Below are 214,711 nucleotides of genomic sequence, written 5' to 3' on the forward strand. Positions count from 1 at the left end.
AGACGATACACAACCTTATGTGTCTCTGTCACCAGATGACTGCAGCCCAGCAGACGTACTGTGTCAGTGTCTGGAGGAAATAAACTCCTGGATGAGAGAGAATTTTCTACAATTAAATTAAGACAAAACTGAGATCATTCTGTTTGGTAGCAAAGAGAAGAGGGTCAGCATTGGTAAATACCTTGAGACTTGGGCCCTTACAATCACTGACCAAGTTTGTAACCTTAGAGTGTTGATAGACTCAGACCTAACTTTCAGCAGCTACATCAAAGCTGTCACAAAGGCAGCTTTTTACCAACTCAGAAACATCAACAGAATTAAAGGTTTTCTCTCCCCAAAAAAAGACCAAGAGAAACTCATACATGCATTCATATCCAGTAGACTCGATTACTGTTATAGTCTTTTAACTGGACTTCCCAAAAAGAGCATTAAAAATCTGCAGCTCATCCAGAATGCTGCTGCTAGAGTTTTAACCAGGACTAAGCGATCTGAACACATCACACCAGTTCTAAAATCTTTACACTGGCTTCCAGTCAGTCACAGAATAGATTTTAAAAGCCTACTGATGGTTTACAAATCCCAGAACGGTTTAGGCCCAAAATACATCTGTGGTATGTTCAGAGAATATAAACTCAGCAGAGCTCTTCGATCCAAGGACTCAGGTCAGCTGGTCCAGTCAAGAGTCCAAACTAAACATGGAGAAGCTGCATTAGGCTATTATGCTGCAAACAAGTGGAACAAACTGCCAGTGGAGATTAAACTTTCACCAAATGTAGACATTTTTAAATCCAGGTTAAAAACATTTCTTTTCTCATGTGTCTATACATGAAATCTGCACAGTATCTTTTAACTTATCGAGACTGTTGCTTGTTTTTATTCATTTAAATTATTTTATTTCTTTCTCTTTATATTCTTTTACATAATTTTAATGCTTGTTCTGCTCCCTGTTGCAATGCTTTTATTTTATGTAAAGCACTTTGAATTGTTTTGTACATGAAATGTGCTATACAAATAAATTTGACTTTGACTTTGAAACTCGTAGGTGTGTGTCTTGCCTCAGGAAAAGCCAACATTGCAGAACACACTGTCGTTACTCAGTTTATACCACAAGACAAACTTTTTTGTGTGGAACCTCACACTGCTACTGTGCTAAGTTACATATATTTGGTATGTGTTAATTAAAGATGTTAATGAGAACACATTCTTTGCTTCAATAAGGTGCAACCATTGTGTGCAAAGGGCTTATGGGTTCATGCCATTGTAAAACAGCAAGAGCATCCCAGGACCTACCTTATGCCATGTTGCTTTTACTTGCAGCTGCAAATCGTGCTCTTCAAACCCAATTAGAATATTTGTCAAATCTGTTCAATGTCAAGTGTTCCACTCACTCTTACTAGGCGTCTAAGTATACCACCACCATGAGCACTGCATGCAGATACAAACCTCAAAATGTTTTCAAATTTTGTGATAAACCACTCACATCATGACTATGATTTTATTAAGACAAGCTGTCTCATTCAAGTGTTTTGGCCTGTTCTGGCACACAACCTGTAATAAACTGTGTTGAAAGGTAAAACAAAAACTATTCTTGATTCTTAGGCTCAGGCTTCTAGGAATGGCCCAGGGTGTTATTCTTATCATGGCAACATTAAAACAATTTTCTTGTTTGGCTAATCTGCAAGGTTTTATTATTGACAGTTTGGTATTGGCTGACCGTTACCATTGAGTTTCAAGGGAACTGTCTGGTGGGCACAGTGATGAAAAGTAATGACTAAGAATAATGCATGGATACTGCAAAACAGTTAACACCTGCATGACTCGACAAGCTGTAAGAAGAGATGGCTGACTGACGTAGCAGATTTAAATATTTATGACAGTTTACAGCTTCCTTTAACCTTTCCTTGGTTGGCAGATGGTCCCCAGCTTACACACTTTTCAGTTAGCCACAGAAAAAATAGATTCTTGTGCTGATGGCAGAACTTATATTTGCTGAAAGATAGCAGGAGAGAAAGGCTTCTCTCCAAGGCTCCCTTATATTAGACACTGGACTAATCAACAATGTACCAGTTTTAGGAATGCTATGAAAATAGTTAGCCTGAGCATATACTTCACATATCTGGGATGAAAAAATGGGAATTGTTGCCACATATATTCAAAATATGCCAGCTGTAATATTGGTTGAAATATTATTTCACCTCAGCTACCAATTGTTTTCCAATCCTTGAAGAAAAATGGCCTCTGTTTTCTTTGATTTATGATCCACTCAAAGTTAGTGTTGCATTGCATATTTACTGTCTCATAACAGCCAGAGTTATGCAAGACTGAAGTAATATTTGATGTGAATGAATCCTCGTAAGATTTGTGATGTTGAAAATAAATTTGGTATGACAATCCATTAGAATTTCATGGCAGCACACATGTATCTATCTGTGTTGCTTCCACCCAAAGCAGATGGACCTGCCTGTAGTTCTCCTTAAAGCTAAAAGCATGACAACCCCCAACAATGGCACTTAGTGTTAATTGAATGTTGACAAATTTCAAGAGTGAAAAAGACATTTGACAAACATAAAAAAAAAACACAGTTACTAGCTACACTTAGAGTCACTTGTCAACAAAGCAGGACTTTGCCCGCTATGACTTCTGTCTTTACCCCAAGTTGGGCAAAGATACAGGACCAACAACAGCACCAACACAAGTAACAGTCCCTTACATCTCAGATTGTTCCACACATTTTACCCCAAGATGTAGCAAATGTAGAACTATGTAGAGCCCTGAGAGCAATATACAGAAAAACCAACTAACCATACCAAAATTAGCTCCAATAGCAGCCATTGGATACAAAGGCTTGCTTAGAAGACAATACTTATACAGAGGTAAAATGCTTAATTAAGCGTTAAGCAAGCTGTTTAATTTATTCAATTCTTTCTCGGGAAAAGTGTCACAGTCTGTGTTTTATCTGTCACAGTTTATGTTTAATCATGTTTTCAGTTATGTTCTAGTCGTGTTTTTCCCCTGCCACCTCAGTTCACTCATGTCACCTGGCTCATTGTTCACAGCTGCACCTCATTCACTGATCACTCCCTCCACAGTATTTAGCTTCCTGGTTTCTGTTTAGTCACTGCCGAATCCTTACCTCACTTCATGCCTTGCCACACAGATAAGTCTCGTTTTGCCGATCTCAGTCTTGTTTTGTGTTCCTTTGCTTATTCATAGTCTCGTTTTGTTTCACAGTTAAGTATTTTTGATCCGGCTCTGCAGCGCTTTATGTTTTTTGGCCTGGTCTTGTTTTTGTTCTTGCTCTCTGTGTTTTGAAAATAAATCAAGTTTTTCTTCGAAGAACTGCATCTGGGTCCTACCTCTCCAACGAACTGTGACAGAAAAGGATGCAAATTGTCGTTATTGAATGGTAGCTCTCCCCCAACCTATAGCAGTATTCCTTGTATTTATGCATCATTCTGCTTAATAAAAATCGTGTTCCAAGATTCCTGATGGAATTTCAGCAACACATCAAGTTGTTCCAGGTTCTAATTAAAACTACAAATTTTGACAGTAGCCAAGACCATTGAAAAATCCTAGAAAAAGACAATCAGACAAATTTCCTCAAACTGATATGAAGTGAATAACCTAGGCTGCATAGTATCTCTAGAGGGATATATATATGTATACATATATTATATATATATATATATATATAAACTACGTTGCTACCCACCCATCAAAAATTAGTTGAAAAGCCGTCATGGTATGTGTCCAAACAACGTCTACAATTGGTTGAAAAGTGAAAGTTGAAAAGCCGTCATTTTCAGGTCGTTGAAAAGACTTCTTCAAACAACTATTTTTGGACTAAATTTGGACAAGATCGGACGGACCAAACACAGCCCAATTTTCAACGACTATTTCAAGACAATGATGGACCGACCATATTTAGCCCAAAAACCAACGTCCAAATGACGTTGTAATTCAGCAGAAGAAGCAGTTGTCTCAGAAACGAACCTCAAGGTGTGAAAAAAAAAAATAAAACTGCGGTTGACATCTGTGACGGAGTGACCCCGTCCCTTATTTTCCAGGACCTGATCTGTAGTCTGCAGGCTATTAGGGGTGCACACCTACTAGTCTGTCGGTTTGGGGTTGGAGACTGGGACATCACTGGCACTGATGGGTGCTAATCTAAAATCTGTTATGTTGGTGGTTGTGTATGAGTATTTTTGTGTATCGGGGGGAATCTATGTCGGCTGCAGGTGATAAGGAGCACCTGTTACCCGGAGGTTGATGATTATGGGGGAGGAGTTCAATTAAGAGAGGGAGCCCTTTAAATGGAGAAAGACGGGTGGAGAAAGGAGCGAAAAATGGCTGGGAATGATGTAAAAGCTGGAGCTGATGTGGGCTTGATTGGTAAAAAAGATATGTACAGACTGTAGTAATTTTTGGGACTGAACACACATGTGGGGAGAAAAGGGGGCACAATAAATAGCTCCAGCAAGAAACAGTCTGTGAGTTATTCCGGTGACGCTGAACCCGGTCACCGGGAGGTGGAGTGGCGGACAGCAAACACCTGGGCCCGTGATGAAGAGAGCGATCGCCATTCGCACCTCATAACATATGGTGTCAGGAGTGGGATTTATTGCTTCGCTGGAACTAAGAGAGACGATATACCAGAGATGGCTGGTCGGAAACAGAGGGTCCGTCATCCGGCAAGGACCGGACTACGATCCCAGGCGGGATATCCCCAGAGCCAGGCCGCAGAGCGGCCACAGCTGAGACAGACGTGGATTGGGAGACCGCGGTTCCGTCAGAGGAGGAAGAGGATGATGGCGAGAAGCCAGGCGTTTCTGGGTCGACCGGGGGGCCGATCGATCTGGGTAGTATGTTGCGGAACTTTCTGGAGGCCCAACAGAGAAGAGAGCAGAATCTCTTGAAGGAGCTCCGCAGGCTGAGAGGGTCGTTCCAAACGCAACCTCTTTCGCCGGCTATGCCGACCGTTCCGGTTAGCTCAACTCCAAGCACCGAAACAGACGGCTCGATGCTCGGACTGCCAACACCAGCCCCTCGAAGACAACAACCAGACGCAGTCAGCTTTCCAGCAGTAGCGGGAGCTGCCCAGGCATCTGCCCAGCCACAACCAGCTATGTACACCACTCAGCCAAAGATTCCAACCTACCAAGCCGGTGAGGACATTGAAAATTATCTGTTAAGGTTCGAGAGGATTGCTAGAACCTGGAAATGGCCCGAGACGGAGTGGGCGTGTCGGCTGGTGCCGCTTTTATCTGGGAAAGCTCTCGACGCGTATTCGACCATGGACGAGGACCGGGCACACTCATACCGAGACCTAAAAGCGGCGTTGTTGGCCAAGTTTGACATCTCACCTGAAACCTACCGGCAGAGGTTTCGCCAAACCATGTTGCCGCCGGGAGAAACGCCGACGGAAGCGTACCACCGGTTGAAAGGGCTCTACCGTCGCTGGATCCAGCCGGAACATCACACAAAGGAGCAGATCGGTGAGGCCGTCATCTTGGAGCAGCTGCTACGCGTTCTGCCGACCGACGTGAGGACGTGGGTGAAAGAGCACGATCCAGCCAACGGACTACAGGCGTCGACACTGGCTCTGCAGTACATCAATGCGCGGAGAGGGGGGAGTTATACGACGCCAACGAGATCCGCCAGGTTGGCGCATTGCACCCCAGATTTTTGGGACCCAGCTCAACAGTCTCCGCGGAGGTGGAATGAACGAGGAGCGACAGCAGGACAGCGCCCAGGTACCGCTAGCACCACCACTGAACCACGTGCTCCTGGTAAGACCATAATTTGTTATTATTGCCAGCAGTATGGCCATAAAGCTTCAGCGTGTCCCCTCAGAAAGACGAAAGTTGCAGGTGCATGTTATGTACCACGTAATGAGGTGGAACCTGCTGAAAATACAGAGAATAGCCGCAAAACGTATAAAACTGTGGTGGTAAAGGGACAAAAGGTGTTGGCCCTGATTGATAGCGGTAGCTTTATGTCGCTAATCAACCGGCGACTGGCTTCCATCAGCACATTGGATTATGGCAACACTACGGATATTGTATGTGTGCATGGAGATCGGCATGCGTATCCGCGAACTGAGATTACCGTGATAATTGAGGATCAGCCTTATCTATTGACTGTTGGTGTAGTAGAGAACTTACCTGTAGATCTTCTGCTGGGAAAGACTTACCTGTGTTGCTGCATCTGCTGCGGGACGTTGATGAGGTTGTACCTTGTAATACTATTAATGTTACTCCTGAGATTGCTAATGTTAGCCATGTTAAGACTGTGAGGATTCCGACTGAGGGGGAGGATAACGGTGTCAAGGTTAACTTGAACTTGATGACCCATAAGGCTAATGATGGTACCACTACTAAGGTTGACACTGGTAAAAATGACGGGGTTGTGTGTCCTGTGTTTACTCGAGCCCAGGCAAAAGCCGGTGTTCAACCTCTCACAGATTTGGATCATAGTCTGTGCGAAGGTGGCACTAAGGGGCCAAAAAAATCAAGACGCCAGCGTCGTTTTGAAAGACATCTAGGAATAACAGAAAAGAGCGTATCGGGTTTGACTACTCATAAAATGTGGACTGTGCCAGATAACATCACTGAGTTGCAGAGAAATGATGTTACATTGAAACCTTTGTGGGGAAAAAGTGAGGGATGTGGGGATGATTAGCCATGGTGGAAAAGATTGTTTTGTTGTGGATAAGGGTTTATTGTATATGCAAACTGACACACTTAATCGTTTGGTCATCCCGGTAGCCTGCAGACAGGTCGTGATGTACTTGGCACATACAGTCCCGTGGGCGGGACATTTGGGCCGTCATAAAACGTATATGCGTGTGAGTTCGCGTTTCTTTTGGCCGGGCATGTATACTGACATTCAGCAATATTGCATGACATGTCCTATCTGCCAAAAGACATGCATACCCCGCAGGTCAGAGCGGGCACGTCTACAGCCAATTCCCGTTATCTCAACACCATTCCGGAGAATCGCAATGGACATTGTTGGACCATTGGCAAAAAGTAGCCAAGGGCACCAGTACATCTTAGTGGTGTGTGACTATGCCACCCGTTACCCAGAAGCTTTCCCTCTACGCACCATCACAACTTCAGCGGTCGTTCACGCTCTGGTGGAATTGTTTTCCAGAGTAGGAATCCCTGATGAAATCCTCACCGATCAGGGCACCAACTTCACATCACGTCTCATGCAACAGTTTCACATACAACTGGGTATTATGGCACTAAAAACCACACCATACCACCCGCAGACCGATGGTTTAGTGGAGCGATTTAATCAAACGCTGAAGCGGATGCTACAAAAATTTGTTGCCGATACCGGTAAAGACTGGCACCGATGGTTACCTTTTCTACTGTTCACCTATAGGGAAGTACCGCAAGCCTCTACAGGATTTTCCCCTTTCGAGCTTCTGTATGGTTGGGACGTCCAAGGCCCATTGGATTTACTTCACAAAGGCTGGGAAGGACCACAGCGTCAGACTGAAGAGAAAGGAGTGGTCCAGTTCATCTTGGAAATGCGAGAGCGCCTAGCGGGGTATCAGGATGAGGCTGAAAGAAATATGCTGCATGCACAACAAAGCCAGAAGATCTGGTATGACCAGAAAGCCCGACACCGTGAGCTTCAACCAGGTCAGAAGGTATTATTGTTACTTCCATCTTCCACCAGCAAACCTTTGGCCAAATGGCAAGGGCCGTACGTCGTCACCCGGAAGATGGGCCCGGTCACGTATGAGGTCCATCATCCGGAGAAAAAAAAAGCAGAAGCAGACCTACCACGTCAATCTCCTAAAAGAATGGAAAGAGTCTTGGGGCCGGACAGCTACAGTGGGACTGGTGGTGCAGGAATCTGAAGTGGAGCAGGAAAATCCGGGTTGGGACATTGTGACCAAGTCAACCATGCCAGAGCTGGCTCATCTGCCTCCCAAGCAACTAGAACAAGTATGGCAGGTATTCCGGACCATGCCAAACCTGGTTGGAGCCAGACCGGGCAGAACCACTGTGACCCAGCACGTCATCAGGCTAAAGAAAGTTCAACCATTCCGGCAACGGCCATATCGGGTCCCACAACAGCTGGTGGGGAAACTGAGGAGTGAAATTACCACAATGTTGGAAATGGGAGTTATCGAGCCGCCTGACTCCGAATGGTGTAGCCCGCTGGTGTTACTAACGAAGAAAGATGGATCGTTATGACCCTGTATTGATTTCAGGAAGCTCAACGCCTTATCGGAGTTTGATGCCTATCCAATGCCTCGGATAGATGACCTACTCAAACGCATTGGATCGGCCCAGTACATTACCACCTTGGACCTATGTAAAGGGTACTGGCAGGTGCCATTGGATCTGTCCTGCCGGCCATACACTGCCTTTCGGACACCTACTGGACTTTACCAGTTCACGGTGATGCCCTTTGGACTCCATGGAGCCCCAGCCATGTTCCAAAGGCTCATGGACCGAGTGCTCCAAGGATGCGAGGACTGCAGCGCCGCCTATTTGGATGACGTTGTAATCTTCAGTCCATCTTGGACCGATCACCTGCACCATCTGAAGAGTCCTTGGAGCCATCCAACAGGCCGGCCTCACTTTGAACATTGCCAAATGTGAGTGGGCAAAACAGGAGGTAAAATATCTGGGCTATCGGTTGGGATGAGGGGAGGTCCGACCTCAGGTGGATAAGGTGGAGGCTATCCGTAACTGTCCACGCCCTCAGACGAAGAAAGAGGTTTGGTCGTTCTTGGGTCTGGCAGGATGGTGCCCCGCTTCGTGCCCCAGATTGCCACTATTGCCACACCACTAACTGCCCTCACCATGAAGGACAAAAGAAATCCTGTCCTCTGGAGTGCTGCATGCCAGCAAGCGTTTGACACTCTTAAGGATCACCTGTGCTCATCCCCGGTTTTGCGCAGCCCTGATTTTGACCACCGATTCTTGGTGCAGGTGGATGCATCAGCAGTGGGTATCGGAGCAGTATTAGCCCAAGGAGAGGAGGGCGCTGAACAACCGATCCTGTACCTGAGCTGAAAACTAGTGCCTCGAGAGACCAGGTACTCAACCATAGAGAAGGAAGGGTTGGCCATTAAATGGGCTTTGGAGAGTCTCCGCTACTATTTGTTGGGACGAGAGTTTGATCTGGAAACAGACCATCGAGCCCTGACCTGGATTAGTTCCATGAAAGACCATAACAGTCGCCTAACTCGGTGGTATCTTGCGTTACAACCGTTCCGGTTTGTCATTCGACATCGGGCAGGAAAGTTCAACGTGGTGGCTGACTATTTATCCAGATTTATCCAGGGGTGGATGGTGTGACGGAGTGACCCCGTCCCTTATTTTCTGCAGGCTATTAGGGGTGCACACCTACTAGTCTGTGGGTTTGGGGTTGGATCAGTATGGAGACTGGGACATCACTGGCACTGATGGGTGCTAATCTAAAATCTGTTATGTTAGTGGTTGTGTATGAGTATTTTTGTGTATCGGGGGGAATCTATGTCGGCTGCAGGTGATAAGGAGCACCTGTTACCCGGAGGTTGATGATTATGGGGGAGGAGTTCAATTAAGAGAGGGAGCCCTTTAAATGGAGAAAGACGGGTGGAGAAAGGAGCGAAAAATGGCTGGGAATGATGTAAAAGCTGGAGCTGATGTGGGCTTGATTGGTAAAAAAGATATGTACAGACTGTAGTAATTTTTGGGACTGAACACACATGTGGGGAGAAAAGGGGGCACAATAAATAGCTCCACCAAGAAACCAGCAAGAAACAGTCTGTGAGTTATTCCGGTGACGCTGAACCCGGTCACCGGGAGGTGGAGTGGCGGACAGCAAACACCTGGGCCCGTGATGAAGAGGGCGATCGCCATTCGCACCTCATAACAACATCCTTAAAAGGAAATGGAGAGACCTCATCTTCCGGACTTAAATCTCTGGGAATATCATAAACATCAAGTCAAATCTGGAAAGACATCTGTCATTTGCACATGTTTATGTCTTTGTCCATAATTCATGGTGACAGGGATCAACAGTCAACTGTAAATAACCACTGACTGGGGGACTTGTTATTGATTTCCAAAAATACTTAATTTGATCTGACATACTGCAGGTATAATTTTGTTATAACAGTACAGAGGCAATTAATGTCATATCCAGTTGAATCTGTGTTTTTTTTCCCAACGCTCTAGAGGAAAAAATTAGCTCTCTGCATGGAGGGAGTTTTTTGTGAGCAGAGCATTGCAATACATTAGATGACCTTACAAGCATTGTTCAGCTGATACAATTGCAACTGGAATGACAATAAAATGTCATCACAATCTCACAGGCAGCTTCAATATAAACCTTTTAAAGATTGTTTAACACCATTGTTTTTCTGCTTTATTGGACATGACTGGATCTTTCATCAGCCAGGATATATCAGGAAACAACACTGTAACCCACTTGTTTAGATTATATTAACATTTCCTGAAGAATTTGTCCTTGAAGACAACATTTCTCCTCTTGCAGCTTGACTCCGGCAACAAGACACAGAGGAGCCTAGGCGACAAGTTTTACCTTTTCACACACTGCCCTCTGGAAAGTGATTCTGCTGACAACACTGTGATGGGTGTAATCCACCCTTCTTCTAACAGACTGGATTCTGGCCCACTCTCTCCATCTACTACAACAGAGCACAATTGGAGTTTCAGTTTGATTTGCCTGATTGAAATTTTGGCCCAAACTTCCAGTGTAAAACTAGTGACAGTGACTTCTGGCAATGGAGTAGCTCAGTCGACTTACGTTTGATCGCCTGTCTTACCCTTTGCTTGCCTGTGGGGTGATGTACAGCTGAGTCTACGTTCACATTATTAGGAATGTGGCACAACCCTTAGAGGACAACAGGGGGTTATGTTACAATATTGCATCAGAATTGAGCATGGTCACAAAATATCACGTTCGATGCTTCACATGTGAGGCTGCACACATGGTGGTTGATTTAGAAGGACCGGTTGAGACATCTGGGTATCCTGTGAGCACACTCAATAAGTGGGAGGAAAAATAGATCAAGCTTGACAGGAGAAAAAAAGGAAGAGTGAGAGGCAACTGGCAGCCGCCTTGCCATCCCTAGCACACGTAAGAGGCTTGATAAATACTTAACTAGCATGGCATAAAATGGCATAAACCCCCGTTGTGTAACAAGCAGAGAAAAAGGAACTGAAGGCTGACAGCATGGAGCAGGTCATAGGGGAGGAGGGGCATTGGGGATTGGTATTGAGAGCTTACGTCTGGTGCATGATGGCACCACCCTCTCCTCCTTCTCCTCTCTCTGTTTCTGTGTGAAGCTTCCAGCTGTGATTTCCTGGATTTTATTATGATGTTGCGTCGCAGCCTCATGCCTGCTCCTGAATAATGTGGTACTAACATCCAGTTTTCTCCATCAGTAGACGACTCACACGTCCAAAAAATAAATGTGAAAAATTACATTTAATTGTTCAATGATCAAGCCATGAATTTAAATGTTTATTTCTCCTGCCCACAGTCACTGTGTTTTTTCTGTATTATCCACTAAGGACTACATACTACATAATAAAATTATTTTCAGAGAGTGAAGTGTGCATCAAATGGAAGAATATGGGAGCAAAATAAATCTAAAACCAGTTTACTCTTATCTACAGAATGCTAATGAAAGAGACTGACAGGTTAAACCCAGCAGAAAAATAGCCTTGCAGCTTCTCAAGTTAGATTTCAAGTATTATCCGATTCTAAGAAAAAAAAAAATAGATATAGGAGATACATACAGCGCACATATACACTCCTTGCCATCTTGTTTCATGCTCAAAACAACAGCTTCTTTTCTAAGTATATAGGTTCTCATTAATCCACAGCCCTTTATAAGCGGTCAAGGTAGAGTTTGCAGAGCTTGTGAACATAATTTTCATAATTGTCAGGGGTCAAAGGAGAGTAAAAAGGAACAATTCTGTGACTGAATGTTGAACTTATATTCTCGAGGTGGATAGAAACATGACTGCAAATAGATGCAGCATATGGATATGTTTCTATTAATGCTCAGTGTTTAAAGCAACGCAGTCAGATTTGTAAGGCGATAATGTAAGTTGAAATAAATATTATGACTGATTGTTCTGATGCAAAGTAGATGTTTTGTAAAATTCCACAACTTAGGGTTTGCTGAAACTGTAATAAAAATTTGAGGTACGACTTGTTTTAGATTTAGGGAACTAATTGCGCTCCAATCACTGTCTTCTTCAGGTAAGACATTGAATCCTCATAAAAACTTCACACAACCTCACTTAAAAAAAAAAGGATGATTTAAAGTATATCCTCTAACATGACTTCGTTCGAGCCAGTTATTCTTGTTATGACAATGAATTGATGACAGATGACAAATCACTGACACATAGTTGGGAAGAGAAATGCTGCAAGTGAAGTTCAGCCTCTGCACGTGGGGTGCAAGCTTAAGAGGGACCCAAACAAGTATTTGCACTGTAACAAGATTACAGAGACAAAATTTGTAAAACACTAAGTTGGTAAGTAGGAAAAACAGACGTTGGGAATCAACTGATCACTTTGTGAACACTGTGGCTGCTGCAAAAAATTGACCCTTCCATTAACATTAAATGACTAAGCTCTGTCTCTGATTATGTAGGCAGTGCTTAAAAATAGCCCTACATTGAAAAGAAAAGGCCTCTTTTTCAGAGCTCTGGTTATTCCATCTAGCTGCTCTGTAATCCTTGTCACCACTGTCACTTCGGCCCTTGATAGTTAGCATCACCCCGTAAGCTCAGCTCTGCTGACTTTTATCAGTGACGCTAGTTGACATGGGTGCCTCTGACGAAAATTAAAGTAATTATTTCGAATGTCAAGCAGGGATTGAACTCTGTGTCTGATAAGTTAAAACCATGCCGTTTAAAGCGATTCATACTGATTGCAGACCTCAGCTTGGAAATTTACATCTGCACTATGGATGCAGGCTAGAGAATAAATTGAACGGACCGTGACGGGCACAACTTCCAGTCCTTAAGGTTCCAATGCAAAATCATGGGTAGAAATGCTGTGAAGTCTGAGCTGAACAAAAAAAAAATTCAGCTGTTGCAAAAAGAAAAGCAAAGCCTTCTCGAAGCCGGAAGTCATTTTTTTATTTGCCTCAATGCATTATTCATAGCCTAGCTGCTGCCGTTGGCCTGCTCGTATGCCGTGGCCTATTTACAGAGCCACTCGTGAATCCATTAGCTGTGAACAGTGGAGTGCCAGGCCTCATCTGTAAGCAGCTTCACAAGCACATGAATCCATTCATAACGTCGTAGACAATAAGAAGAACAAAGAGCAGCTGGGCTTATTTTAACCTGGCTGTGGCTAATTCATGGATTATGTTGTCAATAAAAATATGGGGGGGAAAAAAGGACTGGAGAATGAATCCTTATCACTTTGATGATGCTCTGACTTTTCTAACACTTCGGTTTATCCCATCAGCCTCACCTATACTGTACAAAGTGAGAATGCTTAACCTGACACCTTCAAAACATCAGCAGCATTATACTATTTGACATGAGCACGTAAATGTGTGAGAATGGTAGAAAAACTTCAACTCTAAAGCTTTTCGAGTGTTCAACAAGAACGTAAAAGTACTATATGAATGCAGTCCATTTAGCTTTAATTGCAATTGTGCCAAATACTGCATTTATGCAGTCACACCAGAACAGAAACAACTTGAAAACGATTATTCATTATTCCAAGATGATAGTGCCCACAGCCAGCGATTTAGTCACGCAGTTCACCCAGTATGCATTAGTTTTCTTTTGTTTGTTTTTCAGTTGGCTGAGTTGATTCCTGGGGCCAGATGCGTAAATGATGTGTACACTAAAAAACGTTGGAGGCCTGTAAGTCATCCACACAAACTGTTTTTTATAAAGAAAGAACAAGCACTTTTCATGCATTTTTCAGATCACACCTACGCACATTTTTAGAGCAATGCAACTGAGGAGGTATAAGGAGGAAAAGGAATAAAAAGTGTTCGTAATTTATAATCTATGAATAATCTTTTTACCCCCCATAGGGTCATTTGCTCTAAACTCACAGAGCTGACTGCTATGTTACTTTTTTAAGTCATCAGCTTGAACTGATACCACCAAATAAACACTGTTCAATTATCAGTTTTATACCAATATTTGATAACTGCATTTCTTTTTTATGGCTGCATTTATTATTGTGCCTACCGTGTGCATTGATGTACCAACCATAACATCATGGATGCTTATTTTTTAACATTCCTCTTGATTCCTATGAAGCTGTATAGCCCCACTCCTCTTTTACTAAGTGGATTTGGATGCTTTCCAAAAAAGAATTTCACTATTTCCCAATACTTTTCCATATTACAGTAAGTAAGTAGTTTTTTTTCTATCTTTACACATAGTATGCTTTTTTTCGTGTTTGCATGGCACAGTTTTAATTTATGTGCAGCAACAAATTGTATTCCGTGACAATATTGTTTCGCAGGCACTACTGAACCTGAGCAGTGATGTCCACTTCACACCCAGTATGTGCTTTTAGCCTTGTCCCATGTGTATGCATCTATGATACATGACATTATGTACCCTGGATTATAAAATCTCTAAAGTCTTTGAAATATTTACTGTTGTTTCAAAAGAAAAGTCAATCGAAATTAAATTTCTTACTTTCAGCATTTAGAGGTCTGCATATAAATATAGACTTTGAATTATTGGTAGCCTGCAGCCATTTTGCTTGCAGTTTGTTCACCATTCTCATTAAATGCTCATTTGACTGTCTTGACCTATAATTGAGAAGAATTGAGGATGTAACATTGTACCCACATGGGACCTTTCCACTGACGTTGCATGAACATAGGTGAAGTATGTCATCAGTTGTCCATAGAAAGAGCCATTTGGGCCTCTGAGGAGGCAAGGGACAACTGGCCTCTAATCCTCGCGTTCAATGCAAAGCGCCACATCAGCTGGTTTGGACAGAGTGGGGTCATTGTAAGTGGCAGCTGGTTCTGCCCTTCAGATCAACCTAGAGCCGAGATGAACACTGAAAATCCACAGGCTCAAAAAAGGAATGAAAACTGAATATGTTGATTAATGAATAAACAGCAAGCTGTGATGCAAATTTCGGGCAAGTTTCAATGTTGGAAAAATGAGTCGCCCAAGCTTTTTTGTTATGTAAGACATCACTCTTTCTTTTCAGTAATGAAACATGAGCACATTGATCTTGTATAAGGTAATGATGTTCTTCAAGTTATGAAGAGAAGCTAGCAGTATGTTTCAGGGCACATGTTCCCTTCAGCTCTTAGTGCACATGGGAGCTCTAAAGTCTGGTTTTAAACCTTATCAGTCAGTTTTATGTATAAGGACATAAACGCATGACATATCACACTGTGCTATTATTTATTTAGTAAAAACTAAACCAAAATGCAGAGTGGGTGTGAAAAAGTAAGTGCACCCTCAGTGCTTTCATAGGAGTTAAGAGGGTATGTAGCAGCTACATGCTGCTAAACAAGCTAAACAGCAAGTGTGAGCGCCTTTTTAAAGCAGAAATGTTAGGCAGTTTGCTGGTCTGAGCAGTCAGAAAAAACCCTCAGCAATGATTTTAGAGAGGCAGTTGTTGCTTCTATGGTAAAAAGTTATCATTCTCAATTGTCCTACACATGCACATTGGTTGTATGTTTCAAAAATAGAGCTAAATTAAATCAATATAATAGCTGTTTCCAGGTTTATTTCTTGCTCTTTTTGGCTGAGTAACCACATGAGATACAACAAAAGGATTTGAATCTGTGCAAATGTCTCCCACTACCTTTAGAATAGTCCCTGCAATCCCAAAACAACATATCCATTCATTGTGGAGCTCCTGCTGCCCTTTTAGGTTAACAATGTACACTGCACCAAGCAATAATCAGTGCATACTGTGTCCAGAGCCAACCATCCAGTGGGGACATGTGGATGATTTTGTGTTCTATGTTTTTCACAGAGAAAGCTGACACTTTCTTTAATTAGTTTAGTTTAAAGGGTGCCAATTTCCTTTGTTCCAATGCAGCCCGGAACCTCTCACCTCTGTATGTTCTTATATATCCTGAACCACTTCACCATCCGCTACCTAAATGGCAAAATGTAATAAAAAAATTCATCCGTTTCTTTATTCCTCTCTTTGGTTCTGACACTATTGGTTCTTACTGCCATTCTCACCAGAGCCGCAGAAGCATCTGGCACCTCAGTAATAAAAAGCTGCCACAGTCCAAAAGCTCTCAGCAGTGTTCTCTCTTAACCTTTCCTCCCACACAGGCGTCTTCCTCTCTCACTGAGTCATCGTCCCATTGATTGTCAGCTTACAGTGTTCTACTGACAGGTACTAAATCTTACATCACATTTGTGCGTCAGTCAGTAACACAAAACACATTTCTGTCCTTGCTGAATATCCCTTTATCAAAGAGACACACCCTCTTTTCCAGTGTTTTTGCTGTTTTTGATAATTTTGACAAAGACACTTCAAAACTAAAACGACGCAACAACAACATGTTGCACACAGACCACACAAATGGTGAACAACTACATTGAGACTCTGCACAAACACAGTGACCACACACAAATATCAAACCACCACATCCCTACCACTGAGAGACACTTAACAAGCAAGGTTACAAGAACCACTCGGTTACGCTTGAGTGTTGAAAAATGATCCCAATAAAATGCTAAACGACCGAAAAAGTGATGCAGAATTTCCACGAAAACATACTGAAGGACCACAGTGTTGGAAGGAATAACCCCAGCTGTTTGGGGGCTTTTCTCCAGGACCACTGATCTGTTCATTTCTGCAGGCTAATTAGTTATTTAGCTATTACAGCAATTACTTACTTGTATAACAAATTAAGTGGATAAAAGCTTATGATTTGCGTGTCCCACTAAACAATGCAGCGGCTATCAATGTGCAGTTAATTATTGCAAAAAGAAATGAACCAGAAATGAAGAATGTACCATTGTTTCGTATAATTTCTTGGAGACTTTGCTGCATTTTGGTCCCAGTCATTAAAAAATAACACATCTCCAGAAGAAAATTACACAATTGTTGTCTACATTAATAAACAGACACACACCACTGCAAACAACTGACATAATTTTTCCTCAATTTTCTGCATGGACTGTCTTTAGAAACACTTTAATTCACCCCGGCACAGCCTTCGTGCTTTCTCTTCCCTCCGATATGTTTAGGGTTTTGGTGGTTAGTAAAGAACAAATTGGATTTTTTATCCAAACCACCTCTAAAAGTAATCGTGTTTTTCATCAAAGGAGGGTTTTCTGACAGTGGCTTGTTGCTACAGATGTACTGAACACCTGGGAACTGCGAGTATAATCCCTCACAAGCGGTCTGACTCTGAGCCGCCAATTACAGCCCCAAACCAAGGTCAAGATGGTCGAGTTTTGTCATGTGAGATTAAAGGGGTTTCTGTTGGATGTTTCAGTTGCTGCAGTTTTGATCTCAGCTGTATTTTACAGCATTCTTTTGGGAGAATAACTGCATTAAGTGTGAGTCTACTTTAAACTTTAAAGGTGCTATATGTGAGATAAGTGTGAAAAATGAACTAAAACTAAAAGCAGAAGGGGCAGCATATTATCAGGAGCTTGTGGTTTTGATGTCCACCAATTTTGTAATATGTTTGATGTCCACCAATTTTGTAATAACCAAAAAATTGCATCGGTCCCAGATTAGTGCATGAAAAGGCCTTACAACAACATAAAGGGATGGCATTACAGTATATCCTACAGGCTGTGTTGGGCAAAGTTTCTGATGAGCACAATTAGAGCGAACTGTTCTAGGAGCAGGTAAAACTTAATCAGTCTTCTCTTTTCTTGTCTGCAGGTTGTTGCTGTTAGTTTCAATGCCTCCAAAGAAGAAGAAGGAGTGAGCTGTGCTCACTCTTGCGGCCCTGTGTGCAGTCCTTCAATTGAAAATTAGTGTCTGCACAAGGATGTTGTACTGCTCTTTGCGGTTGAAGCTGATATAGATACCTGCAATTACTGCAGATAAAAACTTTCCCATTGCACTCCTGGGCCATGTCACAGTCTGTCATGTCATAGTTTATGTTAATCATGTTTTCAGGTTTTGTTCTAGTCATGTTTTTCCCCTGTCACGTTCAGTTCACTCTAGTCACCTGGTTAATTGTTCACAGCTGCACCTCATGTCACTGATCACTCCCCTCACAGTATTTAGCTTCCTGGTTTACTTTCATTCACTGCAGAATCCTCACTATCCCTCCATGCGTTGCACAGAGAAGTCTGGTTTTCCTGCCTCACAGCATTATTAAGATAATCATAGTCATAGTGTTTTTTCATGGACTTGTTTTGTCATAGCCTCATTTTGTTTGTGATAGTTCTTTTTTCATAGTCAAGTCATTTTGATGATCCGGCTTTGCCGCGCCCTTTATTCATGCTCCCTGTCTTGATTTTTGGAATAAACCTTCTTTTTTTTAACTAAAGAGAACTGCATCTGGGTCCTACCTTCCCACGATCCTGACAGGCCAGATGTTTTCCAGTTTCTTGACCAGTGGAGAAGGAGCTATTGTATGTCTCATCTCTTTTAGGAAATCAAGGTGTAATGGTCATTCAGCTCTGGCTAAATGGCTTTTTTCATGCTCTTGTTTGAAGGGCAAGATAAACATTACTCTTAATTTGGAATCAGGATTCATTTAGCATAAAGACTGTAAGGACTATAAATCAAGTTGCCTGTCTGTCCAACACATCTGCATAGCAACACATCTAAAGAGCCCTAAGGCCACGGTAGAGAAAAGAACCCCAGATTGGTGTCAAGATGTTCACATGATGTTACACAGCTCAATCTCAACGGAAAATGTGTAATGATTATTGTGTTCAAACAATAGTAGCATCATATGGTTAGAAATCATGATATAGCAACCATGAACTGTGTATGACAGCTGTGTAGTCATGTGACATGAATGGATCGATGACAAGTAAAACGCTTAACCCCAAAGGATGTGTTTTTTAATGTCCCAAACTACTCAAGACAGAGAGCAAAATAGAAAAGGCAAAGGCTTGTGGAAGGCTTGTGGATTTCGAACATCTCTGTCATAATGTTGCGAGACTTAAGCTGCGTCTCTGTATGTAGAAATGGAATGGAAGCAGAAAAAGTACAACTGTACAACTTTTGAGCCTTTGCTGAGATACTGCAACGTTTAGCTATGTGGACTAATGTAGCCATCATATGTTCTAGCGTGTGATTGTGTTGTGTTATAACAAGATAGTGTATGGGGTTTCTATTTAATTCAGGTTTATTGCTTTTATCTCTGATCTTTGGAGATGCAATTGGGTGTATATGCGAACTTTAAAGAAAACAAAACTAGCTCGGTATGTTTGCCTCCAGTTTTACTGCTAAAGCAAAGCTTAATGTCTCTATTGTACTGTTCTCTACTTTTTGCCCTGACACAAAAACAATTCAATTTCCATGCCTAACTGCTGGAAACTGAGAACAAAATGTCCCAAAATGCTCAATTATTTATTTGACAGTTGGTGTCAGAAATTCAAAGATTGTTGTCTGGAGTGTATTTGATGCCAAAGAAAAACCAACAGAGGCTGGTATGTCTCAGTAGAGACGAAACAGCAGAAATGACACAGTCTAGACATTTCTTTGTTAGAGGCCAGAATATACAGAGGATTTACAGTGTTTAAACATACACACAATAAAAACACACGCACAATAGCCATAGGTGCTAATCTTTGGGAGATAACTTTGCCTGAGTCAGGACGTGGCGGAACCAAACCAAGCAGAGACCAACAGAGGTGTTTGATAAGTCAGTGAGGAGTCAGCAGATTGTCGGCCACACAGACAGGCTGGCAATAAGAGAAGGCAGTGCTTCAAAATCTCTGAGTCATCGCCTGCCTTTCTTTGATTGCTGCACCCCCCCCTCCCAACCCTCCACCAGTACTACCAGCTCCACTTTTCCACCCTCCTCTGTTGTTTCAGCCATCAGTCTCAGTGACAGCACATGCAAATAGAGCTAGGAGTCAGGCAGCATCCACACAAAGCAGGCTGTCTGAGAAACCTCCAGCTGCAACGAGTACAAGAAGGGAACAGTGACAACTCAGACATGTCATGGAGTTTATCAGCGGTCAGAGAGTGGGTGGGAGCCGAGCGGTTTTAGAGAACATGATGGAGATTTAATGGGTGCAAATATGTAGTGACTTTTATATCTGGGGTCATATGACAGAACAGCTTTTAAGTCCAAAATGACTGAATCCTTGGAGTCGAGTGGGATGCAGAGCAGTGGTGAAAAAGAGCATGTTGACCTTTATGCTGTCAAACTATTGGAAATTTCAAACAAACAGATGGAGAAGCAAATTACGAACTGACTAAAATATGTCAGGAACTCAAACACAAAAGGATTCAGATTTCAGCAGCAGTGTTAAAGTGATTGGTCTATTTATAGCAGCATGCTCCACAAACGCAGCCAGTCGTGATCAGCCATAAGAAAGATTGGAGAGAGGGGAATAAAGTGAGGTTGTTTACTCACAAAAAAATCTCAAAAACCAGTATCTTGATTCACAATAGAAAATGGAAAACACATTGAATGCTGAAAGTGAGACCTTTTACTATTTCATGGAAAAGATTAGCTCCTCTTGAAGTTGAACAGTAACATGTCTCAAAAATGTTAGGACAGGGCCATGTCAACCATTGCAGTCTGTAAACATCTGGGACCTTAAGAGACCAGCTGCTTCGGCCTTTGGGAAAGGGATGCTGTCCCATTCTTGTCTCATGGAGGATTCTAGTTTCTTAACAGCAGCTAAGCCTTCCTTGCCATATTTTGCGTTCCATGATGCACCAAATGTTTTCAGTTGGTGAAAGGTCTGGAATGCAGGCGGACCACTTCAGCACCTCAACTCTTCAGCTGCGAAGCCCTGTTGTTGTGATAGATGCATGTGCCTTATCATTGTCTTGCTGAAATATGCAACACATTCCCAGATGTGTAACTTGCCAATTCCATAGACCTTAATGCACCCCATGGATGCATTCTTTTGACAATAAGTCAAATGCTCCCTCACGTCTTTAGTCTAGAGGACTAGATGATTATCTAAAAATTTTGAGTTTAGATTTCATGTGACCACAAAGCATTTTTTTCACACATTGTGTCAGTCACTTGCTGTGTCCCATGTGAACAGATATCTTCAGACTACAGGAATGTTTGTATGATATCATGTATTAAAGATGATTACATATTTAAAATGAAAAAACTTCAAGTAAAATTCTGAAACACACATTTTTGCAGCTAGTTAAAGCTTTGCCTATATTTACATCTGAAAGACTCTGCCTCTCCAGGGTGCTCTTTATGTATCCAGCCATATTACCGACCTGTTGCTACTTAACCAGTTAGTTGCAACACGTCCTTCCAGCTGTTTCTTTTTGGTGCCACTTTTCTTTCAAGCCTTTTTTTGTCCTTGTGCCAGCTTTTGATGTCAATGATGCCGATAGCTCCGTTTTCACCCATTCTCGTGAAACACATGGTGTGTCTTTACCTCTAAATGATCCTGGTACACTGAGTGGTTGCTCAACATGCAGACACTGCGGATCTAGGTGGAGAGGAACAGGGTGAGCCAAAAGTAAAACTGCTGGAAAACACAACACGAGGTACTCAAAGACGTTAAAAACGCTCCACGGAGCTGATAGGAAAAGAAAATTCTTGTTGTAGCTCCCACTGCGTTTGTCACCATGAGCCATTGCCACCATTGTCACTAATCATAAAAGAGTCAGCACAACCACAAAAATTTAAAAAATGAATTTAGATTTAAGGAGCTTTAATTGGGTAGTGGTCCAACTAGAGCTGCAAGAGCTTCTTTAACAAAAAAGCAGACATGTGATGCCCACACCAATCTGTTGATGATAAGTGTCTCAAGCTATCAAGGAAGATGACAGGGGACTGAAACGGAGAGGGACTCACTGAAAACTGATTTGGTTCCATCCGCTGGATGGGCAGTGACAGCATCATCTTTATCAGGGTCAGTGTCAGGTCAGAAATCACCAAACAAGGCAAGTAAGATCCCCGTTGTGAAAGTGCAGATCCTCAAAGCTCATCGTTGGCGGCCCCTGTGAAAAAGCTGCAGTGGGGAAATCTGAGCAGACCCTGCTGTGTAGCTCATCTCATTTGCTACGCCAACATTAGATCAGCTTTTGCTTTTATGGTGATGCGCAGCTAAATGAAGGAAACTTGAGACAGGACCCGTAGGAGTCTGTTAATGAAACAAAGACAAGTGATGTATGCAAAGAATTTGTCTTTGGAAGTGTTTCCTGATCAGGGTGAGAATGACAGATACAGTGAACACCCATTTGGTTTGAGTCTCATTTAGACTAAATTTATGTAAATGTAAAGTAGTCCAGTGAAAAAAGCATTTAATGACAACGTTATGACAACAGCAACACTTTCAGGGTTCGCATTGTTACCCATTTGTACAGACTTTTATTATCATTAGAGGATGATCCCCAGTCACTAAAGGATTACTTTTAATTAGCCCCAGTAGCGGGTCATTAAAAGAAAAACATGCCCTCATACCTTTCCTCTCACTTTGTTTTGAGCTAATCAGCTAACAAGCTGAAGTCAGATAATGAAAAGCTATCTGAACTACTGAGTTTTGAGAGCCTCAGATGAACAACAACACGTGACATATCACAGAATGTCATTACTTATTTAACAAAAGGAAGCCAAAATGCAGAAGCAAGGTAGGATTAGTTCACCCCATGATTCAGTCACTTATAAAACCATTTTTATCGGCAAAAGCTTGATGTAGCTATTTTCTGTGTGAGGTTATCAGTCTCTCACATCAGTATGGAGGAATTTTGGCACCCTCTGCTTCACAACATAGCTTCTTTTTACTGAGATTTCGAAGTATTTGTTTATTCACAGCTCTCAGGGTCCCACCATAGTATTTCAATCAGGTTGAGGCCTAGACTTTGACTGGGTCATTGCAACACCTTGATTGGCCATGATTTAACTGTCAGACAGCTACGCATTTGTCTTCACTTTTGTCTGTATACTTTGCTATACAGAGGAGTTCGTGGTCAACATAATGACTGCAAGATGTCCAAAACAAGCCCAAATCATCATCCCTCCACCACCTTGCTTGACAGTTAGAAGGAGGTGTTTGGTTTCCTCCAAACATGCTGCTGTGCATTATAACCAAACACCTCCACTTCCATCTCGTCTGTCCAAAGGACATTGTTCCAGAAATCTTGGGGTTTGTTCAAATGCAACTTTACAAACCTGAGCCACGCTGCCCTGTTCTTTTAGGAGAGAAGAGGTTTTCTCATGCAAAAACATGACTTCAGTGTTTTGTTCTAATTGTACTGTAGAGTCTGAGATGTAGCTTGTTTTTTTAGTTTTTTTCTGTTTCTCTGAGCATTGCACTGACCTTGGGGTGAACCTGCTTTCATTTCTATGAAAGCTGTAACTGTGGGCTTAGTCATCCACACACCGCTTCAGCATTTGGCTTGGTTTTTGTTAAATGAATAATGACACTGAGTGATACATCATGTGTTTTTGTTCATATGAGGTTGTATTTACCTCATTCTAAAACCAAGAACCAGGCTACTGTTTCTTACTATGTCCTGATATGTGAAACCTTATAATTAAAAAAGAGAACTTGTTTTCCTTCCCACATGTCTAATGATTGATTTGGATTAGTTTTTTCTATCTGCATTTATGAGCTAAAAACAGATATATCAATATTCTTTGGTTGGGTTTTACGCAGCATATTTGCCCGCAGGAAACACGACTATTTGAAAAAAAGAAATCCCCACGATTGGGATTGCCTTGCTAAGCGGCACGACTGCATATAAGGTTTGCATTACAGTATGCTTCATGTTGAGAAAGAGAGAGGAGGCATCTACACTTATAGGGGTTCCCCATTGCAATTCCTTTTTCTAAAAATAGCCACAGCTCTGCCAAACTGGACAGGAGTTGAACAAGTCATCATCCCAGGCGTGCATTCAAATGAAGGGAGAGAGCCAGAGGGAAAGAAGCAAGACCTCTCAGTTCCTGCACTGAGGTCTTAGCATGTGGGGACAGCCATCTAATTTAGCCATTGCTCACATATTATTTGGAAATTAAAACAAAAGTAATAATAACATATCAATGACCCAATAACTATCCAAATCTCGAAAACCACCATGTACAGGCTGTTTCCCAAGTAATGCACTTTGTTGCCATTACAGAGATTACATTGCCATTTTCTCATCTGCATCCCAGATTTTAGGAGGAAGGAAAGAGAGCGTAAAGCTGGTTACATGGCCAGCACTGCCCTTAGTCAGCCCCATAATATGTTAATGTCTGTGTTGTCATGGGGCAGGCGGGGTAAAGAGAAACAAAAAAAGAAAAGAAAAAAAATCATAATAAAAAGACAGACAGCTAATCGCTCCACTAATCCAGCAGTGAAAGGGAGTGGCTCGCTGCAGCAGTTCTTTTATGCTCTGCCGATTCCACAGGGGGATAAACACAACGCTGAGCCAGCACCCAGTGCAACCTCACCGGCCTCGCAGCACTGCAAACACTGCGGATTACCTCATTATATGTCTGTTAACCCATTTAAGCCTACCGACAAATACAGTCGCCAAGGTGGGCACAGTTCTTTTGGGTGACGTAACGCACCCTCCAGCGGTCCTCCCTGTTCACTCTCACCTGCAAGGGTTTGAGGGGAAAAAAAATCCAATATTCACTTTAGTGTTAACTGGACAGGAGCAAAGTGATGGCCAATTACTGTATAAGCTGAGATACACTGCATCACTGTAGTTCGTGATGTATTACTGGTCTGAGCTGTTGTCTGTCTTTTAAGATGATGAAATAAAGATTTAATAATGATGATAATACAAACTAACAATAACCTTTTTTTTTACTAACATATGTATACTCTGTACCAAAACTTAGGCTTTCAGAGCTACTGCTTTCATATGAATAAATGTGTTGGCTGAAATGTTTCCATCCCAGAGTTGTTTTGCTATGAAATTAAATCATTCCTGTAGTTTACACCAACTTCTTTCATAGTGCTTCAAAGTTAGCTAAATAGCAAGAGGTCTGGTAGCTAGCACTTTCTGCTTAATACATCTAGTTTGTACTAGACTGAGTTAGCCTATTAGCTAATAGCTTTCAAGTTAATTTAAAAATAACTTTAAATTACTGTACCACAATTTAGCATTTAACATTTAGCATTTAGCATCAGAAGAATTTTCTGTTCGTACACAACCAAGGTGTCTCCATGTTGCTAACTGGGTAGCCTATTCTCAGCACCCATCTGTAGCTGTTAGATGCTAGTTTTACTTTCAGGAAATAGGTACAAAAAAGATGAGTTAAGGGAAATTAATATTTCATCGTAATGCGACATTGAATAGACGACTTCAAGGAACCATTTGGACTTGGCTTCTAAAATGAATCAGTCACTGTAGACCCCTGTGTTGTAATGCATAACGGCATGACAGAAACAGAGAAGCTTAAAAAATGTACACTTTGCTGTTTATAGTTTTCAAGCTAAATAAAACTGTACCGGGGTATTTTTTTCTCCAGTAAAATTGTCCGCACAATTCAGTATTTAGAAATCTCTTCAATAAAATACCAGAATGTTCTTAAGCTTAAACAAAACTAAAGTTCTGTGTTGTTGGCCTAACCGTCCACCCCAAGCTCCTCCCTGTTGCTGACTTTGCGGCTCCATAAGGTCACCTGTTTTGTTCAGCACCACCCAAGATTAACTCAGGGGTCAGTAAAAGTTGTTGGCCCTTTTTTTTTGGGGGGGGGGGGGGGGGGGTATGATTTAATGACACATCATAAGTCACTACATCGATTCAAGCCCATACCTAACAAATTATTACATCAGCTCTGGTTAGTTGTTACTGAATTTTGTACGTTTTCACTTTATATCACTGAATTTAACAAGAATGAACATGCTTTCATGATGTAACTGTTGAATAACTAATAATTTAAGCATCTAAAAAAGTGACTTATGTGTTTGTGTGTGTGAGTTGAGTCAGTGTTTCCAATTCTAAATGTATCCTGCCATCATATCTAACTGACTTCTTATATTAGATCAATCACTGATGCACCACATTTGAGAGAACAGGAGTCACGGCAGCGACTTCAGGCTGACAGCTTGTTGCCTGGATGATGCCAAGGGGGCAGAGTTTGTGCACAGACCAGAGGATAAAAATGATGACAAACAGAAACTAAGGCAGATTACATGATAATCCAAACAAAAGGTGTTTCCTTTTCTTCCCAACAGCTGTCTTCCCCCCTCTCTACCCTTCTACTCTGGTGTCCTTTGTAACTCTGTTTACTCATTTTTTCTGTCCTCATGCTCTCTTTTTACTTCTATCACCTTCTTTTTCTTCCACCTTGCTTTTCATGATAATTCCCTCTCTTGTGCCCTTCTTCCTTCCCATTTACATCCTCCTTTTAGTCCTTTATATACTTCCTTTTACCAGTCCTTCCATATACTCTTCCTCATGCCCTCCTCCCTCATTCCTTTCTCGCCTTAGAGGAAAGAAAGCCAGTCGTCAGGCTGATGTTTCCTAGCAACAGTGACATCCTGGCCATTGAACATCAGGATCAACCAAATTTGATATTTGGTCGAAGAGGGGAGAGACTACGATTGGATGGATTGGAGGAGAGAGGAGGGGTTTAACAGGACACGCATCAGCAGATGGTTTTCTCATCTATTCTGTGATTTTTAAACTTGACTGTTAAGGAAAGAATAACATTCACTTGCTTTTCTCCCGGATCTCTTATGTCTGCCACCAGTCCTCTGGATCTGATGTGAATTCGATGTTTGGAGAGGAAAGCCCCCACTTCCAGTGTAATTCTTTGGGGAAATCGCTCCTTTAAATGATTTCTACCATCATTGTTTCATGATTTTTAGCTGGGAATTGCTAACATTTCGCTTTGAGTCTAATTTCTCTGTGAGCTTAACAGTATTTCCCATTCTGCATGTGGTTTCAATTAAACTGAGCTCTATGTTGTAACTTACGTGAGAAGACTTGTTCCTTAAGTACATCAATATGTCTCTGTAATAAAATCCAGACCACAGTGAGACCACAGAACACTACCAGGAGAACTTTAGTAAGAAGAAAAGAGGAGGAGGGTTGCAATTCATTTTAGAGAAATTTATTTCAGTTTGGTGACACTACGTTTGGTGCTTTTTATGTGTTCTCAATGCACCCATCTACCAGGATGGGTTCATACCATGCACAGTTACTGGCAATGGACATTTCTACTCCAGTGATCTGAGATGCACGGCGAAATCCAGATAGCTGCACGGCCGATCAGCTCAGGTAGACAGCTGTAAAGGAAATCACCATCTGCTTAGGCAAGCAGTTTTCTCTGACTTCTGCACAGACACCAAAGTGATGGCTTTTTTTTTATTATTGGCATTAGTGTGACAGAGGCACATATGAAGGAGAGGCCTGAGTGTGTTTTCCATAAATTAGCAATGCGACTGAGAACTGAGAGCAGAAGTTGGGCCTCTTGAGAATAAAACTGACAGGGCTTTGCAGGCAGAGTGACGCTGAGTCTTACTGAAGACAAGCGGGCCTTAAATAACAGCACAGAAGAAGATGAAGGAAGCTTTACTGTCAGTGAAGTACCATCCTAACTCAATCTGTAAGAGCATTTAATGGTAGATGTGACTATCCACGGAACAGTGCTCTATAATTACAGCATTGCCATGAGCTTTTTCCTGAGCAGGCCTGAATAAAACTGCTCACTTAGGATGGCCACTTATAATTTACTTGATGTGCAACATTTGCACATGAAAACATTGATTAGAGCATTTGCTGCAGCTGTTCTGAGGGTTTACTGTGCATGTATGTCGCAGCTCCTCAAACGTGTGATGCAGTCTGTTCAGAGAAGTCAGGCTCAGCTCACTAACATGATCGAAGAGAAGCAGAAAACAAACAGGAAATCTACAACAAACTTTTCCCATCCTTGAAAGGAAACACCAAGGACAGAACAAAGTGGAGTTCACTCATCCTGCAGCTCAGCTGGAGGACAGGCAGGTGTGGAAGCTGTTTGCTGATGCTGAACTAAAGAGAGTACAGCAGTGCGCAGTGACAGCAACTCTTCGTTGTGATCGTGTGAATCCTCGTCTCATCCCAAGTTGCGGTGATGTTGGAAGATTCTCCCAGACAAGACAGAGAGGTGGCCTCTTGTGCAGTCTTAAAAGAGTTGTTTTTTTTTTCTTCGGTTAGATTTCACTATGACGTTCAGGCTAAAGGAAAACTAAAAGGAGAATTCGGAGTGTTCAGAAAACGCATCAACAGAAAGAGTGACAGTAAATTTTTAATGTTGACTGGGCTGTACAGTAGAAAAAAAAATTAAACGGCTTCTTGGTCCTTCTCGTGTCTTTCCCTGAAGTCGAAAACCCCAGAAGTTAGGGAGCATTTGTGGGTCATGATGAGAGTCCGGGTCTCATTATTTTCAAAGTTAACGACTATGCCTTCTGAAACTGATTGTGTCTGCTCAATTGCACCATTAACTGCGATCTCCTGGAGGCAAGGCCACATGATCTGATGGAGGAAGACTGGGAATGTGTCTCTGCATGTTTCACTTTGAGTAAACCGAGCAAGAGTCCCTTTCTTCACCTGCAAGTCTTCCACACTTCCTCTCTTTACCTCCTTTCCTCTCCTAACACCTTGTCCTTAATCGAACCTTTAATTCCTACTTCCTAATCCTCTTTAGTCTTCACTTCGGTCCTTCGTTTCTTCTCTTTCCTTCGTGCAAGGGAGCGCTTGGATAAAAAAAACAATGCAGAGCAGGGACAGGGTAGGGGTTGATATCAAATGTTTTGTTGTTATATGAGACAGACAGGAAGGACAGTTCTGCTTCATCAACCTTTGTCAGTGTCCTTGGCCAAGGAACCGACAGCGGGGATAGCAGGCCTATGGAAACAAACTGTCAAGATAAACCAGGACGCTCAAGCTCACTCTCACTTCTCTACCATAGACCTCATATGAGTTGCTGGTGGTGTAACCCAAACATGTTTTTCACGTGTTATCTCTGTTTTTTGTTAAGTCTAAAGGAACTCTATTTACAGTTTGCTGTCAAATTCTCTTTTTTTCAGGTTTCGTGCGGAAACTTTCCATGCGGGGTGTACCCTTACAATGAAGTTTAATAACTTGGAGCCTGAAATACACAAATTATAACTTGCAGTGCCATTTTGTGTGCTGTATTGTGTTTCAGTGCTGTGATCTTATTAATCTACATTTACATCAAGCCTCCTCAAACCTCCAGATTACTTAGGACATGCGATGTTTTCGAATGTAGCATCGATGGTGGTTTTGTGTGAATCAAAACCAGTAACTTGCTTAAAAAGCTCAAACCAGCCCATTCACAGAAGGCAGTTCTCCACTGCCCTCTAGTGGCAGCTGAGTCACATTACACAAGCAGTAATAAATTGTCTTTTGTACAAAATTGCCTGACAAGATATCAAGCAATGGTTAAACGACAACTGTCTTCAGTTAAACAATGAGAAAAACTGAAACTTTTATAATAGTTCCAGACAAGGCGATCCTAGGCATCAGAAAACACGTCAGCTTTCTAGGCTCTTCTGATAAATTAAATGCTTGAAATTTGGGTGTCCTATTTGATAGTTCATCGCTTGAGCATCACTCCATTGACTCTTTTAAAAAGCAGCTGAAGGCATTTTTATACAGAAAAGCATTTTAATGAATTAAAATGGTGTTTCACAGTAAATTGAGTTTTATTCTATTTTTATTTTATTGTGTTTTATCTGTGAAAAGTGCTATATAAATAAAATGTACTTATGAACTTATTTGCTTTTGGTGTTTTTTATTTGAAATGCAAACTGTTGGATATGATACATTTTCATTTAAGAGACTAAAAATAAAAAAAACAAAGTTTACAGGGTCAGTATCACATTTTCATTTAACACAACTTCGTGCAATTCTTACTACTAATTGTTACGGTTTGTCTAATAATTATTCACCAGTTTTCACTAGAGTTATAGGAGTATTTCCTGTGGGGACCTGGTAGCTGTGATTTGCTGTGTGTGGGGGTTTGCTAGCATGGTTTGGGTCCATTTCTTCCCATTAAGGACAGAGTAATTGCAAATTAACGCAAAGCTGTTTAACCGAAACATTTCTCTGATGAGAGTGATTGTTTCTCATAAAGACAATGCTTCCAAACTCACTCCCTGTGGATGAGAGAGCTGTCATTGCTCCAAAAATGACTTTTAAATAAATATGATTTGATTGAATATTTTTGTTTTCATACTTTCATACAAACTGTAACATATCATCAGTAAATACAGAATGATCAACGCTACATATGGGTGCTCTGGGTGATGATGCGTCTTTATACAAAATGCAGACAGAGGACACCAGCATGTTATTTGTTTTTATTCTGTTACATGTGACCATAAACTTCCAGGAAGTTACAGTTGCCATGGAGATACAGTAAATATATTCAGGTATTTGAATAGGAAAAAGGGTTTGTTTGTGTGTGTGTGAGAGAGACAGTGTGCACCAGTTTATGACAGTTGTGTGTGTTTGATGTCAAGTAACAAGGAGTGGAATGAAAGAAAACAGGTCAGTTTTGAAAAAACCATCGAACGAGACGAGAGAACGGTGACCTAAAACCATGAGCTGGAAAAAAAACCAAAAAAAAAAACGAACATAAACCCACATACAAAAGAGGAATAAATAAAAGGTATTATTTCACAGACACGGCAACAACAGACGGCAGAGACGTTCATTTCCCTCAAAATTTGGTGTGTTAGACAGAGAGAGATAGAGAGAGAGAGAGAGACAAGGACAACAGTGGAGAGGAAAGGTCTCTCTCCCTTCCTCCTTTTCCTGTGGCAGGAATCAGCATCCAGGAACCAATGAGTGTGTTACTATGGCGACACTTCTGGAGGGGAGGCAGGAGCTGGGTGGAGTGGCGACCTGTGGAGTCGGACTCATTTCTAAGGCTTCATATGGCACGTCCACACTGAAACAGCTGGAGTCCCAGTCCAGGTTCAAACCCCACCCCCATCAGATCAGTCCCTGATGTTTGCTTCTCCTCAGGACTTGGACTCTGTGGCTTTGTCTGTCTGCTCCACATTCACACCTCCCCCCCATGTGACTCCCGACTCTTTTTCACCTCTGCTAAGCCCCTCATCTACTCTACCCCCGGTCTGACTCTAGAAGGCACTGGTATATTCTTATTTCCCCACATTCTAACATCTGGATTCTCCACTTTAAGATGAGCGATTGAGGCAATGATACACAGAAACACACGCACAGACGCACTCGGGCCAGCCGGGCAACTTCCAGGAGAACAGCTGGCTCCCACTGATGCTACGAGTCTTTCTTTAAACCTGTGTTGGTTTGACAGAGTTTTCATCGCTTAACAGTCTAATGATGGCAGAGGCAATCGGATATGTAAACGTCGACAAGGCTAACATCATGACAGGCGAAGAGAGATACAAAATCAATGTTCAAATACAGTTCTTGAAGTGGTTTGGATCATTTTATTGTTATTCTTTTTAAATAGCTGAATTAAATGTATATGAATTATCTGTTTAGTTGTGGCGGTCACGGTTAAAACTGGTTTTAATGCTGCGTGGGCGGCGCTCAGACAGGTCTAAGTTTATGGAAATACGCGTCTATGGACCAATCAGTTTGACTTATCGTGATTTTTCTTCTTCTTTTTTTTTTAAACGCTACTTCTGAGACTTGGGAAAACACATCTGCCAAAAGACAAAGGTAACAAACTGGAACTACAATGTACAGTATGCTGACGTTTCCAGAAGATACGACATTTGGATACATTTTTGGATGTAATCTGTTGGTTTTTTGTCCCCTTTGCCCGTGTCCATGTGCACGTACAGAGCAGTGGATGGAGAGACACCCAAGATCGAAGAGAGTGGTTTGTGCACACAGCGAGTGTCTGTACAGCGAACCTTGGTACTGAGATGGCGGTCGCAAAAAAAATAAATAAATCTAGATATTTACACAGTGAACGGGACTGACTTAGTCCACACGCTGAGTTTGGCTTGGTACTTGCGTACGTTTGGAATGGTTCAGTTGGTGACAGTTAGAAAAAAACTTGAGAAGTCTTAAGTCCGGATACTAAAGTGTCTATTCTAGTTTTCCTGGAGAAAATCCGAGGCTCAAATGCGCTGGAACAAAGGCGACCGATGCTCTGAATTCGACGGCAGTCAGGTGCCTGCCTCTACATTTGAAGACCAACCCCTGAAACCAGCTAATCTACACACTCGTTACATTTTCTACAAGTTAAATTTCAGGTCTAAGATGACAGCACTCTGGTTTTGTCCACTTTTCTCCCCCCTAAAAAAAAAAAAAAATCAACTATGCGCTGGACACAAATATCTCAGCTCATTTTTCTTGTTGACAAATAGGGCAGTGGTCACTGGAGATGAAAAAAAAGCTATAATAATGTCCAGAGGGCATTAACACAGAACACAAAAATCTGACGTTTCCAGTGCATTTGTGCCTTATAGAAAATACTGTACAACGGGCTAATGTGCTAACCACGATCTGGTTTGTACATGCTTCCTACGGAAAATACAACGTGTCAAACATCTGATTTTTTTTTCTTTTTTTAAAACGGTGACTTTGTATATGCAAAAGGTGGCGAACAGATTAAAACTTCTACTTCTTCTGTCACTTGTTTGTCCTTCTCCTCCGCCTCCACGCGACCAGAGAGGATCTGATAATACAAAAAAACCCATAAAAGCCACATAAGATCGGACCACTTTATCTTTTCTCTTCCATTGATCGTGTTTTTTCTTCTTTTTCTTTGTCTTTTTCCGAGCGGGCCTCTATTTGCAAAGGACGAACTAAGCAAAGGACAAACTTTTTTCTTTTTTTTTTTCTTAAAAAAAGGATTAAAATGAAAGGTATCTGAGTGTGTCTGTGTTACAATCTGAGCTGCGGTCCTTGTTCCCTGTCGTTTGAGGTGAAATGTGAGTCGGCGGAGCAGTGTCACTCCGACTGGAAAGCAAAAAACAAAAGCAAACAAACAGCTAAAGAAAGAAAAGAAAAAAAAATGGCTGAAATCTTTGCCTCCTACATCAAGGCAAATCAATAAGCTCCGGAGTGGCAGTCGAGACTTTCGGGTAAAAACCGTCGCTGCTCCTCTCCGTCTTGAAATCTGTGGATCTCTCTCAGAGATTTGGAATGGGCTGGTGACAAATAAATAAAAGTTTTTTTTTTCTTTTTAAAAAGTCTCTTTTCACGTGGAAGCTTCTGCCTTTCCTAGACACTAGTATTATGGGTTTATAAAGACAGAGAAGAAGACTGCCGGAGGACACGGCTTCAGTCACTTATTTGTGAGCCCTCGAGTCCAAGTGTCAAAGTCCTCCGCTGTGGTGCCTAAGTTTCAGAGTTTGTGTGTGAAGGGGATCCACCTCTCGGTGGGCTGCGGCAGCTACTTGAAGATGTAGTTGATCAGAACCTGGAGGACAATCAGGAAAACGATGATGACGTAGTCGCGTTGCTGGAGGAAGGAGCTGCTCTCCACCCGGGCCACGGCACGACTCCGCAGCACGGTGATGCTCCTGCAAACACACACACACACACAGCCCGTTATCGCTCAGAGCCCAAAGACGCAGCGTCACATCACACCGACGGCACAGACTGCCTTTCTCACCTGTTAATGTCCTCCTGCGTCTGCTTTATAGATTCAATGGCACTTTGAAGTTCACTGAGGTCTGCGCCTTTTTTCCTCAGCCGACTGTTGTGTTTGCTTTTGTGTCCTGCAGCAAAGTACATTCAAGACAGTTATAAGTACGAGTTCAAGATGACGTGATGAATTAAAACCATATAGCTAGTGTGTGGTAGAACTATATATATACATGTCAAAGAAGGTGCGTGCTTTCTTTTAAATGTTGGCAAATGTCCTATTTTGTTGCCTTATGAACAATTAGAACGGATTTTTGGTGCAAAAGATGCTAAGTAGTGCAAGTCCAGCTATCTGGGGGGTAAAAAATTTAATAGACGCATCAAGATGTTCGCTGTGCCACAGAATCTTGTGCAATCGGAACTTCACATTTAGTCTCTGATGATTGGCTGCTTTGGATGTTGATCAGAAGTCCATTACTATTGGCTAGTGAGCTGATTTATTACAAATACGCTGCTAATGGGCACACTTGTGTTCTCCTTTTGGTTCTTTTTTCAGTGGTGGGAATATATGAAAAATAGAAATATTGTTATATATAATAAAGATGCATCGGTAATAATTTCAAAACAGGGCACGCAGCTTTCCAAGTCATGATCAGATTGAGCTGTGAGGAGCCCGGAGTTTCCCACCTTGATGAACAGTCACTCGGACCTTTGCTGAGGAGCTCTGCAGCTCCTTCAGTGTTACCTTTGACCAGGGGTCGGCAACCTTTAACACTCAAAGAGCAATTTGGAACCGGTTTCCACGGAAAAGAAAACACTGGGAGCCGCAAATACTTGACATCTGAAATGAAGTTTTTTTTACCTTTACGCTTTGTATTAACAACTATAGTGTGTTTCTTACAAAATCCATGAAGTGCGACAGAGAAAATGAACACATTTTAAACTCTTAAAATAATAATAATAAAAAATAAACACGCCGAGTTGAAGGTCTCTTTCTCACCTATAGACATACTGATACGCCACTCTCGTCAGAGGTAAATGCAAATTAATCTGCCCAGGCATCATTAAATGTCCTATTTTCTTCAGATATTTTTATTTTCTTACATTTCTATATACCTGACCTACCTGGGGTTGAAAGTCTTAATAAATGCCTTTACGTGACCTCCCTGGGATCTTTAGAGTTGTTAATATATGGGTTATTTTAGGTCGCAATGCAGCAAAATAATTTTAAAAAATGCCAGGAGGTGATACAACAAGACAAAACAATAACGTGTCCATGATGTCCACGGCTAGGAAGTGCAGTTAAGCCTCCCCGCGAGCCTCAAACTGGGTTTTCTTGTGTTTTGTGTTACAGTAATTGCGTGTGACTCACGCTCGCTGCCAGACGAGTCTTGGTGATCAGGTTCGGGTGACGAGCAGCCGCTCTCCGGGCTCTTGGGCTTGTCGCTCTTGTGTTTCCTCTTTGGCACCGTTACCTATTCAAATATGCAGATTAATCCAAAAGCACACGCTGACAAAGAGAACCACATCTGATACGCCACCGACGGCCGCTTCAAGTTTCAACAAACATGACAGTAAGAGCGAGTAAACGACACAGCAAAAAAGGTATTATCAAACAAGAGCACGCGACATCCCACAACCCACCCCGGTTGTTGGCATTGGTGAAACACAGTTGCGTGAGGCATGCTGGTACATGCATTTACGCTCAATAATGACACACAATCAGCATCCAAAATGAACAAACCTGCCAAGAGCTGGCACATAAAATATAATAACTATGATCAAAGACATCAGGTTTTGACTTCTGTCCTCAAAGTAGACGGAAAAGGACCGCGTTCGTTTGCTTTTGGTCCATTAACTCTTGGTGAAAATGATCCAATGTTCCAAATCTGAAAGTAGGAATATGCAGGATTAGCAGTTAATGTGAAATTGAAATGAAAACTGTGTGCGTTCAGTCGGTGGTGAGACAACTGGCCGACAAATAATTAAAGAGCAAGGTCTACTTTGAGGATGTCTAAAACATCTAATGTTTTAGGACAATTTTGAATGGGCCACAGACTTTAGTTTAAAAGGACAGCTTTTTTGCTTCTTCTTCTTTCCGATTTAGATTTAGGTTCAGGTTTAGTATCACAAAGGCTGTTCAGAGTCTGCCTGATAAAAGTTCAGGAAGATCAAACTGTGTCAAAGGATTTTTGAAGCAATCAAGACAAGATTCATTCTATTAAGATGTCTCAACAGACTTTAGGTAGAGTGGAGAATTTTCAAAGAATTTTCTTCCTCTTGAATCTATCCTTTAAGTTAGGGCTGTATGCAGAGCAGCCAATCAGGAGTCCGGGATTACAGACTACACTCAGGGACTCTGGGTCTGCACTATACCTGGAACCATGTGCAGAGTAAGTCTGCAGACCAGTTAAATGTATGTACATGTACGTACATGACCACCTGTCATGTACGAACACAACAGGGTGGTAAGGTGACACCTTCTCCTGCCAGAAAACACTCTTCCCACCATGGAAGAGATGAATCTGGATGCAGGACCCAGTGTCTCTGATGGTGCACAAGGCAAAGCGAAACCAAAGCTTGAAAGAACTTAAGGTGCCAGCACTTTACTGGCTGCGGCTCTTGACACGTTGCTACTTTGAACAGTGCAAACATCGCAGTGACCGTCCCAAAGCAGGCTTTATTTGCTCAGCACAGCTGACAGCAGGTCAGTGAAAAAAACAAAAAAAAAAACAAAGTTAAAAGATCATTAGCCGACATAAAATAGAAACAAACAAAAAGGAGGTGAGAACGGCGGTTAAGGGGCGATGCGGCCTACGACTCTGAGGCAACTGGGGTGTTGACCGCAGTGGACAATCTGTTAATGTAGAGGCCTGCTGAACCAAAATAAGTGTGCTAAAATGCTACATACATTGATTAAATTAAGACGGCCATTTTGGATGAGTTGGCCTGTATGGCCTTGTTTTTCCTGGCATTTTTAGTGATTATATGACTGTTTAGGTGAGTTTGTCGGCTGAATCTACTTGTGTGTCTCGTCCTGCCTCCACCTCTGGCACCCCCTATACTTTCATTACCCCCTACCCGGACCAGGGTTTCCATCCCCACCCTGCTCTGACTGGTGTGCGGTTGGTGAGAGGCTGGGGTAGCTTGTGGTTGTGGAAGAAAGGTGGTTGTTGTGGTGTGAGGAGCAGTGATGGCTGGCATTAGGGGAGTGACTCTGGGACGCCAGTAATCACTGTCTAGCCTCCTGAAGGTGTTGTGGGTCCAGCTAGACCAAACACTGATGAAAGGAGGTTCCCACCTGATGACCCCAATGTTGGTCAGCACTGCTCACTGGTCTATATAGGGATTAAAAGGGAATTATTCACTGAGTCTGGTCCAGTTTCTTGTGTTTATTTTGAATAACTGTTTGGAGAACATCTCGTTATCCACTTTCTACAGCATGCAGCTCTACGTGGCCTTCCATCCCATATCAAGACAACAGTCGGTGACAGAGAACGAAGGAGGAGAGAAATGACACAAGAGGAGCGCAGGCAATGGCGGCGGCATCACAGTGATGAGGAACACAAAGAGCAGAAGCGACGATGGAGACGGTGCACCAGATGCAGTGTGGAAGATGGCTGAGGCGGCGAGGTGCTTTTTTTTGTTTGTTTTTTTTAAACAAAAGCACAGTTTTGATCGGGACAACCTACCTGGCACTTGCAATTGTCCCTCCGCGGCCCCTGGTTACTCAGACTAATAAGACTGCCAGAACGTACCATAGGGGTGCGGTGTCGGACCTTGGTCTGGATACAGCCGTCTTTCTCAAACTGGATCAGGTCGTTGAGTGGATCCCAAGGCCTTGTGCTGAGGAGGCAGAGAGAAAATTAGAGAATATGGATGAGGCGGGAATGTAGGGAAAGAGATGGAGATAAATTATTAGGTTGATTTCATTCAAATCAAAAAGGCAATACAACATTCAGACTCTGCCTCTTTGGGTGAATGTCTAATAAAACTTAGTGTAAAATCTATAAAGTGAGTTTAGAGAGAGCATCATCAGCCACAGTCACAAAAGTCATTTCAATCTGCACCTTCTCTGCCCGTCCTTTAACTCTCCACCAGTTTCATTCATCTCAGCGGCTTTGATCTTTTCCTGCTAAAAAACACCCAGCAGCCTTTACACCACCACTGCAGTTATAGGGAGCCACCACTAGATGGCAACCTGTGCACTCTAATCCCATTCTGTTTGCTGTAGGATGTACTTACTTTAAGTTTCTATATCATACAAAAAGAGAACGGGGTGCAGTCAGTTTGAGTTTCTACATTTTTCGGTGCACGTCTGCAGTCATTTGAAGCAACGTTAAGAGTAACGACAACATTGTTTTGTCTGCTTCAGCAGACATTCACCAAAAATGTTAATGGATCTGGTATATAGTGATAAAACTAAAGCAATTACAGGTCAGTATGCTGTAACAGACTGTGGTTTGCATACTCTCAGAGGTGTTGGATAAAAAAACTGACAAAAATGTGACAGTTTTCACATGCTTTTATCTGTCTAATGGAGGGGATGTCAAGTAGCACCCTTAGTTCAATGTACCCATCTGACCTCTAACTGCAACAGCTGACAAGCCACTCACTCAGCATATCTGTAATGCCACTCTCCAGTGACAGGGTCCTGCTCGAACAGGCAAGGGACCCACTCCTCGCATTTGGCTTTGCGCTCGCGGGCCGACTTCCTCTGAACTTCCTCCAGTATGAACTTCTCGTTGGTGGCCTCGGTCTGGTCCTTGCTGTTGATGGCCCGCGTCACGTGCTGCCACAGCCTGGTTCGAGTGGAACAAAGGGCATTTATATCCTCAACAGAGGGAGAGACGCTGTATGGGAGGAGTAGAAACTCCACATGCGGCTTGTAAAAGCGCACCTTTCTGACTCAAACTCCCCCTGCTCCTCTGGTGGGACAGTGTAGCGGGTCAGCCTGTTCTGTCTCAGGTCCGGCGTGGGGTTCCAGAAAGTGTCCACCATCCCAGTCTTCTTGTCGTTGATGAAAATCTCGCTGTCCTGTGAGGGAAGAAGCTCTCTTTACTATAAATTCTTGCAGTGACCACAACATTGCAAGGAGAACGTGTCTTACCCAGTGTCCCTCTAAGGTGGCTAACACCTCTTTTCCCAGCTTGATCTTTCCACAGACCTGATTGACACAGTCGCTGCTGCCCAGGAATGGCTGACGGAGAGATAGAGAGAGAGAGACGCAGGAAGACGGACACAAGCAAAAGGGAGAAGGAGGTGGGGAGATGGGGGACAGAGAAGGGGCAAGGAAGGGGAAGAGGAAAAGGGGCGAGAGATTTAAGGAGGGAAAGGGAGGGAGAGATATATGCACATAAAAATTTACTGGCTGCATTTACAGTGGAAGAAAAGTTCCTGTTTTATCTGCATTTTTTGTGTCAGCACTATGTTAAAATGAAGCGTCTGACTCCATTTCCAGTGGTTTCACTGGCAGTAAAAGATGACTTAAAAAACAAAAATAATACAATATGACAAGTATCAAAAAAAGGATTAAACTGTAGCTCATTACGATGGGACGGTTTCGGTACCAAATCAGACAACAAAAGAAAGCAAGCTAAGTAGAGGTGTGGAAGTGTTGGAATCTGAGATGCATTCTGATGCGAACATGGGTGGTTCTTCATTGATCCAGATAGAGCACATGATCAAACACAAAAGAAGAAGAAGAAGAAGAAGCAGCAGCTATGTTAATGTAGCTCCAGTGTTACTGTGATATAGCGGAGGATGCCAGGTGGCAGTCAGTGATTAAAAGGCTTCTTGAAAGCAGACATCAGGGCTCATTTAGAATTTTATAAAGTAAAGCAGAAACTAGATAAATCGCACGTGCTGTGTCAAATCTGCCTCCCAAAGGCTGTTGGCAGGACAGCTAATGTTTTCATCCAGACAAAAGCCTGAAGGATCACAGCCAGCCCAGCTAATAACCTGTTTTTTTTTTTTTACATTGAAGATGTCCGTCTGAGATTTGAAAACACTGAATAAAAAGAGATCAGACTTTTCAGATTTGACAGAATATCTCAATGGAGACGTAGTTGTGGTAACATGATTATGTGGTCATTTGAGGATGCAAGCGACTCAGATGCCTGTCTTAGATGCATCCCATTTTCAACAGATGCATCCAGATGGAACTGAATCTTTCTTGTGCTTTAAAGCTCAAAGCAATAAATCCTCCCTCCAGCTTGGTTACTGTTGCCATCGGGTACACAGAACACAAATTGTTCTAATTCGCAAACATTGAAACATTTGCTTAACGGCGTCTGATTCGCCCGTTTTGTTTTTATCCTCCGCATACCTGTCGCTAATTCATGAGATGATAATGTAGTTGATGATGGTGTGAGTCAGGGTGGTGGGGGGGTGGGGTGTTTTTCCAGGAGGATAAAGCAGCAGAATGGTGGAGATGTTGATGGCGTGGGAGAAGTGAGAGATTCAAAGAAGTCACGTGAGAAACAAGTATTTAAGAAGGTATTACCCCATTAAGGAAGGACTAACGCTATTTTCCTACTCTTACTAGTAGAAAACACAGTCATACCTTCAGTTTGAACTCCAGCTGAGCACTGTAGCCTGTTTTCTCGCATGCAATAGTGATCTGACCACCCAGCTCCAGGGTCATGGTTCCATACAGTATGCCTACAGGATGTTATTGGAAAAAAAATCCCATCTTAACTCAATGAGCACAGATAACTGAGAAACTCCAACATTTGCTTAAAATGACATAAACAGGTCTAAACTTCCGCATACCGTTTCCTACGAGCATTCTGAGTTTGACACACTAACCCTTAACGTTCCGCAGAGTTTACGGCAACACAACGGCGTGAATTCATTGCGATGCTTGCTGGGAGTAAGAAAGGGATGCACTCTGACCTTTACAGTGCGCGTAGGGCATGTTCATGACATAGTCCTCCCCTCGGTTAAGGAAAGTGAGGCGAGCCTCTCCGTCTAATATGGCCGACAGGGAGTTTCCTAAAACAAAGTGAACAGTCATCCGCAGTCAGTGGACAGAGGAGCTAAAAGCAGCAAAGATGAATGACAGGTCGTGTGTCTGTACCATAGAACTTGGACTTGGCCAGGATGCTGCCACTAAGGCAGAATCCATCTTTCCTGTTGCTGACATAGAAGGCTGACACTGGCGGATGGTGGGAAACCTGAAGAGAGAAGTGAGTCAGCCAAACAACAACTGTCAGCCACAAATTCACCCTGACAGCATTAGTGAGTACATATTCTTTATAAAGACACATAAAAAGTGACATTATTTACATTAGCTATGTGTTAAAGGTGCAACAAGAGCTTGGCAAATCAGACGCCTCGTAGCAGCCGTGTCACCATTACCTGCTCGGCGATATAGAAGGTCTTGCTGTTGGTCCTCTCATGGAGCCACATGCAGCGGAAAGTCTCTCCGATTATGGGGTTGTAAGGCTTCTTCAACCCCTGTGGCAGCAGGGGTTAGAAAACCAGGGGTTAACCACCATAAAACATAATTTCAGTACAATTTGTTGAACACAGAAACGAACAAACAAACAACTCAACACGGAGAGGGCTGAACTGACCTTTGGCTTTTTGTAAAATCCAGAGACGTACCATTTCACCACTTTCTTCATCCGGTTGTAGGCGTTCTCTTCCACGGCAGCTCTGAAAGGAAAACTCAAATGAGTCTGACGCTCCTCTTTGCTTACAGGAAACCTGCACGTGCACCAAGGTCATTGTCTATTGGCTGGTCAGTTAAAGTCAACCATAAACAAGTCAATAAGTGACAAAAACAGCATCTAATAAATGCTTATTTAATCTGATACTTTGGAACCTTTTTCCAAGAGAGAGGCAAAAATCTAAATGTTGATCTCAGTATTTAGGAAATTAGCTTTTTCTTTTCTTGTTTTTTTTAAATATGCAATAAACATCTTTCAAAAAATGCCAAACTGTTCCTTTAATCAAGATACTGCAAGCTAATCTGAAGCTCTTACTCTGACAGGAAGTCTGCATGGTAGTAGTAGTCAGACAGTTTGTCCAGGAAGGACCTTGGCTCCAGGATGAAAGTGGGCAGTACCACCTTGGACAGGTCCATGCCAGGACGAACCTGCTTCAGCAGGGTCCAGATCAAAGACTTATTCTCCTCTGATACCGTTTCTGTCTGAGCAGCCTCACCGGCCTGAAGACACAGTTGTGAAACAATAGAAGTGAAGGATTTTTTGCTGCATGTAACCTGTTCTCATTAGTAGTACAAACCCTTCTCATCACTACTTAACTACTTCCATGCGCATACATTGACAGAAAAACTGTCCGTGACTGCCAACTCCCTCCTGAGGTGTTTCATTAGTATAATGATAGACTCATATTTCATCAGTATGCATGTTAGCGCTTTCATGCTTGTCATATTATCACCACGCTCTGAGACACACCCACGCAGACCATGATCAAAGACTGTTACAGCATCAATAGCCCCAGCAGAAGAACTTGCTAATTCAAACTCATTTGGCAAGAAACCTCATCAAAAACTAGCCTTTTGAAGATGATTGCCTTCAAGCTAAAGATGAGAATGGCTGCTAGAAATCCCATAAGATCATGTCCTAATCTTATCTCATCTACTGTGCTTTACCGAGTGGATAATATAATCCAGATTCAAGTGTTATGGTTAACTTTGAGTGAGCTCTTTTGTTTCATACCTCCCCCAACTCCTCATGGGATTGCTCAAGGTATGGGGTTTCACGCAGATGTTCATTTGGGTCCAGGTCGACGTACGAGTCATCCTGGCGCTCTGACGTATCGCTGTCGCTCTCCTCGCTCTTTTCCAGGCCTTCCGGGTCCGACTCCTCGTGGTCCTGTTCTCCTTCCCGGTCTGATTTGTCAGAGTACAGGTCCGGGTCTTTCAAATGGTCACTGTCGTTGAACCTGAGGAAGAAGGGGCGGGCGGAAGAGCACAAGACATTTACTAAAACTAATTATGTAACACTTGAAGAAGGAGAGGTTGTTCAAAAAAGCCCTTAAGGTGGGGGGTGTTGTGGCAGCGCAGGTTTAGTTCCGCCACTCACTGGAAACCGTGGATGTTGTGCGCTCTGAGGAGGCTGTAGAAATTAATGGAGTGCTCTCCACCAGTGGATACTGTGCTCATGTCCTCCTTCCCCTCGCGGATCATGGTCCTCTTCAGCAGGCTGGAGCACTTCAGGGCCAGCTCTAAGGCGTCCATCCAGCATCGACCTGAGAGGGAGAATTGATGAACAGCTTTTTTAAAATCATACTCTTCCAAATATCAACAGTAACAAAGTGCAGAAGTCTAACCATTCTGACATTTATATCTTAACATGGGAGTAGCTATTCTGTAACAGGAACATAAACTATGTAAATAAAGAATAGTTAGGCAGAGTTTTGCTAGGTAACAAATAAAATAGCTGACAAAGAAATACAACATTGGAAAGCAAAAACTGTACAGTAGCTAAAAAAATTGGTAATTTAGGGGCAGAGAGACTGACGAAGCTTTGTTATCTTAATTCAACACTGATTTCTCTATTATTTTAGGCACCAAAGGTTTCTAGGTTAAAAAAACACAAGGACGATGTTAGACATTTTGGGCTTGACATGGTTGTGATTGTTCTTGCAATGAGAACACACAGCGAGTGTGCAACACCAGCGAAAGGAGAGAGTGTGTGTGTGTGTGTGTGTGTGTGTGTGAAGGAAGAGATTACATACTCTTGTAAACCTATTTTACATGCCAGAGGACATTATCAGAACATGCCGATGTTCAAGCCAAGTTAAACTTAATTAACTGGAGGAACTCAAAGACGATCCGGAATCATGCGGGACCAGCTGCTTCGGGACATTTTGCAACTCGTTTAATTTTGTTTTTCATGTTATTTGTGTTCATCTTGTTTTAAAGGACACGCAGTCACGTCTGTAGCTGGGACGTAATCTTCTGCATTTTCACAGGTTGGTAAATCCGACCCTTGGCCTTGCTTTACAGTTTGAGCACCATGGAGAGAGACTCAGAGGAGCGGAGAGTGACTTGGATGTTTCAGCACCATGGCCAGAGACAGAGGAGGCGGCTTTTGGCTGCTGGGAACAGTCACTGTGCAACGCTGAACGGTCATCTTTGTGTCATCTTTTCATTTGTCTTTTAAAGTCTTCGCCTTTTTCCTCATCTCTGCCTCGTGCATGCACGGTAGTTTGTTGTGGATAGGTAATAAAGAGCAAAGTTCTGTCCTCCCAAGTGATGAGCACAGTGTAACAAGCATTGAGGCAACACCCAATGGCGCACATTAGATCGTTAACAATTTGGGTGGTGCTTCTGGTGTGTTATGCTAATTGCAGCTATGACAACTCTGAGTTGCTAGTGCCTAAAGTGGAGATGAGCAGTGTGCTACAGAGGCGGAACTTTGTTGTCTTATCAAAATAAATCCTTTAGTCTTATTTCAGTTAAACATTGTATCAGCTGGACTATTGCGAGTCAGCTACAGTGAATACTTGGAGAAACCTTTATAACATTTCTATGTTCCACAAAAGGCAGTTGAAAGGGTGAGCTGAACCGTGGCTTTGGAGAACACAGTTTTGTGCCAATTCATTAGTGTATCTCTAACGGTCACAGTTAAAATGCCCCTGACAAGTCAGAGAAATAGCTGTAAATGACAGCCTGTCTCTTACCATCAGACTCAGAGGCAGCACGGAAGATGAGGTGGCTGCTGGGTAATGGCTGTGTGATGGAGCCCACTGCTTCTCCTTTTGGACCCTGATGAGAGGAAGAGACAGAGAGAGGAACTACATGTTAAAAAGCTATTACAGTGTTAAAGTGTGACGTGGATGTTTTGTGTCCGTCCCGAGATCTCTGTGTCATCTCTTTACTTTGAGACTGTTTCCAGATGTTTTTTAGTACAGCATCATATTCATATTTCTTCTTTTGGCTACTAATGACATTAATAATCTCAATCAGGTGTTTTAGAAAAATAAAAAAATGTAGATACCCACGTACGTCATTATCCAAATAAGAGATGCCGTGATTATGAGAAGGGGATAGATGCAGAAAGAGCTTTTTTTGGTACTGAAGAGGATGAAATGAAGCGCTCTCCTTTAAAACCCAGATCCTTCCCTCATAAAATAAACAAACTCAACAACACTTGCGAGGTCAGCGATGAATACTGAATGACAGCTAGAGAGGACAATTAAACAGAGCTGAAAGAACAGGAACAAATAGAACGTGCGAGCTGCCAAATGTGAAAACGGCTGCCAGAATGAATAATTTCCTTTGTCTGTCCTGCATTAAAGTAAGATGCGCTGGAAACCATACAGTTAATATCAACATCTGGTTCCCCATCTGCACTGCAGGAAACAAAGGGAACTCGTTTTGAACGTACAATGGTTTTCTCTCGAATTACAATTCCTTTTGTTTTGCTTCATCCACACTTATCAAACCCCATAGTGTTTTGAAAAATAAACGATCAGATCACATTTGATAGCAACATACAGTCACGTATAGCAGATTTAAAGGAAATTTGCTGAATTTAGAACTACAGCCAAAAGGTGGCTGGGTTAGCTTGGGGAGGGCGGACACATAGCCTGACTCTGTCTACATATAACAAAATACCAACATAACACACTGTGGCTTAATACAATCCTTTTTTCTGCTTTGCATCCTGTACACATATAAGATATAATGGGATAATAACTTAACAGCAAGTTTCTATTTCCATGACTTTTCTATTAAAGAGCAAGCATTATTTGTAAATCTTTGTGCTAACTGGTTAGCGAAGGGAGAACACGCTGCCTGAAAACTGTCCTTTAATTCGTAAAAGTTCCTGACGCTTCCTTGTTCTTAGATATATACATTTAGATGTCCAGTATCTGCTGACCTTGACAGCCCAGATGGACTGCTCCAGTGGGTGAAAGAGCTTGAAGCAGAAGCCGTCCTTCTTGGAAGGTCTCTCGATCAGCTCGCAGGCGTTGAGCAGCACCGTTCCCACCCATTGTCCGTTTTTGTGAGTTTTATAGATGAGAAGGACGCCTGGTTTCAGCACGCACCACAGCTTGGTCCAGCTCTTTAGAGTGCCACGGATCTGCAGACAAGTTTACAGAGAAAGGTCAGCTCAATCCGAAGCCTTAACAAAACACTATGTCATGAAAAAAATATTAGCTCCTCTTGAATTTGATGGTTTGGCTTCCTCCCACTGTCCAAAAAAAATGCACGTTAGGTTAATTGGTGACCCTAAATTGACCCTGAGTGAGTGAGAGTGTGCGTGGTCTGAGGATACATTGATAATATTGATGTTCAGCCATGTCTCTCCTGTACCAAAAGAGGCCTCCAGATTCTCAGAATCTTTTGACATGATCTACTGAAGATGACAGAACATTCAGCGTGTTTACAATGACACACCGACAAACATTATTCTGAATCTTCTCCAGTTTAGAGGTGCGTTTTTTGCAGATTGCTGAACCTCTGTCCACCTGTAGTTTTCAGAGACTCTGCCTCTGTGAGGTGCTCTTTTTAATACCATATAATGTTACTGAAATGTTGAAAATTAACCTAATTACTTGCAAAATGGCCCCCCAGCTGATTTCTTTTTAGTACTGTTTACTTATTCAGCTGAAATCGTAAAAAATGACTCACTTTTGACATTTGACATTTCTTCTGGGTTTTTTTCTGATGATAACTGCTAATCATTGTATCCCGTTTACATTGTAAACAGCATGACAATGTTTCTGGCATCTGGGTTTGTAGCAGAGGGGAATATATTGCACGCGGGCGCCCCACCTTTAGCCAATCAGCCATAACGATGACTGAAGGATCCGTGATGGTGCTGAGCAGCTCCTTGGTTGCCCTCTTCTTTTCTTCCCTGTAGTTCTTCTTCTGCACCTGCAGAGAGCACAGGGGGGTGAATAATGCAAAGACCAATCTGCACAACGGTGAATGTTCACTTTCCCACACTCAGTTTCTCTCTGAATTCCATTTGGTACCAAAATAACTGTCCGAACTGACTGTTGAGCGAGGTTCATTAACCTTTTATTGACCCTTTAAAGCGTACTATATCCTGTTTATTTTGTTCATTTTGGTGCTGTTATTTTATAAAAATGACTTAAAGTGAGAATATACATTTAAAAAACGAGAATATTTTACAGGCATCGGTGACGAAGCTACACAGAACACCCTGCACGAAAGTGTATTTTTAAGACTCATGATGCCTGCGCTGAGAATTAGCGTCCGGATATGCAAGACTTAAGCTTCTTTGAGCTAACTTACCTTGAGGGACTCCTTCTTGGTGAGCTTTCCTCCAGAAGCCGACACATCCTTGTCTGAGCCATTGTACAGCTTTGTCTCAGACTGTGAACACACACAAGGACAAAAATGAAAGAGCAGAAAATTACAACAGATTCACTTCTGAAGACATCTCATCAACATGAGAAAACTAAATGTTGACAACAAAGCATCAAATCATTGATTTTTTTCCTGTATGCAAATCAGCATATGCAGGCCCTAATCCTAATTCCTGCTCTTGTTTCACACCTTACCCCTGCTGCTCCTATGTCCCGCCTACCAGCGTGCCTCATTGGATATGCGATCAATCTGATTGGTGCTGAAACCAAGCAACAACTCACCTGCTGCTGCTATAAAAGCGCAGCCAGTCCATAAAGACCCGCATACACCGATCCTTAACTGTCCCAGTTAAAAGACGACCACTGTAAAAGAGTCGTGGTGATATTTTTGATTGTGTGGTCCTACATCAAACAGCGGGAGAGGTTCAAAGGCCGCTGGTGTAACAGTCTTGCATACAGAGATACTGGGGGACAAACACCTGACAGTGCCAGATATTTGGGATGCTCATCCTGCACATGGAATCCAAGTGAGCGGAACTGAATGAAAGCCAATCTGGCTGAGTTGTAGCAGCAGAAGTCTTGTGTGTAGGATGTAGATGTGGCTCATACTTTGACGCAAAACAAATAACGCTGTAATTGAAACTAAAAACCAGGGAACATACAGTATATACACACACAGTAAACAGTGCGGTCATTTTTCAGTCTGCTGGCTCATAGAAACCTGCTTAACGCTGATGTGATCTGCTTGGAGTCTGTGTTGCTCATCACAATTACAGCCCACTGGGATTCAGCAAAAAGGTCATCGTACATCAAACATGTCATTATAGCCAAGTTCATAAGGTGCCTCTCACACGGATAAAATCATACAGCGTGAAGGGGCCTTCAGTCAGCGCAGCTTTGAGTTTACGCGAGAGGGTTTCCATCGTGTCTCGTTAAGATCACTTGATGAGGGCTACTGTATGATACTGAACTGTGTTTATCTATTGGTAGACACGAGCCGAGGCACTCGTTTGATTTCTCCCTGGTTGTGTGTACTCAGTCCGTACTTGTGTACTTCTGTACTTTCCTTCACACACACACACACACACACCTGGAGACCGTTACCAGTGCTTGATTTTAACAGTTGACCATGTCGTCGTGGGCAACTAAAGTCTGTGTTTGGCCAAGTGGAAAGATTCACCCAGTTATCCGAACAGGGCAAGTAAAAAACGTATTTTTGTGCACTGAAAACTGCTTTGTTTTGTGTAATTCACCTACGGTGCACTGTGTCGAGTCTTTTTACCAATCGCAGACTGCGTTCGCAGCTTGTTGGCCAATCAGACGGTTTTCCTGATCACATGAGTTTGATCAAGTTTGTGGGAAGAAAGCCAATAAAACTAAACGGAAAGAATTGATGTGCAGCAGCTGATGCATTTGAATGTCAAGGTCAAAGTTACTGATGCATCGTCTTACCGTTATGGATGCTACCTCAGCTGCTGCATGGTTTTGGTTTGAGTAGAGTAGCTTCGTTCAATAAAGCTTCGAATTGCTGATTTCTTCCTGTTGTACATCAGCCTGTTAGCTGCTGAATAACTCAAGTCTTTTCTCTGGTTATACTTATTTCTCTTGTGTAGCCCCCATGAATTTGCAGTTTTTTTGCGTTCCTTTTGTCACGTTGGGCTACATTTTTGTAATTTGATTATTTTCTTTAAAAGATTTTTCCTTCAAACTGCTTTCATTACCCACCTTCCATTAGTGAGCGAGTGTCGCAACAACGCCTGCATTAACGTGGGTGATACAACAAGAAAATCTAGTGAAAAAGCATTTTTTGCTAAATAGCTGCAACGTCATTGAAGTTCTGACTCACCAGTAGCCCCAACTTCACTCAGTTAGCATAAAAAGGTCTTTGCACTTCCCCACACAAGACTGTAAGAGTGAAATTATAAAGACGTGTGTGAGATCGGCTCAATTCTAATTCTAACCAGTAATTTAAATCAACTGATGTGTGCATTTTAACTCAAATTTAAAAAGGATTTTCCGTCTGTTGAAAACATCTTCGCTGTGGCTCAGACTTCCACATATTCAGCGCAGACCTTGACAGATAAACATGACGCGCCTCCTCCCACACCTAGAGCATTTGAAAGAAGGGAGGGGTTTGGATTCCACTTGATAAATGTTTGATGTGGCACAGTGTATTTGATGTGTGAGTCATCTCAATGTGGGCTATCTCACGCCTGAGGCAAGAGGAGGAAAAAAGAGGAAAGAAGACGTGCAGTTTATTTTAATAGGGGTCGGTCTCATTTCAACAGGAAAGCACCCAGTCATTCTTTTCCAGTCATTCCAGCGCATCACGTATTTCTCACCTTGCTCTTGGAGATGGAATTAGAGTCCTCTTTCAAAGGCAGAGGCAAAAGGTCCTCCTTCCCTCTCTCAAAACCTGGAACAACAACAACAAAAAAAGCCTTGCGTTATAAGGAAATCCTCAGCAAACAGATATCTGATCCCAGCGAAACACCAAGTTGCTGTTTCAGGTAGCTTTATCCACTTGTACTTGCGGATATTGACCCAGATCAACAGTTTAATCAGTGTTTTTGACAAACAGAGAATATAAACAGGCGGTGAGGAGGAAGGGGATTAGTGCACACCTTTCCACGTCGCTAATCCTGTGATTTTCAGACAGCGAGGAGGAGCGCTCGGCTTTAAGTCGCGTCACACGAAAAATGAACTGACTTAAATCTTCTAGCGAAAGTAAATAAGCCTTTTGGGAGGTGGGGGGGGGATTTTTACAGTAGACATTGATTTGATTAGTCTAGAGATGAGACAAAAGCTAGTCAAAGATGTAAATAGTATACGATCATGTTCAGAGAAGACAATAGAATTTAATGGCACCATTTCCAAGACAGAAAAACATCTTTTCTTGTGCCATATCTGTGTTTTTGTTGTCGTTTTCTTTTTCTATAAAAAAGGGGATGAACATGGGTTGTATTCAGACACACAGATGTAACACAAAGGTTTAGAGTAGGTCAGTTACTCCATTACAAATCACATAAGGAGCAAAAACACTCAAAATGTACTCTACGCCTATACATCTGTGTCGTCGACTCCTCTCATACTGGAGTCCAGTTACACAACATCAATTACAGGAGCGCACTGTCCTTGAGTGCGACTGGAACCAAGACAGAGTGTGAAAGGCGACAAGCTGGCGCCTGCTACAAGCGTCTGATCTGAACTGAGCTCAAATGCTGGTTAGGGGTCCAGTCTGGAGACTGCGAGGGCAGAAAGTGGATCTGAAACAAAGCAGAGGCGATCGTCACCTGCCCAGGTGAAGGCTACCCAAAGACATCTGTGCTTTTATGAATGTTAAAAGGGGCAAGGATGAATGTTCGATGAATACAGACGTAGGATGTCAGAAGAAATCTAATCAAAAGGAAACATGATGTCCAATTTAGCATCATCTTATCTTCGTTCGTGAGCTACGCTCTGAGCATTTACTCAAAACAAGGCAACAGTTTGCCAACTGGGATCACAGCAGTTGGCAACCCTGCTGGTTTTAAGGTGACAGAGTGCCTGTAAATATTTCATAGCTTCTGTCTCCCAACCACAGATCAGTTTTCAGCTGTGGGAATGAAGGAGCTCACATTTTTACTCCAGAATGTGATATTTGTCATCTAGAACAGAGCGAGTGGGAGGGAGAGGAAACATGCGGTAAATGACAGCAGGTCAAACCGGGGTCACAATGTATTTGGCTATCTCTTAGTTTTAAGGGAAGCATGTTGCCACAGCAACCGAACACAGTATCCCAATACTGTATAGCCGTTTTCACATGGGAACACCAGAGATGTTCGGGAGAATGTGCGGATAATTTGATCCAGTCTTGTCCCACAGTCACAGCCGGAGACTTTCTGCTGGCGATGCGCGTTCCCAGCTGGAAGTGTGAGGGAGTGAGAGACAGTCGTCGAGAGCGCAGGAGGCAGCAGGTGATGCAGAAATTATGTTGTGGACATCGCCGTGTTTTCTTTACAACACGCTGAGAGTAGCAGACGAGGCTCCTTATTGCGTTGATACGACAATAGTACGGAGCGGCATACAGGTTAGCAGAAAGGTCAAACTCTCACACAGACTCACTTATAAAGCGGCGGCAAATGCTCCGGGATATTTGATCAGACATTTGTGTGTTGTCTCGCTCGCTAACGTTTCGTTTAGTTTCGATTCAATTCAATTTAAATGACAGGGACCACAGCACCTGCTGCCACCCCCCCCCCCCACTGTCATTTCTTTACTTGCAGTCTTTGTCTGGTCAGTAGAGAGGTGTTAGGTTTGTCTTTTCGATGTACCCGCTGCTATGATATGTTGTTCCTGCCCTGGATCCCATACATCTCCATTTCAACTCACCTGGATTTGATTAGCCCCTTTCAAAAATAAAATTAAAAAAAGTGAATCGATTGCAATCAACACAACAGAATCGGCAAACTTGAGCAAATTACATATTTACAATGAACCACATCGATTCAACTTAGTTCCCCTCTATAAAGGATTCTATCGCAGTGGTTCTATTACCCCAAAGGCAGCTGCCCTCACTCAAAATTAGGGCCGATAGATTGTTCATGATTTCTGTTCCAACATGTGAGCACAAAGTTAGATATTCACCAAGAAGCACAGGCCTCTCATTGTTTTTCCCATTTCCTGTTTCACGAATGTCTTATTCTTAATACAAGTTTAGTCACACCAGAGAATGTACAAGTAGTAAAAAAAAAACGGGTAATTCGTCCACTTCTCGCCGAGTCACAAGAAGTTACATTACTCAATATTCTCTTTCTCTTAATCTCAAGTCAAACAGGGAAACACTTAAGGTGGTATTACAATTTATAAGTTAGCAATCAAACTCTGTGCAGTACTGGATACATGAGAGTCATTCCACCAGTTTTATCCTCAGAGAACAGCTTGCTACAGAACGACAGGTTGCAAACAGATATGGAGTCAGAAATTAAACAGTTCAAACAGAGGAAAAATGAATGAATTAACTCACCAACATACCAGCTTGTTAGTCCACCAATTTGTAATCGATTTGTGAGATAAAGCTCAACCACTCAGCAAAGTGCAAACAACATGGTGTGAAGACATATTTGCATTATAAGTTACAAAATTGTTAGATATCTATGATCAAAACCGAAAAATAAAGGGTGAAAATGGCGCTTCAAGCGTTTACGCCGATTGATCTGGCACCAATTGGTTTTGGCCGATATTCTTCCAAAATGGTGCAATGGCCCGTCACCAAAAAGTCCGATAAGGAGCAATGAGCTGCTCTATAACAAGCGGAGCCTGCCAGAAGTTCAACGAGCTTCAGTTATAAAATCAAAATCAAATATTTATTTCAAGGGATTATTTGTTTGTTTGGTTGTTTGTTTAAGCTGAAAAAGCTAAACTAAAAAAAGAAGTACCCCCCCCCCGTGATATGCGTTCATTTTACTGCCTCGTTATAATCTACCATTGACTTTGTGTGTTGTTGTCTTTTAACTTTTATTAGTGACATCACAGCGTCGCATCGGGCTCGGTTCAATTAATTTTATCCTACGGTGCAAAACCCTGTCATCAGTGCAACCTTTTTAATTTGAACTTGATAGAGACGTAAGCGAGGAGGAGAACACTGAAGACACAAGTTAAAATCAACTTCAAAATGAAGACGAATAAAGACTCAAAGAGGCAAGAGTCGGCCAAAGTCGCTGGTGTGCGTTTGTTGTAAGGAGCTCCACTTTCTGTCATCAGCCGTGCCCGATGGTTCGCCATCAGAAGCTACTGGATTTAGCGTCTCCTGCCGATGGCGTTTCACTAGTTTCCCCGAGGGCATTTTGTCTGTTTATGTGAAAAAAAAAAAAGAAAAATAAATTGTAGGCACATTTGGCTTTAGTCTCCGTCTATAACCGGCAGCACCTGTGAGCTCTTTCATCAGCTTAGGTCGGCTAATTGTGGTTTTCTCACTCCTGAAAGCCAGCGAATAAACAGCAAAAGCGGCTCGGCTCAGGGCCCAAAGCAACGAATTTACGTCACCAACCCAGCATGCTTTGCGCTAGTAAAACAATGGCTGCGCCAGTAGGTGAGGATATGGTTGTGTCCGAAATCCCTCACTCATTCCTTACTCCCTAAATAGGGAAATAAATGTAGTGGACTATATGGTGAACTCAACAGGAAAATCGGACACTATGTCACTTATGTCATCGCTGTCGCACAATTAAAACGTACCACATTAACGTCCCACACAATACTTGTCCGTTTACTACTGCATTTTTGCTAAATTATAGGCTTTTGATTACTGTCCTGTAATTTTTATATCATATTTTGTTTACTATTTAAGCTTATTTTCATATTTTATTCTCTTGGCTCTTTAGTAACAGGAAGTTACGGTTGCTGTGCGGTTACATAAGTGCCATCGGATCGGATCAATGGCTAAATTACAATAATTGATTGAGTTATTCAGTTCAAGTAGTCAGTTTAATCTGACAAAAAAAAAAAAAAAACGGATCAGATCGGGTTACTCGCAATCAAATTAAGACCCCAAGATAACTCGATCCAAATGCCGACTGAACGTGCATGTAGACGACGGTGGATCGGATCGAGCGTTCTGCGTATGCTCGAGATTTTTTCCTGGGATCATCACCTGGAAGTCAAAGGAGACGATATTACTGAGTTATTACTGTTGTTGGCGCCGCCGTCCTAAAGAAATGCACAACGGAACATTCTCCATCGCGTTTGTGCCATAACCTTGCTCATCACAAATGTAGAGCTTCATCTTGTTCTTCTTTTGCCATCTTTCTCGAATGCCTTAGTTTTATTGTTGTTGTTGGTGGTGGTGGTGGTGAAGACGTCAACTGGAAGTGGCTCTATTAGCGATAGTTGAAATAGGTACAGCACTACCTATCATACTGGGGTATCACATGCTTTGTGCCAGTGATTCCATTCATTCACCGCCATATATCCAAGGATAATTACCCCTTGCATAACCCAACTATAGCTATAATCGAGTTAATCTCATCATGTAAACCCACTGATTGTAACCTACTGGAATGTTTAATTATATGCTGTTCCTTTTACACTTTTTTTCCAATGACAATAATATATAATAAAATAAACAATGGAATAAACTGGCTTTGTGACTGTTGTACTGCTCCACAACTCGTGAATTTGTCTCGCGTCTGTCATCCAACTGCTAATTACGAGCAATTCTTTTTACAAAACTTTTACTCACTCCCATCCGGCTGCAGAGGCGAAACGTTGCATGATGGGATATCTTGCTCCGGTTAGTGACCATCGGATGTTCACTACATTTCGCTGTGAATTGTGGGATACATTCTGTGCACTATATAGTGAACATTAATAATCACTAAACATTCAGACACCACTACAAAATGATGTGGTCACTATATAGTGAATAGGGAGTGATTTCGGACGCAACCTATGTTTTATGAATTGCGATTTTTAAAGAAATAACAATTCTTCATTTAATACTCGTTAATACTTGTCATAGAACGTGACTAAAAATCACATATCAGTAATCGCAGCCTCCAAACATACCATGTAATCAGTGATCAGCTCCCAAAAACCCAGATGGAAGCAGCCTTAAAGACACTACATATACTACAGTATATACCAATGAACACTACAAGTCAAAGAGGAATCGTGTACATCTACAATTTATCTATTATATTTTATTTTCTGACAAATCTGTTCTGCCACTTGTAGTAAACCAGCTTTTTTGATCTCTACCATATAAATTCTTAAAACTAATTAAACCCCACGAACCTCAACAACGGCAGAGAGCTCGAGGACAGCGATAACAGAGTCCACTCCGTTTTCTTCATAAATGGGGACGTTTCTTCGTAGAGTTGCAGCTGTCTGAGTGCGTCTCGGCAGGCGGATAATATGACCATAAAAGCTATCTGTCATATATGGGATCATCGTGCATGTTCTCCTTTGAATTCGATGCTTTTTTTTGCTTAAAAAAAGGAAAGCTTTGAGGAAAGATTCAGTAGAGTAAAGATCAGCTGGCAAACACCTCCAGTGTTCTAACCTGCCATAAAGATAATGGTGACACTCAGGCTGACAGATGCCAAGGCGGCTGACAAAGTTCAGTCCCAGGAAGACATTTTTTCCTCCTCTGCTTATTAATTAATCCAAATTTACTGCCGTCTGTGATGTCCTAGCATTGCCTCGAAGGTACAAATTGCCTTTAATCTTGGCAACATTGGTGTTAAAGGATGACCTTTAAGCCAATGGCTTAATTAACTTCTATTCTCTGCATTTACTTTTCAGTAGTGATGTGCTTCAGGACTAATGAGAATATCAAAATCTTTGTGTGAGACAAAGAAAACTAAAAGACATCCCAGATATTCGTGAGCCTTCAGAGAGCTACTTGGTCAGAGCTTCCGACTAAAGGTGCCACAAAGGCATATCTGATTGGGGAAAATGCCAAAAATGTTCTTGTTCTCGCTACATGTGGATGGAAAGTCAGGAACTGTGCGATTGTGGCTTAAGTTGGAGGTGACTCGCACTCCACCACAGACTGACTGAGGCAAAAAACTGCAACGATCTGACTGCATCAAAAATTACAGACAGGCGAGGAAGAGAGAATACAGAAGGGACTGAAACAGCGAGGAGACAGGATGAGCTGCATGATGCCAGACTAAACCTTTTCCACATCAATCTCCACCACAAAATCAAAACAGTCATCAGAGGGATCAAGAAAAAAGAAATTATTTCCGATCTAAAGAGCATGTTTTCAGGGTAGAAACAGATAGAGCCCAGAAAAGCAGCACGTCCTGTTTTTCAAACTACTTGACATGTTTCTGATGTACTTGGTAGGAGAAACGAAGGTTGCCACGGCAACAGGGGAGAGCGAGATCAACAAATGGGAGGGGAAAGCTGGCGCTGTGCGAATGCCATGGAAAACTTAAAGATGGTCTCTATAAACCAAGGGGGTGAACTGTTATGACTGGAGTCACCGAGGACTTTCTACAGAACGATCTTTTTCTTCCTCGTGACGAGCACAACGGATTATCCATGCATAATAACCACGTTCCCCCCCTTTTAATGTAAAAGGAAAATATTTGCTGCATCAGTGCTCCTCATCTATTGAATGAATAAAAAAAAAAAAGAAAAGAAAAGAGGTAAAGGGTCAAAATTCTCAGTCTTTATTGTCTGAGATTCCAACATGTGTTGTGCCGAGTCACGGTGACCTCAGCGATTTCTTCTAATTATGCACCGCAAGGTCTCCAGCTTTCTCCGCTCTCTTATTAGTTCGACAAAGAATGAACTGTGAAGCCTCTAGATCATTTTCCCTCCTGGTCCATCCATGACCTACAGAAGTAACCGTGGTAAACAACACAGCTCAAGTCAGACCTTATAAAAGCTCATGCTTTTCAGTCGTCTGTAATTTCAGTTCCAGACTTCTTCAGCTGGGAGATGACGGAAGGAATTTTTTCCCTTAAACTTTCAAACCTCACTGTGCAGTCTGCCGGCATACGTGCCACATTAAACCGGCTGCACTCTCATTCCGTTTGCGCGCGGCGACGGCAGCCTGATGAGACAAAAGCACATTATCTGTGATATGGAGGAGCGTTTTTTAAACAAGACGTCTGAAGGAGATGACGGGCCATTAGGCTGCTTGTGTTACCGTGGCGGCTGCTTTGTGTGGGTGTTCTATTTATATTTCAGTTGGGCTGACTTCACGTGTGCTGTGCCGGGTTACTGGGCACATTTGCCTGTCTTCTGATCTCAATAAAAGACCTGCAATGTTGCAGATGATACAACAAAGTCTTCATGCAGTGAACTAGCAATTGTAACCATTTCAACTGTTGGTTTTGTGATGAAAAGAAAAAAAAAAACACCTCTGTGCAAGTCATTTACTCTGAAATTGATTGCACTCCGCTAACGCATCATTTCATCAACTCACCGAGTCTTAGAAAAAAAAAATCAAATGTCTGCTCAGTCTTTCTGAGTCAAACGATGAGGTTTTTAACAACTCTTGACAAAAAATCATCCCTGCGCATGCTGACGCCTTCAAACTGTTTTTGTTTGCGTCCCATAAATGATTATATGTAAGGCAAAGTGGAGGGGAGCAAATACTTCTGCTCGAGTGTTAATTCTAATAGACTACTATTTAATAATGAGCTCTTCTGCGGTGCAGCCTTCCTCTTAGCACTGATACGGAAACCACACGTTTCACCAGTAATTACATTTCTTATAAAGACATCCCGCCCCGATCACTACAGGAAGAGAAATGTCGGGAAAACAATTAATCACTGGCGAGGGCAACCACGAGGGAGAGTCTGCGGAGTGTACCAGAACCGGTATTCAAACAAAACTGAGTCATCATCCATCCGTGAGTTATTTTCTGCACAAATAACAGCCGCAGAGTTTTTTTTTGTTTTTTTTTTTTCAGCAGACGTGGAGACGAGTAGGTGTGGGAAAAGAAGAGAAAAGAAAAAGAATAGAAAAGGGAAATGGATCGATTGGTAATGTAAAAACAGGAAAGAGGAAAAAGTGAGTTAGCACGACCCTGCCTGCACCAGCTGCCCCCTGCGGTGGCTCCTAAAGCCAGCATCACTTAGCTGAATGTCAAGCTGAAAATGAGGATGAATGAGCCGGGGCCGGGAGCAGAGAACAACCTGACTCAGACGCTGTCTTGTAGATCAAGATGTTTGTATAATCGGAGGAAGCAGGGGTTTTTGTTTGGCCCTAAGGTCACCGGAGCAAACCTCCCAAGACATGGAAAAACCTGTGGAAAAGAAAGGGGAAAGAGAACACCATCTTCCCTCAGCAGCTGCTATTGAGACGGCCTTTCAGCACTGTGCTGCATGCTGGCAAAAACGCACATTCAGTCTTCCCTGGGTTTATGAAAGTTAAAAATAGTCACCGGCAAAGGTGGAACAGGGGACGTTTCTCTCTTAGAAAGCCCGAGTAGTTGCCAGCTGTCTGCCTCCAGGTTTGTGGCCCTTTCAGCAGGGTGAACAAAGGCAAAAGATCACTCAGACGGCACTTTCACAAATGAACGCTAAACTGATTTAATCCCTTATATTCGGCGGGATTAAGTGCACTTTTAAAAAAAAAAAGAGGATTATCGCCGCACTTTCGCAGAGGTATCGCTGGGACCTGTGCACGACCGAGACGGGCTAAGCCGCGGCCTGAGTGCAGCATCGGCGCAGATGAAGCACAAACATATTTATTCACTGAAATCCGTCTCGCTCTGAAAAAAAACAAACAAACAAACAAACACGGCTTACGCTGACATTCAAACTACGGTTTTGTTCCCCCCTCCACTCAATGTACTTTGTTTCCATCCGTCTCTGCTGTCACGCCCCGACAGTCCTTAGCTTGTTATCTGCCCCCTGACCGGAAAAGAATGAGCATGCTGCGCACACAAGCAGAACCGGGTTCATTCCCTCGAAACTCTACATTTACATGTAGCTTCGTGCTTTCTTTTACGTTAAACAGTAACTAAGGTCTCATGGCAAGCATCTGCAACCACTTCCTGGCCATATGTGACAATTGATGCAACTTTCATACACTAACTCTGACTCTCTTCAATAAAAGATTAACTAGTAAGCAATGATAGAAGCAGCCGTAGTAGAAATAGGTAAAATTTTACCATTTTTTTTAAACAATTTGTGTTACTTCTGTCACCTCTTCTGTATAAAAACAAACAAAATGTATTCTTATTTATAATAAATATACTGCCTTGCTGAACTCAGTATATCCTGTTGGAAGAGTCGCAAGTGCTTCTGATTCTAAGAGCAAAAAACGTTTCACTTATATATTCATGCCTTTTCACCACATTCACACATATCCATACGCGACACATCGGCTTTAAGGAGGTAAAATACAGCATGTTGGTTATCTTGTGAAATTTCCCTGGACCCAAAGGGAGTCCCATCCTCTGAAATCCAAAAAAGACTTTTGTCTTTGCCCCCAGATCAAGTGGAGTCCAGACGAGCTTGAGCAGCGCACGCAGACTGAATCGATTAGCCGTTTCTAGTGCAGGCGAGTGGCCCAAAGCAGTTCAATACCAACTGTAGAGAACAGCTGCATGTATGCAACTCTGTCCTTACAGCACGTCAGCGCCAACACTTAGCAAAACAGAAGAAGTCTCATCACTATTACAGCACTCTGAAGGTAAAACTACAAGGTCCACTAATGAGCCTGCAATGTCTAAGTCAGGGGTTTCCATGCCATCGTACACCCACCTGGCAACGAGATGGGTGACAGCTCGTTATAGCCCCCGAAGGAGGCGTTGCGGATGAGCCTGCGTCCATCCGGGTGTGGAGGTCGAACCGACGTCGTCCCGCCGCACGTGGAGAAGCGGCGGCGACTCAGCAGGCCCTCCTCCTTCATCATGAGGCCGGCGGATGCTCCCTCAGTGGGTGAGGGGGGGAAGGAGCGAGGGGTTGGGGGAGCCAAGGAAAACTCAAGGGTGGAGGGGTCGAAACGGTCCAGTCACCCTCAATCAGCTAGTGTGCAAGTGAATAAATCAGGCGACACACACAAACAAAAAGCACGCACACACACAGTAGCTCAGACAGCAAGCAATGAACCAGTGCACCGCTTTCCTCTAGCTTCCTTCAGCCGACTGCCCTTCTCTCCCTGCTCTGTGAGTGAGAGCCTGTAAGTACTTAATAACGAATAAGCTGAGCCCCGCCTTCTCCCTCTCCTCCGGATGGGAGGGGAGCTGCATCTTGGCTTATAGAAAAAGCACCTCATGCTCCACATCACATCTTTCACTCCAGCTGAATTTCTCGCTCCATTGTTTATTCATTATCTCAGACTCTAAAGGGACACTTCGCAGTTTTTTTCTGCCACATCATGATGGATTAGTCATCGCAGTGGCGTGTTTCTGACATCTACAATCCTCATTTTCTCACCAGAGCATAATTTTGTTTCATCGTTCATTCATCTGGCATCGGCGGGTAGTGGAAAAAGACACAGGGAGGTGCTGAACTAGTGCTGATAAGCGTCTTTCCACCCGCCCACTCGCCGTTATTTGAAAACCGCTCTCTGGAAAAGAAAAACAAATTCCAAATTCTAAAAGACTCAACATAACCGCTGCACCTGAGGCACTGATAAGCGCCAGCAACAAGCAGCTGAATACCAGCTGAACCATTTGGACTGAAAAGACAGATCGCCCTGGTAACGGTTCAACCCAGCTGCCTGCTGGTTCTGGCCAAAATCCAGTTAATGTGTTAAGTATTTTTAACTGATGGCACGCTCATTGAATCAGCAGTTTAACAAATCTGAATGAAGGGTAAAACCTTCTTATCTCACCATATCGAAACTCCCAACCCCCAAGTTTTCTGGTTGGAAACATTATTACGTACTTGCTCGTTCACAGTGGCGTCTACTTACATAAGTCTGGAGCTCAGTGTTAATCTTGGCTATGAAAGCAGCAAATGAGAAGGTCGAGGTTAGATTTCGTTGTCATGTCATGTCATTTAAGGTCACGACATTCAAAGTTTGTTGCTTTTCCTTTGGAGCCGCAGTGAAGACAGCTGACGCGACAAAAGCAAAACAAACACAGCCTCCCTAACAGCTCTCTAAATGACTTCCTGGACGTTTTGTACATCAGGCATAGCTGATTCCCTAAACCACGCCTAGCGAGGGATATCTTCTTTGCCAAAGACCACTGTGGTTGACTTAAAGTAGGAGTTTAGCAGGGTCAGTGTGAGAATGAATGGCTCTGAAGAGATTGTGGGGTTAACGGCCCACAGCAGCTGGTGCTAATATCCTCATAAAAAGCCATGAAATGTCCCTTTAAAAATAACTGTGCATTTCTAATCCTTACAGCTTGTAAGTGCTGTGTAGAGAAGAAGCCATCAGACAGCACACACACACACACACACACACACAGCGATGCACTAAACAAAGCTCTGTTGAAGACAGAAGGAAGCACCTTGTCACACCATTGCTCAGATGACCCTAAAAGTTCTTCCCGGCTGCAGAATAACAAAGTTACCTTAAAACCAGAAGCTATTTCGTCAAAGAAACAGCTCGGCAAACAGCTAAGTATATAATCCGGTACAAACGCATCTTAAATTTTAAACGCATCTTAAGACCTATTTACAATCATACGAATTCATAGAAGGAGATTTAGTATTCAGAGTCAAACGGAAGATCATAAGAAAAGAGCTTCACGGTGGTGTTAACTTGTCTCTGAGTGCTGAAATAAGCGCTTCTCCTGGAAACGGTTAAAGAGTGCTGGAAGCAGAAGCACTGTCTGTACCCAGGCCGGGGACACTGACTGCAAATAACTCTGTCAGCAAACATCTGTGATGCACTTAGGTTACTGTCCCTATAAACGTTGCCTCAGCGGTACAAATCCAGCTGGATTTTTTTGGGGGGAGGATAAATGGAGCTCAAAACCGACACGAGTCTGGTACATTCAGATATTTTTAGATTCCAAGACTGACGCTCGTGGGTGATTCAGTTCTTTCGCACACTGCGTGAGCTCGTGATACTCAGTTTTTGATTGCCGTTGACATTGAAACTTGCGTAGTTGGGTTCCGGAAGGACACGACAGATGATTTGAATCATCCGGATGGTTCATAGAAAGCGACAAGAAACTGGAAGCTAATACTTAATCAGAGCAGCGATGAACAGACTTGGCCTTTATCTCCAAAACCAAATCTTTGAGGCACATTACCAGCCATCAATCCCTCCTCGGGCCACACTTCCTGTCAGCTGACCTGCCTTTTTTATGGTTTCATGTCAGTCCTTCCAAAGCCTCTAGCATTCTGCTAGCATTTTACCAAGTCTCTACTAACTAGCCATGAAAGCAATTTGTTCAGGACAGCTTGTAGAGCTAACTGCGTTAATCCCTTCCAAAACCGCTGTCCCTGAAGTAAATGATCCCTGTAACGACTGACAAATCTGCAGCTCTGCCTGTCTGACTCAGATGTGCTTTAATTAAAACAGGTAATTAGATGTCCTGCATGTATAATTCATATCCCAGACCTAATTAACCCGATTGCAGAGGAAATGTCCATTTCTGCTGCGCCAGTTGTATTTGAGAGTCATTTAAAAAAAAAAAAAAACACTTTCTAAATATAGACATCATCTGGGTCATTTTCAAGTTATTCCAAGTAAAAGTAGGTCTGACTCTTACTAATCAGCCCCGACTGTGACCGTGGTGTGAACATGTAGAGCCCGTTCATAGTCGAGCACGTCACCACCTAAATGGAAGGATCCAGTCTGCATCCAGCCCCTCTCTTCTGATGTTTGGTCCTCCCTTTTCCTTCCTCTTTCCTTATAAACATACTTGCTGTCTGATGTAGGCACACATGAATTTTTTTTTTTTTTTTTTTTTTTTTTCCACATGAATTATTTAATTCACATCTCGACACCACTTTCCTATCACTGGGGCACTCTGGTTGAGTGGAGGGCCACGCTTATCTGCTCCAACTATTTATGTTCTATGTTCACCATAATGCCAAAAAATTGGAAAGTACAGGGGTCTTATAGTGGCTGAGGGGAACAGTAATCCAACACAGGTGCTGATTTTCATAATAAGGACTAAATTATTGACAGAATTGAGAGTCAGTCTGTTGGTACCGTAAAACAAATCTCTCGACAACTAGCTTCTAAGATATCCATCCAGCGATCCGTACATTTAATGAAACGGAACCAACAAACTGCCATCTGAGGCTCTGAGAGAAGACCAAAAGATCCTCGTGTCTCCATCAGGGATAACTGTCGTGTTGAAGAAATACGTCATTTGGAAAAAATGGAATTGTTCTACAATTATAAATGTAACATGGGTTTTTCTCTGCCTGCCTGCGCTTTGTTTTTACAGCTAATCGGCTCATTTTAGCATGCTAACAGGCCTGCTAACAAACCAACAATAAGCGCATTCTAGATTCTTAATGTTATCCATCAAGAGCAGATTCGCTATAGCGTGAAGAAGAGCAAAGTTCTGTTGTCAAGTCTGAATTCTCCACAGTTGCGATAGTTGCAAACAAACCAAAGACTCTCATCTTTTGCGTTCATGCCAGCCATAAAACATCATTAACATGACAAGAATCACATGTCTGACACAAGATTCTCGGACAACACGGCAGTCCGACCATGACATGACAACCCTCGAGCTCCAATTCATCTGATACCGCGGTGTGAGTGACACACCGCCGGCAGTAGGTCACATGCAGATGAACAACTATAGTCTTACAGAAAGGCGACAAGGAGACTATAAGCCTGGGATTAGCTTTGGAACAAAGAGGCTTTTTAAAACACTGACCTATGGGTCCACTGTAAAAACATTAGCAACCCATGGGTCTTCTTTCAGTCAATATCAAAATTTCATGTTGGTGTGATCTTCCTTCTGTCCACAACAGAGTGACAATATAGAAAAATAAACACATTGCAGAAAGCCCAGATCTGTGGAATCTGTGGAATGCCTTCTCTGGCTCATCAAGCAGCAGTAATGGATACTGTACCTTGCTTTCCTTCAGGCTGACGTTTAAAAGAAAGTGTCCAAAGATCAAGTGAAGACATCAGTTTGATCTTCAGTATCATGCTACAGTCGCTCCCTGCTTTCACAACCAAGTCGCGTCACTCCACCAAAGCCTTCGGTTGTCCGAGCAGAGCTCAGGCCCCGAAGCAGAGATATTGTCCATCGTGTCGCACCTGTCCTCCTGCGTACCCACAGCCTCCTCACAATCTTCGCCGCATATCTCTGCAGTCGCACCTCTTAGCGCTCAAGCTTCCCAGGGCTCAGCCACTCATTGGATGAGACTGTAGGTGGATGAAGGGACACTGGAGCAGCAGTGGCTGAGGTTGCAGATAAGACCAGCCCCCTCCATGTTGTTAAACCTGTCTAACAGGGCATAATCCCTGCAGCTGATCTTAAATCCATGCTGACCCCACTTGCTCCGGGCGCTCCTTTGCTTTTCATCTCACACTACCCGTTTTACTTTCTTTTTGATTGGAAATACTACTCATCTCCTCTATCTCGCTGCCCTCTCCTGCTTATCCTTTTTCAAACTCACTCGAAACAGACACAGCGTCTGTGTTTAACTCCAGAGGGGCCGAGATGACGAAAGGAGGTTACAGCGAAAGATGCTTCCAAGCTGATTGGAGACATCTTGGCAAAAACAACTTCCTTGGTTTATTTTCATTCTCCGTGAGTCATAAAAAACTATTTGCAGCCAAACCAGGTACACACGAAGATATAACGATGCAGCAAAACACAATCATTAAAAGCCTTAATCCAAATATGTCGCAGAAGCCTCGAGCATACAGTGAAAACAAAGATTTTGCTGCTGTTGATTAAAGTGTTGCCGATTCTGAGAGCAACCAGGAAGCGTCCAACAACTATATAACTGTGTGTTTTTGTGTGATGTGTGTGTGTGGACTGCGACTTTTCATTCTTTCTACCAACAACTCACAAAAAAAGAGCTTAAAGAGCAAAAGTAATGGGTTAAAGGAACATCAGAATCAGTGATGTGTTCAAAGACATTAAGGACAACAACCACTTGTCTACCCACCCCCACCTCCACCAGTGGATCAGTCGGCAGTGTGGTAATCTCATTATTTCAAACCTTTCTTGCAGCATTTACTTTTCCAACAAGGTTCGTGTCGATGTGGCATCAGATTAGCTTGACTTAAAAAGTCGAAAACAGGGCACGATGCATACTTAAAAAAAAGAAAACGGCAGCTCGGGAAAAAAACATGTTCTCTGATGTTTTAATCGCTCAAATAAGAAAGGACATCAAGAAGAACAACATTGCTCTCGAGGGATGCGATTCAATGCGTAATGGGTACTTTGCTGCTGGGGTGCAATAAAATGCAACTGTGTTTCAAAAGCTAAGAACGATCCACTAGGAATCATGCCCCATATTTAATGTGCAAAACTAATTGACTAAACAGGGCTATGGAACACGACTAAAAACAACTACCCATCTTCACACTTTGGCTGTGAATTCTTTCACGACACCTACACCCTTCTTCTCGACTTCAGAAGTCCTACGTCATTGCAACGGACATCTTTTTCTGACTCTAAATCTGAACACTCAATAATGATTAATTTTATCATTTATTCTAACATTCCCTTTAAGTTCTAATAAAAGCGATGAAGAAAAACAAGCCAAGCCACACTAACACCGTCATCCCCGTGAAACAAGACTAATGGCTCTAAGCTGGTCTAGTGCCATCAGTTGCCATGGTTACCCTTTTTGCACCGCAATGAGGGGGGGGCAGACGATGCTTTCATGCCGTCTTACTGACCCTTGTTTCACAGATGCAGATATCATTACATTGAGAGGACAGTTAGAGCGCCGCTGATGCATCACCCTCATAGCCCACTTTCAGGTTATTTGATAAATGTCAAGGAGCTTTTTCTCCAATTTATCCCACCCCTGTGACACTGTGTTGGAGTAATGACAGATTAATATAAAGTGTGTAAAGATATTTGACTACAGTCACCGTTTTCGGTGTACAGAGGCTAATTTTGCTGTTGATAAATATAACACAGATTCATGACTAAAGGTGAAGGCAAGTCTGAACGCTGTTCGTGATGCAGTGACTCCCCCTAGTGGTGGGAAACTGCCCCTCGTGGTGGGAAACTGCCCCTCAATGATCTGCCAAAACATTACAACCCACTAAAAGAGGAAGAGAACAGCAATGAAAATCAATGTTCTGCTGAAAAGACAAAACAAAACTGAATATTCGTTTGATATTACTCAACAACCTATTCAGTGTTGCCAGGTAAAGACTTCCCCCACCCCCCACGCCTACCCAAGAGCAACACTTCACTTTCCAAAGACAGCGTGTTCCCCAGCTGCTATGGAACAACTTGAGAAACAGAGCCCAAAACTCCCCAAACTTCACAGACAGGATGCTGGTTACCAGACACCACAGAACACCCCCTGATGGCCATTGTGTCCATTTCCGGACATATTAGACCTGTTCTGGGTACACAAGCAGGACCACAGGTGGTATCATATTAAAGGTAATCTGTGTAATGTCTACAAATAATGACACATTTTCACCATCCTTTACCTGTGACTTACACTTTGTCACTGGAGCGCAACATCCCATTGACCAAATCAATATCAGAAGTGAGCAAAAGTGGACAAAAGGACAGACAAACAGATTTTGTAGTTAACCGAGCAAACGTAACATGAAGATTTTATTAAAAAATGTTGTCCCTATTTCACCAAGCTAGGATAAAACAAGACTTGATTCTATTCATCAATATCTTTCTGCAATCACAGCAGAGAATCCACGAAATAAACCACAAGAGGGCGCTGGAACATAAGAAGAAGCAGGAGCAGTTATGTAAGACCCAGTTGAAATCTTCCCGAATTCATTCTCCATTTGATTTATCTTTATTCTGGCATGGACCTTCATCTGCCTGAAGTTGATTCAGGAGTGCTTTACAGTCCTTTTGCTGTCAGCTCCCCATGTTAATATCCATGTTAATATACAAAGCATCTCATACACTTGGTAAGCAGGTTTGAGAGTGGTGGTTTGCACATGCTCAGTGTGATTTAGCCTTAATCACAAATAGCAGGACCTCTACATATTGTCAAAAGTTTTGATTCCAATAAATCTGCAGCTAATTATAAAAAATAACATCCTCAGAAGTCCGGGGATCCAGGAAAAAACAAACGTAAACAGGCGATGAATCCTCAGTCTGCATTGGCTCAAATTTGACTTTCAGGAAACACACATCAACTCGAGGAGAACATGCAAACTCCACACTTTGCTAACATTTCATAGGCTGGACATACCAGAACCAGCCCTGGTTGCAATAGTTTTTATGTGCATATTTTCTCTTTATTATGGACTCCAATACGATACGATAAGTCCTTTATCTATAGTCCCACAGTGGGGGAAATTCACAGTGTACAATGCAGCTAATGAAAACCTCTTTGTATGTCTATGGGTTAATCTATTCATGCATTCAAACTGTTGTATGTTTTGCCCCATTTCTCCATCTCTCGTCTTGTTTCCTTATTAGAGAGGAAGAAAAGAAAAAAAGAAAAGGAAAAGAGTACATCACACACCGTAAAGGGAAAGCCAATCTTACCGTGGGTGTAGCTGATCCCTGGGCTGAGGGTAGAGGGGGTGGCAACGTGCTCCCTGTTGGGTGTTTGGAGGCCCGCCTCCTTCTCCTTCTCCTTGTCCTTCTCCTTGTCCTTCTCCTTGTCCCTCTCCTTCACCTGGCGCTGGCTCATCCTGCCTGGGGTCAGAAGGACGGTGTCATCGCACGCTATGGCAGCTATGGATGGAGAGAGGCAACCGGGAAGTGACACGGAGAGAAAACGGGGAGGGGGGGAGGGTGTAGTAAAGGTGTAGAAAGGTGAAAAGAAAGGACATGTCTTACTTCAAACAGAGAACATCTACAGACAGCCCTCTTGTGGAGCACCCGTTAGGCGCAGCCCTCTGTTTCATAACCCCCGTTTGATCAGTTACATAACATCTGCTTTCATCCGTCTCTCGTAATTTGGAAAAAAAAAGTGTTTCGTATGAGCTTATAACCTGAATATATGAGCCCCTTATCACTCCACCATGTTTACCTGGAGCTTATGAAACACGCGGGCACGTTATTGCTAAGCAGTGAAAGCCCATTTCAGATGAGTACCGAAATGAACTGAAAACCCTGATTAGGGAAAATACCACAGAAGCAACTTAACCTTTAACATTTCGAATGTTCAGATGTGCTTTATGTGATCCTTTTCATCACGGACGACTGGCATTGCTTAATGCTTTAACAGGGTACAGTTAATTCTGGGTTCATGATGCAGTCACTCGAGGTGCTCATATGCTTTTAACAATTGCCTCCTTCATCGGTATTCACAGACAGGTCTTGTGCCATCGCTTGATTATCTTATTATCACGGCCCGGCGGGCCAACAGCTTATCGTGACGATAAATATAACTTTCAAATCGGTGTCTTAGCTTATTTTTATTCTAGCTCAACACAAATGAACTGTTACGGTACACAGTGCTGCTCATAACTACGTTTGAATTACCCACATTCACTTTTTCCCCCCCTTCTATTTAGCAAGTGAGCCTGCTACTATACACACCATGTGTTTTCTCATCGGGGCTTGACAATAGTAGTAGTTTATTAACATTTTATTAGCTCCAGGAGTCTCTATACTGATGTAACAACATCATGAGTGTGAAATCAGGCTTCAGTTTGCTTTGGTTTATCTGGACACTCTTAATCTTGACATTTATGACATCTTCAAATCCATAAAATTGTAATAAGGGATTCCAGGTCGGATGTCAACCTGTGTCACCTGCCTTCTTCGCCCTCTAATATCTAGGATCTGGTGTTTTCTTTGCCGTTAAATTAGCATGAAGTGCTGTCATGATGGACATCTAAAGAGCTCCCTGAAGGGCCAGAGGCTGCCTTTGTGTCTCGCTAGGGATTGGAACTCATTCAACTGACAGCTCCTTTTAACAAACATCAGACAGGTGACAGAAGAAAGTAGGACAGCGAAACCACATAATGCTGTGCACCGTGACACAACTAACCACCAACTGGCACATAAAAACACTTTAAGAGGTACTGACAAACTAAAAGAACTTTATTAAGTCTGCACTAATTCCTTTCCATGATAAACTCCCTCTCCATGATTAATTTCAGTAGTTTATCTATGAAAAGATGTAAGTTAAAGTGCTGGCAGGATCCTGCGATAAAGATTTTGAGACAGAAAAATAGAAAGAACTTTTGTCAAGTGCTGAAAATGGGTTATTATTGGCTGCTTTAGATAGTTTCAACACGAGCCGTCTCTTATATTGCATATAGTCCTAAATATTAGCCCCGAGCCCATCCTCTGAAACGTTGCTGGCTTACCGGAGGTGCCATGATGCTCTCTCAACTCTGCATGGTGCTAGCAGGGGGAACAAGGTGGTGCCAGGCAAAGAAAAGAAAAAGAGGAAGAAACAAAGATAATGGGGAGCGGGGACAAGGAAGAGTGTGGCAGGGGTTGAAAAGGGAAGTTTTGAGAGGGGTCGGCGGGGCGTCCATCGTGTGTCGTTTGTCAGATGTTGGAAGGAGTCGGTTTTGCGTGCAGCAGGGTTGGCGAGAGCGGGCGGCATCGGCAACAGCGGCAGCGGGAGAAGTTGCAGCCACGTGGGAAAAAAACAAAAAACAGGGAAAAGGAAAAGGGGAGACAAGAGACAGAAAACAAAAGAAAAACAAACATTAGTTTAACAAAAATGGCGATGAAGGCACAACTTAACAAAAGGGAGGGGAAAAAAATTGAATCTGGCAGGTGATATGAGGGCAATGATTGGCTGGGAGGGAATGATAGCCGATTGGATAAAAACAACAGGAACGAATAAAGTGACAGTTCAACAAAGCACACACACAGTGTCCTTCAGACAGCCTGGAACAAACGCTAACATTTCAAATTACCCGATGATGATTGTTCCATCGACATCAACTAAAGCAGCTGAAGCTGCGGTGTAAAAGATTAACTCTAAACTCATGTTAATCTGTTTATTCTAACGCAGCACCAAATATTTATTCTCATCATAGATAATTACACCGCCTCCATTAGTAACTGACAGTTATTGTAACGTTTGTCTGTTTAGAACATTTACGATATTAATCACTCATCTGGTGACTCATTTCCAACCGACTCCCAGCTTGGCCGGTAGGTCATGCTCAAACTATTGTTTTTGTTTCGTTTTTTTCCCCCAAAATGCATGCGCGCAGCGACACGTCCGCACACTTGTCGGTAGGTACGTCCTTTCTCGCTCTAGATGCGAACCTGCTGTCACACAGGATGCGGTAAGCGCTGCCATTGCTGCGGAGACAGGAAGCAGAGCAAAGGGAGAAGTTATATCCCATGTGAAGGCAGCCTGAGAAGGCAAAAAAAAGGGCAAACCTCTTCGGCCATAAATCTCGTGTAATGGAGATCTGAAAGGAAATTCCTCCGTGATATAACCTAAAACGTCAGAGTAGTGTTTCTCAATCAGAATGAAACAGAAAGACACTTCTTAAGACACCAGAACAAGGCCTGCAACAATTAGGGAACAGTTATTCTGTAGCGTGGACGCACCTAGACAACTAGTGGCTGATTATGAGCGTTCTAATCCCCTCGGCATGCACTTGCCGCATCCCTTTGCTGACTAGTCACTCACTTCCCAAAACAACCTCCTAACCAGGCTACCCAGAATGCAATGTTCCTAAACGGGAAGGCAGGAACAGTCAATATACATTTGTATAAAGCATATTTGCATTTAAAAGTCTAATTTAGGGTCAAATCTCAACAGATTACAAAGATCCCATATTATATTATTTGCATAAAAGTGCCTAAAAGTTCAAATAATAAAACTTGCAGCAGTCTTGTGCATTTCTGTTACAAGCTTAAGTAATGACAGTGACAGGACAGATTACAAGGTTATCTGTCATACTCCATGACAAAGATTTCGACACCCTTGGGACATCATTTGGATCCGGCTTATGGAAAACTACCCATTTATCAAGACCCCAGTAAACCCATGACGGCAACTCAAACAGCTGCAGTGGACATAAGATTCTGATCTCGTGGTGAGAGTCTAAACAACGCAGGATGACCTTAGAACGAATAGGAGGAAGCAAGACAGCCAGCCACTCAGTGAAGAGGAAGACAAAGGTAACAAAGTCCCTGATTGGATATTGTTCAGTTCATCAAGAGGGAATAAACAAATGTGCAAAAGAGTCTGCGCTGAACCCTGAGAGTCGCCAGCTGAGGAGGGGAAAAAAACAACAACACTGAGAGCTGCTTACAACAATAAGGCGGAGGGATTAGGAAACTGTCACCGAACGTCAGAGGTCGATTAACGAGGCTTAATCTCAGCTCAGCTCATTGTCGGGCAGTTGAAAAAGCGCAGTTGAACCGGGCCACGCCCTCTGACTTTCAGAGAGCGCTGACGCTCACTCACAGTGAGGTGAGGCGAGTTCGTCCCTGGAAGTCTGGGTACATTCCTAGAGAGCTCTTCCTGAATTGTCCCGACTAATCAGACAAACAATTTCGTGTCGCTTCAGTCTTCACAACAACGGTGCTTCCCAAAACTACCTTTACTCAACCAAAATCATTAGCTCTGTTAAACAAGACAGAGGCTCATAACAACCGCTCTCAATTTCCATGACTGACGGACTGATGCGTGAACCCAGGGTGGATGGGCTCTCTCGAAAAACTGATCGCCCAGATTATTAGTGCGGATTAATTCTGCAGATAAGTGGAGGTGGTGAAAAGGCTGACAGAGAGACAATGTGAAGGGGGCAGGAAAATACCCAAGAGGTTGCCGTGAAGAATAGAAACTGACAGGCAAGAGTCTTATTGGTTCAGTGTGACAGTGCACGCCTGGATTGCAGCATGTGGCAAGCTATTATTAGCTTTTTGAAAAGCTCTCTTCGGTTTAAATTGACTATCAAGCGAGGGTGGCGCAGATTGCAGCGGAAGCTGACTTCATTTTTAGACTTTTCACAGCCATTTTAAAGCGTCAAAGTATCAGTTCTTTAAACTGATTTGTATAAAATACAGCTGACTGCTGTCTCAACATATGGCACATCTGACGATACCCTTTCAAGTCACTCCACACACACACACACACACATTTCATAAACAAATACCCAGATGGCAGGCTTGTGTATTGTCTTTGAAGCAAAAGGGCAAAATAAGAGGAGGAATGTATCCTGTGTTTATAACTGCTTTATAACTGCATGTTGTTTTCTTTAGTTTCGTCCAACAGGTCAAATCAACAGGTGGAGGCTGAGGCTCTCTTCCCCGAGTCGGGTTGTGTCTGAGAGCTCGCCTCTCCCTCATTCATCCCCGCGACTACAGACGGCATCTCACTGCCAAGACAAAAGTCGAGCACAGCGAAGAATTTCCACCGAATCTTGTTCAAGTCAGAGAGCGTCTTTCAATGAAAACGAGATCGTAATATGGTCACAAACTGGAAAGAGTTTTTCAGTGAGACCTATTAAAACAAACGGATAACAGATGCTGGGAAAACTAACAGCTGCCCACCACTTTACCTTTGGAAAACTTGATATGAAATTCTGTCCCCACTTCACGCCCCATATTGACCGTGACCTCGGGGACTCTATCTAGCACGGTACATATCTTTTCAAATTTCTCTGTTTGTCACGATCTCTCTTGTGAGATGCAGAACAACCCCATAAAGGGGGCCCACAGCAGTTATTCAAAGCGTTGTCATGCGGGCAGTGTTTTTGGTTTCCGCTGACATGTTAACAGAGCAGCATGTCTTCGATAAGCCCTGTGAAATGAGCAATCTCTGGCAGCAGGATGTTGGTTAACAAGATCACAGATGTTCACGTAAAAAGTGAGTCAAACGTGACATCATCATGTCAGCCCACAGTAAACAACGGGGGCAGTATGAGCAAACCTCAGCCCGCCCTGTTCGATTCATGAAAAGTCAAATAATGAGTCTGGATAAATGGACTCCAGATGACGGCTAACACATTTAAATTCCATCCCTGAAGGCCAAAGCACAACAGATGCATAATTTAAAGCTTCCACCGGGACGGTAGATGGATCCAAATTACAATTCAAAGGTCTCCACCATATTAAAGTGCCGTGCAACAGTGACAATTCTGCTTTACTGGGGAGACTGAAAGGCCATTTTGCCTTCCCAGTCCTCTCCATCTACCTTTTATCCGGCTTTTATCCAGACCAAAGCCAGCGGTCTGCTGCGGCTGTGGCATGACGTGCAAGGACACCGAAGCCCAAAAAAGTTTGAATTAATTGGATTATAGTACGGGTAACTAAATCAAAGCCCCACATTTCACGAGTCTGATCAAAGCGGTAACCTGGAACCGGCTGTTCATTTGCACCAAAGACATCCACTACAATGAGGATTATATATCGGTTATATACTCCACGTGTATGAGCGGGGAAAAAAAGAAGCAAAGTGAGAGTGTGCAATCAACCGCGCTGCTGGATAACAGACATTGACTGTCACCAAAAATGACAAAAAAAATACCCTTGTGCATATATACTCATACTAATACATATCCTCCAAAGCCACAAAACCTCTAAGGAAACACGGTCGCAAAGCTTTCTCAGCTTCTCAGAATAAGAAGAAAAGCTCACAAAGGATAAAACGCCGAGACGTGTTATGTAATGTTTAAACATCACTCGCAGCTAAATTCTGACCTAGTTCATTTCAAGCTGCAGCGCGAGAGCATCTTATCTCCAGCACTTACCCCGTGCTTCCCTACCACCTCTACTGCACGTTCTCTTTCTGTGCTTCCCTCTATGCCTGCACTCTATCTCTACGCTGTCACCCCTGTCACCTCTGACAGAGTCGGACTAGTGGTTTCCTTCTACGTAGCTTTGATGTTAGCAGTAATGTTATATCCTCATTTGTAAGTCGCTTTGGATAAAATCGTCTAAATGCTAAATGCATAGACATACGAGCAAAAAACAACAGCTGTTTTTAAAAAAAAATTCCCCTTTTGTTTCCATAACTGAATGGCAGTTTGAAACACAAATAGTATGTCATGAGGGTAAAAGCTAAAAGAAAAAGTGATCTAACAAGTAATTAAGGTTGAAAATAAACAAAAAACAAACACGTAAGGTCACAGATGCGTTTTCCGGAGGAATCAAGTTTCCCCCAGAGAGCGAGATATTCCCTGGTGTTATGGTGCTGCTAGATGGCGGAGTTGAAAACTAGTAGCTGTTTTTCCTGCGAATACTGAAAAAATCCAGGAAGTCTATCGCAGGGTTGCATTGTTGGGATACGGAGTTTTGGCAACGTGATGGAACAATGAAACATTTAGGCTGCAAATAAACCTAAAACTTCATCACTATCACGTTTGGTTAATTTGTTAAGTGATTTAGGTTTTGGATCTACGTTTTTTTTTTTCTTATATTCGGCCTTGGTGGAGAAATGCCGTCTCTGCCACTGATGCCAACCGGATGGTAAGTGGCTTGATTCCCAGCTTCCCCGACCGCATGTTGGACGGAGCCCCGCATTCCATCAGTTCCCTTTATGAACAGGTAAGACCACCACCTCCCACTCATGGGCTAAATTAGACTATCTATTGTGTGTGTGGAGGGACTTGGTTGTGTGGTCTTAACCATTTCAAAGAGCTTTAAAAAAAATCTCAACCTGCCCTTCACTTGTAAACTGTAAACAACTCACAAACCGCAGCATGTGATGATTTCTTGTTACATTCTCTGCCCAAACCGGAATTAAACGACCTGATTGAGTTGAGCCAACAACAAGGCTGCAGTCAAGGGTTTCTGACCCAGACCCGACTGAATAAACAGAGGTTCTGTGAGAGGGAGAGAGAAATCATGACAGACTTCAACATGAGAGGATGTGAATTCTATCCGAGCCTTATTTCCTGACAAGATAAGCATTAATTCAAATCTCCTGACACCGACACAGCAGACTGGAGTTGTGGCTGGTCAGAAATAGGGAGGTATTCATGCTCGTGTTTCGGGCTCTGGCAAAAGCAACAGAGGAGCTTAGCACAAATTAAATCAAATGGACCGGAGTTGTCGCAGCAGCTAGCGAACCGAAAGGTACAGTCGTGCTACGGTTGTTAAGCCACAGCTCGGTCTCTGATGGTTATACCGACACTGAGCTGTTTCGGAGCTTTAAGAATAAAACTTGCACTCAGTTGCTGTTTTATAAACTCACTGACAAAACTGGCGCAATTCTTGATGAGTCACTTACTGCCGCGTCATTGAGCAGCGTCACAACCATCACCAAGGTGAACCGTTGCCAAGTAACCCCGGCCTACTGGTGGCTCACTCCGTTATGGTCCACCGATGTTTTTGTATTCAATTAGATTATATTCAAGAGAAAAGAAAAAAAGATAACGACTTTGGAGACTAAACCAATACCCTTATGCCAAATGGGAAAAAAAAAAAATCTTATGAGCTACAGGAACGATGGGGTTGATACGGCAACGTGATTTGTTTGCGTTAAAAGTGTGGGGGCTCAAACCAAAAGTGTCGTGAGCGGCTCACAACCCGCCGCTTCTACTTCTTCTGCCGCCGGAAGCGGCCAAAGGGGCGGAGCTTAGATGTATAGCAACTGACAGATATATATAATAATCCATCCATACATCGGTTCCCTCTTTCACCATGTATCGCACTCTGGGTAGCCTTCTTTGCCGTTTTCCACCTTCGGAATCCAGATCAGCCCTAATTGGCTGTCGTCGCGTCACTGTTCATTTGCATAAAGTTGAGCCTTTCTCAACTCTTGAAGCTCACGACGCTCATGAAGCTCACAACGCCGGCCGCTCATCATTGAAAATGAATGGCAGCTGGCCGCTCACGACGCTTTGTGTGAGCCCCCAGTAATTAACCCTTCAACGGAATAAAGCAAATGTTTGAATTTTTGGACATTGCCAGAAAGCGCTGGCGAACATATACAGAACACGAAATGTGGTGTCAATTAACAAAACATCTATCTGTCTAGCTTCCTGTTTGGCAGCTTTGTTGGTGAATTTGATTGGCTGTAATAGGCTAACTGTGTTTTTGGCAATCTAAAAAAAAATAATCCATCCTAAAACTTACGACTTGGTCTGAAGGCCGTCTCTGCCAAAAATCAGTAAAACTACTCAGCGTGACCAAAGAAAATGACAAAATAGGTAAACGCAGCAACAGTTAGGATTCAAATCCAAAGTCCCAGATCACATAAAACTGTTTGTGGTGGAATAATAAAAGGAGCAGCACTAGATGATTTCATACCGTACAGTAACTGTGGGTACTGCACGACTCATTTGCACCAGACCAGGTTTACAGTATTTTCCACACAGCCACTGCAAGTCTGAGCTATCCTGCCCTGCGGCACCACCAGAGTGTGAAATCACTGAGACCAGGCAAGCATGCAGTAATGTCAGAACAGCTTTATCCATCAAAGGGACTGACACATCTGTCAGCGAGAGGTGGGTTCACGGCCAAAGCCCGAGTTCAGGCTGACGAGATGTTGCTCTTGGGAGCTGCCCAAGTGGTGCCTGATTTACAGCTGGGGAGGAAGAAAAAAAAAATGCTTAATCACATTGGTTATGAGTGTGGAAGAGCCACCTTCACTGACCAAGACTCTGCCCAGAGCGATGCATGAGTCAATGCTGCAATTATTGCCTTTTATTCCTTTGGCGGAGCCACCGTATATTGGGTTTAAGGTTTCCAATTAATCAAAACCAAGGTGCGGTGCAGCGTGATGGACGAGCACCAACTGCAGGGATACCGCAGCAGTGGCCTCGCTATAAAAAAAAAAAAAGCTTTTGGAACTAGATTTTATGTCATTTGGGGCTTTGTGGGGGAATGTAAACAGGAAGCATAATACTGCCTTGAAGTCGGGCCTGTGAGCTGCTGACAACTCCTTCAGCGCCGTATTTTTAGTTCATTTGTTTACACTGTCGCAAACTGACACCATCCCATGCGTGCTGAGGGAGCCTCCGACAGCTTCTGTTTGCAGTGTAAACCTCCTCAGCTGACTCAAACTATGTCGTCTCATCTGTGCCTCGCATCCCTGTGTGCGGTTTTAAAAACCAATACGCTGAACGGCGCAAGTTTAAAAAACGCGCTCAAATAACGGAACAAAGGCGCGTGTGTGTGATGAGTTCAAGGCCCTCGTCGAAAGACAGTTGCTAAGTGATTTGTTGTTGATGCGGTTTAAAAGAGATTCTGTATTCCTGACTCACGGGATGCTTAATGTCTTCCTGTGTAGAGCTATCTTCTCAAAATGAGTATCTGCTTAAATGTGCTTTTTTTATCGTTTTTTTTACACTAGAAAATATGGAAAGTTTCAAAATTGTCTGACACTCCATTAGATGATCATTCTCAGAAGTTTTCTTCGATCAAAATCTAATATCATCACCTGAAAAGTCAGCAGACAAAACAAGGATGTCTGTTGCTTTTACAGTATTAAGGGGGGTGAAATGGAATCTCACACAGGTATCTGACGGTACTTTAGTAGGCTGCGGCGTTCCAGCATGTCTTGCTTAAGGAGGTGGTTGGCTGGGTCCGTGGGCCTCACACAGAGCAGAGTCTCAGTTTAATGGCAGGGGGGGACTTGGGACTCAGGGCCATCTCGAAGGGAGCGAATAAACAGGTAATACCGTTGTTTAGGATCTAAAGCGGCAGAGGAATCGCCACTTGCACTCGCAGCAGTCAATTCAAATGCCGCCTTATAAAACCGCAAATGACTACATTCTGAATTCCGAACCTGTACAACAACGGACTGTGGAATATAATAAAGGCACCCGCTGATAAAAGACATTTCAGCACAGTCTCCACATGGCAGCAAAGCCATTAGCCTTGTCTGACATTTAAAACCTTACGGTGCCACTGAGGATTGGCTCAACAATGAGGAAATGGTACCACTGGCTGATCACAGCTGGATTCCCTTCTTGTTAGGGGATCGGGATAATTGTCCAGCAGGTGGTTCCAATCACAAATACGTTACTAAATCAGTGACAGAAGAAAAAAAAAGAAAAAGCTATCTTTGAAGGTCATCATGCTGAACTTAATTTCTACCATCACACAAGCATTCTGGTTAAGTCAGTGTTGTAAAGTCACTTAAATCCTCGGTTTAACACGACATGACTGCTGCGTTTTCTCCATCCTCTTTAGGAAACAGCGTGAGGTCAGAGTCTGGACTCCAGCAGCTGCTCGGAGTGAACAAGCACGAGCTTTGCTAGTGCCGTCAGCCTGATTACACTCAGCCCGAGACTTTCGGCACTGCACCCCCGTGGATGCAGCCCAGACTCCTCCGGAGCCTCTATTGTGGGTAAAAAAAAAAGATGAAAGAAACAAAAACAGAACCTTTCCTGGAAAACCGCTGTTGCGTAACTGAATCCCAGCAACAGCAACTGGTCAATTTACTTTCATTCAAATGAGCCTGGTGTGACATCCCCAGAGAAAATAACAGTAGTTTATTGTGTTTTTGTTGTAAACCTCATTAGGGATATAATTGGACTTGAGAGGGTTGCGTTAAGCTATTATGCTTCTATAATGTACTTGTAACCCTGTCTGTCGCTGCTTGCAGAGTCCTGAGACAGACACCCCCCCCCCCACCCCCACCCCCACCCCCACTCCCCTGTCATTAGGCTCTATTAGAACCACGCTTTGGCTATCAGCCTGCTGCAGCTTTTCCTTATTCATGCACAAATATTAAGCCCCAGACTCTCACAATCTATGCTGGCTGTACATAGCGTTGGCCTTCATCCAGTGACAACTTACTAAGCAAACAAGAAGCTTGAGTGGAAACTGCAACCGGACATTCAACATTAAAGTGTGAAACCCTGCGTGTGACAGTAAAAATGACTCAGGTCTTGCGGCGGCACAAGAAATGACTTCCAGCAAAATTGAAGTGAGATTCATCAAAAGCAACGGCACACGGTGCCATCAACTTCATCTCGGTCTAATCCGCCCACCCCTGCTTCCCGTTTCGACACGCTGACATTGTTGAGGCTCGCTTACAGAAAGAGAGGAAATGCGTTACCGTGTGATAGTCAGTCGAGGGAGCCGAGTTTGTCGCCGTTGCGGGTTCTTGGGTCGGACTAAAAGCAGTTTGACGTGCCACTGAGCTCAGCCCCGTTTCTCTCTCTCTCTCTCTCTCTCTCTCTCTCTCTCTCTCTCACACACACACACACACACACACACCGAATACTGAAGGGAGGAGACAAGGCAGCGAGAACATGCTTGCAAGAGAATTTGAGCCTCCCTCTTTCTGGCTGATAAGTGCTCTTCCTCTTCCTCTCCTCTTCCACACTCCGAGCCTTGAGTAATTTTCTTGTTTACCTCCTCCTCATTTGGCCCACTCTTAACTCCGCTTTCATCCGTCCTCCGAATCGCTCATAATCTTCCCTCAAGCTTCCTCTTTATCCATCCGTCTCTTTGACATATTTTCTGTCGCCTTTTTTTTTTATTTCGACAGCCACCGAACTCGTAAACGTACCTTTCAGAGCCTCTTTATCAGGTGCAAAAACCTGTGAAACGCAGCGCTGCCACAAAAATCAAGGAAGTTAAACATTTACTGTTTAGAGAGGGCTGAACTAGTAGGAAGCACGTAGCTGTACAGACTAAGACGTGCTTGTATGAGTGTGTGTGAATGGGTGAATGTGGCATGTAGTGTTAAAAGCACTTTGTGTGGTCAGCTAGACTAGAAAAGAGCTATACAAGTAGAGTCCATTTACAATTTAACTGGAAGCCACAGTGAAAAAAAGAGTCATTAGTGTTGTTTACTGAGGCCCTTCTGCACCAATAAACCAAAGTGACCATGCCAGTTGTTCCCAGCCATCGTGGAAAATCACCACAGCGGAGGACGCACACACGCCCGGAGGATCCATTTCATGCACGCTCCTCTGCTGCAGTTTTAGTTTAACCTACTTAACCATTTTCCACTCACCAAAGAGTGGAGAGCATTTCAAGACACAATGCAACAACTAAAGTTTGTTTATGGAGGCAGAAACACAAGTCCGAACAGGCGAGGTAAAACTACAGGCCTGGAGAGGCGCCAGGGCCACGAGAACCCCCACCCGGCCGAAAAAGAAACTCTTAAACTGAGCGAAACAGACGCGGGGTTGTTATGTCAGCAGGAAGGCCAAGTCTGCTCCTTCAAAGAGAGGTTTGAGTCCCTCTAGTTTTTGTCACAAGGAATCGTGGTTCATGTCAAAATACTTCCTATAATCTCGAGGTTTACGCACAAGAAGGGGGTGCGAGAGAAAATCCCGACAGAGGACACCGACAAGGTTTTCTTTTTTTCTTTTAACAGAGCCACAAAGCAACGGTTGTAAGAGACCCGCCACCCTCTCGTCTGCTGAGAGAGAAGCCTGTGATTCACATCATGGGATTCTGAATCAGTTTTGTTTTGACCCAAAAAAAAAAAAAAAAAAAGGGGGAGGGAGGCCGTTTCCTGCACTGTACTGCAGTGGCCGTCGATATGAAATAAACGTCCATCACACAAGCTAAATTGCAAAGGAACACTACGGGCAGGCAGGCAGGGATGAGTGCTTAAGTTGTATTCACGGCACTAACTTCAGTGCATTTTCAGAGATGAGAGATGCTTCAGCGAGGAAACGTCCTTCGTCATGATTGCACCCAGTGTGCAGACAGATAATGCACTCGTAGGAGGGCGCCTATGTGTGCCTGTCGGCTTGTGCGCGCCAATCAATTCGTGCCAGAGAAGAAGAAAAAAGAAGAGAGGTGGAAAAAAAAGAGGGGGGGTAAATAGGTAATCCACATGATGCTACAAGGCCCTGCCCATAGTGATGCGACATATGCTTGCGTGTTTTGAAAACCGACTGTTCCAGTGTGTGACTTCCTACCCAAATCATCTAGTCTGAGCCAGCTGATGTGGCCTCCATCAAAAAAAGACCAACCGCAAAGTTTTAGCGATTGCAAAGTAATGCTTTGATAAAAAAAAAAAGGCTCCTTTAACCAATTAGGTTCATTAAGAAAAATAAAATAAAAGCTTTTAGTTCTGAGCCACTGAAAAAAAAAACTAGAAACACAACGAGAGCTATTTAAGGGGTTAAACTTTCTGCTTTGCCTTGATGTTTATAGGTATCTGAAAAGGAAATCATCATAATGAGGATTTTGAGTCGCCATGCGAGTCTCTCCAAGCTTGAAAGGTAAAAGCAGGCACATCAGGTCACCACAGGTTGAATTAAAACAGCTTTATGAATGCATTTAGCTGTGAATCTGAACTAACTTTCCACTCAGTGTGTGCAAAGGGCTGCCTGACATGCATGAAAACAGTTCAATATTTGCTTCCTGAATTTGTCCATTTTTATCTTGAGGCTGATCTCCACCTCCACACTGTCAATATAGATACTTTTAATATACGGTAAGCAAGGTATCTATGTGCGGGAAACAAGAAGAAGAGCACACACAAGCTGGGAATACCAACTGCGTGCTAAATCACGAGCTTGATAACCGTGCTGCAGCCAGGTTAACAGCCTGTGGTGTACTTTGCAGCAGATTGGACTGCTGCCTCTGTCCTGAGACAAATACTGAATTAACTTGATGATAAATGCTGGTCCCAGAAACAAATCCCTGCTTTGTCTCACAGATTATGAAGCTTGTTTTATTACCAACTGCATTGCTCATCCATCTCGGAGCATCCAAGCAGGATATTCCTTGTACCCTCAGCGAATATAAAAGCTAAATATGAAGCACCTTTTAAAAAAGGGCAATTCAACAACAACTGAGGATGACTTCCCAGTCTCGGATCCTCTTCTATTATTTCTGCGGTCCCTCCAACCCATTATCAAAGAGCATAATGGTTGCTTTGTGTGCCTTTTCATTGCCGCCTATTCTGAACAGCAGGTCGCCAGCGCTTTCATTACAGTATGTAAAATGCAAATGACAGCAGACTGAATGGTGGATGTTTTAAACAGGAGGGGAGCCGGCTGCCAAAACCCATCCCGGCTGTGAGGATGTCAGAGAAAGCAGAGAAGCAGCAGTCACCTGGTGTGCTTCCCGAAGCGTTTCATCGTGTGTTGGAAGCCATCCTCTCTATTAGCAGGCCTTTACAGCAAGCAGCAGGGGAAGCTGGCATCATAACACATCAAGTCTCACACCAGCCTGACGCCGTAGTCAGGGATCATGTGTGATAAAGCGACAAACACGCGGCCGGCAACCTGTTTAAAAGGAGGTTCGGGCCCGAGATCACGAGGCAGCCCGGAATCGTCAACGTCTACGCAACCCAAAATAAAGCTTTTGAAGCTAAACGCATCAAACCAATGTGAGCATTCTGAAGTTTAATTAGGCAGATGCTAAAATAGGCAGAGAGGAAGGCTGGAAAATCTAATTAGCTTGCAATAATAACGCAGAAAGAGTGTTATTAAAACTAACTCCCACTTTAGGCAAGTGTCACAGAAACAAGAAAGGGCTTTTAGCTCCACTCCCACGCAATCTCATTGTGTTCCATTGTATGCGGAGGCCTGTGGGAGAGATAGCCAGCGCCATTATCGCCCCAGTTATCCGCCACTATAATTAACCCCCTTCCGGTTGCCAGAAAAATTGCTACCGAGGATTATAATAAAAGTGAAATGAAAGCATGGACTGACGTATTCGGGAGATCAGAGGAGGCAGGAGATACGTGTGTGTAACGAGCGACAGGTCCACTCCCGTCACATTTTCGGGGTTATTGGTAAGATCGCACGCGAGGATGGAACTTGCACAAAGGAGGCTCTGTATATGGCTCGTTATGATTCAATATCCATGTGAGCATCATCCTTAATCCAACATCTCTTAAAACATTGTTTTCTATGCAGATGATGCAGTTTGTAGATCTTCTCAAGCTCGTGCTTTGTCTCGAAGTGAGTGTGCTTTAGCCTGAGAAACATATAGTATAGTATAAGTTAAAATACATACATTTATTTCTAAAAAACACTGTAATTCAGTCTTCCAGCTATTTCCAGAAAGAAGCCATCAGAAACTAATCTGGACACAGCAGTAAGTAACGGTTTAATCTTTTTAAAGACACTTATGTCTCAGGTATCTCCATTCACACCGGTATCTATACATTCTACTGACACTCACCCTCACACTTATTTGCACTGTTCTTGTTAGATTCCTGATTTCTGTTCATATAAATGTGCTGAATATGACCCGTACACATGCCTCTGAGAACATCTGCTGCGTGGTCCGTGTGGAATAAAATAGCAAATTCAACTATTCAACCAAAGCCCCATGGATGCTGAAGAACGACGGCTTAATAAAGCAAATTACGTCACAGCTCGATTGGCCTTTAATATGTCACGGGTGGCCTGAGTGGCGGTCTTCTACTGACACAGGTTTAACCCACATGCAGCCAAGTTTGGTATCCGTCCCAGCGAGCAAGACAAGCCTGCGACAGCCTGACGATATTAGCGTCTTAAGCTGATCATTAAAGTTCAGGGACTGCACTCTGGGAGCAGACATCCTGTCACTGATACCAGTGGGAAACAGGAACTCTTTCTAAATTAGCAGTATGCATGGAGGTTGAGTGAAGACCACCGGTTATTAGGGGCAATTATCCGTACCTAAGACGTAATGAGCCAGGGTGAGTGGATTTTAAGTGACGAGTTAAACTGGAACTTTCCTACATAGAGTACAGAGTATATCATGCAAAATCCAGTCGAACTCAACCAGACTACTCTGCAAAAAAAATTTAATTGCACCATAGCACCCGGTGCGCCAGCTATGGTGCCTTTTAATTGTGGCACGTGAACCTGAGACCTGAGAGTCAATGCTCTGAGACCAATGTCATTACAATGTCAGTACAGAGCTGTATATTCTTATTTTTAAATGTGTCAGCTGCACACGTCCATGCCAGACTTGTACCACTTACCAAAGTTTTCTCAGGCTCCTGCTGGGACTCGGAAGAGGACTCCATGGTTGTAGGAAACCAGAGTCAGGCCTGTCCGCGCTGCTCCGATGGCTGCATGTCTGTCGAGAGGGAGAAGCAATGGGTTACCATAAGTTGGTTGGAAAGCATTAAACTTTTGGCTCGGAACAGCACCCACTTAAGTGCCCCCGTGTGGGATGGCTGCTTTGCAAGACTGGATTTGCAACGTTGTGCCTACACAGTTATGAAATCTCAAGGCAAACAGCTGCAATATATGTTTACTGTAAAGAAGCAGTACGGGAAGAAAAAAGAAAATGATCATTATCCCCCTATGACCATTTTCCAGCCAAACGTCAATCCTTCAATAAACAGCCTGTTTCTACTGCAGCTGGGGAGGCACAGTTTAGCTGACAGACAGGCTCTATAACCTCTATCTTTCCAGGGAAAGGTTGTGCTTCCTGCCTCTTAGCTGCTCCACTGGACCACATGGGGAGTCAGAGTACGCGTTGTAGCTTCTTTTATGACTTCAGAGGCATTTTGCTGAACTACTTCCTGTATATTTAGGAGTTATTTTTTTCGGGGGGGTGAAGAGCGTTTTCTTTTACATAGAAAAAACAGACACAGCAAAGCAAAAGTGGCTCTTCTAATATCATAAAGCAAAAAGAAGATATTTTAATACTATCTAGAATTGTTTCACCAGGGTTGATATGAAAACCATTGTTTCCTGTGACCAAAAAAAAAAAGTTACACCCCCACTTTAAGTGAATAACTTTCAGTCCAGAATAACTTTCCATTTAACACGAGCCAACTGTCTCCAATTTTGAAGCAAACTTCTAAAATCTCTAAAATGAAAACGCATCAGGCCCGTTTTCATATCCTGGTTTTGGAGGAAATTAAAATAGCCTGCATGGTGTGATCAAAGCATGGTGGTGCAAGCCATTTTACACTCCGGTGTAATAGCTAATAGCTGTCCCATCTACCAGTCCATTGAAGTCGTCTTCTACGCAATCGCTGCACCTCCACACAATAAAACACAGGGCCCTGTTTGCAGCTACTGTCCTAGCTACAATGCTTTCGGAGAGATCATTTAACCATGTGGTCCCGCGATAACAGCAGAAAGCCACTGTATGGTGACTGCTGGTCAGCGTACATATTCTAAATGCTACAAAACCAGAGGCCCAACCTGAGTGGACCGTGTTCGGTGAGGCAAAGTAATGCTGAAATTGGGTGAAAAGGCAAAAAGAGACAAGATGAGTGCGAAGTAGACACATCTTAAATTCAATGGCAACGCAGCACAGGTTTAGTACATTCAAAAAAACTTTCTGAAGTTGTTTTTTTGCAAACTCAAATATTGTGTGGGTGGTGATTTGGGAAATTATTGCTTTTTTTCAGGGCTTATAGAACGCTTTGGAGTCTGCTGTGTGGGCAGTGACTGACAGCTATGATTAGCGTACAACTGCGCCTCTGCTCTTCTTGGCTCCTGAACTCGCAATATCAGTTTAATGTTAGCACTTGATACCAATATCTTCCTAATTAGCATCACATAGTCAAACAGCCAACGTATGCGTGTCAGCATGCATATCAGTGTTGGACAAGACAGCCTTGACTAGCGCTTGGGTCTCAAATGGCCTGCAGTGCAAACCAGTGAGTGATAAAAGATCTCAAAACACTCTTCTGTACAGTTTAGGATTACACGACTGAGTAGCCTCTGGTAAATGGAGGTAAATTACTTTGGATTTAGGAGGCAATTTGTTAAATAAAGCTCTGATGATTAAAAAAAAAAAAGACTAAACTCAATCATGTTTTGAGCTTTGTCAGGGCTTGCACCTGCTTGTGTTTATCCCCTCTACCGAAAGCAGTAATTCGATCACGAAAAAGAGCAATCTCATCCGCTGAAGCTGTGCGGCGTAAATGGCTTACGAGCACATGGAAAGACCGCATAGATTACAAATCATGAAAGCCAAAGACAAATGATGAACACGATTCTGCAAAGCTGGTGTTCGGGGTAAAAATGCTGCAGGCTTTCGGCAGCTCACCTCGGTTTATACATACAGTCAATCATCATTGCATTTGATTGAAGCAAGTTTTCCTTATGAAAGAGCTAAGAAGAGAGAGACGAACAAAAGGTACCAGGAAGGAGGGAGTTTAGGTGACGCTTCATAAGATAAACAGTGCCTAATATCGGACAGAAGACAGGAAGACTTCCTGACAATGGAACAGTCACTAAATCCCTCTGCAAGTCATTCTGCTAATGTAACGCTCCAGTGCTCCGACAGCCTCTTGCCTCCAGCTAAGACACACTTCAGTTGGCCTCAATTCCCAAGGACCCATCATCCTAAGATAGATGCTTCATACTTTTTCCTCAAAGCCAGCTTCAGATTTCAGCCCGTGACTCAGCAGTCACACAGCTGAGGTGGGACAACAACATAACATGTACTGTTACTATACATATGTATTTATTAAAAAAAAAAAGGTGTTGCTTTGGTCACTTTCTTCTGTAATTATTTTGTAGAGAGAGAAAGAGAAAGCAAGACCTACTGTGTCATCTATATTTGTGAGGACCACGGTGATAACTTCACTGAGGACAACCCTGACATGCATTCAGCCCCGTTTTTTAAGCATAATCAGGACACGACAAGACCATCAATGGAGTATTTTATTCTCTGACACCAGTCCCCACACATATGTATCCCCGCCTGGTCAATTGTTGTGGTAAATGAGTTCTAAACGGTACAAACTTTTTTTGCAACCAACGCATGAAGCAAAGAAATCTGCACTTAACTCAACAATAAACAAGTGACTGGCAATTCACTCGACAGCCCGTTGCTTTACACAGCAGTCAGCTTTAGTTTAGTCACAGCGATCGCCGAGCTCTCAAGAGCTATGAATCATTGGCCAAAGATAGAGGTTGTACGCACAAGGAAACCTAACTGCTAGAGGCCCCAAAACAAAGTTGCAAATGCTGGCCGAGGGGTTTCTCCAAAGAGCTAAAAATAAATCACTCGGATTCGAGAGACACCAACAATATGACCAACACGTTATCTAATTACAGTCGTGAATATCATCTAACCGCAGGGAGAAGTGTCTCACATTTAGGCTGCACAACATCAACTGATGTTAATAGTCACATCGCCTTTAAAAATTAACCCGTTTTGATTGACTTTGAAGCACTGAAATGGCTTATATGATGCTATGGAGGTTCTGTTCAAGAGCACGCAAGGACAGCAGTCATTTCATGATCCTAAGCAGAGGGTAGTGATGTTTCTGTCCACTCTTCGAAGAGGACCCAGCTCTCATAGTCCAAGAGGCACGTACATAGCAGCCCATCGGCCCAGCTGCGGCTGAGTAATTTGGAAATGATTACTGGTGATTGAGTTAGACTTTCAGAGATACCATCGTGCACATGTGATCGGGCTGCATTTTGGTCACTGTTCCATTTCCCCCCCCACTTCTGGAATAGATTAAGAATAAAAAATTAAAAAAAACATTGACAATAGTAATTTCTGCTCTTTGCACGTCTCTTTGCAAGAAGAGTCTTGACTAAATGCTTCTATGATGTTTCCAGTCGTGGCCTGTTTTGCATCTGGAGCGCCAGGTGGACATCTGTCTATTACATTTGCCCTGTTGCCACTGTCAAACTCAGTCTGCCTCTTCCACCCCCCCACCCCCCTACCGGGCAATTGAACTTGTAGATTCTGCGCCGCAGCTGTTTGACATCACATCAAAATACAAAGCACATGCTGTCGTGTTTTGTATGGATGTTTTTTTCCCCACCTCCATGTGGTCTCATGGTTTTCCTTATAGCAAAACATGCATACTGGCATAGGTGAGACTGTAAATCCTGGCCGGCAGTTGGAAGTCGACTTTTACGCTGGATCGGTGAGTAAGATGACTTTAGGCTAATGTCAACCAAGAAACTCTTAACAGCTAGTTCTAGAAAAAGTATGTGCTGCCCTAAAACAGCAATTTCTGTAAAGATATCTAAGAGCTCTTTTCATCAATGCTGGATGAAATCCGTGTAAACTACATGATATTATTACTACCAGGATCCTGTGTGCATACTTCAAACGAAGGCTCTCGAACCGGGTAGACAGCCATGCTAAGAATAGTGCTATTTCTATCAAACTACATTCACAGGGGGATTTCGCTTTGAAAGGGTGCGGTAAGTGTAACGTTTTGCTCAAGATCATAGCTTTCCGTAGCAATCAATGGACCTCGGCTTGACTGGCACATGAACGCAGGTATATGGGTGTTATGTATGCACTGTCATGACTAGTCATAACAATACGAGATAAATGCTGCCTCTTATAGAGACCTGCATCTAAAAAAGGCCCGATACCCTGAGCCATTGAAGTGAATCATGGCCTGGGTCTCTATATGAGGAGATATGGTACTTACTGCGCTGTGAGGTTAGGGTTGATTGATCAAACAGTCTTAAAGAATATTGTAAATCCCTCTGCCATGTTTAAGTGTCTCGTAAGCCTTCGGGTTCACGGTCTACTGCTCAAACTCGACTTCCTGAATCCAATTTCATCCTGTTACTAAACTGTGCCTCAGTGGTAAACAGTCATACCGACACAATCAAATTACCGGAGTACAGGGCTGCTTTCAATTCATCAAGAATCAGCTTCTGACAAAACAAAAAAAGCAGCTGAAGCGGGCGACACGGTACAAACAAATGAGCAGCCACACTAGAAACGTCCATTTTCCAGAAATTAGGAGCCGAAGGTCAAACGATGTTTCGGGAGAAATTAAATAATAAGACGAAGAGAGCAGAGACGTGGGGGGATTTACTCCGATGTAATCTTCTGCGTGCCCCAGTTCGGTGGTGTGTTGGGGCTGAGACAGACAGAGAATTAAAGCATGTAGCTCGGGGAGCAAGGAATATTAATCAACCAATTTGGCGGAGTCAGAGGAGAGCCTTCCGAGATCACACAGAATAAGGACTTCCACATGGATTAAAAAAAGTGACGATACAAAAGTACAAAAAAATCAAGTGACTGCACAGGCAGAAAACAGAAAAAGTAGCTGGTTGAAAAATAATAGATACTTGCAGACCTGACAGCGTTCCATATCTTTGACATTCCTGCCACAGAGTAGCACGTAATTAGGGAAAAGGTATTATGCCATAAATACAGGATGTCTTTAAGCTTGTCTGTTTCAACGTCCTCCACAATAAGTCAGAGCATCCCAAGGGCTCGGCTGGAGATGGTGCAAATACCCATTTAAAGAGGAATTGTTTAGATCTGCGTTATTGCCAAGCTTCAGTAACAAGGCGTGACCACAAGTTTTGTTTTTCTACTCTGTGTTCTACAGCGGAAATTGCACATTTCAATTGTTATTAATTCATTCGCACTTTCGTTCTGCATGTTCAAGAACACAGCCTAGAGCCAGTTTTTCACTCATATCTGGAAAAAGGTGGAGCTCTGTTGCACAATCGTCAACTCTACAGAGGCTCTAATCTCTATAATATCCATTCAGACAACAGCTGATAGAAATTCAATGCCATCCCTCTTAAGTGCACGTGCCTCATGTCTATTCAAGCTGCTATTCACACCTACTACAAACTGTAACATTTGGTACACCAACAGGGTCAAATGGAGCACAGCTCGACATCCTTTCTGTTGCTGACAGAGCAAATATGTGTGAGTCTGTGTGTGTGGAAGAGACACAACATGGTCTAACAGGGCAGTACTTCTGATTTTCTTATAAGTGGCTGGTTTGTCACTAGGCGCTTTTTTAAAAAGTCAAGCAGTTTAAAAGGTCTGAATAGTTTGTAACTTATATTAATATCCCTGAAACGATTCAGTAACACCTACTACAACACTTCAGCTCACTAACATCCCTTATCCGATTCCCCAGAGCAACCGGTGGATCCTAATACCAATTGGAAAGCGGGGGAATGAGAAGGACTCACCGCACTGAGTTTCAAGGACACTGTGGGAACCGCGTGCAGATCAGTCCGGTGAGAGGAGAGAGAACGGCGCTGCCTTCGATTTGAACTGACTCACAACACACAGCCGCAAACACAGAGAGGAAGATCACAGGAGGGAGCACGGCCATGGCTCCACTACAGACCTGCACAATGAAAATGCGTGTGACGCATGGAGCCTCAGTGGAATAATAGACGTGCGTTTGTGTGTGCGATACCTCTTGCATAACAGAAATGGTACGAGGCAGATTCTGCTCAACTGTGCAGCCATTTGCACAGCTATGAAACATTCAGGATTTATAGACACCAGGATATCAAGGGAAAACGGATTAAGAGTAAAGGTCACGAGCGATACTCCAATGACCCAACAATGACCTCAAAAAGGAGAACTGGAAGATGGTCTCACAGACATCGTGTCTACACGATTGGTGCCTTCAGCAGCTGGATGAACACGATTAAAATGAACGTCTCGGCGTGAGTATTTCGGCGAGAGCAATCTGCAGTCTAGCACCACACACATTCTGAGCAGCTAGCTGTCATCAGGCTGTAGTGTGATGTGACTTCAGAGAATTAGAAGCTTGCATTTTAGCATCCCCCCAAAGAGTGAGACTATTGCAAACAAGATGACAAAGGCAAGTGAAAGCAAACCAAAACACATAAACATAGCGGCACAGATGGAAACCGGTCCAAGGCGGCGTGCACGTGCACAAGAGAATGACAGGGGAGTGAACGGAGGACCTTACCTCATGCAGCCGGGGCAGCAGAAAGCATCGTCATATTCCACAACATTATGCTCCTCGAATAGAGGAAAAGAGACAAACGGACGGAGAGAGAGCTCAAGATGACATCACCATATTTTTTTTCTTCGTCCTCCTGTGAAATGTAGGCTACTGCTGCAAGGCGGCCGGTGTCAGCGACAGTGAGAGCTCCCTCTGTGTGACAGGCAGCACAGAAGGGTCTGCTCCACATACTGAATGAGCTTCCCCTGCTGTTCGGTAATGATGAGACTTCGATGTCTGTGAGCCAAGAAATGCCAAGACCCAAATCCTTCCAACAAAACCTAACGGAGCTGTCAAACATGCACTCAAACACACGGAGATAAAACACCTGAAATAGATTAGATTGGCGTGATCTGCCTTTAAATCATGATTATGGGTCCCTTTGAAATCAAGTGTATGCCGATACTGTTAAAGTCTTAGTCCCTCTTGAAAAATTGGAAAATAAGCTCTCACAAAAGAAACAGTACCGCACTTATAGAGGAAGCACTGAGGAGTGATGAAGAAATTCAACATTGCTTATAAGATAGCCAAAGACGAGACGCCTGCATTCACCTGCACCTATATTCCTGTTTACAATCATTTACATCACCAGCCACAAGTGTAAAAGATGACAGAAGAGCCGTCTTCTGTGAAAGTACGGGTGCAAATGATCTTTTCAAAACCGAAATACCGCCTGGAACAATCCACATGAGGGGAAAAATGAAAGGTTTCGCATGCAGAGCAGGAACAAGGCGAAGAAAAAGGGGGAGGAAGTTTAAAGCGTTTCTTCCCTTGATCATCATGAGGAATGTGAGATGAGTGGCAGATATAATGCATGAGCGTAGCAGGAACATCAAGAAAGCGATATTTGTTTCCCCTAGACCTGGATGCACATACCACTCTAACACCTCTCTATCCAGCTGTTAGACAAAACAGGCAGAGCGACTGCACAGAGTATCGTGCTAATGTGCTACGTAAAGGAGGAAGGACGCTGGGAGTTTCTGTGTTCCGAGCGATTTCACCTGTGTTACCCGTCGACGACGTCTGTGACATCATCAGCACAGTTTCTACCGAGCTTCAAAAGCATTTGTGGTGATCTCTGAAGGTTTCAATAACGCCTTTCTCTCTCTCAAAAAAAAAAAAAAAAAAAACGCCTGGAGTAGTATTCGCAGTATTCGTCACAATGTGGCACAGCCGAAGTTAATGCTCAAACAGCTCAGTATCGATAGTATCGATTTTCAGTGAACCTTTCCAAATGCCCTTTTCAATTTTGTGTCTGATGATGATTTCCAAACAAGTCACGTCTCCCCCCTGCACTGCTCTGCTCCACGTGCACTTAAAGGGCCCATGGCATGTTTTTTCCACGTTTTCTGGCTTATCTGCAGTGTTACAATGATGTCCTATCACCTTATACATGAATAAAAGCTTTTTTTTTTAGAATTCTATCACCTTAGAGTTTACTTTGTATGGTCAAATTCTCCAGCCAGAGTATGAACAATATGCACCGCGACCATTTTAAAAGTGGAAGTTTTCACCCCTCGACACAGGACTTTGTTCTTGTTTTTGGAGATATCTTCAGGAAAATGCGTTTTTGGTCGTGGGGACCCTTGGGTTGAGTTGAAACCCTTTCAGCGTCCCTTACGACTCAGCGATCTTGGATCAGTGGATGCAGGTTGTTGTTCCTGGCCGGCAACACCGCCACAAAAATGTACTTCATGGACGACAATTTGGTGAATAAGGCTTTTCGGGAAATTCGAGCTAAAAGTTGAAGCTGTTTCAACACTAAAAGGGAACAAGTCAGAACCTGAAACGGTGAGCGAAACTGTTTCAAACTACTGCGTTGTGTTGGCTTCGGGCATAGGAACACATTCAAAGACTGAAAAGGTAGCTAAGGGAGTTACCTGTATTTTGCGTTAATACATTTGTTCGCAAAGCAAACAAAAGTGGTAATTTGCTGCTTCTACAACTGCTCAGAAACACAATTACGCACACATGAAGGAATTACAGTACTCAGAGTTATAATGGGTGCAGAGCTCATCTGGAGGATAGAAGAATATACATAGAACTTTCCTGGAAAATCTTTTAAAAAAAGGCGAGTTTAACCTTTTTAATCTTCTAAATATTGAAAAAAGCTCAATTTACTTAAAGCTACATAAAAAAATCTATCTTTACTCTCACATTACCTGTTCATGGATTAAAATAGAATGACATGTCTTTTTTTGTAGCCTCAAGCTGCTACCCTGTGAGTACAGACGTCCCATTACAACTCTCCACTGTAACAACAATTGATACAGATCAAACTTGCTAATGAAACTAACTCAGTCGTCCTGTGGTAGCCAAGGCTGAAGCTCTCCCAGAATCTGCATGGACTTAAATTGGCTGTTTAGCTGGCTAATTCAAAATCCTGCTGTGCTGCCACAGTGGACACTAGAATCATGGTGCAAGTTCAGCCATCCTCTCCCTTGCACACCCCTGTGCTGGAATGCAGTTGCACCGAGTATTGGTGTCGAGGTCTGCAATGACGCCCACGCAAGCCTTAGAGCAACACTGCAGAGCGCAAACCTTAAATTTAAATGATTCTGACTCATTTTGAAGTCCTCTGACCTTCATTATGCACGTTCCCAGGCCTGAAACTTCCTCGCTGCGCCCCAAGGGGCTCAGATACCACACCGTATACCTTTGGTTTTTCCTTTGTGGTCTCACATCAAACACCAACAACGAGATGGCGACACACTTTGGCCGTAATTATGAAGAACAACAACAACAAAAAATCCTCAATGGCAGACGGAAATGAGGAAAAAGGAGGTTTGAGCAAGAGTGAACGTCAATCAGATTTTACTGCTGGAGGGAGCTCAAGAGAAAAAAAAGCAGGATGACAGACGCTTTGTTGTTGCTATGGACTGAAGCTGTGGTTGATTTCTATATAAAAATAATGACATACGTTTATGAACTCCAGACATTTACTTTAGTTGTGTGTATGACAGCTAACACGGAAAAAAAACATCATTACAATGTTATTACACGTCGCATTTTTGCTCGAAAATTTAAACGGAAGTTGTCACGGGCCTCAGTTGTGTTTCAGACTCGCTTACAGATAGAAATTAGAAACTTCTCTCACGATAAAGAGACCCTTTTGTGACGTGAAACTAGAAAAGGCACAAACTCCTTTCAAAATCCTCTTTCTTTCACCTTAGAAAATAGGCAAATAAAGCTTTGGAGTGAGCAGCTGGGAGAGCTCATCTGACCTTGGCGAAAGAAGCACAAGTCAGATTATGCCACAGTGATAAAAAAAACAGCCGTTTCGGCGAGATAGGAATGAAGAGGGAAAAAGATGTGAAAAAAATGTGTATTGTGCAGTCAGTTGTGCCCTAACCCATGGCAACAAAGAAAAACGAGTTCTATGAGAACAAGATAGTGCATGGCCAACGGCTTTATTCTTACATCTTTCAGTTAAATACCAGCAAAGATGAGCACAAAGCCTTCCCAGAGACTCACGAAGGCCTGCATCTGCATCACCCTCCAAACACGACATGGAATATTCGGCTTCATTGAAAAAATGCTTTACAACAAAGCATAAGCAACGTAATTCACTGATTATTAGTGACAGCTCCATCATTATCTTCTTCTTGTACCGGTTCTGAAGCTCAGCTGAAATATCCACAGTAGAATGCAAGGTGGGGTCACTGGTTTAAGCGGACTAACCAGTGTTTCCCAGACATAAGACTTTATTCGGGCGGGTCAACGTGGTTAAGAAACAGCAACAAGACTAGAGCTGTTTTATGCCATCTTAAATCTGACACAAACACACCGACAACAAACCTTCGACCGTCGCCAGGAGCGGAGGAAGGTATTGAGGTTGGCTTTTCCTGTAGGAACACTGCTCACAACTCCTCAGATTAGATGTTGCAGACGGTTCCACACCCTGTACCAAGTTTTTTTTTAATTCAGCTTGGCATTCATGAGTCATCTAATGAGTTTTTTCTTTTTTTGTGTGAGGTGTACTGTATTGTCTCGTAGTAGTCTGGCAGAATGTAGTGCCAGCTATGCTGCAAAGCAGGATTCCACTGTTAGTGTAAATTCTGGGGTCCGGCTCACTGCTGTAATGATTTAACCAGTGACAGCAGACAAGTTGTCAAGGCCTTCTCTCTTTTGGCTTTGGTTTTTTTTTCTCTTAACAAAAGCGCTTAATGAAAGTGAAACACACTTCCTCCATCAAGACAGACATGGCTCACCTTGCCTTGAACACAGAGCAACAGATTACTTTGGTATGAAATAAAATACCCATCAGGTTAACAATATCCCACGTGGGGAACTCCTATTGATTAAGCAAAAGCAGATGAGTGCTACATGAAGAAGCAGCAGTTCAGGTGGACAGAATTAAGGTTCCCGAATGGCCAAAGTTATGCTCTTAAGGTCTAATGTGGGTGGACAGTGATGTTAATGGGCAGGGACACTTAAAAAAAAAGAAAAAAAGAAGCTCTTTCATCAGTGGTCACAGTGTAAAGCTGACCCTGTCACCACTATAGACACGGCAAATGAACCAAATTAAAAGTGTGTTTGTTCGGTGCTGTTTGATGTATGAGAGCCAATGGCAGCCAAGCAACAATGAAATGAAAGGTACACACAGTAATATGGTTACATTGGGATTTAAACAGCTGTTTTCATCATTAAGCCTCAGCTAACCTTCACGTAGACGGTAATAAAGGCAGCTGAAGTACTCGCTGGGGAAGAGCAAGCTGAAATGTAGCCTCGTTTGTGTGCCGCTGTTGGATGAATCCACACTGGCGCGGGGTGGGAGGAAACACTCTCACTTTGAGCACATCTGGCATTTGCGGTGACAATCGCGATTATCAGGATTATCAGCCCAAACCACAGCCAGTGACCCGAGCGTCCCAGCTGGGAAGATTGGCCTGAACTCCTGCGCCGGACTCGGCTTTCCAATAACTTCATGAGCGTTGATGCATTAGTCACAGCCCCGACAAAATGTTGTGGGAACAGAAAAAAATAAGGCCTGCGGCAGCGCTTAGTGCTTAGTGAGAGCCGAGAGGGTTGTTTTGCTCACTCGTACTGTGGCTGTTGTAAAGCCCTTTCAAGTAAGTAAACATGACTTATGACTGAAAATGCAAAGTACATTTCTCACTTGTATACGGTTTACATCCCATTATATCCATCTGGTATCAGCTGAGATAAGCACTTACTGCATCCTTTGTAATTATTCATGAGCACAAATATCGGAAACTTTTGCCTACCTTGTCGGTTCAGAATGTTGAGTGCAGGAAAAGGAGCTGTTGCAGAATAATTTACGATTAGAAATGCATGAATTAAATGCAAAGGGTTGCCCCTCCCAAAAGCCTTTTATTCCAACCGTGCCGCTTTAATAGGAATCAGTCGGGTAAAGAGCAGCCAGCTACTGCTAGTCATGTACTCTTGATTAAGTGATCATCATCAAGTGTCAACACCTTCGTTAAATCAGCAATGTTGGCAGTTTGATGCTCTGGTATGTGTTGACACAATGCCAAAGAAGAAAGACATGATTTCCAAGAAGCAATTGTTGCTGCCCGTCAATCCGGGAAAAGCTTTAGGGCCATTTCCAAACAATCTGGAGTCCATCATTCTATAGCGAGAAAGATTATTCACAAGAGGACAACATCCAAGACAGCGGTCAATCTTCCCCAGGTGCGGACGTCCCAGCAAGATCACCCAAGGGTCAGAAGGTGTGACGACTGCAAAGTAGTAAAACCAAATGCAGCACGCCAGCATAAACACCTCAAACCAGCCGTGAAGCACGGCGGCGGAGGGCTGGTGATGTGGGCTTGTTTTTGCAGTCACAGAACCCGAAAGCTCTCAAATCTCAAGGAGCTGAAGCAACACTGTAAAGAAGTGGAGGCCAAAATTCCTCCACAATGGTATGAAAGACTGATAGTGTCATGTAGAAAACTATCTATGTTTCAACAAGCTGCTGCAATATGGGGTGAACTTTTTTTATACAAACCGTGAATATAAAAAAACCCCACAATGATCATTTTCACATGGCTGTATGTCTGGGATAGGATTTAAGAGGCTGATGTTGCTAATAGTATTAAATATCAAACGTCAAAGCCACAGAGAAATTATTTATATCCATTTTCCCCATTCAAAGTCCGCATCTGTGATACTATTTTGGTGCTCCCAAAGTAAACTCTGCATTCAAATTTCAAACTACATGCGTATACCTGAGCAGCAACGAGATATGGGTCGAAAAAGTTTGAATGGAAACTCCATTTCACTTTCAAATGAGCTGGTTTTTCTTGTAACCTCGCAGTGCGCTCCTTCATGAAAGTTTGCATGAAAAGTCTGGGATTGCCCTTCTTTACATGCACACAAGCAGTGGGTGGAAATGTGCAAATGCTGTATTTAGCCTGAGAAAACTCCAAATAGGCATCGGCAGACCGCCGCAAACTCATTTGATTTAAATCAGAGGAACAGCTTGACGTCTGATCATCTTCGTGTCAAAAAAGGCATCGACAATCCATTAAATGTAGGTGTTTGCTTCCATCTGAAAAAGCTAGAGTGGATGCTAAATACCCGAGCTGGGCTGAAAGAATGAGAAAATTATGTGAAATTGCAGGGTTGTGGGTGGGGGTTGTCCACAGGCTGATATCGGATATCAAGCCAGCAGCAACCGGATGCACCAGTTGCCTGACACAATTAGGAAGATTTCTCCAGTCCATCTCCTGTTCCTACTCCTGTCAGGTGAAAGTGGTAACAGAGCACCAGCACTGAGGAGACAGTGGACATGCAACACTGCAGCAGGATCATATGACTGAGGATGATGTAGGAGGAGGAAGGGGAGGGGGTGGTGACATGCAAACACAGAGGTGATATTATCTTTTTTTTTAAATAAACTTAAATTATTTAAACTTAAATATTCTAATCAATAATTGTCATATTGGTTAGCCACATACATTAACAAACTGGCCACAGCTTTTCAGTTAGTCACCCCTTGCAGAAAGACAAACGTCGTCCTGAGAGGACGGTTTCAGTGAATTAGCTAACGATAATCACTTGTAACTTGATGCGGGACATTTCTATGCATGGTTTCGCCCTCACGCACGACTTAAGACCTACGCGGAGACGCCGGAGCGGAGGGAGACGAAGAAGCTGCCACACGTTCACATCAGCAACGCTAATCCTGATTTATTACATAATAGTACGCAATGCTCGACTGCAGTGTCAAGGCAGTCCCCCCCAGCCACAGAGACGCATAAAAATTAGCTAGCGTGAGGTTAAAAAAAAAAAAAACAGTTGGAGATAGAAGGTAGAATTTGGGTTTGTAGGTTTTTTTGTTGTTGTTGGTTTGTTGCTTGGCACTCACCTTTGCTTCGTTGGGGGGTCTCCCAACGGGTGGAGTTGAAAGGCTCACGGGAGAAAAACGCCGGTTGGAAGTATTAACGCAATACTCTGAGGCGTATGTCAGTCTGCTAACTGTTAGCTGTCGACGTTTAATGTTTATTAACGTTCCTTGGGTTTCACGGGCGGCCGCGGGTGATGCCTCGCGCTCTCCTCGGCCCAGCGACGTCACGTCGGTCCAACATTGAAGTCTGAGAGGGTTTTAATTTAACTTGAGAAATTCTGTGATATCCTCCGCTGATTGTTCACCATCAATTCTCAGACTGTTTGTTAGCCATCAGTGCGCTTGCACGATTCCGTCCTGGGTTTGAGTAGGCACTGTTAAGCAACCGGAAAGCGCACTACTTCCGGGTTTAATTGTCAAATAAAAGTACGTAAACATCACTTGTTAATTTCGTGTTAACATTGTTATACATCTAAATTTAAATAGTCTGTGTGCGCCTCGTTTGGGTTTTAACACTAATTAAATTGTACACTTAAGCTCCTTTTTTTAAAGTAAAGTATTCCTCACAAGAGGATGAAGAAGGTCATAACATTGTTATTCCACATTGGAAATCTGAACCAGGGCTCTCAAGTCTCACGGAATGAGCGTGAAAGACCCCCATCCCTGCGACCCGGGGTGGATCTGAACGATGTTCATTACTGGACACCTCCTTTCTTATTTCGTAGTTTATCTTAATAATATTTGCTAAGCATGCTGGTTTCCTTCTGCGCCCCTATTTTTCTCGCTTTCCCTTGACACGTTGCTTATGACGTTGACATACTGAACACTGAGTATGTAATGTTTGTTGGATTGCTCCTCTCTGCTTGTTTTCTTGTTGTCACTGTGGTGAACGCCAATACTTTGTTTTATACAAAATGACATAGATACAGAAATGCATCTCATTTTACGTAGTGATTATAAAGAGGAGTTTATTTTCATCCTATACTTTCATTTCTTCAGGAATTTATTTTGAAGGGCACACGCCATGTATCCGATGTAGGGTTCATAACAAGGGAAGTGACACAACCACTGACACAACTTGCTTCTGTCCAGTGATTGTCTGAATTTCCTGGCTGAACAGGTCATAAACACGTGACCAGTCACTGATTTCACTTTAGACGCACATCTACTGAGGCCGTTGAATCCTTTCCAGAGTTATGAGTCTCACGTCACACTGATTTATGATAAACGGCGTATTTCATCTCCTGCAGTATTCCCTCTCAGTAAACTGATACATTTATTCTTACAATTCAAATATGGAACCAACAACGGCAGCAATTTATTCTGAAATCATATTTTTTAATCCATTTGAAATTATCAACTATAGTATTCTCGCTGTGGTCTGTCCAGAGTAACTGTTGTAAACCTACTATCATTTTAGAGAAACGAAGTATATCGTTATATGTGTAAATATAGACTATATCCTATGGTAATATGAAAGAAACATCTTTATAAACCTGTATAGGTTTCAGGAAGCTGTTTTCAGCTGAGGAACTTGTCATATTTTGGTAAATGATGACATCTGGTGGCTGTTGGAAGGTTTGCTTTGGTAACAATATGAATGATGGGACAGTAGTCAGTCAGTGTCTGTAACACATATAATTAATGCTATTAATACATATCACATCTATTACTATTCCTTAACATTATCACAGCCACAGTCAATGTTTTAATGATAGAAATCTAATTGCATTTCTTCACAAAGTTGTGCACATTTTACACGTATGCAGCAATGACAAAACGTCATGGGTTATTTATGATCAAATTGCTCCAGTGTTGACCCGTTCACTCTGCAAACAAAAATCAAAGCCATCTCCAAGATGCCAGAATTTTAAGGCTTTTATCGGACCGTATCACTAGCTTCACATGTGACTTGGTGCACAGAGATGGTCAAATTAAAGTGGAACACAACACATCAGATTTTTGTACCCATAATCTGAGAAATAAACTCCCAGCCTCATTTCCAGATGTGTTGGGAAGTTTTCTAAAAGGAAACAAAAACTTGAATCTGTAATTTGTGGCAACCTTTATCGAATAGATAAAGCTCTTTTTGAGCGATGATGGCTCATGACTCAACACTTTGTGTCAAGGATATCAATGCAAAATTAGTTTTTTCCACATCTACAGTGCAAAATATTGAGAATAGATTCAGGGAGTCTGGGAAAGCTCAGTGTACAAAGAATAAAGACGAAAAACTTCTGCTGCGTGCACGTAACCCGCAACCGTGTTCAGGAGTACCTCGTTAATCACTTTTCGCTTAACAGAATCCACCGATACATCTGGAAGTGTGACCTGAAACCATTTCATCCAAAGAAGAAGGCATATATCATATTTGCACAAAAAGACCAAAGTGGACACAAGTCCACATTTCAACCGATTATGAAAATAACATAAAAAGGAAATTTGGATCTATGTGCCGAAGACAAGAAATGATCATCCAGCAAAAGGTAAAAAAATATATATATTTATGGTATGGGGCATGATTTACTTGCATACCTGTGAAGGTACCACTAATGAAGAGGTGTATGTTTGAATTCTGGAGACATATATGCTACAGTTAAAGTGACACGGTCATCGTTTTTATCAGGGGGACAATGTCAGACCTCACTGCGTCACTTAACAACGTGGCTTCATAAACACAGAGAGTGCACGCGTTTCATTGGCTTCACCGGAGAAAGAGTTTATAACGCCAATTGACTGTTGAGCGGGTGAAATCTTGTTTTCTGCTAGAATTGACATTGATTCTTCGTGCAAACTCGGACAAATAGTATTGTTAGTATTATTATTTTCCCAAACAATTAAAAAAGAATAATTAAAAGGAAGGCTGATGTAACACGATGGTAAACAAGTCTCTGTGTGGCAACTTATTTTGAGTTTGCTGCTGGCATCAAATTCTAGATTTGCTTTGATTTTCCAAATACAATGAAGATGGCCAGTGAAGACACTGAAAAATAATTTCCCTCATACATAATTTTGTTTGATAAAGATTCAAACAAAGGTATTTTAGAGAATTTCCCAACTTTTGTGACAATGAAGCTTTTATGGTTGTTACACACAAGGCTGAGGAAATTAAAGGAAGATAAAACAGAATATATTTCCTTTATATTCTGTCTTTATAGTTACATTATACACCAGAAGTTGCCGTTTTCAGTAAGGCACTTGTAGTGTGTTCGGGGTATTTGTTCTTGTGTCAAATTCAAGTTTATATGTGTTTTATTGATATAGAGGCTCCACTTGATTTTTTCTTGAGTGTGTGTGTGCGGTGGCTTGTCCATCGTCAGTAATTTTGACAGCAACTCTATCCTCCTCCTCCTCCTCTGTTTGCTTCTTCCTTACGCAGCCTCTTGTTTCCCACAATGCTCAGCGAGCATCACCACCAAGATGGCCGACGCTATGGAGGAATATGAGAAAGAAGCTGGCTGCGTCCCTATTCTCCATCCTGAGGTATGCTCATTGACTTACACGCCTTCGCGTGGACTCACGAACACACACAATGCTTGTTACACCGGTTTGCGTGTGGGCGACTGTGTGGTTTTAACGGACTATTTTTGGAAACTCCGATGCCCCTTCATAACCATCAGTGGGGGGTGGCAGCCAGCTAGCGATGCTAAAGCTGCTAACGCAACCCCCCTCCTTCTGCTGCATAGTCAGTAAACGCTGGACAGATGTCGATGTTAATGGTAGCGTTGGGCTCGGTTGCATTTCCTGTTGTGGTGACGGAGCGCACATTGTAAACAAGGCTGTGCCATCAAGTAATTGGTGCCAAACATGTTTATGTCTAACCCTTACAGTCAAACGGTGTTAGCTTTGTAGCTAAACTTGCAGTGCTGTGTGGTTATGTTGACGCTAGCTGCCGGGATGTAAATTGGCGTCAAGTGCATGTTGGTGTCTCAAGCGTTTGCGTTCAGTTAGGGGTCATAATATGTTTTTTCTAACAACAAGATGTGGACATAAAGTACTTCGACAGACAGTTTGTCCCCCTGTTTAGAAACGTCTGTCAATATGTCATCCAGCATTCATTGGCTGTGTCATCTAAAACCGCAGGAGTTGCAATGTATGTAATGTGCCAAGATACAAGAATTGCCGTTTAAACCATTGAAGCTGTTGAAAAATCCGTCAATAATTGCAGACATCTAGCGTGTTCGTGCACATCAGCTAAACACACAGGCTAACATTGTAGGAACGTAGCCATTCCTCTCGTGTTGCAGATATCTTTACGTTGTTGTACTATTTGCACATTTTAATTCCAAAGTATATCCTTATAGGTACCTCTGTCAGTTTTTTTTTCAAAGAATAAAGTTTGTATTGATGATTGTATGCATTTATTACATACCTCTAGACCAATGACATATACAGTACATATATAATTTGTACTTGCATCACTTGTTTTATGTCAATTTGCTCACCTTCCAATTTGAGATTAACTGAGGAAATTTATCAAGCCTTAAATTAGCGAAAATTTTCATTCTACATAACTTGACCAGTAGGAATAATCTACAGTTGTAAGTGTGGAAACTAATTTGGCTTTATTGCTGTAAGGACTCAGTTGTTAATGGTTAATCTCAGCTTTATAATATGTTTTAAGTAGGCAATAAAATCTCTTTTGCACTTTACCTCATATTTTAACGTAAATGCTTCATCACACATTGAGAGGACCAGATAAGTTGGTCTGCTTTGATAGAACAGCATCATGGTTGGTGAATAGGCATATTAGTTTCAGCCAGTTGTTCAATTATAAACATAGTTTTGTCATTTCAAATGATTTCCTGGCCCCACGACTTAAGAGTTACCTGCACTGAGGGGGCCTCAGTGGGTTTTCATTTTGCAAACTTGTGCCACATTATGCATACTGGGCCCAACCTGGTTATTAGTTGATGTTATCTGCTTGGCAGAAAAATCAATCGGAGGTTGTCTGTTTGGTGTGTGCTCCAATGTTTACTGGCAGTTTTGTTTTACTTCTTGGTTTGTGTCCAGGGGGCTGTGTGAGCCAATTTACCCCCTGGCTTGGTCGCCAACTGTTTAACCTGGCGTGGTGCAATCAAGATGATTCACGATTTAATGTCTTGTCAGTTCCCCAAAGATGCTGGCAGAGAAATGAGCGTACTTGGAGAAAAAGGGTTTGAATGGTTAAGATCGTCTGATGTTTTTTTGCCAGTTGTAAGAAGGGAGTGAAGGGAGTTTTTGCTACTAAAGTTATACCCATGTTGACATGTGATCTTGCTTGCTCATCATATGTCATCCAACACCCTACCCTACCTGGTTGCATGTGGGTCAGACATTACTAGGCTTTATTGATCCTCTGGCTCTGTTGGAATCAGCAGAGCCAGTGTTTAGCCCCATATCTCCATACCAGCTTTTTTTCGAAGTTGCTAAATTTAAATTATTCTTTAGTATAACCTCTGATCACTGATCTGGTCCTTAGCAGGCCTTAGAATTAAGTAAAAAGATGTAACCTCAGATGAACAACAACACATGGCATATTACACAGTATCATTATATATTTTACAAAAGCTAAACCTAAATGCAGGAGACGTGTGTGGATGACTAAAACACCCCATGGTTTAATAGCCCTTTGAATCTCCCTTAGCGACAGAAACTTTTCCCACTCTTCTTGACACAGTGCCAAAGAGAAAATACATAAGCATTAATCTTGAAGATGCAATTGCTCCTGCTCACCAGCCTGGTAATGGCTATAAGGCCATTTCCAAATTGTCTGAAGTTTACCATCCTACAAGAGAAAATTGTTTGGGTAGTGAGTATTTAGTTGTCCCCTTGAAAAACTGCAAAAAAACAAGAGTTGCATCTCAGACTCTACAGGCCTCAGCATGTTAAATATTAAAATTCATTACAGTACAATGAGAAAAATTGTTGCAGGAGAAAGCCTCTTCTATCTAAAAAGAACACAGCAGCACAGCTTAGGTTTGCAAAATTGGATCCAAACAAACCATACAACTGGAACAATGTCATTTGGACAGACGAGAACAAATTGGAGATGATTGGTCTTAATGCACAGCATCACGTCTGCTGAAAGCCAGACCCAGCACATCAGCACAAACGCCTCATACCAACTGCCAAGCATGGTGGTGGAGGTCTGATGATTTTGGCTTGTTTTGCAGCCACAATACCTGGGTACCAGGCCATTTGTCCAGCCATTTGTTGTAAAATGTGGACAAAAATTCCTCATCAGCTGTTTGAGTGTCTGATGATTTACAGTAAACAGTTACTTAAAACGATTGCTGACAACGGTGGCTGTGCAAGCTATTGAATCATTGTTGGATATACTGAAGTTTTCACTGCCTGAGGTTGTAATTGCCTAATTTTAGATTATGTCCTGAAATGTACGCCTCTTTAGGGTGTTGTTCTTTCTTCTTTACTGCAGATATATACTTTCACACCCAGTCCACAATACCTGACTATAAACAAAGTGGTTTCTTCCTGTCCGACTTACACGTGTGATAGATTTACACGCCTCGTCTTTGTTTTACGTAACACTAAAGTCTCGACTGACACAATCAATCTTCTGTTAGCCCCTGCTGATTGTACTTGGGAAAGATAAGTTCATCACAGGGTGGGTTCTCATCACAAGTGGAAATGGAATTGCGACAACAGTCAGAGAGGAGCTGATGATTTCTTTTTCTTTTTCTGTCTGCCCCCATTGACACGGTTAATTGTTGGGGATTCCTTCCTTTTTGATTATGTGGCTGTCACTTGAACTGATTGTGAGGACGGAGAAGCTGCGTCCAGAAAGTGTCTAGAGCAGTAGCATGTGAGATTGTGGGAACTTCTCGTGGAGATTTTCTACCCAGTACCCTAGAAGGGAAGATCCAGTGGCATTTTCGCTGGTATGATATAGTATTCCCAGAGATTAATGTCATTCATTAAAAAGAGCACTCTCCATTTTTTTCTTGTAGATATTTTCAATTAGGACGACTACTTCCTCTACTTAATTACAACCGTGAGCAACAGAGCCTTAGTGTTTATGTATTTAGCAGACGCTTTTATCCAAAGCGACTTACAAATGAAGATATAACAAGCTATATAAAAAGCTAACAATAAACTACATAGAAGGAACCCACTAGTCCAACTCTGTCAGAGGTGACAGAGTATAGATAGGGTGCAGGCATAGAAGGAAGTGCAGAAAGATAAAGTGCAGAAATAGAGGGGGTAGGTAAGTACAAGGTAAGTGCTAGGATAGGAGATGCTCTCTAAAGAGCTGGGTTTTCAAGAGTTTCTTAAAGATAGACAGGGACGCCCCTGTTCTGGTAGCGCTCGGTAGGTCATTCCACCATCGTGGAACAACACATGAAAAGAGTTTTGATTGTCTTAGGCGTGGTGTAGGCACTGCTAGACGACAATCATGGGACGAACGGAGGGACCGAGTTGTGACATAAGCCTTTGCAAGAGCATTCAAGTAGATGGGAGCCTTTCCATTAAGCACTTTGTAGCTAACATCAGTGACTTGAATTTGATGCGGGCAGCTAAGGGTAGCCAGTGGAGTTCAATGAACAGAGGGGTGACGTGTGCTCTTTTAGGCTGATCGAAGACCAGACGCGCCGCCGTGTTCTGGATCATCTGCAGAGGTTTCACTGCACAGGCTGGGAGACCAGTTAGGAGAGTATTGCAGTCGTCAAGGCGGGAGATGACCATGGCCTGCACCAGGAGTTGGGAGGCATGTTGGGTTTGGTATGGTCTGATCTTTCTTATGTTTAGTAATGCAAAGCGGCATGAACGAGCAACCGAGGTAACGTGATCTTTGAAGGTTAGTTGGTCATCAATCATGACACCCAAGTTTCTAGCAACCTTTGATAGAGTAAGATATAGGGATTCAGTTTGGATGCAGATGCTGTGGTGTATGGTTGGTTTGGTTGGGAAGACAAGCAGTTCAGTTTTTGGGAGGTTAAGTTGGAGGTGATGGGCTTTCATCCATGTTGATATGTCAGAGAGACAGTTAGATTCGTCCTGAGACCCGTGTGGTCGCCAGGTGGGAATGACAGATAGAGCTGGGTATCATCAGCATAACATTGGTATGAGAAGCCATGTGATCGGATGATCTGTCTTAGATCTGTGGCAACACTTTGTAGCTTAGTTTATTCCTTTCAATCCAGTCAATGGAAACCTGACATCACTGACATTGATTTCTTCCTGCTTTTCAAAAATCCTTTTAGATTTGCTTTGCTCGTGCTAGCGTTTGAGAAACAGCCAGCGCTTTAATTAGACATAGACAGATACAAAAATACAGGAAAAGTTTAATGCTTAAAAGATTAAACAATGTAAAATCATCAAACAGTGCTGTGTGGTGGCCCTAACAAGGTTTTATTACAAAATGCATCAATCACAATGACACATTGTCTTTGTCCAAAGTTTTTTTTTTTTATTCTTAAATAAGACAAATAGTCTGCCATAAAAAAACAGAAGCAACACGGCCTCCCATTTTGTAAATCATATACTCTGCAGCCTTTCTCATGCACATCAACCTGTCATCATAAAAATATTTGTCACACGGTTGTAGCTTGATCGTATATTCTGATAATTTCCTGCATGCCCGTACAGGCCCTGCCTTCGAGTTGCTTCGCTCTTCAGCAGGATGCCGCTTGGAATCTGGGTCAGTTTGGGGATTGTAGAGGCTAAATGTATGCGACACCTGAGCTGGAGCATCAGAATTTTGATTGCTAATCAGAAAGTCCTTTCATCTTATTTCACCACGCTTTGTTTGTTCTTCTGTCTAAATGCAAACATTTCCTCTATTCATATATATATAAATATATATATAGCATGCAAGCATTTTGTCATGAAATGCACATAAAGGCAGGGGACATGCTTGGTCTCTCGATCTGATACTTCACTTGTGGCGCACTGAAAAATGCAGATTCTGTTTTCTTGGAGCATTCTTGTCATCTCCCCCATAAGAATAGCGCTTCTCCACTGCCTCTCCCTGATCCGTTGCTTCCAACTGTGCCTTGAGTATTGAATTAGCCCCTCTAAATGACTCTAATTTCAGACGAAATTTGATTGTGAGCTATGGCTGCAGCCAGTGAGAGAAAGAATCAAAACAGCAGTCAGTGCAGTCTGGTTGCAGGAAAATAAAAGGAATAAATCAGATATAGGGAGAAAACAAACGTATCCTTTTTTTCTTCTTTTTTTTTTGCTTAGTCCCTTTCATATTGAAATGTGTAATTGTTGGTCCCTCACTGTGAAGGTGATATCTTCTTTTACTTTTGCTTGCTTCAGTAATAACTCCCACCATCAATTCTGCTGTCATACGAAAGGCAAGGATTTTTAGTGGTGCTGTCAAACATTTTTAGCCCAAGACATATGACCACCACCCAGTGGGGACTGGTTGCCATATGTCCCACTAACTACTTTCGCTGACTAAAGCCAAGCCTGACACGTCACAAAAAAAAGCCTAAAATGAGTGGCTAGTGTCAAATGGATTATATCTTTCATTGTGTGTTTCATTACTACTAATTGGATGGATCACCAGTTAGCCGGCATATCAAGAGGCATAAAGAATGCGCAGGCTGCAAATATCAATGTGGTAATAAATGCCATCCTCAGCTGTTTAAATGGCAGAGATGACAGAGGACGGGGGAGGGAGAGTGGCTGCACTAACAGGGAAAGGGTCAAAGGTTATCTCCACAGAAGGAGACGATTGGAGAAAGTGGCTTAACATCTGGTACCTCTTTGTCTTCTCCGTGTTGTTCGACTTTTGCCTGACAAAAACACGTCTCTCCCACAATGGAATCTCCAGATGAGGGGAACGGGTTTGAGTTCCATATTTTTCCTGGGTTTCAGTTTGCAAGTCTGTGAGGAAAACAGGCTCAGGCAGTCATGGTCATAACTGAGTGATTTTTTTCTTCTTTTTCTTTTCATTCTGGCAGCTAAACCTGTCTGACTAGCATGTGGGTTAGTTCAAATGGATCACACGGATGTATGAAATGACCAAAACTTGGCAATACGAAAATTTCCTGGAGGCTCTTCACATTTTTAAAAGTAGGAGGGGGAAATAAAGTTAAGTTATTCACCTTCCGGTCTCCTCTGTCACAGCCTTCCTCAATGTGAAGCCAAATCTCAGGTTATCAGGTTACAGCTTATTTTCCTTCTTCATCCGTTGTGTTGCCACAAAGTAGTGCAAAATCCTTATTGATGACTTGTTATCTGTGGGATCTATGAATTTCAGAACTCAAACCCATCCTTTTCAAATCCCCCTGTAAAAGTTAAACAAACGTTGTTTTATTTATGTTACAGATGAAGTGTAAATAAGTCATAGTATTGTTGAACCCAGTAACTCATTACCAGCTCAACACGAGATGAGTCTGAAGTGCAAACACAGCATAGGGTTAATCATTTTAGCACAATTTTTCTTTGTCAGTTGGACATGGACTGTTTTATTCCAAACGAATAATGAGAAAACTGTAAATGTGTGAGGACCGACAGTTTTGTGTGGCGGTGTGGCTGCTAATCTGACAAACGGCTGTTATTGTGAAGGTGTCCTCAGGCGAAGTTGAGTTGATTTTGATAACAACTACAGATTATCATATTATCATCAAGCCTCAACATGGAAAAGTGATGCATTGAGCTGCCTTTATCCGCTACGGTTAGGTTTTACACAGCCACTGCACGCTTAGCTTGCTGCTATGAAGAGTCATGGCTACAACACGTGACGTGAGAAAACTGTGGGTACCTCAGCTCTGTAATTTCCCCAGCAACCCGTTATTTTCACAGGCATGTCCGAACGAAGCTCGAGGAGCAGAAACAGAGAAGTGACCAGTGTCTGAAAGACTGAATGCCGTCGCTTTAAGAGTTTGATGAAGCCTTTATTACAGCTTTCACATTTAACACCACACAAATAGAGTCTACCTAGATTTAGCTCAACCCTACCTGCACTTTACATTTAAAATAAGTCTCGAGGAGACAACGAGAAATGTAATGAGCTCAGCAGCTTGCATAAATAAAGATGAGGCTCGTGTGGGAGTCGGTAATGTGTGTCCTACTGAAACATCAGTCATATAATTTCATAATCAGCTTGAGAATGATGCATTTAAGAAGAACAAAATCCCTTTTGCTGGTTGACTAAATTATGTGCAGCTTCTTCATTTTGTTTTTTTACCACCATCCCTCGACTGTGGCAGAGATGAAAGCTCCGCACACCCTCCTGGCTGTGCGGGGAACCCCCGAGCTAAACTCTAAGGTGAGATGATGCAGTTCGTAGTGTTTTTGGCCCTGAGCTGTCACCTCAGGTTTCCTGACAGCTCCGTGTCAGTTTATCACCTCCTCAACCCCCTCCACCCCCACAAATGCGGCCTCATTGTTCCTCATTGTTACCCGCATGCAAGAAGCAGTTTTGAAAGAAAGAAAAAATGGAGACTGTTAAAGCGGTAGTGTCATTATAATAAGTAAAGATCAGTGTCAGTCCTTGCATCAACGTCACAGTTTTAAGTCTTTAATTCAGTTTTAAATCGCTTCAGTTAAGGGTCAGAATGATTTAAGGGAGGGTTGATGCCCTTTATTTAACCCTCGTATCTGGGACATTGAGGCTGCGGTTTCTGTGTGGCTAATTGATGTGGAGTTGCACATCTGCACGACAGATTAGATCAACAGGCCTCCATCTCCTACCTTTTTTAATTTAATCCTGCGATAACCTTTTTGTGCGAATGGTTCAGGTGCTCCAGAGGCCCTCTCTCCACTCCCCACTCCTGTTCTTAAACTTGTTTCTGAAACAGAGAGGCCTCTCCATCTTTGCTGTCTGGTTAAATTCTACAAACAGTACAAACATTGGATTGTTGCCTTATTGGATTTTCTGGAGCAACTACTTAAAGATAGCACAATTTTGACAGTTACTGCCGTGTAATGCAGTTCCATTTTCCCTTATTGTATAATCTACAGCAGGCCTCTTCAAACGGCGGCCCCCATAACTAACTTTCATGTGGCCCAGCATATCATTCTGACAGAATAAATGAATAAATATTTTAAAAAATCAGAAGATTTCAGACGTTTCTACATTGATGGAATAAATTCCTACAGTAGTACTGACTATGAATGCAACACTGGGTTACCTAGCAATATTAAACTCATAATGCAGTTATGCGTTGTGTTTTGAAGTTGGCAAAGAAGAAAAGGACATTTACAGACTCGGAAACAGTGAAAGACTGCATGCTAGTGGTCCTAGCTGAGGTGATGAATGATGACATTTGTTTTAACAATGATGTTAAAACAAGTGTGAAATCTGCCATAAAAACTTGTACCTCTGTCAGTTCTTCAAACTTTTAATTCGGTGCACTATTTTCTTTTTATGCATTTTAAGATGTGCCTAGGTCAGATATGACCAATTTATTTCTGAAGAGTGGCAAATACTGTTAATTGTGTGCACTTTGTGAGGTTTTTAGTTTGTTATTACCCTTTTATGACAAAAGTTAGAGGAAAAATGTATTGGCTCTCTGCAGCATTTTCATTATTTTATTAAGTGCATTTTTAATTTGCCTTTGTCAGATCTGACTAAATTCAAAAGAAAAAAAGATAATAAACTTTGGTTATTTTTCAAAACATAAATTAGTTTATCTATTATCTATCGATTTGTTTGAGTTTTAACTGCTCCTTACTGGTCAAAGACGATTTCTGGCCCCGTTCATTTTTTTTTGGTCTGAAAATCTGGCCCACTTGAATATGTAATTGAGTAGCCCTGATCTGCAGTGCCTTTTTCTGCGTAGAGGTATAACTCCAGCCTTAAAACTTTCTAAAATCCCTTTGGATTTGTGTGGAGCGACAAATTTGCCTCCACATACAGTGCGAGTCGGTTTGCTGTCAGGTTTTGGTCCCTGTAATGGTATTAAAACTCGCAGACACACACACATACAGGTGTTTCCTCTGTTGTCGCCTGAAATGACAGAATATGCTGTACATTTGAGGCTTGGCTTACATCTCAGTCAGATGGACAGTTCACACCAAAATAAACTGGTTCAGTGGCTCTTTTGATGAGGAGTTTTAAGCATTTGAAGCACTTTTTAGTTGAGATCTATCAGTTAATTAGCTAGCAACTGGTAGTTATCCCGATGGGAGCTGATAACTCCAGTGTATATGCTGTATAAACATACTGCTACTGGCAACGGGCAAGGCTCTAATCACCTTGTTTTAGTGGATGTACCCTGTTTGAAAATACCCACATGTATACGATGAGTTCCATGTAAAAGGCCTCTTTTCCCCATGATGCGGAATATCATGAAATTCTGGGCCACAGGCACCTCGTTGCGTTCCTCTATTTTTATGAGCTTGTACATCTTTTTTATTATTATTATTATTATTATTATTATTATACAAAATGACTAAATGATGCACCTCATTTTAAGTTGAAGGTGTTAAGCTGTTAAACTGGTGCATTTTTTTTTTTTATATTTTAGATGTGGCAAACAGAGGAAAAGGTCAAGGACCTACAGTCGGTGAATCTCTAGCCCCCCCCACCTCGGACCACAGCTTGAGATTTAATCAACCAAACTAATTGAAAACATCTGCGGAGGTTCTCTTCCATTTTTTCCCCCCACTTGTTATGTGTGCCCTTGTTGAACCTGGCGTTGCAGTGCGCAGTATTATGAGTAACAAAGTGGACGACATCAAGCCAAAACGGTCTCTTAAGGATCATTAAATAAGCAATTGTTTGTGTGGCGTCTGGAAGTTTATCCGCCAAGAGCTCAGAGCTGACCATTTTTACCGTGGTAGGGATTGCAATAAACTTACACCCGTGTCCAATTTGATGGTTTTGAATTTTCCTCGCACGCAGTTGAAATCTGAATGTGTTATTCTCTCCTTAAGTCCGCTATTTGATTTTCTGTGTGGGTGCAGAACACTGTATTGATCTTTTAGGCAACATTTTGACAAAGGAAAGCTTCCAAACCTCAACATAATTGAACATGCTCGTTAAAGTGCTCAATTATAACAAATTGCTTCATTTTAAAGCTTTTACCAGCCAACGATGGGCCAATCCGTCCGATAAGGAAGCGCATCCGTGCTAACTTGTCTTCGTCTCTGTGTCTGTTTCTCCTCTCCTCCTTTTTGCCTCTCAGGAAATCAAACCCCAGAGTCACTACAACCATGGCTACAGTGAGAATGTCAGCCGCAAGAACCACGTGGACGACTACAGCACCTGGGACATCGTCAAAGCCACACAGTGAGTGGACAGTTACTGTCTGTGTTGTTCCGACTCGCATCGTCAACATTTACTGGTTAACAAGTGGTTACCTGGAGAAAGTAGCCTGTTTCCTTTGTTTACATATTTGTTTTCCCATATTCTACACACCACAGATTTTGAATGAAGGATGAGCCACGTTGTCAGATTCATTGTATGCTGAAGGTGTCATTTTTAGGGTTGGAAATCGATGAGTCAGGGAAGAGAAGAAGCTCTTAAAGTGATTTATATAATTTTGATTTGAGATTGGAAGCATCTGCTCGGCAAGCTCAGCTTTGTCAGTTTTTGTTTATGTCTTTTGTACATTTGAGTGTTTTTGGCAGCGTGTCTTCGTTTTAAGTTGTAAACCCTGTGTTTGTTTTAAATGCTCTTTACCCTCTGCTGCAGGTACGGAATCTTCGAGCGCTGCAGGGAGTTGGTGGAGGCAGGCTTCGACGTTCGGCAGCCAGACAAAGAAAACGTAACACTCCTCCACTGGGCCGCCATCAACAATAGGATAGACTTGGTCAAGTGAGTCTGCTGCCATCCTTGTTTGCTTGACATTGTAGGTACAGTTGCTGTACCTAAAGATGTTAAAGATGTCTTTACCTGTTCTGATCGAGTTTTAAGCCAATTTTTAAGTGTTAAGTAGCATCCATGTGGAACCAAGGCTGCAGGTTTTCCCATCAGAACATTGTATTATAACAAGATGAGCAGCGACACTCACATAATCCATCAGTCGTTTTTACTGTTGTGGCTGATCAGTGTACGTAACTTGAATTTGTATCAGTTAAATATGTCAGCGGATGTTTTTCAAATTCCCTTTAATCGGTATGAATCAAACACCAAAGGGATTCACAAAAGACTTAGGGGCGATTCAGTTCCCAGAAAGAATTTTGAGTTGATATTAGGGCTGTCAAAATGAATGCGATAATTCCTCTTAACGCCACTAATTTGACATATAATAGTTTGACAAATCGGGAAGGGGTTTAGCCAAAACATGTGGATGGCTAGCTTCTCTCAAGATGACCAAAATGATCTGCCATTACTGTCAATGTGAACTGAGTTATCACCGGAGTGCGCCGAGTCTTAAATATCACCTGCTAGCAATACACACGGCTGCTGCAAAGGCAGACCTTGCTTAGTAGTTTGCAGTGGAGACACCTGGACAACTCCGCCTACGGCAAGGTTAGACACAGTTACAACGTGTGAAATTATTTTCTTTAAGTGTGAATGTTACACGTAGGAAAGAAAGTTTGCTACCATGTCGGTAAGAGTATGAAAGAATATCTATTTAAGGTGCATTTAGAACATACTAAAATGGATATTAAAACATTTCTTTTGCGATTAATCGTGAGTTAACTGGACAATCTACAGATTAATCGCGATTAACTATTTTAATCGATTGGCAGCCACAAAATGCAGTTTTGCTCCGAAACTATAGTTCAAACCACTTGGGAAAAAAAAGAAAACCTCTAAGTTTATTTCCAGTTCATTAATGTAAAATTACAACACCATTAATGGTCAACTGAGAGCCTATAACTCGCCCATCTGAGTGTGTCTGTGCTGCTCGAGCTGCCGCTGGGCTCTTTGTTTTTTTTTTCTTGGTTTGACAGATTGTTCACCAGGTTATTTGAGATGTAACTTCATTTCCTTATCAGGAGAATAGAAAGCCGTCCATCTGTTGTTGTTTAAACCAGTTGTACAACCCACAACATGAATAGATTAACAGGCAGAAGTCAGATTTACAGGTCGGCAAGAGCATTAAGTTTCACTTGATTATTGCTTATGTATTTTTAGGTACTACATATCAAAGGGAGCCATAGTTGACCAGTTAGGAGGAGACCTGAACTCTACGCCTTTGCACTGGGCCACAAGGTAACACTCGCACGTCACTAAAATAGCTTCTACCTGCTCACAAAAATAAAACAATTCACTACAATCTTCTCCTTGATTTCACCATCCTTTGTTTTGTGTTGACCATTCACTGTAAACTGTTGGGAAGGGACTGTTCACGAGATCCACCAGACACAAGAGGGGTTATTACTCTCTCCTCCTGAATTATTGATGGAGTCAGCAACAGACATCTGCCCCTTCTCTGGTACACAGACACTCGGGAGTCCCGTGTCACCCCCCCAGCTCCCCCTCCCTCCAGCTGTCGGTGACCTTTAAGAAGTCCCTAGCCACCCTCTGTCTGAGAGCAGTGCTGTTTGACCAAAGCAAATTAGCCTCACTTTTTCTTTGTGGCAGCACACAGTTCAAATCTCTCAGGCAGGGAAACGGAAGCAACACGAACCATTTTGTGTTGTTCTTATTAGTGTTTTATTGCTCTTTTGGGGAGGTTTACATGTGTTTTTGTAATGACACCACAGTCCAAAGTGTAGCATGCTACGCCATGGAGACAAAATGATGAGAGGGAGAGAGAATCGGTCTCTTAAGGTGACATCACTCCATGTCCATTAAAGCTGTTTAATAGCAGTTTGAGTCTGAGACTGGTGAGTATAGCTTTTAGCTCAGCCGATCCTGTCAACACGAAATGTTATTTTTTCACCGTAAACCTCTAAATGACTGGAGGTGTTGGCTCATTTGTTCTCGTTTGTCGATAAGACCTTTGGAGAAGTCCTGCAGCTCTTGTGAGTTATTTGGTTGCTTTTTCACCTTCCTAAGACAAGGCCATCTATCCATGGTGGTGCAGCTCATGAAATATGGCGCGGACCCGTCTTTGATCGATGGCGAGGGCTGCAGCTGCGTCCATCTTGCCGCCCAGTTTGGCCACACCTCCATCGTGGCCTACCTTATCGCCAAAGGACAGGTAGGAGAAAGCAAACACCACAGCTTATTAGTGTGGAGAAATTTTGTTTGTGTGACAGGCTGACATGGAGTTGTTCTATCCCCTGTTTTATGACCTCTTTCCTGTTTTTGTCATCAAAGTAGAGTTTGTGTTTCGACGGCATTTGTTACCGACGCTCTCCATTAGGGGGCGCCCTCTTGCTTTAGTTTCCCTCCTGTCAGCTCTGCACAGTTCCCCTGTGCCTTCAGTTGTCTCATTCTCCTTCCTCTGTGCCAGGATGTAGATATGATGGATCAGAACGGCATGACTCCTCTGATGTGGGCAGCTTACAGGACACACAGGTATGTATATCTCTACAGAAGCAGCTCATGTGCAAGTGTACATGCACCCAACAGGAAATATAAAGTTGCGTAATGAACTATCTGGATCTATATAGATGGATGTACAAACACAATCTAGTTTAGTTAGGACGAACGTTTTTTCTAGAAGACATCTTCTATTTCTACAGTCATATTATACTAAGTCATAAGGGGAATTGTGGTATTACAAGCAAAAAGTATAGAGGAATGTGGAGAACTCGGAGTGACGGTCAAGAACACTGCAAAAAATTGTTTTCTGTCACTTTCAATAGAAAGACAGAGCCGTTTATCTGAAGAGATTGACTCTAGTTTGACTCGTCCTTACTTGACTCCCTCCTCTTGTGTGACAGCGTGGATCCCACCCGGCTGCTCCTCACGTTTAACGTCTCTGTCAACCTCGGCGACAAATACCACAAGAACACGGCGCTGCACTGGGCCGTGCTGGCCGGCAACACCACCGTCATCAGCCTGCTGCTGGACGCCAACGCTAACGTCGATGCACAGAACATCAAGGTAAAGCCTTTTTCTCTGGATGAACCCACATTTCATTGTTACATTTTGGTAATTTTAAAATTGCTGGGAACACATTAGTCCCTGTCGCTGTCAGGAAGGCAGCTCTCTCAAGGCTTCATTAGAACATTGAGTATTCCCAAGAACGGCTGGTATAATTGGGCTAACAGGGCTCAGCCCTTCCAACATTATTCAATAAAAATGAGAATATAATTTATCAATAATTCAATAAAAACTTTAAACAAATTGTTTTTTAATTTTTGATCAGAGGCGGAGCAAAATCTGAACTGAAACCCATGAAATCGGTGAAAACGGGCTAATTATCTACAGCCCAAGCGAAGCAACTCCGTTACACTCGACTTTTCTTCAACATTTGAGTGACAGGTTGCAAGTACCGCCCCCTCCATTTGCGGCTTATTTGGGCTAAATCTGTGCAGCCCAAAACCAGCAGATTTGGGCCAATCACAGACGACTCTACTTGATTGCGTGTGCAGGGCGAAACTTTGACAATGGCAGACATCGGCGTTAACGAAGTGGATTATTTACTTGCGAATCCGTTTTCTTCAATGTCCTTAGGAGAAAAAAAAGTAGGGGCACATCATTCAAAGGATGTCCAAATTACACAGAAAGAAAAGCGCCAAAATCGTAGCTTTTGTGTAACTTGGTTTGAGAGAAAGGCCTGGCTAACGGCCTCTTGAAGCTTCTCTTCAGATAAGGTAGACCACCCCCATTCTCTTAACGTCCATTGTTTTTCTGGAATTACTATTTTAGTTTTGTGCAATAGGCTATAGTTTAAACCAATTTTTTAGCACAAGTCTGAGTTGACCTTTTTTTAAAACCTTTTATGGTGTGAAAGTATTTGTATTTACAGAGAGATAGGTAGATGGTATATTTTCCATCAGTGCATTCTTCTAAATAGTGTTTTGGTGGTTTGTTGAAAAGGCCCGTGCTGTTGTGATAGTTTAAACTTACATTCTAACAGGACACCTTTTATGTTGAAATACAACTACTTGGCTTTTATAATACATTAGCCCACCCATTCAATGTCACCACAAGCCGTCACTGAGTATTCCGCTTCCGGTGCTAGTGTAAAGTTTCCGAAATATTCAAACGTTTCCCAGGGTGAAACACCGCTGGACCTCGCCAAGCAAAGGAAGAACGTCTGGATGATTAATCACTTACAGGAAGCACGGCAGGCCAAAGGCTACGACAGCCCATCCTACCTGAAAAGACTGAAGATGGACAAGGTACGAACATGTAGACCCTTAATTTATTGCCAAAAAGCAGGTATCGTACGAGTTCATTAAAAGTACAAATGTGATCCATTCAGCAGAGACTGTGATTCATAATTCCCATCAGTATGATCCGGTTTAACTGTTTAAACTTTGCTGAAATAACACCTTTGTCAGTCACATACGTGCTCAGACCAGCCTTCAGATCTCTCCGCGCTGCTGCATTGACGTAGCATATCGGGGGTAGTCATTACCTTTCAGTCTAGTCAGTTTGCTGCTTCCAGTCAGTCTGACAGAGAGGAGGGTTTAGTAATGATCTCCTGCTTCAACAAGACAACTGCCGGAAACCAGAAGAAAGCAAAGAGCTTACTTAAAGCCAAAACACCCCCACATCTTCTCTCATAATGTTTCTGCTTATTTTAGCTTTTTAGAATTCAGCATTTTTTTAGGAATATGTTGCCTCAGATACTTGTTTCAATTCTGCTTCATTGTTTTGTCTTCTTTCCACTTTTCTGCCGTGATGTTATTAGATAATGAAGGTAAATTGAGTTATGAGAGAAAATAGATACCAAAACACCCATCCTCTGCTTAGAAATTATGTTTGATGTTGTGTTGCAGCTTTTCTAGATGTGACAAGTAGATTATAGACTTTGACCTGCATTACTTTGAGATTTGTCCACATTTGAACTTGTGGAAAACATCATAACCTTACATTGTAACCTTGCTGGGTTCAGACTGCACAGTATTTGTGTCATGTGATATAATATCAGGGCTACTGTGTCGGATTTAGTCATTGTAAAGTAGTACGGTTTTGCAGAACAAGACGGACGACACGTTCTCGTAGATTGGTTTAATCCGATCTGTGTAACGTTATTGGGACTCAGTTGCCATGGACAGACTCCTGGAAACAATGAAAATGAACAAAGCTGCTTTTTTGTTGTTCGGTGAAGCTTAAAAATAGAAGGAATAGAAGTTCGAAGCAGTCGAGGAGTTCTGTCCCTTCACTTTTTCACAGTAATGCATGAAAAAGCATCCTGTGCTTGTAATGGTCAGCATCACAAAGACACTTGGAAGTGTGTCAAAGAGAAAACTTTATTATCCGTGTTATAAGGCATCCAAGATGTAAATATATAGAATAAAACAATTTTCATGCCTAATGCCCATTTTCTGAAATGTCGCCCTTTTTTTGAGAATCGGGCTATTTACTGGCAGATATCAGGCGGTCTGAATCACTTATTACATAGCCAAATAAGTTAAATACTCATGGTTCTAAAGAGGTGATACATGGATGGTATGAACAAATTACTTTGCTATTTATACCTAGACGCTAAGGCTGAGTGATGTGGCTGAAAAATTCCACCTTTCTATTCAAACAGATTGGTGGGGCTCATTTACCATTGTAATATTGATGTAATATTGATTTGCCAACTCATTTACTGTATTTTTATTACAACAGAATTTTTGATAATAGCAGACAGCTCACTGAGTTAGAAATACCGGCACAAACTGAAGCCTTTACGAACTTCATTTTCACCAGAAGTGTCTTATTTTACTAATGCAATGTCGTCATCAAAAAGAAAAGAACTAAAAAAAAAAAAAAAAACTTTGACAGCGGTTTTAAAATTTTGATTTTATTTGTATGTACAATGACTCGGATATTGTTCGTTTTTGCGCAATTCACAGTCTGCTGCTCTTCCTGGTAGACGAGTAAAGAGAAAGACAGCTCAGCTTGTTGCTGACAAACGCAGAGGGAAAGGTGAAGGTAGAGCTGCGAGTGAAAACACACTAAACTCAAACTTAAAGGTGTAAATCTTAATCATTGCTGTTTATTGTGCATCTTCAAATTTTTAGTTACAAATTTATATCTGGGCTATCTCTGATTCTGAGCAAATTCAGAATGCATTTGACTTAAAACTGAATCAGAACTTGTTATGTGGAACACTCGCTGCTGTTCTGCTAAACTTCCCGCCCACCCTGTGCCTTCTTTGTGAATTCATTGTTAGCAGCAGCTCCCGTCAGTTCCTCTTCTCTTTCACCATTGCTTATTTGTTTTCATTTATTTCTGCCCTCGTTTGATATACACAAGCCTTTCTCCACCCCCCCACCCTTCCTCCCCAGGAGTTCAGGCAGAAAGTGATGCTGGGAACTCCTTTTGTGGTCATCTGGCTAGTTGGCTTCATCGCTGACCTGGACATCGACTCCTGGCTGATCAAGGGCGTCATGTACGCCGGCGTCTGGGTCGCCGTTCAGTTCCTCTCCAAGTATGTCTCTGCTGTCAAAACACAGTTTACACACACTTTTTTTTTTAACCATGCCCCGATAGATTCATCCAAAAATGTATCGATAAAATTCAGTTTTACAGATAAAAGCAATTTTTAAAAATGTATTTTCTCTTTAACTTTCACCCCCACGTGTATGCAAGAGGCATCTTAAATGTACCGAAGTGTCTATTGTCATAATAGCATCCAATCTGGCATGTTGGATTCAATCTGATCTAAAAAATCTAAATGGGGACATTGTTTAAATCTTTTTTCTTTTCTTTTTTTAACATGTATATTTTCTGGCCTTGAGCTGCAGTTAAATGAATTAAACCCAGAAGGGGGAATTTTTTTTCTTATTTTTATTGGGGGGTTTTTAGGAAAATTAAAAAAATTATTTAGATAATTAAATGAGTTTGGGAAGGAAACAAACCAACTCAAAAATCAAATTAGCAAATTTGAGATTTTATTTGGAGGCCGGCCCTCTTCTTTGTGTGTGTGTGATATCGAGCATTCCACAGCATGGAGTGACAATCACTCTTTATTCCTCGGTCTCCTCCACACACACACACATTGTCCGCTGGCTGCTTAAACCCCATCACCCCTGCCATCTGGTCCTGCAGGTAGAGTTTGTTGTGCCTCTCAGCACCGTTACCTCTGCAACTGCAATAACACTCATTACCCACTGTGTTTGCTTCGTATTTACTGACATTCTTGGAATGCCTTCTTGCTTGGAAAAAACCCCCAAAACAATCGTGAATAAGAGTGCTGACGAGTCCGGCTGCGGTGTGTCATCAGGTAGCGATTTGGTTTGTTTTTGCTGCTGTCTGGCTGCAGGATTCAGATCAAAGCCTCTGGCTGCATCTGCCCATATGTTGCACCGGTGGCCCGACATGTGCAATCACAAATGCTACAATGTATTTAACACATAAGTTGCAAATCAAATTGTGGCAGGAGTTGTAGTGAGGAGTTGACCATTTTAAAACTGTCTCTGACTTTCATCCCCTATCTCCTTTCTCTCTCTCTCTCTCTCTCTTTCTGCAGGGCTTTTTTCGACCACTCCATGCACAGCGCTCTCCCATTGGGAATCTACCTGGCAACCAAGCTATGGATGTACATCACCTGGTTCTACTGGTTCTGGAATGATATCCTTTTCATTACATTGAGAATTCCCATTAAAAGCAAGACCGTGACAGCATGTGAGCAGTAACTAAACAGAGCTCCATCTGTGTCTACACAGCATGGGATCACACACTCTCTGGAGTTTTAGGTTTGTGGGATACGGCCCACGTGTTCGACCCACTGAATCCACACCAACACACATGCCCAAATTTGCTGTACGACAACAGTTTGATTTAGCCCAACAGGATAGAAATCGACTGAATTACTATGGTTTGATCATAATGACACAGGGAGGATAATCGCTCTCTAAAAGGCGGCATTCTAAAATTCGCAATATAAAAGGTTGTGGATTTGTGTGTGTGAAAGCTACAGTTGATAAGATGGAGAAGAGAGCAGACTTGGCTTGAAAATTTGAACCAACACAAGCTTGACGTCACACACCCTCTCTCTCTGGGGCACTCGTGCCCTGCCTCCAAGCCCCTCCCCCCTGCCGCGGCAGCACTGCTGCGGTGACAGTTATATGCTGTTGTTGGCAGCGGCGGTACGGGCAGTTTCTCCTTTGCTGGTGGCTGTTGCTCCGCCATAGCTTTCACTAGCCTCCTGCCACAGCTCACAGAGCTGTTCTGACAGTGCTGCAGTCGGCAGCATGAGCGGAGTGAGGGAGGGGCGGGTCGCAGCGTGTGTGTGAGGAGAGATTGACAGATGTCAGACACTCCGTCAGACGCTGCTCTGGCTCTGATCGGTTGTTTTGTCTCTGTCGCTGTACATTCTTGAAAATCGCAGTATGTGGGACCAATGGAGCTGTTTTAGGAAATATCACAAGAAGTTACTTTTATTCAAGTTACCAAATGAAGTTTTAAGACACGGCGCCACAAGGCAATTAAAAGGTGTATAGATAAGGCATTATTTTTAGTCAAACGGTAGTATTCTGTATGAATTTACATAAAAGTGTCTGACTTATTAACCTTGAGAACAATATGAAAAGCTCACAGATTAAATAATTTGTTATAGCTGAACAGAAGCTGCAAACAAACTGTTGCAGATTAAATTATTTCTAGAAGTAAGACTGTACAAAAGCCTAAATTCAATTTTATGGTGCCTTTCTGCCAGACTTTCGCAAGTCCTCGCTCAGAGACATTGTCATGCAGAGCAGTATGGTTACATTATGTAGTATTTCTCTCTTTTTCAGCTCTTATTTACATATTTTTCAGCTCTTACTTGCATTTTGTCGAGGGAGCGCACGTGATGTAGTCAGACATCTATCTGACTATTGGTTTACGACCACTGAGCAACAAACTCCGTCTCTGCCGACTGTTTGACCACCTGGAAAACAAAAAAGAAAGCGATAAAATGTTTAAAGTTCTTCATATTTAGTTTCTTCTTATTGATATTTTGACAAACAGCTAACTAACACTCATTACCTATCATTGGAATCATTTAAAAAAAAAAAACAGGATGAAACTCCGACTGTGTCGTATAAAAACCCGATTTTGGATTTCTTATTCTCAGGAGTTTGACTGGTCTGGATTATGGGGAGGAACACAAGAAAGTCCGTGTTTGTACATTGGGATGACCTGTCATTCTGATTTTGTGAAACATCGCATTTAGCCAAGGTCTAAAAACACACCCCTACACACTTGATCTCGTAAGACAACTACTTCGCTAAAAAGACGGAGACGTTTAACGGAGACATTGAACCAGGGTTGGGGGTTGACATTGAGTAAAAGCTGCTTCTTTTCAGATTGGAACACACTGTTTTTCCAAATACTTTGTTGAGAGTTATGAGCTGATTGTAGAACTGTTGTATTGATTTAGTCAGACGTACCCCGACCAGCAATTAACTACATACAAGACAACATACAGTTCTACATGCATAACCACATGCATAACCACAGCGTTTAAATTTCTTGTAATGCTCAAGATCTTAGTGAAGCCATTAATCTAACTGTACTGCGTTCCTATGCAGCTCTTTCCAACCCATCAGAGTGACAGATGGACTCCTCTGGTCACCTACCGTAGTCATATTTGCCCACAGATGCCTCTTTTGATTTGGTAAAAAAAAAAGAATGTATCAAATCCTGTTAGATGTCTGTCACATTCTCACTAAGATGGCCTGGGTGGTGACACTTTCAGTAGGGGAAAGATGGGGATTTTAACAAATAGGGGGTCCCAGGGTCTCGCTGTGAGTCGGCATGCATCTAAATGTTTTTGGATCCTGTTACTGGGTTTTAAGAAGGTGAACAGGGAATTTGGTGCGTAGTCAACAGAGCAACTCTAGGGAAATCCCGTTTGTTTTTGGTTTTCTTCTAGCTCAGGAGGAGGGAGGATTGCCTTTCTGTTTGGATGCAGATAATTTCAGGAGGTGAGCGCGGCGCTCTCATTTGTGCGAAGCACTTAATTTTCTGCCTCGTTGCTCCGGTGATGTGAAGGCAGCGCCCAGTGCCTTTGATTTGAGCATAATGGAAAGGAAAACGCTGCTCTAAAGATATTTTCTGACGGCTGAAAGTACTGCTGATGGTTGTGGCTTGTTTTTCATAGATGTATAATGTGTCTGCATCACATTAAGATTAAACAGATGGCAGTTTATCACAGTGACAGATGCTCTTGAACCAACAAGTTGGCACATTCGCATTCATCTTTAAAGGTGTGGTGACATTACATCCTGATAATTGTACAGATTGCGAATTCCTTTTGACTACAGATGAATATTTTCATGTTCTTTCAGGCCTCCATTTGGCCCTTCGACTATGAATGTTGACATTAAGCTTATTTATCCGCCATCAACTTCTTTTCAGCGATGGTGTTTTTATGGTGATGCCTTCAGAGGTGAAGGGCATGCTGAGTCATGCAGTGTGCTTCGGTTCCCTGTTCTCCTGCGGAGCTGTAGACCTTTCAGAAGTAAACTCTTCCACAGCTCAGCGGTTGCAGTTTGTTTATAATCAGATATATTTAGGCAAATAAAGTGATACATGTATCCAAAAGCACAGGAGGCTTTTTGTTCTTGTTTTAACTCGGGAGTTAATGATGAATTTAACGTTAGCAACGCAGCAGCTGCAACCAGTTATCCAACAAGCATGACTTTGCCTATTTTTTACACAAGAAAAGATGTGATGGCCCCCACAGTGAGGGGCGACTGAGTTTGTTAGTTTGAGTCGAGGATGAAGTGCTCTGCCTTGCTGACTCAGAACACATTGATGGCGCTGTGTCATACGACTCGTGTCAAGTGGCGCCACCAGCACCAATAGGAGGCATTAGGCAGCCCCGCTTCTGGCTATAGAGGTGTCAGATTTTCTGCTGAGCATTTTGTCTGAGAAAACACGTTTCTGAAACATTTTTCCTGTGCTGGTTCGGATGAAGGGTCAAAATAGAGGAAAGGCTGAAAGAGGGGTAAACCATTTCTTCCCTTGATCATCACGGGGGAAGTGTGAGATCACTGGTAGATAAAAGGGACAAACTTGGACCCCTGATAAGGACACAGCAGGAATATAAGGAAGGCGATGTTTACTTTCTTGTTTTGGAGACTCGGCTGCAGGAACAACTCTTAACAACTCTCTATTCAGCTTTAGAACCACACAGGTAGACGGCGACTGCAGACAGAGAGGTAACAGCGAAAAAAGGAGGGATTATTTTGTTATCTATCTGTAACACTAGCACGCACCCATTCACTGTTGCAGACACTGCTGGGAAATATTGATTTACAGACCTTAAATATTCAAGAGGTGACATTTAAGCTTTGCAGTGTTTGTCAGGTGTGAACATCTGGATGTCGCCCCACAAGATCGCCACACATTAAGTGTTGCGTTTCCCACAGTCCTCTGAGTGTCACTCGTGTGGTTTCAGCTGACTCATGTAAGGCGGGCTGCGCTGCTTATCAGTTCCAGTCCTCGGTGGAGCAGTCCACAGCTGTCACAGCTTTTCTCTCTGTGCTTATACGCAGGAAGCCCACGGCTTATTTGTTATTTCACCTTGTAATAAAAGGAGCGTCTGCCTGCTATGATGAAATACCCTCACACACATATTTACACAAGGGCCCTTTGGGTGCGGGGATTAACCCAGTAGTGTTGTTTTTTTATTAACTTTTTTAGGTTTTTTAGTAGGTTTATGATGAGTGGTTTTAAGATGAGGTTTGATGACCGTAAGTGGGTGGATTTTGATGATGGCAAGTAGCTTTAGAGTGAAATTCTGACTCAGTGTGACGTCAGAGTTGTAAAAGTACAGGATTTTGTAGGGTTTTGTAGCTACTCGTTCCAAACGGTCACATGACCAAACGTTTGGCTTGTTAATCACAGTTTATTGCTGGCCACTTTGGGGGAAGTAAATTCTTGCTTCGGTCACTCCTTGGTTTTCATCAGGAGAATATCTGTAGATGGAAACAGCAGCATAATGGACATATTTTAGCAAGTTTTGAATATTTTTTGAGTTTTTGAGGTTATTTGAATTCAGGTTTATCTTTGTCACATGTACGTCTGAGATTTCTTTCAGGAGCTTTTTTCCTGGTTGCTTTCACAACCATGTTTTATTTAATTATTTTCTGCAGCTGATGTTAGGGACTGTTATTTTTATGGTTAAGTTTATATATATATTTATTAATCCTTTACATTGTTTCCTCTGACAGCTCTCTCGTTAGGGTCCACGTTTCCTGTAAAGCAGTCAGCTGCAGCAGCTTGTTTAGCTCTGCAAACCCTGTCTATTAACTGCAGACTCATTTTGGTGATTTTTTTTTTTAATGCTTGCTCGCGTCATTAGTGTCTGGCACAGTCAGCCACAGCAGATCACTTGCCAGAAACTTCTTTGGTTTTGTCAGCCGTCTTCCTTGACCTCTCTGCACATCTCCCGTTCGCCACGGTCCATGTTCCCTTCCTGATTAACAGCCTGGCTTTGTTCTACAACTTCGGCAAATCCTGGAAGTCCGATCCAGGAATCATTAAAGCATCAGAGGAGCAGAAGAAAAAGGTAACACTTTCCCTCAACCTGTATCTCATTGGCTTACTTCATTAGGGATGAATGTAGACTTCACTTCTCACACAAACTCTTTTTCTTTTAGAACTATTGTATTGAGGTGTCTTATTTAACATTTCTGAGTCCTCCACCCTCTCTGTCTCTCATTATATCACCAATGAAAGACAAGAGGGGCTCCCCCTACCAGGCCCCTATTCTTCATTGTGTGATTAATGAAAGTAAAATATTGTCAGCCACAGATCAAAGACTACAGAACCCTCCCCTCTCCAGAGAGTCCTCTTCCACCTGTCGTTGTCCTGTGATGTTGTCTTGGCTGAAGAGCTTTCGGTCTCCGGAGATGTAGCGTTTAAAAAAAACAAAACTGTATTATTATGTTTGTACAGATTAGACAAAAGGCCTTGAAGCTGAGATGGGAATTCAAATCCAGGCCATAAATGAACAGAACTATGACTTCATAGGAGCGTTTGTCCCAGTCCACAGTGAATGAGCAGAGCTCAGTGGAATCATTCAGCTGAAAGTTCAATTCCAGCCTCAGCTACTCCACTGTCAGTCTGTCCTTTGTTGCAGTGTCAAATTAACGACTGTACAATGAACGTTTCGGTTTGCAACCTCTGTGTCTGTTTCTGTTCCCCCCTTCGTCAGACAATTGTGGAGCTGGCCGAGACGGGCAGCCTGGACCTGAGCATATTCTGCAGCACCTGCTTGGTAAACCCTTTTATTTCCAAACAGTCTTTTTAATTCACACCGCAAAGAAACGCAAAGCAGATCCTCCAAGACTGTCTTTCCTCACAGATACGGAAGCCCATCAGGTCCAAACACTGTGCCGTGTGCAACCGCTGCATCGCCAAGTTTGACCACCACTGTCCATGGGTGGGGAACTGCGTGGGTAGGTCAACACTGCACATCTGCATGGGCGATAAACCACTAATGATTTTATTCTTATAAATGAGTTGCATTTAGAGCTGAAACGCAGTGATATTTAAAGTTGGAGCATAAGAAAACCTTAAATATATAGATTTATTTAGTTCATGAAAGCAAACATCCTGGAAAATGCAGACTGGTCAAGTAAAGAGCATAAATGACAACAGAAACCCGACACAGTGGAGAATGGCTTAAGGACGGTAAGCAGGAAATGGACGAGAAAACAAAGCAAATGTGAGGATTGTTGTCTGTGAAGCAGACTGGAGACAGTGGGGGAAGGAAGGAGCACGGGGGGAATTTGTAACACTGCCCTTTTAAAGCCATGTGGTCAGGAAGAAGCTTTAAAAGTGAGGAAACTGTCTGAACAAACAGCGGGCCCCTCAGCCTGCAGGGACAGCTGCGTTTTCCGGGAAAATCTGCTCAAAACTTCTGGAAAACGTCGCTTATTTGGATTTTTGAGGTGCGGGACACCTTTTTTAGACTAAACAGCCATAGAAGGGGTCGTTTTGTAGCATGTATGTGTGTAACAGTCCTAGATCCTTACCACGTTCACAAATAGCTGTCATGATGTTTATTGAAATGTGCAGACTGGTCCTAAATTCAACCACAGGACACTTAAAAGTAACTGAGACTCTCCTGCCTTCAGTTACCCACTCTTCATCTCTGCCGATCGGTAATCTTCACACTTTTGCATGACTTTGTATATTTAATAGCAACTCCACTGCGCATTGCAAGCGCTTTTAGCCACATTAGTAGTTTGACTCTCTGGATAATAGCTTCATCTGTGTGTCCATCTGCCTTCTACTACTTCTACTTCTACTACTACTTCTAACACAGTGCTCAGTTGTGTCAGCATATTTGAATGTGTGAAAACGAGGACAAGTGCAGCTTCGGTAGCAGATTCTATTCCGTGACTGGGAAAATAGAAGCCAGCTCTGTTTAATATGTGTAATCACTAACCAGCTGCCATCTGACACATGACTGTGGTTCGGTCGCCTGCGTCCGCGTTTGGTTAACGATTAGATTAACCTCTTTTAGGACTCAAACGGAGCATCTCCATTGGGCAAAAGGAGGGACAAAGGGGTGTACTTGCAGAGATCCTATGTGCAGACAAGTTTATGCGATTTGTACTCGTACTTTTTTTTCACACTTTCAAATTACAAGGTACAGAACACGTCAGTTACAATACCTAAGTCTTTATCTAAGCTCGATAACATCGCATCAACATCATGGACAAAACAATTAAAGCATGCATATATATGTGTGTGTTTATATGCATTTTAAAAAGTGACATATTCTGCCTTTTTTTTCACATTTTGACACAATATCCTGATGAGAAACGTCTGTGACGGAATCCCACGTCAGCCATGTCTTTGCAGCTCTGTTCATGGCGGCTGGTTTTAGCTTCAAGCTTCCATGAAAACGTCACAACTGTATGAAACTCACACAGCAAAAAGCCCGAGAGCTCAAACTGGCACAAACCGGTTAAAAAGACGCTTAGTTTGAAATGCTGTTCGACAGTTCGTGTTCTGGTTTCTCAGTTGAAGTTTACGGAACTGGTGCTGGGTACATTAGCTTAGATAAGACTGTATTTCGTGCTACTTACTAAATGTAAAAAGGCGAAGTGAGCACAAGCTGATTATCAGTGTGCTGATGTGTACATTATTGACTTAATAAAATTACCATATAACCAAGCATTTTTTGACAACAAGGCCGTCTGTTTCTCATCTGCAGGAAGTGGGAATCACCGATACTTCATGGGCTACCTGTTCTTCCTGCTCTGCATGATCTGCTGGATGATGTACGGCTGCATCTCCTGTAAGCGGAACAACCCCCCCTCCCGTTTCCTCCCAATTTTGCATCACTTCTGTTATTCCTCTGCTTCTCCTACTTGATTTTTTTTTCTTTTTTTCTTTTTTTGCCCTCCAGATTGGAAGATCCACTGTGCCACCAGTTATGCCAAGGATGGTTTCTGGCTCTATCTGACCCAGATCGCCTCCTGCTCGCCATGGATGTTCTGGATGTTCCTCAACAGCGTCTTCCACTTCATGTGGGTCGCCGTGCTCATCATGTGTCAGCTCTACCAGGTGCGGCACGCAGACACACACACACACACACACACACACACACACACAGAATTCTCAGAATTCCTCTGAAATGTCGCTTGACATGTTTTTCACTGATTGATCTGTAGATCGCTGCTCTGGGAATCACCACCAATGAGAGGATGAACGCTCGCCGATACAAGCACTTTAAAGTCACGGCCACATCCATCGAGAGCCCCTTCAAGTAAGTTATCTTCAGTCCTTCTGCTGTAGTAACAATGTCTGAGCTGCTTCGGCCAAAAATCAGAAGAAAAAAAACACCCGCAGTGTTCGGCGCTTTTTGCACTCTGTTGCTTTAAAAAATGACATTGACTTCCAGGTAGATGCAGAGAACTGTTTAAAGAGTTGACACTCCTCTTCTTTTTTTTCCCGTCCCAGCCACGGCTGCATCAGAAACCTCATCGATTTCTTCGAGATCCGCTGCTGCGGCCTCATCCGGCCCGTGGCGGTGGACTGGACCACACAGTACACAATAGAATACGACCAGTCGTCCGGCTCAGGCTACCAGCTGGTGTAGAGACGGAGGAGGAGGAGGATGAAGAGGAAGCAGGGGGTTGGTGGAGAGCGGCTGGATGGGGAATATGAAAGGTTTTGGATGGATTGCCCTCCCCTACATTCCCCTTGGGCGTCCATATCTGAGCGATGCTGTTCTCTGGAGTGCTTGCTTTTTTTTTCTTTTTTTTTCTGGATTCTTTACCTTATTTTTCTTTCTTTTTTTTTTTTCTTTTTTTTTTTTGGACCATCTCTCCCTCATCAATCGAAAGACGGGGGTGGGGGGACAAAAAAAAAAGAAAAGTCATCCAGGACAAGCATGCAGTTACGGGGCTACACCTTCACCCTCACCACCACCTTTACTACTATTACTACTATTATTCTCCAACTTCTGACTTCATCAGTGTACGGCCGCCCTCCACCTCGTCTCCTCTCCCGGGCCTTTTGGACGGTGAGTCGCTGCCAGATGAACGGAGAGGAGAGAGGCCGACGGATGAGAATGACTTAAGTAACGGCTCCACTGTTTGTTGTGGAGACCTGAAGCTGCAACCGGAGCAGCGGCACGAGGGAGGCGTCGTCGCTCCTTTCCCTCCCCACTTTCTATCTCGTTTATGGTGTCCCTGTCGATGTGCCCTGTACGTATTCGATGTTCTCAATCGGTTCAGGAACTTTGATCTTTCTGTGATGATAAACTATGACGGCCAGGGAGGCTAAAGCAAGGTTTTATAAAAACAATAGAAAGGAGAAAAAAAAAAAACAGAATCCCACATGAAATTTGATAGGAATGATAGGAATAAGGGAATGTCTTTTCGAGGTCTTGATTTTGCACCGTGATGAGTTTTTTGCGTGGAGCTAATGAGGATTCGCCAACGTTACTGAACTTATCAGAGGAAAGTGTTGGGTTACAGTTGGAGCTGCTGGAGGAGTCCCACAGCTCACCTGCTTTGGGGGGTGAGGGGTAAGCTGCATCCACTGTAGTTTTTTTTCTTCTTTTTTTCCGTCTTTCTTTTCGTGCAAAGTAATAACCTTAAACCAGTTGTCGTGCAGTATTAACGCAGGGTGAAAGCGCTCGATTTGGGGACTCCTTCAGCAGCGACGGCTCTTAACGTGACCGAAAATATCCTACAGACAATGTGATACAGGTATATTTATTTTAAAGCTATTTATAGATGAAGTAACTATGTGCTAGCACCATCATTTTTACATTTCATGTCATTTTAGCCGAGTAGGTTTTTACGAGGACAAAAATATTAGAAAAAGGAGAGAAAAAAAAGTAGCTGTTTTTATCGTGGAAGTCCAAGAATATTACCTATAAAATCTATAGACCGGTACAGTGAGTGTATTTATTAACAGCAGAGTTGGAACATGAGAAGAAGAGAATGCCACAGAAGAGTTTACAAGGACGCTCCATTCCATGTATGTTTCTCTCTCAAAAAGCTGTAAAGTCTTATTTGTTTTGTGCGTCTGCCTACAACGTTGCACTGATTATGTTTTGGGTTTTTTTTTTCCTGAGTTTTTATGATGATATCATTTTTTTTTTTTTTTTTTTGGCCATTACTGAACACAAGGCCCAGCAGCTGCGCTTCACTGCAACGCTTCCATTGTTCAGAGAGCAAAGGGAAGGGGCTCCCGTCGCTCTCTGTGTGGGACTCCTTGCGTCACGCAGCAGCAGCAGGATGGACTGAGATGTAAAGAATGTGTATTTGTACATAAACTATTTTTTTCCCCCCCTTGTTGTTTGTTTGTGTTGGTCAGCGTTAGTCGAAGGCGCTCCTGGAATTTATCTTTTTTTTTTCCCGAAGCTCTTGAGGTTGTTCCAACCAATCAGAAAGGAGAAACCCGAGCGACTAGCCTCTCAAGTTGTATGACTGTAGCTTTTAGTGACATCCAACACTGCTGTCTATAAGCGTTTTAAACCTCCCTGAAGTACCAGAGATTTCCTCCCGCCAAGAAACTCCACTGCATGTACGATGCTTGGGACGGCTGGGCTTTCGCTGTCCCCCATCCGACCCCGTAGTGGTCACCATGGTGACAGCCCGGCAAAGCCACGTGTCTGTATATAGTGAATGTCAAGTATTTGCAAGTACTTTTCTTCATTATGTTCATCTGTTTGTTTTGGTTTTTTTTCTTCTTTATTTTTTTTGTAGTTTCTTTCAAATCCGGCGTGTTTTAGTGGAAGTTGTCTTTCAGATTTCCAGTTGGGCCCTCCCATGCAAGTGTGTAATATATTTGAATGTTTTGTTTTGTTTCCATGCTTGTGGATTTCTTTTGTTTTGTTTTTTAAAGTTTTTTTCCTGTCATACATGGCTGGGTTTGTTATACCACTGGATGTACAAATTGTAAAGCAAAGACACTACAGAACTAAGGCGGACGCCAAAATTTTTTCTCGTTTTTTGTTTTTCGTTTTCTAAAAGCGGAAATGTGATCATGCAATAGTTTTAAGGACAGAAGGGGCGGGCGGGGGTATATTATACAAAGGCCTTCGCAGCGTTTGGGCCTCATGTTTGCATCATCAGAAGGGGAACGGTTATGTCATCACTCCACATTTCAAACCGCCATCATACTAACCACTGATGTCACTGCTGCCCGACCAAGAGGACACACAGCAGCTGTTTTTTTGTGTGACTCATGACTTGGCTGTATGTTTCATATCGGTTCCTAGCCACTCGTGTTCAAATTACGCCTTTGAAGTGAGCATTGTTAAATGTCGGCTGGTCTTTTTGTTCATTAGGGCAGAGTTCACCACTTCAGGCTCACCCGGGACTTGAATTCAAAACCATTTCAGTCCGCACTAGTTCTTCCAGCAGCCTAAAGAGTCTCTATTCTGTCTCCCCTCTCACCCTCACCATGTGGGATCATAGAAGAAGAAAAAAAATTTAAAAAAAAAAACAAAGCACATTATCATCTCCAGTGCCTCTCTGCCCACCTTCAGACACCACTGTAACTCCGCTTCAGATGTAAACATATGGGCATGGTTCAGTTTTAATGGCTTTAATAATAAAATACAGTCAAATGTGAACATCTGGTTTGTTTATGTGTTTATTTGTAACAAGAGCATCTATTCCAGCATGAAAGCACTTTTGGGAGGGAACACAAGGAAGGGGTCTGTGAAATGAGGATTGTATAAAAGGGATCGTGGGTGGGATCCTACTGAGGCATCACTGAGCGTGAACCAGAGCACCGGCGCCTTGGCCGTAACCGAACCCCTTGGGCCCGAAGTTCTTGGCGTAACATGCTGCAGAGGAAAAGAAGAAACGTTAACAAGCTGCAGGCTTTACTGTGTTCCAACGTGAACTACCTTTGAAAACTTGACACGTACCGCAGGTTGATCTCAGGAAAACCGCACCTCCTCAGCCTGAACGTCATTGAGGCAATCGCTTGTTTTCTTTTTTTTTTTTTTTAAACAATCAGGTGCCGCAGAAACGAGCAGTAAACACCAGACATATTCTTACCCTTTATAGTGTTAATCTGGTACCTATTTACACACTTCAACCAGCTTCAAGAGGACACGTCTTGACTCTTTAAAACAATATTCATCAGCTTCACACAAAACATGTCGGTCTGCCACGTGGAGCCGGATAGGCCGTGTTGTCTCTGGTGACAATGTCTCTTTATGAGGTTGAGGCTGGTCGGAGTCAGAAAACCACTTAAGTAGTGCTGGTGAGAACTGTGGAGATCCGTCACAGGGCTCAAGTGTCATCACTGCTGCAAACATGATGGCTATTCAACCCGATAGAAATCTGGGATTTGGAGCACCGCCAAGCATACGGTTGATCGCCTCCACACCCAGTATGTTCCCATCATTAGTGTTTGTTTATTCATGCATTATTAGCTGCTATCAATAGCTATTACGCCATGTCACTATTACATTTGAATATTGGCAGGAAATATCTGACATAGGAGCAGCTTTGCCCTTTTCTTTTCTATTTTACACTTAAAAATGTTTGGTAAAGCCATGTCAACACGTGTCATAACAGGTTCTCAAATCTGAGGCAGCAAAAAAGAAGAATTATTAATAACATCGCCAGTAATTCCAGGGCAGCGTTGACCACCTGAAGCCTGAGCACAGGTCTCACCTGCCAAAACAGATAATACCACTGTATTTGTGTGTGTGTATTCCAGAAAATCCGGTTTATATCACAATGGCATGTTAAGTTCAGCCTCACTCCCCCGGGTTTTGGTAAGACAAATGCAGGATTTGGATTTGAGTCCATTCTATTCGCAGGAGCTTTATTTTCCCAGCATGACAACTTCCATTTGGCTTTTTCCGTCATCTTAAAACTCTTCACGATGAGATAGAAACAGCATCCAGATGTTTCATTAAACAGAGACGGGGTTATGTGTCTGTTACAGGACAGCAAGTCGGGAGACAAAAAAAAAAACAAATTGGTAACAGCAGCAGAGCTCGAGCTTTAGAGCCAAGATGCAACATTCCTGCTCATCGTTTCATTATGACGTCCAGCAAACCTCCACCTGCTGACGTCTGCGTGACTCACAGTGTGTCTATGTCCTCTGTTTAACCAAACTATTCAATCTCACTGTGGTAAGAAGAGACAACATTGTGGGAGATAGAATTGCAGATGTTTCTAAATAGCTGTTAGCAGAACAGGGCCGATGGCGTAACCCTTGGATGACGCTAACAACAGCATCTGACATGCGTGTTTTGTTATGCGGGAACCGGTTCATCAAGGTCTCCATCCCATTACCTGCCAATCGGGTCTTAATTTGGAAGCGCAGTTGACTGAACAGTGATGTGGAAACGAGCAGTTAATCATTTATCAATTATCGTGAGCCAGTTCCAACACAAACAGGACTGACAGTCAACTGTTAAAAGTCAGTGGCTGTAAGCTTTACCTAACCAGACTGAAATCAAGAGACTGATGCAATGTTTTGCTTGTTATGACTGGGTTTCAAATACAGTATTTGTTGTCAAGCTGCAAGGAAATCTAAGATGCTTAGTTTCATCTCACCTTTGCAGTAGATTTCTCCGTCCTTCTCGGTCTGAGTGGTCGACTCCAGGCTTTTGCCACACTTTGCACAGCGGAAACAGTTCTTATGCCATGGCTACGAGAGACATAAACACAGAATACAAAGTTCATGCTTTCATTGGCATCCGCTGAAGTCAGCTTTTGCGCTATGTACCATAAGTTATTAGGCTTGTGCGATGTTAAAGCTCAAAGAAAAATATCACTTTCACAGATGATAAATGCAGATGTTTCTCGGATCACATTTAACCATTTCCCTCGTAAAAAGAAAATAAAACATCAAAGAAACTCCCCACACAGCCTTTCTGAATGTCTTCATTACACAGAAAATTACAGGTTATGATTCATCAGTGAGTGGGGCCTTTCCTCCCATTAGGAAACGCTATGACAACTCTGCTTCTGATGGCATCAGCTGCAATAAATCAGTTTGTTTGTAAGCCCACAAGGCTTCAGCTACGGGAAGCAGTCCACGCCCTTTTTTTTTTTATTAAAACATAAATCTTTTCTATTCTGCAGACAGGGTTTGTATGCGAGCATCTGTTCTGAAACAAGAGCACATCCTGCTGGATCCACGCGTCTAAAACAAATAGCGAGGCTCGTGACATCATCAGCTGTCACGTCAAGGTCTCGTGTGAAAAACGGCAGCTGTTCGGAAAAAACTCGCATCCTAACTTTGTGGAACAGCTTCAATCGGAAAAACAGATTTCGTGTTCTCTCATTAGGAAAGACCACACCAAACATCCAGCGTGTGGTTCGGCGCTGTGCACCATGTGCGTTCAATCCAGTCTAACAACTTCCATCCATGTGGTTTTTGATGCAGATCGTGCTCACGTTGTATTCAAGAAACCAACGGTTCCTGGCTCGGAGGGTTGATTTCTGCCGGCGCGGTTTATGCTCAAACAGTATTTTGATAGCTTGTCAAAACAGAACTTGCAATATGTGTGTCCGTAATGTTAAATTCACTCTACAGCTTAGAATCTGTGAAACAGTTTTGAGCTTTTTTTCATTGGAGCAAGATGGTTATCATCCATTTATCATCGTCATTCATCTTCACCCACTGACCTACAATAGCTGCTCTTATGGGAAATACGTGGGTAGAAATACTCTGTGATAATAGTCCAAAATGTCTCATTTTTAGTGGCTTTTAACTGATTTTGAAACATTAGTAATAAGGGCCCTTTATTTGGAGGTGGTGCTAATGTGGTTCATCTCACCCTTTGAGCACATAAGGCCATTACTTGAGGCTCTGTGAGAGTGTAACTGATATGTTCAATATCTTATAAACATTTTATTATCAGAAATGTAAAAAAAAAATGAACAGAACTATGCGATTTCTGGAGAAATTGCAGCGTGATTACTGAGACTGCCCGACCCTGGTCTCCAGCTAACTGTTAAAAAGTTTAAGCTGAATCCATCGGAGTGTATGCAAAGCAAGGAAACTGATCAAATATCCATCGGCTGTGAGCTCCAAATGGCGGCAGAGGTTGCCATGGTGACAGCAAGCGCAGCATTCTGTCTCACTCAGAATGAAAATTCCCCAAAATATTCAAGCGGTAAATCGGTTACCATGAGTGAGAGTTAATGTCTTTGGTCAAAAACCCTCACCTTGCCTGCTCCCATGATCTTCTCCGCTGCATAGACAGAGTCTCCGCACCGCGCACATTTCTCCGAGCCGCCGAACTTCTGGGCGAATTTGGACGGGTTGGGGTTAGTGGTGGGTCTGTGCGTGTGAGTCCTGGAGGGAGGGAGGAGGAGATAGAAAAAAAATGGACATGACAAAAAAACTGTTAGAAAATCTTTAACTTAGACAGTCTCTTAGAGCCTCCTCCATTCTTTCAACATTTACCAGCAAGTTTGACCGACTGAATACCTGCAGAGTCGAACAAACTTTAATTTGTACGGTCGAAAAACGTCAAAAACGGAAATCTGCTAAAGCCGCCTCCTCTTCAAACTGTTCAGTCATTAGAGGGAAAGTGAGCAGGGCACCCTGGGGCCCCCCGGAACAGTGCTTATTGAGGGGTGACTGCCCGCCCCAGTGGCCCCTGAATGGAGCCCTTTGTGGAGGAGGACAGAGAGTAAGGGTGAGCAGGAGCTTTCTGGTTACATAATAAACTGTTTCATAACTACGATCACCTGATATCTGGGGCAGGACAGCCGCTCTTGAGTAGGTGTGTGTTTTTCTCTTTTTTTTTGTCTGCAGAGACATAACGTAACGTAGACTTTTGGAGTCTAACGCACTCATTACAAAACAACATTCTCTCAAATTGTATAAGAGAAACCAGACTGCTTGTCCAGAAAGTGGACTCATCCTCTTTGATCTAAACTGTCCATCAAACCAAGTGGGAGCTGCTTGAACAAAGCTCGATTTGATAAAATCGGTAGAATATCTACTCATATTACCGCCAAGGTTTGCCTCTCTAAGCTCTTGCGGTTCAGTTAGTGAGAAAGAGTTGATGAGAGGGGCAGATTTCAGGGAAAAAAACACAAGCCATGTCTATCGGGTGTGCTGAAGCATTACAAGAATGTAACTGGCATCTGATAAGTTTGCTAACATTTCAAATCAAGGATGTATTATTACTGACATTAACGGCTGTTTAAATTGTGCCTGGTGACATCATAGTCATGATTAGTTACTTGAATGATTAGGCAGCTTAGTACATCCAGTACTGTGTAACACTCTGATCTCATACTGCGGTCCAGCTTACTCTTCAGGTTTGATTCCCAGCCGCTCTCCTCGGTCCATGTTGAGTGTTCCTGCTCCCTGTCCGTAGCCGTAGCCTTTAGGACCGTATTTCTTCCCATAGCACGACTTGCAGTAGATCTCCTGGTCATGAATAGCCAGTGTGGTGCTGTCTAAACCCTTCCTGCAGACCACTGCGGACACACAGCGACGGGCAGAAAAGTGTTGGTGAATTAGTATTTTTAACCAGACAGATATCTGAAATATAGGCAGGTGAAATACAGAAAGACGCCAACTGCTGGAGATTTACTCAAGTATTTAAAGGAGTTTAAACATTCGCTTGAGTGAGTAATAGTTTCCGGAGGGGTCACTAGAAGCGTTTCCTGAGCTGTGAGTGTTTGAACAATGAAGCTGTAAGACAGAAGTGTCTTCAGACTGAATCATGAAATTCCTGTTTAGAGGTAAAGGTCAGAAAAAAAAAGACAAATCTAAGTAATTCATCTACAAAGAGGACATATGGGTCTGTGTGAGGAAACGTATAAGACATTCAGCCAGGATTTCATTAGAGCACAGCGACAGTTTGGAAATGCTTTAAATGGCCGTGAGTTGACACATTGTCTTAATGGGCTGCTTTTCACTCAAGATTTCTGACGTGTTTAGCCGTCAGACGAAAGAAACCGGAAAATATGGGAACAACAGCGATCTTGTAGGGCATTCAGCTGTATTAAAATATACAGAGGCCCATTGAGCATATACATGATTGGAACATTGATCTCTTCATCTGTGTTAGTGTGCCTTTTGGAAGTTCGATTTTTGTATGATTTCAGTGGATCAACATGTTCACATTGAACAGAGAAAATATATAAAATGTTGTGGGTACTTAATTTAAGAAAGAGTAAACATGTTGCAGCTAATCAAGTTCATTCTCAACAGCTCAGACACATAATTGGGTATAAAAAGAGCACCTTAAAGAGCCTCTCAGACATAAAGAAGGGAAGGGGTTCGGCAACCTCATATCGATTATTCCTTTATCTGCAGTACATGCTATCATCATGAAATTTAGACAATCTACAGACATATTGTTGAACAAGGAACAGAGCGGAAAACCAATAGTTGATACCCGTGATATTAAAAATATCCATTTTTGCATGGGCTCAAGAACACTTCCAGAAATAATTGATCTGTTTGCCATCCACAAATGCAGGTTAAAGCTCAAAATGCAACCAACAAGCTATATGTGATCCAAAAGCACTTCTGTATACACAAAGCTCATTTAAAATGGTATGAGTGGAAAGCTGCTTTGAGGTCAGAGAAATCAAAATTAGAAAATCGCTTTAGATGCCCTCCTGATTTTATCACAGCTCAGTTCAAAAGCCTGCACCTCTGGTGGAACGGGCAATTTGCAATTCCTTTTTCAGGGAAGGCTTTGCGTATTTCAGCAAGATAGCGCCAAAGCGCACACCGCATCTGTGATAACAGCATGGTTTAGTGGTAGAAGAATCTGGTGCTGAACTGACCTGCCTGCAGTCCAGACCTTTCACCTGCTGAGCAGCTACAACCTTATATCAGACAAGAATAGGACAGCTGAACTTCTCTCGCTAAAATCTGGTTTCCTCAGTTCCCAGACATTTACAGACCTTTGTTAAAAGCAGAGTGGATGCTACGCTGTGTTTAACATGGCTCCGTCTCAACTTTTTTGAGACATGCTCAAATGAAGTTTGCAAATCATTGTATCCTGTTTTTACTTACATTTAACAACTTTCTGTCACAATTGTTTTGTATTACACATCTATAACACAAATATGTCAAATATTGACATGCCAAGAGGGTAAAAAAAAACAACTTTCAATCAATTTAGTCCGTTCATGAATTCAGTTCATTCATTTTTAGGAAGGTTTCTACTTGAAGAATGCCTTTCCTGAAAAAGAAACAAAGGCACTGCAGCTGCCTGAGACTTCACACATCAAGCTCCTTTGGGGTCAACACACAATGGCCTTTTCTGTGTGCTTGTCTGATACTGGTTTAAGATTTCACACGAATGGCTGGCAAAAATGTCTCCATTTAGGACTTTAATCCTCTCGCCAACGCTTGCATGCTCCAATAGTTGCGCACATCCCATCAACTGGCCTTCGAATTCTTACATTTCGTCATCTCTCTTTGTTACAATCAAGATTTCTATGGGGTTTTTGTGTCACAATATCTCTCCTCCTCCCCCTCCGCGGTCCATTTACATCATTAATCTCAATTCCAGAGGCCCTGACTATCAACAAATTGACACAGTGTCATATGAGGCCCTGTTTTCAACAGGGTGACCTCTCTGCGTGCACAAAGGCGTCTTTCATGCACTGAAATAATAAAAGTATGAAATGTCAAAACTGGGAAAGATGCGGAAAGGTCAAAGAAGAGTCATAGACACCGAGTATCTTTGCTGATCCTGTTCTGGTGGAGTTTTAGACAGATCCACCTTTGTAGCGCAACTGTTCTGAAAAAAAGGGAAACATTTGGCCTATTGATGGCAGACAAACTCAGTTTCTCTTGATAAAAGCCACTTTTCAAAGATGGTTCAGGATGGGGACAACCCCCCCCCATTGGACACACTAACAGTAAAGAAGTGCGAACTCGACAACCTCATGACCAGCGGAGAAATGTCGGTGCAAACATTCCTTGATGAGCTGAGGAGGTGAAACTGAGTTCACGCCTCTAGTTTCTCTCCCCGGTGTTTCATGGAAAACAGGCCAACAGATGTCCTCCCATAATCCGAATAAACAAATATGTGCAGGTTAATGTAACAGCGATTACAGCAAGCCTGAGATTTCCATGATTACAGTGAAGACTCTTAGCAGACAGCCTCTGTTAAAATGCTTGATCTGATGGAGCTGATTGCTCAATAGCAAAAGCAAACCACAACTATGATAATGTTGCAAAGAAAAGTCTGAATGTATTACACTGATGAGGTGGCTATATCAAATCTGAAAGTTCCAGTGGCTTAGTTCATTTACAACAAGGTCATCAATGCCAGTGCAATACCATAACAATAACCATAGATTCATAAAGAAGAGAAAACCGGTGATTCAGAGTCAAAAGCATTTCCTAGATGTCAGGACTTTCAGTCTCTGGCTAAATGCAAGGGCAGATCATTGGACCGCATACAGCCTGTGTGGAAACCCAATCCAAAGTATGTTGTAAAAGCATTATAAAGCAGTTAGCAGCACTAAGCGTTTCCCAGCCATACTCACTGCAGAGGAAACAGCATTTGTGGAAACTCTTCCCATCACACTGCACCTCCTCAGCGTGGTAAACTGTTCCGCGGCACGCTGCGCACTTGTTGCCTCCTCCCCAGTTTGGCATTGTGTGTGTGTGTTTTCCTGGGAAGAAAGAGTGAGATGATGTGAGAGTCTGTTCCTCTTGGTCTTATTTTGACATCTCTGGATACTCGGATTTCTCAGTCCTCTACAAAAAGGACTTAGAGGGATCATTGTGAAATGAAAAAAAAACACTCCAGGCCACAACAGCCACCATGAAGACCACATAAACACAACTGCGCAAACAAGGCCAGCCCAAAGACAGGGCAGACTAATACCCTGAGGAATGTGTGCGGGGCGCCGTGCCTAAAGGCTTTTGTTGCTTGAGCTGTAAGACAAGAGAAAAAAACTACCAAATTAGTATTTTTTTTACTCACTGTGCCACGCTTTAGAGCCACAATTAGAGCCACTCCTACTTAAGAAATATGTCAGAGGTGCTTTGATGCTCAAGAGATAAATGTATCATTTAAGACTCTGGCAAACAAAGCCTGCAGTGGAGTTCTGCTTTAGAGACTATAGTTTAAATGCTGTGACAGTAACTGATTGGAAGCTAAGCACAGAGAGCTGGAAACTGTTAATCATGTCAGTAAATCCTCCCCCCAGCTGGATTCGAGACCACAGAACAAGCCCCAGCTTGGGAGGGGATCGAAACACCACTGTTACCTTTAATTTTTTACTCGGGCTTCATGCGATGAGAGGGTCGGTGTAGGCTTAAAAAATAATAATAATAATAAAAATTGCATTATCATTGAAGCCTTTCAGATGAGAAAGTCGAGAATTCGACAGAGACTCCGCTTTTTTGGCAGTCAAAATGGCATTGGACCACATTTTTACACTTGTTTTTAGAGGACTAGTGTCCGTGTACACTGCAACTTTTCAGGAGCGCGAGCACATTTCTTAAACTGACTGAAATGACATTCATTTCGATCTATATTTCCACCTTTACCAAATGGTTTCACGTCGCGTGACAAAGGCTATATATCACCATAGTAAAAAAAAAAAAAAGTAATAAACTGTTAAAACTGCACATTTAAAACTAATGTAAGTTATATGTGTTTTAGCTGCCGCGTTTACTGCACTGGCTTTTGCCTTCAGGTGCGTATGAAATACAAGTATGAAAAAAAAGATGAAGGCGTCTTCGTCGTCTTCATCGAGTTTCGGACTTTTTTTTTTTCGGACAGCTTAACCGATTTATATTTTCAGCCACCTTTTTTTCCTTTTAAATCTCTTCCTCGGGTACACATGGCAAATACGTACTAATATATCCCAATTGTCAATTAAACAATTAACAATAAATAAAAAATAAAAAATATATAATTTACCTTGGTCCAGATGTGAAAGTGGGCTGAGGTCCAGCTCAGAGTGTTAACCGTGTATCCAGATGGGTTCGGTACCTTGGACGCAGACTTTACTACACTGACTGACTCACACATGCCACATACTCCTCATATCTACTGTTTCGCTGGGAGGGAGGAGCCTTCGAGGGGCGTGAACTCACCACTGCTGCCTTTCAGTGTTGTCGGAAAGAATTCGACGGCGCGGATGAGGACGCTGTGTAACCGCAACGTTACACCTGGACCGGGGAAAAGTGGGACCGTTGTAAAGGCAGAGGGGTATTTGACTCGAGTAGGCACCTTATAATGGGTTGTGGAACAATGTAGCAGGTAACTGAAGAATTATTTCCCCTCAGGGCCACGCTGGAAGAGTATGAGAAGTGCTGTCCTATTGGAAGTATTAGGGTTGTCGCAGAAACACTTGATGAAAATAGGCATATGGTTTATTGCTCTCAAACAAAACAAACACTCAAAAATAGCCTAAATAAGAGTCATACGGGATACACGGGAAAGGAAAATGACAGTAGACCCCCTACTGATGGCTTATCTTGCTGTAAATGTAGCTTCTAAATAAAAAAATGCGCTTTTAAAGCACCCCTGCTGCGACAATCTCTTCAAACTACCAGTTATCCTGCCCCCAGCTGGAGACATGATATAATAACCGGTTGTTCACGTTGCCTTGCAAGCAGGGATAGACGTTTCGCAACATTAAAAAGAGCCTTAAAAAAGAAGGTTATGGCCGACATCACAATTCAGCAGTCCAGAACTCGTTCAAACAAATGTTCAGCAGATGTTTGCAAAGGTGTAAAGTGGTGCAACGGTGAGGGATTGTGCACAGTTTGGCAGTGCATATGATGCAGGGAGTGTACTGTTATAAAACCTGAAACCTGTACTTTCATGCCAAGGTTTTTGCTGATTACAGACCTTACAAACGCAGTCAATTGGATCAAACCGGCTCGTGCCGCAATTTTGCCCATTTATGGCATTCACTTAAAAAAAACACCTTTACAATAGACTACTCAAACAAAAAGTAACAAATCAACCTGAGAGTGTCGGCAATGTCTCAGTCATCAGGTTTTCAGACTGACTCGTCATTTTCATCACTGAATCTATTCCAAATCAGTAACCATAGATTCAGTTATTGATTCAGATGAATTTGCAGTTACGTGCACATGTCATGTACCAACATTTTGCTAACGGTGGAATATATATCAAATGTTGAAAAGTGAGACATTTTACTCTGTCATGGAAAACATTAGGCCGTCTTGAATTTACTGTCAGAAACACCTCTGAAGAAGGTTGGGACAGGTTCATGTTTGCCGCTGTCAAGTCAAACTAGGAAAGTAAAGCGTCGATCAAAAGGAATGAGCTGACAAATAAAGGAAGGTAATTGAGCAGTAAAGATCACTTCCACTTAAATAACATACGTAACATCCAAGGAGGAACAATTGCGCGGTCGCCCATGTGCAGCCCGGACTCATAACAGCGGCGCACGGGCTCAGGACGGAAAGAAAGGAGTAACGGAGCCATCGAGACGCCGCCGAAGTGAGATGCTGGTGGCGGCCTGTTTGAAATTCACAACCTGTCCTACTGGAAACAGGAGCAAAACCAGAGAGGCAGCCGGTAAGCAGCAGGACTTGAAGTCCTGGACTGTTTGTTGCCCTGTGCCGGTTTCGGCAGTGTTAGCTTAGTAGGGGTCGGTTGCTCGGCAACATTTGGCTCGGCCATTAACCCTTGAATAACATGTGGCTAGTATACTTATCTTCAAAATGTTTATTTATTTACAAGTATAACTGTTAGAACACACGAAGTGGTTAAAAAAATTGTGAAGCACTGATATTAATTTTATTTTATTTTATGTTCATATTTGCATCCCAGGCACCACTACAGACAGGCTAGTGGTTTACATAGATTAAGACTGGGCTGTTGCTTTGTGGAGGCCGAGTGCAAGACTTCAGAGTAAACCAAGTCAGCGTCCCCATGCTACTTTACGACGCCCGGGTGTCCACCCTGTTAGCCCAGGCTGATGATGGAGTGGCTGGAACCTTGCTCAGGATGAGGAGGAAGGCATGGGTCGTAAAGGGGAGGAGAATCGCCCAAAAGGTTGCCGATGGATGCATAGAAATGTCAACAAATAATGGGTGACTTGCCGCCAGAAAGAACTGAGCCTGCTGCATCTGTTGACCTTTTTCGGACCTTCCTACCTACGTGAAAGATGACATCAAGAAAAGAGTGACGCTGAAGATCAGGGGAGTTGTCTTCGGCTGCATGGTCAGCAGACCATGCACTCAAAACTAGTCAACGGAAGGTTTCAAAGGTTCATAGCAGTCAGAGACACCAGGGTACTGAGCGGGGAGGACTGCATCCAGTATGTCACACCCCATACCATCCGACTTGGTTGAGTATCTCAGAGTGGGGATGTCAGAACTTTTGACTTTTCCCCCTACCCCTTCAAGAGACTCCAAGCAATGCAGGCAGCAGTGACAAGGAGGAGCTGGAGCCAACTCGTTGGTCTGAACTTGTTTTCTCCCGTGCTTATTTGATACTTGAATGTAATTTCGCTAACGTTACTTATTAATTATAATAAGCTGTAGTACATTTTTACTCTAGCTACACATGAAAAATAGCATTAACAATTACCTGTAATACTGACCTCTGTCGCTAGCCATTATTGATGCCATAATGGTTGAATGCGTACCCACAGTAAGTTTTAAATAGTATTGCATATTAATAACCTGTTTTATACTTCGGAATCAAACGTTAAACGGAAAAATACTTACATTTGTACATTAAATTTTCCTCCCGTCCGTCTGCCATCCCTTCCGCGCAGCCCAGAGAATTTCTGGCAATGCATTGTGGGATATCTTGTGACCATCGGATAGTTACTGTATTTCGCGGTGAATTGTGGGATACATTCAGTGCACTATATAGTGAACATCAATAATCACTAAACATTCGGACACCACTACAAAATGGCGTGGTCACTATATAGTGAATAGGGAGTGACTTCGGACACAGCCCCTGACTCTTAAAAGAATCGGAATCGAGAATCGTTAGGAATCGGAACCAGAATCGTTCAAATTCAAACGATACCAAACCCTAGTCCCAGAGTCATTGTGGACAGCTGTGATTTTGTCTGAGGAACTCGCCTTTGTGTGCTTTGTTTTGTTTTTTTAATTAATGCAAGTATTTGGTCCACGCTTGCTTTTCAGCCTGCCTCAGTTGATACTTAGTTGATGTTTAGTTTGTTATAACTTAGACTTCTCTGTTTGTACCTGGAGATTAGGCCAGGGATTAGTCTAACCCTCTCATACAAAACTCACACACTCACACTGTTAGTAATTTATTTTATTCAGTTTTTATTTAGTTTTAGAGAGGCTACTCTCTGTCTGTGTTTTGCTCTATGCAGGTTTTTGTTTGTTCATTTTCTCATCAGCGAATGTAAGATTGGTTTTAATAACTCAAAGTTGGGATTTCCTTGTGTTATCTTCATTCATTTATTGCTTTGAGTAGCACCTGTTGGGCCTCAATTTCTTTGTTTTTATGAGATCTTTCTCCGTGAAGTAGTTGCGGTGTTCCTTTTATTCCTTTTATTTTTAATTCTTATGCAAACTCAATACATACTTTTAAGTCTTTTAAGTTATCTATGTTACAATTCCTATGTACAAACTCCAAGAATTCAACCCACATTTGGATTTAAAATATTTTCAGTTTGATTATATCCCATTTGGACCACACTCATTTGTAGTATGGCCAATAGAAATAAAAACATGAAAATACAATAAATTCACAACTATAGGGAACATTTGGAGCATCAGTACATACAGATATAAATGGATACTTAACAGGTGGCACTGAGGTCTATTTATCAGTTAGTAATTTAGTTCAATCTGGATTAAATGACCAACAGGCCAATGCCATACAGTGACATATTGCATATGTAATAAACATAAATGTTTATATTTCGAAGAGAGTAGAGGTACTCTCAGATAGAATTACTTTTAGATGGTTGGGAATGAAAACGCCTCTCTGGAGGTCCTTGGATAGGTTCAGCAGGCTCCCTGTTGGCAGTTGGTGTCCTCTGGAGAGCTGAGAGAGTCGAATCTGGTTTCATCATTTGCTGCAGCCCATTGTTAAAGTCCTTGCTGTCTTTTGTCTCTTTCCTTCCTTCGCTTCTTTCAGTCTCGACTTTCTCCTCTTTGACGCTGCGATTCCTCTCGCAAAGCTGTGTTACGTGAGCTGATTTTTCTTGCGGCACTGCATAACCTTCTGCGCTGGTTGCTTTGTGGCTGTCCTCCATGCTTTTAAAATTCAAGAGTTCTTTGTGAAGTTTCTGAATTTTCTGGGAGAGACAAAGATTCTCGGTGTGAATAATCATGACATCAGATTGGATTTCGTAACTCTGGCTGTTCAAAGTTTTAATTTGGTTGAGCTCGTTGTCAAGTCTCCCATATTCGGCCACCAGCTCGGCCCTTTTACCATTAACGGCAGCTATCTGACGTTTGATCGTATTAAATTCTTTAATCCAGGGTTTTGCACTTTCATACTGCTCCTTGAGTTCCTGGATTTTATATTGGAGTTTGTAGTTGTAATCCAGCATAGCCTTTTTTTCAGCTTTCACGGCTGAATACTGGAGCCTCATCCTTTCTTCACACTTAAGTTTGTCTTGCAAGTTCTGAAGCCTTTCCCCCAGATCTGTGTTGCTCAGGCGTAAAGACTGGTTCTCTCTCTCCTTTTTCTCAGACTTTTCCTTCAGGTGATCTCCTTTTAATGTTGCCTTCTGAAGTTCCTGAACCTGCTTTTGCAGTTGATTATTTTGCTGGGTCAGGGTTTTGTTCTCCATTTTTAGGTTCCTGTATTCTTCATCCAAAGCGGCAGGATCCTTGAGTTTTAAGTTGAGAGCTGCAATTTCTCTCTGGAGAGCAGTGTTGATTTGGACTAAGTTGTCCTTTCCCTCCTGTTCCATCTGACATTTTTCTTCCAAGGCTGTTTGTGCGAAATATTTCTCATTTAAGTGCTTTACTCGCTTTTTCAAGTGTTTGTTTACGTCACTTGCAGCCTTTCGCTCAGCTTTGAGTTCTTTGTATCTCTCCTGTAGATGCTGGCTACTTCCCAGCTCAGAGTTGATTTGATCCTTTTGCTGAGCCAGGGTGCCATTCTGTTGATTTATTGCTTGTGTTTCTTCAGTAACGGAATGCAGTTTGGAAAAAAAATTCTTTGATCCCTTATTGTCGTTTTCCTGAAGGGGTTTATACCCTTGAGAATCTGCTGGGATGAACCGTTTAAGCTGGAACATTTTTAGTTGTAGCTTGTTTTAGCTTTTGGCTTAATACTATAGGTGGATATTGGTCAATACAGTAAGCTCTGTGAAGAGTATACAGTGAAGATAGGCTTTCTGATTCCCAGTTAGAACAGAAATGAATTTAACAGAATGTGTATTCCAGAATGTACCCTATATGCAACTCTGATGTCATCAAAGGATGCCTTGTGACATCACATTCTTAACATGTAGCTCCACCCACAATCTGCCCAAATCAAAGAACATAATGATGTGTGAATGCGTGTCGTGCCCCCCCCCCCCCCCCCCCCCAAAAAAAAAAACAAAACAAAAAAAACATTGGAGACAGGCGCATTTGTTCCACCCTTGGGGTTCAATTCCGGGCCTGTTATTGTTTACCATCTATATTAATATAAATTAAATTAATTATGTGGTCTGCTACAGAAGCAGGAGATCTCTCAAAGCGTGACTTTCCCCGGTTCAGTGGAAATAACTGAACCGAATAACTTGGTGCATCGCCAAAGTTCCCTTTACAGGAGGCACAACCTCAGGGACCGCTTCATCAAATCTTCTGATGTCCTCCTCGGTCACCCAGAAGAACTTGATGTCAGATTTCTTCTCTGTTAGGAGGTTGTAAAAATCTTCTGGGGTCTGGACATCTTGACCCCTTTGGACAGCAGCGTCCGCAATACGCTTTACTGCACCGCCAACTCCATCGGGGGCGCCTTTGCCATGGGACTTCTCTGAGAAGTTCCATGTTACCTGCCGGAAGCCTGAGAGGAAGGGCAGGGTGCTGAGCAAATAAAAATTATTTTTATTGCGGTATTGGGTGACTGGACCATCACTCATCACATGCAGAATTGTAGGAGATGGATTGAAATTCTTCATCACATCCCTCAGCACTGGCTCCAAGTGGGTCCACACAGCTCTCTCATCATGCCGAAGGGATGCAGAGATTGTTGCATAGGACTGTGAGCCTGCTGCTGTATAAGCTACGCATGTATGGATTGTGTCCTGCTTCCGACTCCCTCCAAAATGAAAAGCCTGCACCTTTCTATTAAGTTTGCAGGAGAAATTCTCTGAAAAGTCCACATGGAGGACAATTTCATCTTCTCTTAAGCTTTCTTTTAAAGCCCTGCACTCTTTGGCTTGGTGCAACCAGTTGTAGTGGTGTTTGGCGAGGCTGTCGAGCTTCTGATTGAAAAGGGTCAACAGCTCAGCACATGTTCCAGTTTGTGTTTCTTTTAAAAAATTCATGTATGTTTTTGGCCCCTCTGACACAGATTTTCTGATCCACTGATGCCATGTCATGGTCTCTTCTGCCTGTGCCATTGGAATGTCAACTTCCTTATAACAGCATGTGGGACAGACTCAATACATGCATGTCTTGTTGTCTGGACTGCATACAATAAAAGACAAGAGCTGAGACATGCTCGTAGTTTTCAGGAGACCTTTCTGGTGCACTTTTTCGGCCAAGAGTTTGACATTCTCATGGTCTAAGCATGCACATGTACTCCTGTCTGATGATTTTGGCTGCGTTACAAAAAATGGACAATATCGAACAAACTGTCTGTAAGACAGCCTGTGAGACTTTTGCACTTCAGAATTATACTGCAGGTGGAGTTCAGTGAGGGGTTTAACTAATACACGTCTCTGTTGTTTGTTTTTGTTTTTTGTGACTGTGTCCTTTCTCCCTGGCAGTAAGCGACTGTTCTCATCTCGACAGAGGAAGTCTACAACTCTTTCTTTTCTCTGTATGGCCACTGGACTTGATCTGTCTCTTTCAGTAGATATAGCCTTTTGCTTAACAGACTTATTTTTCTTTAATCTTTCTATGCGTTTTCTTAACTTTTCAGACTCTTTTTTTGGCAGATTCCACTTCTCGTTTAATTTTTTGCATTTTCCTGCACAACTTTGCTTTCTCTCTTTTCCATTGATTGCATGCTTCTCTTTGCTGTGTGGAGGGTGCCTTAGGTGTATCTACACTGACATTGGGAGAGTTAGGTTCAAGCTCTGCTGAGGTTTCTATTGGCTCTGGTGTAAAATTCAAGATTTCCTCAGTGGCTCTTTTCCTGTCCCTGTGCTTTTTCTGATCTTGCCTCCACTGTTGCCTCATTTTTTTCTTTTCTTGCTTAGACAGTTGGCTGATGGGGGGCTTCACAATTTTCCCTCTCTCTTCCTCCTTTGATAACTATAAAACAAGAACTAATAAACTGACAAATTCCATTTCAGAATGTGAAAGTTGTAATATAATAATAACTGTGCCTAGATGTATTACCTTTCTTCTCTTTTTGCAAGATATGCTTCCCTTGCAGCTGGATCATTGTTAATGTGCGCCCTGTGTCGTGCTGATTTTTGTTTAGTTGATAGCGGCATCTAAAATGTACAAATTATCATGTAAAATGTTTTAAAGTGTGTAAAATCTTTACATTTAAAACTAGTAAACATTTCAGAAGTTTCATGGATAATCTTAGAGCTCTGAATAGCATTATATAGTGACATTCCTTGCACCACCTGACTATTGGGATGCTAGCATTAGCTTCTACCCTTGTCATGAAGTTCAAACAGACCACTTTAGAAAAATGTTATTTTATCATAAAACTCTATTTTTTTTTACATTGGTTGTACAACCTGACATGGAAAGTGTACCAGGCTACATAAGAGTTGAAAGTAGTTATTTTTATCAGTATTTGATAGAGATCTACAAAACTTTTAACTTAGTCCAAAGGGTCATTTGGGGTCCCCTGGCTGATGCAACATCCTGTTTACGGCTATTGTCTCTTCACTTCAAAATAAAAGTCTGATGTTTATGGTTGCGCCACCCTGACATTTAGGAAATGTAAATTGCTGGACAATGGTTTTGCAGTTATTTAACAGCTTTAAAACTATTGATATATGAAAAAAAAAAACATTATTCAAAATACTTCAAAAATAAAATGATGCCAGAGGGTTTTATTTTGACTCTATCGTTATCAAAATAACATTTTTAATAGCTTTCTTAGTCTGCTCACTTGCTCGGACAGTTGCACCACCTGACATCTTAGGGGTTTGAGAGGCCAAAACATAGAGAAATATAATTATTTGAATTTACTTAAAAATGTATGAAAATAAATAGGTTTTATAGAACAAAGTGATAGATGTCATGAATAAATTAAATTATTATTTTTCTAAATAAGGGACTCGGACACAAAAATATGCATGTCATGTCATTGACCCATTAATAATACTGGGCACAGTGTTCTAAATGCCAACTTTCACTTCTATGTAGAAGATACTGTTATTTACTGCTCTGCTTCAACGCAGCATCAGGCTCTGTGTCATTTACAGGATGCTTTTAATACTGTGCAAGTCCTGTTTAGGGATTTAAAATTGTTCTTAAATCCTAAAAAAAAAAAAAACTGATGTTTAGTAACTCAAAAACCCACAGGACTTGTCTTCTATAATTACGTCTCAGGGTGATGTGATTGATGTGATTCTCATCTTATAAATATATAGGCTTTTTTAATTGATGATGCCCTGTCTTTTAAGCTCCACATTCAGCAGCTTGTCATGAAGCTGAAGCTGCGTCTGGTCTGGGTTTTTACTTCAGAAATAAGTCTTGTTTTTCATTTGCTGCAAAAAAGAGACTTGTTGCTGGTACTTTCTTGCCCCTGGTTGATTATGGGGATGTTTTGTACCTGTATGCATCTTCACAATGCCTTCACTCCTTGTATACTGCATATCATAGAGCATTGAGGTTCAGCCTTCACTGTACTGTACATATCAGAGATGACACCCCCCCATCCCTGCAGCTGAGGATTCATCGCATTCAGATGGCTCGTGATGTCGCACAGAAACGCCATTTCACACAGGAACGTTTTGGAGCTCTGTTGTGTCTTTCCCCTTGCTTTCCATGAACAGACATATCTCCTCACGCAGCTCGAATCATCTTTGCAGCACCTTTCCCTGGCTTAGCCATCGCACCTCTGTGTGATAGGGCAAGTCACCATACTCTGTATTTAACTCGCCCAGAAATGCCTTGAACTGGCGGTGATTTAAACCTCTGGCTCTGATGATGTTAACTGCTCGCGTTATGGTGCTCATTACATGTTCCATTTTCAAGGCTTTGCCACACAACGACTCCTGGTGTATGATGCAGTGATAAGCTGTCAGCTCACCTGTGACGTTTTCCTCCCGCATCCTTTCACGCATCCTTGCCACCAATTCACTTCTGTGCCCACACATTGCGGGTGCTCCGTCTGCTGTAAATCCCACGAGTTTTTCCCAAGGCAGCCCCATCTCATATACACATCTGGATACCTCTTCATACAGATCTTGTCCTGTAGTTGTGCCATGCATAGGATGTAATGCCAAAAACTCTTCAGTTATGTTCAGGCTGGAGTCTACTCCACGGACGAAAATTGACAGCTGGGCAATGTCAGATGTGTCCGTGCTCTCATCCACAGCAAGAGAATATGCGATGAAATGTTTTCCCTTTCCCACAAGCTGTTCTTTTAGATTGGTGGAAAGCTGATCTTGCCTTTTGTCTGGGCACACTGCATCACAAACTTTAAGAATACACTTTTTGATAAACTCTCCTTCTGTAAAAGGCCGGGCTGATTTTGCGACCTCTTCTGCCACAATAAAACTAGCATTGACAGCAGCTTCGCTTTGTGATTTGGCATTTGTGAACATAGCCTGCCTGGATTTAAGACCTCGTTTTAATTCTTCCACCTTCTGTAGCCTTTGTTCTGTGTCCATATTCTTGTCTTTGTCTGTGTGTTTCTGAGACGTTTGGTAGTGCCTTCTTAGATTATATTCTTTCATTACAGCCACACTTTCTCCACACAGAAGACACACAGGTTTGCCCTTTACCTCCGTGAACATATACTCTGCCTCCCACCTGGCTTGAAAGCCCCTGTTCTCAGCGTCCACCTTCCGTTTAGCCATTTTTGGGTAGGGGTAGCTGAGAGTTCACCTCACCTCTGCTCTGATCGCTGATGAATAATGAAGCCGCTTGCCGCGCTGCAGTGACTTCGCGGGCTACCGTTGCATTGTGGGGAATGTAGTGTTGGTGCATGCAAAACACCAGCGGGCGTCTGTGGCCTGCGGGCCGGTTCTAATAGTAATTATATATCATCCAGGGGGCCATGGAAAATTCATTCCGGCCCGCGGGCCTTGACTTTGACATATGTGCTTTAAATCTTATTAAAAGTAGACTGAATGTGTTGGAGAATGACGCATCAGGTTGTAAATGCTTTGATGGCTGATTTATTTATTTTTTTTCTGATGTTACACTGGATCCGTTGATCTGTTTCTACCATTGTTTTGGGTGGCAACACCCATTCCGAAATCCCGCCATTCCGACAACCCGCTATTCCGACATCCCACCATTCCGACATCCCGCTATTCCGACGTTCAAATGTCCCACCATTCCGACAAGGCTTTCCGTATAAGGAAATGTGTGTTACTCAACAGGTGAGTCCCTTCTTTCTGTTCATGCAATTTATATGTTTAACACATGTTTATAGACAAGCGTTATTAAAAACACAAAGTCTCGGCAGCTGGAGGAGGAGAAGCAGTCCGCGGTGGTTTTCAATCACACACTCCAATGCCACTTGTTTCAACTTCCGAAAATTTAATCCAGGAAAAAAAAGGCTTACAAACATGGACCAAAACGGCTCCATAACACACACAAGAATCCAAAAGAAACGAAAGTTAACTAAAAGAAAGCAAATAAACAGCATGAAGTGGTCAAAATTGGTTTTACGCATGCCTATGTGCGTCTGGCACATGCGTCTTCGGGCTCTCCCACGTTGGTTTGTGGATGAAAGCTATATGTTCAGCTGTAATGTCACGTAAAAACAATCTCTACATGACATTTACTCCCAGGTGTGACCAGTTAGGTCCTTAAGATATCAACAGGCTGTATAAAGCCTTGCGCAACGGCTGTGTGTTTGTGCCAAATGCGCAAAGCCCATCCGCGCTTCCCAAAATTGGAGCGAGTACTCATAAATCACGTGAATAACATGAATAAACGTTTTTACTGCATTTTGTTGTGTTTTATACGTTCTATGTTGTCATTTCTCTCTTCTCCTATTGGCAAGGCAAGGCAGAGTGCTCGCAACTGTGTCCTGTGCAGTAGCCGTGATATCTGTAATTGCAATTATTACTTTTGCATATGATGACAGCGTGCAAAAGACTCATGGGCTCTGTGGAGAGCTCCGCTCCAGCTGGCTGCTGTAACAGCTCACTGACACTGTATTTCTGCTTAATCAGTTTCAGTCTCGCCAAAGTTACATTAATATCTGTATTTTTATATTTGAAATTCAGGGGATTTTGATAATAGATTATTAAAGTTTGTTTGCGAGGCTGTGGCCTCTGCATGTGCAGAGCTTGTGCGCCAAACTTTAGGGCGTATTTGCGCCGGCATATCATTAGTGCAAAATGTTTTGGGTAAAAAATAGGCTATTAAAAGGGAATGGCGGTATGTTAAAAAAAAAAAAAAAAACATACCGCCATTCCGACCATAGGAGGAAAAAAGTGTCGGAATGGCGGGACGTTTGATAAAAAAATAAGTGTCGCCATTCCGACAATTGGAGACCCATGTCGGAATGGCGAGATGTCGGAATGGCAGCATGTAACCCATTGTTTTGTATTGTTTGTAATTGCGTTCTATGACTTGCTGCTTTCTTGGCCAGGACACTCTTGTAAAAGAGATTTTTAATCTCAATGAGGCTTTCCTGGTTAAATCAATTTTGAATAAATAAAAAAGGTTTCCGATATCTGTCCCTCCAATGTTAAACTCATTCCTATGCCCTTGGGTGTCTCTTTGGGGTTTGGTAAGACTTTATTGGGTCTAATTTATATAAAATGTCTAATTATTATTATTATTGTTTGGCAGTATACGTCATATGTGAGCACAGGGAAGGATGCGTTGTTCCACTCTTTACAGGGCACTCTATATGATAAGAAACCAGTGAAAAGCTTTAACAAAAGGTTGGTCCTCCACCTACGATCCAAACCCTTTTGTTTAAAATAAAATAAAATGAATGTGACAGTTTGTTTAATTATGATCGGATCTTTGAATGATCATTCATTTAAAGATGAGAGCTGTGTTGTATAAATTTACCACATTACATTTGCTCAAATATGAGGGAGACATTTAATAACTGAATGAGGAGTCAATTAGGTTCGCCCACTCCACTCTTTTGTATGGCACAAGATTCAGTGGTAATATTAAATAAAATGTCCCTTCATTAATACATATAGACTCTTAACTGGAATGGGTCAAGCATCATTAACATCACCTATTAAAATAGAGGAATGGCAGTAAATGCAGGGTTCAGTTTATTTATGGGATGGAAAAATAATAACATGGTTTTCTCTCACCAAATCAACTGTCGGTTAGCTTCAACATTACTGTTATTATACTCATTTCTAAAAAATGGTTTGTTGCATAATAAAAGGATCAATCTTTCCTTTCCTTTGCATAATTACACGAAACTGGGGTACCATAAGTATTTGAGGTTGAAGTAATTTAATGTGACCAATAGAAAGTGCATTGAAAAGCTGTCAGATAAAGTATCTTCTAAATTACTGTTGGTTCTGGGAAACATTGGAAAATATTCACTACTTACCATACATACTGCACAGTGTACTGACACCACACAGATAACAGCAGTCACATGTCTTCTAAAGGCATGCTATGTGCATTTTCCAGAAGTCCGGGACACTTTTTGCTTGTATTCTGTTTGGAAACCGTAAAAGATTAAATGAAAACAAGAGTAGTCAAAACAAAGCAATTGAGAGTGCTTACTACATGCAGTTAGTACAATCTGAATCTGTAACATGAATGTATGCAAATGTGTTTAAAAAATATATACATGGGCAAGTCAAAGTACATCAAAGAGTAAACAATTAATACTCATATTTCAGAAAAATTGCTCATCTGACAGCTATGATATGATTCAGGCCCGAGTGACACCTTCGAAGATAAATACGTTGTTTATCAACTTTCATTTATGGTAATGTACGAAAGTTCGCCAATTTCCTGCTGTAGTTGGTGTACTATAACATATAATTTTTGAGCAGTTTTGTTATAAATCAACTATTTCTAAGCCTGCATGATTTGAATGAAAATTGTCAAGTTAGAAAATTAATAATTACAATAGATTTTACTGTAAAAACTGTATTCATTTGCCTTATTCTACTTCATAGAATGAAGTTGAAATTCTCAAATGAAGCAAAAGTAGATTAGAAATTACTTTTAAAATATACTTTAAAAAATCTGAGATATGTTGAGAAAGACAAGGATAAATGTGTATTCAGTATCACAAAGCTGTATATTAAAATAATGTTAAAGGACTACGTTTTATGTGAACTAGACATGTCACGCTCTTATTTTTCAATGAACCCAAAACTATCTCTTTTTCCCTTTTCCGATATTTTCAGTCTTTATGCTAAGCTGGGCTGAGTGTCTATGCTATGCTAAGTTTAGCTGTGCCCAGGCTCTTGCTTCATATCCAGAACATGTCACAGTCTGTCTAGATTAGAAAATCTTATTTTTTTTTAATCCTGAAACAAATTCAGAAATATAATTACTAAAGTAGGGTGGAAATACAATTATTCATAAGCTGGTGTAGCTATCTAAACCCTACCCTTTAGCTAAATTTAGCCAAATTAATTTCAACATAGTGTATCTTTTGACCAAAAAACACAAATACAGGAGTGCCACTTTGTCTGAGTGGCATGGAGCCCTTGTAAATACACCTATTTGTCCTAGTCAAATCAAAATGTCTGCCATGAAAAGGTTTTTTAGGCAGTATTGCTATGCTACTAGTAGTGGAGAATTTGGCACCAATTGTGGGTTATGAGAATATCTGCGATAATTGTAAATTAGTTGTTTTTCTCTCAAGTAGACGGTATATTTCGAAATGTTTCGTGGTTGAATTATATTTGGCTAAACCATATCTATAGAAAGGTAATTGTTCAGTCTGCTTGCTTTAGAGCAATAAATGTTTTTGACGAATCAGATGCCCATTGGCAGCTCAATTAGATCACATTTAGAGGTGGGATAAAACTTTGCAAGCTCCATGTTTATCCCACCTGACATATGGTGTTAAATGCACAATCTAAAAGAAAATTTTCTAAAAAATTCTAATGTCTGTTTACGCCACTGTTCTAGTATGATATTTTAATTATTTGTAGTGGTTCAATGCTAACAAGAAAGTTTGTGCTTAAATGTTGAATGTGTCAAACACATTTTTCTTTTCAGTTATTTCCATATTTTTTCTACTTTAAATAAAAAACAGAGCAGCTTAATTATAGTGTAATCGTAATAAACCCCCCATTTCCTCTCCAGCTATTTTTATCTCCAGTGGAGAAAAAACAGGACTATTTCAATATAACATAAACATAAAATAATAATGAAGGTACACACATGGTCAAATATCTTACAAAATAATGTACATTTTATTTAAAGTTTGTGAAAGCCATAGAAAACCATAATGCTCCAGAACTACAGAAAGAGCAGAGCTACAGAGAAGGAACAAAGACAGGGACACGGCTACTGGAACTGAGTGCAATGATCATTCTTTTCAAAAACGGGAAGCAGCATTTAATCTGGTTGTTAAGTCTTAAATGAGGCTAAAACCGACAATGTAAAAAATAATTACCAATATAAAACTGTACATGAGTCCACTGCACAGAGAGGATTACCGTATCTGTACACATATTTTGGTGTAAAATAGAAATGTCTTAAATGATTCATGTACAAAGCGCCAATATTTGCATGTCTGGAAGCAAGGAAATGGACTTGAGAAATGCAAGCTAGGTGCCTTAAAGCAAGGCATTGGACCTTAACAGCACATTCTGGGACCCCCCACCCCCCAAAAAAACATATAAGCTTTATTTTCTCTTTATAATTAAAAGGATTATCTTTTTTTTCTCCTTTTCTTTTTACAGTACTCTTGATATAAATTACATTTAGTACTACAATTCAAGTACCTGAGAGCATCGTCTAATAGTCATCAGTAACAGTGGGCTTGGTGTTCAACCTTTAAGACAAAAATAAAAAAAGGAGCATCTGTCGTCCCGATGATTGATTTCAACAGTTCAGATACTTAAAGGGTGTAAACATTTAAGGCTCTAGTGATTTTCAGTTCCACCTCCTCTCAAAAATGTGGGAGAATTGTCCTACCACTGTCATTGTAAATGAGTGATCAGCAGCAAGTAAGATTCCTTTTAAACCTTCATAATGTAACAAAATCGGAAGGATCCTACAAAACTAAATTACTTTAAAACGTAGGTGTACATTGGATAAATTCTTAGTGCCAAGAGAAAAAAAGGTATGTTCCTTTACAATCCGAGTAATCAACATATATTAGCTTAGGTATAAATAGCAATTGGGCCATAATATATAAAAGGTGTGGAGTTAGGTAGCTTGATCATGTTTGGGAGAGCAAATTAAGGATGGAATGTAAAAGAAATGTTTTTGTTTTTTTTAAATAAAATACAGCAATGACAGACTCCCACCACTGGAGGGCCCTGTTACATTGGCAATACAGCATCACTTGTTTCCTTTGAATTCAAATGTCTCATAATCTAACCATGAGGCACATTTTAACTGTTAACATTTACAACAAATAACAGCATTTAATTTCAAAATGTAACAATTTTACTAAAAACTGAAAGTCATCAGCAAAAATTGAAGAATGTATAGCTTCACATTTTTTCTAAGACACTCTTGAAGAAAAATAAGCACCAGAAGGTTTTTGAACCATATTCTACCATTTCAAGATCAACACCTGAGTGTAAAGACATGTTTCACATAAGCTCTCATCCCTTCATTCAGACCGCCGGTGGGTGGCCAATGTCCAGCCTCCTCTGTGCTGAACCTCTTTTTCGGGCAGCTGGCACAGTACTGAGTACACTTCCCAGAGTTCCTGGAGTCTGGAAGAAAGCTTTCGAGGAGGAAGCCATGGCCTCCTTTGGAGTATGTGGAGTCTGTAAACAGAAAGAGAAGGTCTTTACTGAGTTCATTTCTGACCCTGCGTGGGGGGCAATATTGCCCTTGAAATCTGCAATAACGATTGGATTGAGAATAGTTCGTATTGTTTACAATGCTGCAGTCATTCGCCTCCTGCACCGTGTCAACTACTTTGCTAGAGCAGAGCAACAACAGTAGAGCTATATTGAGTTGTTTGGACAACTCAATATAGCAGAGAAGGGTTTCGGTTTATGAGGGCAGTGCTGCTGTACAATCAGTTCTTACCAGTGGTTCCGGTGGGTTAATGCTGCTGGTCTGTCCAGAGGGAGAATGCGGCGTGCTCGCCGCTGACACGTAAAGTCTGCTCTGTTCTGGAGTGGCTGGCGACGAGGCCGGCGAGCTGCTGATCTCAGGCGCCGCTGCTATGGTGTACGGTGTCGCTCCCACCATAAAGTGGGTGGGTGACATCACGGCCGGCATACTGAAACTCAGTTTCGTAGGTTTATCAGAGCCTTGCTGTTGTACACCGCCGGCTACCAGAGGGTAGTGGGAGAGGGCCGCCGAGGGCACCAGGACGTACGGCAGTGCCATGGCCGGCACACTGCTGGAAGAAAGTGCGACGCTGGCTGGTGGCTGTCCAGCTGGTATGAAGTTGAGGAAGTTGAGGTTGTTTAATCCTGGATTAATTAAAAACAAACAAACAAACAAACAGAGTACCTGGTTTAATTAGCTGCTTTGTTTTGGAGGTATAAATTGATAAAAGTACATTTTTGGAAACGTATACAATAACGTACAAAAGAAAGTACATCCTATACAAAAAAAGAAAATACATCCTAAGGTTTCAGGCTTTATTAAACAAAAAAAAAATCATCTAGTCCTTTCCAGGTCTTAAAAGTAGGTAAATCCTCAGATGAACAACGACATTACATACTACATTGTATCATTACTTAACTGAAAATAAGCCAAAATATAGAAGCAGTGAGTGGAGTTGTAGATTCTGTTATTCCACAGCTTGTAGAACCACACGGCTGACAGACAGACAGACACAGCTCCCAAGGTCCCACCACAGCAGTCATACTTTGCTGCTGTGTTTGGGATCATTGTCCTGTTGCGTGCACCAGCGTTGGCCACGCTTTAACCGTCAGACGGATGCTGTCACAATTGACTCCAAAATACTTTGGTATACAGAGGAGTTCATGGTGTCCAAAATCAAACCCACATCATCAGACCTCCACCACCGTGCTTGACAGTTGGTGCAAGTTCTTTGTTTTGACATGCTGTGTCTTGTCTTGTTTTGTTTTTTTTTTTTTAGAGTGAAGTGGCTTTTTTCTGATGTTTCTGACACCCATTTAGTCTTTTTCTAATTGTACTCTCACTAACATTAACATCCATACTAACATACATACTAACTGAGGCCTGTGGAGTCTGAGATGTAGCTCTTGGGTTTTTTATCACTAAACAATGACACCGTGTGACTTTTCATCTGAGATTGAATTTGACAAATGTTAAGACCTGGAAATGACCTGATTTAAAGTTAGGTCGGACATACGCTACCTGCGTTGTTGGGTACATAGAGGTAGTGTGATGGCGGAGCGTGCTCGCTGCCACGTTGACTCTCTGCGAGCGCCTGCTCGTTGGGGAAGACCGACAAAGTCCTGGTGTTAGCCATCTGTGAACAGTCCGCTGCTTCCCTAAACTACACAGACAAACCAACAGTGAGAATAAGTGAACCTGGACTGGCTGAGGGGAAACAGACGAGACACTAGAATGGTGTTGTTCCCAATTAGTTTGAACTGAAACAAATGGAACAAACGATACTGCTAATCAATATTTTTTTGCTTGTAAAATATTTAAACAAATCATCACCCAGCTCCACCTCACCTTGCTACATTCCTCCAACTCAGAATTCCTTTTCTTTTTCACTACCATCTCCTCCTCCTTGCTTTCCTCCTTCCTTCTCTTCCTCTCCTCCCCAGACTCCGCCGTCGGACCGTCGGGCATCTGCTCGGCCTTGTCCGGCGCCCTGTACAGCATGACCACGGAGGGCTGGGACAGGCTGGGCAGGTAGGCCAAGCAATGGGGAGACGAGAGCAGCAGATGCTCGAGGTGGGGCTGAGTCGCCAGAACAGAGGGATGAGTGGAGGACAGGGGCAGAGAGCCACCGCTGCTCTGTGTGATGTGATTGTGAAGTGGCGTGTCGGGGTGACTGCTGAAGAAAAAAACAAAAAACAAATAAGAAGCCCAGAAATGTTGTTCCCAGAGGTTCTAAAAGTAGAAGGGGAGGCAGAGCCTTCAGTTATCAGGCCCCTCTCTTGTGGAATAAGCTGCCAGTAAATGTCTGGGAAGCAGACACCCTTTCCACTTCTAAGATTAGGCTTAAAACTTTCCGTTTTGATAAAGCTTATAGTTAGGGATGGCTCAGGTAATCCTGAAACATCCCATAGTTAAGCTGCTATAGGCTTAGACTGCTGGGGGACCTCATCTGTCACACCTTTCCTCACTTTGTTCTCTTTTTCCCCCCGTTGTGGTTATTAACTTGTGTTTCCCTGTTCCAACAGATATCCTTTGAATGGCGTTATGGTGTTTTTCCCCCCTCTTTTGCCTCTTTTCTGTCTTCTCAAACCCCAGCTGGTCGAGGCGGATGGCCACCCTTCCTGAGTCTGGATCTGCCAGAGGTTTCTTCCTGCTAAAAGGGAGTCGTTCCTTTCCACAGTCGCCACAGGCACGCTCAGGACGGGAGATTGGACTGAAGACAAGTTTCGGTGCAATCTGTTGGTTTCCTTAGCTAGGATATTATTTTTTGAATTGGCTCCATATGAATTAATTGGATTATGATTACAATGAATTGAATTCCAATTGGCTTTAATTGGACTATATTACTTAAGTGCCTTGAGATGACAATTGTTGTAATCTGGCGCTATATAAATAAAATTTTATTTAATTGAAATTAGCACAAGTTAGGCGAAGAAGACAGTAGAAGCAAAAAAGATTCAGTCAGGGAAAGGCCTAAGATTCATGTAGTATATTAACACCCACGATTAATAAAGTATTGAAATAATGCTGGGGTTTAACCTTGTTACAGGCAGCTGATGTAGATTATCTTCATCTGTAATACTAAAGCTGGCATAAAGCTACTTAGTGCTGTAAATCCTCTGGCTGTCATGATGTAATAATGTAAACCACACGAATGCAACGATGTTGAGTATTTGCGTGTGTTTTAGCGTCAACTCACTCGGCATTATTTCCAGACTGCAGATGACATGCTGTGCTGTTGCCTATCGTCTTTCTGGAATAATCCATGGGCTGGTTTGGCAGGCCTGAAGTGTGAAGAACAAAGTTTGACATTCTGCGAAAAACACCTAAAGTTTTACACCACAAAACGCTGACAAAAAAAACATCAATTCCACAGTTCTTCGTCCTTGTACCTGTGAGGTCACAGCGTGGGCTGCTGGGCGCAGAGCTGACCTGCCGCTGCACGGCAACAGGAGCAGGTGCGATGTTGAAGGAGGCGTGACGTCCCATTTTTGCTTTCCTGAGGTCCTGGCTGCTCAAAGGCTCAGAGGGTGAAACGGCTGCTACATTTAACGTGTTTCCTGAAAGCAATGTGGGGAAAACAATACATTTTTTTATTCTTTTTAAACAATCCTATCAAAAAACGCCTTAGAGATGAATGATGCCCCACAAGTTTTCTCATTCTCATGAGTTTCAGAGTTCAGAGTGGTTCAAGTTCAGCGAGTTCGTCCTCAGTTCTCACCTGCATTTGCAGAGTTGCCGAACTCCACCGGGCCGAGCCACTTGAAGGCCGGCTTCCTTCCTCTCTCCTCGCTTACATGAACCTTCTTAATGAGGCCCAAGCTCGTCAGCACATTGGCGATGTCGTACAGACGCCGCACCTTAGCTGCAGACACACAGATGAAAGATTTCCACGTCATTTCACTGACTTTAAAATCAAACGGAATAGTTGAATATTAACAACATGCCGCTGGGCTTCTTACTTTTGTACTTGCTGTGACTCGAGGAGTCCAGACTCTCCTCGATGAGAATCTTTGCCGCTGCGTCCAGAGTGACGGTCTGAGTTTTGGACACCAGGAAAAGCATGACAAACTTCTGGCTCATGATGCGCAGAGATTTATCCTTCCTGTTGCCAGCAACTGTGAAACAGACGTATAATGCACTCAAGTATATGCAAAGGCAGCCAGGAAGAACCAAAGAGTCACTTTAGAAACCAGCCTGTGGGTTTCAGACTTGATTCAGCTTGTCAAGTTAAGCTGGTGGTTCTTGATCTTGAGATCAAGCTTATTCCTAAGCTCCTTTAAACCAATACTCTTTTCCAGTCACTGTTTGTGCTGCGTTGGATAGAATATTATTTTCCTAATTCTAAACTCCCGATCCCTACATTTGATCTCTGTTGGATTACCGTTGCCAGCATCCATCTCCCCGCCATCGTCTTCGCGGCCCTGTCCGGCCTTCTGGCTTTCAGTAGGCAGGTCCATCTGGAGGTGGTAACCTTGCTCTCGGCCCTTCCGCTGCAGGTCATCCAGTGTGGCCTGCAGCCGCTGACGACCGTGCCAGGTGTAGCTGTTCTTGGCTATCCGGCCCACAATCATGAGGGATTCCAACACATTGACGATGTCATAGATACGCCGTCGCTCCACTCCTGATGTAGCGAGTGTGAGAGTAAGAGAAATGACACGCTGAAATGAGGGGGCTTTACTGAAATGAATCAAGATAATGAAACCAAAGACATTCTCGCAGGCTTTACTTTAATTGAAAAATTAAATCTCCGCCCTAAACCAATAACAAAAAGCTTTACAATGCTGATGAAACGCACATGAGCTGCTTCCACCATCCTCCCACCCCAACGAGGTGTCTATAATAATGACACCGCTGCAAACCGAGCATCTTTCACCAGTTCTTACCTAGACTGGTTGCCACCTCATCCAGTGAGATCCAGATGGGGCTGTGCGGTGGGGGGTAATCAGGGTAAAGGGCCAGGAACTTTTGGCAAAGCAGGCCAAGACTCTTCTGCTTTCTGCTTGGCTTTTTCTCCGTGTCTTCCTCTTCATCCGCAGCTTCAAACTAGGCGGGCAGATAAATGCATCTTTACAAAAAGCCTTTGGAGTACCAGACGTCACATGTAAAAGCACAACTCAGATTAGAACCTGTAATTACCACGCAACGCGTCTTAAAGGGCACATCTTTTTACCTGACAAGAGTCTTCCACTTCTGTGTCCTCCACCAAAGTCTCCGGGCTCGTCGGCTTGTTTTTATCATTCTCTATCGGTCTAAACAGCACCTTTTTCATCTCTCTGTCACGAATATCTGGGCTCGCCGCACTGATCAGCATCTTCAGATTGGCAGTGGGCGTCCAAGGCTCGGTTGTTGTCGTGTGCTTGATGGGGGTGATTTGGGCCAGGTCAGGGGTCGAGCCCTTCCTGTTCAGTAAAACGGGGGCGGCGGACTCTGCCGCCTTCAGTGGGGTGGATCTTCTCCTCTCGTTGTGCATGTTTTCCTGTTGATGTAGAAAGTGGCGTGGTTGTTTTAGCCGGCGTTTCAAACGTTCAAACGATGCAAAAACAAAAAAAATGTGACATTCCACAAGCAACACTGCACCCTGTTGAATACACCACCTTACTTCAGCAGCTGTATGTGGCTCAAATAAACTAATTAATGAAATGGTAGTGGTCAGGAAATCAAAGGTTTATTTTAGGAGAAAGAAAGCTAAGACGTGCTGATGAACTGGACTAAATAACAAGTGCAACTTTTCTCCTAAGATGCCATCACACTGCGCTGTAAATCTCCATCATGCAAAATCTACCAAACCAAAAGTATTTAAAAAAAAAAATGAGTCCTCCTTCGCCTACCTTTTGCTCGCTTTGGCCCCCATCCTCCTTTGGCTCCACCGCGAAACTTTTCCTCGAACTTGTGAGGTCTTTCAGTGCCAGGCATTCAACTTCCATCTGGGAAAACTGGAGTTTTCTGGAGTTAAGACACATACACGAAATCAGCACAACATTACCTAGTCTGTATCTGAGCGGGTAGGATAGTGTAGCTGAAGATACCTCGGTTGCTATGGAAAAGTCAGTGCAGTGGTCAGATGAATTTGGCGCAAAGAACATCAGCTAACTAGCACCTAGCAAGCTAATTACGCTCGTATCCTCAACTTTACAACCGTTGATATGAGCTTAACATAACCTGCCAAATAGCAGCAAATGCAGTAAGTTGGGAACCGCGAATATCATTGCACAGCAACGAATACATTTGTTTAAATCTAAACTGTAAACTATGTAGTACCGTTACCGTTATCAACCTACTGAAGCGCCAGTTCGCTCACATTAGTCCAAATTACGGCATCCATTTAGCTGCAGATGAGCTTCTGAACAACAGTAAATGGATATCTGCAACTTACTGACAGCCAATAAGGCTAATTTGACTTTAATTAGCTGCTTAGCTCAGGATACTAGCTCAGTTGATTAAGAACAGCATGACCCGGTGAAACAGACTGCAGGAAACTACTGGAGGGAAAGCATGATTATTCACCTTTTGCGGATGTTGATGAAAATATTCCGCTCCGTTTGGTTTTCGCGTCTTGTCACTATGTAGTTTATTCAGACCAACATAGCAGGCTATTTCCCTCTTCAAAACTAGCGGGCAGTTCTCCTCAGCATGTACCTTTACTCCTGTAACATTCTTGTCCTATCAGATGGCACTCTGTACTGTCCCAGGGAGACTTTTGCCGCACCCGCTCAAGCTTGTTTTCTGGCGCTCTGCAGCAGCTGGAACACTCCAGCCAATCAGAGCCCTATTGGCTGATTGCGTCATAGATGTCCAGCCACTCAGCATCAGAGTGCTTGGATTCGTGCCTTTTTACCAATAAAGCGGGCGGACGACCACGCCTCCCGAGTTGTGTTGGCGGGGCAACCGGCGGGTACAATCTAAGAAGAGTTTAAAAAAGAGGTCTCACTCTGCGGCTGTTTTGTGTTTTTTAAAGACATGTATTTTACTGATACAGTTGAAAGTGTTTTATCTTTATAAATAAGCCGATTAAAATGTCTCAACTATAAACTAAAAGCAATTCGCAAAAAGAAAAATATATATATATACATATATATACATCGCTAACATCAATTTGGATATGTATATAAAACTTTGATTTATAAAACAATCTGAAATAACAAGTGTGACTTATCCATAAGAAATTAATCACATGTTGTGTAGCAAGTTTGTAATAACTGGTGCATTTAATGATTACTTTCTCAGCTCCACACATCTACAACTTCGGAAAACAAACCTATTCGAGGACAATAGAGTGTAATAGGATTTGAATCGAGTAATTCATCGCCTCTGCAGACGATCTTTGATTTTCAGCTGATAGTTTTCTCTTGCACCCCGTTTTTTCTACCACGATGACTACTAAAGTCGTAAGGCCTAAAAAAAAGCTGTTGATAATACCTTTGACCTGATCGCTCGTGCCTTTGTCTCTGCGGTTGGCTGTAATTAGCCCCGCTGCATAAAGACAGACAGATGGGAGGCAGGCGGGGGTTAACACGAACGGCGCTATCTATACCTGGTCCATAGCGCGAAAAGTTGCCGTGGGAAAGAGATCAGCTTTTGGAAGTTTGGTCCCACCCTGCATGCAAACAGTTCCTCTGGTGGGGGTTGCCCCAAGTGTGTGCGTAACAGCCTTCAATCCACAAATCTGCCGCCAAACATTACAAAAATCAGTGCAGAAGGGTGCAAACTGATTTTATATATTGAAAGCATTTAATGTTTGCATACTTTTATTTGACAGAATATTTTTGACTCAGTCCCCCCTAATTTTCAACAAAGAGTAAGGTATAAGCATGCACAATTAAACACTTAACGAATAGCAGAAACATTATGATTAAAGGGATAACTAAACAGTTTCTCTTTAAGGGAAGTTTATGCTCTATACCTTCCGAAATCCTAGGTTTGAATCCAACTGATTCACATTGGATCTGGAACTGAGAAGTAATTTTGGTAGAAGTCTGTGTTATTAAGTCTATGTTTGCACACTGCTCTTGCCAACCAATTCAAGTTGTGTTACACATAGCTGACATTGTTCAAGAAAAAGAAAAAAGAAAAGGAAGAAAACCCCTTTTTTTTTTTAAATCGGCAATTTGAGAAAATCTCACAAGCCTTGGTAAAACAACAACCATTTACAGTGTTGCACCGTTCCCTTGGTTCATTTTATTCAACATACAAAATCCAAAACTCTTCATGGACCGACCCTTACTGACAGATTACATTGTCATCCTTTAAGACAAGATACATTGATTCACTTGCTTTCACGCTTGATATTTGTGTGCCAATCACTGCATTAATATAACAACTATTTGCAGGCGTTTAACCAACAATAGTCAGCACAGCTGTTACATTAAGTCAAGTACTTTCCAGTGTTATCTCAGCCATACATAGAGTACACAGTGAGACAAAGTAATGTGTCTTTCATGAATGTGTTGTGACACACAAACAGTCAAAATGCAGTGCAAGAGACAAAACAAATTGTTTCCTCAGAGCATGGACACACAGACTTATTGGGTGTTGTGCTGTGCCCTGTGGATTTTGGAAGGAGCCTCTGTTGATTAGGTTTATTGGAGCACCACCAGTGGATACTCAGTTGGGCTGGGATCTAGAGAGTTTGGAGGCCGCATCAGTGCCAGAAGCTCTTTGTAATGTTTTTGGAGCCCTTCTTAAGCAGTTTTTGCAGTGTAGCTTGTCACATTGTCCTCTGGGAGGACGCCTCTGCTGTCAGGTTTGTCAGTTGCCATTGAGAGCTTGGGGGTGTACCTGGTCTCTTTATATTTTACACTGAAACTAAATGTAACAGCAAGAAATGGCAATGAAAATCCAAAGTGACTTACACTGGTAAAGCAGGTTCAGTGACATTCCTAACGTCATTGATCGGTGGGTTTTAGCAAAAGTTTGTATCTACAAAAACACACTTGTTAGGATAATGTGAAAGGCGAGTTGTAGGGCAATACTCCATGATTGTGGCCACACTGATGGATTGCAAAGACTTTTTTAGTTTGGAGATTTACTGCAACTGACACAAGCATATACTGGCTCAAAGACAGCTCTTGCTCACAGAAGCTCGATAGTGCAATGGCTCACTGTGGTCCCCTTTAAAATCCCAGCACATATGCTTCAAGTTTCCCATTGAAATTTAGCAATTGATATTGAAGAGGGGAATACTTGTAGGTGCAAAAACTTCCTCCAGAATCACCTTTCTATTGGGATGTAAAGATATGTTGACCTAACATCTTAATGCAATTGGCCTATTAGCAAATAGAACAACTTTACCCAATGGCAGTGTGTGTCATAAAACTTTACCATAAAACTGGCAATATTTTTTTTTGATAATTTAATTGCCAAGGGTTTAAAGGCTAAAACATATTTGTGAAAGGTTATATTATAGGATTAATGACACATTTGTATGAATTAATTTGTGTTCATTCAAAGAAATTGTTGTGAAGGGCTGAAACACTTCAAACAAACTGTTCAGTTATTTTTTATGATGTAGATTCTATTGTTTTCTTGGCACTGATGGAAAATTAAGTGACAGGAATTATCAACTATCAGTCATCAGCAAAATTATCTTTGATACTGGTTAATGTGAAAGAGAGTAATTTTGCACTGTCGGTGCATCCCTCCTTTTAGAAGAGCATGACGGTATTTGTTTTTTTTTCATGGTAAAATGTTTCCTCGTCTTCTAACTTCCCTGAACTGCCTGGAAAAACCAGTCCAGTCTCATAGATCAGAATTTCTTTCTTTCTTTCCTTTATCATACCTCCGTATCTTAGCTAAGGCTCAGAGGTGAATTACGAGATGCAATATAAAATACAGTCAGGCTCAAGATGAAAGTTCCACCTTCTTATATTAGCTGAGTTTCCTGATTAACAGCCATGTAGTTCTGCATTATAATAACAAAATAAAAATTGCACTTTAAAAAAAAAAAGCACATTATTCTCTTACTTCACTGACTGCTTCTCTCAAACAGCTGCACTGATAGACAGGACTAAGAACAGATTCTTGCCACACAAATAGCAACACCTTCTTTCAACAAAGCGTACCTTATAAACATGAAAGAGTAATTCTTCAATTCTTCTTTAACTATGATCCAGGAGAAAAGTCCGCTGGATTTTATGCAGAGTTATCTTGCACTTTTGGTGTTGTGCTGCTGGAATAATTTCTGTTGGTTTCTGGCACTTTTTCTTAAATAAAAAAAGAAATGATGTTGATGCATTGTCAGGTCAAAGGAAAAGTTGTTTGCATGTAGGAGTAGCTGACTGAGTTTTCCAAAGTCCAAGTAATACCTGGAATAAGACCCTAAATACAGATGAGTTGAAGAGCAGATGTCAAGGATAAAGGAGGAGGAAATTTGACCGATTTCTGCATTTGACTGTCATGGTAATGTGAAACCACTGGCACATAAAATGGATGAGATTGGAGGCAACTTTATAAAAGTTTCCGCAAAATTGTCACGACCCGGCAGGACACAGGACACAGATGCAGGGATTTTCAAATAACAAAGTTGTCAGTCCTAAAATTTTCCAGAGATGATCTGGAGAGGTTTAGAGTGAATAAACACTGGTACCTGTCATCCCATCTCTCTCTCATATTCTTACTACACATTGATGCTGTCTGTGCACACCTTTAGCAAGGATTAAAAAAACACACTCTGGGACAATTTTAAAGCAGGTTCAGTGACATTCCTAACAACATTGATGGGCAGGTTTTAGGGAAATACTCCATGCTTGTGGCCGCACTGATGTAATTCAAAGACTTTTTTTAGTTTAGAGATTTACTGCAACAACTACAAACTAATTTGTTTTTGGCATTTGACATTGAAGAAGGGATACTTGTAGGTGCAAAACCTTCCTCCAGAATAGCCTTTCTAGTGGGAATTCAAAGATATATTGTCCTAACATCTTTATGCAACTGGCCTATTAGCAAATAGAATAAGTTAACCTATGGCAGTGTGTTTTCTGGATGTACTGCATTAACTTTACCTTAAAACTGGCAATATAACCCACTGAGTTGCCAATTGTAAAACTGTTTTGTTTTACACTTCCTCCAGAATAGCCTTTCTAGTGGGAATTCAAAGATATATTGTTCTAACATCTTTATGCAACTGGCCTATTAGCAATTTTTTTTTGTGAAGGGTTGAAACACTTCAAACAAACTGTTCAGTTCTTTTTCTGTATTGTAGATTCTATTTTCTTTGCACTGATGGGGAAATAAGCAACAGGAATTATCAGCTGTCATCAACGAAATTGTAGTTGAGTCTGGTAGTCGTTCCTTGTTCCTTGCACTGTCGGTACATTCCTCCTTTAAGAAGAGCTTGATGGTATTTGCTTTTATTTCATGGTTAAAACATTTCCTCGTCATCAAACTTTCATGAACTTCCTGAAAGACCAGTTCAGTATCATAGATCTGAATAATTTCAATTTCCTTTATCATACCTGCGTATCTCAGAGAAGAAATTGGTGAATTATGAGATGTAATGCAAATTACACTCAGACTCAAGATGAAAGCTCCACCTTCTTATATTAACTGAGTTGCCTGATTAATAGCCATGTAGTTCTGCTTTGTAATATCAATATAAAAATTGCACTTCACTGACTGCTTCTATGAACCAGCAGCACTGGTAGACAGGACTAAGGTAATAGTTATCTTGCTTGTAATCTTGCTTGCTATTGTATTCAGATTCAGTTATACTTTACTTGTTGTAAACTTTTCTTGAAGTTACAGAAAAATTACACCAAAAATAGCACATGAAATGCATTAAAACAACCTCAAATTTAAACTACAACAATCAGTGTTGAGCAGAAAGCACAAAGAATTATAGAGAAACCATCCATCTCTCCAAAATGGTAAATTGAATTAATATACTGGTTACAATAAAAACTCAAATATCAGATTGGTTTTCAATGCTCTTGAACACTTGACAAAATATTGTTTGAAAACATTTAAGAAGTGTAAAGATGAAACATGTCATTTAAACACAGCCCACCCTTTCTCAAAGGACCCTTTCGTGTTTCTTTGCAGGGGCCAAAAGTTTGTGTCTATAAAAACACAATTCAACAGTTCCCAGCATCACAGATTGATGCTGGACAGGGGAAAGTTGTACTTAGAGACAGACACTCAAGAGCCTATTTCCTGAGTGGATCCCATTGGTACAGACTGGGCTCAGTTTACCTTAAGCACGTCTTAGTGGGAGATGCAGGGATCTGGGGAGTAGACTACGCAAACAGGGTCTACAAATACATAGCAGGCGAATTTGTTCGTTCAAATGGTGACTATTGTTGTTGACATCAAGATAATATATTTTACTTTTAAACACTACACATTTTCAACCATTTGGTGATTGTATCCTTTCTACCTGTGTGTCTGCAGGTTAAACTTTAAGCCAGGTGGATGCTGGAGGTGTAAGTCAGATAGTGGGAGTCACCAAATCTGACACCATCCACTGCCTGAAAAGTAGCGCTGCTTCAGCCTTTAAGCAAGAGGGCACTCTGAGTTGAAGTTTGCTGCCAGGGGCTTTAAAGTATTTCAGCTGCAGCCCAACAAACAGTTGCTGGGGAGTGAACAGTGCTGAACAGATCTTTTTCACAGTAAACTCTTTTAAACACACTCATATCTTTTAACTCTAAACTCTGTTATTCTCAGTGTTATTTGTCTCATTGATTGTGACTTCTCACCATATTTTTTAAATTTAACAGACAATATCACCAACCACATGCAAGATCAGTAACTGGGTAAGAGTGTCAGGGAGTGCAAAAAAGGTTGAAGTCGGGTATGATGGAAGCGTCTTCGTGGTAAATTCAGGTGGCCAAGTCTTCCAAAGGTAAACTATCTCTCAAATCAGAGTTGTTGTTTTTTTTTATTTATTTTTTTTATCACATTGTGATTTTGGAATATGTGTTACAGTAAACTGTATGAGGAAAAAATAAATAAAAAAACTATACATTTTTTTCTCTGCTGATCATCTGACTCTCTGAAATTTCTGAATCAGTGTCTTGTTCTCCCAAAAAATCCCATATATCCCATATAGTCATAATACAAGATCTCCATAAATTCTTCTGTTTGTTGTGTGTAAATTTTAGGAAGAGCAAACAGATTCTTGCAATAATTTGCAAGAATTATTTAAAGATCATTTAAAAAAACATTTTGCTCTCCTCACCTACGGTTAGAGTAACCTCAAAATCAATAGTAACAGCATGTTACTTCTTTGGAATTATCCATGTTTCAAAACTTCAAACTGCATTATGCGTTCTGTTCAAATATTCAATTAATGGCAAGAGAGATGGTGCTCATTTAAGAGTTTTATAATTGAAAAATTCTAATTTGACTGACGGAAGTATCCACATTCCCTCTCTGCAGAACCGGCATCTCCTCGAGTACTCCACAGGGAACAGGTTGGTCCTACATACGAATGTGCGTCTCTGCCAGCCACGTGAGCTATGACCTGGGCCGTCTGTGGGTGGTGAGCAAAGGAGGCATTATCCTGCAGTGCTTCCACTAACGTGTTTGCTGTCTTCACTGCAATCTCCTCTTATAATCCTGTGACACAATGAAAAAGGATCAATATTTGATTTAGACCAGTTTGGAGAGGTTTTAACCTTTCCTCCTTGTCTTGGGAGCAGTAAAATAATCAGGGTGGGCAAATTGATGAATGCATTATGATTGTATCTTAAATGATTCAGAATGATAGAATGTTATGAAATAGCTATCTATCTTTGAGTATTCTGAAAACAGTCTTCACACCTGACTTGATTTATTCAGTTGTCTAAGCAAGTGCTTTTATTTTAATGACAAGTTCAGACTAGTGTGGTGCTACTGTCTTCATTTGTTAGTAAAACGGAAGTCAGAAACTAAGACCTATATGTCTGTTTTGTTGTTTGTGAAGTAAAGAATAAATCTTTTTTATTTGATCAAAATAAAGGATGTTTAGTGTCTTCTTGTGAAAAGAATGCTGGTTTAATATTTACTGAAGAATAACACTGGTACGCTGATCAGACAGAACACCGAGGGAACAACGATGGGTTAAAAGTCCTCTCAGGGAGCCAAGCAACACATTTTGAGAGAAAAGCATGAAGGCAACGTGGAAGTGCAAATAATGGCTTTTCCTTGATTAGCCTCTTGGATCTGGCTCTCAAATAGATTATGTTTATGTTAAAATCAAATCAAAGTACTTTATTAATCCAATTAAACAAACAGTAAGTACGCATAATCACATTATATTATAGACAACAACATAGAGGATAAACCAAAGAGATATATACATAGTATAATTTATTTATTTTTTTGTTCAAACTAATAATGAACTGAAATGGATAGATGCAAACAGAGTAATGAATGTGCAAACTGTTTCATCTGTTTCCCAAAGGAGAGCTGTTAAAAAGTCTGATGGTGAACAGTAAGAAAGATTTCTTGAACCGTTCTTTGTGACAGTGGAGCTGAATCAGTCTGTTGGAGAATGAGCTCCGTTGTCCCTGCAGTTTTTATGGAGAGAGTGGGAAGGATTGTCCATGATGGAGAGCAGACAGACTGCAACAGACTCAGGTTGAAAATGTGTTGCAGGATATCAGACAACTGGGCTGCACAGGACTTAAGGGCCCTGATTTATGCATTTAGCAGACGCTTTTATCCAAAGCGACTTACAAATGAGGACATAACATTACAGCTAACATCAAAGCTAAAAATAAGTTACATAGAAGGAAACCACTAGTCAGTCACTGTCAGAGGTGACAGTGTAGAGCTAGAGTAAAGGCACAGAAGAAAGTACAGAAAGAGAAAGTATAGGTAAGGTAAGTGCTAGGATAGGAGATGCTCTCTGAAGAGCTGGGTCTTCAAGAGTTCCTTGAAGATAGACAGGGACGCCCCTGTTCTTGAAGCACTTGGTAGGTAATTCCACATGAAAAGAGTTTGGATTGTCTTAAGTGTGGTGTAGGCACTGCTAGACGACAATCCTTTGACGACCGGAGTGACCGAGTGGTGACGTAAGCCTTTGCAAGAGCATTCAAGTAGATGGGAGCCGTTCCATTAAGCACTTTGTAGGCTAACATCTGTGACTTGAATTTGATGCAGGCTTCTAAGGGTAGCCAGTGGAGTTCAATGAACAGAGGAGTGACATGTGCTCACTTTGGCTGACTGAAGACCAGATGCGCTGCCGCGTTCTGGACCATCTGCAGAGGTTTCACAGCACAGGCAGTAGTCAAGACAGGAGATGACCATCGTCTGTACCAGAAGGTGGGTGGCGTGTTGGGTTAGGTACGTCCTGATCTTTCTTATGTTTAGCAATGCGAAGCGGCACGATCTAGCAACGAAGGCAACAAGATCTTTAAAATTTAGTTGGTCATCAATTCATTGTGTGTATGTTCATGTGAGAAGTTTAGATACACAGCTCTGTGAATGAAGAAAATGATGCAGTCGGACTTCTGCATGCTGAGATTAAATCCCCAACGTTACAATCATGTACTTCACAATAAGAATAAACATTTAATTTACAGCATCTTCAGACATACTTCAGACAATAACTTAAGTCCATTTCAGAATTACAAACATTTACAGCCTTGCCCTCCAGCCAGAACACTTTTTTTTATTTTCTATTCTTGAACATTGAAAGGGTTAAGGCTCAAAAACAGGTGATAGAGCCTTTTTGGCGGTGGGACTTGATCCGTGGAACAGGGGGCACACCATATAAGAGCTGCCCAGATCCTTGAACATCTTAAAACACTGCTGCTGAAAAAATCATATCTTTTTTTTTTACTGGCTCTTAGTTCTGGTTCAGCAGGATATCCTGGCTTTATTTGTGCACCCAGTTTAATTTAATTCAAGACTGGTAGTTTAAAAAAGAAAGAAGTGGGCACAAACATTAAATATTTTTGTTCTCGTATTCACACACCACAGTCAGTTCAACTGGATACATGCATTCAAGTGATGCCTGTGTTCTGTGGCTACAGGAAACTGTGGGCCGGAAATCAATTTACTGAATCAAGAATTGATGATTTGCTGGAGAAGACTGGAGCAGCCAAATACATCACTTACCCTGGACCTGTGTAAGGAGTAGTGGCAGGTAGGTCCTCCAGGGTTGTGACAACAGCACTCATGGGACCAGCACATTCATCACCAAAGTGTGAGTGGGCAAAGCAGGAGACACCATATTTCTACGGTGGCCCAGAAGTGCACAACGACATTAACCAAAACGGCGGGTACCCTCGGGCGACATGATGGTGGTGGTCCGTCTTGTAAAGACTATGCTTTCAAATCATTAGTGCTGCTAGTGACGACGTACGTGCTGCTTTTAAATAATATTTTGATGCGAATATCCCGTCTTACAAGCTGCTTTATCTCTCGATGTTAAGAAAAAGGTCTCAAAAGATATTGACAAGATGTTATTAAACTTCATATGGAGGAACAAAAAAACACTATATTAAAGAAATCAGTAATAATGAACTCATATGATGGTGGCCTTAACTTTTTAGACTTTTACACTTTAAAAATAAACTGGCTTAAACAATTTGTCAAGAACCCATCTTCAATTTGGAACTTCATACCAATATTGTTCTATATATAGTATCTATGTGGGGAAAAATTATGTTTGTAGATCAATGACCAAGAAAGGAGCATCTGTTTATGAAAGTAGGATAGTTTTGAGGTGACTTTTTTCAAAATAATTTCAAAGTAAAAATAAATTTAGGCCTCCTAATTTAGAGAAGATCTAATTTGGTATGAAATTCCAAATTGAAGATGGGTTCTATCTTGGAGGAGGCGGATAATGTGATGGAGCAGCTCCCTTAGGTATCCCTCAGGAAAGACTTCTATCCTGTGTCTTTGCACTGTTTGGCACAACATCAGCGTCCCACAGTGCTCAGCCAAGGTGGGCGTAACATTTTTCTTTTGTTTGATAGGAAGCTCATGCACAACAGTGTGTTTGTGTTTCATTTTTCGGCTCAGACATATTAAAAAGTATGTAAATTCCCTTTAAATTGCATGTGTATTCTTTTGTAGAAATTACATTTCTTTGTCCACCTTCTGATGAACCAATCATGTCCAGCAGAGGGCAAAGGATTTTAAAGGAGCTCAAATAGAGGAGTGTGAGTGAGTTGCACAGCAGGTAACAGCCAGTCTTGAAGTTACTGAGGAGCTGTGTGTATCTTTCTTTTGTGGACGTTGCACTTTGGGAGCAGAGAAAACAGATATCACCATAGTTTTACCTCTTGACTTACCTGTGTGTTTTTTTTAAAGCTTTTACAGGAATTGTGAAAAGAACACTGCGACAAAATCATATAAACACCTATGCCATAAAGTCACCATGACAACGAACAGGAGAATTTTTAGGGTCCAGTATCTCTCCCTTCCTTATATTTTTGTATTATGGTGCAACGAGTTTTAAGATCAATAAAGACATTCGTTCACTCTATGTCCAGCTCATGAAAACGTTATTACTATTTTTTTCAGCAGTAAGTTCGCATCTCTTGGCTCTGTCTCAGGAAGAGGTATTTTATATCTAAACTCCCACATTTCACATCCAAACTGAATAAGCAGCCATAAGTTGTGCAATTGCTGGCACAGAAGCAACTTCAAATCCTCAGTTTTCATTAAACAGCAGCAGGTTTCAATTTATCTAAACTGAGGCAAAAGCGCCCTCTTGTGGTCACTGGAGCTTCTCAAAATAAAGCAGGCAAAATCCGGGGGCCAGTAGCCCCCCAGCCACAACAGACCCCGAACCAGCAGAACAACTCTTCCTCCTGGCCCCTCCCACCCAAGGGCCTGATGTCCACTAGAATCAGGGCCCGCAGCGACCGTATTCAGGGAGCTACTGTGCAACCAGAAGGCACTCACCCGCCTCACCTCAGAGGCCCCTACAAATAAATTAAAAACATTTTTAAAAAACCCACGCATTCAAACCAGTCGCAGCACCCCAGGCCTGAGACCCACCATCACCCAGGCTGCCCCCAACAGGGGAAAAGCACCGCCCCACCCCACTGCACGCCCCAACACCCTAATAAAAAAAAAACAAAAAAAAAACCAACAACCTGCGTATACATCGGAGGTCCCAGAGCAACCAGCCCGACACAAGGGCCCGCACTAACCCACCCACACCGTGGCAACCCAGACTCCCCAGGAACCAGGGCCCAGGCCCAGCACAGCCAGTCATAACACAGTGGCCCGGGCCACCCAGCCCAGAGCCAGTGGCCACCACCCCAGGGCCCGTAAGTGAATCCGCCCCACGCCGTACCATGACTTTTAAAGTAGGCTGCATTATTTCCCTGTTTTCAAATAAAGGAGGAAAACAAATAGAGGATTCAGCAATGAGTGAGGGAAACTAAATACTGTGGGAAGATGCAGCTGTGGAACAATAACAGGTGACTTGAGTGAAACTAAGTGACAGGGGAAAAAACATAAGAAATGAACCTGGAAACCTGAAAACATAACAAAACAAAACTGAAAAGGTGACAAAGCTCCCCCCTCAAGGATGGCTCCCAGACATCCAAAAAGGGTAGGAGGGAGGGGCTCTGAAGGGCCTAGGGTCCATCCGGCCGGACTTCCGGCGATGTGGTACCCGGGTCTGGAGCCCGTCGGGCGGACGGCCAGACTTCAAGTTACGTGGACGCCGTACATCCAACCGGATCCCCTCCAGAGCAGCAGCGGGGAGAGGCGAGGGCAGAAGCGAGCCCGCCCGGGCTACTACCGGCGAAGGCAGAAATGAGCCTGCCTGGGCTCCCACTAGTGAAGGCGAGGACGAAGGCAAGGGCATACTGCTGGCGAAGGTAAGGAGAGAAGCGAACCCCCCCTCCACCTGCCGAAGACCACGGCCCCCCTTAGAGGAATGGCTCCCAGATATTCCCAAGTCAGGGTGGGAGGGAGGGGCTCTGAATTCCGGAGAAAGGATTGAATCCTGAATCCTTCTGTCACGAACGTGGTGCAAAGGGAGGACCCAGATGCACACTTCAAAGTAAACATGATTTATCAACAAAACACGGAACAAAGGGCGTGACTGAGCCGGATATAAAAAAAAAATAAACTGACAAGACGTGACTTGGATAAATAGACAAGCCTATGAATCAATAAACAAGACAAGACTATGAACAAACAGTTAAGGTGAGGATTCAGCAATGAGTGAGGGAAACCTGGAAACTAAATACTGTGGGGAGATGATTAGTGATGAGGTGCAGCTGTGGAACAGAAACAGGTGACTTGAGTGAAACTAAGTGACGGGGGAAAAAACATGACAAGAAATTAACCTGGAAACCTGAAAACATGACAAAACAAAACTGAAAAGGTGACAGAGCTCCCCCCTCAAGGATGGCTCCCAGACATCCAAAAAGGGTAGGAAGGAGGGGCTCTGAAGGGCCTAGGGTCCGTCCGGCCAGACTTCCGGCGATGTGGTACCCGGGTCTGGAGCCCATCTGGCGGATGGCCAGACTTCCTGTTACGTGGACGCCGTACATCCAACCGGATCCCCTCCAGAGCAGCAGTGGGGAGAGGCGAGGGCAGAAGCGAGCCCCCCGGGCTACTACCGGTGAAGGCAGAAATGAAAAATACTAACAATATTGACAAAAGGTTAATAACACAATTGGGTGTAAAAAGAGCACCATAGAGACGCAGAGTCTCTTAGGAGTAAAGTTGGGCAGAGGTTCAGCAATCTGCTAAAAAGATCTCAATGGAAATCATGGACTCTGTTTCTATTGGACTAAAAAGGAAAGGGACCACCTGGCTTGTTATCAGCACCCAGTTCAAAAGCCTGCATCTCTGATGGTATGGGGGTTCATTAGAGCCTATCAATGCTGAAAGGTATATACAGGTTTTAGAGCAAAATATGCTCCCATCTAAATTATGTATTTTTCAGGTAAGGCCTTATTTCGGTAAGACACTGCATCTTTTACAACAGCATGGCTTCATAGTAGTCTGGGTGCTGTACTGTCCTGCCTGCAGTCCAGACCTTTCACCAACTGAAGACATTTGGTGCATCATGAAACACAAAGAAGATCCAGGACTGTTGAGCAGCTATTAGCAGCTGTTAGCTGTAATGTTATATCCTCATTTGTAAGTTGACTTCAAAATAAACTTGATTAATCAAATTTAAACAAAGGCCGGCTGAGCCGGATATAAAAAAAAAACTAAACTCACAAGATGTGCCCTGGATAAATAGACAAGCCTATGAATCAATAAACAAGACAAGACAAACCTGGAAACTAAATACTGTGGGGAGATGATTAGTGATGAGGTGCAGCTGTGGAACAGAAACAGGTGACTTGAGTGAAACTAAGCGACAGGGGAAAAAACATGACAAGAAATTAACCTGGAAACCTGAAAACATGACAAACCATAATCAAAAACGTGACAGAAACTTAAACTGTTCCAACACAGGTACTGTAGTCCTAAAATTTTCCAGAGATGATCTGGCGGGGCTTAGAGTGAATAAACACTGGTACCGTTCATCACATCTCTCTCTCATATCCTCACTACACGTTGATGCTGTCTGTGCACACCTTTTGCAAGGATTAAAAAGAACACACTCAGCAGTTTTTGGTAAATTGTCCACAGTCCACCCTCAGGGACTATTTTAAAGCAGCTTCAGTGACATTTCTAACGATATTGATGGGCGGGTTTTAGTTTTAGGGCAAGTTATCTTCCTTGTAATCTTGTTTGCTATTGCACTCAGATTCAGTGACGCTTTTTTTGTTGCAATGAGGTAAACTTTTCTTGAATTTGCAGATAAAAATGACACCAAGAAAAGCACATGAAATGCATTAAAAGAACCTCAGACTTAAACTACAACAATCAGTGTTGAGCAGAAAGCGTGAAGAATTATAGAGAAACCATTCATCTCTCCCAAATGGTAAATTTGGCACATAAATCACTATATTGGTTACAATAAAAACTCAAATATCAAACTGATTTTCAAGACTCTTGAACACATTACAAAATATTGTTTGAAAACATTGAAGAAGTGTAAATATGAAACATATTATTTAAACACAAGCCCATCCTTTCTCAAAGTGCCATTTTGTGTTTCTTTGTGTCTATAAAAACACACTTGTTAGGATAGTGTGCACACACTGATACACAGATTAAGTTCACTAAACTCTAAGCCCTGGTGTGAAGAGTGAGAGGTCAGGGAAAACTGGCAAAGCAAATGATTAGGTGGTGAGCTACAGTCAGATCGAACGTTTGGTATCTATTTCCTATCGAAAACTTCCTTTCTGTAGTTTCTATTTTTATAATACTGGTTAAGGATAATGACAGTGACTCTACTGTAGGCAAAAGTAAGCACATGGAGAATTCATACAGTAAATTGAAATTTACCTCCTCCAAGATCCTATATAAAGACAAAGTAAAAGTCAGTCAGAAGTCTGTAATTTAAGCTTCTCTTTTAGTTAAGCATTGATTAACTGTAGGACAATTAGCATTCACTGCCTTGCCGAGCAGCTGCTCAGTGTGCTCCCTAATGAAACTTTGTCTACTTGTTTGTAAATGCCAAAAAAACATACTTCCACAGATCACTTCTCTGACATACATGCAAAACCAGTTTAGTATCACAGCTCCATGCTATAAAAGTCACCCAGCATCAAGGATGCAGTCACACATCTGACGGTGGACGGCAGAATTCAAGGCAGAAAAATGAAAGCTGTTGCAGTCTTCTTGCTCTTTCTGAGTTGCCTATCCCTCGGCCATGGTAGGTGCTTATTTATTTGTTTTCTATTGTTTGTTTCCATGAGATATCAGTAGTTTAACTGAGTAAGAAAATTATATTAAAAAATATATATGCGGAAATGTTTTCGTTATTATTTGACGTAGCTGATTTATTTATATTATCTTATTTTTCCTCATTTTTCTGCATTGCTGTACGGCTTTTTTTCTTTTGCTTTTATTTTTCATGAGCTATTGATCTAAAAATTCCAGTACGACTTGTGCAATTTCTTAATGGCTTTTATTTGCTTTTACTTATGTTTCAGTTATTCCTCAGAAGCTTTTTCTATTACTTTTCTATTTCTATTATCAATAGGCTCCTCATGTTCTTTATACCTCCACAGACATATTCTTTTTTGTGGCACTCCTATACTAAAAGAACCATTAGTAGGAACAGTCTTGTGGATAGCTTCGCTGCTTTCTGGGGTTGAGGTGACAGGTTCATAAACGAGAACCCGCCAGCTACTCAATTTTACAAATTTTTCAGAGTAGGGCATAGAGAAGGAATACAACAATTCAGAGAAGGAAAAAAATGAAAAATTGCAAAAACAAGGCTAATAAATAATGGCAAAGGTTAATCAGAAAAAGCAAAAGCTTCTGAGAAATAGCTAAAGCACTGGAGAAATTTACAAAGCGAATATTCCCCCGTCTACTTTATCTGTAATCTTCCTGTACATTTCTACATTTTCTTTTTTTAATTTTTACACTTTTATTTATTGCTCTTTATATTGTCTTGTTCTTGAAATCTTAAGACTTGTGGATATCTACTAATTTCACTGATGGTTTTCTTTCTACAGGCTGGACCTGCAATGAGGCCCCTCAGCAGTGTCATGCAGCACAGATTGATGCTGGACAGGGGCAAGTTGTACTTAGAGACAGAGACTCAAGAGCCTATTTCCTGAGTGGATCCCATTGGTACAGACTGGGCTCAGTTTACCTTAAGCACGTCTCAGTGGGAGATGCAGGGATCTGGGGAGTAGACAACGACAACAAAGTCTACAAATTCATAGCAGGCGAATTTGTTCCTTCAAATGGTGACTATTGTTGTTGACATCAAGATAATATATTTTACTTTTACACACTACACATTTTCAACCATTTGGTGATTGTATCCTTTTTACTTGTGTGTCTGCAGGTCAATCTTTAAGCCAGGTGGATGCTGGAGGTGTAAGTCAGATAGTGGGAGTCACCAAATCTGACACCATCCACTGCCTGAAAAGGAGCGCTGCTTCAGCCTTTAAGCAAGAGGGCACTCTGAGTTGGGATAGGCTGCCAGGGGCTTTAAAGTATTTCAGCTGCAGCCCAACAAACAGTTGCTGGGGAGTGAACAGTGCTGAACAGATCTTTTTCACAGTAAACTCATATCTTTTAACTCTAAACTGTGTTATTCTCAGTGTTATTTGTCTCATTGATTGTGACTTTTCACCATATTTGTTATATTTCACAGACATTATCACCAACCACATGCAAGATCAGTAACTGGGTACATGTGTCCGGGGCTGCAGTAATGGTTGAAGTTGGGTCCGATGGAAATGTCTTCGTGGTAAATTCAGGTGGCGACGTCTTCCAAAGGTAAACTGTCTCTCAAATCTGAGTTGTTGTATTTTTTAAACTATGATTTTGAAATATGTGTTACAGTAAACTGTATGAGGAAAAAAAAAATGATGATAGAATTTTTTGTCTGCTCACCATCTGACTCTCTGTGCATCAACTTTCTGAATCAGTGTCTTGCACATTTTCTCACAAAAAAATGCAATCAGAAGACTTTTTACACTGAAGGTTGTTGACTTTGGAAATGTATTACATGCATTCCATTTCCAGCTAAATCCCATATAGTCAAAATCCAAGATCTCCATAAATTCTGCTGTTTATTGTGTGTATATTTTAGGAAAAGCAAACAGGTTCTCGCAATTTTAATAAAACATTTTGCTCTCCTTACCTAGTGTAAGTAATCTCAAAATCAATAGTAATAGCATGATAGTTATTTGACATTACCCATGTTTCACACCTGCATTATACGTTTTACGCAAATCTTCATTTAATAGAAAACGGCAGAGAGATGGTGCTCATTTAATAGTTTTGTAATTGAAAATTCTAATTTGATTGACTGAAGTATCCGCATCCTCTCCGCAGAACCGGCATATCCGCTGGGAATCCACAGGGAACAGGTTGGTCCCACATGAAAATATCCGCCAGCCACGTGAGCTATGACCTGGGACGTCTGTGGGTCGTGAGCAAAGGAGGCGTTATCACGCAGTGCGTCCCATAACGTCTTTGTTTTCTTCACTGCAATCTCTCCTCAGAATCCTGTGACACAATGAAAAAGGATCAGTGTTTGATTTAGAACAGTTTGGAGACTCGGGGTTTAACCTTTCCTCCTTGTCTTGGGAGCAGTAAAATAATCAGGGTGGACAAATTGATGAATGCATTATGATTATATCTAAAGTGATTCGGAAGCATAGAATTTGATGAAATAGAAAATTGTAGCCGACTATCTTAGACTATTCTGAAAAGAATCTGCACACCTGACTTGATTTATTCAGTTGTCTAAGGAAGTGCTTTTATTTTTGTGACAAGTGCAGACTAGTGTGGCGCTTTTGTCTTCATATGTTAGAAAAATAGAAGTCAGAAACTAAGACCTATACGTCGGTTGTATTGTTTGTGAATTAAAGAATAAAACTTTTTGATTTTTCTCATCAAAATAAGGGACGCTTCGTGTCTTTTTGTGAAAAGAATGCTGGTTTAATATTTACTGAAGAATAACACTGGTACGCTGATCAGACAGAACACCGAGGAAACAACGATGGGTTAAGAGTCCTCTCAGTGAGCCAAGCAACACACTTTGAAAGAGAAGCAGGAAGGCAACGTGGAAGTGTGTATAATGGCTTTTCCTTGATTAGCCTCTTGGATCTGGCGCTTGAAATTAAATCCCAAATGTTAAAATCACGTACGTCGCAGTAAAAATAAACATTTAAAGCCTGAGGTTCCAGCATCTATGGCCAAATTGTCCACCACCAAATGTTTTTTCAATCCCTCACCTATTGGACTTATGATCAAATTTAAGGTAATTCATTCTCATGGGGAGAGACTGCTTTGAGTGACAGCTGAGTAGTCCAATGGAATTCCATGACACTTCTCTAAATGAGGCATTATCTGTCTTTATTTCACCAATACTTTAAGATGAATGAAAGAAATAATGAAACGTGTACTATTGCACTGTTAGTTCAGAGCTGCCATGTTGTTGTTATTGGGGGCTTTCTACATCCGGGTCACTTGGGACAAAGTCATAAACGCACCGCTGCAGCACAGATAGCAGACCGTCACAGGCATAGACTGTCTGTGTCTTTACGTTATGCGATAACGTGGAGCCTGTTAAGCCATCATCACTTCCCTTCACTGATCAACTGCTGTGGTCCAGTCGCTCTGGCCATGTTGTTTGGCAATGCCTGCATAGGAATTTGAACTATTTTAACTCAAAAACACATTAAAGTATTTATGATTGATTGAATATTTATTTAATTCATAAGTGACCATGATATAAGTGGGATATTGCCCTCAGAGGTGTCCATTATCAGAAATGACGGTTCACATCTCCCCGTCGTCCATTCATTTCTGATAATGGACACCTCTGAGGGCATTATCCCTTACCTATTTTACCATATATAATATGTCATTGTAACTATACTTACGTGTAATGTTATTACAGCAGGAACTGGGACTCTCTCTCATTGTCTCCTACTGTTTTTTTTCTTCTTCTTCATCGTTTCAGTTGTCAAAGCTCTGTAGTGTGCACTTCAATCCTGATGATTTTGACAGGACGGGTCAGATTGTAAGGAATTGAGAAACATCATTTCATGCTTGTGTCATTTGTGGCGTCTGTATTTCACAAACTAAGGCTGCACCAGGCCTTACATTTTTCTAGGCCTTTAAAAAAAAATGTACTGAGCTGGTACAGTATATATGGAAGCTATGTATATGTGTTACAGAAGGGTTGTGGGTTGTGTGTGTATGTGTGTGTGAGAGAGAGAAATAAATTCAAACGAACAATCAAATTTGTTTCTTTATAAATATGAAATGAATTGATTTATTAATATGCCATAGCCTACCATATGTCTTTGTTAAAGAGCATAATACAAAGTCAGCATGAAAGTACTTATTTTTAATGTGTGACAGCGTCTTGTATCATAACTAAATCTCTGCTATTTGTAACAGACCAAACCGTGTGAAAATCCGGCAGAAATTCGGGGAGTTATGATTGTTGTAGTTGGGGATACACTTTCCTCAGTCGAAATAAATGCAATGGGGGGGCATTGGGGTCCCATCCAAGATGGCGGCCGCGCTGATATGTCTGCTCCAATAGGCAACGTCAGTCTATGAGGCGTCTATGTATATTATGTCTATGTCTGTGACGGTCGGCTATCTGTGCTGCAGCGGCACGTTGATGACTTTATCCCAAGTGACCCGGATGTAGAAAGCCCCCAATAACAACAACACGGCAGCTCTGAACTGACAGTGCAATAGTATGCGTTTCATTGTTTCTTTCAGAGATAGAGACCAACAATCAAAGTAAGGTTTGTGTAAAAGTGTTAAAGCGATGGGCAGATAGTTCAGACTGATAAAACAGCGAGGTGGGGTTTGGGAGAATTGGGGATCAAAGCCCACAGCTGCAAAGGCACCAGGTGTGGGTGCTGTTAGGTGAATGATTTCAACTTTAGAAGCTCTGAAACTGAATGAATTTACAGTCCAACACCTTAAGTCAGAAAAGAATGAAGACTTAAAAGCGCTCCCAGAACATCTCCGAAAGCCAAGAGAACTTGGTGGCGTGATGGAGTTGTTGGAGACCCTCTGCTTCCAGAAGCTGCTCTATATCTGCCTGAACCACCAAATCACAGCTTCAGCCTTCTTTTGGATGCTGAAGTGCAAAGTTATTTTTTTAAGAGCTTTGATCCCTCATCTTCACAAACTAAAAACTGCTCAGTAACAGTTTGAGCCATGAAATCAGAGGGGAGCATAGATATCCTCCCGGGACTCGGTATCGATGAGGAACATCGTCAACAGGAGGCAGATTATATGATGGAGCGGCTCCCTCACTCTGTCTGACTGCAATCAGAGCACATATACACATGCACATACCTGTGCACATACACGTCACTCCCTCTCCCCTCTGGATGTATCAGAAAGACAACTATCCTGCATCTTTGCTCTATGTGGCACGACAGCAATGTCCCGTAGTGCTTGGAAAAGTTGGGCGTAACATTTTTCTTTTGTTTCATAGGAAGCTCATGCACAACAGTGTGACCTTTTCTTAGGTTTTGGGTTTCATTTTGTGGCTCAGATATATCATTAAAATTTATGTAAACTACACATGTATTCTTTTGTAGAAATTACGTTTCTTTTTCCTCCTTCTGATGAACCAATCATGTCCAGCAGAGGGCAAATGATTTTAAAGGAGCTCAAATGAATAAGTGTGAGTGAGTTGCACAGCAGGTAACAGCCAATCTTGAAGTTACTGAGGAGCTGTGTGTATCTTTCTTTTGTGGACATTGCAGTTTATGAGCTGAGAAAACAGATATCACCATAGTTTTACCTCCTGACTTACATATGTTTTTGTTTTTTTTAAACTTTTACAGGAATTGTGAAAAGAACACTGCGACAAAATCATATAAACACCTATGCCATAAAGTCATCATGACAACCAACAGGAGAATTTGTAGGGTTTAGTATAATTTCCTTTCTTATATATTTGTGTTTTTGCGTTATGATGCAATGATGAACTCAGTTTTAAGATCAAGAAAGACACTCGTTCACTCCATGTCCAGCTCATGAAAACGTCATTTTCATCATTTTTTTCAGCTGTAAGTGCGTATCTGTTGGATCTGTCTCAGGAAGAGGTCTTTTATATCTAAACTCCCATATTTCAGATCCAAAATGAATAAGCAGCCTTAAGTTGTGCAATTGCTGGCAACTTCAAATCCTCAGTTTTCATTAAACAGCAGCAGGTTTCAATTTATCTAAACTGAGGCAAAAGCGCCCTCTTGTGGTCACAGGAGCTTCTTAAAATAAAGCAAGCAAAATAAATAAATAAATAAACTCTATTGACATCAAACATTACAGCTATATATTCAACATATATTCATCCTATGTCAGGCAAGAAAGGGACAACATTCTTCTCACAAGTGTCCAGAAACTGGTCTCCCCAGCTCTCAGACATTGTCAGGCTGTTAATAATAGGGGATGTTCTATAGTTGTAAACATGGCTGTGTTACAATTTTTTTACACATGTTACTGCTATCAAATTCAGGATGAGTCAATGTTTTTCATGAAATAGTCAAATGTCTCACTTTCAGCTTTCAACTTTCAACGTTCAATATGTTTTCTATGTTCTGTTGTGAATAAAATATGTTTCTAAGTTTTGCAAATCATTGCATTCAGTTTTTATTTACATTTTACACAGTATCCCAACTTTTTAAAATTGAGGTTTTAAATTAATAAATGAATAGATAGATAAATAGAATATGAGAATAAAGAGTCATTATAGAGTCACTGTGTAAGACGATGACATCCTTACCTGTCCTCATTGCAGTGGACCTGAAGAAGCCTCTGTTTGAGGTAACTGTTGAATCATTATGTTGTGTAGAGGACGTGCAGTGTTATTTTGGAAAATGCGACTTTTTTGGGACGTTGGAGTCTTGTATACTTTGGAAGGTGAGAACAGTTTTTTTTAAATCTATTTTATTAGCAAAATAAAGTGTCCCCAATTTCATCAGTTACTTTTAGTTAAATTGGAAAAAAGAAGAGACTAAATGAGAGCAGCTTTGCAGAAACCTTTCACGATTATTATTTAAATGTATACTTTTCAAACTTTAATTTATTGGATTTCTGGAAATCAGTGTCATTTTTTGGAAGATACTTTCTGTCTGGTCTTTGGCAAAATAACAGTTAATGTGTTATCCACTCCCGCTCCCCCTCCCTCAACTTCGCTGGGGTGCGGCACATCCGGGGGCCAGCAGCCCCCCAGACACCACAGACCCTGAACCAGCAGAACAACTCTTCCTCCTGGCCCATCCCACCCCATGGCCTGATGTCCACTAGGCTCAGGGCCCGCAGCGACCGTATTCGGGGAGCGACTGTGCAACCAGAAGGCACTCACCCGCCCCACCTCAGAGGGCCCCTACAAATAAATAAAAAAACAAAACAAAACACGTGTGGCATACAGAATCATCGGTGATATACCCACATTATTATTATTTATATGTTTAATATTACTTTCATTAAGTATAGCTCATGAGTGTGTTGAAAATTGTCTTTGTATTGTCTGATCGGGAAAGGTTCGTTTGTTGTTTGACAAATGTGGTGATGCAGTCTTTAACTCTCACCAGCAGAGGGCGCGTTCGCCACACTATGTTCAGGGACAAGGGAAGTCTCGTGGGAATACGTTGTGAGAACGAGAACACACACCTGAGTGTGAAGATGTGTGTGGCGTAACGGTGATAAATAATGTATATTTTTTGCTCTTTCCAGATAAGAAGAGAGAGTTGCAACTGTGTACTTGATGGGCGAATGTGTAATGTGTGAGTTTATGGTTGGATTTTATGTCATATTGTTCATAAACGTTACTGGTTCTGAAATAGGCTATCATTTTATTGTACTCATTGCCTAGCAACCGCGAGCAAGCGTAAGGCTGGAGAGAACCATGAGCCGGTTTAAAGAGCCCGGACTGCTTGCATATAGTTAATAGATAAATAAATAAGTCAAGATAGACACACAACTGATTTGGTTAATGTGATCATTTTGGTAGACATGATTGGCTGACTGTGTATTGGAGAAACAAACTGATATTGAATGTACAAGATTAGACAACTGGTCTGGAATAGCAATGTAACGGTCATGATTATTGTTTGGATGTTTGTGCAGATGTTCATAAATTTTCTGTGTTATGAGAATACGTTGTGAGAACGAGAACTGACACCTGAGTGTGAAGATGTGTGTGGCGTAACGGTCATAAATAATATATATTTTTTGCTCTTCACAGAACAAAAATAGAATACTTTTTCACATTAAATATGTTGTGGAGGGCGACTTCACTTTGTACCACGCTACACACGCATTCACACCAGTCGCAGCAGCCTGGGCTTGAGACCCACCATCACCCAGGCTGCCCCCAACAGGGTAAAAGCACATGTTGGGGGCCTGTTGATAATCTGATATGTTGTTTCCAAGACAACAAAAACAACACCTTGATACACCCATGATTATCTTCAGAGATTTTACCTTGAAATGAAACTTAAACTGTTTCCACACAGGTAATGTCGTCCAAAAATCTTCCAGAGATGATCTGCAGGGGCTTACAATGAATAAACACTGGTACCTGTCTTCCCATCTCTCTCTCATATTCTTACTACACGTTGATGCTGTCTGTGCAGACCTTTTGCAAGGATTAAAAAAACACAATCAGTGGTTTTCCGTAAGTCGTCCACATTCCACCCTCTGGGACTATTTTAAAGCAGGTTCAGTGACATTTCTAACGCCATTGATTGATTGATTTTAGGGCAATGCTTGTGGCCACACTGATGGACTGCAAAGACTCTTTTAGTTTTGAAATGTACTGCAACTGATACAAGCATTACGTAGAGCGTGATACAAAATGGACCTTATGAACATGAAAGTGTCGTTCTTCTTCAACTGTGTTCCAGGAGGAAAGTCAGCTGAATTCAGTGCAGAGTTATCTTGCTTGTAATCTTGCTTGCTATTGTACTCAGATTCAGTTACATTTTATTTGTTGTAATTAGGTAAACTTTTCTTGAATTTACAGATACAAATGACAGTAAAAACAGGCACATTGCACAGAATTGCACTTGAAAGACATGTAGGACAGTTCTACCGCAAAAGTTTGCTTCTATAAAAACAGACTTGTTAGGATAATGTGGAAGGCAGGTTGAAGGGCAATACTCTTGGCCTTGTGGCCACACTTTTGGAATTCAAAGACTTTTTTAGTTTAGAGATTTACTGCAACTACTACAAGTGTATACTGGCTCAAAGACAACTCTGGCTTGCTGAGGCCCGATAGTGCAACTGCTCACTGTGGTTCCATTTTAAAATTTCAGCACATATGATTCTTGCTTCCTATTGAAATTTAGCAATTGACATTGAAAAGGGGAATACTTGTAGGTGCAAAAACTTCCTCCAGAATGGCCTTTCTAGTGGGAATGCAAAGATATATTGTCCTAACATCTTAATGCATTCTGGTATTGATTCTGGTATTGGTTTCTTGTTAAAGACAATATTTTTGCACTATCGGTACATTCCTCCTTCAAGAAAACCTTTATGGTATTTGCTTTTATTTCATGGTAAAAACATTTCCTCTTCTTCTAACTTTCTGAACTGCCTGAAAGACCAGTGCAGTATCATAGATCAGAATTATTTTAATTTCCTTTATCATACCTGCATATATCAGCTAAGACTTGGTGAATTACAAGATGCAATGAAAATGACATTCAGGCTCAAGATGAAAGCTCCACCTTCTTATATTAGTTGAGTTGCCTGATTAACAGCCATGTAGTTCTGCAATATAAGATCAAAATAAAAATTTCACTTTGAAAAAAGTGAGCACATTATCCTCTTACTTGACTTACTAACTGACTGCTTCTCTGAACCAGCTGCACTGGTTGACAGGACTAAGACAAATTTTGCTTGTAATCTTGCTTGCTTATTGTTGTCCGATTCAGTTACGTTTTGTTTTATGTTGTAATGAGGTAAACTGATAACAGGCAATAAAAACAACACCTTGATACACTCATGATTATCTTCAGAGATAATCAATCATCAGGACAATTTGTCGTGCACTGTTTTTCACCAGTTTGTATATTACTAAAGTTAACAGCAGGAAATGGCAAGAAGATTTTATTTTTTTATGATATTACCTGAATGGGTTCTCCCCAGGTGCTTCACTGTCCTCCCACAACCTTAAAATGTGAAAAAACACACACACACAGTTTTTGGTAAATTGTCCACATTCCACCCTCAGGGACTATTTTAAAGCAGGTTCAGTGACATTTCTAACGACATTGATGGGCAGGGTTTAGGGCAATACTCCAAGAGTTATCTTGCTTGTAATCTTGCTTGCTATTGTACTCAGATTCAGTGACGCTTTTTTTGTTGTTATGAGGTAAACTTTTCTTGAATTTAAAAAAAAAAATGACACCAATAAAAGCACATGAAATGCATTAAAACAACCTCAGATTTAAACTACAACAATCAGTGTTGAGCAGAAAGCGTGAAGAATTATAGAGAAACCATTCATCTCTCCCAAATGGTAAATTTGGCACATAAATCACTGTACTGATTATAATAAAAACTCAAATATCAAACTGATTTTCAACACTCTTGAAAACTTTACAAAATATTGTTTGAAAACATTGAAGAAGTGTAAAGATGAAACATGTCATTTAAACACAGCCCACCTTTTCTCAAGGTGCCCTTTTGTGTTTCTTTGCAGGGGCCAAAAGTTTGTGTCTATAAAAACACAATTGTTAGGATAATGTGCACACACTGGTGTACAGATTAAGTTCACTAAACTCTAAGCCCGGCTGTGAACAGTGTGAGGTCAGAAAAAACTGGCCATGCAAATGATAAGGTGGTGAGCTGGAGTCAGATCGAACCTGATAGCTTCTCACACGTTTAGTATCTATTTCCTATCGCATGCTATAGATCCAATTTATCATAAACATCAGATAACAACAACTATTCCTAATACTACTATTATATAACCCCAAGCATAAGGTAATTTCCATCATTCATCAATGATCAAATGAGGGAACATAGCAGATGGGATATGAGGTATATAAGGTCCTTGTGTGCTCATTTTCAGCTGCACTGTGAAATACGAAACAGAGCATAAAAGCAGTGTGTGCGTATGTTCTTACCCCCTTACCTTACCTGGGATATGAGTGTAAGGCGGTTTGGATAAAAGCGTCTGCAGAATACATAAACATTAGCATACAGGTAGACTTTTAGTATGGGCTGTTTAATCGACGAAGCAACAGTTGTATTTTGTGCATAACAGTATCAAATATTTCTTTGATAGACTTTTGTTTTTTTCCTGTGGTGAAGAGGAAAATTATCTAAATTTTTGGTGTTGAGCTGATGAAATAATTTCAGTTGGTTTCCGGCACTTTTTAAAAAGAAAAAAGAAATGATGTTGATGCATTACCAGGGCAAAGCAAAAGTTGTCTGCACGTAGGAGTAGATGACTGAGTTTTCCAAAATCCAAGTAATTCCTGGAATAAAACCCTAAATACAGATGAGTTGAAGAGGAAATGTCAAAGATGAAGGAGGAGGAAATTTGACCGTTTTCAGCATTTGGCTGTCATGGTAATGTGAAACCACTGGCACATAAAATGGATGAGATTGAAGCCCTGATGAAGACACAGCAGGGAGGAAACTTTATACAAGTTACCCCAAAATATGGCTGCTCTCTCTTATAAGGTTTCAGATTATGCAGGCAGAAAACAGCAGAAAAGTGACAGTAAAGAAGTAGTTAGGATAGTGTAACAGATGGTGTAATCCTGAACATGTTACTATGAATGAGCATTTCTGAACCCCAGAAGTTGAATTATTGGCTCTGTGTTTCTGTCCATGTTGTCCACCTGTGTGTGTTTATGAATTTAACAGACGCTTTTATTCAAAGTAACTTACATTCATATCCCAGGTAGGGTAAGGAGGTCTTGCCTAAGAAGCCCTACTGGAGGTAGAACCTTTCATGCATTAGGGTCAGGATTTGAACCCCAATCACCCACATGAAAGGTGGCAATATTATTACTAAACTATCCAGATTATCTGATAATAATCTGATATGTTGTTTCAAGGCAACAAGAACAACACCTTGATACACTCATGATTATCTTCAGAGATAATCAGTCATCAGGACATTTTGTCATGTACTGTTTTTCACCAGTTTGTATGTTACTAAATTTAACAGCAGGAAATGGCAAGATTTTTTTATTTTTTATGATATTACCTGAATGGGCTCTCCCCAGGTGCTTCACTGTCCTCCCACAACCTTAAAATGTGCATGTTTGGGCAATTGAGGCTAGACATGTGTGTGTATGTAGACTTGTTCATCTCTTTGTAGCTCTCTAACTGGCAGGGAACTTATCCAGAGTTTATATAGCCTCTCCTTTACCTACATTGAAATGAAACTTAAACTGTTTCAACACAGGTACTGTAGTCCTAAAATTTTCCATGGGATGATCTGGCGGGGCTTAGAGTCCATAAACACTGGTACCTGTCTTCCCATCTCTCTCATATTCTTACTACACATTGATGCTGTCTGTGCACACCTTTTGCAAGGATTAAAAAAAACACACTCAGCAGTTTTTGGTAAATTGTCCACATTCCACCCTCTGGGACTATTTTAAAGCAGGTTCAGTGACATTTCTAACGACATTGATGGGCAGGTTTTAGGGCAATACTCCAAGAGTTATCTTGCTTGTAATCTTGTTTGCTATTGCACTCAGATTCAGTTACGCTTTTTTTGTTGCAATGAGGTAAACCTTTCTTGATTTTACAGATAAAAATTACACCAAGTAAAACAACATAAAATGCATTAAAACAACCTCAGACTTAAACTACAACAATCAGTGTTGATAATGATAAGATGGTACCTGGTACCGGTCAGATCGAACCTGATAGCTTCTCACACATTTAGTATCTGTTTCCTTTCGAGAATTTCCTTTCAATTCTTTTCTGTAGTTTCTAATTTTATAATACTGGTGAAAGATGATGGCAGTGACTCTACTGTCAGCAAAACTAAGCACATGGAGAGTTCATACAGTAAATTTAAATTTACCTCCTCCAAGATCCTATATAAAGACACATAAAAGTCAGTCAGAAGTCTGTAATTTAAGCTTCATTTTTAGCTGAGCATTGATTAACTGTGGGACAATTAGCATTCACTGCCTTGCCGAGAAGCTGCTCACTGTGCTCCCTAATGAAACCTTGTCTACTTGTTTGTAAATGCCAAAAAAAACCTTCCATATATCACTTCTCTGACATGCATGCAAAACCAGTTTAGTGTCACAGCTCCATGCTATAAAAGTCACCCAGCATCAAGGATGCAGTCACACATCTGACGGTGGACGGCAGAATTCAAGGCAGAAAAATGAAAGCTGTTGCAGTCTTCTTGCTCTTTCTGAGTTGCCTGTCCCTCGGCCATGGTAGGTGCTTATTTATTTGTTCTCTATTTTTTTTCCCATGAGATATCAGTAATTTAACTGAGAAAGAAAGGTTATTTTAAAAAATGTATTTGGAAATGGTTTTTTTTGTTATTCGATGTAGCTGATTTATCTATATTATCTTATTTTTCCAAATTTTTCTGCACTGCTTTTTTTCTTTTGCTTTAATTTTTTATGAGCTATTGACCCAAAAATTCCAGTATGTCTTGTGTAATTTCTCAATGGCTTTTTTTTTGCTTTTACTTATGATTCAGTTAACTTTCAGAAGCTTTTTCTATTACTCTTCTTTCTATTAATAATAGGCTCCTCATGTTTTTTATTCCTCCGCAGACATATTCTTTTTTGTGGCACTCTTATCATTCCATACTAAAACAACCATCAATAGGAACAGTCTTGTGGATAGCTTCAGCTACTCAATTTTACTAATTTTTCAGAGTAGGGCATATAGAAGGAAAACAGCAATTCAGAGAAGGACAAAATGAAAAATTACAAAAGCAAGGCCAATAGATAATGGTGAAGGTTAATCAGAAAAAACAAAAGCTACTGAGAAATAGCTAAAGCACTGGAGAAATTTACAAAGCAATAACTAAATAAATAACTAAAGCAATAAAGAAACAGAAAGAAAAGAAAAGCAATACAGAAATGTTTTGAATTAATTACATTATATAACAATTGCAAAAAATATTCCCACGTTTACTTTATCTGTAATCTTCCTGTACATTTCAGTTTTACACTTTTATGTATTGCTGTTTATATTTTCTTGTTCTTGAAATCTTAAGACTTGTGGATATCTACTAATTTCATGTGATGGTTTTGGTTTTCTTTCCACAGGCTGGATCTGCAATGAGGCCCCCCAGCAGTGTCAAGCAGCACAGATTGATGCTGGACAGGGGCAAGTTGTACTCAGAGACAGAGACTCAAGGACATATTTCCTGAGTGGATCCCATTGGTACAGACTGGGCTCAGTTTACCTTAAACACGTCTCAGTGGGAGATGCAGGGATCTGGGGAGTAGACAACGACAACAGAGTCTACAAATACATAGCAGGCGAATTTGTTCCTTCAAATGGTGACTATTATTGTTGACATCAAGATAATATATTTTACTTTTACACACTACACATTTTCAACCATTTGGTTATTGTATCCGTTCTACCTGTGTGTCTGCAGGTCAATCTTTAAGCCAGGTGGATGCTGGAGGTGTAGGTCAGATAGTGGGAGTCACCGAATCTGACACCATCCACTGCCTGAAAAGTAGCGCTGCTTCAGCCTTTAAGCAAGTGGGCACTCTGAGTTGGAATTTGCTGCCAGGAGCTTTAAAATATTTCAGCTGCAGCCCAACAAACAGTTGCTGGGGAGTGAACAGTGCTGAACAGATCTTTTTCACAGTAAACTCATATCTTTTAACTCTGTGTTATTCTCAGTGTTATTCGTTTCCTCATTGACTGTGACTTCTCACTACATTTGTTATATTTTTCAGACAATATCACCAACCACATGCGTGTTCAGTGGATGGATACATGTGCCAGGGGCTGCAAAAATGGTTAAAGTTGGGTCCGATGGAAACGTCTTCGTGGTAAATTCAGGTGGCGACGTCTTCCAAAGGTAAACTGTCTCTCAAATCTGAGTTGTCATATTTTTTAAACTTTGATTTTAGAATATGTGTTACAGTAAACTGTATGAGGAAAAAAAAAAAGATGACATACATTTTTTTTCTACTCACCATTTGACTCTCTGTGCATCAACTTTCTGAATCAGTGTCTTGCACATTTTCTCACAAAAAATATAATCAGAAGACTTTTTACACTGAAAGCTGTTGACTTTGGAAATGTATTACATGCATTCCATTTCCAGCTAAATCCCATATAGTCAAAATCCAAGATCTCCATAAATTCTTGTTTGTTGTGTGTATATTTTAGCAAAAGTAAACAGATTCTTGCAATTTTTAAAAAAAATGTTTTGCTCTCCTCACCTAGTTAAAGTAATCTCAAAATCAATAGTAATAGCATGATACTTATTTGACATTAGCCATGTTTCAAACCTGCATTATATGTTTTACTCAAATCCTCATTTAATAGAAAACGGCAGAGAGATGGTGCTCATTTAATAGTTTTGTAATTGAAAATTCTAATTTGATTGACTGAAGTATTCGCATCCTCTCTCCGCAGAACCGGCATCTCCGCTAACATTCCACAGGGAACAGGTTGGTCCAACATCCAAATATCCGCCAGCCATGTGAGCCATGTGAGCTATGACCTGGGACGTCTGTGGGTCGTGAGCAAAGGAGGCGTTATCCTGCAGTGCGTCCAATAACGTCTTTGTTGTCTTCACTGCAATCTCTTCTCATAATCCTGTGACACAATGAAAAAGGATCAATATTTTGATTTAGAATAGTTGGAGACTCGGGCTTTAACCTTTCCTCCTTGTCTTGGGAGCAGTAAAATAATCAGGGTGGACAAATTGATGAATGCATTATGATTGTATCTTAAGGGATTCGGAAGCATAGAATTTGGTGAAATAGAAAATTGTAGCCGACTATCTTTGAGTATTCTGAAAACAATCTGCACACCTGACTTGATTCATTCAGTTGTCTAAGGAATTGCTTTTATTTTAATGACAAGTGCAGACCAGTGTGGTGCTACTGTCTTCATATGTTAGTAAAACGGAAGTCAGAAACTAAGACCTATACGTCGGTTGCATTGTTTGTGAATTAAAAAATAAATCTTTTTGATTTTTCTGATCAAAATAAGGAATGCTTCGTGTCCTTTTGCTGGTTTAATATTTACTGAAGAATAACACTGGTACGCTGATCAGACAGAACACCGAGGAAACAACAATGGGTTAAGAGTCCTCTCAGTGAGCCAAGCAACACACTTTGAAAGAGAAGCATGAAGGCAACGTGGAAGTGCGTGTAATGGCTTTTCCTTGATTAGCCTCTTGGATCTGGCGCTTGAAAAGATTAAACCCCGAATGTTAAAATCACGTACGTCACAGTAAAAATAAGCATTTAAAGCCTGAGGTCAGCTATCTGTGCTGCAGCGGCGCGTTGATGACTTTATCCCAAGTGACCCGGATGTAGAAAGCCCCCAATAACAACAACACGGAAGCTCTGAACTAACAGTGCAATAGTACGCGTTTCATTATTTCTTTCAGAGATAGAGACCAACAATCAAAGTAAGGTTTGTGTAAAAGTGTTAAAGTGACAGGCAGATAGTTTAGACTGATAAAACAGTGAGGTGGGGTTTGGGATCAAAGCCCACAGCTGCAAAGACACCAGGTGTGGATGCTGTTAGATGAATGATTTCAACTGTTCTGTCTCAGGCTCTGTATCCAAATAAAGTCTCTGCCTTGTTGGTTTAAAAATTTGAAGACCTGGAAACCTAGAAAAGACTTGAATTCAGTCCCCCTGCCTTCCCAAACTGATCTCCAACATCTTGTGCTACATGACCACACAGCTTATTGACCACACTTCAGCCTTCAGAAAATCCCTTTCAGACTTAAAGCCTTCTGCTTACAGCCTGAGCTGTTGAAGCAAATAAGTAGACTTCTTTCTTAGAGCATTTCACTCTTTCTATCATTCTTGGTGGCTTTGACTAAATTACAGATGGGCTCTCAGTCATAACGACTCTGCCTTTCCATTCCTAAAATATCTGCACCTTGTGAAGATTTGAACCCAAAAACTCCACAACATCAAGCTTCTTTCTAGCATCCTGAACTATCTGGTATGAGAGGAATTCACTCTTTACTTTGAGAGTTAAACATGAAAATGTTTCAGTCACGAGCTTCGACACCAAATCTTCAAACAGCTGACAGCTCTAACAACCTGAGCAAACACTCTTTCTTAAATCCTGTGTCTGCCGTTGAACTTCAGTTAAATGACACTTATTCCTTGCAAACATCAGAGAATAAAACAGAAACATCAGTGAGTTTAATACGAGTACAGCATTTGTAGAGTTAATGTGAGCACAGGCAGGTCTGCAGACCAAATGTACCAAAACTAACGGGAACTGAACTGATTCATATGAAACCTCAGCAGCTCCAGTCCACCTCAGCAGCTCCTTTTGAGACGGACGAAACTCATCAACCGTGTAGCCGTCATACGCTCAGACCCGGGAAGGACAGCTTGCCTTCTCAGAAGACGTTTTGACATTCTGACAGTTCAGTTCATGCACAACATCTAAGCAGTATTTATTTACATTCAGTCACTCGTAAGTAAAACAAGTCTCTGCTCTGTTATCAGACTAAATAGCTTTATATGAAGTATGTTAAGTATGCATTTTATTTTGAAATGTATCACCGTACCAGTACCAGTCCTTTATCATATCTCTAGCTTTACCCGAAAGAACAAGATCGCGAATACAAGCGGCCGAAATGGGTTTCCTCCGCAGGGTGTCTGGGCTCTCCCTTAGAGATAGCGTGAGAAGCTCAGTCATCCGGGAGGGGCTCGGAGTAGAACCGCTGCTCCTCCGCATTGAGAGGAGTCAGATGAGGTGGCTCGGGCATCTGGTTAGGATGCCCCCTGGGCGCCTCCCTGGGGAGGTGTTCCGGGCACGTCCCACTGGGAGGAGACCCCGGGGAAGACCCAGGACACGCTGGAGAGACTATGTCTCTCGGCTGGCCTGGGAACGCCTCGGGGTCCCCCCGGAAGAGCTGGAAGAAGTGGCCGGGGACAGAGACGTCTGGGTTTCTCTGCTCAAGCTGCTGCCCCCGCGACCCGACCCCCGGATAAGCGGCAGATGATGGATGGATGGATGGATAGCTTTACCTTTTCTGTAGACCTTTTGTGGCCACAGGAGGGCAGATACACCCTGCTCACAGTATAAAGACTGAATCTGTAGACTGCAGCTGGTTGTCATAATCATATTAACAAAATGACTTTGAAACAGATTTCATCCATTTCAGACAATGGTGACAACAACGCTTTCAGTAAATCATTCAAACTAACAAAGTACAACAATCTTAACGAGAAGTTTCATCCTTAAAGATTTTTACCTTTTTTTTTACCTATCTATCTATCTATCTATGACCGTGTTGTTAAAATATTAATATCACTTCTCTTTTCCATCATAAAACCTCATTTTATAAAGATTTCCCACATTTCAATGTTCATACTGACTTTGAGCATGTAGTTACAGCTTATGACCACCAGAGGGGAGTATAGAAAAAACAAAGGGAACGAGTTTAAATGGAAGAACAATCTCTGACAGTGACGCAGAGAAAGTCTGACAGCCTCAATAAGCTTTTGACTCAACCATGTTAGATGTGTGACTCCATGTATGTTACTGTATAATGCTATTATACACTGATGAATATGAGAGAGAAACCAAAATTTGAATGTCAGTTTTTCATAATAAGAAATATCTGTGACAAGTTCCACTTCACAAATGAGTTGAAGGGTAATTAAATGGTTTACCTTCTTAAAGAAATTTGAATGAACAAAATGTTTGTTTTCTGCCTCACCCCCTAATGTAGAGTAAAAGGCTTCCTCGTTTGGAACAATCTAACAAAAAGGCTTTGAATTCGCTGTCAGTGTTTCCTGCTGGCTTTTTCTCTACTATCTCCTTGACAGCCCTGAAATGAAGATAATTAAATTAATGCACCATCATTTTCTTGGCTGGTTTAGTTGGATGTTTGGGGATGTTTGATCTGTCGTTGCAGGAGCAGGTCAGAAAGTCTGAAATGACAATCATCAAGTCCCCTAAAGGCGGCAGCAAAGTCCTATACCCAATCTGTGTGCATGTGTAACTGTAACATGTAAAATGTTCACACAATCACATATTTAGAACTCAAGTCTCCATGATCTTCATTCTCATATTTCAAGACTAGAGTAAGGGAAGGTTCAGTTTTGAGAACATTTCTCTAAAATAAATTTTTTTCTATAAACCCAATTTCAGAAAAGTTCGTATCAAATCAAATAAAAATCAGAAAGCAATGATTTGTAAATCTCATCAACCATTATTTTACTCACAATAGAACATGGACATCACATCATATGTTGAAAGAGAGAAATTTTACAGTTTCATGAAAAATACTAACAATATTGACAAAAGGTTAATAACACAATTGGGTGTAAAAAGAGCACCATAGAGAGGCAGAGTCTCTTAGGAGTAGAGCTGGGCAGAGGTTCAGCAATCTGCTAAAAAGATCTCAATGGAAATCATGGACTCTGTTTCCATTGGACTAAAAGGGAAAGGGACCAGCTGGCTTGTTATCAGCGCACAGTTCAAAAGCCTGCATCTCTGATGGTATGGGGGTTCATTAGAGCCTATCAATGCTGAAAGGTATATACAGGTTTTAGAGTAAAATATGCTCCCATCTAAATTATGTATTTTTCAGGGAAGGCCTTATTTTGGTAAGACACTGCATCTTTTACAACAGCATGGCTTCACAGTGTCACGATCCATGAAGACACAGATGAAGGGGAGTGTGACTATAAAACTTATTAAACAAAAACTCTCTCCACTGAAGGAGGACAAAACAAAGGCTATATCAAATTGCAACTTAAATCAGCGCTCTCCTAATAATCAGAGGCACTATGAAAAATTTAGCATGAAACAAAAACACTCCTTCTAATGGAATAAAACTTTAATCTATTGAACGAAAAAACACTCCACTGATGGAGGAACTATGAAAGCTATAGGAAAACAAAGCAGGCTATAAAACGGGTCGCGCAAGCTAAACTATGACTGTGAATAAATTACCAACAAAAAAAACCACTCTAATAGCTAGATAAATAGAATATGAGAATAAATAGTCATTATAGAGTCACTGTGTAAGACGATGACATCCTTACCTGTCCTCATTGCAGTGGACCTGAAGAAGCCTCTGTTTGAGGTAACTGTTGAATCCAGATGTGTAGATTACGTGAAGTGTTATTTTTTAAAAACAGGTCTCTCTTGCAAATGAGACCCTTATGAAGACTATCTCATGATTATCTTCAGAGATAATCAATCATTAGGACAATTTGTAATGTGCTGTTTTTCACCAAAGTTTGTATACAACTAAATGTTAATTCATCTCTTTGTCGTTCTCTAACTCGCAGGAAACCTATCCAGAGTTTACAAAGCCTCTCCTTTTTGTTTTATACCTTGAAATGACACTTAAATTGTTTCCACACAGGTACTGTAGTTCTACAATTTCCAGAGAAGATCTGGAGCGGCTTAGAGTGAATAAACACTGGTACCTATCATCACATCTCTCTCTCATATCCTCACTAGACATTGATGCTGTCTGTGCACACCTTTTACAAGGACTAAAAAAAACACACTCAGCAGTTTTCGGTAAGTTCTCCACAGTCACACCCTCCGTGACTATCTTAAAGCAGGTTCAGTGACATTCCTTACTACATTAATGGGCGGGTTTTTACAGCAAAACTCCGTAGTTGTGGCCACACTGATGGATTGTAAAGACTTTTTTAGTTTGGAGATTTACTGCAACTGATACAAGCATACACTGGCTCAAAGACAGCTCTTGCTCACAGAAGCCCGATTGTGCAATGGCTCACTGTGGTCCCTTTTGAAATTCCAGCATATGTGCTTCAAGTTTCCCATTGAAATTTAGCAATGAAGAGGGGAATACTTGTAGGTGCAAAAACTCCAGAATAACCTTTCTATTGGGAATGCAAAGATATATTGTCCTAACATCTTAATGCAATTGGCCTATTAGCATATAGAACAACTTTAATTGCCAAGGGTTTTAAAGGCTAAAACATTTCTGTGAAAGGTTTTACTATAGGTTTAATGACACATTTGTATGAATTAATTTGTGTTCCTTCAAAGAAACTGAAGGTCTGAAACACTTCAAACAAACTGTTCAGTTCTTTTTTTTTTATTATGTAGATTCTATTTTTTTCTTGGCACTGATGGGAACAGGAATTATCAGCTATCAGTCATCAGCAAAATTATCTTTGATACTGGTTCATGTGAAAGAGAGTAATTTTGCACTGTCGGTGCATCCCTCCTTTTAGAAGAGCATGATGGTATTTGTTTTTGTTTCATGGTAAAATGTCTTCTTTTCTTCTAACTTCCCTGAACTGCCTGAAAGACCAGTCCATTATCATAGATCAGAATTTCTTTCGTTTCCTTGATCATACCTCCGCATCTCAGCTAAGACTTGATGAATTACAAGATGCAATGCGGAATACAGTCAGACTTAAGATGAAAGTTCCACCTTCTTGTATTAGCTGAGTTTCCTGATTAATAGCCATGTAGTTAGAGTGTGGTACAAAACGTATCTTATGAACATGAAAGTGTCATTCTTCTTTAACTGTGTTCCAGGAGAAAAGTCAGTTGAATTCATTGCAGAGTTTTCTTGCTTTCAATCTTGCTTGCTATTGTACTCAGATTCAGTCACACTTTATTTGTTTAGAATGAGGTCAACTTTTCTTGAATTTACAGATAAAAATGACACCAAAATAACACATAAAATGCATTAAAAGAACTTCAAGTCACTGCTATTGCAGTATTGGAAATACAACCATCATAAAATTTAGGAATACATGTCCACCAAACAAAGAATTATAGAGAAACCAATTATCTTTCTCAAATGGTACTCTTGAACACTTTAGAGAACATTTAAGAACTCTAAATGTGAAACATGTCATTTAAACACAGCCCACCTTTTCTTGAGGTGAGATGTCCATTAAATTCTGTGTAAGCAGACGGGCTGATAATAAGGCATGCATATCAGAGAACATGCTTTACTTTTGGTTTAACCAGCTGAGGAGCTCTATAGTCTGTTGCTGTGGTGGAGCTAGATTACAAAAAAAAGGAAAAAAATAAGTAGAATGAAGTGTTGTATTTCTTTATAGGGGTTTCTTTGCCCCTGCTGTGAACAGTGTGAGGTCAGAGAAAACTGACAATGCAAATGATCCTCCATCTTTGGTTAAATGTGGGAACGTAGCTGATGGGATATGAGGTATATATGTTCCTTGTGTGCTCATTTTCATCTGTACTGTGAAATATGAAACAGAGCATAAAAGCAGTGTGTGCGTATGTTCTTACATTCTTTTGGGACTGGATTGTGTAGTGGTAAGAATATCCCCGTTCTGTCACGATCCGTGAAAGCACTGGAGGCAGATGCAGGGTCGTATCAATAATATGGTTTTATTTATACAATGGTAGTCTCTTTGATGAGCAAAACAATAAGCTATAAATCCCTAACACACTCTCCTCGAAACCTATGGAGAGGAGAGTGAGGCTATAAAACTAATCAAAAGAAAGTTCTCTCCACACTAGGAGGACAAAACAAAAGTTATATAAAATTTTACAAATTAACTTATCACTCTCCGAACCGTCGGAGGCTCTATAGAAATTTATTAAATCAAAAACAGAAAGAGACTCCTTCTAAGGGAGTTCCTATGAACATTAAAGTTATAAATCAAGAAACACTCCTCTACTGGAGATACTACTGATAACGACAAAAGGTAAACAAAACTTCACTTGAGTTAAATCTATGACTATGGCAAAAAACTCACAACAGAAAATCACTCTCAAAGAGGAAATCATCAATAAACAAGATCTTTGATACTTATACTGTGGTCACTGTGGAGGCTAGAGGAAACCCGCTCGAGAGACAAATTCCACACACTGTCAACGAGACAAGGGAAGACGCAGACTAAATAGACATGAGGGACCAAGGGGAACAGGTGGAAACACTTGGGAATCAGGGAAGACAATGAGACGTATGACACGGGAGGAAGAGCAAGTTATCTGAAACTAGAGGAGTTGTTAATACTTCAAAATAAAACAGGAAGTGACAAGACAAGGTACAAAAAAACCTAAGAGCGTTTGTGAGACCTGACACTTTCATGTGGGTGACCTTGGTTCAAATCCTAACACTCCTGCATGAAAGATGCTACCTCCAGTAGGGGTACTTAAGCAAAACCCCATTGCCCTATCTGGGATATGAGTGTAAGTCACTTTGGATAAAAGTGTCTGCAGAATGCATAAACATACAGAGAGATAGATATTTCATTGATCCTGAAGTAAATTCAAGCATCCAGTAGCAAAAACGAACTACACTAACATTGTGTAAAAAAAAACAAAAAACATGCTAATCGTCTATACATGAACTGTTTAAAAAACTGGGACGTAACTGTAGAAATAAAATGTTTTGTACAACTATAAACTATTTAAGAATATAAAGTGACCGTACAAGTAGCAGAAGTACCATCACTGAGAGCTGTTGTACAGCCTGAGGGACAAAAGAGTTCTTGAGTTTGTTGGTGGAGCAGGATTGAGACACTGAACACACGCCTCTGCCTGATGAAGGTGTTGTGCAGAGGTTGGTGGGCGTTGTCCTGTATGGACAGCAGTTTGTCCAGAGTCCTTCTCTCTGCCACTGTCACCAGAGAGTCCAGCTCTGTGCCCACCACTGAGCCAGCTCTCCTTTCCAGTCTGTCCAGTCGGGCAGAGTCCCTCCTCTTGCTGCCATCTCCCCAGCAAACCACAGCGTAAAAAAACACCACAGACTGGTAAAACATCTGCAGCAGTTTTTTGCAGATGTTGAAGGACCCCAGCCTTCTCAGGAAGTATAGACGGCTCTGTCCTTTCCTGTGTACAGAATCTATGTTTGCTGTCCAGTCCAACCTGTCATTCAGCTGCAGCCTCAGATATTTGTATGTCCTGACCACCTCCACATCGACCCCTTCGATGGACACAGGTTGGAGCTGTGGTTTCTTCCTTTTGAAGTCCACCACCATCTCCTTAGTCTTGGAGGTGTTCAGCTGTAGGTGAAAGTCCTCAACCAAGCTCCTGTACTCCCCCTCTTGTCCATCCTTGATACAGCCAACTATCACAATGTCATCTGAATATTTCTGCATGTGGCAGAGCCCAGAGGTGTACTGGAAGTCAGATGTGTACAAGGTGACGAGGACGGGAGAAAGCACAGTCCCCTGTGGTGCTCCGGTGCTGCTAACCACAGTGTCCGACTTGCAGTCCTTCAGTCTGACGTACTGTGGTATCTCTGTGAGGTAGTCTGTAATCCATCTCACCAGGTGTGGGTCCACCCTCATCTCTGTCAGCTTGTCTTTCAGCAGGAGGGGCTGGATGGTGTTGAAGGTGCTGAAGAAATCAAAGAACATGATTCTCACAGCACCGCTTTCCTTGTCCTGATGAGAGTAAGCCCTGTGTAGCAGATAGAGGATGGCATCCCCCACGTCCACCTTCTCCTGGTATCCAAACTGCAGTGGATCCTGTGCGTGGTAGACCTAGGGTCTGAGGAGATGGAGCAGCAGCCGTTCTAAAGGTCTTCATGATGCGTGATGTTAGTGCCACAGGTCTGAAGTCACCCTGGGGTGTTTTGTCTTCAGAACAGGGAGGGGTTGAACACATGCTGAAGCGGCTCCCCCAGTTCAGCAAAACAGGCCTTGAGCATCCTTGGACACACTTTGACACACAATCGGTACTCTAATGGAGGAGACTGTGATGGCAACATGAGAATTCAAGAAAAACACCCCTCCACCTCACCATACCTCTGAATAGGGTGAAGTAGACATGGAAAACTAATGAATCTATGAATGAATGAATGGCATGGTGCAGTGCATCGTACCATGACTTTTAAAATAGGCTGCCTCATTTCTCTGTTTTCAAATTAAAATTCTGTTATTTCATCTGTAATAGACTCAAAGTTCTCGTAAAATAAGAGAAAGAAAATGAGAAACAGAAAAGAAGACTTGTGTTGACTTATCTTCTCTTGACTTATTAATGAGTTTTGTTCTTATTTTGGTGTTGTGCTGCTAGAACAATTTCTGTTGGTTACTGGCACTTTGAAAAGAAAAAAAAAATGATGTTGATGGATTACCAGGAAAAAGCAAAAGTTGTTTGCATATTGGAGAAGCTGATTGAGTTTTCCAAAGTCCAAGTAATGCCTGTAGTAAGACCCTAAATACAGATGAGGTGAAGAGCAGCTATCAAGGATGCGGAGCAAGAAGAAAATGGAGTGAAAGGGGGAGTAAATTTAACCGATTTCTGCATTTGGCTGTCATGGTAATGTGAGACCACTGGCACATAAAATGGATGAGATTGGAGCCCTGATGAAAACACAGCAGGAATATCAGGGAGGCAATATTATAAAAGTTTACCCAAAATATGGCTTCAGAAACAACTCTAACATCTCTCTTCTTAGCTTTCAGATTATACAGGAAGACAACAGCAGAAAAGTGACAGTAAAGAAGGAGTTATTGCAGTGCTTGATAGTGTAACAGATGGTGTAATCCTGAACTTGTTACACAGAATGAGCATTTCTGAACCCCAGATGTTGAGTTGTTGGCTGAGTTTCTGTTCATGTTGTCCACCGAGAGCTCACCTGTGTTTACCTGCTGATAATCTGATATGGTGTTCCAAGGCAACAAAAACAACACCTTGATACACCCAAGATTATCTTCAGAGATAATCATTAGAACAGTTTGTCATGTGGTATTTTTCAACAGAGTTTGTATACAACTAAATGTAACAGCAGGAAATGGCAAGATGATTAAATGTATTTATGATATTACCTGCATGGGCTCTCACTGCTTCACTGTCCTCCCACAACCTTAAAATGTGCCTGTATGGGCAATTGATGATCCTAAATAAAGGGTAGACATGTGTGTGTCTGTAGGCTTGTTCATCTCTTTGTAGCTCTCTAACTGGCAGGGAACTTATCCAGAGTTTAAATAGCCTCTCCTTTCTTTACACTGAAATTGAACTTAAACTGTTTCCACACAAAAAAAAAAACACACTCAGCAGTTTTCGGTAAGTTGTCCACAGTCACACCCTCCGGGAGTATCTTAAAGCAGGTTCAGTGACATTCCTTACAACATTAATGGGCGGGTTTTTACAGCAAAACTCCGTACTTGTGGCCACACTGATGGATTGCAAAGACTTTTTTTAGGTTGGAGATTTACTGCAACTGATACAAGCATACACTGGCTCAAAGACAGCTCTTGCTCACAGAAGCCTGATTGTGCAACGGCTCACTGTGGTCCCCTTTAAAATCCCAGCACATATGCTTCAAGATTCCCATTGAAATTTAGCAATTGACATTGAAGAGGGGAATATTTCTAGGTGCAAAAACTCCAGAATAACCTTTCTATTGGGAATGCAAAGATATATTGTCCTAACATCTTAATGCAATTGGACTATTAGCATGTAGAACAACTTTAACCTATGGCAGTGTGTGTCCTGGATGTACTGCATTAACTTTACCATAAAACTGGCAATATTTTCTATGGTAATTTAATTGCCAAGGGTTTTAAAGGCTAAAACATTTTTGTGAAAGGTTATATTATAGGATTAATGACACATTTGTATGAATTAATTTGTGTTCATTCAAATAAATCTTTGTGAAGGGCTGAAACACTTCAAACAAACTGTTCAGTTATTTTTTTTAAGATTCTATTTTATATGATATTAAGATTCTATTGTTTTCTTGGGAAATAAAGTGACAGGAATTATCAGCTATCAGTCCTCAGCAAAATGATCTTTGATACTGGTTCATGTGAAAGAGAGTAATTTTTCACTGTCTGTGCATCCCTCCATTTTGAAGAGCATGATGGTATTTGTTTTTGTTTCATGGTAAAAATGTTTTCTTTTCTTCCAACTTCCCTGAACAGCCTGACAGACCAGTCCATTATCATAGATCAAAATTTATTTCGTTTCCTTGATCATACCTCCGTATCTCAGCTAAGACTTGGTGAATTACAAAATGCAATACGAAATACGAAAGATGCAAAGTTCCACCTTCTTGTATTAGCTGAGTTTCCTGATTAACAGCCATGTCGATCTACATTTTAATATCAAAATAAAAACTGCACTTTGAGTGCACTGTATCTTTCAACCAGCTGCACTGGTAGACAGGACTAAGAACAGATTCTTGCCACACTTTCTTTCGAAGAAAAATATCAGTTTTGTTAGGTAGTTGAATTCATTGCAGAGTTATTTTGCTTTCAATCTTGCTTGCTATTGTACTCAGATTCAGTCACACTTTATTTGTTTAGAATGAGGTCAACTTTTCTTGAATTTACAGATAAAAATGACACCAAAAACACATATAATGCATTAAAACAACCTCAAATTTACTTCAAGTCACTGCTATTGCAGTATTGGAAATACAACCATCATAAAATTTAGGAATACATGTCCACCAAACAAAAATTTATAGAGAAACCAATTATCTCTCCAAATGGTACTTCAGCACATAAATCACTATATTGGTTACAATAAAAACGCAAATATCTGGAAGATTTTCAAGACTCTTGAACACTTTACAAAATATTGTTCGAGAACATTTAAGAACTTTAAAGGTGAAACATGTCATTTAAACACAGTAAGCAGGAAGCAAGGCTGATAATAAGGCATGCATATCAGAGAACATGCTTTACTTTCGGTTTAACCAGCTGAGGAGCTCTACAGTCTGTTGCTGTGGTGGAGCTAGATTACAAAAAAAAAAAGGAAAAAATAAGTAGAATGAAGGTGCCCTTTTGTGTTTCTTTACTGGGGTCTAAAGGTTTGTGTAAAAACACTCTTCTTAGGTTAATGTGCACATACTGGTGCACAGATTAAGTTCACTAAACTCCTGCTGTGAACAGTGTGAGGTCAGAGAAAACTGACAATGCAAATGATAAGATGGTGAGCTAGAGTCAGATCGAACCTGATAGCTTCTCACACGTTTAGTATCTATTTCCTATCACATGCTATAGATCCAATTTATCATAAATATAAGATAACAACAACTATTCATAACACTACTATTATATGAGCCCAAGCATAAGGTTATTTGCATCATCCATATATGGTCAAATTTGAGAAAGTAGCTGATGGGATATGAGGTATATAAGGTCCTTGTGTGCTCATTTTCATCTGTACTGTGAAATACAAAACAGAGCATAAAAGCAGTGTGTGGGTATGTTCTTACATTCTTTAGGGACTGGATGGTGTAGTGGTAAGAATGCCGTCTTTCATGTGGGTAATCTAGGATCTAGGATCTGCATGAAAGATACTACCTCCAGTAGGGGTTCTTAAGCACAAACCCATTGCCCTATCGGGGATATGAGTGTAAGTCGCTTTAGATAAGAGTGTCTGCATAAACATACAGGTAGACTTTTAGTATGGGGTGTTTCATCAACAATGTAGCTGTTCTATGTCAGAAAATTATTGAGAATTTTATCTGTCGTTTCTTCTTTTCTGTAGTTTCTAATGTTATGATACTGGTCAAAGATAATGGCAGTGACTATGAACTTGCCATGTGCTTACTTTTGTTAAATGTAACCAGTTGTTGAAAAATGCATGCTAAAGTGCCCTCTTGGGAGCCAAAATGTGTGGTGAGGAACACACCATCTGTGACATTTTTTTTCTTTCTGTCCCTGCCCTTCAAAAAGTCTGTGCACGCCATGGTCAGAAGTCTATGATTTTAAAATTTTAACTTCACTTTTAGTTAAGCATTGATTATCTGCGGGACAATTAGCATTCACTGCCTTGTCAGTGGGTAGCAGCTGCTCACTGTGCTCTTTTATGAAACCTTCTCTACTTGCCCTTATGAACCTCGGCTATGTACAAGGACAAGACTTTTGTTTCTGTTTTGTAAATGCCAAAAAAACTTCTTCCTCATATCATTTCTCTGGCATGTCTGCAAAACCAGTTGAGTGTCACAGCTCCATGCTATAAAAGTCTCCCAGCATCAAGGATGCAGTCACACATCTGATGGTCGATGACAGAATCAAGGCAGAAAAATGAAAGCTGTTGCAGTCTTCTTGCTCTTTCTGAGTTGTCTGTCCCTCGGCCATGGTGGGTATTTATTTACTTATTTTATATTTTTTTCAAATTTTTATGAGATATCGGTAGTTTAACTGAGTAAGAAAGGTTATTTAAAAAAATATATATGTGGAAATATTTTTGTTATTATTTAACATAGTTGATTTATTTATATTATCTTATTTTTCCTAATTTTTCTGCACTGCCGTACTGCTTTTTTGGTTTTGTTTTAACTTTTTATTAGCTACTGATCTAAAAATTCCAGTACGGCTTGAGCAATTTCTCAATGGCTTTTTTTATTTTGCTTTTACTTTTAATTCAGTTATTACTCAGTAGCTTTTTCTATTACTTTTCTATTTCTATTTCTGATAGGCTCCTCGTGTTTTTATACCTCTGCAGACATATTATTTTTTGTGGCACTCCTATACTAAAAGAACCATTAGTAGGAACAGTCTTGTGGATAGCTTCGCTGCTTTCTGGGGTTGAGGTGACAGGTTCATGAACGAGGACCTGCCAGCTACTCAATTTTACAAATTTTTCAGAGTAGCACATAAAGAAGGAAAACAGCAATTCAGAGAAAGAAAAATCTGAAACTTTTAACAAAGTATAGCAAAAGTGAGTGAAAAATTACGAAAGTAAGGCCAATAAATAATGTCAAAGATAAATCAGAAAAAGCAAAAGCTACTGAGAAATAGCTAAAACACTGGAGAAATATGAAAAATAACTAAAGCAAAAAAAAAAGAATCAAAATGTTTTGAATCATTACATAATATAACTATTGATAAAAAATATTCCCATGTCTACATTTTCTTTTTTAAATTTTTACACTTTTATTCATTGCTGTTTATATTTTTTTGTTCTTGAAATCTTAAAACTCACTGATGGTTTTCTTTCTACAGGCTGGACCTGCAAAGAGGCCCCTCAGCAGTTCCCAGCAGCACAGATTGATGCTGGACAGGGGAAAGTTGTACTTAGAGACAGACACTCAAGAGCCTATTTCCTGAGTGGATCCCATTGGTACAGACTGGGCTCAGTTTCCCTTAAGCACGTCTCAGTGGGAGATGCAGGGATCTGGGGAGTAGACACAGCAAACAGGGTCTACAAATACATAGCAGGCGAATTTGTTCGTTCAAATGGTGACTATTGTTGTTGACATCAAGATAATATATTTTACTTTTAAACACTACACATTTTCAACCATTTGGTGATTGTATCCGTTCTACCTGTGTGTCTGCAGGTCAATCTTTAAGCCAGGTGGATGCTGGAGGTGTAGGTCAGATAGTGGGAGTCACCAAATCTGACACCATCCACTGCCTGAAAAGTAGCGCTGCCTCAGCCTTTAAGCAAGTGGGCACTCTGAGGTGGAATTTGCTGCCAGGGCGTTTAAATTATGTTACCTGCAGCCCGACAAACAGATGCTGGGGAGTGAGCAGTGCTGGACAGATCTACTACACAGTAAACTCTTTTAAACACAGTAATATATTTTAACTCTAAACTGTGTTATTCTCAGTGTTATTTGTCTCATTGATTGTGACTTCTCACCGTATTTGTTATATTTAACAGACAATATCACCAACCACATGCAAGATCAGAAACTGGGTAAGAGTGTCAGGGAGTGCAAAAATGGTTGAAGTCGGGTATGATGGAAGCGTCTTTGTGGTAAATTCACGTGGCCAAGTCTTCCAAAGGTAAACTATCTCTCAAATCAGTTTTTTGTTTTTGTTTTCAAATTGGAGGAAAAAATTATGATACATTTTTTTCTCTGCTGACCATCTGACGCTTTGTGCATCAACTTTCTGAATCAGTCCCTTGCACATGTTCTCACAATAATATGTAATCAGAAGATTCTTTACTCTCAAGGTTGTTGACTTTGGAAATTAATTACGTGTACTGCATTTCCAGCTAAATCCCAAATAGTCAAAATCCAACCTCTCCATAAATTCTTCTGTTTGTTTTGTGTATATTTTAGGAAAAGCAAACAGATTATTGCAATGATTGTAATAGCAAGTTACTTATTTGACATTATCCATGTTTCAAACTGCATTATGCGTTCTACTCAGATCTTCAATTAATAGATAATGGCAGAGAAATGGTTCTGATTTTATAGTTTTGTCATTAAAAATTCTAATTTGACTGACGGAAGTATCCGCATCTCCTCTCCGCAGAACCGGCATCTCCTCTCGCACTCCACAGGGCACACGTTGGTCTTACATCCGAATGTGCGTCTCTGCCAGCCACGTGAGCTATGACCTGGGCCGTCTGTGGATCGTGAGCAAAGGAGGCATTATCCTGCAGTGCTTCCACTAATTTGTTTGCTGTCTTCACTGCAATCTCTCCTCATAATCCTGTGACACAATGAAAAAGGATCAATATTTGATTTAGACCAGTTTGGAGACTCGGGGTTTAACCTTTCCTCCTTTTCTTGGGAGCAGTAAAATAATCAGGGTGGACAAATTGATGAATGCATTATGATTGCATCTTAAATGATTCGGAACATAGAATTTTGTAAAATAGAAAATTGTAGCCAACTATCTTTGAGTATTCTGAAAACAATCTGCACACCTGACTTGATTCATTCAGTTGTCTAAGGAACTGCTTTTTTATGACAAGTGCAGACTAGTGTAGTGCTACATATGTGTGGTCTTCATATGTACGTAAAATGGAAGTCAGAAACTAAGACCTATATGTTGGTTGTATTGTTTGTGAAGTAAAGAATAAATCGTTTTGATTTGTTAAAAATAAGGGATGCTTAGTGTCTTCTTGTGAAAAGAATACTGGTATAATATTCACTGAAAAGTAACACTGGTGCGCTGATCAGACAGAACACCGAGGGAACAACGATGGGTTAAGATTCCTCTCAGTGAGCCAAGTAACACACTTTGAGAGAAAAGCGTGAATCCAACGTGTAAGTGCAAATAATGGCTTTTCCTTGATTAGCCTCTTTGACCTGGAGCTTGAATAGATTAAACCCCCAATGTTAAAATCACGTACATCACAGTAAAAATAAACATTTACAGCATCTATGGCCAAATTTTCCACCACCAACTGTTTCTCAATCCCTCACCTATTTTAATTATGATAAAATTTAAGGTCATGCATTCTCATGGGACGAGACTGCTTTGAGTGACAGCTGAATTCCCAATGCAATTCCATGTCACCTCTGGCTGCAAAGACCCATGATGGTGATGACCAAATGCTGAATTTACAGTCAAATACATGATCATAATCCAAGAAAGTATATCATAGTCATTTCTCTTTCCTTCTGAATATCTAAAGTGTTTTTCTGGTTTAAAAACTCTAGTTTGTCTTTGGCAAAACTAGATAATTGAGAAAAAAGAAACCCTTAGAGTTGCCATTATTTCCTCCACAGGTTCAGATATTAAATCGTAATTTAATGTAAGTGGCCATGTGGTTTAAAATGCAAAAAAACTCTTCACCCATGATACAGATAGTGCTGACATTGTACTACCAATGGATAGTTTCCTGCAAGGAGGCATAACCCCTTAATATGACTATAGGCCTTACTTGTCTTGTTAAATCATGCACAATCACTAACTGTTTGGAGGCCATTTTCAGGTATGTTTACCGCCATAGTAGATTTTATCTCGGGTGCATGACAGAATGCTTGGCTGTGTCTACGGTCACGATGAGAAGCAAATACATCCCCTTTCAATTCTAAGGTTTTACTAATCAGGGCATGACTAAAATGGTGAATATCTATCAGGAATGATCTTAGAGAGGCAATTGTTGCTGTCTATCAGTCTGGAAAGGATGGTAAGTCTTTTTCAAAACAATATCGAGTCCATCGTTGTTGACTTATAGACTTGAACTTGGGCAAACTTGGAGAATCAGCCTACAGGGAGGAGGAGGTTCATCGTCTGAGGCAATGGTGTGACAGCAATAACCTGGAACTGAATACATCCATCCATCCATCCATCATCTGCCGCTTATCCGGGGGTCGGGTCGCGGGGGCAGCAGCTTGAACAGAGAAACCCAGACGTCTCTGTCCCCGGCCACTTCCTCCAGCTCTTCCGGGGGGACCCCGAGGCATTCCCAGGCCAGCCGAGAGACATAGTCTCTCCAACGTCAATCCAAAACAAAGGAAATGGTAAGGGACTTTAGGAGAACCAATCGAACAGAGCACCCCACCCTCTACATTGATGGAGAGGGGGTAGAGAGAGTGGAGAACTTTAAGTTTCTACAGCTCCACCATTTAAATTCTTCAAAAATACTGCTGCACAGTGTGGTTCAGCTGAAGGGCAGGAAGAACCTGCAGTGGGTGGTGAGGGCGGCGGAGCAGGTAAAACTTCCAGGTCCTGTTGATTGTATTAATGTTAGTGTGGAGTAAGTTTACCGGGCCCCAAAAGTTATAGAATAAAATGGCATGCTGTCAAAAAATTGAGGCATGCTGTCGAAAATTAAGGCATGCTGTCGACAGTTAAGGCATGCTGACGAAGGCGTGCTGTCGAAAATTAAGGCATGCTGTCGACAATTAAGGCATGCTGACGAAGGATAATATATGGAAAAGTACCAACGTTTAGCTCTGTCTAAGGACGAGTCAGGCGTTAGGGTCATGGAAAGTACCTAAGGTCAGTGTCGAGTCACGCATCAATGCAAACATTGTAAAACAGGAAAAAATGGATGTAGAGGGGAAGTCAGGAGTAGGGGGAAGGACTATTGCATGAATAAAGGTTTTAAAAAAGACATGACTAAGGGCCCTGCCACGGGTAAGCTAATTGATTAAAACATAACGGTGGAAGATTGGGGAAAACACGCCATACGAAAGGAGGGGCCCGGGGAGGAGCGTCCACAGGCCCAACTTGTATAAAAGCAGGGACTTTCAGAAGAGTTTTCAGACTTAGCCCGGGCTACTTCTCATGTATGGTCGAATTGTAACTCTGCAATAAAACCATCATTGGACCGCGAACCAGCTGAATCTGTCTCATCTTTGACACTTCGTGACTTCTCATCTTTAACTACTGAGTATAGCACATTAGGTAATTTGGACTCCACAAAAGTCACAACATTAGCAACATACTGTATGAATAAATTCCATCTGATATTAACATCAAGTTGACGAGGACTGCAAGAGTGAGGCAGGCTCCCGCATACCTGTAGCTAACCCTTTCATCGAGGCGGGGAAAAGTAAAAAGACAAAGGTGATAATAAATAAAATATTGGTGCATACTTGAAATTAAAGTGTTACTGCAACCAAAGCCATTTGTACTATATGTAACTGGATGAAAATCAATAAGCAAACCGATAATGATGATAATGATGTTTGTTTTAGAAACCTTTTCTGACTTCTACCATCAACTTTAGCTTAAAAAACTGTTGTTTCCTTCAACTCTTTTCAAACCTTACAGATGGTTCATCAATATTCCAGCAGATTAGCACTTTCTCAAGTAACCAAACCATGGCACATTCAAACTTACCTACAGTAAGTCACCTCTCCTTCACCTTAGTATTCTTGGTTTAAGTCCCCCTCCAATAAAAAAAATTAAAAATCAGGGGCCATATTCATAAAAATTCTAGAAATCCTCTTGGAGAGGTCCTAACTGTGCTTAAATACTTCAAACAAGGAGTCTTGATTTCAGAGGGATTCAGGACCAGTCTCAGAGCAACTCAGATCAAGGATACTTATAATTTTTCCATTTGCAAAATATATCAACACAGTGATTACTTTCATTTTTGTGCTGCACCCCAGATATAAACAAATCTCTAATAAAATCCAACGTAAGCAATTGATATCAGCTCTTTGTTAATGGGGCTCAAAACAGAAGTGATTTCAACAGATATAATCTGTATAAGCCCTGAGTCTGATTCTGCCAGAAGTTTCTTCGTGTTAAACTGAATTTTTTTTTTCTTCCCACAGTCGCTTTGTGGATTCTCAGGCTGAGGGATTGGAGAGAAGAAAAATTTCAGTGCAATATGTTGGTTTCATTATCTAGCCAATCTTCTTTTTCCTTAGTTGGCTCTGTATTATTTGGACCAATTTGGAATTTAATCAATATAACTTGATTGGATTATGATTGTATTAATTGGATTCTGATTGGCTGTATCTTTGAAGCTCTTTGTGATGACATTGTTGTGATTTGGCAGAATATGAATAAAACTGAATTGGATGGAATGTAATCTGTTGTGCTTTAACAGCTAACTCTTTCATTATTTTGTCTTTACCAGGATCTACTCTACCGGGAACGCCGGCAGTCTTACAAGACAAATCGTGAAAATAAAGTAAATAAATCAGCCGTCTTCGTCTTTCTACTTTGATTCTCCAGAGCACCATCCAGTCTCAGGAAGATGGGGTAATTTTGTATGCTATGACAGCTTGTATGTTCTACATGGACTTTTCTGGAGCAACCACTCCTGACTACTACTTTGTTGTCCTATGCTCTTGTTGTGAACACATGTTCTGTTTACAGCTGTGATATCACAACATCAGATTCTATTGTACAGATTCTATTCTACACTTATTGAGAAATACGAATAAGAAAAATACCAATTCAAGCTGTATTGAACTCTTAAAGCATTTAGAGTAAAGTCCTTTGAGGTTTATGCTGCTATGGGGTATATCACTATCTTTAATTGAAAGCATATCTTTCCGATTTGAGAGCAGGCTGTGACACCTGGTTTTTAACTCACCTGTGTTCCATCTTCCCTTGATTGCCCCGTTAGTTTAAATACCTGGTCTTCTCTGCCTTTCTTTGCTTGTGTGTTAATGTATTTGTTATGCCTGTTTGTTCACAACCTGGATCCTGACCTTTAGGGTTTCTATGGATTATTTTCAGTTCTTGGAGTACCTTGGTTTTTTTGTTCCGGTTCTGCTGGCCGACTTCCCTGCTCACCAGGCCAGGTTTTTCTCTGTGTGAGATTTTCTGTTAGCTAATAAACTTTTGTTTGAACTAAGAGTTCTTGTTTCTCCTGACTCTATGACCACACCGGGGCCCGCACTTTATTAGGGTGTGACAGAAGGAACAACAATTATAGCTACTTAGAGATTTGATTAGTGATGTGAAGGTAAGCTGTCAGTTAGGGTCACAGCGTTCCATTTTTACACTTTAACTTTCCTTTCTCTGCATCGTGTGTATTTATTAGCCTCAACATCACAGAGCAGTGTATGCATGACTATGTGTGTGTGTTGGTGGCGTGCACACCTCCAGCTGCCCTGTTGTGAAACACTGCAGGCATCCCATGGTCTAAGTGACAAGACAAACGCAAGAGGGAAATGGTCTCGTGCAAATACACCAAACAATATAGAAACATTCAGCCAAA

At 41.7% G+C, this 214,711-nt stretch overlaps 7 protein-coding genes and 1 pseudogene across 11 annotated transcripts; 4 read left to right on the forward strand and 4 right to left on the reverse strand.

Annotated features, from left to right (window-relative positions):
• Positions 1-30,389: 30,389 nt before the first annotated feature.
• On the reverse strand, positions 30,390-97,639 carry osbpl8 (oxysterol binding protein-like 8). 5 transcript variants are annotated; one of them, XM_072377934.1, is made up of 24 exons: positions 97,285-97,639; positions 83,244-83,341; positions 68,782-68,818; positions 67,004-67,195; positions 49,299-49,372; positions 46,883-46,963; positions 46,397-46,498; positions 45,498-45,701; positions 44,296-44,380; positions 42,693-42,858; positions 42,327-42,552; positions 41,628-41,812; positions 41,217-41,298; positions 40,999-41,097; positions 40,718-40,814; positions 40,534-40,632; positions 40,202-40,299; positions 38,747-38,836; positions 38,537-38,673; positions 38,253-38,438; positions 37,329-37,482; positions 35,009-35,111; positions 33,665-33,770; positions 30,390-33,572 (listed from the first exon to the last, which is right to left on the reverse strand). In XM_072377934.1, the coding sequence occupies exons 2-24, from the start codon at positions 83,286-83,288 to the stop codon at positions 33,443-33,445; spliced, it is 2,778 nt and encodes a 925-aa protein (XP_072234035.1). In that variant the 5' UTR covers positions 83,289-83,341; positions 97,285-97,639; the 3' UTR covers positions 30,390-33,442. The 5 variants fall into 5 exon arrangements, with proteins under 5 accessions (XP_072234035.1, XP_072234036.1, XP_072234038.1 ...); XM_072377935.1 differs by having other exon boundaries at positions 37,395-37,482; positions 97,285-97,638; XM_072377937.1 differs by lacking the exons at positions 68,782-68,818; positions 97,285-97,639 and having other exon boundaries at positions 83,244-83,330.
• Positions 97,640-100,670: 3,031 nt separating this feature from the next.
• On the forward strand, positions 100,671-131,222 carry zdhhc17 (zinc finger DHHC-type palmitoyltransferase 17). The gene is made up of 17 exons (XM_072377994.1): positions 100,671-100,746; positions 111,354-111,457; positions 111,863-111,985; positions 113,255-113,332; positions 114,122-114,266; positions 114,522-114,586; positions 114,955-115,117; positions 116,236-116,361; positions 118,465-118,607; positions 119,649-119,749; positions 124,555-124,679; positions 125,328-125,390; positions 125,478-125,571; positions 127,341-127,424; positions 127,536-127,693; positions 127,801-127,895; positions 128,090-131,222. Exons 1-17 carry the CDS (start codon positions 100,684-100,686, stop codon positions 128,226-128,228), a joined length of 1,869 nt encoding a protein of 622 aa, XP_072234095.1. The 5' UTR covers positions 100,671-100,683; the 3' UTR covers positions 128,229-131,222.
• Positions 131,223-131,226: 4 nt separating this feature from the next.
• Positions 131,227-140,606, reverse strand: csrp2 (cysteine and glycine-rich protein 2). Its single transcript, XM_072377996.1, has 6 exons — positions 140,493-140,606; positions 139,105-139,233; positions 135,894-136,062; positions 134,794-134,923; positions 133,174-133,267; positions 131,227-131,438 (listed from the first exon to the last, which is right to left on the reverse strand). Exons 2-6 carry the CDS (start codon positions 139,214-139,216, stop codon positions 131,362-131,364), a joined length of 582 nt encoding a protein of 193 aa, XP_072234097.1. The 5' UTR covers positions 139,217-139,233; positions 140,493-140,606; the 3' UTR covers positions 131,227-131,361.
• An 8,865-nt stretch (positions 140,607-149,471) lies between these two features.
• LOC140282558 (general transcription factor II-I repeat domain-containing protein 2A-like) lies at positions 149,472-150,711 on the reverse strand (annotated as a pseudogene).
• A 5,786-nt stretch (positions 150,712-156,497) lies between these two features.
• Positions 156,498-163,505, reverse strand: e2f7 (E2F transcription factor 7). Its single transcript, XM_072377011.1, has 13 exons — positions 163,292-163,505; positions 162,616-162,730; positions 161,958-162,263; positions 161,671-161,830; positions 161,169-161,408; positions 160,747-160,902; positions 160,506-160,649; positions 160,177-160,344; positions 159,984-160,068; positions 158,633-158,960; positions 158,306-158,447; positions 157,037-157,428; positions 156,498-156,768 (listed from the first exon to the last, which is right to left on the reverse strand). Exons 2-13 carry the CDS (start codon positions 162,709-162,711, stop codon positions 156,613-156,615), a joined length of 2,373 nt encoding a protein of 790 aa, XP_072233112.1. The 5' UTR covers positions 162,712-162,730; positions 163,292-163,505; the 3' UTR covers positions 156,498-156,612.
• A 652-nt stretch (positions 163,506-164,157) lies between these two features.
• Positions 164,158-170,468, forward strand: LOC140282561 (fish-egg lectin-like). The gene is made up of 6 exons (XM_072377012.1): positions 164,158-164,172; positions 168,824-169,070; positions 169,185-169,188; positions 169,302-169,389; positions 169,498-169,622; positions 170,159-170,468. The coding sequence occupies exons 1-6, from the start codon at positions 164,158-164,160 to the stop codon at positions 170,298-170,300; spliced, it is 621 nt and encodes a 206-aa protein (XP_072233113.1). The 3' UTR covers positions 170,301-170,468.
• Positions 170,469-178,374: 7,906 nt separating this feature from the next.
• Positions 178,375-180,743, forward strand: LOC140282562 (fish-egg lectin-like). Its single transcript, XM_072377013.1, has 5 exons — positions 178,375-178,460; positions 179,272-179,508; positions 179,610-179,827; positions 179,922-180,046; positions 180,608-180,743. The coding sequence occupies exons 1-5, from the start codon at positions 178,406-178,408 to the stop codon at positions 180,741-180,743; spliced, it is 771 nt and encodes a 256-aa protein (XP_072233114.1). The 5' UTR covers positions 178,375-178,405.
• A 26,661-nt stretch (positions 180,744-207,404) lies between these two features.
• Positions 207,405-209,828, forward strand: LOC140283261 (fish-egg lectin-like). The gene is made up of 5 exons (XM_072377995.1): positions 207,405-207,469; positions 208,336-208,572; positions 208,674-208,891; positions 209,000-209,124; positions 209,602-209,828. Exons 1-5 carry the CDS (start codon positions 207,415-207,417, stop codon positions 209,741-209,743), a joined length of 777 nt encoding a protein of 258 aa, XP_072234096.1. The 5' UTR covers positions 207,405-207,414; the 3' UTR covers positions 209,744-209,828.
• The last annotated feature ends 4,883 nt before the right edge of the window (positions 209,829-214,711 follow it).

This window comes from Leuresthes tenuis, unplaced genomic scaffold, assembly GCF_036924035.1.
Source record: "Leuresthes tenuis unplaced genomic scaffold, fLeuTen1.0.hap1 SCAF_23, whole genome shotgun sequence".
Lineage (NCBI taxonomy): Eukaryota > Metazoa > Chordata > Actinopteri > Atheriniformes > Atherinopsidae > Leuresthes > Leuresthes tenuis.

Excerpts from the sequence above, each read along its gene's own strand:
- osbpl8 (XM_072377934.1), bottom strand. The coding sequence starts at position 83,288 with ATGGAGTCCTCTTCCGAGTCCCAGCAGGAGCCTGAGAAAACTTTG. Across the intron at positions 44,381-45,497 it reads AGTCCATCTGGGCTGTCAAG|GGTCCAAAAGGAGAAGCAGT; the intron begins GTCAGCAGATAC and ends TCCTCTCATCAG. Across the intron at positions 38,837-40,201 it reads AGCTGGAGTTCAAACTGAAG|CCATTCCTGGGCAGCAGCGA; the intron begins GTATGACTGTGT and ends TCTCTCCGTCAG.
- zdhhc17 (XM_072377994.1), top strand. The coding sequence starts at position 100,684 with ATGGCCGACGCTATGGAGGAATATGAGAAAGAAGCTGGCTGCGTCCCT. Across the intron at positions 119,750-124,554 it reads GTTCTACTGGTTCTGGAATG|ATCTCCCGTTCGCCACGGTC; the intron begins ATATCCTTTTCA and ends ACCTCTCTGCAC. Across the intron at positions 124,680-125,327 it reads CAGAGGAGCAGAAGAAAAAG|ACAATTGTGGAGCTGGCCGA; the intron begins GTAACACTTTCC and ends CCCCTTCGTCAG.
- csrp2 (XM_072377996.1), bottom strand. The coding sequence starts at position 139,216 with ATGCCAAACTGGGGAGGAGGCAACAAGTGCGCAGCGTGCCGCGGAACA. Across the intron at positions 136,063-139,104 it reads CAAATGCTGTTTCCTCTGCA|TGGTCTGCAGGAAGGGTTTA; the intron begins GTGAGTATGGCT and ends GTGTGTCCGCAG. Across the intron at positions 134,924-135,893 it reads CTGGGAATCAAACCTGAAGA|GACTCACACGCACAGACCCA; the intron begins GTAAGCTGGACC and ends CCCTCCCTCCAG.
- e2f7 (XM_072377011.1), bottom strand. The coding sequence starts at position 162,711 with ATGGAAGTTGAATGCCTGGCACTGAAAGACCTCACAAGTTCGAGGAAA. Across the intron at positions 162,264-162,615 it reads GGGGCCAAAGCGAGCAAAAG|GAAAACATGCACAACGAGAG; the intron begins GTAGGCGAAGGA and ends CTACATCAACAG. Across the intron at positions 160,345-160,505 it reads CGGCAACTCTGCAAATGCAG|GAAACACGTTAAATGTAGCA; the intron begins GTGAGAACTGAG and ends CATTGCTTTCAG.
- LOC140282561 (XM_072377012.1), top strand. Across the intron at positions 169,390-169,497 it reads CTGAACAGATCTTTTTCACA|ACAATATCACCAACCACATG; the intron begins GTAAACTCTTTT and ends TAAATTTAACAG. Across the intron at positions 169,623-170,158 it reads GGTGGCCAAGTCTTCCAAAG|AACCGGCATCTCCTCGAGTA; the intron begins GTAAACTATCTC and ends CCCTCTCTGCAG.
- LOC140282562 (XM_072377013.1), top strand. The coding sequence starts at position 178,406 with ATGAAAGCTGTTGCAGTCTTCTTGCTCTTTCTGAGTTGCCTATCCCTC. Across the intron at positions 178,461-179,271 it reads TTGCCTATCCCTCGGCCATG|GCTGGACCTGCAATGAGGCC; the intron begins GTAGGTGCTTAT and ends TTCTTTCTACAG. Across the intron at positions 179,828-179,921 it reads CTGAACAGATCTTTTTCACA|ACATTATCACCAACCACATG; the intron begins GTAAACTCATAT and ends TATATTTCACAG.
- LOC140283261 (XM_072377995.1), top strand. The coding sequence starts at position 207,415 with ATGAAAGCTGTTGCAGTCTTCTTGCTCTTTCTGAGTTGTCTGTCCCTC. Across the intron at positions 207,470-208,335 it reads TTGTCTGTCCCTCGGCCATG|GCTGGACCTGCAAAGAGGCC; the intron begins GTGGGTATTTAT and ends TTCTTTCTACAG. Across the intron at positions 208,573-208,673 it reads CGAATTTGTTCGTTCAAATG|GTCAATCTTTAAGCCAGGTG; the intron begins GTGACTATTGTT and ends GTGTGTCTGCAG.